The following is a 288358-nucleotide window of genomic DNA, read 5'->3' as shown; positions in this document are numbered from 1 at the left end:
CGCGTGTGTTAAGGAGGTTCTCAAGTTACAAACTTTTATTACTCAGAACAAGAAACCATGTTAATTCATAGAGAAAAATAAACAGCAGTCAGAAGCTATCTGGAAACAGAACAGTAAGACATAAATAAGAAAGATATCTGATTTAAAAAACCAAACAATCTAGGATGAAAAGGGAGCCCTCAGGAAAGGTGACTATTAAGTTTGAATTAGTGCATGTATCACAGATAGTTCCTGTGACAAAGAAACCTAAACACTGGCTTTGTAAAGTATTGCTGATATATCTGAGATTATAAAGAGATGAAAAATCAAGGGGATTTCACAGGATTTATTTTCCTTACCTGAAAATCTGTGTTCAGAACATCTTTGGATTCTCTATATCTGTGTGATTGGATTTGAAGAATAGGCTGAAAAATTATAGAGGAGAGAGAAAAAGAGAAAGGGAGAAAGGAAATAACTAAAATGTAGGCAGAGAGATGTGTACACACATACACATAAGCAGTAAAATCCTAGAAGGGCCATTTCCTTAACAAACCAGAGACATAATTAGAGAAAGCTGACGTGAAGTCAAAAAGTAGAAGGATGTTACTGCACTGATGATGCACCACACTTGATGCTGTTGCCCAGCCCAGGCTGCCTGACCATGACAATTTGCCAGTGCCTGTGTGCCTGCTGGCCACCGCAGCACTGAGACTTCCTTGTTTAGCTCAAGGCTAAGAAAATTAAAAACTTTGAAGCTGAGGCTCAGAGAAAAAACAAAGTATTACACTACCTGCAACATGTTGCTCTCTTGTGCAGCAAAAAGTTTGGCATGGAGAGCAGGACCCATCACTTGCATGCAAATCAGCAGGGAAATCAGTCACTGTGTCTGCCAAATGCCTTTCCCTCTGGTTTTTCAGACTAAATTACTGGTTAGACTGGAGGCACACAGCCACAATCCAGCCCTGTCTTCAGCAGCAGAGCACAGAGGGAGACCAGAGTTCCAAGTCCTGCTTAATTACCTGACCTGCTCCTGGGACAACATAACTAATTATTGAGGACATAGTGTAGCATTACCATCAAATCCAGAATAAGTAAAAAGAGGCTTGGGAGGATTAAAAAGGCTTTTATGGCCGGGGAAGTACATATGAAAGAAAGTCTATTAAGAGATGAGGGGGATGAAATTAATTGCAACCCAAAAAAATAGGTAAGATAATAGTCTTGCTAAATGAAAAATAGAAAGAAAAAAAATGAACTGAAAGGTCCACCAAAAACAACCATTGGTAATCACATGTAAGACTCTACAATTTACTTATACATTTTAAACTTGCAATTTAAATTTACAATTTAATTTACAATTTAATTATTTATACAATTTAAATATTTCATTCATCCTTATGTATTATGAGAATTAGCTAACAAATTTATTCACTCACTGATTATTATAACTTCAAAAAGTACATCTGCATATTCAAGCATGACCTGTGATGATGCTATAGCAGTTTCCAGAGGCTTCTCTAGCTTGACTCATATCTTTGTGATCTCACCAATCCATCCATCATCTATCTGATCTTCATGTTGACCAACCTTCCCTATGTTATTACTTCCCTAATTTCTTTTCTAAATGTTTTTCAATTCATACAAAGTTTAAGATTCTCAGCTCGTTTTTGAGTCCCTCCTCTGACACAAGCTTTCATTACTATGGTGATATCCTCAGCATTTGTTTCCCATGATCATACAATACAAGGAGATGCATTTTTCTTGAAAGGGATATCAGTAAGATGGCTCATCTGTAACACTGTTACATCCACATTCTTTGTAATGGATAGAAAAACTACCTTCATCCAGTCACAAATGGCCAATTTAAACATTCATACACAGTTGCAGATTTTCACAAGATCAGCATGAAAGCTGTCTGAAAACCGAATTTTGTAGTTTTGCTGGGGCATTGTCTCTCTACAATGCTTTCCTGAGCTGCATTTTCAGATAAGCACACGTCACAAGTAGTAGTAGTGCCTTGGTTGAGCCTATGAGCTGTGTGGCCCTGGCTTTTTTCTGCGTTTCTGTTGTCTTAGACTGTGAGTAGCCCTACAGGTTGGCACAGTGAACACTGTGTAAGTGCAAACTATTACCTGTGGTAAGTCTGGCCACACGGACCTTTTTATCAATACTTCTCTCTGCTTCTGAAGTTGCATGCTTTTGCTCTCTCTTGTTTTGCCAACCTTAGAGTTTATCTCCCCCCCTTGCTTCTATGGTTCCTTTTTCTGCTCTGTATGTGTGAGTTTATTTTACCATCTCTCACCAGCTCAAACTCTTGCATGACAGCATGGTCCAAAGGCCTTAGAGCAGAAAGTGGGCTGTACAGACAATATTTCACTGCATCACAAAGTTTTCAGTTTTGAATCATTCACAGTGCTCAGACTCAGTCTGAACATCAAGCTCTTTCATTTTTTAAACTTCAAAAAGTCACTGTCTATAGAATATTCAATTTCTGGCCCTGGTTGGATTTTTTTTATTTTATTTTATCAGATTATGCTTTTAGGGTGTTAACTGAGGAGGGATTAGAGCTGCTCATGTTACCAGGACCATTACATGAAATGAAATGCCTTTCTGCATTATTGCATAAACCCAGATCAATGTTCTCTATTAATATTGAGAATTCCTATTGTTAATAATCCCAACTCCTGTTACAGGAGTCACTGATGGATTTACTTGAGTTTTAATGGGCTTCTCTTGGTCCCAAGAATTATATCACAGAATCACTAAAACTGGGAATAAGGAGGTGAAAGAGAAATGCAGAGCAGAGCTGAAATTTTGGAGGCTGGAAGCCCAGAAGTGGGTAATGTTAGGCTTCTAGTTCCATTTGAACTCCTAATATCAGGGCTGAAAGACTGATGATCCCAGTGTTTCCCTCAGCCTCAATGGGAGCTACTGTGTTCTCAGCATCTCTCTGAAAACCTAACCCTCATCATTCAGTCCCCATGTGATTTAGCTGGTTTTGAACAACTTTGGAACAGATTTGGAAGCCATGCATAAGAGCAAGTGGAAGGAACAGGACTAAGCAAGGGGAGAGGAAGCAGTGTTGGAGCACTATGAGATGGTTCCTGACCACACATTACAAATGTTCAGTTGCAGTAGTTTCCAAAGGAAAAAACAAAAGGTCCAACACATGGTGTGCCCAAGCCAGCCCTTCTCACCCACCACATCACCTGCTCTCACCCACAGCTGTGCTGAAGTTAAGCAATAGCCTTTAATGTCATATCACTACTATTTGTTCACTGCCTCAACCTCCCAGAGGGCTTCCTCCATTTGCCAGATGCAAATTGCAATAATTAAAAAAAAATCCCCACTACCTGAGCACAGAACCACGTTTCAGGCTGTGCATTAGGCAGAACTTGAAGCAAACTGAGCCCAAAGTCATGAGGTTCTCTCCCTAGTTAGCAGGAGGTGGGGGTTGAAGCCAATGGGTATCCTTGATCTTTAGCATACCATTTATTTCATTACATCTAATTTGGTTGATATTATCAACATTATTACACTGATAGTTGTTTCAACTCAGACTAATTTAATTGATAGAATTCTGTGTCCTTGCTATTATATGAGACAATTAGCTCTCATTAGTTCACATTTCACTCATTTTCCACTGACTGATTGCACTACATACTGATACTTGCTATCAATATGTAATGCAATCAGTCAGAGGAAATGTTGGTATAGTATCTCTAAAAACTATCACACTTAACATTCTGATTGTCTTCAAAGTACCAATATTTTCCTATAACTTAATGGTTTCATAATGCAATGTTTTGTATTAATAACAATCTTTTTAAGGTCACACAGTTAATCACATACTGATTAAACAGTAGTTAACTAATGAGGGTGACAACTTATTAATAAATTGCAGATGATACATTTCCGTTGTTCATTGTAACCTTTAAAGAGCAGAGCTAAGACTGAGGGTTGACTTAAAGGCTTTTTGCCTCTCTTTTCTTATATCTTCCTGAGGTTTCTTTTCCTGAATTCTAGGCATTATTGTATGCAATTGCCACAGTCTTGCTGTAACCATATGGACACCTTTAGCAAAGCAAGAACATGCAGCTGATTCTTAGATACAAAGGTGAAGAGGTCACTTGAATTGTACTACTGTTAATTTGTTCTTCAAGCACCTACAGCAGGGAGTCTATAGTGGTAAGGACTGAAGAACAGAGATCTATCACATTATTACATCAGAAATGCAAAAGATTCGAAGGAAAGAAAAGGGTAAAAGGTACAACCACCTTAACATAATCCACTGAGCTTTCACTGAAGTCCATCTGAAAATGCACTAGTAATTTACTCCAAAAATTGCATACCTATATTTCTCTTCTTAAGAATTTGTATACCATTACTCACTGGTGTGAATTTGTAGCTGTGTTTATAAATAATAAACTTCCAGTCCTTACATTTCTATGAAGTATAAAATCCTTCAATATGCCATGAAGCACAGATCATTCTGTGAAAAATAATAGTCCAACATTTTTCAATATGTAATTTGTAAATCTCATCTATTCAATAGCAAACACATTTAACCAGCTCTACAGTGAATCTGAAATGGACTGTTAGTCTTGAAAAGTTAACAGCATAAAAAAGCATAAAATAAATGGTTTGTACTTGGGGACTTTAAAAATTCCCTACAAACATATTTTAAAGAGTAAATCCAAATTAGTCTTGCAATGCTAAATTTGATGCTAAATAATGACAGAGGACATTTAAATACCATACTTACTATAATAATCTGTATTTGAATCATGGCTTCCATGAACTGGGCTAAGCCTTTAGACAGAAACTAATTGCTACAAACATTAATTTTCAAGTCCCTTTTGTTTCCTATGGCAGGCACCTCTGGATGCAAAAGGTACCCAATTAGCAGAATTCATGGTTCTGATTGTGCATTGTGGGACTAGTATAAACACTGCTGATTACTATTCCACTGTAATGGTTGATTTTTATTTATTTTTTTTTTCTGATTGCTTAATAAGGCCATCTATTCTGCATCAGACACTGGCAGGGCTGCTGGTGAAATCAGTTAGGTCACTTTTTCTGGTCATAGTAGCAGGAGGAGCCTTGTGATGGTAAGAGATGACTAAAGGCATAATTACAGGCTATTTAACCACATCTGTTTCCCCACTTAACATTGTCTGCTCAAGTTAGTTGTAGTTAAATATATAAAAAGGAAAATAATGGCGAAGACACTAAAAATTACTATTACATGGGTAAAACTCTAGGGTTTGTTATAATTACAGAAAACAGAGTTTACCATGATTTTTAAAAGGCACTAATTTATATTAGAGAGTTTCTATACACACACCCTGGCTGGTTGCTGCTGCTTTTACAGGCTATGTTATTTAGATACCTTTTTGTACAAAAGAATTAGTTGAAACTAGAAAAAAAATTAAGATGACTATTCTTACTTGAATTTTGCTGTATGTCTGCATTCGGTATAATTAGATGACAAGAATCTCTCTGATTTTGTGTTTAAGAACAAATACCCAGAACACCACCAGTTCCTGTCAATGACAGTGGGAGGAGCAGAGAGCTCTGGGTACCTCCATATGTTTCAAACAGGGATACTGTTTTCATCCTTTTATTTATAATGGTAGATCACTTGTCATTTCTGAATATATTGCTGCTTCATGATGAAAAATAACACATTAATGAATAAGTGCTGTTAAAGTCCAGCTTGCACATGCACATATAGCCTAACCATCTAGAGCAGCAGCATGTTTGGCTAACATCAGGACACAGGTTCTGCTAGTTACCTGCACTCTTTTGTTCTGTGTAGATAAATGACATAATGTAATCAAAATATCCACCGTAACATTGACAGAACAAGGGAGAGATCTTGGTTGGTGGTTGTAAAACTTAAGATATTGAAATATCACAGCAAATATTGAGCTTCTCCACATCAGTTGCTACCAACAGGCAGATTTTTTACTACCACCAGTGCAAACCCACTGAAAACAGTCAAAATAAGGCAGGTGTCCTTTCTTGCTCTGACTAGGAGTCCTAGCACAAGATCATGTGCTTTGAAATACACTTAAGGCAATAGAATTAGACAGTCTATGTCAGGTAGGATTATGGTCCTATTCCTTTTATTTGGGTGGGTTTTGGTGGTTTTTGTTTGTTTGGTTCATTGGTTGGTTGGTTGATTGGTTGGTTGGGTTGGTTTTCATGTTTGGTTTGGTTTAGTTTAGTTTGGTTTTCAGGTTTGGTTTGATTTGGCTTTGATGTTCATGCTTTTTTGAGAGGCCATTGGAAATAACATGAGGTATAGATGAAAAAGTAGGTTGTTTTCTTCAGGTTTCCAAATGCTCAGTTGCTGTGGGACCTGGTTTTTCTGGATACAGTGGAGGGGAATGATGAAGCTCTGCATCCTCAGTTATGCACTAGCACTACATTTGTAACCATATGATCAAAGAGAGTTAGGAATCAAATACTTTAAAAACAAAAACACAGTACTAGGAAAGAGGGAGTAAATTAGTGGTACAATCCTAATTTCTCAAGTGCATCAGAAAAGAATATCCTTTTGGAGCTGAACATTCCAAGATCAGATGCAAGAGAGAGTATAAGCAGCAATGGCACTGGGGTGCTCTGCTGCCACGAAGCTGTTGCTGCACCTCATGTGCAGTGCAGGCAGAACCTGCTGATTCTATTAAATCTGTAGAGGCTTCTGTTAGCACAGGGTGTTCCTATTATGCAAAATGATCTTTGCTTGGAAACAAGTAGTTATGACAATTCACATCCCTACTGTGCATGCACATTTGTACATATGCACTCACCTATGCATATACATGACATAAGATCAGAAGTGTGGTTGTGTAGGATTGAGAAATTCACTATTCTGCACCCTGTAGAAGCATCTGTACTTCAATTACATTGCCTGTTACTGGGATTAGACTTCTCATTTTCATCAGATTCTCACTCATGGCAATAGATTCAACTCTGACCTTATTCTTCATTTATTTCCACCATCTGGATAAAGAAAATGAGAGCATTGTTCCTGTTATCATTATTGCCCCATTCCATTATTCTGTTTTCTTCTAATACAGAACTACCCTTCTAGCCTGTGTTACTCTTGGCTCCCTCCTCTACATGCTGTCGAACTGCAAGCAGCTAGGACAATATTTCTCCTGTACCATTCACTCCCACCCTTTGTTAAAATCCAAAGCCTTGCTCTTGAATTGAAGGCCACATAACAACTTCACTCCTTCTTCTGCACTAGCCAGTCTGGCCTTTTAAAACAATTCTTGCAAAAGAGTAGACTCATTCTGTAACCACTGCTAGTCAGTTGTAACTAAACAGGTTTCCATAGCAGCATTTACCCCCAGTAATTTTGGATGTTGAAGTTCCCAGTGCCACAACATCCATTCTGAGAAAAAAAAAAAAAAGGCATTAAGTAAAAGAGACATGAATATGATACAAATAACTGTAAGCTACTTGTACTATCAACTGAATTTCATAACAACTTTCAGGGTAGCCTGAAGTGACTTATGTGAATAGCCAAGGAACTCAAACCCTGCCCATCATATGTCATTGTTATTAAGAAATGGCCAGTCCATGTTCTCAAATTCCTAAATTTCAGGTACCTATCATTATCATTTACCTCTGGCTTTCTTTTTTAGCAGATCCTTGCTGACCTTCATCTCATGAATCAGTTTAGGGGACAGTGCAGCTTCTCCATCTGGAGTACAGCAACACTACAACATTCTCCTAAGCATGGGCACTGCAGAGAGAACCAGCATCACACTCACACACAGATGGTGGACCAAGGGGTGAGCATGCATTCTCTGTCAGGAGAGAGAAAAAGGGCTGATGAAATGAATGGTCAGCCATGAAATGGTCATATATTCTGTGTATATGTTCAAATTTCATTACAAGGTCACCATCAAACTGTTCTGCAGCACATGTCTCCCATTATCAGCAGGTTCAGGATGAATCCACTGTTCATATAGTGGTAATGTGCTGTAATTTAATCATAGACACAGTGGGCAATCTGTGTCAGGGCACTATTTAAAATGCAATTTTGTTTGCCATTTTCCCTGGGTAGGTAGGCTGAGAATGGTCAGGAGCACCAATACCTATCTGAGACTGCACAGCTCTGCCAGCTGCTTGACTTCCTGCCCATAATAGTGTGGCTTGCTGGCAGGCCTGTGGATGGCCATGGACAATAGATTTGAGATAGGTAATAATTTCTCTAGCTGCAATTTTTCTAATAAATTTATTTCAGGGAAATTAGGGATAAACAAGCCTATTTTAAATTTAGAGAAACAGAGGCATAATCATTTTCATCCAAACTCTAATTCTCTGTTGCAATGATCAAGAAATTTTCTGTGAATTGACCTTTTTTGCAGACAAAGCTCAGAAGCTTTGCATGTGTTACTGTTTATTTCACATAAATATATTCTAAACCCATTCTCACAGATTTCTTAATCATTCACAAAATTCTTTCATTCAACTTATTTTTTAAATTACTATTATAAGTTATCATCTTAATGTTTTTCAATAGATGCTTGCCTTGTTTGCTGAAATAGTAGAGAGGGCAGGAAATTGTGACATCAACTATTTAGTACTAACAAACATGAAAATTGTTTCTGGCTATCACCAGGAGAGTTTTATAATAGACATGGAAGTATTGGTTGGTTTGGGCTTGGGGGAAAGGGAAAAGATGCAGTCAGTTTCTTTGAACTACACTAATAAGTAACAAATCTATCTGGCCTTTACTACCTTCAGTTGTTGCAAAGCTTACTCAGATGGTGAATGTGTTCATAGCTGAGTCAGAAATATCTCAATTCTTTGGGGATGTGCTTTTGGAATGATTACTGGGTTTTGGAAATGAATTTATCACTTTTTGAAGCATTTGATGTGGAATCACCTGTCTGCTGGTGAGACAAAAATAACTGCATTCCATTCACAGGGTCTTTCTTTAGCGTCTGTATCTGTAATATAAAATAAGGGAATGTATTCTGACTTACTTCCTACTCAGAAACATCCATAAAATCAACATCCATGAATAAACATCCACTAAAATTATCAGTTTCCACCCCTATTTAAAAAAATCAGATTCTATTTCCTGTAATACTATCCCCACAGCATCTATCCCTGGTATTACTGCAGATGTTTATTTCTGACCCTCATCTCTCTTTGCATTGTTCCTTGCAGCATCCTTGGTTTTATGGCACCCTGTATCTGCAGGCAGTGCTGGCAAAATTACCAGATAGTTTTATTTTGCAGAATCCAAAGTGTTTTTCTCAGTATAATGTGCCCAGAAGACATTTTTGTTCCTTAACTTCATCTTGGAAAATTTATATTAATTGTTGAAGGACAGGGATGGTACCTAAGCATTTTTATACATGATTTTGGGTTGTGTCTCATTTTTCGACAATGTTATTCAGTTAAAATCATAAAATCATAAATCATTTTGATATTTTATGGTACTTATCTGATCATTCCATAATGAAAATTTTTTCTGGCATTGTAAATGAAATTTACATTCCTCCTAGTGTTCTTTTACCACTCTGCTGTAGATCTGCATTGAGTTAGTTTTGACTGTCTTTCTTCCAGTGAGCTGATGACATCATTGTAGCCTTACATGGTTATAGATGTATCTATATCTATATAGATGTATCTATATAGATGTATCTATATCTATATCTAATCGATATCTATATCTATATCTATATCTATCTCTATCTCTATCTATATCTATATCTATCTGTTTGCCTTCCTTTTCCTGTTCTGAGCTGAACAGTAGGGTTGTTTTTGAAGTTTTGCGTGGCACTAATATATGCAAAATATCTCAAGCCCCTCCTATGGTGGGGAATGGTATTCCCCACTATAGTGCTTTTTTCTACCCATTGACTTGACTGACAAAGGTTTACCTTTTCATAAAAGTACATTTTTTTAATAGTATCTAAAGACATTCTGGTTTTGGATGGGGGAGGCAGAGAAGGTCCTCAAAAGCTATAGCATGTTTTTCCTTGCATCAGTAACTTATATCAGCTTATAACCTTAAAAAGGATGGCTCTTACAGATAAACATTAAAATGGCCATACAACATCAGTACAGGCTTACTGTAGTCTTCTCTCTTACAGCGCTGTTGGACATTTGCCATTTTCTTGTGAAGATTTAAGTTTTTTACAGTTGCTAAGCAAGGTTCCTTTCACACCCATGTGATGAGGAGCAGGAATCCGGGGTGCTGCCTTTGCTGCTGTTCAATGTTGTTTTGTTTGCTTTGTGCTGATGCACGTGTCTCTAGGATAGGAGTCACTTTTGCTGCTATACTCAGGCCTCAAGCTGGAGTCCCCATTTCTCTTCCAGATGGGCTGGTCTGTCTCATAAGCCTTTCCTGGAGTGCCACTTCCAGAAATACAGAATAATCAGCACCTTTACTCAGAGATGCCCACATTCCCAGTAACTAGAACTCAACCGTAATGTACAAACACTGAAGATGATCATATAGAATTAATAAAGGCACAGAAATATTTCATGTGATTCCCACTGATCATAAATCCTTTTACTAAACATTTTAAGTCTGAATGCTCAGAAAAAGTTTAGATACATAACAACAAAATATTTTTAAATAGATACATTTTTGGCTTCATACATTGGCTGGATAAATTTTAAGAAACATATGTAAAAATTATTAAACAACAGACAAAGAGTGAATAACATTTTAAAATTAAGGGATGAATTATTGTTAATTTAGGTCTCAATTTCAAACTATATATTTTACAAGAGAAGAGTATGGATACAGTTGTTTTTTTTAAATTTCCTGTGTCGTTTCTGATTCCTTGTGTTATTTAAATCTATTTAAATCTAGCCACTATGCCAAGCAGTGTTACCAAGCAATCAAAATCTGGAAGCATACAAGTGTCACTGAGGACAAAACATATAGATCCTGTATTTTGAAAGGCATGTTACCCTTTTGTGTCAAAAATATTATCCAGCAACTTTGTTCCAACTGGATGTCTAACAAAAAAATAACACAAGTTGAAAATCAGTGGAGTTAAACCCCTTGGAGAGATGTAATACTGTGAGTATAATTGAAATGTTAATAATTACATTCATGCTGATAATTACCAAGAATACTTTGGTATAGTAGTTACAGAGCTCACCTTTCATCTCTGGGTTTGGATTTGATTTCTACCTGGGAGTGCATGAAAAGAGTTCAATTATCTCCATCTGCCTTTTAGTGGAAGGATTTTCCACCCCATTCATACTTTAAAATTAAACAAAAATAAAAATAGATGGACAGAAAGAACATTTTATGCCCCCCAATCAGCTCATTAGTATGAAATTCTGGGCATTATTTTTAATAAAATTTGAGAGGAAGTATTACATGGTTTAGACCATTTGGAAAAGACACAAAATTACTGAAAATCTGCAAACTGAAAACAAATCTCTATTCCTTCCTCTACCATTTCTTTTAGTATTTTGAATATAACATACAAAAATTACTGTAGTGTCATAATGTAAAGATAAAACACTCGTTGCTGTGCAACAGCCTCATAGCTATGAATCCAACCTTACCAACACAACACACTTTAGCACAACACTTATCCTATTCAGTCTAACACATAATGAGAAAAGAAAATAAATTACAGTTTATACGCAGGATTAACAACAGTTAAAAAAATACATTAAACAGACTCAGTATTTCGATGCTGGGTTTTAATTAGCCAATTGCCCCCACCTACCTGCTACATATAGCAGGAAAAGTGTAATTATTGCTGGATTATGTAGGAATCTAAGCACATGGGTCTCTTAACTTTAAGGTTTCAGAGAATTTATAAAGTTCTGCTCACTTTGCAGGACATCTCTTTAACACCATGATAATAAGAGCTGGGCAATACCTGAAGCCCTGATGTTATGAGGCAGTACACCATTGGGAATTGAAGAACCAGTGAAGGTTGTTTTATCATGAAAAATGAAATCTCAGACAGTCCTGCAGTGATAGGCAAAAATTAAGAAATAAAGATCAAAATTTAACAGCAATCATTGTTTATGAGACAATGCAATTAGTGTCCATCAGTTACATGCCATTCACTATGGTAAACATTGATTTAATCTGTGAGTTGTGCAAGTCTGAAAAGAAACCACAATCACCAAAATCTGCCATGTTTCCATAATAGGCAAAGCTGCATTCCTTAACTGTATCAAGAAGACAATCCAAAGGGGATTTTATTCCATTCCTATCTGAAAGCAATACCATCATTATCGTCTTTCTTATTGTTCTAGATGCTGAGATAAAACAGGAAATGAAACAATATCTAGGCATCATGAAGAGTGTATTTTAGAAAATTTAGATTCTAGTACTTTAGACAGAAAAATAAATATAGTTAAAGCCTGGAAATGAACAGGAATTCTCCCATGAATTTCAGCAGTATTCAAAAGAAATTTGAAATAAATGGGGCTAATAGCAAGAACTTGAGAGTATTCAGCTCAGCTTGGAATTGAAATATGCAGAAAGTGCTCCAGTTACTGATAGTAAGACACCCCCATTGCTCCATTGCTCTCTCCCTTTCCCTGGTTTTTAGTTACAAGTGCTTTGATTTTAAGTTAAAGGATAAATACTGTGTTTATATATGCTTTGTCCCTTTTCTTTCAGCAGTGTTGTGAGATTTAAGTGGAACAGAAGGTATTGGGGGTAATGCAGTCAAGCATCAGGCCAACATTTTTTGAAATCAGTATTCACTAATGCTGATTCACTAATTCTGCCTGAGGTGCAGGCAGATACATAGGGAGAAAAACCTTGCCTTCTGTAGGATATGTCCATGCAGTTTCCTGTGTTTTTCTAAATTTTTGCTTAGATTATGAATAGTTTTATTTTTCTCAGAATTCCTCTGGGACAAATCAAATATATGTCTTACAATTACGACACCTGCTCCGTTTCTTCTGAGCACTTTACTTGCTTGGTTCCTTCTAGGTGGTAGAGCCAATTAAAGTCACTTTCTCTAACAAAAGTACTTTTTGATTCTTTAGGTCTCTCTATACTGAGACAAGGTAACTATAACCCTAAGTGGGCAAATTAGCTACTAGAGGTTATTTAGATTAATTTAGGTTATAAAAGACCTCTGAGATCATTGAGTCCGACTGCTAGCTCACCACTGCCAAGTCCACCACTAAACCTTGTCCCTAAGTAGCACATCACACCTTTTAAATACCCTCAGGAGTGGTAACTCACCCACTTGTCTGGGCTGCCCCAAAAAAATGTTCCTAATATTTTTTCCTCCCACAGTGCAATTTGAAGCCCGATCCTCTTGTCTTGTTGCTTGTTGTTTGGGAGAAGAGCCTGACACCCACCTGGCTACAGCCTCCTTTCAGGAAGTTGTAGAGACTAGTAAGGTGAGCCCTGAGCTTCCTTTTCTCCAGCCAAAACACCTCCAGCTCCCTCAACCACTCCTCATCAGATTTGTGCTCCAGAGCTGCCACCAGCTCTGTTGCCCTTCTCTGGGCACACTCCAGCACCTCAGTGTCTTTCCTGTCAGGAGGGGCCCAGAACTGACCAGGACTCAAGGTGTGGCCTCACCAGTGTCCAGCACAGAGGAATAGACACTTTCTTGGTCCTGCTGGACCTGTTATTTCTCATACAAGTCAGGATGCCATTGACCTTCTTGGCCACCTGGGTACACGCTGGCTCGTGTTGAGCTGCTGTCACCCAGCAGCCCCAGGTTCTTTTCCACTTTGCATCCACTCTGGCCCCACTCTGTAGCACTGGCTCTTACAACCCAAGGATAGGGCCCAATGCTTGGACTTATTCAGCCTCATACAACTGGCCTCAGCCCATGGATCCAGCCTGTCCAAATCTGTCTGCAGAGCTTTCCTACCCTCCAGCAGATCATCACCACCATCCAACTTGATGTCATCTGCAGCCTGACTAAGTGTGCACTCAACACCCTCATCCAGATAAAGATACTAAAAAGGACTGAACACAAGACTGAGCCCTGGGGAGCACCAGCAGCAATCATGAGCCAAGTGGATTTAACTCCATTTGCTACCACTCTTTGGCATCACCCATTCAGACCATCCTATACCCGGCAAACACTGCACCTGTCATTTTTGTTGTCTTTAAAACTCCACCTATTTCTAAACTCGACTTCTAAAGAGCTAGTCCCCAGTTTTTATGCACCCTGTTGATTGTCCTTCCTGTGCCATATATATGGCCTTGCACTTGCTGGTATTTAATCTTATTGTCAGATGCAATTTTTCAGTCATGCATCTTCTAAGCAATTTTTTGTTGTTGGTTTTGTACGATGAATATTCTAATCCTTGCCCATATCTTTATTTTCTTTGGAATTATCTCACTGCCCTAGACCATCATATGTCCTCACATGTGCAGCCAGCTCCACTGTGAAAGCCGTTGCCTGTTGTGTATTTAACACAAGTTTGTCAAAGGTCTCAGAACAGTCACTTGCTCTGAGACCTGGCATTACACAAAATAGTGGTCTAAGTCATCATTATGCTCAGGTCCTTACCTTCCACTTTATCTAGCTCATTTTGACATTTTCATGCTCTAACAGCTGCTTTTCCTATTGGAAAATGTAAAACACTGTGAAGAGGCAGTGGGTGGGCAAATATTTCAGTGGAAGAAAAACAGCTCTGTACTCTTTCATATGTTGCTGTCCTTTGATGATATCACAGGTCTAAAGAAGTACTTTCACACCTGCTTACAGTAGGACTCCTGTAAGTTACTCCTCTGTACTCTCTCTTCTTTCTCCTTTAAGGTGCAAATTTTACACAGTATTTTCTATAGGCATGAGTTGGGAATTAAATACCAATTAGGGCATTGCTTGTCACAGCAGCTGTCAGTGATCCCTCTGCCAGCAGCCCAGCACCACAGCGCAGGCAGCTGCTCAGCCAGGACCGGAGCAGGCTGGCCAGAGGATCCCCAGCCCTGCACAGCCCTCACCTGGGCTCAGCTGCAGCCTCAAACAGGCACATTCCACTTAGCCCTGAGCTAGCTACACGAGGGACTAGTAAGTTGGCTCTGAGAGTCTACCTGAACTAGAAATATTCTTCATTTTTGTATTAACTCTTCTTTTTCCTTCTTCTTGATACTGCTGCATTTTTTGCCCTCTGTGGAATGATGCAAACTTCCCACAAATTTTTTCTTCAAACAAAGACAGATTTCTTCCACTTGATCAGCATTTTCCTTGTGTATAGATTATGGTTTAGATTAAAATTTAATTGAAATATTTTATTACATTGAAAGTACTGGATGGCCAAAGGAAAAGAAATCTACCTTGACTTGTCCTTTATCACTCTTGGCAGACCTGTTCCAGTTCATCTGACATTTTGGCATCTCTAACTGATTTCTTTTGGCAAATCATTGACTGAGTTTTTTAGACACCTGGGTTTTTTCACTGTTGTTTTTTTTGTTTTGTTTTGTTTTTTGTTTTTTGTTTGGTGGGTTTTTTTTTGTAAATAAGTATGCATGCTCTACACTACAACATGTTAGCTTGGTTAAAAGAGCTTTCTCTCCATTTTTCCACGAATACTGTTCTGTTGCAAATGAAGTTGTAGGGCATTGGTTTTCTGTGTGTCTTTGTAAATTGACTCTGCTTTTTGTTGTTGATGTTGTTGTGTGCCCTCCCTCTTCCCTCTGTCTTCTTCATATTTCTATGGCTGGAAGACAAAACTGAGCTGGTTATTGAGACAGTATCATTTATTTGTGTTCTTTAAGCAGGCTGTAGCAGAGCCAGAAGATAATGGGCACCTCATTTATTCAGGCTTTGAATGATCATATTTAATTCCCAGTGACAGCTGTCTTCACCATATTAGCATTGCAAATCAGCACTGTTTTGTAATGGCCTTCTATTGAACATGATTCAATTATGTGTGGTCCGTAGCGAGGCAGGATACGGTCTTAGTATCTATAGCAATATTTCTGCAAGCTGCTGCTCTTTACACTGCTCACATTTAAGCTGTCTGTTTATCACAATGCTTTCCTTGAACTACACTGAACTCTCTTCATTTTGCAGTGAAATAAAGAAGAATGAATATAATTTGTTAAAGCAGTTATCTGGTCAGCTATATTACATACCCTATCTCCTCTACACATGCCTGGAATCAGGAAACACTTGTTAAAATAATTGTTATTATACTTAAAACATTTATATTACAAAAGTGATTAAAAGAGATTTAAATTACTATACAGTATTGGGTGGTACTACATACTAAAGGTCAATGCTGGCTTGAAGAAAAATTGTAATAACATATCCAACAGGTAAATTTTGTGTTACTGTCATAGTTTTCCAAGAAAAGGGTAGCTAGGTTTAACTTTTATAAAAGAAGTTAAAAGTCATAATTTTTTTTTTAAATTATAGTTTTAAAAGCTTTCAGAAGTCCTATTTAATGTACTGTGGAATGGCTAAATCCTGTGCCCCATAAATTCTTCTTTTCCTGCATTGTGAGCTGACGTGTGCCTATGACATTTCAGACTATGCTGTTGAAGGTCTGGATTTCAAGACCACTACTTAAAAGGTCTGTGTGTTTGTTATAATATAAAAACCTTTATAAATTCTGATTCTACAACATTTAGCTTTTTTCTTGCAGAAATCTCATTATACACAATACAACTGTCTCTAGCCCCAGGGCTCTTATCCTTCATCTTAGTGACAAAGTGCACCTATAACAGAAATACATTGTTTGTTCCACAAACTACAGTGCTGGGCCATCATTCTAAAGTATTTGGTAGATCAACAAGATGGAAGGTTTTTTAATCATAGACTGATTTGTACTGTTTAAAGATATTTTCTAGGTAATTGCAACAGAGGAGTTGACATTCCCAGTTTGAGGTCGGTCCAGCCAAATATGTCCCAGGTGGTGTGGAAGGTCACAGAAAGCCATGCTAGCCAGACTATTTCCTCCAGTGACACTGCACTGGCTACCACTGTGCTTATATCACATTCATCCACTTTTTAAAGAACTTCTTAAGGTTTTATTCTTTTTTTAAGTCTTCCTTCAAAACTTTCCACTGTCTCCTCCAACAGATTCTGTTGTCTTTTTTGCAAAGATTTGATACTTCTTGATGTATCTTGTGCATTTCATTTATGAGATTTTACTACGTTTTTGAAACCAAAGAGCTTATGTGAAACCAAAGAGCTTATGTGAAAATAGTGACTGCTTCATCACTCACAGAGAGGATTCACTGCATTTTTTTAAAGAAAGATCCATTTGTTGCTCATGACTGGGGTACCAAAGAGCTTATGTGAAAATAGTGACTGCTTCATCACTCACAGAGAGGGTTCACTGCATTTTTTTAAAGATCCATTTGTTGCTCATGACTGGGGGTTTTTTTTACATATATCAAATTGTACACTCACCTAACTGGGAAACAAACTGGGACTTATGGAACAGTTTCATTTATTTTTATCATGCCTACTGCATTAAAAAAAAACCCAAAACAAACCTATGTAGAAAATACCTGTACATGCTATTTTTGCACATGGTCCTTCATGAAGCCACTCCAAGAGCCTAATAAGAGTCAATTACATTAATAGGGTCTCAGGCCCCAGTCCTAAGAGGTATTTAGATATATAGTGCCGATAAATTACATGCAATGTCAAAGTCTGCTCTGGTCAAACATCCAGAAAAGAGAGGTGTCTCCATTTATATTACACTGCTTGAGCCTTTCAACTGGCTAAAAAATGTTGACAAAGGGAATTAAATAATACAAATAATAGATAGTGGAATAAGCCATAAATTTTTAGACTCACAATCTCTAAACTCCTCACAGACAATCAGAGATTTTTAAAAATTAGGAGGAAGTTATTCAGGTTTTTTAATACATTTTTTCTTTTATTTTTGGAATACTGCCTTGAAAGATTTAAATTAAAACTCTTTTTCTTAACACAAAATAACAACAGTGATAAAACTTTGTTTAATGATGAATAATGGAACAATGTGAAAGAGCAAAGGAAAGCAAAAGCACACATTACAAGCTCTACAGGGAAGAACACAGTTAAAGGCTTTACAAAACAAAGTGAAGGAAGAACAAGATCTTATCTGTGCTCTTCAGTTCTTTCTGAAGAGAGAAATAGCAAATGGTAAAATGGGTATTTCCCCATTTTGGAAAAATGGGAATTTCTGAATTTTGGTAAAATGGGTGTTTCCATTGTGCTTAGTAAACAGTTCAACTATGTCATCATGAAGAAACTTCTTGTTTCTTCAATCTCTCCTTGGTTTGACTGGGATAGCTGGTAGTCTTTCTAGTAGCTGGTACACTGCTCTGTTTTGGATTCTGTATGAAAATAAAGTTGATAGATACTGATGTTTTAGATGTTGCTTTGTGGTGCTTACCCCAAGTCTGGGTCTTTCAGTGTCTCATGCTCTGCCAGTGAGGAGGCACAAAAAGCTGGGAGAGAGCCTGGCCAGGACAGCTGACCAAACTGACCAAAGGAATGTTTGACAATATAGAATGTCATTCCCAATGTAGAAACTGGGGGGAGTTGGGCAGAGGGGACTGAGCACTGCTGAGGGCAGGCTGTACATCTGTCAGTGGATAGTGAGCAATTCTATTGCATATCACTTATTGCTCTTGGGGTTTATTACCCTCTCTCATTTTTTTATGTCCCTTTTCCTCCTCTGTCTCCTTCTCTCTATTATTATTGTTGTTGTCGTCGTTATTGTTATTATATTTTACTTTGTTTCAGTTACTAAACTGCTCTTGTCTCACCCCACAGGTTTTACCTTCTTATAATTCTCCCATCCATCCCACTGAGGAAGGGCATGGAGTGAGCAAGCAGCTGCAGGGTACTTAACTGCTGGCTGGGGTTAAAATGCAACAATACCAAAATATGTCCCTTTTTTATCACATGAGGTCTTTCCCCTCAGAAAAAATGCACTGTGACTAAAAAGGAAGAGCGAGAGGAAAGCCTACTCTGTGGGAGATCCTGGTGGGGCTCCTAGTGGAGCATAATGCCATGCTGCACCAGTCTATCACATGGGTCATTCGTGATCATTCTCAGGTGCACATTTTTGGATATTGGCTTTTGCACAAAATATTTATCACTGTTTCTTTGCCTGGGGAAATGTAGTTTCTCTTACCACAGTATCTTCCTCTCATCTAATTTCACACACGCACAATCATTGTTAACCCAAATTTGAAACTTACAAACGATTCACTCCTACAGTTTTCCTGAAGACCAGCAGTTAGCAATAAATTCTAAAGGCCAGGAATGTATGTCTGCCCCAGAGGAGCACAAATAGCCCTTGCAGCTGCCAATGCAGCTGGCACAAACACTGGCAGGCGGTCCATGTGTGGCACCCACATCACTGCTTGGTTTAGGACGCTAGAGAGGACTTTGAGGGAGGTGGAAAAGGTCTGCTGGACACAGTAGATCTTAATTCATAGGCACCCAGGCTCCATTGGTTTTATCACTCAGGAAAAACTTCTTTACTCTGAAATAAGTAAGCTCTTTCTACATGAAAACTATACAAAAAAAACCATCGCCTCTTGAGGGTTTATTCCTGTTATGTAAGAGTGGTCATGCTTACAGCCAATTACCACAGAAAACCAGGGAGTTTCTTTCTATATTGCTGTATGTAATGGATACTAATGACAACTTCCTCCACCTGTCGTGTAATTTGGTGTAATTAATGTAATTTGTTCTGGTAATTGAAGAAGGTCAGGATCAGAGTTCATGAAATATGAATCACTTCCACGTATTCAATATTTATCATCCTGTGCTACCCACACATGCCGTTATTATACAAATAACTTAATTGAAAAACAATAAAGGTTTCTATAAAATAAAATAAACCTTTCATAGAAGTAAGGAAATGAAAAGTAAATCCCTTAACACCTTATTGTTCAGCCAAAGCTACATGTTCTGTAGCATTCATATAGCATAGGCCACCATTGCAATATCTCCTAGAAGTGCCAGCCTTCCAAAATCATTACTTATCAACTGCATTGCAGTAAAAGTGTTTATCCTACTTGCCCCTGTTTCAGATGACTTATTTTGCAAAGTACAGAGGAAATTAATGCAAGCACCAATGGCGGAGATAAAGCAACCAGCATCGCTCAGCTTGATCTCAGGAGACTGTGCTCATGCTCTCATGTATTAGTCTTAGTTAAGAAGAATATTAAGCAGGGATTTGGAGGATAATGGAGTAGATTGGGTCTGCTTATAGGGATATTCCCGTTTCCCAGCTTAGGGGTAGGTATAGAAGCACTACAGGGGAAAAACAAATGTGTCTGCCTGGAACTTCAACAAGTAGGTGGAGAAGGCTGGGCTTCAATTAGGTTTGCTAAATCTGATCACAGATTTTCTGGCCTTCCTTCTGCATCTGAATTTTTTGATAGTCTTCAGATTTGTTTCTTGATTTGAAAACATGCTTTGTGATCTATTTCCTGCCTGATTGCATGTAGTAGCACTATGTTTTCCTGAAGCTGTTGTTGTTTGTGATGAATAGGAACTACTGGAATAATCTGTAGTGATGCTAATTCACATTCACTTGTAGTGCTGCTGCCTAGATACATGGTAATTGTTTCAGAGCCAACTGGAGCTTGGTGTTCACCCTCAATCTTGAAGATAAGGACCTAAGTATGCTGCAAACTGTTGTGAAAAACCTCAAGAATCAATCAACAGCTTAAGTTTAGTGAAGCAAGGGGGGATGGATTTTGCAAAGCAAGGGAATTAAAGGTAATAGAAACACAGAAGGAAGACCTTCGCAGCAATATGAAGAATTATCAGAGGAACAAAATTACAACAAAAGACAAAAAATATGCCATAATATTGGAGTCACAAGATAATGCCAACTTCTGCTACATGAAATGAAAGGAAAGATTTGAAATGTTGCAGCAAGAATCATCAAGACAGCCGGAATGGGAAAAATAACCCACATAGCAAACCCGTCCTGTGTGCCTCATGACAAGTCTAGCAGCATTCATACTCAGAAAATGAAATTGTAGGTGGAATTAGAATCAAAGGTTAGTAGCTGTCTCTGAATTGAACATGAGTTCACAGATCTCTTGGAGGCGATACGAGAAAGTTGGTCTAAGACTTCAGTTTGGACAAAGTCAAGACTGGCATAGAGAGACAGGCTTGTGAGACCTCTTCTAAGAGACTGTCAAATTCGTATTTTCACAGGCAGATATGTAGTGATGCAGTTCACCCAGACCATCACCAAAGGTGTTAAACAGGACTGGCCCCAGCACTGAGCCTGGGGAGCCCCACTGGTGTCCGGCTGCCAGCTGGGTGTAGCTCCTTTCACAGCCACCCCCTGGGCCTGGGCACACAGACAGCTTTTCACCCAGTGAACAGAGCACCTGTCCAAGCTTCTGCAGGAGAATGCTGTGGGACACAGTAGCAAAGGCTTTGCTGGAGGCCAGGTAGACAATATCCACAGCCTTTCCTTCATGCACAGGGCAGTCAATCATAAAGGTCATAAAGGAAGTCATGGTGACTCGGCCTGGCCTCCAGCTTGTCCTGTAGGTGCCTTGTGATGCACTCCAGGTAATCTGCTCCATAACCTTCCCTGGGACTGAGCTCAGGCTGGCAGGCCTGTACCTCCTCCCAGCTCTTCTTGTAGGCAAGCATCACAATGGCTAACTTCCACTTGTCTGATACCTCCCTGGTTAGCCAGAACTGATGGTAAATGATGGAACAATTTCACCAGGTTTCTCACTGAACAGTTCCTAGGTGGATCCCATCTGGCCATGCAGACTGCACAGAATCTAGTAAAACCCAAGAATAGTTTGAGAAAGTGCAGTGTGTCCATTTGGAAAAGGTTCTGCAGTTACTCCATCTACAATCTTTTGCAAGTCAATATGTCCAAATATCCTACCCAAATAAATGTATGTCTTTGTGGTCACTGGTTCTGGAGTTTTTGGGAAACCAAAAGCAATAGTTTCTCAACATTTTCTTAATAGGATTTAATGAAGGCTACTGCAATGAACCATCAGCACTTTAAAAGGCACCATTTATCAATGGTAGTTACTGACGAAAATGGAGTTGTTATGAGTAAGAAGGAAATAAATTCCTAGATTTTTAATTGAAAAACATGTGTTTAATTCTTTAGATATATGATAGAGATTTTCTTTGCTAAGAGATAGTACTATTTAGGGAGAGTATTATATTTTTTTAATTAGTTCCTAAAAACAGAATGTCAGTAGACAAAGTGGTATCCAAGACATTCATACTTTAAATACATTGTGGCATACAAAATTCAAACAATATACATCACATGTTTTCAACTGATTAGCCACAGTATTTTTGGATTAATAAAGCCATACATGTACATCGTTGTATATACCTGTCCTTTTGCTTCTCTTCATTAGGAAAAAATGGTGCAGTTCTGAGCTGAAATAGGAAATTAGTTAAAAATCAGTGATATCTTCATCATGAATATTTGTCCTTGTCAGAGTGGAGGCTCCTGTAACAATTGCTATGTATCTAGGCAGCAGCACTACAAGTGAATTTGAATTAGCATCACTAGATTATTCCAAACAACAGCTTCAGGAAAACACAACAGTACCACATGTGACCAGAGAGAGGATCTAGTAGAAAGCACGTTTTTGAATCAAGAAACAAATCTGAAGACTATCAAAAATGCAGATGCAGAAGGAAGGCCAGAAAACCTGTGCGCAAATTTAGAAAATCTAATAGTACTTTTAAATAATATCTGACAACTGCACCACAAAATGTGTTACTTGTACAACACGAAAGGCTACAATCAGAAAATCCATTCAGACAGTTGCCTCAGAGTACTGGCAGTTAAAAAAAAACAGCATTCCCTGTCACATTCTCTAGCACTGTTATTGCTCTACTACCCTATAGAAATGTCATGCAATTAATAGAGTAGAATGCATGTTAAAATGTGTCCCATATATGAAAAAGTATGGGAAAACATAATTAGTATTAGCATGAAGAATATTTTGCACTGTAATTTCACTGTTTTAATCCTAGAAAATGAGAAGAAATATGCCTGCTCTCCCCATCCTTCCTCCAGTTATTAATTATCACCAGTACAATTGCATGCAAGCAGCACTAGATCCCACTTTTATGTTAAATTGTTGAAGTTTCACAACTAAAGACACAAAGAACAAATGCATTGTTTAATGCATTAATTTTGGGTGGATACTTTAGAAGAAAATTTAATCAACTTTGCTTGAAATTTGAAAGATCTTAGTTTTGACAGCAGAAAGTGTACTGTTTAGAGAGAGTGCATATTTTAAAATATTACAGTCTGAATATTGTTACAAGAATTGACAACTATTTTCCAGTATTTTGTTCCTAGGTAGGAGAGGTGCTATTGTTTGTACCTTACTTATATCAGACTCATTTCAGTGGGCCAGCATTTCTGTGACTGCACAAACCAAAAAACAGCCTCATTTCTGAAGCCCAAAGCAAACTTGCAGGGATAAGTCACCAAGAAGGTAAGTTTCTATTTTACCATTCTCAAATGTTTTGAGGAAATATTTCTTCCCTTCATATTAATTTTTTATTAAAATAATTTCAAAATTGTATTATCAACTTAAAATACAAAATAATTTTCAAGTATGGTCAAGGTTCATGATCTTCTTTATAACAGCACGAAGAAATGAAGCCTGTGAGTCTTGGATATTTTATTTAAAATTGCAGAGTAACAGCAGGAACTGAATCCTGCTCTTTCTTTTCACCCAAGACTTTTCACTAGCCCACAGAAAACAAACCTACACTGATACTATCTCACATAAACTACAAATAAGGAATTTTTTCATTTTGAATATTCCTACTTCAGCATAAATGCAGATCCCATTTTTATTCTGGTTTCATCGAACTGTCATTCCAGGAACTCAAGAAGTGAGTTCAGCACAGTTCTGCAAATAACTAGTTGATTCCATCAGGTGCAAACATACATCAAACATAATCAGAAAGCAACTGACAGTGACCATGATGCATTAGACATGGCAGAGAAGATGAGAAAAATGTGAAAAGTTCAAGACAGTAATTTTGCAGTCTAATCTTCACTGATACATGCATTCAATTTGCATCTCAATTTTTGACACAAATTCCTCAAAGCACCAAAATGTGGACACTGAAGCACATGCAATGACACCTGAGCCCTGCTGAGGGAGAAATGTTCTCAGAGTCTGTCTGAGTCTCAAAGATCGGGATGTTTATGCAGTGCTTGAGACAGTGCTTCTCTTACAGCACAGGCTTTCAGCCTGGCAGGAGCATTGCCCATTGCATTGTGCAGTATACCCAACACCACCAGCAGCCACCCCCACTTGGTGTTCCCAGCCAGCCCAACTTGACACAGCAGACATGCTGCTCTTACAGCTGGAATCTGTCCAGAGGCACACACATCATCACACCAAACCAGTGCCCTGTCTAATGCTGTCAGACCTCTTACCCTGGAAACAAATGTCAGTCCAAGTCCCAGCTCCATTAGGAAGCTGCCTGGGTGGCAGGACACCCATTCAAATGAGCTTTGTCATTCTTCAGCTTTCAGAAGTGAATATTCCAAAAAATACAACAGTACCTGTTCATAAATTTTAAATTACTATGAGAACACTTGGTCCTTGAAAGTTCAACTCAGTATTTCAGTTGTGGAAAGCAATTTTAACAGCCAACCTTTCCATTTTCTCTCATTTGCCCACCATGGCATGAGCTCTAAGGGCTTCATTCTTCCTCAAATATTTGGGCCTTTTTGTTTTTTCTTTTTCCTTAGTGTTCTCAACCAGCAGAACAAATCCAACCTGTATCTTTCTCAGCTTTGCAGTCAGGAGAATCTCATTTTCCCTCCTTAGAAGAAACCCTCAGGATTTTTCTCTCACTCTCAGTGACAACTCTGCTACCAGAGTTAGCTTTGTATCCAACAGATGTCTCTGCTTTGTTGACCTTCCATGTGCCAATTCCAAAATTGTAGTTTTGTTGACGCTGGGCCTTGACAGAGAAAGGATCATTGTCACATTGGCTTTGAAGATCTGTGAAGACCCCCACATTCTCCAACCAGGCTGTTTTCTGTTCCCACAGAAATCACACATTTAGTGGGAGTAGCCCTTGAAATTAATGGAAGTCTCCACATTCATACAGTAATAAGGGACAAAAACCACCTGGGTTACTGTTCTTCTGGCACTATTTTGTAAACATAAAGATATTGAGAATACTTAACCATTCATTCCTGCCTAATTTTTCTTCACTAAAGCAAAATTAGAGAAAGCATAGAGAAACTGGATTAGCATCCCTTGCTAGATTGTGGAGATATTTCTCTCCCATTTGTCCTTAAGCCATACGATACTTATTGTGTCTCAAGTTGTATATTCTATATTTATTTCTTTTCCTTAGTAACATTGAAAATATTTGCATACCATTACATACATGATAAATGTCTAAAAAGTGTCATTTAATAGAAGGTTTTGGTTGAATTATTATTGACATATTATTGATTCAGAAGTGCTCAGTTATATGACATTTAATCATGCTGCCCAAAAGAAACCAGGTTAGCTTTTATATTGACAATAGGCTGGGATAAAGGATAGCAGAATCAGAGCTTGCATACTTAGTATTGAATAAACCATATTTTCTAGGCTGCTTTACATAAAAACAGATATGCTAGATCAAACTAAAAACCAAAAGATTTTTCTCAGCTAGTGGCCCACACCTGATGTTAAGAAAAAAAAGAACATATGAAAGGCAGAATGTAGAACAGTAGCTGCCAGCTATTCTGTTTCAAATAATCCATCTCATGTTTAATAGCTCTTCACGGTCTTTTTTTACAAAATTTGTTTAATCATTTTTTAAACTTATTTGTAATTTTGGCATCCAATGAAAATGAATCTCAACATGTAATATTGTTATGCAGGAAAGAGCTTTCTTTTGTTTGTTTTAAACCTGCTGCCTAATAGTTTCCTTGGGTACCCCACAGTGAGTAATCATTCCCTATTCAGTTTCTTCATGTCATTCATAATTTGCTATTCCTCCCTCACACCCACATTTTGTTGTCTCTTTTCCAAGCTAAGGAGTACTGCTACACAGTTATATCTCACAGAAGTTGTCCCATACCCCTAGCCCTCCCTCTCTGCTCTTCTCTCTGCCCTTTCTAGATCTGTTTTCCTCTATACTTCCACAAACCATTTATTATGATTCCATCTCATCAATATACAATATAATGAAGTTTTCTAGTGCTTTTTTTATTATTATTTCTATTCTTTCCCAGTGCTTCTTAGTATCCTGTTTTTCTTTTGATAGTGGTGGCTGAGATTTGGGGTAATGTCTTAAAGGAATTAATCAGAAGAGTTTTGAGACCTTTGCTAATTTAGACCACCACTATGAGCTTCATCATTAAAACTGTTTTTCCCTCAGGAGGTTTACTTAGAATTAATTTAGTCTTTTCTCAACCAACCATTCAACACTAATTCCTTACACAAATCTTTACAATAAAATTTGGCTATCTTAAATAATTTCATATTTGCCAAAAATGGTCTCATTATTCGCACTGTTTGCTAGATCAATTAAGAATATATTGAGTAGAGTACAGCTCCATCCATTCATCTACAAAATCTTTTAGAAAAAAATAAACTATCCTAATCTTTTTTCCCCCGTTTTTTAACCCATTTCTAATTCAGTAATAAATTTATTCCATGTCCCATTTGTGTGAAGATGGCCAGCAGTAAAATCAGAGGAAACTGAGAAGTTATATTCACATCCTAAAAGGAGTCACAACTGTATAGATATTGTAGGGTAAAATATAGCTGCTACTCCCCGGATGGAAAGCAGCTGGCATGCTCCATGAAGACTCCTGATACAGCTGTAAGCACCTGCTGAGGGGCATGGAATGGAGGGTGGAGAAGAGTGGAGATGCCACGGGCCAGGTTCTGTTGAAATCCTTGCAGGGAGGGGAACTCGATGGCACTTTTCAGCTGACAACACCACAGCACCTGTCAGCCGAGGGAGGGGAGGTGTCCTGCTGCTGAGCCAACAGCTCTGGCAAAATCCCTCTCCTTAGGTTCACTGGTTCTCTCCCTTGGCTCATTATAGCCTAATTGTAATGTTGGCACACAACTCCACCCCAAAGTTACTCACCCGCAAGGGGCAACCAGTACAGCCACCCCTCACTGGGTATGGGCTCTATATTGTTGTGACTGTATCTTTAACAGCAAAGCAAGATAATTGTACACAAATCAGTAACAAAGGTATTTATGACTCGAGTCACTCAAGCTCCACTTAAGCATAAAGAAATGGTATGAAAGTAAGTTGAGAATGGGGGGAAAGTTAGGAAAGTCTCCATTGTAACTGCTGGGATCTGTCAATAGGCTGAATCTGTCTCCCCCCACAGGGATCCTTATTGGGTAACAACCACACTATATGTGTGTGGAATACTTTTACTGGGGATTAGAGATTTTCTGTGTATTGCTTTAAATATGTGTTTGCAGTCAGGTACTATCACTGACAATCCCTGAACCTTAACCTGTCACAATTTTATATCAACAAAGACTGTTATTCCATAAACTGTTGGTTTGAGTCCTTCACAGGTGCTGGCAGTTGCTAGCTGAGGGTAACACATACAAATAGAGAGGAAAACCCACTGAGGGGTCAAAAAGTGGGAAGACCAGCTATAGGGGTCTCCCTTACATTGTTGGCAAATTTCCCTGGGCCACTCTCAGACCCTCCAACTCTGCCCCCAGCCTGTGGCACTGCCTGGGGTTGTTGTGGCCGAAGGACAGGACTCAGCATTTCACCTTATAGAAGCTAACACACCTGGCCTGGGGCCATGGATCCAGCCTGTCCAGATCCCCCCAGAGCCTTCCCACCCTCCAGCCTGTTAACACTCCCACTCAACTTGGTGTTGTCTGTGAACTTGCTGAGGGTGCATTTGATCCCCTCGTCCAGACCATCACCAAAGGTGTTAAACAGGACTGGCCCCAGCACTGAGCCTGGGGAGCCCCACTGGTGTCCGGCTGCCAGCTGGGTGTAGCTCCTTTCACAGCCACCCCCTGGGCCTGGGCACACAGACAGCTTTTCACCCAGCAAAAGGACAGAGCTCCTCTCCAAGCTTCTGCAGGAGAATGCTGTGGGATGCAGTAGCAAAGTCTTTGCTGGAGGCCAGGTAGAAAACATCCACAGCCTTTCTACTCGGTGGATCAGCTGGTTATAAAAGTTCAGGCAGATCAAGCAGGACGTGCCTTTTCTAAACCCATTCTGCATGGGCCTGGTCCCCAGCTTGTCCTTTGGGTGCCCTGTGATGCACTCCAGGTAATCTGCTCCATAACCTTCCCTGGCACCAAGGCCTGCTCCATAACCTTTGCTGACACAAGGTCAGGCTGGCAGGCCCACAGCTCCCAGATCTTCCTTCCTGCCCTGATTGTAGATAAGCATCACATTGCTGGACTTCAGTCACGTGAGACCTCCCCAGTTAACCAGGTTCACCCAGATCACAGTGAAATTGTTTCAGGGATACAAATAGTGCTTGATAATTTTTTTCTCAATGGCTTTTTTTTACCCAGATTGGTTTGGGGGTTTTGTTCTAGCACAGTGAGCTCCCTTGAAATAAGATCAGATTGAAGATTTGGTTGTTTAACCCAGAGATAAATTCACTAAGGCCACCCTAGCACAGTGAGGAATAGTTGGTGTGTGGGAAAAGAGGTTCATATCAATGAACATATATTGAATGGTCTAAAACCCCTGTGCCATGAAGCAAATATTGAACACATTTCAAAGGTGAATAAAGGGGACTAAAGACTTTATTTGGGCCTCTTACTTTCTTAAGTGAGTATGAAACCAGGAACAATTTCCAAGACTGCCTGAAATTTAAATAATAGGAGCTGAAGAATGTCAGCACCACTGCCAAGAGGAATTTTCCATCTTGTAATTACATGGATTGCAACCAAAGCCCTCTTCTATGCACTTCACACTAGAAAAGCAATATTTTTCTTTCAAATACACTTAAAATACTGCACACAACCACATTATGCAAGAATGTAGAAAAATCTGATTTAGTCAATCTAAGATATACACAAGCATCCACAAATCTATGGACACAACATTGAAAATAATTTCAACTGCATGTAAATCTGTTTTTGCAACATAGAAAACAAAAAAGAAAACAAAAAAGGTCTTTTTTTTTCTTTACCCTCTTCAAAATTAATACCATTTTTCCCCATTTCTCTACACCTTGCTCTGTTAATTTTTTCCCTGACATTTTTAGGTTATTTTTTCTCTTCTTCCATAGCCCTGTACATTCTTTTATTTGTCTACCTAACTTTCTTCCTCTTTTTAGCCTCTCTGATTTATTTTGTTGTGTTCAGATAGCAGTGGAACCTGGAACACAGCCTCTGTCTAAGTCAACCTCAGCTAATTTACATTTCTTTCATAAGAGGGTGCAGGGAATAAAGGCCCTTTTCCCTCAGGATCCAGGTGCAGTCTTGTCATAGAGCCATCTTAAAATAGTAATAATAGGAAACATAATGGCTTGGGATCTGTACACCTACTTGCATTCAAAGTAGACAATAGATAACCTCCTGTGCTGTCTTCTTTCTTCTCTAGTTTTCCATTTGTTTTGTTCAATATTATGTTGTTATAAAAATAACATAAAGCTGGTTGTCTCTTTTCTCCAAGTGATGCTTCTTATCTCCTCCTTCTGTCTCTGTGACACTGGACCATTCGTCCATAACAGAGGCACTTCCCACACAGCAACTAGGAGAACATGGAGCCAGGAAAGAAGAATGGAAGCCACATTTGTCTTGCAAACCCTGTTTTACAATTTTACCACTGAACTTTGTTGTGCTGTAGAATTCTTTTGTAGAAAGATGGCCTGTGATGGCTATGAAGCCATGCTAACAGCAGTGAAATGCCTGACAACAGTCCTCAGAGAACTTCACACAAATATAGACCCAGGCTCCAGCTGAGACAAAAGCCAGATAAGTTATCCAGGAGTCAAACAATCATTTGCACATCTTTTCTTGCCAACATCATGAGGTTTTCAAGGACAACACTCCACCCTAGTACTCTTGCTCTAATTAACTCACAGTGTAATCAATGGGATGTGTAGCTGTGAAGCTCTGAAGAGATTTTGTCTGTGTGTAAAACATTAGAATGAAAGTTTTTGTTGTTGAATATACATCTATTCACATTAGCTAACAGGTGTTTGCTCCACTTTCTGCAATTTAAATGTTTAACCTTCAATTCTATTGATGAGAAGAGGAGGCTCTTTTAACAGAGTGTTAGCAAAGCATTCATGAAGCCTTCTCAAGCATACTCTGCCAATTATTTCTCCATGAGGTTCTTGTAAAAAAAATCTGCCTTAGCTTGTAACAAGTTCTGCATCCCAGAAGTACCCGAGCTTGAGAAACTCTGCATTTTTCTATATTTCTCTTAGCCAAAAACTACAAATTCATTAATGAATACATCACAATGTACTCTTTTTAGAGTGTGAAATCAGAAGAATATTACAGCTGTCACTTTATCTAATCTTTAGCATTTTTTAAAAAGATTGAATGAAATTCCTGTAAATGAGAGATTCCTTCTTCAGAAATGTTTTAATTAATAATAAAAATAACCATGGATTCTACTGGGAATCACTTAATTGTTTACACTTACTAATAAATCAAGCCATCCAATGCAACTGCAAAAATAATTGGCCCAATCTTATGTAAATAGATTTGCAACTTTCACAGACATCAAAGTCATACCTTAAATAGTAATGCCATAACAAGATTGGTTGTTAGCCTCTTGGGCTATAAAGTGGTAGATAAACTCCTTGAACAGAGTTCTTCTTTATATTTCTTCTTTATTTTGTTGGATTGCCACTGATTCCTTTTTTTTATGCACTTCATGGCCTTTATTACTTGTTATTTATGCACTCATAAATAAAGTTCTTTACTAATTGATTAAATAATCACAGTGTGTTTCTTTTTAGGGTTCTTGTTATGTTGTCAAAACAGTTTCACTTTTCCTCTGTGTTGATATAATGTGGTTTTTTTTCAGTTATTTTGGAATACTATTGGTAAAGAATCGTCCTGGTGCAGCAGAAAACCTACACACATTTACCTTTGCAATAGGCACCTGTACATATTTTCCACATTTCAAGTTATGCCTCATTGTTCCACCTAGCCATATTTCAAATGTGGCCTATTTTCAGTTTTGAGTTGCAGGGGTTTTGGCTGCTCTGCTACTTGCTATGGCATGTTTTCTGTCTAGAGACAAGTGAAGCCACATGCCAGGTCAAAGAAGCAATAACCAACCTCTGTTCAGATGCAGTCTAGCACTAAAAAGAAAAGTACATCATGCTTCCCACAGAGACTTTAATTGCAGATTTATTTTGAGTTTCATGTTTAAGACAAAAATTATGAGGCCTTGAAAGCAGAAGCTGCCGTGGATTATGGCAACATAATTTCTAATACAATGATAAAATGTTTCTGAAAACTCTTTTGTTAGTTTCTTGTGCTCTTTATTACCTGGATGCAAGGTGATTTAGATGGCCGTGTGCCTATTGTATCCCACCAGACAAGAAAGCAGTGGTGTACCTTGAAGTCCAACAGGAGGCAGGAGGAAAGTTGCCCTGGTCAAGAGTGCCAGGACACACAGAGTCCTGTACCCAGAGGAGCAAGCATGACAGACAAGACAGAGGCAAACCACATCACATCTTACAAAGGTTTTCAACAACAAACTACTGAAAACTATGAGAGGAATCCATGACCTAAGAAGCACTGTTGGAACATGTATTAGAACTGCCTCGCTCAGTAGCAGTGAGAAACGGTTTGGTGAATGTTAATCATTTTTCCCACAGAGAATGCTAATGCTAATATGAAAAAGGATCTGCTAGTCCACTTCAATGCTTACATGTAGTTTGTCTTGTTTTTTCATAGTGTTCAAGTACACAGACAGTGGGATCAGAGCAGTGACCATTCTCAGTGATAAAGAGACCTTGTATTGACAGACATGCCAGAAAAAAAGGAGACAGCAATTGAAAAATATGTATCTCTTTCATAACAAGTTACAAAACTGGCATGGGCAACTTAAGCTGTAGTTAAAATAGGAAATAGAAGATCAACACAAAAACATTCTCCTTATCTCCAGAGGAAAAAATAAAGTAACAGATCATTTTTAAGGTGGACAGACAACTGCTCAAAACAAAAATAAATCTCAACACCATAGTCTAAGCCTGCTAATTTTGACATTTTAGCAAGGAAGTCTCTTTGGACTGTCCAAAAATCAGAGAGTTCTAACATGGTGGGATTAGGTAACTACAGGCTTGCTCAAAGTGGCAAAGAGAACATTAAATACTTGCTCTTTGTCTGAGCGTGCCTGGTCACCAGAAGGGCTGGAGAAAGGAATCATTATGAAATTGCACTGGACAGAGTATTAAAATACCCTTAACCACCGGCATGGGATCATGTTGGTAACGGTTTGTGACAGTGACACTGCACAGTTTTGCTGATCAGAATAATAGCATGCTAACAACTTCAGATTTTAATGCCCCTCTGCTTCCCTGTCAGTGATATTTTGTCTTTCCCTCATCTCCCAAGGTAATAATGTTACATAGCAAAATTGCCAAACAGAGTTGGATGGTAGGTGCCTCTTTTCATTTAGAAAAACATCAATAATGTAGGTGAAGGCTATCTGTGATAGATGGTGAGATATTTCTTTGGGAAAACACACCTTTTACAAGTTTCGTGATTAAAAGAAATGTCCTGAGATATCCAAATGGAAATAAATTTATTGGCTGAATATTTCCAGAATTATTAAATGCAGATATATCTTTTTTTCATTCCAGTTTTTGCTATAGCAGGTCTCTTGCATGAAATCAGAATTCTGCAGGAACACAGAGAACTGAGTTTTGCTCCTGTGTCTAGGGCTGTGAAAGAGCCACAAGTCTTGCCAAGGCAAGGCTTTCAATGCAACATGTGACACACCACAAAACCACCAAGCAGAACAAAGAGGATTTGAAGAATGGAAACAACCAGCAGCTCTGCAGCAGAAGGGATGCAAAGGGGAACTTATCTCACCATCTCCCTGCAAAAGCTTTTAATTTTGCAAGCCCAAGGACCATTAATGCCATATTTAAATGCCATACTTGTATTGTTCAGTGGAAAGACGTAATTATAGACAAAGTGTATCCCCAAAGCAAACTGAACTTATGCACTGCAGGAAGTGAGTTCCCAGCTTTGAAGCCAAGATGTGGGACTGACAGGTGAGGGGGTTTTAACACTCCTGGATCACATTGCTCCCTGCACCACATTTACAGTCACTCAGTGAAAATTAGCCAGCATAACCAACAGTCATCTCTCACTATGGTATCATTTCAAATAGAAAAAGTCCTGGTGCAGATATACACTGCAGATTACTCCAAAGAGTAAATAAAACAAGATTATCATTCTTTTTCTAAAGAAAGGGTATTTTTTTAATAAGAATCTTTTAGTAAACAAGACCATAGCCAGGAAATGGTCTTGTTGTCCTTTTTGGATTTAATCTGAATTGAAATGCAGTAACAAATAATATGCATTTTTTAAAAGACCCTTTCAAACCATACAGCTGTCCTTATGCCTCAGAGTTAATTCTTTAATAATTTGCATGAAAAATACTAAGGGCCAGAAAGTGGAGTAGGGCACAGAGGAAAATGAGATTGAGCTTCACTTTCATTATAATCTCTATTCAACTCAAGGAAAATACAAATTTGTTGAGGCTGGAAATCTTTCCTTTTCTGAAGTACAATTTCCATTTCAATTTTTTAAAAACCTCAAGTGTGCACCAGAAAATGGTGGTGTTTTTCCAACATTATATTTTCGTTATGCTAATTCAGATAGAAAGCAAACACTGATTTTCAAGTCAGATAGATATTTAAGATGTTTATTTTTTTATGTAAATTTTAAGAAATTGCATGCTGTCAGCTTCATGTTTTCTGCTCCTTTTTCTAAGCTGATAAATGCAAAAAGTGTATATCTGCCTGGTGACATTCCCAATATATAAATGCATACTTTCAACAACGGCATGTCCTTTCCTAACATTTTTTTGGTTTGCATTTAACAAAATAACTGCAAATGTCAGGTATTAGAAGGGTTGAAACAACCTTTTCTATTTTGTTGTCTTTAGAACCCCATCTTTTATTCATGACTTTTCTCTTAGTGCTGGAAGGGAGGCTGTGTTGCTATAGCAATGCCCTGCATATCCTTGTGGATAGCTTACAGTTTCACTTTTTTTAAGCAACAAAGAGCCATTGATACTACATGTTGCCAAAGGTTACAAAAGTTGAATTCTAAAATGGAAATATTTCTTCTATAAGGCTGCATAGGATATATACCATGCAAATTCAAATCTCCAAGTAAGCATACAGTCCTTTTGTGAATACAGATGAACCTAGGGTAGTACTGTTTGGCTTCAATATCATATTTGGAAGAAATGTGTTTAAAATATACTTGTTATCTACTCTTTTCAAGACATAAATATACCAAAATGTATGACCTACTATTACACCTTTTGACCTGCAGTAGAAATAAAACCTTTCTACATTTTAACAGATCTGGAAAATAAAACACAATCTCATATTCCAATTATGATTTAATAGTAAATACACTTCCAATGTCAGGGAACAGTCACCTTATAGAAGCTTCTCTGCCCACAATGGATATTAAATATTGTTGAGTGTCCTTCAAGACTTCTTCAAGTATGGGGGTTTTTCCTACCCTAATTGATTTCTCTTCTGTCAGATTTGCCTCCCACAGATAGATGTTTACATAGTACAAATTCAATAACAGTTCAACAAGTTAAATCAAATAAAGAGTTAGAAGGAAAAAATTAGGGTTACAAGCATAAAAAAGAAATTTATACCCATGATTCATCAGGCAGCAGCAATTTACTCAGAGCAGATCAAAGAGGGTAACGTGAGCAAAACATCACCCATTGTGACTACGGAGCAGTAAATTAGAGAGGAAATCCAAACTTTTGCACCCTCAAAAGGCTTCTGTGCTGGTTTTACAGCGGGTGTTACTGCCTCACTGCGCTGATGGGAGGAACGAAACCATCTCAGGAGCCGTTCCCACTGAGCGGTTCTGTTTTCTGTGTGATCGCCCTAACACCGCTGCCTGGCAGCCACAAGGGCCAGGTTCACTTCCCAAACCACTGAAACACCTCACAAGGCAGGCTCGCTCTCCGTTCGACAGGGACCTGGCACAGGAAGGCCAGCTCTCGACAGGCAGTGACAAGGCCCCTGCAGCCCCTGCTGTGCCGGGCAGGCTCAGCCCTGCCCGCTCCCTGCTGGGCTCCGGCAGGAGCCAGCTCAGGAAAATGCTATCCTGTCACCCAAAACATCTGGTTTGGTTTCCAGATCTCACCAGATTTAGAAACACATGAACGGCTGCTAAAACTACTGCAGGGTAGACCACCACACAGGAAGCAAGGGAATAGCCATCAAGTATTGTTCTGAGCATCCTGAACTATTCGGGTTCTGAACAATTCACCTCCACTATCAAGCAGAGTGGGATGTGCAGAGTTAAACAGACTTTGCTTAATTGGAGAAAAAACATTGAAAAAAGGAAAAGTAAAAACATACAAGATTCACAAGAGCCAACACTACTGCCCCAACAGAGCCTCTAGCAATTTTCCTGACCCTGTTCTCCTCCAGGTGCTCCTGATCCCATGTTCCTTCTGAGAGCCTGGTCTGCTGGAACTGGTTCTACTGCTGAGGATCTGGTCAGCTCTGCTGCTCTGCCAACCCACCTTTCACATCAGCCCTGTGCATCACAGTGGGACAGTGGCATGGCAAATCCACGCAAGGACTTTGTCCCAAAGGAACTTTGGCACCTTTTTTCTTTTCTCTGCAAACCCTAAACAGCAGAATTGGATTATGGTGGCTCCTTTGTCCCAAGAAAAACTAGACTGCTTGAGATTTTCCCAACTTGTTTATAACATTTCTGTTCTTCCTGGTTTTACAGTTTTATTTTGCAGCTTGGAAAAACCCCTTGGAAGTTTAAGAAGCTGCTAATAGGGACAGGTTTCACTGCCACAGTTTACTAGCCTATACCAGCCATTTCTTTCCAAAACAGTCTCAGAGAGACAGGAAAGCTCTGAACTCAGATTCCTGGAGAAGGACTGATCTTTGTCCTCCTTTACTTCCACAGTCAGGCATATGAGGAAATGTTAACCACCACAAATAAAAGACTAGAGTGCCACAACATCAGCCCGTATTCTCCAGACTGCAACAGAACATTTTGTAAAACAAATATGTTAATGTTCCTTTTTTTAAATGATGACAGTGCCACAAAGCTTGCTAGGAGTTCCTTGCTAGACATCTGCAAGAGTGCTGCGTGTAAGCCTGCTCCCCTTCACAAATGGTCCACAGAAAGAGTCTTCAGCCACGACTTCCTTGCTCCAGAGAAAGCAGGAGAGTTAGGAGGGCAAACCCTGTTGTACTCCCCCAGACTGTTCCACGCTGCTGTCCTCATGCCCATGCAGCACCAGGGAGTGAGGCAGAGGCTGCCAGCATGGGGATGCAGGAGGCAGAATCCAAGCTGTCTGTGAAACCTGTTTGTCTTGTGGCATTTGGTGTCACATCCTTTTTCTGGAACATTTTACCTTGCTGCAAGGGGGGATGATGTGTGCACTGGTGATGGGCCAGGAATGCTGTACTCAGACATGCTGCACATACACTGCTGTTGAGGTAGGACCAAGAACAGGCAAAACAAAATTCACCCTATGCCTCCTCTTGTAAACTCATCTCAAGTACATGGTGGAGGCCAGATTGTGTGTGTGTGTTGGTTGTGACTTATTGATCACAATATTGATTTTGAGTTCAGGCACGGGCTTATCTCTGATGCAAAGACACTCTAACCTCTCCACTGAAATGGGAAGCACCAGTTCATTTTAAACCCCACAAATTGGTTTAGCACAGCTTTTCTAGAGCCCCAAGTGGTGGGCACCCTGGGCTTACTTTTTCCAACAGTTTCTTCTGTGAATGCCCCTCCCAGAAGTACTGTTGGGTACCAGGGTTTCCAGCAGGGTCCATTGCTTTGGCTTCTCACCTGCAGGCATATCACCACAGCACAGATGGCAAAGAAATCCCTGCTTAAAATAAAGTTCTCAGCCTGATACAAGGTGTGCAATACTAAATGCAGCTAATAGACTCTCACAAAATATCCTACACAGCTTTTGTTATTGACCTGGGCCAAGCTGTGACCATGAGCCACAGCTGAGCTGGAACCCAAACTAGTCAGGCTCACCAAGTCTTCATTTGGAAAAAAACCTGCAGCTACCACACCAACACATCTGAATCTTTTATGCTCATTCTCTAGGGCTCTCCCTACTAGCAAGCTGCCTGTTAAAACCAGCCTTTGTGGGTTACACAAAGCAGCAGTTTGAGGTGATTGGGAAATTTTCTCTTGTTGGTTTGTTAAAAATAATTGCCTTTGCCAGCTGTTTAATATTCATAAGGATTTTTGTTTTATGATTTGTGGGATGAATTGTGTTTGAAAAGTTGCTTGTTAGTAACAAATTCATTTGTGTCTTCATACTTTAACCAAAATTACAACTTCTGGGTTAGCATGCTTGCTCCAGTTTCCACTGTGACAGAACCTGGCATCATAATCTTTCCCCAGTATAAATACCTGTAGACACTCCTCCCAAATTACACGCAATATTTTGTGCTGCCTGTCCCTCTTCACAAACCCTCTCTAGTCTTATTTTCATCCTTTCCTCACCTTGCTAGTTTAACTTTTGACCCTTGCACATCCTTCTTCTCTGACACATTCTAGAAACGTCTTCTTTCCCATATGTCTGCTCTCACAATGCCAAGTCCCACCTCAACATGCTCTTAAAGATGAAGTCTTGGCTCATAACATAGAACATATATGTGAAAAGTACTCCTGGACAACACCAGTTCCACACTCGAGATTGGTGCTGGGCCACAAAGAGTTGTCACAGTCTAATTTATAAAAGCCTTACATGTAATTGTGTTTGTGTTCATTTCTTTGCTGTGTTTGAACATTGGGTTTCATGTTGCAACTTATACATAAACCAACATGCACTGGACCTCCCTCTGAAGCAGAGATCAGTGCTTATTGACAGATAAAAACACCAGGAAGATACAGCTGAATTAAGATGATTGATGCAAGGACTTGGGGTAAAATCATTACAGGGCTGAATTGTAATAATTCTAAAAATCAGATTTATAAACCCAGTAAAATCAGGGTAAATCACACTTGAAATAAATCCAAATATGTGAAAATATCTAGGGTATTTTTATATACCTTTTTTTTTCTTCATATTGAAGGGCCTTACACACTGGCCTGAAGTAACACAAGCTAATCATAATGAGATTCTGATTTGGCAAATGTGGTTGTTGAGGCCGAGTTAAGAGAGCTGCAGCTATTCCATGGAGTGATATTGAAGATAAGGGTTTTAGCGTAGCTTTTTGAGAATTTATTCTTAAAAGTGTAATAGGAGATGCTACAGTAGACCATGAGAAAATTAAAAACTTCCACAATTCAAAGGGGCTCGTTGATCATGAGGGATTTAATGCTTCTATGCCCAGTTAAAATCAAATTTTTAAAGAAGAATTAATTTTTTATGTTTTCTTGATCTCACACAGAAAAGGTATTCTTACAGTCATTCATAGAAAAATAAAATATGCAGGAATTTTTTACATTACTAATTCCTTAATTATTTTCAAATTAAGTTGCATATTGAAATGCAATGTTTTTTTGGAAGAAAAGTGCAATCTTGAGTCCATCACATTTTCTGAAGAAAATTTCTGTAGCATTCATATGTGACAGAGGAATATTTGTCATGTATTAATGAGCTCTCCAGTGGAGGAGGTCTGGGTTGCTACCTCTTTCCTAAATCAAACAACATGGTGATAGGAATGTAGGTTTCTACATTCTTGGTGAGAGTCTTGGTTACTGATTATAAATAGTTTTAGGCGTTTTCTCCTTACTCCTCCTGTGAAGGCTCCCTAACACCCTAAAATTTGTATTCAACCAAAATCATGGATCAAATTTCACTGGAATGTGCAGTCTTTCCCTTCACTTGAAACTTTCTGCTGAAAAATATCCTATTGGGCACATGGATTATTAATCAAATTAGAGACAGCACTCTTGTGTTCATTCTCAGCTTTGAGAACCATGGTTAATAACTGGAGAAACATCTTCAGTTAGAAAGAGTTCATCTGTTTTATAAAAGGATGCTTTACTGTAGAAAGTACTAAAGGATGAAGAATTCTCCTCCTTAATCTCCTGTCCTTTTCAGTTATAGCTGATAATAAAACAAACAAACAAACAAACAAACTTAAATGAGTCCCTGGATCCTTCCTTATTCATTGCACAGTTCTAGATTACCAATAACACCATAAGAACAAACACATGCTGGAATCCCATAGGCCCATTTGATTCTAACTAGGTTTATGGAGTGTCAAGCAGATAAACTGCCCCTCTGGGATTCCAGTAATGTGTGCAGAAGAGATCTCATAACACCCAATACAGAAACCACTTGGCAAGAAGTGAAAAAAAAACCCATTCTTTCTAAAGGACTGGTTTTCCATGTGTCAGGACCCTGATGGAAAAAATCTGTCAGGAAGCAGGAAAAAAAATGACCAGAAATATTTTTGACAGGTAATTTTTTACCAGAAGGGTTATAGGAGGCAAGAGCATAACAGAACTAAACTGATACTGCTGCATGCATAAAGCCAGTAATATTTGCAAAGTCACTAGATTTTAAGTAACAAAGTCCTATAATCAATGTATAAAAATAAATTAGAGTTTCTTGTTGTAGGAGTCTGGTGAAATCAAAGCCAAGTTTTCAGAAGATTCAGCAAGAGAAGCGATGATTCCTCTAAGGTGATGTGTGAGACCCAGGCGCAGGAGGTGGTAGTGTGCTGCCCCCCAGAGACTGCACTGCTTCTCATAACATCCACTTTTTTGAGCACTGACAGCAAAATCTTGCGTCCTTGCTTTGCCCTTGGCCCAAACAGCTCTGATCCAGTCAGTTCTGAGCTTTGTATGCTTCAAAAGGGAGGAAAAGGGATTATTCTTTTTGAGGGAAAGGAATAATCTTCTTTATTGCTACAGCTGCAATTTTATTCTAAAGGAAATAGATAAATGCTTTTTTGTTATTCTGTATCTGAAGGTGCCAATTTATTTGCAGTCATAACAAAAAAAAAATATGTGCTGTTTTCTCATACAGAATCATGTACTACCCATACTTCTTTTTCTGTTTGTGTTTAAAATAACAGCATGAGAGATTTGATGGCACTTCATCTTATCTGTTTAGCAATCATCAAAACATACCAAGGTGAGGAAGGCTTCCCACTCATTCTTCCAAAGCTCCTCTTGCCGAGCTCTTCTTTGGTCTTGAAAAAGCAATAAATACTTTTTGCACAACTGCAATGGCACCAAAAGTTATACAAAGTCATGGATGTTTATGTAGTATGGGAAATAGTTTTATCACTAAAAAAAACAGGGCTAGTATGTAAGACCTCTAGGTTCAAACACTCACAGCTGACACACTGGCTCAGCCGTTCCTGCCATTCTACATTTATTTGTTTTTTCATTAGATCTCTCTAGTCTCCTCTGAGAAAATAAGTCTCAAGTATCTCTTCCTCTATTTCATCTGTCTCATTCCCTTTATTTTGGTCCCCATTTCCTTTTCTTTTCAGAATTCTGAAATTACTTCTTTCCAATTCTTGTCTTTTCTTCCTAAAACTCTCTTCTCATTGCTGATTTCAACTGTACATTTCACAGTCTAGAAGCCAAAGTCTATTCAAAGTTAATGAAGTGTGGAGTTAAGATGCCCACAGTATTTTTCAACTAGGTTTTACCACTTCAGCATCCTTTTTCCACCTCTACATCCACATTCCTCCCTTTTTCCCTCTGAGGCCTTTAAGGCTAGATCTATTTTGGTAAAAACTCAAAAGTAGGAGAAAACCCTAGTAGAGAATATTTGGTGTAAGGCATTATAGTATCAAGGAATGACAATTACCCATTTCTTTCTTGTTGTTCATCTTCAATCAGAATGGAAATTTGATACTTACAAGAGGCTGAGAACTTGTCCTATTATCTGCTGCTGCAGAAAGCTCACAGGCACCTTGAAGGCAGGAGAAGTGATCTAGAAAAGGCAATGTTAGTTCTGTGGGATATGGATTACCAAGCAAACACACATCATCTGGGTAACAGCTCAGGGTTTTTCCTGAAGCAAGTGGGAAATGAGATGCAGGATATGTAACATGAAGTGTCATGTACATGGCTTCCCCTGTCTGCAAGACATTTATGAGCCATACAAATTCTTGAGGGGATATTTTCACAACATTGAAAGCAAAGATACACACAGATAAATGGTAGAGGTGTATCCCCAACCAGTTCATCAAATGAGCAGATTTGAACTCGCAGCCCCTACTTGGAGTGCAGGATGTTTCTCACAGCTCTGATATCTGATCTAACACAGCTCTGTTAATCTTCAAGGAAAACCACTGTTCCTTGTCCAAGGGACTACAGGAAGGGCCCCCAAGGACAGGTGTAGTCTTGCATACTGTGCCTATTTCGAGCCAAGGAACACTTCTCATGCCACTGATTCAGATCAGACCATCTCAGATGTAGGCCAATACAGAGCTCAGAGCCATTAACTCCCACCTCCAACTTCTTTCCTTAATTGCTGGATGAAAAGCTCTCGCTACCTGCTGTCCAACTAATTTAAAAGAGTAGTTTTAACTGTTGCAAATAGCAGCTTTTAATTTCAGCAGACATAAGCTAGAATTAAAACAACAACCACAAAATTTTTTTAAAGTGTGGTTTGTAATCACCAGCAAAATGCAATAAAACCCCACTTCCAACAGAAGGAATTTGTATATTTAACATATTTTATTTAAGGGAGTGAGAGATACAACAGAGTGTATGCCTCTTTCCATCTTGAATTCACCAATCTTGGGTCAACATTTGAAAAAGATTACTACTTTATCAAAATTATGTGCAAAAATAGCCAGATGAGGGAAGTTTTGTCCTACACTTAACTCACTCAGCTGCCTCTGGCATTTTACATAAGAACAAGGATGCGTGCACTGTATAGATGAACAAACAAGAGGGTTATGTGCATGCTTAGAAGCAAACTGCAGTGGTAATTACGTCGATTGTAAGCTTTAGGAGAATGCAAAGCCTGCTGTGGGCAGCGCAAGAGCTCAGGTGGGCACTCAGAGCTGCCGTGCCAGTGCAGCCCAGGTGATGGGCAGAGGGGAGCACAGGGCACAGCCCGCGGGAAGGGTGGCCCATGGTGGTAGGGACAAACGGGTTTGATTGTCACTGTCTGCTTTTGTCTAGCCCTGACCTACACATTGCGCTGAGGGACATCTTTGTCTCACTCCTCTTTGGTCACGGAGTTCATGGAGCTCAATGGGCTGCGGCCGGCAGTCCATTAACGGGGGTGCTGGGCTCAGTCCCAGGCCACCCAGGAGCCCCGCTGCATGTTCTCACTGAATGGCTTCACTGGTGGCCCATTCAAATGCGATAATGTCAGAAAAAAGGGTTGAATGGAGGAGCCAATGTACACCATTGCTCAGGCGAAGTGACTGCAGCCTCCAACAAAGCCTCCCCTGTGGCGATGTTAAGCAGAGTTATCAATAGTGCTAAGGCAGAGCAAGAACTAATGCTCCAATCATGACATCCACAGGTGGCACAGATGGAGCCACTTCAATACAGAAACCACAGGGCAACATTTCCTGGTAATTCTATCCTCTTTCCAGTGCTAACGTACAGAAAAATGTGCAGATGTCATGTGGATCTCTTGTAGTGTGTCAGACCCCCTTCAACCGAGCTCCAAAGGACTTTTTTGTTTCCTGTTCCTTTTACTATTCACACCAACTGTAGGCAATGTTAAATTCTCATTTTGTGGGAAGAAGAAAACTTGGGTTTTAATGTACACATAAATAAATTCCCTTACTTTTTCTGAGCCGCAAGATTGGACCTTGTGAGCAAGAATGGAAACTGCTTCAGTATTCACAACAGTACAGGACACATTATTACACCATTCCAATCATTATTAGAGGGCACACTAATTTATTTTGATTATGTAAAAAAATTAAATTAGATCAAAACATAGTTTCACTCACATCCACTATGACCACGAATATATTTTCTTCTCAGCTGAGTACAATGTTCATCTCTAAAGTTTCAGAGACAAAACAGAACACAATAAAAACAGGGCTCCTAACAATTCTGAATGCAGCATCTATACAAAGTGAATTTGCAAAGCACATCTGAGGCAAAGAACTGCCACAGTTTCTGCTCTAATTAACAACTCATAACTTTGTGAATTTCCGTAAATGTGCAGCAGAAGGGAAGTAAACAGCTCCATAAAACACATTACTTCTGAACAAGACAGGCACCTTCCTTGCTTAGGACTAAATACTTGCACTCCTTTTCAAATCCTTCATATGAGACAGAAGGGGAGAAAACAAAAACACTAAAGAAAATTCCTCTGCCTAAGGAAATTCCATCACTCAAAGAGTCTGAGATAGGATTCATTCCAAAAGGGGTTCTCACAATTACAGGCAATCAGTCAGGACAGGCCACAGGTCATACATGCAGACCACTCACCCAAAAGCTTTGCTCAACTCTGAAACTAACCAAAAACCAAAACCCAGGACCCTGAGTCACACAGACACAGAAGAACACACCAGTGTTCTAGGTCTTTATTCTACAGTCAATTGGTGAAGTACAATTCCCAGATAATTTTAGGAAGATAATTAAGCACAGCACTACAAAGGTGATAGGAAAACTTCCCTAGCAGTCCAACCTCGGTGAAAAAAAATTCTCTTGTTTGGACTTTGCCTCTTGTTTGAATCCCTTGATTACCTGCAGGGGACATCTTCCACTCTAAAGAGACAGAAGAGAAATTATGGGCCAGAAACATGAAGTAGGGAGAAGACAGTTCTACACAAGAAACAGATTCAACATTTCTCCACTCCAATGCAAAGCAAATCCACTATAATGACAGAATTGAGAAAGAGTGCTGAGATTGATGAGAAACAGGTAGGATATTCTCATTGGCATCATGTGGTCTGGTGCATAGATTTACCATCAGAAGGTGGGTTATTTCCTGAGCTGCTGTAACTGTTTTCAAAATCTATTATTCTGAATACAGAATTCTTTGTATCAATACAATCGCTGAACTAATATTTTATTTTAGTTCTATGTTTGACAATATCCAGACTGTCCAATTACTTGCATTACTTACTTATCAGTAAGTATTCTTCACTTGTAGTTAATTAAGCTATTGCAATCTCAGGGAGATAACATTTAAAATTGTGATACAGAGTGATAATATTTTAAAATAATCATTACATCAACCAGGGTGTGGGATATATGTTTACCTATTGAAAGCAGTAGGAAGGGCTACTGAAGAAAAAGAAGTTTTGCTTTAAATTCTATAAATATATAGAGAAATTACCATAAGACACAAATGAGCCCTATATAGACATCTGTCCATTTACATCAGGTTTTCTATGGCCCTTTGCACAAAACTTTATACATGTTTACTTGCTTTCTCTAAGCATTCAAAAGACATAAGGAAATGGAAAAGATAGTGTGATAAAATAAATGTTTTCCCTAGTGCCTTACTGTTAGCTAATTGATAATAATTGTTTTCCACTTCACATCCAGCATACAGAGATTCCAGAGAATTGTACAGAAATTTTGTCTAAGAAGATGTCTAACCTGAAGACTTCAAGAACACTTAAAGCAGTGTTCATCATCATTACACATTTTGTAATAACTTCCATTACAGTTGGAACTTCTTAGAGGTTTTCAATCCATTTTTTTGGTGTGTTTTGACCTTAAATGCTGCTATACAATTTCAAAGGGATGTCATAAAAGATTCTACCAGAATAACACAACAAGAAACCTTTTCAAACTAATTTTCCCCAAGGAAAACTACTTTTACTTAGTGTAGAATCACCTGCTTTTCATTATTTCTGCCTTATTTTTCTCTCTATGTCTATGACCATGAAGGCTCAGCAGACCTCTGTGGAACTTTAAATCAGGAAAGAAACTCCTGCTGTTTTGTATGACTTAGTCTTCAATGCCATTATAAATGTGTACAAAACCACAAAATGCAATAATTTCACAGCTGGCCTTCTCCTTCCATGTCTCCAATTCTACAGTTCTAAGAATTTCCCTTTCGTGTTGCTGTCCCTCATGGCCAGCAAACTGAGGAACCTGATGCCTCTCCCAGAGGAATGAGCAGGAGGCTTCAGTACTAGCTGGTACCACAACTCTTTTGACACAATTTTTTGGCCTTAACGTGTATGCCAAAGTGTCTTACAGGATGATATTTATTTTCTTAATTTTTTTTAAAAATCTTTTTGAAATTCACAATTAATAGCTCCTAGCTGCTTTTCAGAATGTTAGGGTTTGCAGTGCTGGTTTCTTCTGTTCAGCCAGGTCTTCTCACTACATTGAGAACATGTGGTAACAGAACATATAGTGAGGACTGGAAGATTGTACGAGTATTGTCTCACCCCTATAAACATGCTTAACACTGTCTGTTCACACTTAAAGGAGTAATTCATTTAACTAAAGCAGGCTTTGGCTGGAATAATTTTTCTTACATTTTTTAATATTATTTTTATATCTCCAACTATAAAGCAGAATCTCTTTCTTCAGTTCTGGTTGGTATCTTGAGATGAGGAAAAAATATCAAGATTTAATTCGTTATATGTTAATGAAAAAGAAAAGAATATTTGCGTTTAAAATATTACAGCTGCCTTACAAATAGCTTCATTCCTACTGGGAAGCAGCATCTTCACTTCTCCATAGTGTTACATCTATCGCTGAGTAATAAAAAATTGTGTGCCTTACAAATTCTATAATAAGCAGGTTAACCACTTAATAACACATAATTCATGTAAACACACAAGCACTTAAGCTTCACATAGATCTCACATGTTGTCACTTCAAAGGCATTCAGAATAGAAGTAGTAAAAGAAATTAAGCAGTAAGAGAAAATGTGCTCTTTGTTTAATGCAAATGGGCTCCTTTTTAAAGACATGTTTTTAAAAAACGTCACATCACATTAAATAAGTTGCATTTTGGCTACTTGAATTAAATGTCTTTACAATTGTCTGATAATTTAAAAATTAAACTCAAAGAGATTGCTCGTAAGTTGAAAATGACAGCTAGTATCAGTGCTGAAACCATGACAGAGTTCAGTTCCATTTTGCTGCACTTGCAGGTTGTCTGTCGTAAGGATTCCGTCAGCCCACCTGCTACAGAGCAAGAAAATAACCCCTGCCCCAGCATTTGACAATGCAATGTACAGTGGTGTACAACAGTTTCTGCATTCAATGGGAAAGAAAACAAAACAAAACAAAACAAAATAAACAACCCCAACCCCCCACCCTGCTCCAACCATAAAACGATTGTATCCAACTTGACAATGCCTGGAACACAGGCCTTCCAGGACACAAACATTCTGCAGTCTGGGGAGAGGTACAGTTCTCCCATCAGCACACACCAGTGAAATTAGAGCTGAGCACATTCTTGAACATTCTGTAATACAAAGGCATGAACAATAACACACACAAAAAAAAAACCCTTGCAAAGAATGTCTGTCAATAACTTGACAGGAAAAACCTGTGTGAAATTTCTGTAATTCACAAATACTTAAGAAAATTAGCAGACTTTTAAATGGTCACAGATCTCGTGACCAGAGGGCTTTTCCATGTACTTAGTTAACTGTGAACTATTAGTATTTTCAAATTCTAATTCCAGTGCAAACTTGAAACAGAGAGAAGTGTTTGACTCCAGCTACTCTGTCCTGCAAGAACTAAATCTGGGAGTAAGTTCTTCCCCCAATACTAGAAGCAGGCAAGCTCTGCCTTAGTTTAGTAAGCTGTTGACCCAGTTTCCAGCCAGGCAAGGGGAGAGAGCCTTTCACTGCCTCGATAATCTACCAACAGTTCACATAAAACCAGAGAGTGGGAGAATCCCACAGGGATCAAAATTCACATGAGGATCTAGTAGCAGAGGTCTAAGCCCACAGAGAAGCCACCCCCATCTCTTTTCTCCCATTCGTGCACAAGAGACATTCAAAATATTCTTCACTAGACAGGCCAAGAGACAACCAGTAAAGGGATGGAAGCACTGTGGCTGGGGAAATCTTTTTGTAATGTAATGCTCTTTTCTTTTTATTCCACTTCATCCTATGTCATCCTGTAACTTCCATGCTACCTTCTGCTCTGGTGTGCAAAATTCCCTCCGTAATTTCCTCCTGTAGTGTTCAGTGGAGCATTGGGGTTATTGGTGATGTTACCTTTTCCACCATGCTGAGCAAGGATCTCCTTTTCTGCCACCTTGTTCTGCATTCACACCAGACAGAAACACACATGTGCTCCCATCATCTTCTTGCAAAGTGCAGCAGTAGCCTCTGCTTTTAAGAAAAAGGTACTTGAATCAAACCTCTTTTTTTGTCCTTGACAATATATGGCAGAGAAAGGAGAGAGACAAGACTTCAAGTAACAACCAAAATAATGAGATACTGAGACCATGAACTCAAATAATGAAGTCAAATCACTGGAGTCATGAAATCATAAAAATTCTGAGCTTAAATAGTTTTCAAGAGATCATTTAGATCAGCAGGGTGCATTAAGGAAGAGATCTCTCTGCTGACAGTACTAGTGGTGGGCTGTTAATACTACCATTCCAGCCCTGCAACTTCTCATCAGAGTATTTGGTCCTTCATAGTCACTTTTTTTTCTTTTCCCCCTTTAAATCACACATAGTTTGTGCTATCACTCAGCAAAGACCCAGACTAATTAATCTCTCAGAACATGCCACTGGCTTCAGACACACTTTCCCCCGTGGTGCATTTTGATTGGTTCTGGAGACACCTTTGCTCAAGGAATTTCTTGTTCCTGTGAGTCACTCACTGAAGGGAAAGGTTAAGTGAAAGAGTAGATGTTCTGCTAAACCCATTGAAATTGCATTTGTTACATCCAGCTGGATTTTTTTCAAGCAGCGCACTAGATTGACAAGGAAGCAGTTGCTCTGCAGCAAATGAGGGAAAATTCATAGGAGACCAAGGCAAAAGAAAGACTGTGGGTTTTGCTCACTGCCATCAAATTGATGAGATTTAGAAGAGCAGCCTTTGATCTCTCCCAGATTAATTACTGCCCTGAGTTTGACTGCTTAGTACATTAGTTGTCCTTCATAGAAAAATGCAACCATTGTAATACAAATCTGTACTGGAAATAAAGGTGAAAATACAGCATGCAATAACAAAAAATAGCAAAAGTCATCCATCAGAATACCCAGGTCACACAACTTTTTTCAAGTGTTCTTCAGCTGAGCAGCAGCACCTGCACTGGCTGTTAAAATTAAACACTTCTAAAAAGGAAAAGCATGTGTCTAAGAGCAAAGCAGATGAACACATACAGAGCTCTATCATGCATATTGTATTTCTTCTTTTCTTTTCCAATATGATGTTGCCACATACTGTTGTTCTAAACTATAAACTACCAATATAAATCCCATGTATGTGGAATTTTTTCCATGATAAATTCAACTACTGCACCCAGGAGTGGGATGTTCATAGAACACATGATCCTTGCTGCAAAGAGATGATGAGCAAATTTCAGAAACAGTTATACATAGGCTGTACCTTTAGCTTGTACAGGTAAGGCAAAGGGGGACTAAGTTAAAACTTTCTTAGGGTAAGAAGAAATAAAACTGTGAGATCAACACAACATACTTACCACATTGTACAGCAATGTATAGTCCAACATGTGTTGGATACAGCCCCTTTGACAGCCTGAGCCTTTGTCTGTGAGTGTAGAGCTGGGATGGCTACAGCTGTGGCTAGCTCAGGGTTACCTCCTGTACCAGATCTAGGTTTATGAGCAGCATGTTTTCTGTGCACAAGCAGCCTGGTGCAATGGTGGCACCTCTAGTGTGGATTCCAGATGAGAGCAGCATGTCTCCAGCAGGCTCCCGTGTTCCTGCTACTGTCATTAGCAAGGACACGGACCTGCTGCCCCCTGGGAGCTGTGCACCGTGCCATTCCACGTCTGTCACAGCATCCACTAGCACACCTGTGACAAATTCAGCAGCACTTCCATTGCCCGTGTTCAAGGTGGGGGCTCATGTCTCAGCAAAGGCCTGTCTGACAGGCCAAGCACCATGAGGCACCTGTGGGAAAAGATCTTGGATTTTGCCATGGAGTCACCAAGAAGCACCCAAGCTTTTGATTCTACAGGAAAGCACATCCTGCACCAAGTAACTCTGCCTATGAAATAGGCTTGATAATAACATACTAAACCATCATGCTGGCCCAGAAAGAGTGCTTCATTTCTTGAAATAAGATTATTTTTGAGCTGTGATAAATCTTTTCAAATAAACATTTTAGGAGGTGAGTTACATGCATTGGATGTAGCATAGTAGGTTTGTAGTCTCCTTTTAAGGAGGCTGGTCTATACTTGCATATAATGCACATTTACTTGCATGTGTAAGTCTGTGTGGATGTATCATAAACTCAATGCAAATTAGACCAAAAGATAGAGAAGCTTGAATACCACTCCAAAAAGGCTTTTCTTTTTTTTTAAATTATTACTCAAAAACATGTTTTTATAACAGACATGTATATTTCTCTGCTATTAGAAAAAGAAAAGCCTGCTATACCATAAAATAATTTGCATAGACAAGAATCACTACATGTCAAAAGCCATCTCTTCAACTTCTATGAAATATCAAAGGTAATGTCTCTTTGGTGATTTGGGGTTTTTTTCAGCTTTGGTTCTGGAAATATAATGTGCATTTTATACTTGAGACAAAAATACAGAGGCTTAACTCATATTATTCCAGAAATACCAGGTGTCACTGTAGTGGTGCAAATCTTACACACCTCTGCTTTTATTAGCTTTCCCTCCCATTCAGATTGCACTATGCTTGAAGTTGCCTTTAAAACAAGGCTGTTGCACTGTACTGAGCATCTGAGGATTTACTAACAAACACTAGTAGATATTTATCACTTATACGATGCAACAGCACAGCAAAGAAGTCACCAGGTTTTGCTATTGTCTGCAGCTCAAGGAAATTTCACAGAGACAGTATCAGATTCTCTTATCCAAATAATTGAGTGTCCATTTATACTGAAAATATCAGAAGTCCAGTATTCTTTCTTACCTTAAGGGAATCCACAGCCACATTTATTCCAAAAATTGCAGTTTGTGCTCGTATTACAGGTCATGAATATTATGAAGTTAGTGGCAGATAAAAGCTGCTTAAAAGTGGCTGTTCACTAAGCGTGAATTAAGATTGAAAAATAAATGCTTTTAAAAGGACAACGCACAAAGGCTAATGTACCAATTGCATGTGAGGATATGTGTGCATATTTGTGCTTTTTAGTCAACAATTTAAATGAAGAGAATTTGCCATAACACTTGCATCATTTCACAAAATCAAGAACTTAAAGAGGAGTTGAACCCAACTTAGTATGCAGCTTTTAAAAATGCACCCTCATAGTTTCCTCCAGCTCCTTAGCTGAGGACCAGCAAGCTCAGATGCCTCAGGCTGTCCCCTGAGGCACATGGCAGCAGGCATTAGCCACTGAGGAGCTGCCTTCCCGTTGCCCTCACTGCGCTAACCCAGCACTGACAAGACAGACAAACTGCAAAGAGCAGTTGATTTAAGAGAGAAATAAATCAGAGAAGGAAACGTGGTCCTGTGGCCACCACACTGCAGGACTGTGCACTCTTCTAGGTTCTGATAGCCAACCCTGAATTCACAGAAGAAGTGATCTTGAGCACCCTTTGTAGCTAGTCCAATTGTTCCACATTTTCTGTTTGCATGTGTAAAACTGGTATATTCTTTTAATTTGCATACCACTAAGAAAAAAATGCCCATAGCTTTCCTATCTTATGCAAAGCATTAAAATATAAATTATATCTTACACAAAGTCAACAGAAATTTTTATTTATGCCACAGCTCACACCAGTACCTACCAGCATCAAAGGGATATTATCAATAACACAGAGAGTAGCTTTGGTATTACAGCAGTACACAAATTCCAAACATAAAATCAGAGAGACGACAGATTGTTCTCCCTCTTTCCTAAACACCAAAAGCCTAATCCTCTGGAACTTGTACATCTACAAAAGTCAGTTTTATACCTCTGCAGTTCTACTTCCATGTAAGCAAGGCCTTGCAGGAACGCAAAGTTCATGCACAGTATTCTCAGGTATGAGAAAACGGGCCACCTATTTTGGGAATACTTAATATGAGCAGAAATAGTATCTATAGACTTAACTACAGCATAAAAATATAAAAATATAAAAGCTAAATGGTTGGAATTTAACACCAGGCATTCAAAACAACTAGAGTAGTATTCTTCTCTTTACATTTACCCTCTGCAAGTCATACCAGCAACACAGACTGGTATCCTTTGGGTTTACACATCTTTCTCAAAATGATTGTGCCATTGCTCTGCACGAAGAGGTCCTGGTTTCTTATGATCCCAGTAAAAGAAGCACTCAGACACTGAATTATCACTTAAAATACCACTTAGTGGAGCTAATACCATTAAAGAAAAAGCTGAGGATAGTATAAAGGATTTTACTTCTCTTCAGATACTGGGAATCCTGAGCTGCACAGCATCAGGTGGGGATCCAATCAGTGCTCAGCATGCTGCACTGATCTCTACCCCATTTGGGGCTTTTAAGCTTTTATGGGATTTCCCTCAAACACTTCTATTCATTTCTACTGTCACACAAAAAGAGCATTCACAGGAGAACTTGTTGCCACAGTTTCAGGTAGAGACATGGACACCTGGGTGGTGTGATCACTGGTACCACCTGGGAGCTGCCTGCACACTCCATCATCACAGCTCACTGGCAACATTATCCTGTGGCCAAGCTGTACATGCAGCTCTGAAAGCAAAGCTATAAATGCAGTACATAAGCTGCTAAAGAAGTGCAGCCAAGGCCTGCAAATCCTCAGGCAAACTCCCATCACTTGGTCTAGCATCACTAAACCCTGTTTATTTTTCTGCTTTATTAAAGAATTCTCAAAAAAAACCCTCACAAATAAAATAATTATCTATTATATACATTAAAACTTGTTGCACCAACCCTAAAAATAAAATTTCTAAATATACTGACTGATATGCACAGAAAACCCTAAAATATGGCCATAATACTCTTTTTGCAATTATGTTAGATTACTTCCTATCAGTTTAGAAAAGAATTGACATATCTGTAGACCACAGGATATCTATAAAATAGCAGGCAGTACTATGAGTATTTAAGATTAAATTTATAATTAATGTATAAAGCATTATAAAAGTTATGAAAACATGTAAATGGAACAAAATGGCAGTACTATGAGTATTTAAGATTAAATTTATAATTAATGTATAAAGCATTACAAAACCCTTTTCCTGGCTTAGGTTTCTTTGCTCACTATTTTCAATACACATACCTAGCATAGTTTTCCAAGCAAATGAGACTGATACAGCTATACCAGCTGTTTGTCCATCAGTCCTTTCACTCTAAAATGTTCTTTATCAGCTTTAATTACATCAGACATGGCAGCAAGAAGATTCAGAGAAAGCATGTTGCTACAGGGAGAGAGAATTTGTGGGTGGGAGGTAACAGCCTGCGTTTGTTGCTCCCTTTGGAGGGAGTTAGAGGAGACCTGAGGGAAGAGGCTAATGTCATTCTTGCTCCTCTTCCACCAACTACATCATCTTCCACTTCTTGCCTTTAAAGCATCAGGAATGCTTCTGCTGCCCAGTCCTGGCTGGAGGGATTTACCTTAAGGCCAGGGAAGTGGCTTCCACTCACTTTGGAATAGCTCCTTCCAAGGAAGGGATGCCAAATTACAAAAGCTGGTGGTGTTGAAAATTTTTCCAAATTATTATCAGCAACTGTGATTGCTAACATTCTGGTTCTGTATGTTTCCAAAGTTAAAATTGGAGATAATGAGATTAGCCTGATACAAGGTATTGGGGGATACCCCTTGGTGTGACAGCCTTCTTCATAAAATAAAATAAAATATGAGTGGGATATAGTCAGTTGTCTGTAATAAAAATATTTCTTGTATTATAAAGGAAAATAATAAAGCAACCCACACCCTGAATCCTACATAACAAGAAAAAGATTATTCTATGCAATTGCAAACAATACTGGGTTATTTATATCCCAGGAAGGGAAAAAAACAACCACCACCACCAACACACCAATCAATCAACCAGAAACCCACAAAGAATGAGCATTATTTAAAATGAGAAACAATGAGCTTTCTCCAAGTTTGTGTGTGAAATTTTTATGATAGAACCCCATCCAGATGAAGCCTGATTAAAAATGTTCATTTTTAGGCAAGTTGGAGTTGGCTGACTACTGCCTAATCATTAGGAATATTTATATGCATCTCAAACTATTTAAAATACAAACACTGGAAGAATTTAAAAAAAAAAAACAAACAAACAACAACAACACCAAAACAAAACCAAAAATGCATTTCATATCAAAAAGCTTTCCTTTGGTTTCTATTTAGAGATCTAATGAATACTCCAGTCATACAAACAGCAAGGCCACACAATCAGAGAATGAAAGACCCTGGACAAAGATGAGAATTTAGTAAATGTTGTGGAACTAATAATATATTTTATCACATGATCTCACAACTTTTTCCATAGGTGCCAAGTTTTAGGTTGTTCATCATAAGTGAGTTTTGGAGACAGAAATTATACAGTCACAAAACTGATTTGTGATTTCATTCTTGCAATTAAAATGGTAAAAAACTTGAAAAGGTCAGCTAGTGTTTACATAACTTGCACAGATTTTGCCTTCCTGCAGTTATTCTTTTCTTCAGTCCAATGATCATTCCAATAAAATAATTATTTGAATGACTAGAAACTGGATCCTCCTTCATATTTTAAATGCAAAATAACTTATTTATTGTTGGGCTCAAAATACATTCTGTGTAACATGACTGCCTATTTTTGTTAGTTCTAGGGTCCCCCACAGCCAAATAGTCTGATAAATCAATGTCAAACACCTTAAACTTCATGACTTCCCCTCAAGAAAGCTATTTTAACAAGTGGGGAGAGATGAGTGCAGGGATTAAGAGCCAAACTCTCAGTAGTACCTAAGAACCAAGTAGCAAAGCTTTGCCTAATTCTGAGGCAGCAGCAAACACAGTCATTGCTACAGCAGCTGGCTACAACATCTCTGCCTCAAACACACATCCCTTTCTGGCCAGGCACTGAAGCCGTGTGTGCACACCTGCAGGGAGTGTCCTCAGCACCAAACCTCAGCAATTTGCACTTTCACTTGTTGAAGTTGTGCCTATGTTATCATTAATATTTACTGGAAGCACTTCAGTGTGTGGGGATTTAATAATTTTGCCACTAGACAGCACCCAATGCCTTCTGCTGGTTGCCTCCACCTTCAGAAAGCCTGGCAACAGATGTAAGAAACAAGCCATGTGGGATTAGGCAGAAAATAAACAAACAAAAAACCAAACAAACCCCACACGTTTTAGGTATTGGGCTTGCCCTAAATTTCCCGTTTCTAGGGTACCACCAGTATTCAAAGCAGTGCAGCAGCCACAATGAGAACAGATTGAGCTGCTCAGCTGCTCGAGGCTTGAAAAACAGGCTGAAAAGAGCCCTAAAAAAGGACCTTCAGGTTTGATCCCCCAAGGTTTTGGGCATGTGCTCTTCCCTACCTCGCATTTTATAAGAAAGGCTGGAAAGTATTTGGTTGGTTAAAACAAAGTCAAGGGATCAAAAGAACATTGAATTGACTCAGCCTTTAGGAAGTTGTAGATGGTTTAGGAATCAAGAAATTTGTAGTAACATTTGTAAGAATAAGAACATCAGTATAGTGTTAGCTACAGAAAATTAGGAATTTGGTATTTTACAGATCCTGAACAGTGTTGGAGCACAGCATGGTGTTAATTTAAGGCAAGAGGTAAATTGTGACAGTTTTTCGTTACTGTGAGATAATACAAATTTCTAGTCATAACACTTAAGAGTTTATCAGTTACAGTAGGCTTTGTAGTTTTGAGAAACTCCAAGCAACTTTGTTGAAAAACTGAAAAATTGTGCCTTCAGAAGTCTTACCCGTAGGAGGTATCCTAAAATATTGAGGATTTAAATGTGTTTAAACACCCCCAACCTAATCCTAACCTTGCTTCCCCCTCCTCTCAAAAAAGAGGGGAAATCAATGCACTTTTCTAGGGTTTGGGGGGTGCTTTTTTTGATGACGCTTACACTAATAGATACTTACACTTTATTAGCTGGACTAATGCTTCAGATGCTTTAGAAATCAGTGTAAATACAGCCAAACATAGCAACACACACAAGACACACCTGAGGATGAGGCAACTGGTTGCTTGAGGAATAAAAGGCAGACAGATCTCAAATTCCTCCCCAGAAAATGCTACAAATCAGTCTTTTTCTCCCTTTTCTCCATTTCCTTTTGGTTTTGAGTGAGGAGGGATGTTGGACACACTTTGCAGCAGAGCTGGCTCTCTGTGTCTATTCAGTGTTTCCTCCAGTTTGTTTCCACCCCAAGGTGCAGAGCCCTGGGAATATATGTTAAATCAAGGCTGCTATGTCCTCAGCAGGACTGTAAGAAATTATTCATTCCACATAGAAGCCTGGCAAGCAAATACAGATGTGCCACATAAAGTACTTCCAAGGTCAACATTCTCTGTATAAGGTAGATTCTGATATTGTAGCCATGTTTTGGCATAATCATCTGAACTTGAAGTCATACATTAAACTGAATGCAGATTTTTTTTTACTTTTCCTTCACTCTGAAAGAAATAAAGGTAAGAATCATATACCATAATTCTCTTTTTTTTTTTTGAAGGGTAGTGTTGGTAGTGTGATACACAAAGCCAGCCAATTTCCATCCACCTCCCAGGGCCACACACTGAGATGTGCTAAAAAAGAGATCTTACCATGGAAATAAGTCCCCACAATTTATAAATAGCAGAATGTAGTCACCTTCAGGGTTAAGCTAACAAAGAGAAGTAACAATCACTGCTACATTTCTGAACTTTGTAGTGAAATTTTATGGCAGAAGAATAAGAAAGAAAAATCTGAGAACATGACTTAAACTTCTTTTAAAAGTAAATAGTGTTTCAAGAGAAACCTCAAAGTGCCCTCTTCTGGCACCTGGCACTAACTGTGGGCTCTAAAACATCCTTAACCCACAGCACTTACTATCTGGCTAAAAGAAGTTCTTTTGACACACATTTTTTGTTAAGAAATTGTCTTTATTAGCTATAGAGCAAGGATAAGAAACTATTTGCATAATCTTATAGAATAAGAAACACTGAAGTGATCTGTTAAAAATTATTTTAAAGTGTAATTAAACTGTTCATACTCTTTAGCTTTTTTTCAAAAAAGGGCACGTGCATAAGATTCATTTAATTGTATTATTAGTATCACATTATATTAATGTTATTAACCTGCAACAGTATTGACGTAAATTTGCACTGCATTACTTACTGCTGATTATTATTGACACTCCTTTTTATAGATTCACCCTAGGAGGCAAAACATTTTTGGTTTTAGTTAACCAAGCACAAAAAGTGCAGTAAGTGAAAATTGCATTAGAAAAATAAACCTGAACTCTCTTTTTATTTCTAGGTTTGGTGTTGCAGGTTAAAACACTCATTGCATTGTCCCACCTTTCCTTAACACTTTCATCGGTGTAAGAGATGTATTTCATTTTGTTTAATTACATATTTTGTTTCTATGGCAACTAGACAGAATCTAATCCATTTCTGTTCCTTCCTAAGCCTTTACATAGTGATTTTCTTTCACAGTATAGTAGCAAAAGATAATCCTCCTTTAGAACTCTGAGTACTGTTCTTTCCAAATATCCCTTAATTAGTATGCATTAGGATTAAAACCAGTTGTAGTTGTGCTATAACTAAGAGAAACTGTGAAAAAAAATCTAACAGGATCCAGACAGAAAATTCCAAACTACCCTCAAGTAGCTTCAGCATCAATTTACTGCCACCTGCAGGCAGGCTTCACCGTCATGGATCTCCAGAGCATGTGAGCAGCAGGATGAAGGAAAGCAAATTCAATGTTCCAACTCCAGCCAATTGATTCAGACTTATTTTACTTATAGGAAAAGGAGAATCCACTGTTAAATGAAATAATGCCAATTATGTTAATTTCTGTTTTCCTATTCCAGCTTGCTTCTATTTGTGAAGACAGTGGTGATGTGTGAAGATATCCCTTCCCTAATAAAGGACACAAATTCTACTGCTGCTAACCACCTCTTGAACAGTATGCTTCCTGTATTCTTCTATTTTTCAAAGAAATTACTATGTTCTGAAATTTAAACCAGATTTTTAAAAGATCTAGCAAGTCACATCTTACAAAAAATATCTTGTCTGTGTTCTAAGAAAATTTGGAGATTACTGCCTTACTAAAATGGCCTGAGTCCTATACACTCATATTCTTTCATAGAGAGAAAACAAACTGAAAAAGTAACATTGACACTCATGGAGCTTACAAATACCAAATGTAAAGTTTACCTGCAAGGCCTTTTTTTGATCCCATTACCATCTGAAACAATTCTAACTTACAAAATCATACAATATTTGCTCCTATCAGAAAGTGTTCCTTTCTCAGTCAGTGCCTAGTGTAACTAGGGCTAAATTAATCTAGCCCTAAAGTAGGGCTAGTGAATCTGTCAGACTATTTTCAGCCTTCAGACCTTTCATGTAACATCTGGGAAAGTTAAATTTCTAGAAGTGAGGTCTGCAGGGCTGCCAGCACACTGGAGTCAGCTCAAAACATCAATTTTCAACTCTTTCCAAAAAAAACATCTGGGAAAGATAAATTTCTAGAAGTGAGGTCTGCAGGGCTGCCAGCACACTGAAATAGGAGTCGGCTCAAAACATCAATTTTCAACTTTTTTAAAAAAAACCAGTAATGAGTCTTAAATGGTGGAAGTCATATCTGATCCATCAGGACCATTTTCCGTGAGAGAAACAAAAGTTCACATAATGCCATACAGGTACATTTAGATTGGCATTTCCAGGAAATGTCAAGTACACTGAATACATGCTGTGCTTTTGCTTCAATTATAGACTGCAAATTCTATTCCAGAGGTAATATACTGTCTACCTGGTCTTAATTCCAGCAGCATCCATGCTTCTGCCTGGGAATAGCATATTTAAGAACTTTCTCAGGAATGATCATGTGCCCTCAGAACAGAGCTTGCTTTGCCACTTGTAAAAGGCTGTGTGGACAGGGCAGTCATCTGTCAATCTCTCATTACAGATTTATAGAAAAGTTTGGGTTGAAAGGGACCTTAAAGATCACCCAAGTTTCATCCCCTCTGCCATGGGCAGAGACACCTTCCACTAGACCAGGTTGCTCAAAGCCTCATATGGATTAAAGCCCTGATGATTTTAGCTATTTAAATGCAAAGTCTATTGGACATAGGGTTTCTTCCTCCTTACCTCTCTCCCTTGTTCTCTAAAAGAAGGGAGTGGGGGGGAGGAGGCTGTTCTTTCCCACAGTAATAATTGAAGAATTTCTCCAGGAGATGGGAAGCTGTATTAGCATGTCTCTCTTTTGATAAAAGTTTAACCCAACTTTTTTTTCCTACTTAAAAGAAAAAAAAAAAAAACAGAACAAAACCTCACAAAATCTCACACAATAAACTGAACCTAATGTTGGAAGAAAGCACAGGTTTCAAAATGAGTACTGAAAATTTCAGTACTTAATCATCCCTTACCACTTGATGGGGGTGGTGAGCTACCTACACAGAGTAAGATGTTCACAGACTATAAATAGCCCATTTTTATAGTTTAAAAACACACTACAATAAAGTGCCAAAATTCAAATGCATTTGGAAAGTTTAAGACCTGCTTATTATGAAACACCTAACCTAAACTCCACATGATACTTACACAGTAAGTATTGTCAGGTTAAATCAATTGCATTCCAACTAAATATATCAGATACTTCATTGTGGGAAAGATGAGCAAATCAATTTCCTCTATGTTTGGCAAAAACCAAACTGCATTTCCTCTGAAACATAACCATTGCCAGAGAAGCCTTTTCTATACATGTACAGAAAGTTATTTTTGTCACTCAAGTGTCTCTTGTTCTTCACTTACTTACCTTTTCACATATTACAGAATTCCTTTCAGCACTTCACAGATCTAAATCAAATTTTTAGGTTAAAACAATGCCACCAAAGCTTGAAAAAAATTAATGCAGTGCTGTAATAGCTAAAACAGATGGACAAGAGGCTAACAATGTCACTACTTCAAAGGACTAAAATCTGTGGAAGACCTCTCTTACATTTTACATTGGATCAAGCAAAACATTAACTGTTCAAATATTAAGATACAAAGCATGTACCAATTATTATTCACCTAAGAATGAAATAATTAACCAGTTATAAACAAAAACCAACCTTGCAGCTTTCCCATCACATACACAGAAATGATGACAAGTCAAAAAGGAAAGCCACATCTCAGTTTCCTGTACTTCTAGTAATGGAATTGTTCAGTTGTCTGATCAATTCACACTGCTATGATTATTACCTCTCATGTTCATATGAATGATGTTTATTCTGAACCAAGAAATCATGCTCACAAAGTGTCAGTCCAAACTTCAAGGCTCTATGAAGGAAAGCATTGCTTAGTAGAAGAGAAAAAGCTGTAGGAATAATCAACTGCAGCTAGAGAGATGCGAAATACAGAAGAAGCAAAAGGAAAGGGGTGAATAACAAAAACAGTTTAGAGTACCAAGCATGCCCTAAATATGAATGCTTTCAAGCATGTCAACGGTAGTGAGATTCTTAACTGTGTTTATGTTTGATTTATAACTGTCAGAGAATAAAGCTTCCATAAAATATTTTCTGTAGGTTTGTAAAAACGAACAAAATGTATACATACAAACTCTCAAAAATCAAAGGAAAAAGGTGCATGTCAAAAGTTTTTTTAAAAAACTTTAGGCCTTCTGATTATTTAAAAATATTTCCCTTTGCCATTTGGTAGATCAACAATTCCAACAAGACTAGAAAATCAAAGAGCAAAACAACAGAAAAGTTGTCCACTACCACAGATCATTTATTTATATACTAAGTTAAAAAATGCAAATATTTAATTACAAAAAGTTTATCAAACAACTGTGTACATACAGTTCATATTGTTAAAAGCCAACGTGTCAATTGATACTTTATGTACATTTGATTTATAATGTCATACAATTGTAGAAAAGCATCACTTAGCAGAAACTGATTTGGCATTTGGAAAGTACTTACCACCCTGCACTAGAAGAGACGATTAATTTATATGTTACAATAAAAATATTTATTTGCTGTGATCATTTAAAGCAAATGGATGCTTTATTTTCTCCAAGAAGAATCATCATAAGTGGAGATTAAAGTGCACATAACCAACGCATTAACAATTCTTCAACAATCCCATCTATCATTCTAGTTGCTCGAAGCACATCACAGTAACACCAAGGATTTAGGACTTTTCTCTGTGGCTACAAGAGCAAGACTTCAAAAGACACTCAGCTTCCTAAGCTGCATGAAATACTTCTGTTGTACAGTAAGATGAAATGGAGTACAGAAATTTTGAAAATAGTGTTTGGTGAAAAACTCAGTGTAAATTCTCCCAGATATATGACTTCTGGGGAAATACTTTCCTTTCCTACCAAAATTCATCATATTTCATACAACTGTGGACCAAACATGCAGGCCATGCAACAGCATTTATGTAACCATCCCCCCAGTTGTTCTTTGTGGTCTACATATAACACAGGTTGGAGCAATACTGTCCACCTTATGCATAAATTTTGCTGGCAATCAAGAAAAAACATTACCAATGATTTGTCTGCTATACAATAGGGTCCTACACTAGAAAAGTGCTCTTCAAAAACATAGTTCAAAATATTGGCTTCGTCTCATTACAAGCAACATAGTAAACCTTACAAAATATAACACAGTCGGTACTAGCAGAGCTGTTGAGGACAATAATTTAAATAAATCAGTACACTTTGGATAACAGGATGCTTATGCATTTTACAATCTATTCAAAAGCAACAGCTGAGCAGGCTAAATTTACATCCACAAGAGAAGCATGACACAGTCACTGAAAATAAAGTGAGTTGCTGGTAATTATGGTTATCATTTTTTTCACACCAACTGGTCACCAATGGAAAAATAATTTTTTTTTAAATTACAAATATGTTAAATTTTGAAGTGTTATACTTGAAGAGCATACTTCACATCTTAGGCACTGGACCCAGTTTAGAGGCAAAATGTCTGTTAAGAGGATTTACCCTCCTCAGGTTTCTGAAGGCCGTCCATATGAAGCTTACATACAGCACGACCAATACACATCAGATACTGCTGTAAATATACAAGGAATACAAAACACTATTAAATACAATTTTCACCCCATGGCACATCACGCATGGCAATACCACTTGTTTCACATCCGGTGAGCAACGGTCAGTTGTGGTTATGCTTTATTGAATATTTTCCTTTCTGTAGCTGAGAAATATACAGCTTCGACTTGCTTCCATCCGGTCTTTTAAACCAAACTTCATCATGGTTAATTGTTGTAATTATGGCACTACAGAAAATGAGGGAAGAAGGGTCAGGGGAAGAAAAACAAGAAGAATTTAGAAAGTTTATAAGCTAAAAATAACCTCAAAACTGCAGCTGTATTTCCACACAGTAAATGAAAATATGCATTAGTTGTAAATGCTAGGCCCAAAAGATACTAGCACCACTCTAAGGATAGTTTTAACATAACTTCTTGGCAACTGCATGTGCCTTTAGTGAAGGTAGCTAGTGTTTCAGCCATCTACCTCGTTCTCTTACAAGAGAACCCTAACAGGTACAAATACTTCAATTGTTTAAAAGAACAACAGTCACACAGAAAAAACGCAATGAACTACCCTTAGTAAAAAAACAAGAAAAGCCCTGAAATTACATTGAATATGAAGTACTTGAAAAAAGTTGAACAACCTGAAGCCATGATTTAAAATACAAAATGTATTAAACTCTTACTCATTATGCCAAGATCACAAGAAATAAACTGAAAATTGACCTACTGATTCACTGTTAAATGAGCCCTGCTTTTATGGTCCTTGTGGTAACCTTTAATACAAATAGTGAACAAAACTCCCTCCTCATAGCCACAGAAAAAATACCATTTCAAGTACATTGATGGAGAAAACAGGAAGCACAAAACCAAAGATCAAAACAGTTAATAGACCAAAGATCTGCTGCATACTGAGTATGACAACTCCCTCTAGTCTTCAAAGTTGTGGGGCTCTTGAAAGCCCAGGAAAGCTCCACTGCATGACTGCCCTGTTAAGCATCTGCTTTTAGCTTTTGTCAGACACTGGATACCAAGACCTTTACTTGTCCCAGTACAATTGGTGTGTTCTGCTAAATCAATCCAGAGGGTTTTTTAATTTCAGACACAATCTGTAGTTTACTAAAATACATTCCTGTTTCAGCCCTGAAGAAACACCAAAATCACCAACATTTGTTCCTCTTCACCATACATAAGGAAGAAAAGAAACAGCCAGTTCTACAGTAAACTACTGACATATGAAATTAAAGTCAATTTTCCTGAGTACATGTGCATATTTAATCAACACTGGGCTTACACTTATTTGTCCCATTCAGTAAAACGTAAGATAAAAATTTAATTTGAAATACACTCAGACTTTTAGAATTTACAAATATTATCCATACAGAGGAAACACATTTATAGATCTTAAATGTTCAACCAAATTTGCACTCTAATATTTAGACTGTTCCAGGACAGAAACTTTCTTAAGAGAAGAAAATACCATTAGAAAGTTCCTCTCTTCTTTCAGAGCACTAATCAATGGAAAACAAAGCTTATCCTCAACAACATAAAGTGTTTTTCCATAATTAAGTATTTTTGGGTGGGCCAACCGATCAAATTCTCAAAGCAACAAACTCCCAAGATACTAGAAAAAAAAGTACTCCAAGGCTATCAGAAACTAGTGACAGCTGAAATTGTTAAGAGAGATCCTAACTTGACAACCCTTCAGTCAATTCCATCCTTTACTAGCGTTTCACAAGTCAGCACTCATCTTAATACCCGTCTTCCAAGGTGAACTAGTAAATGTCAGAGGTGGCAGTATTTCCACGTAGGCCTTACCCTTCAATGCCATCATCCTAGTTATTGCTTAACATGAATGTACAGAGCTGCATGAGCAATCTTTACCTTGTAGGACATTCATCTTTCTTATCAATGCATATCGTCTGCCCTCGTCCATACCATTCGCCGTCATAATAGAGTCTTCCTTCTTCAGATCTAGCACTATGTAGATGCTTTTCTAATTTGACAGGTGCTAAATTAAGTAATAAAAGTCATTTAATATTAACTTTACAAAAACAAGTTAGGTGGTTAAATACATTTTCATCAAGTTATTTACACAGAATACACATTTTTTTCCAACAGTAGTCTGTCTCTTAATAATTGCATTGGAAAATTGAAAGCAATATACCTTTCTATTTCCAGTCAGATAATAAAAAGTTATGTTTTCATTTTCAAATAGAAGCTATAACCTGCATGCCTACTGTCCCCTCTCCTCCTCACCTCCAAATATGCGATTTTACTTAGCATGAACATGCTTCTCACTTCAGTGCCAAATATGAATACCACTCCTTTCCCACAGCTCTGCTTTTTCAAGGTAGCTTGCAGTCAATGTGAGCAAACTGAAATGCACCTGAAATGTCCAGATGCTCTCAGCTTTCTGCTTAATCTTGTGCAAACACTGGCATAGTTTGCTAGCATGAACTGCTGTAAACCACTGTTAGAAGTCTGAATTTTTTTAGTATTTTTCTAGAATTTGTGTCAACAAAAGCAACAGCAATGAAGCTACAGGTATCAGCACCTGAGAGAGAAGAAAGACAAAAGCCACATCTTCCAGCTACTTCACCCCATTCTCCATCACTATACCAGTACTATTCAACAAAAGCAACAGCAATGAAGCTACAGGTATCAGCACCTGAGAGAAAAGAAAGACGAAAGCCACATCTTCCAGCTGGATACCAAGACCTTTACTTGTCTTGGTTAACTTGGGGTTAACTTCACCCCATCCTCCATCACTATACCAGTACTACAACAAATCCAATCTGCCTGGATGCAGTTTGCATCCCTGGACACAGCAAGTTCTGCCTTGTGAAACCAGACGATGTTTACTTACGTTCTGGCTTTACCCTGTGTGGTCCCAGCGTAGCCATTGCCTTGAAACACAAAAGAAAATTAAAGTTAGTCAGCAGGCAGAGTCATTTTGCCTTAACTGCCAGCTTTAGTCATACAGTAACAGGCAGTTGTACTTTTTTTATGTGCAAGTATATACTTGCATTTACACACAAGAAATGCAATGAGAATTCTAAAATAAAAATGTGTTCAACAGTGACTCAATAGCTAAATAAAAAAGCATTTTGAAGGTGAAAAAAATGACCTTCTTTATTAGGTTTTGATTTCAATAAAAAGTTTTTCTAAGTGAAATCCTCAAAATTCCACTTATATAATTCAGTCAGGAAAACACAAAGTTACATTAACTCATTCTAAAAAACAAAATGCTATATGAATAAATTAATCTTTTAATTATATGTTATAAGCTCACAAATATTACTTCATGTAAACTCCAGACCAATCATAACCTTGGGAAAAAAAAATCACTGAAGAGGTTTTGGAGGTTCATTTGTTTGATTTAGGGGATTTTTAAAATTATTTCCACAAAAGCCAAAACCCTAGTAGATCCTGGGTTTGTTGCTATTGTTTAAAATTATGTAAAACTACAGAAAAAGACCTCTAGGGAAAGATATTTTGTGTCTATTCCTCTGAGAAAAGAAAAAGAAAAGTCAGACAAGTTGTCATATAAAGGTCATATTTTACTTCTTGTTCAGGAAAGAGGTACAGGGATCAACACAGGATAGAAACTGACTCAGAGTCAACTCCCCACCAAGTTTCTGAATTTACCTAAATGGATTGCTATTCCATTAAGCTGGGATGCACTAGGATACTAGGGGAAGCTTTCTGACTGCAGGTGCAAGGCAAGGATAGCATTTCATTACAGCAAGATCCTTCAACAGTCCTACCATCTAAAAAAGGCATTATGCAATTAAAAGCTGGATTTATTTTTCCAAATATATCAATTGATAAACAAATTTCTTTTCCTCTAAACCATGATTCTCTTGTAGTCTGAGAAAAGCACAACTCCCCATTTTTATCTAAAAAAGTGTAAGTAAAAAAGTTTAAAAAGAAAAAAAAGTATAAGTAAAGCACATTTTTTCATGGAAAATTATGGACTCCCCATTTCAGAGATATCCTCTTGCACCCCTTTAATGGATTCCTCTGTATGATGTGGGTAGAATCAGAAGAAATAGCAATTACACAGCCTGAAGTGAAAGGATTAACTCACTACTGAAGAAATAAAAAGCTATTTAGTGTTTTGATCATGTAAGAAACCCAGTTACATATTTTTAAGTAGCAGAAGGACTAGACATGAGCCCAAATAAATCCACAGGCATTGGCATTCATCCTTTCTTCTTACCTTCCTTATTGTTGTCCAGTCTTCAAGTATATCAAGGTCTTGTAACATATAAACTATATAAGGGCGTGGAAATGTTAGGGAAAACTCTTTTAAACAGAAATAATAAAAACACTCTAATGTTTGTAGAAAGATAGTAATAGCTCGGTTCTGCAGATCTTCCACTTTATACCAATACAAAGTAAAAGATCAGTGCAAACACATCCATCTTTGAATTATGCAACCTGGAAGTACACTTTAAGAATTACTAAAAGAGGTAATAACAGTATGTAGATACTCAGGCTACTGGAGTTCAACATAAGCATAGGATAAACAGCTGAGATACAACCATTCCATTCCTATCAGTTCAAAAATTATTCTATTTGCAATAATTCAAATTACAATTAAAATTCATTGCCATTTCAATGCACCACTGCAGAACAGCACCTACACTAGTATCAGCTCAAATAAAGTAATTATTTTTACAGTATTCTGCAACATGTGTCTTCAAGAGAAAAGTATGGTCAGCACCACATATCTGAATATTAAATATCTAGAAAACAGGAGGTAGACAGGTAAAGCCCCCTTCCTTAAACTATCAACTGCAAAGTAAAAAATGTGTATTAGAACAATACATGAACTTCAGAACAAAATTCCATATAGTACAGCTATTCCATTACAATAGTCTTCATTTTTTACTTTGTTTCTACCCGTTTCATCTCTGAAAAATAAGCTTAGCAAAAGGTGCTATGGATGTTTGAAAAAAGAATCTTCTAAAATGGAGAGCAAGCTTAAACTTAAAATTCCATTTGAAATTTTAAAAATCTTTAACCACTTTCAAATTTGTTTTTCTCTAAATAGCAAAAAATCAAAAATGAAAAGCTGGATAATATTTTTAGTATTTGCTTTGCACTTATCTGACAGGTTAACAACTTTCTAAACTACAATCAAAAAGAATTTGTTTACTTTAAAACTGAAAGGATTTTTAGCTTTACAAACAGCCTGAAATTGCTGAGATTTTATACCCAATACCATATTAGTATTTTTCATTTGGAATATACTCTAAAATGGCAAGGTAACTCATAATTCACAGAATCCAGTGATATTTATATGGTGAACTTGGTGAAGTTCAAGTGGCCTAACTTGATTCTGCTTTTGCTTTGTAACTATTTTTCTTTAAGAGTAAGAAAAATCAACTTTTAGAAACATTTTCTATTTAAAACTAGTAACTAGGTAAAAGAATCTTAATTTCAATTTTCATGATGGGAGGATGTGTCAATATGGCTTCTCTAATCTGAGTAACATCTGCCATGAAAATTCAGTTTGGATAATGAATTATCACTTCAACTTGATATTAATGACACATGTAATAAAATTAGCTATAAAACTGCAAACACTACTAGAAAGAAAATTTCAGCAAAAGGATATCTGATACAACAACAGGTTTCTTCTTATCTGGGCTAAATGGATCCTTCCTTTTCTTCCTGGACTGGAGCTCATCGTTCCATAATTCTGAAAAGACATAAGAAGAACATGTTATGAATCAGAAACATTTACATGTTTAGCTCTTTTTATAGCAGAAAATATTGTCCAAAACAAAAAAAAAAAAAAATTCAGGTGAGATGCTGTTTCTGAACAGAATAAAGGTGTTTATTCAAGATTCAAAGAATTACAAGATTATGTAGACAGACTAATACTCTCAAAACACACAACGGATGCTGACCAATATTAAACCAAATTTGAAGTTTAAATTCAACCCCCTGCCCAAAGTCTACAGCTGAACAGCATTCTACCAGACAACCTAAAACTCACCAGACATACTATGTGTACAGTCAACTAATCAGTACCCAGCAGAAGATTAAAAACAAATAATAAAAAAGCAAACTGAATTTCCATCCACCTGAGGTAATGTCAATGCTATGTCTGTCTTCTTCAAGTCTTCGAATCTTCTCTTCTAGTTCACTTTGTACAGTATCATATAAGAGAAGCTTTTCACTCTATAAAAGCAAGGTTACAGATTTTTACGTTAGTGAGTTCAATAATCTAAATACTGACAATTTAAGGCATCAGTGGAAGGAACATAAGAATAGCTTTTTCAGAAGCCACAAAGCATATGACATCTCCCTCTATCCACTTTCTTAGCATGAGATCCTAACTCCTTAAAGACAGCACACCCGCTTAGCACAAGTGAAAGTATAATTACATATTTATCAACTACTGGTACCAGGAGTAATTAAAAGCATGCAGTTATCTTTCCAGAATAACTCTTTGCATTTTGACATAAATACAGTATTTTTGTGTATAGAAAAGATTTATTCACAATGGGTAAAGTTGTAACCTCTAAGCCACCTATCATTACAAATCATAAAAGCTAATTTTTTTCATCGAAAGCTTTTTATAAAGCTACCTCCTACATTAAATTACACAGTATCTTACAGATCAGTTACTTTTAGCATGAAAACCCACTAAATTCTCTTAAAGAGTAACTTGGAATTAAGCTGAGTTCCAAGCCTTAAGGAAATAACTTTACTGCTCTTTCACAAGCTTGCACATTTCCAAAACTATGAGTAGAAAATGCAGCCAATTGTTTGATTTTAACATTCACTTTCAGTGAGCAACGTCTTCAACAACTTTGGAAAACAGAGAGCTTGGACTAAGTGAAAAAACAGCACAAGCAGCTCAAGTCAATGCATCCATCTATCTGCTACCATGTCTGTCAGAAGCTGCAGCTCCCTACAGCCAAATGAGCAGATGTCTGCACCTCAACTGCTCTTGCCCACAGCACAGTAACAGAAGTTTCCCTTTACCTGTGTTCAAGCTAGTTTGCCAGAGTGAAGCAAATCAGTCAAGGAATGGACAAAGAACCCTGTTCTACTAAATGACTGGTCAGGCTTACCATTCCGTCAAGTTACAAAGCGTTCAAATTCTGAAGACCTCCTTGCACATATTTTTCAACCCATCATTATAAAAAAACATTTCCCAGGTGGATTTAAAAGGCAGAAGCTTCTTTACATGTATCTGAAGTGACAATTGAGTGCTATCTGTTCTGAGACCACTTTGAAATTAAACAGTGCTTGTGTTTAGACATGTGTTCTGCTTCACACAGCTGGTAACAAATAAGATGTGAAAAGGTATTACTGGCATCAGAGGTACTCTTGCTGAATAGTTATATTCCAGAGCAACAGTAATTCTACAAGCAGCATTTCTGATTTAATAGAGCTTTTTCCCCGAAGAGACTTCTACTGGATGGTGAATTCTGAATGTTTCACATAACAGCAGAACAAGGGACAAAGACCACCTCAAACAGGAATAATACACAGCCAAAGCAAATCATTCAATCGTGGATAAGAGACCTTGCAAGTCTTAAAGGATTCTGTCCAGCCTGAGGAGTATTCACAGGAGCAAAGACAGCCAGCAGAGTCATCCTTCATAATACCTAATTCTTTGCCAAGGCATCAAGAAAATGGAAACTTTTCTAAAGTACACATGCATATTCTTGTTTTATTGGTATAGTAGGTACCAGGAATTCTGGAATGTAGTGAACCACTCAGAAGAAAACACCTTTAAGCAACTGTAGAGGGTTGAGGAGTACTATGATGAAAAGCTCATCCATGAAAAGCTGGACATACAGGTACTTGAGTGTTTGTACTACAGGATCCACTATTTAGACACGTGAACAGAAACCTTTATGTTCAAGGAGAGAAATGTATTTGTCTTGTAACTGTTTTTGAAATGACAATTCTACCAGCAGCTTTCTAACATATCTCAAAAAGACTTCTTTAATTTTGTTATTAAAATCTAAGGCGTTTTTGGCTAAAATTATGTCAGATATTTTAGTTACTTTCCTGGTAATCTTTTTATAAAAAAGATAAAAAATCATGTGGGAATCTATTAATAAGAACTTGATAATGAAAAAATAAGAAGACTTAGCACTATATATATATATATATATATATATATATATATATATATATATATATATGCATGCAAAGCCAAACTAATAAAAAGCTCTTCAGCATCTTCATTAACAACTCAGACACGGGTCTTGAAGAAATACTAAGTTTGCCAACAACACTAAATTGGGAGGAGCTGCTGACTCCCTCAAGGGCAGAGAGACCTTGACAAATCAGAAGACTGGGCAACTGCCAACCAAATGAAGTTAAAAAATAACAAGTGCTGCATCTGGGACAGGGTAATCCTGGGTGCACAGACAGACTGGGGAATGAGAGGCTGGAGCAGCACCACAGAAAGGGATCTGGGGGCTCCACAGACTGGGGAATGAGAGGCTGGAGAGCAGCACCACAGAAAGGGACCTGGGGGCTCTGGCTGACAGAAAGCTGAATCCTGGCCCTGGCAGCCAGGAGGGCCAACTGTGTTCTGGGGGGCCTCAGGCACAGCATCACCAGCTGGGCAAGGGAGGAGATTCTCCTGCTCTGCTCTGCACTGGGGCAGCCTCACCTCAAGTACTGGGGACAGTTCTGGGCACTACAACACCAGAAACCTATTAAGCTACTAGAGAGTGTCCAGAGGAGGGCCAGAAGGATAGTGAAGGCTCTTGGAAGGGAAGACATATGAGGAGCAGCTGAGGTCACTTGATCTGTTCAGCCTGGAGTAGACTGAAGGGAGACCTCATCTTGGTCTTCAATATCCTCACAAGGGGAAGCAGAAGGGCAGGTACCAATCTCTTGTGACTAGGGACAGAATTTGAGGAAAAGGCATGAAGCTGAGCCAGGGGAGATTTAGGTTGAATATCAGGAAAAGGTTCTTCACCCAGAGGGTGGTTGAACAGGCTCCCCAGAAAAGTGAACCCAGCTTGTCTGAGTTCAAGAAGTGCTTGGACAACACTCCTAGGCACATAGTTTGATTCTTCAGTGTCCTGCACAGGGCCAGGAACGGGACTACATGATCTTGATGGATCTCGTCTAAATCAGCACATTCTATGATTCTTATTTTCAGATGCTTTGAAAAACCTCTTGCACAGGCTTAAATATTACACAGCAATTGCATTCAAATAGCAAATAACACCAATAATAAAAACACGCACTGAACCTGAGAAGCATGACAGACAGTAAAGTTAGATGAGATTAGCTATCAATGTGAAACAGCTGGCACAACCTCACAGTGCTGTCGAGAGGCTTGAATTTCACATTCATATTTGTTCTTCACAGATTCCAGACACAGCTCTCTATAGATACCTGTAATCAGACAAATTATAGCAATATTACTTTAGCAAATATCTGACTTCAGAATTCTATTTTAAGACTGCCTGCAAGTCCTAACACATGCACACAGTAGAAAATACAGATACATTACATTAGGCACTTAGAGTGGCTGGCTGCTTAAAAGAATAAAAATAAGAACAAGTAAGTCCTTAATTCTGAAGATATGAGAAAAACTAAATGCTATTTTAACTTCTCCTGTCAGTCAATAAATTACACAAGTGGTCAGACTAACTTTAGAAAATATGTCTCTTTCATATTTCTGATCAAAGTATCCTGAATATTATCAGTTTTCAAACTTAAGTACTGAATGGCCTCTTCTATTTTCTAATTAGAGTTTAAAATAAGGTTTTGAGGTTTTAAAACAGTTAGAAAACTGATTGAAAAGGAAAAGATTTTACAAATTAATATTTGAAGTAAGACTTACTTTATAATGCATGACCTTATTAAATTACAATAATTAACAAGCTTGTTCCATTCTTAAAAACAGCCACCTTGTGATTAAGGGTACCACTTCTAAGCTTTAGGAGCATTTTTAGACATTTCTGGAAACGTGTCCACTAAGCAGCTGAAAAAAACCTGAGATGTACCTGAAATATAATATCTGACAAGCACCTATAGAACTTTATTTAATATATTCAATGCATTCAACAGAAAACATTTATATTCCTTCAGATCAGAAACTTGAGGAGTTAAGTTTGCACACAGTGGTGGTGTCCTGCAACTAAAGAACTTCCAAAACCAACTTTCCTTATAGTTCAACTTACTATAAACGAATACTACTAAGGGAACAGAACTACTAGCAGCAATCCCTCTGAAAAACAAACCATTAAGTATTGCATCAATCACCTTTTCACAGTGAAGCTATTCTAGAATTCAAAATGTTCTTTTCTTACATTGCCATGTTATGCTGGCTTTTATTTTCTTAATATTTACATCTGACTGGCATATTTAGGTCACTGTTTATTTGCCTAAAATTGAAAAGTACAGGTATAACCATTCTGGAAGAAACAGTTGTTTTTCTGACTTGCTGTAATAGTCAATATCCACATTTTGTGTGAATAGCCCCTTAGAGAACCAAGGAACACAGTTTCTTTTATAACAGAGATGCAATTATATCCAAAGTTTAGCTAAATATAGTTAAGTTTAGGGGTTTTGTCACCACTTCCTCCCCTTTCTTAGGTAACCATAGATCCTTATGGGCTACTTGCTGGAACTCAAGTCCTGCTATTACCCACTTCTGTCAAGGCTCTCAAACAGTAGGAGGAAATAAGCCAGTTCTGCAGTCTCTTGCTTTCTCTGGAATAATTTTATCAAGGTCATTCAGTTGAGGACAAATGGAAAAAAACCTCCTATTTTCTACCCTCAGCTCCAAGGAAACTGTTGTTTTTAAGACAGGCTTTTTCTACATGGAAACATGGCTCTTCCATGGTGCTGAAGACCAATCAGGAGAATGTGTAATATGCTGCATATCCCATACTCTACATGAAAGCACTGATGGACAGCCACATTTAAAACTGAAAATGAAAAGCCTGGATTAAGGTTGCTTTTATATCAAACCTTTTGCAAGTTTAACTGAGATCCTCCTGCAAAGTCTAAGTGGGCTGCTTAGGACTAGTCATGTAAATTTGGGCTAAGGACTTAAAACCCAGTAATGCTGGGTCAGCGGCTGAGAAAAAGCATTATAGATAAGACCTGGACGGAGAGAAATGCACAGATCAAAAGATTTCAAATTCTCCAAGTCAGAAATTCCAATGAAGACATACGGGTATTATGAAAAGTAAGGTGGCCTGCCATTTTTCACCTTGCCTGCACCATGTTACTGCTCAATTTCTTAGAAAAGACAGTGCTTCTCTGCCTACAGAGATCACTGGTGTCTGTCTTTTGGCTCTCTGACAACCTGTGTTAGGTAACCCTTAGACAGCTGAATCCTCCTAACAGGATCAAGCTGTAATATGAAACAAATTTACAATAGGGAAGTACAGAACTTTGCCTTCCTAAATATTACCATTTCCTATGAATATATGGTTGTATATAGGAAGATAAATGTTCTTGCCTTCTTCTATGAGCACAAAAAGCCTGTAAAAACCTTAGTTTTAATAACTAAAATTCAGCTTAGAGAAAAGCACTGAAAGGGTTTTTCCTCTTTCCCTAGACAGAACAGAAGGATAGGAACAGAGGAGAAGAGACAGACTAGAAGAACAGGAAAAATGTCATCATATTAGATAGCAAACATTTAATGACATAGCACCTATATATCTCTTCAGGAATTACTATTATGTAGACTTGATCCCAAACCTTCTGACAAAAAAAAAAAATTAGCTTTTACTCAGTAATTTTGTTCTTACTACACAAAGACAGGCAGCTATTAAGTGAAACATTAAAGAAGCCATATTTTTAGTGGATGTTATTATGCAACTTATGTATGGACATATTCATTCTGATTTAAAAACTACTTTATATTTAAAATTATGCTACAATATTTCTAACTTTAAAGCACACTCCTTCAACAATTCTAAAGAAAACAGAAGATTAACCTTAAAATGAATAACAAGTTTATACTTTGAAACAGCAATACTTTTTACTCAGTAATTTTGTTCTTACTACACAAAGACAGGCAGCTATTAAGTGAAACATTAAAGAAGCCATATTTTTAGTGGATGTTATTATGCAACTTATGTATGGACATATTCATTCTGATTTAAAAACTACTTTATATTTAAAATTATGCTACAATATTTCTAACTTTAAAGCACACTCCTTCAACAATTCTAAAGAAAACAGAAGATTAACCTTAAAATTAATAACAAGTTTATACTTTGAAACAGCAACTCATTTTACATGCCTACCTGCCACCTTGGTTCGGATTTGCATATTTTCTTGTAAAGCTGCCAATGGTTCTAAATATTCAGGTGCTTTTCCAGCTATGACCTCTTGTAGCTTTGCATCCACTTGGCTTAATCTTTCTTTGTAAAGTCTTAAAGCAATAAAAATAAAAAAATGTATTTTATTTAAAATAAAAGACAAGTTAGAATAAATATTTTTTAAACAAGTATTTGTCATCCCTTTGTTAATGCTATGGAACACTGAAACAAAATGAGGATTTGCTAGCATTTGAATTTTTCAATACATATTTTCTTTTTGAACAACAGTATCCATGTGTACGAAGCCTTTCTGAAAAGCAAATGCAAACAATCAGAAGTGCAGAAAGGATAAAATTAAATGTATCTCCATCTCTAAGGAAGAAAAAAAATTCGCACATCTGTTAATAAGAGGACATGAATCAACATGGAAGAGGAGATGAAAAGGTAATACAGTGCATAAGAACAAACTGGGTTATGTCATGACAGAGAAAGACAGTTTATCGACAGAAATGATCATTCACATTTCATGTTCACATATCTGCTCCCACACTACCATAAAACAAGGAAAAAGAGATGCAGATGCTTAATAAAGCAATACTCAATTCATCTCCTGTGAAAATCTACATGTTGCATACTATTATAAATATCATGAGATAATTTTTGACACATTACATTCCTGCCAAAAGGAAGTGTAATTAAAAGATTTTTATTTTACCTGAAATTCAATCATTCCATAAAAGCTGATAGTTGTGACAAAAAATCCCATTGTTTAGGCATCTTTTTCTACTTTCCCAATGTCATCATTTCCTAATTCACAGCTACTTCTCCCTATAATCCCTCTTCCATCATTCTAATGCTCCATTTCTGGTATCCCCACCATCACTGTTCTTCCAGCCCACACAAATACCTCTACCTCTGAACTAACCAACGTGTCTCTGCAATGCCTTCCTCCACATACCACAGCCTTACCACCTCCCAAACACCACTTATAAGCCTTAAGTCCCCAGAAGTACTTGCTTGCTTCCTCCCAGGACCACCCTCTTTCATATTCCCTTCTTAAAGATCTGTTTTCACAAATTGTTTTCAGTCATCCAAGCTGTTGAACAGATGGCTGACAGTTTTCAAAAGCTGACAGTTTTCCAAATGCCAAACCAATCAGCACCAACTGGCTCCAGTACTCATCAGTTGGCTGCATTTCCCATGTTTTTCCATGCTCAGCCCAAAGAGCAGGACAAATAGTCTTCTCTAGACACTGCAGCAAGGAATTTCTTGTTGGGCAATTCTTTCCAGACCCTATTATTTCCAGACCTCACAGTGTCCTGTTATGCAAAGCAAGTTATATGTCTCAGTTCTGTAGCAGAAAGAACTATCTCACAACATAAATATGCATCTGGACCATAAGAACAACTAAGTTTTCCATTAAAGCATATGGCCCAAGAACAGACCAGGTCTTCTCAAGGTTTCACTTACCAAGTACCTTATTAAGTTAGTTGCCAAAACACCACCAATTTTAAACTTGAACAGATACATCTAACTTGAAGTTAAAACAAATTTAACTTCACTGCTGGAGCATGTCCAGAGAAGGACAATGAAGCTGGTGAAGGGTCTGGAGCACAAGTCCTGTGAGCAGCAGCTGAGGGAGCTGTGGTTGTTCAGCCTGGGGAAAAACAGGCTCACAGTGAGATTACTGCTCTCTACAACTACCTGAAAAAAGCTTGTAGCAAGATGAGGGTCAGCCTGTGCTACCTGGTAACAAGAGGCAGGACTAGAGAAAATGGTTGCACCAGGAGAGACTTAGATTGGATATTAGAAGAAATTTCTTTGCTGAGTGTTCAAGCATTAGCACAGGCTGCCAAATGGTGGAATCCTTGAAAGTGTTCAAAAATATGCCCAGATGTGCTGCTCAGAGACATGGCTTAGTAGTGGATCTGGCACTGTTAGGTAAATGGCTGGACTTCATTATTTTAGAGGTCTTTTCCAACCTTAATGATTCTATGATACAAATGACAGGTGTAATACAAATAACAATCACTTTTGAATAACTGTGGATATTAAGTTTATCTCTTCTTTTAAGAAGGTTTTTAATAGCTACTTATGTAGGTATTATGGCAGACAGAGATAACAGTATTCTCATTTTATCTTGTACTGGTACCCAGTTTGCAGTAATCACAAGAAACTTTCACTGGTACTAACTATAAAAACTGCAGCTGTAAAAAAATCCCCAACCTAATTCCTTACTTAGCAAAGACAATGCACTCAGGTCTGTCCCACATATATAAAAGCATGAGAATGATACTGAATGAATAAATAATTAAATAAAATCTCAAATTTCCCTAAAATCCAAATTCCTTGGTTCTACTAGGGAGTTTGATGCAACAGACCCAGACTTCACAGGAACAACATTTCAAAACCATCCTTACAGCAAAACAAAAAATCCATGAATACACAGAAGCATTCTAGAGCAACTGTCTGCAAGTAATTTCAGAATTCTCACTCCTTACTCTTCTCCAAAAGTAGCATCCACATGAAAGACAAGAAACACCAGCTGCACACAGTAATTTCATGGAATGGATCCTCAAACGAGGCACTTGAAATATTACAATACTTACTGATCTTTAAGGTCTGTAAATTGCTTTTCAAGATTGGACATTTCATCTAAACATTCCATCCTTCTTCTTTCACAGTCTTCATCATCCATTTCTAGGAATAAAAAAAAAATTAACAATGTAAAATAAACCAAATAAACTGGGTATTTTGTTTCTAGTGAATGCAGAAGGGTGTCTGAATTATAGCCATGAACAGTTTCTCTCTTATATTATTATTCTCATAAAGCAGAATATGAGAAATCACTTGGCATATAAGCTAAAAGAAAAACCTAGATCTAATTCTAGAATAAACTTCATAAACAGCAATTCTTCCTCAAAACAGGAAAGAACAGCACTATAAGACCTCAAGAGGGTAATTTCATGACTGAAATACAGAGAATACATAAGAATGCATGAAACAGAAAAACTAAACAATGTATATCACACCAAATGAAAGACAACATTAAGCATGAGCTGTTATAAGCCAGCACTGAAAATTCAAGTGTATCCTGGGTTAGTACAAACAAAAGCAATCCCTGGAATGCAAGCACAGCTCAGTGTTACATTTGTCATTTAAAATTCAAGATTTGTTTTATTCCTATTCCTAAAAGAGAAAGTAACATATAATATTGAAACAGGTTTCATCCTGTCCAATTGGAAGAGTCCTTTGAAGTTGAAATATTAATGTAAAAACATCTGCAGTTCATTTTAATGAGCATTTAAAATCACTCCAATTAAACATTTCTTAACCTGAAAAGTCTAGAACATTGCAGACATTTGACTTTATATGCTTTTATGCAGCAAGAGAGGTTCATGTTAAACTCTTCTCACAGATTTTATTTTCATTTATACTCCTGATTCTTTTTCGTAAATTACCTAGGGAAGGTAAAGCAACATAAATACACAATCTTTTGCCAAAACTTTTGACACTGCCATTGAGATTTCCAATGTTACTAAACATCAGTTGTTACCTCCATTGGCCTTTCTCAGACTAGAAAACTGAGAAACTAAGATACAAAACTCTTGACTCTTTCCCAGCCTTCCCAGAAAAAAAAAAAGCTTTTGTTAAGCCATATTCAAAAGTCAGATAAGTGAAACTGCTTTATAACAGCAGTACCTGCAGGAATTAGCCCTCTACAGTTACAGTACAGCTGTAGCTGTACACTATCAACCAGCAGCAGGCATGCAGAAGGGATGGCCCTGCACTCAGGAACTGAACTGGTGCAAAAGGCCAGATGCTCAAGAGAAGGCACTGTCCTAAGGAGCCCTTACTTATGTAAGCAGTTACTCTGGCAAGAGAAATCCTGCCTCCTGACAGAGAGGAAAAGTAGGATCCTGAACCCAGCAGGGATCACTCTTTTAGGCTATAAACAACTCTGAGCTTTTTGCTTCTTTGTCACTCCCATTTTTGCAACAAACATGTTTAACTGCTTTATGCTGTCTCCTACACCAACTACAGAATGCAGCATTCTTCATTCTTACTGTTTTGCAAAACAGTGTGGCAATTTGTAAAGCTGATAAAAGGAGTAGTTTCAGGGCCACTAGCTACTTGGAAGGATCCCATTAAATCAGATTGTCTACTCAGATCTCCCAGCACTTAACCTCTTCCTGAAATCACAAGCTTTTAAGACTAAAAAACTACATTAACCTTCTCTGCCTGGACATGAAAACCAGCAGTCAGCACAGCAATACCAATCAGTATTACAATGGCAGCTGAGTCCCAATTAAAGACCTAGTGCAGTCTGTCATACTACTGTTCACACAGTCAAAAAGGAAGTTTTAAAACACAATACAACCTGAATTACTTGAAAGCAGAGCAAGAACATTTGTAGACAGAACTTAAAAAAATACAGTGAATGGGAAGGGTGGGGGAAGAACATATCAGGCTAATAAGAGATATTATTTATATAGATAGATTGTTCTCAAAAGTAAGGCAAAACCATAATCCCAGAATACAGCTGAAAATCATACAAAAAACCAAAGTTTTGTGTGACTGTTGGACACAATATCCAAGCCAAAATTGATTTAGCAATTTATATTTTGGCCAGATTTAAGGAATGTGGCAATCATATTACTCAGAGTTGCCTAAAGCATTTCTGTGCTACAAAAACAAAGCTTCTTTAAAATGTGAAGGCACCTCCCAGTGAAACCGAACAGGAACAAGCACTGGGATACCACAGTTTTTCCCCTTTATTCTCAAACATATTTCAAGTGTGCTCTGCTGTGCTTTCGATTCTAAGTATGTTTTAGTAAGGAGTTCACTCATAAGCTTCTTAAATTAACATGGATTTTATAGTTTGTGTATGTATAGGGAGTACAAAGCAAAGAAAACGAGAACTTAATCCTGGCTGAGGATCGGAGCACACCCACAGCTGGAGGAGAAAGGGACTGCAACTTACATTAAACTTGTGCTGCAAGGAAATTGCTGCTCATTGGCATCTGAGGGTATAGCTGACTTCCTTGTAGATAAAGAAATAACACAGCTCTCTCTGATCTCCTCTCAGCTACAAATACTCCCAAAAGTCTTTGACTTTCTGCTTAGAAGTCTTCATTCTCCCTATCATTCATACTAAATGTCAAGTCACATGCCAAGTTCCATTGTGTCATCTGTATTCTTCCTCCAAAAAGATTCATAAAATGATGAAGATTTTCAGAGTCCTGAAATATATTTAATTCCCCACTTATGGAATTTCTTCCTCATGGCCTTAAACAACATACAGACTATGGAATATGCATTGCTGAAAAAGTAAAATGTTGTAAGATCAAATCTCATGGTTTTTCAATTGAAAATTAACATCACAGAGATGGAAGATTGCTCATTCCATATTAAAACAGTTGCTGATAAATCCATCTTATCTCAAAACTTCAGATTTACCATTCAGTTTCATACTGAAAAAAGCATTCAGGGCACTTTAAAACACTTTCAAAATCACAGTTGTTTTTCCTACTATACTCAAGCAGTCTAACACAGTAATTAGGGCAACCTGGTTTAAAGAAAAAAAAAATCCACACAGCACTTAAAATGTAACAGCACCTAAAATAGGTTTTTTAATAAGCTGTGGCCTATATAAAGTGCTTCAAAAAATGGCCAAATTCTCCTCTGGGATAGTGAGCATAACTTGTGGCTTTTTTAATTCATCCCTAACAAACTATTCTATATCCAAGTCAATAAAACACTTTTACTAAATATACAACATCAAAATGAACAGGATAGAAAGAGTGCCAGCTCTCAAGGACAAGTCATGCTTCCTCTAACAGCACTTTTTGTGTTCTCAGGCATCTAGTGGAGAAGGCTGAATTCAAGAAAGGCAAATGACAAATTTGACAAAAAAGTCATTACAAATTTCAACTGAGACTTATTTCTTGGGGTACTAATCATTTTAAGTCTGTAGGAATAATATGCTTACAAGGAGTATGTTCAATGATCCTTCTGGGTCCCTTCCAACTCAGCATATTCTATGGTTTTAATTTGGTGATATAGGGGCCTCAGCAGTAAATCACTGAAGCTGCCAGAACCACATGTCAAGACTAGGACTGGTCCTGGTCCACATGGACATCAGGACTTTTCTCAATTCACTAACCCTGTCCAACTTCCTTTCCATCCACTGCCTTGATCTCATCGCTAGTCAAATGAGGCACCACAAACTCCTACCGGTTATCACCTGGATACATGTTTTAAGATCAAAGAGAGAAAGTAGCAATCACAAGGAAACTTAGAGCAGATAATAATAACCTTCTTAATAACACAGTGTTAAATGAAGCTTAGAAAAAGTGATCTTTTAAAAGCTAGATTTCAGCTACTAATGTAATTCAAAATCTACAGTCCAGATGGAAACTACAGAAATAAGAAGGGACCTTCAACTGAGCAGAGGCTGAAGTGATTTGCAAAAGAGGCCAGTGGCATTGACAGGGCTTCCAATATCCCTCCAAAGACAGGTTTTAAAACACCTAGTTGAAATTCATGAGCTTGCATGGAAACGAGCACTTATCCGTACGCACACACGTGTTCATGTATGCACACGCAGGCATGTATGCCAAGCGAGCAGTCCCTCTGCGCGGACGCAGCCAAGGCCAGCAGGGCACAGCCCGCGGCTCTCCCGCGGAGCGCAGCGCAGCAGCGCGGCCCAGCCGGCCGCGGCCGGTACCAGGGCGCTGCGGAGCGGCGCTCGGGGCTCAGCGGGATCGCTGCCCGTGCGCCCCGCCCCGTCCCTGCGCCTGGCCGCCGGCCCGAGAGGAGCCGCCGAGCCGAGCAGAGGCTGGGCCGGGGCGGGGTCACGGGGGGAGGGGAAGCGGGGGGACACCGACAGCCAGCAGAGCCTCCGGTGTGTGTCCCCGGGGCAGCACCGAGCGCTGGGGGAGCCGCCGCGGCGCCCTCTCAGCGGCGCTGCCTTGCGGGCGGCTGCGCTACCTGAGCTGTCCCCCTCCTCGGAGACGGACGAGCTCTCGGTCTCCTCCTCCTCAGAGCTGCTGCCCTCGTTCTCTCCGTAGTCCACCTCCATCTCATCGTGATTATTCTCCTTCTTCTCCCGGGAATGGACCGGCATCGTCCCCGCCGCTGCTGTGGAGCCCCGAGCCCGCCCTTCCCGCCGCCGCTCCGCCGCTGCCACCGGCCGCTCCTCCCCGCCCGGTGCCTGCGCGCCCGCCCATTGGCCGAGTCCCGCCGCCGTCTGGCGTCACCGCGCGCGCGGCGTCCTGGGAATTGTGGTCCGCTCTGGGAGGGCCGGCGGGGCGCTGTGAGGGGCGGGGAGCCTAGCGGCGGCTTGTTCGCGCCCCTCTCCTGTCCCGGGACACCCACAGGACTGCTCGGCTCCGAGAGAGGCTTCATCGCGGCGGGGCAGAGTTTTGTACCTGCCCGAGTCTCCCGCAGGACGCCGAGCGCGGCTGGGCCCTGTGCGGTGGGGGGTTCCATGGTGGCCGTTCCCTGGCGGAGTGGCGGAGGCACAACGCGGGGCCTCACGCGCGGCCCCAGCACCGTCCTGCCGAGGAGTTGTGCATCCTGGCAAGGCGTCCCTTATGGCTCGGATCTCAGAAGGGAGAGTCCCTGTGGTTATTGAGGGGAAATTTTTTACTGTGAAGGTGGTGAGGAACTGGAACAGGTTGCCCGGAGAAGCTGTGGATGTCTCATCCCTGAAGTGTTCCGGGAACTTTTGGAACAAGATGATCGTTAAGGTCCCTTCCAACTCAAACCATTTTATGATTCTATGAATAGTGGCCTCCCCAGCAGAACTTGCTTCATCTCCAGTGTCATATGCAGTCCTGTAACCTGTGTGATATGCTTTAAACTAAGTGAGACTTAACTGAAAGTGGCAGCTGTCCACTGAGAGTGGATATGAGAAGTGACTAAAGAGATAATACTGCAATCTGTGCAGGTTTGGGATCATCTTTTTGGCTTTGGGTATCAGTATTTGTCTGTTCATTCACCAATTGATGTTAAATGTGGTACATAAGATGTACTTAATAGAAGTGACACTTTCTGGAAAAAGCTGTCCAAACTTTCCCCTTGCTCTGAGGCACTGATTAGCTTTACCTCAGGACATCAGCACATACAAGAAGTCTGGCAGGGATCCCCAAGATGCTGAAGTACAGGGCTGGTTGTGGCCTGCAGGTCAGTGTGGGTGATCTCTTTGGGACAAAGGTGAGCTCATTTGTACTGCACAGGCTCACCCTTGAAATCTGGGCCAGCTGCAAGAGCAGTAGAAAAGCACTGTGTGTCAGTGATGTGATGTGCCACTTCAAAGAAGTTAAAGTTGTGTGTGCCTGGCAGGAGCAGTTCTTCATATTGAGATCCAAATTGAGTCGCCCTGCGCTGTCTGGAAGGATGGAGGGAGGCTATATTATGAGGCAGTTAATAACTTCTGCATTTCCCTCTGGATCTCCACCTCCATAGCAATAGCTGCCCACCTCAACCACAATAACCATTGCTGTTCATTAGTCACTGCTTTTCTCCCACATCTCTGTATATCCAATGCAAGTAATTTCCCTGTGTCTCTCCCAAGAGGAGTGTATGTAGGTGTTCCACCTCTTCTCCAAGAGCACTGAGAGAAAAATTAGACACAAGTGACCTCCCACCCTTCAGTGTGCAAACTCCACCCCTTCTCTTCTTGTTGTTTCTGGCTTTGTAGTCACCCAGGGACACAGCACAACTTGGCATGCTTTCTCCATATCCATTACGATTTTAATGATTTTTTTTTCATAGACCCATAGAATGGTTTTAGATTGAAAGGACTTTAAAGTTAATCTAGCTCCAACACTCTTACCATGGGCAGGGACACCTTCCACTAGTTGCTCAGAGCCCTATCCAACCTGGCCTTGAACATTTCCAGGGATGGGGCATCCACAGCTTCTCTGGCTAACCCACTCCAGTTCCTCATCACAGTAAAGAATGTCTTCCTAAGATCGAATACAAACCTACGATTTGTAAAAGAACTGTAAAAGAGCCGCGTGGGGATCCTGAGCGCGCTCCCATGCCCGCAGCAGTGGCAGTGCGGTTGCCGAAGCCGTCTCTTGCTCCTGCCCGCGCCCCTGGCTGCGCTCCCGGCTCCCAGCACCGCCGGCCCTGCGCCGGGCAGCGGCGGCCGAGCGAGCCCGGCCGGGCCGGACCTCGGCCTAAGGGAGCTGGCCTGGCCCAGCGTTTTAAATGTTTAATGGAGCAACAGCCGCTGAACTTGTCCCCAGGTTTTTCCCAGGAAACTTGTGAGTCCCCGAAGCCTGGCCAAGGGCTGGTTCGCATAGCTTTAAAAACTCACCAAAGCAGTTGTAGTAGGACAAGGTCCTTTTTTTTTTTTTTTTTTTTTTCTTCCCCAGTCAGTTATTCTTTTGAGGTAGCCCGGTTAAAGTGTTAGTAGTGATGACTGATAATCACATGGCTAAAAGGAGCTAGGAGATGGCCTGAAACAACTCTGAGACAACCAGAAGAAAACCAGGAAATTTCACCAGCTGGATCTGGATTTTTATTTTTTTTTTAAGATAGCTGTAGGGATTCAGAAAGGGAAAAAAACCCCCCACAAAACTAGAAGTAAAAATGTCTAACAATCCCTAATTCGAGTGTTGTCTTTTGGATTAGCAAGATAAAAAGACTAGAAATCAAAGGTTCTGGACTAGGGAAAACAAAAAAAGAACTCTACTGGAAATAGTTGCAGGGAAAGGAATGGCAGGAAAACAGGAAACCTTTGGCTTGATTGTAATTTCCTATTCAAACAGTTGGAACTAGGTCTAAAGGAGCCAAAAATAAACCCCAGAAGGACATCAAAGTTCTCATGCCCTGGTGGAAATCGACAACCAAGATGAGGAGTTAAGACAGAAACTTTTTTTAATAACACACAACTCTACATACTTCTATTCTGTTTACAGCCAGGAGAGGGGGGGTTACCCAGCTAAAGCAATATAAACATTGTGTGGAGAAAAAAAAAGTACTGGTAGCAGTTAACTTGACTGTCCAAATGGAGTGCTAGAAAATGTAAGAGCAAAGGGTACTTCTGGGCACTACATATGGGCACAGGGCTTATGGCAGCTTATAGTTCATTTCCAGAATATAAAGCTAATTTATCAGATCACTTATAAACCCTTAACATATAAAGTGGCAACACCTATCTTAACCAGCTCTCTAGAGGCAAATGCTAGAAGGAGTAGAGAAAGAAGAAATTCTTTCTGGCCTGTTAGAGGACTTGCAAAGATTTTTGTTTAGTGGGTATAAATACATCTATGAATCTAGCCAAGTACCAGAGGACCAGTCTCTAGACTGACCATTTCATCATTATAAGTGAATGGAAGTGTTTTGTGCCTATAAAGGTGTGATTTTTTTTTTCTGGATCGTGACTTATGCCTTTCATTAGAGTAAAATTACTATTAAGGAGGTGATTGTCATCATCCTCATCTGCTCGGCTCTGCATTTAATGGGGAGGTGGGGATTAACAGCTGGAGTTTTGTTTTTCTGTTATTTTCCAACAATTAGAAAGGGACCATTAACAGGGACAGTTGGCAACGATGTAAAAATTCAAAACTGGGAATTCTGATGAAAACTGGTATTGAAAAAATTTGGATGCAGTAACAATTACTTTAAGTAAGATGCTGTCTAGTAAAGATGTTAGTATCTCCTTTCCCAATTTGGGACACCTTTAGAAAAAGCTAGGAAAGAAAGCTGTAATTTTACACCTAATTTATTGAATGGAGGTAGTGAGTATGTATCACTTTAGATTCTGAAAAGCAGTTACTAACTTTCTGATTATAAACCTGATTGCCAGCTTTTGTTGCAGTGAGTAGTTGCATAGTAACTGAGTATTTTTGACAAGAAGAAGACTGTAAAGGGAGAAACCAGAAATATATATATAATGTGAGTCATTAGAATACAGGTATAGATGAAACCTTGAAGGAGAAGCAGGGATGAAAGAGCTTTTGCCATGTGTGCAAAATAATGCACTATATCTTAATGAGCTGGAAATAACTTCTCATTAGGAGTCTCTCCCATTTCAAAGATGTAGCATGTCTTGGACTGGTCATCACAGGTCTGGATGTTAGGGGTGAGGTCCTCCAGAGGTGACAGAAAAGCAATCTATTAGCCAGAAAGAAGTGGTTGCCCTGGGGTGTTTGGACTCTAGCAAACCAAACTATTTCACTTTCTATCACCAAAAAATCATACACACTTTATTAAATTTAATTCTTCACCCTCAGTTTGAAAGTGCAATATTAGGAGGTAGAATATTAGAATTCTGAAAAGACTATTTTGCATGCAGGTCAAGATCAGCAGCAATTGAAAGTAGCAGTCATGGAGTGCCAGTTATGAGCTATGTTTGAAGGCTATTGGATTATGTTCATTCCTCAGATCATGTTTTTTCTAGGCAAAATACTCTGATATATGCTGCAAAAGCTGTAAAGTTATAGTAATCAAAATAAACACAAAGAGATACGACCTAGTTCTAAAATATCCATTTTCCTCCTGCAGGTAACATAACAGGAGAGATTGGGGCAAAATATTTCTTTTGTTAGAAAGGGAATAATCTGTACAAAATTGTCTCTCCCCTAGAGGCTGGCAGACATGCAGAGTTTCTTTTGTGCATTTGTCAATATTGCAAAACTATTTCAGAAGTTGGGAAAACATCTCAGTGGTTGAGTGTTGGAGTACTTTTGGTTAAAAGTTGTTGCAACTTCCACTCTATCAGAGTATTCACATTTCAAAAGCTCTTTCCTATCAGATATGGGTGCTAGTGCTTACATTAGAACTCAAACATTGTGAGTTGGAGGTGACTTTGCATAGCAAAAGTCTAAATTCTCTGGCACTGCTGGCCAGGAATTAGTAATGTTTACACCAGTTTTAAATAACTTCCACGTGTATGAAAGTTTCTGGTCATGACAGGCCCTTTACACCTTCTGTTCTTTAAGCACAGCTGACACAGTCCTAACATGCTAAGAAGCAAAACTTAGGTAATGGTTGTCTGTTGGTTTTGGTGATTTATTTGGTTGGTTTGAGGTTTGTTGGTTTTGTTTTTGTTTTTTTGCACTCTCCCTGCTACTTTTGAAGCCATTGCCTGATTTGATCTTATATTACAAGAGAGCATGAGTATTAAAGATGCCAAGTTTCTGCATGTCTTGTGAAACAGCATTTGGAACAAAACCTAGTAATGTCCCAGAGAGGGATATGTGTTCACTTAGCTTTAGTCCAAGGGACAGTGTCTTGGTTTGAAAAGACAGGTGTCTGCTAACGAAGGCAGGAGCCTCTCTTGAAATGGAAAATGTAAACCCCCTCCCTCTGAATTATTTTAATTTTGAAATTAAGGGACTCTCAGGCAAAGATATGGGAAGAGGAATAACAGTTCTTTACTAGGAAAATTAAAACAAAAATGCAGTAATACAAAAAACCACTGACAGAGTCAGAATACAACCGGACACCCTGTTAGTCAGGGTGTTGGTAGCAGTCCCGTTACATGGTGGCTGCAGTCCTCCTGTAGTGAAGGTGTGGTCCTGTAGAAGGCTAGAGTTTTCCTCTGGAGGTCCAGTGCTGGTGTAGATGGGCCTGGTCTTCCTCTGGGAATCCAATGGAAAAATGCTCTCCTGGTGTTCCAAATCTCAGATTATATTCAGGTAGGAATGCTTGGCTCCTCCCCTGGGCGGAGCATCTCACAATGGGATGATGTCATTTCATCAGTCATGCCGAGAGACTCAATGGGCCACTGACAGAAGGAACCTCCCTGGGCTGAGCTTGGGATAAACTACAAATGTAGTTAAGACTTAACTGCAGTCCAGCCTCTTGCCCATCCAGAACATGTAGGGGAGGACTAAACGAAGGAAGGCTTATGGTTGTGAAGGGAGGTGACTCATGGCCTTCAGTGGCTAGAAAACAAATTTGGAGGAAATCTAGCTTCATTACTTCTGTAGTTCTTGGAAAAATTTATTCAAACTTGTGATCTTCAGTGCTTGGAAAGACTGCAGTGTTCTGGCTTTGTATAACACAGAGGTGTTAATTCTGATACACTGCTAATGACACAAAAGCAGAGTATAAGCTCATGAAAAGCTCCTTCCCTTAAACACAGAAGTATATACATTCCAGATTTCATCTGTGAGACACAGAGTTGGCAAATGCAATGGGAAATCATGGGAATCATCATCTTCATAGGAAGAGGATTTTGTTGAAGGGACAGCTAGCTGTTCCATTATTACTATTATACTAGAAATATATTAGAGGATCCTGATATTTGACTGGTTAGGTGAAAGTAGCAAACATCTTTAGTATCAATATGTTACACTAGAGTATTAAATTGTACAGAACTGTGGTTTTGACTACTCAAACTTAAATATCCAGTTTTGGGGCCTTTTTCATAAAGTAAATAGTTGCCGATTAAATAAAAATTTGTTCCTCCTGCTGTGAACCTCTGCATATATGGCTTTGCTGCACAGGCAAAGCCATGTATGCAGAGGTTCACAGCACAGTTTAAAGAGCCTTCTTTCTCAAAAGCAAGACAACCGTCATTGGAAGGACACTGTGAAGCTAAATATGAAAAGATCAGAAGCTGTGACACTTTAAAAAAATTCTTTTAAATTCTTCTTTTCTTGAAAGACCATGTGGGCAAATAGGTCTTCAGTGCATACACCTCAAAGGGGTCAGATTTAAAATCCCACCCAAAAGACAGGAAATACTTAGTGAAAATCTGAATAATATTAACTCACTTTCAATCACGTACCCTTACGTGGTGTAAATATTAGTAAGGCGAGAATTCCAGAAACTTAGATATCTGTAGCTGTATCAAAGAATTCAAAACATAATCTATCCGTGTTGAACTGTTGAATTAGGCCACAGTTGAAGGGTTTGTGCTCTCTAGGATATATTAAAATATACCTGTGTGTTTTCTGAAGTATTTGGCAACAGCTGAAATCTTAGGAAATCTTAAATCCTAGATAAACTGGGAGAAGTTTTTTTATGGTATGAATGTGATCCAATAGCCCCCCACTACTCTAAGTGTCCTATGGGGCCCTGTAGAGATCACAGAACCACAGAATCTGCTGAGTTGGAAGGGACCTTCCAGGATCATCGAATCCAACTCCTGGCCCTGCTCAGGACCATCCCCAAGAGGCACACCATGTGCCTGGGAGAACTATCCAAATGCTTTCTGAACTCTGTCAGGCTTGATGACAGCTAATAGAAGGAGAGAATAAAGTTCTGCAGCACTTCATTGTCTACAGTACTCCTCTAAAAGTTCAGTTGAACTTAGTTATGACAGTCCCCTTGTATCTGGACAGAAACACTTTAAAAGTTTTCTCTTTAAAGTGGAAATGCCGAGAATTTGGCACAGTAATAGCAGCCTGGAATGCAGCAGAACCTAACCTCTGCCTAACTAATCCTGCTCTTTTCTAACCTCGTCCTTCATGCTTATTCAAAGAACCGAAGTCACATGCTTCAAAGTCAAGCCTTTGCACGATCATGGCTTTTCCTGTGCACAGAACATGCCCTTCCTGCCCGCTGTGCCTGCACAAGGAGGTTATCTATAGAAGCCATTATTATCTTGGTTAACGCCACTCCCTCCTGTCATTTAACATTTTAGTGATGTCTTGCTCTATTATTTTTAATCTCATCTTGAGTTAAAGATCTAAAAATTAACAGAAAAGCAAGCAAATTATCCAAAGAAAAGATATCTCAAAGTTTTTTAATATGCAGAATTGTGTTTAGAATTAATGAAATTTAGAAGTCAAAGTACATAAATCAATGTATCATTGTCAGATCTTAGAGAGCTAAAATGCACTGTGTTATAGTAAGCTAAATAATTGTAATACTAGCTATCACCTAACATACTGATCTTCAGACCTCATTTCCAGAGATGGTAGAATATTTGGAATGCTTTGGGGCAGCCCACATAAGCAGGCAGACAACACTGATGCCCTGCTGACTGTGCTCCCACTGCTCTTGTGCTTCTAACATTAACTGTTATCCGTCATTATTTTAAACACTTGGGTTATGTTATTTCTGTGACACGTCTGTAAATGTTGACAATACTTGGAATTTTAAAACAAGTCTCAAATAATGAAATATTTCCAATATTAAAAACTCTAGCTGTTCCAATCAGACTCTTAGCTCACAGAAGTGATCCTCAATCCAAAACATAGTACCAGTGACTGTTTAAAAATGTCCAAGCAAAGAGACACTGGAAAGAGTCTTAAATGATACTACAGCAGATGTCTTTTGGAAAGTCCAAGGATTCTCTATCTCATGAATGCAAACAAACTTTTAGAAGAAACTTGGGACTTTTTCAATGCTAGTAATTCAATCCTCAGCAAGAGTTGATATGGCACCTCATCCATTTTCCTGGCTATTGCTGGCCTTGCTGTGAGGTTGTGCATGGGACTGAGCCGAACATGTTCTCTTGAGCTCATTTGCTTTGCTGTGGGAGCAGAAGGGACGTGACCATCCTAATAGAGGACAGAAGAAATGAGGATACCCCAGACCTTCGTGCCTGAAGGTTGGGTCTCGATGCCAGCACCGCAGCTGAAGGCGTAGGCAGTGAAATCGGGGAGAAGCAACTTGGGCAGGAGCTCGGCGTGAGGAGTTGCAGCACTTTGAGGATCAGTGTGGAAAGAGGAACTATGAGACACATCGTTGCTTGTTGCACAACTGATGCTTGAGTAAAAGGTTTGGAGTCGCTGCCGTGATGAATACTGTCCCCACCTGAATTTTATTTCCTCGTTGCTCACAGGAGTGCCCTTACCCTGCAGTGTCTGTGTACAGCCAGAGTAGCTGTGCAATGGGATAACTTCACATCTCACTGACAAACAGCAGAAGGACAGTGTCCTGCCCCAGTCAGTGCTGCGGGGCTGCGCAGGGACCCGCAGCATTCCCGCTCCCGTGCCGCTCCCCATCCTCGCCCCGGGCTCGGGAGCGCGCGGCGCGGCCCCGCCCGGCGCGCCTCGGGGGTGCGCGGGGCAGCGCCGCCGTGACGTCGCGACGCGGTTGCCATGGGGACGCCTGGGGTCGTACCTGACGGCTGTCGTGAAGCAGCGGGAGGAAAGCGAGGGAGGAAGAGGGGGAGCGCAGGCCCAGCCCGGCCCCGGCCCGCGGGGAGTTGGCCCCGCGCCGCGCCCTCCGCCCGCGCCGCATCGCCGTCCCAGGCGGGAGGAGGCCGAGGTGGCGGCGGCGCTGCCGCCTCTGGCTATGTAGGGGCCCCAGCGCGGGCAGGTCCGGAGGCCGCTGTCCGCCTCTGGAGCTCGGCGCCGGGGCCGGGCCCGGCGGGATGTTTTCCAAGAAGCCGCACGGGGACGTGCGGAAATCCACGCAGAAGGTGCTGGACACCCGCAAGGACCCGCTGACCCGACTCAAGCACCTCCGCGTCCTTATCGGTGAGCGGCCGGGAGGGGGCAGGGAGCGGGTCAGCGGGGCCGCGGGTCCCGGCGTGGGAGAGACCGGGAATTTGCGGGGAGCGGCCGGGCGCGGGGCGGGCGCGGGGCTCAGCCCGGCGCCGAGCAGCGGTGTGCCGGGGCCGCGGGACCCCTTTCGTGCTGAGACACGGACGGTGCGTCTCAAGGTGGCATTGCTTTGGGAACTCTGGAAGGAGGCGAAAAAGTGGTGTTCTTCCCATGTGAATTATTCTCTAGAATACACAAAGTGCTCAGTTGCTGCGCGTGAATAAAAGTGGCTGGGGAGCGCAAATGGTGCCTGTAACTCCTGAATCAATTTCCCTTACGTTCTTACAGTAACAATTTATATTTGTGTACATTTTCAAGGTAAGAGCTACAGTAGTAAGTGCTCACTAGCGTAGATGTGAAGGAGCTTCTGTACAGCCAGGTTTAAAACACTTGGTTTGCTGGTTGGTAAAGGAGGACACACAAGCCCTGGAGGGCTGCTGCAGTTCCATGTGAACTGCCATTTAACCTGACCAGTGAATTAGAAATTGTGATTATACGGCATAATTGCCTAATGAAAAAAACCAGGGGGAAACAAAAACAAATCTAGTTAACCATTCCAAGCTGTTAGTTGCATGTGTTTGTAAAAATCTAAGTCATTGTCATCAAGCTGCCCTTGAAAAAAGAAGCTTGCTCTGGAGTATCTTTTGGGTGCTTCAGCCCTGTGAATGCGTGTGTTGCTTCTGACAGTTTATCAACACGTGAACGGGGCTGGGTCAAGGGCAGCTGCATTCCGTGTTTAGCCAGAGTGCTGAATGGATTATTTTGGGTTCTGCCCACTGTCTGCTGGTATTTATGTATCTTGTCCTCCAAAGCTGGATTCTTCCTTTTCAAAGGAAAACGGCTATTGCTGCCTTGTTTTGTATTGGTGTTTAAAGGAACAGGTGTTCCCATATTGCACCATCTGCTGCTTCATGAGTTATTTTCTGCAACATAGTAATTATCTAGACTTGAAATGGAGAATAGTTGTGTAGATATCTAAGCGACTTCAGAAGTCAGATGCAGCCCCTTGCCTCACTCAGAGCGTACCACTCTTCCTAACTAGCTGTACTGGGCCAGCTGTGGCTTGCTCTGTGTTGGTTTTTAGCTCAGTTGAAACATAAGAGGAAAAAACATTCTAAAGAAATGAAGTACCTCCCTGAATTCAGATTTCCTAGCTAAAGTATGTTGAGTATTTCTAGTTTTGCTTTTGTCTGCAAAACATTCTGGATTATTTTGATCTGATCTAAATTTTCCATTTATGTTACTTGCAATTTACTTACAACATTTTTTTTCTTAAGCTTTCTTAATAATTGGATGACTTCTGTAAGTTGCAAGCCATAAGCTATGTCAAGCAGACATTCTTATCTAATCTAAGGTTCCTGTTTGCTGGCTGTAGGACAGACTAAATTGGCTGGGGATGTTTTCATGTCCATCCTCCCCCCCCATTGTGTGTATCTCAGCTGTTGAAGCACAGCTCCCACATATCCTTTCTCCAAGTTTGAGAGAACACAGTGTGTGAGTGACTGTGTAATTAGGGAAAGGTGTAACAATACTCTTCAGCTTGTCTGTTTTGGATACATCCACAAGATTTTCTTAGGTGCAGATATTCTTAGGTGCATGAGATACAAAAACAAGGCCTTTCTCTGGAACAGAAGTGTAAGGTATTTCCATACATATTCCCACTGTAGATCACAAGAAGTATACAGCAGATTATTTAAAGTCTGTCTTCTGGTGTGATCACCTCCTTGCCTTAATCCTTTCTCTGCTGCCTTAAGTGCTTCCAAAACATAAATTCTATGCCTTTTCTTCTGCAATTGTTTCTTTGACTAATCTTCAGAACCAGATTTAAAAAAAATTAAGACCATGTAAAAAGACAGAATGCTTCCTGTGGTGGCTTCTCTTAAAGGCACCATCCCACAGCTTGAGCAGTGAAGTGCTGCACATCATTTTGTCCTCAGTGACCATTTCCCCAGAATAATAATTGCCCTATTTCCCATCTGTGCAGGGGAGCAGTGTTAGCTATTGCCAACAGACTCTCTGAGGGGATAGGGCAGGAAATCCCAGGTCAGCTGTGTTCAGCATCTTCCTGAAGGAAAAATGATTTGTTTATTGCACTTGACTTAGCCTCTGCACACTGGAGACTGAAAGACTATCCAGAAGATAATTTTCTGCAGTTTCACACCCAGGAAAAGAGAGAGAATTTTCTCTTGTTCTTTAATTTAGAATACTTTCAGTAGGTCTTCAAAGCATATTGGACCAGAGTTTTCTTTTTTTTTTTTTTTCTGTACATTTTAGTCTTTGGTCAACAACAATAAACAGATATGGCCTTGATTTCATGGTTAAGACTTGAGGAGAGGAAAGGGAGTTAATTTTCCTGCTGTTTTACTGAGGCATCCAAAGCAGCAGTTTTCCAGTAAGCCAAAATAATAGAATAGTCATGAATTGAGGTGGCTGCTTGTGCTTGTGTGTGTAGATTGCTGGCTGTCTACTAGTCAAAGAGAAATCTCAAAAATTTAAATACGGTACAAGACTGAGATTGGATTCTCCAAGCTAATAGTGTAAGTCAGGCACCATGTAGTCTTAAATATTTAAGCTAGTATAATGCCACTTTTAGTAAGGATCAGAAGATACTGAATAATATAAAGCACGTGATGTGAAGCTAAATGGATCAATAGCACAAAGGCCTATGACTTTTATTTTTAACAAATGTGTTAAGTGTACATTAGATGGAATTTTAAAAATTTTTAAAATGTCTTTTACAGAATAGGTTAGAGTGCGGTGATTTGTATTCTTTTAGGAAAATATCCTGTCATTGGTGACAACTCAGGTTAAAATTAGTGAAAATGCAAATGAGTTTGCATAAGGATATATAGAAAATTGTGTGTCTTTTGTGAAGCAGTGACATACCATTATATCAAATAGCATTGCAGCTTTAGGAGTCTCATTGCTATAGTCAGTATATAGAAGATTTAGATGTGGGATTGACTCAGATGAGAGTGAAACTTTAATGTGAAAAGACACTGAAAGCTTTGAAATTCCTTTGTGTAGGGACAGAGGGTGAAAAATACCTAAACACATATGAGAAAGGCTAGGAAATAACATCTATTAAGGCTTACCAAATTTGAAGTTACAATAAATTATTTTTGTCTTGGGAAGCTCTTGAATGCTAAGCTAGTGATCAGTTATAGGAATGCTGTGGGGAAATGCATTTCTTGTGGTTTTGTTTTTTTCTGTTTTGGTTTGTTTTTGGGTTTTTTTTTGTTTGTTTGTTTGTTTTTTGGTCTTTTTCTGAAACTCTTTAGTAGATAACTGCTCTTTGCTCTTCAGTCCAGTGTCATTCTCTGGGTCTCTGATCTGCTTCAGTTTGGCTCCATTCAGCCTTTTTTTTGTAATTTGGGACCTGGAGAAAATTCTGTGCAATTCAGGTGACTAAATCAGAATTGATTAAATTGTTTTTTAAATACAGTATATGACACATTTATGCATGTTACAGGCATAAGGTTTTTTTAGTAGAAGCTAAAGCCTTTAGGAGACCTCTAAGTAGTAAGAAATACTATTCTCGCTAAGAAGAATTGTTAAGATTGTAAATCTTGGGATTTAGCAGTGTGTGAGCAAAGGTAGTCTGCCTTTCATTGTTATGTTGCTGCAGTATATTTCTTGAAACAAATGTAACTATCTGGTTTCATAGATTTTATTCTTTTGAGATGTCTTCCTTTCTTCTCATAGGGAAGTGTTTACCCCACCTTGCTCCATTTGGTTTTTTTCTTCTCAGTTCTGGGAAGTGCCTGAGAGTCTCATACAGTTCCCTGGTGCTGATTTGGTCAATGTCTGAGTTTTTAGCAAACTGCTCTGCTGTCTTGTCTTCCTGTGTGCTGGAAATGCTGTGACAGCTGTGTTTACTGTGTGTGACTGCAGTAGCTGGAGCATCCGAACCCTGACCGGGAATGTCCAAGGGGATTCCCTTGGGTCTGTGTGGCAGCAGCGGGGCCTTGCTGGAAGGAAGGCTGCAGTGCTGCAGGTGTGATCACTGGGGCTTCTCGAGCTGGTGGAAGGGAGGCACATTGTGTACCTTACAGAGTTAGCTATTGCCTGTACAATGATTTCCAGAAAAAATATTTCTACATATATATATATACATATATATATATTAGCAATCCCAGTCAATTAGCAGCTAATTGCAATTTTTTAGGGTCATTAAAGTGGAAATAATATTGCATTCTTCTTATATATATGCTCTGTTTCATCAGATTTCAACATCAAACTAAAATTCTATGATTTTTAAATGGTAATTTTATAAAAGTTTGTGCTAGTAATCTCTCAGACATCAGAGCTGGGTTTATATGTCCTTTTGCTAAAACAGAGCTTTGAGCATTCTACAAATAATTAAGACAGCTAAATATGTTAACCTTCATAAGGTTATACTTTAACAATATTGACTTTTCATTTTGTTATTCAGTATGTTGGTGTTTGATTAAACCTGTTGAATTTGAAGATTCAGTCTGAATTTGGAAATGTATGTATTTTTTTAAAGCTAAAATCTCTAAATATTTGATGATTTTTGTAACATCCTACTGCGTGCAAGTTAATCAAATAAATCTATGTGTATAAAATTTTCTTATAGGGCTGAATTCTTAAGATACTTGCTTTCTTCTTGGATTGTTTTTTTTTTCATCTCTCCCTTTTCACTTTTTGTGTTGTAGAGTAGAAGATACAGGCTTGCAATCTGTTAATCCAAAGTAAAGAAAAAGGAAATACATTGTGTCTCGTGAATTATTTTATTTCCATCTGATATCTCAAACTATACTTCTTTTATCTCTGGAACCATGGAGAGAATACTTGCAAAATGCGAGAAAACAGAGTAACTAAAGTGTAGGGAGTTTATGTTATTATTTGTTTTGTTTTCTTGGTGATTGGTTAGTGCTGGACATCTCATGTAAATAGTCTTTGAAAGGGAGAAGTCAAATTACATTGGACAGACTGAAATGGACTGCATTGGACATTCATTCTGATATATTGTTTAATATTAAACAATACACTTAAACAAAGATTGCATTTATTTAAAGGGATTTTAATTTAAGAAATCTGTTTCACTGGCAGTTAGCCCTAATGCTTCAGCTGGATGGCATTCATTGGTGTTGCACATCATCAATTTCAGTCATAAATGAAAAATGTTTTATCATTGTTAAAGTGACAGCAAATGGGGAGCTACAACAAAAGTAGCTACCTGGAGTTCCGGTGGATGTGCAAGGTTTTGGGGATTTTTTTGCAGGAGTCGTAGATTTTTTTTTGTCTAACTGCAGAGAACATGTCACTGCTCAGGGAGCTGGATGTGGATTGCATGAAGTGTAAGGACTCGGGCTTCATGTTCTGTCACTCTTGAATTAACCCTGAACATGTTTTGGTCAGGAGCAGAGGGGGAAGATTTGCTCTGCTTTAGTATTTTGGCTAATGTTACACTCGACTTGCAGAGTTCAGCAGTGGCAAGGGCTGCTGAACTGCAGGGCTGAGGGCTGGAGCCAGATCAAAGCTCCAGGGCAGACAAAAGGGAGGCTCTGACCACTTGGTTGCAAAGGAAAGGTCTGTGTGGGTTTAGCTTTGACAGTTTGGATGGAAATATGTGCATTACTGTGGAAGTGTTCGAAGTTGCTTAAATAAAAGCTTAAGTTCTGGAACATGTGTGAATTGTTGGGGATTCCTTAAGTTTACTAGTGTAACTGAGTCTGCAAGTTAGAGAATTTGCTTGGGAAGCTGGCAGCTGCTTCTGCTCATTCCTGTAGGGCACTGGTGTTGTACCAGTCTGTATGCAGATGATGTTCATTGGTTTTGTTAACCGACCTATTAATTTGTGGGGTTTTTTTTCCATTTGTATCTAAAAGATTGTGATCAGGAGTTCAGACTTGTCTGATGCAAAATAGAAGCCCATTAGAAGATTTCTTTAAGTTACATTCCTTTTTCAGTACCAAAACCTTCAAGAATATATTTTTGACGAAATTACTTTTTTTAAAAAAATGCTTTTGCTAAATAGCTGTTGGTTAGATCTGAAACAGTAAGGGCTAATGTGAAGCCTTTGTGTAATAGATTTGCATTTGTGGTGTGTTATCAGGGCTCTTTCACTTTGGCAGTCTGTTAACTATGCCAGAGCCACCAGTTAGTTCCCGAGATTTTCCACTTAACCTTTCTCAGTTACATTCTTTTCTATTCGAGATAGTCCTTATGTAACCAAATCTCTCTACTGTTTTATTCTAAAGAAACCCTTAAATATTTCACCATGGAGAATTAAGAATTAATAGGTTTGATTATATCCATTGAGAACATGGAAAGCTTTGCTTTGTGGTGGCACCAGTTTGTTATATGGGCTGATACTGTGTCAGTCCACAGCAGGCCTTGGCTTTACAGAAATAGATCCAGAATCCTGGCTGTCTTCCAGGTCATTGTTTGCTGCAGTTGTCAGTTAGGGTTTTGGTAAGGGCAAGGGAAAGTGACTTAAAAGCCAGCAAGTCTTGGAATTAGACAGGATAATGTTTTCATTATAATCAGTGCTCTCACAATTTCACTTATAAACATAGTATTGCATTCTAAAACTCTTTAAAATAGAACATAAAATTAGCCACAACTTAATCTCTAATGATACAGACTATTTTATTTAATTTCTGCAATGCAGTGTGAACTGATGAAAATTCTTTTCAGAAGAGTTTAAATATATGTCTAAAATCTGTTTTGGCAGGGTTTGTTTCAATGAGAAAATGACATGTAAGCAAAAAGAGACACAATACAGTGTGAAAATAAAATATTGTAAAGCAAGTAAGCTAGTACTTCTCTGCAAAGGACAGAACTTTAAAGGTAAACAATTAAAATGTTAAACTTAAAACAAAACAAAGCACCCTTGAACACAGAGTTAGTATGGAGATCAGATTTGTACCAGTTTTTAAATTACAGAAAATTGTTAAGGAAAAAACAGCAAAGATCTATATTTCTTGCTGTTGTAAAGCATGAAGAAAACTTAATTTTCTTGACAAACAGCTTTCATGAAATGCTAAAAATCTGGATTTTAGTGTACTGAAACTATGCTTTGTACAGTAGAAACTTCAGTTTTTACCTCCCTTTGGAATCCCATTTTTCCCTTTCACGTTCTGAGGAGCTTTTCTAACTGCTTCATGTGGTGCCAGATCTATTTCTGCATCCTTCCCTCCTCCCAGTCTGGACATAAGTGAGAACACAAGGAGTACATTAGTTTGTGTTAGTTACATGATCTGTGGTAGGAGAATATAAAGTGCTTTTGTTTAAAATTAAAAAATAGGAATGCACTGGAAATTGTAGAGGAAAGCCTGTTTCTGTTTAATCCCATTTCACATTAAAAAAAGGCTATGTCTCTCTTCTTAAAAAGACAAAATACTTAAGTAGCCAAAGCAGGGGAGCAACTTCCTGCAGATTCTCAGTTCAGGGCTGTCTGAAAAGGATATGCTTCTTGTGGAGGAAAGGACTTTTACATCTATGCAGCATGCATGATACTTTGAGAGAGCATAGAGAAGAGGCAGTGAGATGGTGTTGGAGAAAATGGTTGTGACGTGAAAATCGAGGAGCTGCTTTTTTTTAGCTGATAACAAGTATAGAGGTAAACTGAATATTTTAGAGACATTAGGTAAAAACCCAAATCCTTACTTAAGGAAGGAAGCTGTAACAGCAGCATATAACTGGAAGTTTTAATGGTACAGTAATCTCTCCATGCATTAGTGGTGTGGATTGTGTTCAGTACAGACATAGCTGTGAAATGAGCTGCCTTGCTTAAGAGTTGATCTTGGATGCTGATATAACACTATCTGCTCCAAGAGCACCCTGGCTCTACTGCACTCATTATGCAAGATGTTGGCAGAATGCTGTGATACAGCAAAAGTTAAAGCTGTGCTGGAAACTTTTTTAGCAAAACTTGTGTGAAAATTGAGTTAATAGTCCTTTAGAGCTGTATAAGAAAATATAACTGAAAATAAGCCATGCTTTTGGCCATCCTTTCAGTTCATTGTTCCTGACTTTATACTCTACCATTTGTATATCCAGTCATGTGAGATAATAAAGATTGATGTCATTCTAAAAAGGGTTAAAAACTCTGTGATCCAATACAGAATTAGAAGGAGCTTTTCTTTAGAAGACAGTGAAAGAGGGTGTTTCAGTGTATACAGCTGGTGAATGGGTATAAAGGTTTTGTTTGACTCACCTTTCTTCATGTTTTGCTTTTGTTTGTTACACATCAGTATTCTGAATGAGGAGTGTTTTGTCATTTAAAATGCTGTCTTCCTGTTCCTCTGTGCTTCCATGGTATTGTTTTGTCCACCTAGTTTCTCAAGTCTTATGTAGTTGAATAACAGGACAGGGAGTGTCTAGACAGTCTGTACTAAGGCTTGATTGTTTAAAATGATCACTTTAAAATTAATCTGGATATTTCTGTGTATTTATTTGTCAGGAATTTGCAGAAAACCATCTAGAGGGTTAAGGAAGAGAGTCTGGAAAGCTTCCTGGGATACACAAGAAAGCACATTCCCCTATATTTAAAGTGATGTTTCTGCCTCAGGGTATCCCTGAGATCCCATCTTCTGATTTCCCTGGACCACACAATCAAAAGAATGTGAGGGACTAAGCCAGACTAGAAAGCAAAGTGCATCTTGGACCTTGGAGGGAATAAGAAGGCAACAGTGGAATCCAGTGCTGCTGTTTGCATCCTCCCAGATTATCTATCAGCAGAGCAGATGTGTTCCTCACTTAACATCCTTCTTCCACTTTGTTTAGTAAGCTTAGTTGTGCTTAGTAATGACAGTTGGAGATTGTGATGGTCTTTCTGTTGCAGAGTTTTGGCAGTGTCACGAGCTTTCTTTCTATTAAATTAACAATTGAAAGCAGATTCATCTGTACAGTGCTAGTCCTGATGGAATTAGGGTTCATGATTAGCATTTGTTGGCATTACTATCATGCAAACAATGGGTGTGCAAGAAGATGCTGCTTGCCATTCTAAAATTCACTAGGCACTGACGGCATGCCATACTGAATTTCATTAGTCTCAGAGTAAAGAGTGAATTATTTATTTAATTATTTAGTTATTTATTTGAAAAACCAATAATTTTTCTTTTAAATATCTTCAGTTCTTACTGCTGGATAATGGTGTATAGTGGTTGACTCTGAATATTTGAAATAAATATAAATAATGTTCTGTTCTGTTTTTCAGACAATGCAGAATCAATTGATCTCAAACAGTTTTTTGATCTACATTTTTCGCATATATATTATGTGTTCTTTGAAAACTTTGTGACTATTGAAGTGGGCCTTAAACAAAAAGGTAAGCATTTCAGACAGAACTCTTTTTGTCTTGATGCTTGTGCCTTTGTTATGAAATAAAGCAGGGTGCTATAAATAAAGCTCTGTGTGGTCACAAATGACAACATCAACCATGCAGAACTATGTCTAAGAACTAGCTTTGCAAATGAAGGCAAAGCAGTGAGATATGCATTCAGTGGAGGTGAGCAAAAAGTATTTGTTCTCTGATGTCTGTGTTTGCCCTGTTGCAAAGTGAGGATTCTTAATGTGTTATACATAGTATTCTGCAGAATTATTCTTTAACAAGATATTGTGTAACTTAATCTCTCCCAGTTGTGGATGCCACAGTAGGAAGTTATGCAAATTGTAGCTGCTATAAACTGTATTTGTGGAGTATAATTTTTACTTGTAGAAGCAGTGCAAAGTTATGGTTGTATAAACACACTTAAGGATCTTTGTTTTGATAATGAAAGTGATCTTCTATTTATATTTAACTGTTTTACCTATTTATTTTTGCAACTAGGTCACAAGTCTCAGAGAGAAGAATTGGATTCTATTCTTTTTATTTTTGAGGTAAGATATTTTCAATATTTTTTGCTTCGAGTCCTGTTATTCTACAGTCATCTGTAAATACACTTTGCATTTAACTTCATTCTGTCTTACTTCTGCATAGAGCTGAATTTGTGTGCTTTGTTTTAAAAATAAAAATATGACTTGTGGTTTTGCAAGATGTCTAAACTGGAAAAAGATGTTTTTGTGTCTCTAGATAGTTGATTACTTTTTGGTGGTGGTATTTCCCCATCATGTGTTATACACATTGAAATTCATAGAAAGGTGATCTCTGTTTACTCATGATGGTTTTGACCTTTTGATTGCATGTTATCTTTGATTTTTCTCATAATAGATTGCTACTGCAGAATTTGTTTATAGATCCTTTTAAAAAAATTCCTTATTTAAAAAAATATTAATTATTTGAAAATTGCATTTCACTGTATTTTTTCCCAAAGCGTATATTGACTTAATTAAGATGCATTAGACACTAATGAAATAATTTAATAAAATGAGAACATTTCTAAGCAGACACTGTAGTTTAGAAATACCTTAGAAGTTTTTGTCTCTCCTTTTTGATGGAGGCTTCTAATTATAGAGCAAGGATTGTGTTTCTTAAAAATATGCAAAGCTAAAAGGTGATCGAAGCTTATCACATGGTTGAGTACAAATTCAGGTGTTATTTATTTGTTAGTGAGGTACATTGGTAAATGTGAAAAAGAGCTGGTTCATTTGTTCACTAGTTTCTGCATAAAGGAATATTAGGTGATCTGTGCTTTGGAAGCACTTGCATGGTATGCTGGAGGGCCACAGCCAGGAAAAATCAGGTTATTTACAAGTTGCAAATGCCTCTAGTGTAAATGTTGCAAGTCTTACATGGTAGTTTTGGAATTACTAACTATGCTCTGTTTCTTGTTTCTGGAGATGATCATTCCATTTGTAGAAGTCTTTTCTTCACTGTTTTGCTTTAGTAAAAATGAGGGTTTATTACCCCTCGGTGGAGAAGGCTGAAGCACATGTTTGCTTGTGCCACAGAGGCAAGCAGACAGCTGAACATCCTACCTGAAGGCGTTAGAAAGTGGAATAACTTAATGCAATCTGTTGTGAGCCAGAGCAGCTGAGACAGACCCTGGTCCCATTCCATTCCCTATGCTGTAAGCAGTAGTGTCTGTCAGAGGGGAAGTGGAGCCAGATGACCTGAAGTAACATCTGAAGTCTCCAGTGCAGGACTTACAGACAGGCTGTCAGAGCCTTTGGGCTTCTTAACAGTAGGAATGGGGTCACCTTGAAAGGACAACAATGCTTCCAAAGAAAACATTGTGGGAATTTTCTAAGTTGGTGCTTCAGCTTCTGATCTGTAGCCTTATGAAAGGGCTGTTTGGTCTTTCAAGAGTGATATCTGCAACATACATCCTTGGATTCTGTTTTTTTTAGAAAATTTTACAACTCCTTCCTGAAAGGATACATCAAAGGTGGCAATTTCATAGTATTGGTAAGTTTATTTTCTTTCTCTCTCCCTTTCCCTCTCCATTTCATTTTACTTTTTATTAGTAGCTACCAATTAGTGGCTACTATGCCACTCATTTCCTTAAAGTTTAAGTGGCTTAACAGGGGTTATGGTCCAGAGAATTTTGCAAGTTAGGTGAAGGAAAATAAAAAAGAAAAAGAAAAAAAAAACAGACAAAAACCTCTGCCAATGTAATGAATACTCTTCTGTATAGATTTATATCTGGGAATATAGAAATAGAAGAGTGGCTGAGAAAGAACAAGGACAGGTGAAAAGTTTGGAGTTATAAATATTTTTTCCTTATTTTCTTTCTCTTAATAATACATTTCAAAACTGGCATGAGATGTTTGTAAATAGGGAATGCTGATTTTATGCATTGTGATGACTTGATTTACTTTTAATGTTGACATCTCAAAAGTTTTTGGGGAAAAATATTCTATGAGTAGGCTGTGAAAGGTGATACTTGATTTTGTTTTTCCTTCTGGCATTGAGTCAGTTGCTTGAAGGTATCAAGGTCACCAAGATTAAATTGGAGAGTGCCAAGGACTTGTTTAAAAGTGGCTATCAAGTCTGACCGAGAACTCTGACATTTTATTTAATGTAGAAAGAATAAAAGCAAATAATTTTTTTCTCCTTTTTTTTTAGGGTTGATTTTAAAGAAGCTTCTTCACACTGGAAATTCATTAAAGGTACCGCAAAAAGTTGCATGCAATTTTGTCTACAATACTTAAAAATAGAAATAGGAACATAAGGGTAAATTTTTACAGTAAAAACCCAGGAATGAGAGCTAGATCATGACTTGTGTATCATGGAAGAAGTACTCCAAATCATCAGCTTTATCTCAGTAAAACTACTTACAGTAGTAATGTGTTCATATAGTGTAGCCAGCGGTTTAAAGGATTTTGCATTAACAAAGTAGTAAGTATTAACTGTTCATTGTTAGGACAAGGAGGCTGATTTTGGGGCTCAGGCTACCTTGGAAGTGGAAGATTATCTGTGCTAGGGAGGCCTGCTGGTGGATAGAGTAATTTAAATGGTTGGGACAAAACAGCTGCACCACTCCTCTGTAAAGCACCTGCAGGCTTCTCTGGTACTGAAATTCTCCAGTATGAGAGCCAGGAAGGGAGTGCTCTAGGACTCTACCTTTTTTCAAGGAGAAATGGAAGAAGGAAGAATTGGCCTTTCTGAGAGCTCACTCAGTTATTATAATTAATGAACATATTTAGAAATTTTATGCTGGTCTTTGTATTTTCTGAAAAATTCATGTGGCATCTTGCAGTGGTGCAGTCAAGCAAGTGATAAGACCTGTTGGTTTTCTTCCTCTTCTTTCAGAGAAACCCCTGTGAGAAATTCTTTGAGGCAAACAGCAGTGAAGGTGCCAGGCTTACCCTTGCATTTCATCAGGAGCAGCAGATGTGTTAGTTTTGCTCTGCTGATTGCTGGGGGTCATACTGTCTGTCCTCATTTTTTTTATCTCTCCTTTTCTTCCTTCAGGACAAGTGGTTTTTTGTTTGTTCTGGCACAAGATAACTTATTCCATTTTTTTTTCTTTTAAGATACGTCGAGAGGGTGTGCGTCTCTTTCTTTTGTGGATGCAAGCACTTCAGAATAACTGTAGTAGAGAACAATTATGGATGTTTTCTTGCTTGATTCCTGGATTTTCATCACCACAGTCTGAATATGGCCCCCGAACACTAGATAATCTCATTAACCCTCCCCTTAATGTCCAAGAAAGTAAGTAATTTGGTAATATTCCTCAATTCTCAACATAATTCATATCTTGTCACAGACGAGGCAAGTTGAAGTAACTGATACACATACATACCCAGGGAGATAATGGAGCTGAGTTCCTTAGCAGTTTGTCAGGTGTTCTTGTGTAGCAATTTCTGTCTTTTTTGTTGTTGTTCAGAATTAGTTGTTTTTTGTGGTTGTTGGGGTTTTCCCTGCAGGTAGGTTATTGTAACTTAATGCATAGTGGTGAAAATAAACTGACCAATTGTGTGTAATTCTTAAAAATTGGAAGAGAATCCTGCATCTACTGCAAACTTGCACAGGTGAATTCTGCTTGTGTTGAACACTTGCACTGGCTTTGTTTGTCCTCCAGGGAGCAGGCTGAGCAAAGATGTTTTTGGTGTGGCCTTCAAGAGAATGAGTGGTTGTTAGGCCAATGTGTAAGGACAAATGTGTCTGTGTATGACCAGGTAATTAAAGTTGTGGTATTCTTGCAACTTGGAATCTTCAAAAAGAAATAAACCTTGTAAATTGCAAAACTTGAGGTCTTAAAGGTTTGCATGAGTGTAAAAGCTTGAGCATTCTGAGATGAGGTTTTTATACTTTGTGAGGTTTTGTTTGGTTGGTTTTTTTTAATGGTAAGGTCATTATTTTGGCTCTAATCAATAGAGTGAGGATGATTTTTCTCTTAAGGTGATTCTTAGGACAGTTTTTCCTTTGTACACTCTAGTATTAAGTGCCTTCTAACTCAATTTATTCTTGACAGTGGGATTTGAAGCTCATTTATTGATGACTTGCAATTGGATGGGGTCTTTGAATGTAACTGCAAACTATGCATTCACATAAATGGGATTAAAAACTTGAACACTTTTTCCCCTGAATGTTGTGATTTGCCTTCTTTCCATCTTCTCTTAGTATTTGAGTATTTTATTGCTTGTAGAGGAAAGCAGCATCTCCATGACTAGTAATTAAATTTGCTGGAACACAGCAGATTAATTTCATGGCAGGATAGCTCTGCAAGTAAAATTTTGCTACCTACTTAAGGCCTTTTTGGAGTTATCTTGTGAAATTCGGAGTGCAAAGAAATTCAGAGTGCAAAGATTGAAAGGTGAACGTATAACTACAGGAACAAGAGAAAAATCGACTCTGAACTAGCTTCACTGCAGAGGCAAAGAAGGACACAGATAGTAAAACTTAAAGGAAATGTAACTGATCAGCTGCTAAATGGTGAAAGATGTAAAGATTTGGCATTTGTGTAGCATAAGTGTTACACTATTGTTTGCATAAATTCCAAACGAAATTTTAAAAAATTTGGGTTTGGCAGGTAGGTTCCAAAAGTGCATAGAGGAGACCTACTTATTGTCTGCTGTGCTTTTTCTATATGTAAGAAATTAGATCCATGGTGGTTTAGAAGTTAAAATTTCTTGATTTTCATTAATCTATGGGTGGACTATTTTACCTGTAAACTGTCTCTGCTGCCGCAGCGCATTTCTACTTTCATAACTTCGTAGATGTTTGCGCATGAGAAGAAATGGTCTAAATGTTAAATGTACTTCTGTTTTTTCTTTAAATAGCTCAAGTGACTATAGAAGAAATCACTCCGCTTGTTCCTCCGCAATCAGGAGATAAAGGACAAGAAGATTTAACAAGCTATTTTTTAGAAGCACTTTTGAAATACATGGTAATTCAGGTATGCTCCATAGTTTTCAAGCAAACAAGTGTGAAACAATTAACACATCTTTGTTCTTTACAGTAAGTTTTTTACTTGTAGGACTGCAAATACATATAAAAATGTTTTGAAGAATCCTTCCTTGCCACTCCCTTTTTTATAAAAAGCAAATTCTTCTAGAAAAATATTCCCTTGTCTTCTGTGTGAAGATTCCTAGATCTTTTACCACAGGATCTTCCATCAGATTGTGGCATGGAGGCAAAACAAGACTTGTCAGTCACTTCTAGCAATACTGATTTCAGCTCCCCGCTCATTTTTATCTTCCCTTTCCTGTCCAGTTGTCTTCAACCAGTGGATGAACTGTGTGCAGAAAATGAAGAGTTGAATGAGTATTTAGTCTATGGTGTGCAATTCAGACACATCATGTTCTTCCCTTTGGAGTTTGACAATTCTATGATCTCAGCCAGTATGGAGCACAGCAACATCTTCTGTCAAAAACTGTGGCTCAGCTGTTACATGTTATGTAATTGATTTGCTGGCCAGTTAGCACATGCTGCTTCTGAGCCTGCTGTGCTGTCATGTGCTGCATGACATGGTAGGTGTTGCTGGTCCTGCCTTCTGGGTCAGACTTGTCCCTCAGAACCCAGTTGGGTACCTATAAGTTTTTCTTCACACTTGGGCAGAGGGGAAAGGGGAAAACATAGATAAGGGAGTCTTCCTTTATATTATTTATGATGGTCTTGGTAGATTACCTAGCTCTGCAGGAAGATGGATTCTCATGTTGTATTTCTTGAGGATCACTTACCATGCTTGGTACTACTTACCATGTAGGAAAACATTTCATAAAGAGGAATGCTTAGCACTCACAATCCATGAAAGTACATTTGTGTAACTGAACTTCAAAGTTGTACCTTCTGCTGCTTGTGGTTGAAAAATGTTTGATGTCACCAATTACACAAATGAATCCAAATACCTATTGTAATGATTATATGGGCACTTGTAAGTCAAAATGTCTTAATAGAATTTGTCAAAGAAATATTTTGAATGGCATGGATAGTTACTCTTTTTTAATTAAACATTTTGAAATATAAAAACCATTTCATTAAAGCCAGTCAATTTGGGCATGCTCCCTGCTTTGACAAGATCACTGCAAAAGCAAGTGTATTTCTGTTGGTTTCAGTATTTTATGTGTTCAAGTTCATTTTGAAAAAATATTTTGGAAGAGAATGGTCTTTGTTTCATTGACATTTCCCAGCTAGTTTCTGTTTCATCTTTCTAAAACTGTTTATTAAAATGTATATGATCATTTTTCTAAGAAATAACTTAAAAAGAGGGCATTTCATCAGTTACCTGTTTCTTCTACTTGTAGATATTTACTGTGTCCAAATTCTTGTTTTAAGGTTAAGAGTTTAGAATGGAAGAACAAGGAAAACCAGGAAAAGGGATTTTCATTTTTATTCTCAAATTTTAAGAAATACTACTTACCTTCTATTTTCCCAAACATCTGTAAGGAGACCAGCTTGTATAACCCTATACTTGGTAAGTGTGAACACAGCTGATAAAATCATTACATTTTGTCTAATGTTATGATCTGATTAGTGAGAGATGCCTCTGCCCAAATTAAGGTGACAACAGGACCAAATGCTGGTTCAACAGTACTGACGTTTTTTTGTAGCACTGATTGCATGGGGAAAGAAAGACAGAGGGAGAGGGAGAGAGAGAAAAGGAGAGAGAAAGAGTGGAAGCAGAAGCTGGTCACCACCCATGGATCCAGAGGGGTCTTGTTGGGCCTTCACCCTGGGCTTGGTGTTGGGGTGCGGGTCCTGGTTTGTTCATCTGTTAGTAACTTCTGTGCTGAAAGGCGTGCTGTGTCCACAGTCAAATCTTTTCAGTATTTATACATTTTAAAAACAAAGGAATTATTGCTTATTGGCAACAAGTAATATAGTTCTCTTATTAATTAGAGTTCTCTTATTAATTAACCATCTTCTATTGGTTAAATGCATGGTATGGTAATTAGTTTGCTTGTTCAGTCTTTCTCCTTTTGGGATGGTGGGTTTCTTAGGTTGGTGATGCACTGTGGAATTACCTTTTACCCAGCTGGAACTGATTTCATCAGAATTGCTGAGATGGTTTTAATAATTTCTTCCATATCTTCTGCCAAATGTTCTTATGGCCCCTAAATTCTGCATTCTTTGTATCCATTATCGTTCTTCCTAATACATCGTTCTTCCTAAGCTTTGTAAAACTTCTCCCTAGGTCCTAACACCTGGACAGCAGTACTGCTTATAACAGTCCAGGTTCCAGGTGTCCACAGGGGGTGTATTTGGGGGAGCTTTGGTGGCCATTGGTGGCCACAGATGACGCCATGCCATAACTTGGGATGATACTTCTCTGACCAGTGATATGCATATAAGCAGGTGCTTCTTGTCACACAGTCTGTCACAGAGGGAGTGTGATAACTAGCATGTGCTAACCAGATCTTGCCTCTGTCAGGCCTGGAATTAGCACCTTCCTGTCACAAATTCCTCCCTTCTGTGGCCTTAGCAATGTTTGAGACAAGTAATTGTGCTTTCTAACTCTTAAAAAGACAATATAACAAAGCAATGTTCAGTTTTGAGTCATGTTGCCCATGAAGGGCATTCTCCAAAAGTATTTGCCAAGAAAGAACATGTTAAGATTCCTGTTTATGATTTTGAGTTCTTTGTTTGTGGAGGCCTCTGACCCTTTCATTAGAGTCAATCTTGCTCTGTTAACCTGAATGAAGTCAATTAAATGTTCTTGTAAAACCTTTCTCTAATGTAACCGTTGCTGATCTCAGTTGTGCTCTGAAGAGAAACTACTTCTGCCATAATAAAAGGTGTTAGTGTGCTCTTCTTTGGACGTGTTGGTTTTATCTGAACAGAATCAAAGTGTTTGGATTATACAGTGCTTGTTCAAATTTATGACAGGGAAAAGTGAGGTTTTTGTGCCAACTGCATTTTATCAAGAGCTTGCAGTGGGAAAAAAGAAGCTAGGGTTTAGCACAGTCTTCAAAGCTGATGGTACTAGAATGTATCTTTCCATATAAAGAGTGAAATATTCAGTGTTTTCTAAGCAAACCTGAGTTTTACTTAGTGTTTTTAGCCCATTTTAAGCCAGAATGTTGTTTGCAAATCTTGATTTTGTTCTCTCGGGTTTGCATGCACCCATACACATGTTGGTTGTAGGCCAACGGAATTCAAGACTCCTCTTTGCAAAGCAATACCTTGTACACAGACTTTAAATTACCATTTCATCACTTGAGTCATACAGTCACATCATCATTCCTCTTATCTGTTGATGCAGCATCTCAGAAAGAGTCTCCAGAGTAGTGATCTCCAGACACAATTCCATATTCTAAAATTAGGCTGTTGGGGAAGTTTGTTGAAAAGGTCTTAGCTTCTTCTGGTCCATGTACATTTATTTAGATTTGAGACATGGTTGTGTCAAAGCCATGTTCTCTTGGGAAAGACAAACACCGGGCTTTCTCATCTACAGGAGAAGAACCAGTATAAATACAGCCATAAGTAACAGTAGAATAAGAGTTATTGCGCAGATGCTGAAGAGGTTGAGTGATAAAATAGCTACAAGAGGGACAGTAAGCAGTGCTGAGAAAGCAAACCTGCTGTTGCTTGATGCTCCGGAACAAGAAATATGGAAATGCTGTTTTTATCTTTCTGTGAAGATCTTGATTGAGTCTTCCACAGAAGTGTTACTGTAGTCCTCTGTTTTTCTGTGAATGGTAAACAAGAAACTTCCAAGGCCTTAGTAAAGAAGAGGACAATGGGAAACAAGAAGAAATGTGCACAGATCCCAAGAATTACTGTGAGTGCCTTAGACTGTGCACAGTGAGCAACTATAATGAGGATTTTCGGAACAAAACAGTGATGAAAACAACATAAGCATTGGTAAGTTGAATATTTTCTTGTCCTTGAAGATGTTCTTCTCTGGCATGCATCTTCCCAACCTATTTGAAAATCATCCTGTGCTTGTTCTTAATTTACAGCCTTGAGGCAGAAGGCATGGCAAACCTGGGCACTGAGCCTGCTACTAAGAACAGTTTTCATGCTACTGGTGTAGTGTTTAATTTAGGAGAAATCGTGAGGTACAAATTGGAAAAGTAGTTTCAGTAAGCCAGCATTGATACAGGGCTTTACTGGAGACAGTATACTGGACTGAGATTTCATTCCTTCTTTCCTGATAAGTATGTTGCCTACAGCATTCCTGTTACAAGTATTGTGGGTCCAAATTCTGGCTTTAGTATTGCAGACTTAGAAGAGGAATACAGCATTAGAAAAGCCCATGAGATTGTTTTTTGAGGGTTTGTTTTTTGGTTTTTTTTTTTGTTTTTTTTTTTTAGTTTGGTTTGATTTTGTTTAGAGTTTGGTTGATTTTTTTTTTGGCCTTTTTTTTGCCTTAATGTTTATTTTGTTTGTAAAGTCTTTGTTAAATATCTGTTGAGGTTGAGTTAGAAGTTGTTTAATAAGAGCTACAGATACAGCAGTAATATTCCAGGGGCATTGCTTTTGTCATAGTAATGTGCATTCCTGTGCCATTTCCAAGCCATTTAGATAGGCTCCTTCATTTACAGCGAGACACTAATGTGGGCTGTTGTACAGCTCTCTTTAGCTTTTCACTCCTTATGAACCCGTTATTGTCTTAAAAATTAGGCATGGTCAAAGCTTACAGGTGTGCATTGTGTTTTTGCTAGCCTGTTCACTTTCTACCCTGTGTATGTCTTCCACCACCTTCAGCTTCCTTTTCTTTTTGTCATCAGCTCACATCAGGTTCCCAGAGGGGGAAGGGCAGGGGGTGAGGAAAGCCCAAAAGACAATAGAAAGAAAAAATGGAAAGTTGGGGGAAGGGAATATTTACTCTTGTGCTGTTTGAGTCCATCTAACAAGCTGTGTTTTGCTTTGGTTTTATGTCTGTTCTCATCTGAAGACTTGATACCTTCTTTCAAGATGGACAGAATTTGAAAATGCACGAAACAGCTGGAAGGAGGATACATTTGAGAAACAGCTGGAAGGAGGATACATTTGAGAAGCAGCTGCAGCACATAATGCAGTTGAAACAAGTTATAGAAAGAGGATGTTCTGAGAGGTTATCATGAAACAAGGAGGAGACCGTGTGCTGCAAAAACACATTTACTGCATGTTTAGTCCTTCTGAAAATACTGCCATTACTGCAGCCTTTGTGCTCTGCTGAATGCTAATAAATATCAGAGAGAACTGACTTTTCCATCTTTAAATGCTGTGCTACCAGGCATTTGCTTTATTTTTCACAGATTGTACTGTTACACATGCTTGTTTAAGATACCTCAATTTTTAATTTTCTTACTAACCTGTTGCTTTCCATAGAATGAAAACAGTGTACTGGAGTTTTATTATTTGCAGTAAATAAACGATTTGTAAACTTGTCAAAGAGTATTCTGTGCATTTGTTACGTACTTAGGTACATGGTATGCAAGAATCATGGGGTTTTTCCTTTAAAAATAATGCTTTCATTGAAAAGTGTGGATATAGTTTTGAAGTTCATACAGGAAACATTCCTCAGTTTAGCAGCATCATGATGGGGCTATCACTACTTATGTATGTGGCTTTTAAAATGACGCTGAGGTAGACCAGTGTGGATATCCTCAGTGTGGGTGCTGGATCTTGTGTATTTGTAATAGTAACAGGGAAATCTTTACAGCAGTCTGGCAGATACGCTGGTTGCACTTTAGATGCCTTAAAAAGGCTGTCATAATATAATGGCTTAGACAACAGTTGATTATTTCTTCACTGCTGTCCAGATTTGTCCCTCTTGGATTCTAACATCATAAACTGGCAAAGTTCCACAGGATCCTTTAAAACAACTCTTGACTTTGCTTTAAGATACAGTCAGGGAATACCTTTGTATTGTTCAGTGTGACTTTTTAAAATCTTCTTTGACTCTCACCATTAGTATCCTTTAACTGCTTTCTGGTTGGCCTGTAAGACCATGGAAACCTTCTCTTGCTCATGTACTGCAGACTACCGAAGAGTTAAGGCAGTGCTGACATAACTGTCTCTGTTCAACCTGTCACTCTGTTTATGGATAGGACCATCATTTTTCCATGCTTCTGTCTTTTTGTTAGGTTTGGTTTTTTTGTTTTGTTTGGATTTTCGTTTATTTTGTGTTTGTTTTAGTTTGAATTTCCTGGGGTTTTTTTGCTGTCACTAGATGGAAATCACGATACTGAAACACTAACATCAGGGCGTCCTGACAGCACATATTATAATCAGTCCTCACACAAATATTTGTCTTCTTTTTGTTTTGGAGTATACCTCATATTTGCCCTTATAGGACTAGGTCTGTGGTGGGTTGGCATACCACTTTCAGAGAAATGTCACTTGCACATGAAAGGGATCATTGCTGATTCAGGTTGATGGTGGTTACCACTTTCAGAGAAATGTCACTTGCACATGAAAGTATCGTTGATGATGGTAATGCAGAACTATTCTGCACCATGTCTTGGGCTGTAAAACCCAGAAATGACATTTTGCAGTGTTAAGTCACAGAAAAATGCACAATTAAAAAATGCTATCCATGCGTCCCCCCATCTTTGTAGTGTTTTTACCACATAAGTTAATTCCATCCACATTGAGGTAAGTACTGTAATGTTTTTTTTCTGAAGCAGATTCAGGAGTACCAATGACTCTAGCCCAGTAGAGAACCAAAAAAGCTAAACAGTTCTGAACCATCATGGGATGGTGAAAATGGAGTTGTCAGTTCTAGTCCCCAGACAATGACAGTTCCTGCCAGCTGATGTGCCCCCGAGCATCCTTCATTACATTCCCTACAAGCCAGTATAGAAGCCTCAGAGTCATCTTGCAGCTAAGTCATAGGAACATGTACGTGCCTGTGGTCTGGCAGCAAAGTCCAGCAAAATTAGCCAGTGCAAATTGGGCCCTAGGTGAAGCTGCAAAGCTCATGTGGCTTTGCAGCAGGATTTCTCTGTTCTATTCATCTTTATCCTTTTGCAGGGCCAGAAGAGGCTGTGTTTATTGCATTTGCATTTTGGAATTACATATCTCCCACTGTAGCCATGATTAGATTTGTCAGTATATTAGTTTTATATGAAAGTAGATTTCTTGTAGTCTAGTTGACAGTTATTTTGCTTCTTGGGACTTTGTCGTATGCAATGAAAATTTAAAGTGAGTTTGCTGAAGTTTATCTTCAAATATTGAGTATAACATAGTTTGAAAGAACCTGAAGATAATGAAATATGTTTACTTACATAGAAAAAAAAATGTAAGCAAAAATGTAAGGCTATAGAAATCACTTTCAGATAAAAAATTAAAGGTTCTGCATAGCAGAAATAAGTTTATTTTGGACTAACATGTTGTCTCCCTTCAGGAGAAAATTCAAGTGTTTTGATGTCTTACATTTTGACATCTTACATGTTCTTGACATTTTCTCTGTTGCATCCATTCCAGTGCATCTTGGAATGAGTGGTGCAACAGTGAATGCAACAAAACTGCACCACTGAAAGTTCATGTGTATTGGTTATGGTTCTAGGATTTCTTTCTTATGCAGATCTTTGTCTCTGCCTGTATTTTTAAAATGTTGTATTTTCGTACAGATATACCACAAATGAGACCAAAGCCACACTACGTAATAGTTAAGAAAGATGCTGAAACCAATGAGGCAATCTATTGCACAAAGGAACCTTTCATTAAGGCTCGTGTTATTGTCATTCGATGGTTGGTGTCCTTCTGGCTTGAGCCAAAACCTCATACAGGACCTCATATTCCTGGGATGGAAGGTGAAAATGTGCCAAAGAATATTCAGGTAAAACCAAATACACAAAAATATATTTGTTTTCATGTTTTTGGTTTAATTGTTATGTCAGCAATATGCTCTCCTCCAATAATTATGACTAATGAAAAGTTAAAAAAAAAGTAATTTCTAAACAAACTGTATCTTTAGTAATTCAGTTTGAAAGGACCTGCAAATGCTGCTTTCTTTTTTCAAATTTTGTGAGTTGCTTTTAATCAACTGGACATTAGAAGCCTTGAAATGCAATAAATCCTTTTGTTTGTTTGTTTTTTAATTCTTTGTGTTATTTAAATTTTACTTAATTGTATTGATTTATTGCTGTACTAAAAATGAACTATGGAATATTTTAAATTTTTTTTTTCAGAGAGCAGCTGCTAGCATGGCTTCAAGGGAGGACAGCAAAAATGACAGTACTGATAAGCAGGATAGAAATGCAGAACCAGAACAATCTCATTCTAATACAAGTACTCTAACAGAGAGAGAGCCAAGTTCTTCCAGCCTCTGCAGTATTGATGAAGAGCATTTAACTGATATTGAAATTGTCCGTAAAGTCTTCTCTTCTAAAAGAAACAATGTTAATTTTCTAACTGAGATTTTTCGACAGGTAAAAAACTCTCTTTAGAATGCAAGAATCTCGATTATTATATTGTGTATTTTTATCATGTCGTGGTTTTCTTCCAAGAGCACTTGTTAAGCAGAACGTTGTACCAAGTTACAGGTTTTTTCTGTCATCCTGCCTTCAAAAATCAAGAAGCTAACATTCTGAAATACATTCTGTGTAGAATACCCCTAGTTTCTGATTTTTCTAATTTTATATCTTTAACAACCAGTTTAACAACATTTAATTTGAACTTCACAGTTCCCCATAGACGGGAATGTTTAATCTTTTCATACATCAACACTGTAGGTATTAGAACTCACAGCCAACCATATTAACAGAAGCCTACTGTGGGAGTCTGCAGCTGTTACAGAACTGTTTTAGGAGCATCCGAATGTCCTTTCCTTGATAGTGTTCATCAGAAGAGTAGGACAGATGGCTATAAAAGGTAGCAGCTTCTGTTTCTAACTTCACTGCAACCAGAAATGTTAGCTGAGCATACTCAGAATAGTATATCTCTACTGCAAACTATTAAAACAAATTTAAACTGAGAACATATGCCAGAATATGGAGTCTTCATTAATAGTACCTTAGAGTTCAGTGTGGGAGAATAGAATAAGATAAACTTTCTTTATGCCCCATGCTATAGATCAAAAGACAAACAGAGATTTCTGGATAATAGTAAAGAACGATATACTAAGTTTCAAGTTAAATGCACAGCACTAATTGCTTTAAACAGCAGAAAGCTGAACATTTTAAAACTTGTTTATCTGCATGAAGTAAATATTTTTAAATGAGGCAAATAAATGCCAGAAGCTTATCTGCATCCCTTTTATTCAAGAGCTTGGACACATTACTGAAGGACATAGCAGAGTTATCCAAATTCAGCTGACATTCAAGGGTTTACAGAGTCTGAGGCATTGAATGTACAGTATAAATTATCAATGGTCTACTTTTCACTGTTGCTACAGCGAAAAGAAGCAAAGGCAATTTTCTTCATTCTTTTCAAAAGTCACTCTATGAGTTTATGTAGATGATTTGGATTTCACGTGCAATTATGAAATCTTATTTACATCATTATTTAGCCGGAGGTTTTCAGTGTAAACTAGTTTCTAATATATGAGATGTTTGTAATGTTTCTAAAACATGAGGACTAAGTTATTCCTGTCAAGAAGAGCTTTCAGTGGTACTGAGTGGTGGAAAGATTGTCTGTAGAGAACTAGTTTTATGCATTTTAGACTTGAGGGTACAAAAAATTTATATGGACTTGCAGGAGAATGTTAAACTCGATGAGGAAGTATGTGACTGAACTTGTCAGTTTAATCCTGTAATACACAGCTGAATTCTTTTTAGTGTGATAATGGTATGAAATCTCTGTTTCCAGAGTGAATGTACAACCTGTGTTAAGTGGGCCCTCCTTAAAGACATGGACAACTAGTTTTCAACAGTCACAGCGCAGACCCTGTAACACTGTGTGTTAGTGTAGTTTATCTGTTCTTCTAAATGTATAATTAGGGCATCATGGTCTCTTGTATGTGTAATTGTATTTAGTTAAAATCTGACTAGTGTTAAAAGTTTCTGGTCTACAACTAGTTGTTACCAGCACAGCCAATACAGAAAACCTTCTGAAGAGGGCACTGATCAGCCATCAAACCAACTCAAATGCATGATTTTTAGAAGCAATAATACTGAAGTCTTTTCAGGGAGTAATTCACTTTAAGGGTACTGTTTTGTAAAATCTTAATTAGCTAAAAATAAGATAGAAGACTACCAGTATTGTGTGTCGCTTGAATTTTTCTTAGTCATTTAGAGCTGATTTAACTCCACTTGTCCAAATCGTCTGAATATAAGATGTTGTAATAGCAAGTTCTGCTCATTTGTTTTGCATATTTTGATGGGTGCTTGGGTCTTAATTTCAGCAGGCTAGGTGCTAAGTAGATGCACCCACATGGATTCTTATCTTTCAAAGTATTTCTTGATAAGCTTTCTTGTTTAAATGTGGGGTTTTTTCGTGTTTTCAGTTTACATATGAAGAAAGTGAGCAAACATTTAGATTTGGCAATAGTTTGTATGCGGGATCCAACACTGGCTGTCTTTTTCCACCTTTATCTCTTTGAACTTGTAATTATAGAGCCCAACTTATTTCAAATATTGTAACAGTGTTTTGTTTCTTTCTTTTTCTACTTTCAGGCATTTCTGTTGCCAATATGTGAAGCAGCTGCCATGAGGAAGGTGGTGAAGGTGTATCAAGAATGGATTCAACAAGAAGACAAACCTTTATTTATGAAAGAACCTGAAGAAATAATGCAGTGCACAGCTGTAGATTGTGATGAAAATGGTGACCATAATTCATCAGAGAAAGGAAAAGAAAGAGAAGAGGTAAAATATTATTGGTTAATATTTGTGCATTAATCTAGCAGTAGACAGAGAAGTGGCTTCCTTGCTAGCTTATTTGTGGTTTTCTTTGGTGTCAGAGCATTTATTGGGAAAAATCAATGGTAAAACACTGTATGGACAAGCTACCAATTTTATCCATTATCTGCAACTTTTTAATGTGCTTAGTTCAAAACAGTATCATTTTATGAACTGTTTTCAAGATGTGGATTATACAGTATGCCAACTATCAACTGTTTAAAAATTATATACAAATAAAAGGGTGACAAAAATAGTAGTTACTTCATTCAGGGACTTTAAGATAATTGCTACAAGCCTCATGAAATATTGTTGTGACTCAGGTGCATTTACCTGCTGTTGTTTATTATTTAGTACCTATCATATCCTTTTTCATTTAATATAAAGCCAAAATACTTGTCTAAAACTCTGTAGAATTTTAAGAAAAAATATTTTTCAGGAAAAAGGGATGAACTCCAGTCATGGAGTTAGAAATTCAAACTGGGGAAGAAATGGCTGTTACGAAGACACTTTGCATAAAACATCTGAAATTGATACTGAAGAGCAAAATGTACGAGCTGGAGTGCAGTCAGTATTGCAGGTATGAAACAGACTTGGTATTTAATTTTATTTAAATTTTCTATCTGAAATTACCTAAAAATCTTGTTATCAGCACATAAAGAGTGGAATGAAGTGCAATATTTCTGCCAGGGAATCCCATGCATCTCTAAAGCATCTCTAAATTTTAAAATTATTTTATGTGCAACAAGTATGATGATAAAGGTTAGACAAATGACACTGGTTCACTATATTTTTATTGACCTGAAGTAGGACAGTGTATAGACCAGTGATGGATAACACAATAAAAAAAAAAAAAATTAATTTTGCATTGGAACATGCATTCTCCTCTGCGTTATAATAGAGAAAAAATAATCCTCATGCTACTGCAACATCTTCAAATAAATATAATTAAGCTTTTTATGAGAATGCTTAGAGGCTTTTTGCTTTTACACTATTGGTCACAAAAAGCAAAAACATCCAACCCTGTAGCTTTTTTAGTCCTATTAACAAGGTGTACAGGGATATTTTTTCATCTTTTTCTGAATTTACAACATGTTTGAAAAGGTTGATGAGGTGCCATAACTCTCTGGTGATATCATTAAGGAAAGCAAGAGTTCAGTTGTACCCTAACAGAAGTTTTTTAACAGCTTCTAGGCAGTTTGACTGGGTAGAAATCATGTTAATTTCAAATGTTTAGCAAAATGCTTCGCTGAAGGTGAAGATGTGAAAAATTGGGAGGATAGAATTTGAAGGTCTTTGAAATACTCTTATTAGAGTATTATAAAGTGTGTGCATTTTATATATATGTGTGTGCAAATAAATTCATATAGGTGGGTATATTACTCTAGCCTCCATAATAGTCTGATATCCAGCAGAAAATTGATTCTAAACAAAACAAAATAATGGGCATTTAGCACTTTACTGTGTGCACTTCTACTGTGTGTGACCATACTTAGTAAAACTAATTCTTATTACAGCTTGAATAATTTTATGAATAGAGTTTTCTTTTGTGCTGTACACTATTATACATATAAATAAACTAAATTCAAATACATTGAAATAATTTAAGCTTCATAATCTTTGTTTTCAACAACTTTTTTAGAGTATGAAGTGTTACTGAGAAAAGAAATACAAAGTATCTGTATCTCTTTGCCTACTACTAAGGCTTACACATCTGACAATGTCCTGAAGATTATTCGTGTTGAAGTTTTTTAGACAAAGGTTCATTTGACTACCAAGTATCTTTTTTTTTTTTTTTTGGCCTGAAACAGAGTCAAGACATCATTCTAATCCAGTACCATGTCTCAATTTGAGAGGTTTCCTGACCTGGAACCATGTTTGGTTATCCCTGTGAATTAATAATCCAAGACTTCTGTCTTGAGTTTTTTTTCCCATTTAATGCTTGCGTAGACTTATTTCTAGGCATTTAGAGTAGGTTAAGTCATTAGCTGAGGCTGAATGTAAAAGTGCTTACTAATAGTTTTTAATTATTAAAAAGCCAAAGCTTTCAGTAGAGGGAAGTTATGACTTTATTACAAATTACTTCCTCTACATGTAAAAAAATAATTGAGAATCTAGATTTGAGATTCAAGTGCTTTCTAAACTTACATAAACATATAGTAACACTTGAGTAACTGCTTCTGTAGCTCCTACAGTGTCCTTGCCTACTTTTTTTGCATAACTTTCATTCTGAAGGCCCTAATTTACTGCCCACTGAAGTCAGTCGCTTTCAGGAACATGTCGAGTTTCCTACTTTTGGTAAGCCTTACTGATCCCATTGGGATGAATGCTTTAGTTTCCCAGAACATAATACATGCTGTGTGATGCTGAGGCACACACAGTGTACCAGGACTATTTCAAGCAGTTTACGATATATTGTACTAGTCAGTTCCTGGCTTAGGGGTGGAACTTTTGTGCAGTGAACTTCTTACTGGGACATTTTTGTCCTATCATATTAAACTAATCATATTGAGTAGTTAGTTGAATCATCTGTCTAAGAGAACAAAAATATACAAATAGGTTTTGTAGAAAAAATAGGGAAAAGATCAGTCTCATTGTTGCTTAATCATTACTTCAAACTGACATATTTAAACATGCACTTCTGTGTGCATATACAACCTTTTCTTATAAAGATTTTCTGTTACAGATTTTTTCTTCCTGGTTCTATCAACTGAATTGCTGAAAACATCTAAGTGTTGCATGATCATGACATCCTCTTTTTTCTGCTTTTAGGTTTTTATAATAAATTCTTCAAATATATTTTTTCTTGAACCTGCAAATGAATTTAAAGTTCTGCTGGATGAACACACTGATATGTGCAAACGCGTTCTCAATATCTACCGCCACATGGTAGTCCAAGTGACTATGGACAAGAAGACATGGTAAAATGCTAATGCTTTTATCTTGCATTATTAGTTCACAACACAAATGCGAACATTTACTTGGCAGTAAACACTGTAGAGTGGTATTGGTCATATGAACCAGTTCCTCTAAATCAGTAAATTCTGAGTAAATACGAACTTGAATACCATAGACAACTTAGCACAGGAGGGATTGTCGGTTCTCTTAAAACTTCTAGTAAGCTCCTGGTTAATCTGTGGCAGCTTAGACCTCAGTGCAAAAAGGACTAAGCTGGGATATACAGATTATTTTTAAAGAGCTACTGATGATTTTTTGCAAGGCATTTTGCTCATGTATCAAAGTGTTAAAATATTGAAACATATGAAGCTTCACAGCCTTATTTATTTATTTTTTTTAAAGCCCCAGACAAGTATGGATAATCATTATGATCAGATATGTGTTGTTCTTGACCTGTAATTGTATACAGGAGTCTGTGTACTATGTAACGGTTGTGCCTTTCCAGTTCTTATGGTGCTTAGCAGGTACAGGAGACTCTGCTTTAAAGTAATTACTATTATTTTCCACTCCTTTAAATAGTAGTCTGTAATCAGGTACTATATTGCCTCCATTCTCCATTACAAGGAAGAAGTAGCGAGGGGATTTCAAATATCTAATTTATTCCATTTTAACTTGACTTCCACTCAATCTGTATTGAGCTCTGGTAAGTAAAGCTGGCCCTGCGTGTCATGTGAAACTTGTCTTCTCTTCTGAGGAGCCAATTTCGCTGGCCACTGGGAACTTTGGGAGTCATAATAGTAAACAGATTCTACTGGATTGGCGTTTTCTTTCTCAGTTTCACGTCAATGTAAAGAACTGACTCTAGACCACAATGGCAAAGATTGTGCCACACAAAATAATTGGTGGAGTATATTAATGATAATGTAAAATTACCAAACCCGTAATTCATAGAAAAAGAAAAAGCTCAGATTGAAAATACAGTTAAAATTTTGCCTGTAATTTCAGGCCGTTGAAGGTGATAGCAGTTGAATTACTTGGAAGAAGTACTCACTGTTAAGTCTGAAAAAAGATTGGAATATATATTTTTGCAATAACCAAGTTAGGCTCTTTGTAATCATTATGACATTTTTGGAATGTGTTTGAGCAAATAAGGCCTGATTATTACCTTTAAAATACCTTGGCATATACAGAGGTATAGCAAAATGGTAACTCTAAGTTTAATACTGTTTTGCAGGGAGCAGATGCTACTTGTGCTGCTCAGGGTAACTGAATCTGTGCTGAAAATACCACCCCAAACTTTCTTGCAGTATCAAGGAAGAAAAACCTCCACTTTAGCTGGAAGACTTGCAGGACCTCTTTTCCAGGCAAGTAAACATAAATTCATTTCAATTAATTCAGCCTAATTTTCATGAATAGATTGAATACGGCAACCACTGTTGGCTACTTTGTCATCTTATATTGCTGGTGTGTTACCCAGGTAATGTGAATGCTGTGGATCAAAGAGCTGGTTACATTTGTTGCTTTCTGTCTTATATTTTAATGACACTGTGACAACAGTATTTGAGGTACTGTAAAATTCAAGGATTGCTGTCCTTTAGTTGGGTTGGAATAACTGGCAGTGTGTGCAGTTTTAGCCTGCTGCCATAGCAAAATTAGCTCAAGTCAGCATGAACTGTTTTGTGTTATCCATTCCTAACTGATAGATTTTTTTATTCCTTAGATAATTCTGTAATTGCTTACAGAAAGCTGTAGCAAATGCTTTCAAAGTTTATAGTTGCAAAGTGCTGTTGTGGGGAATTCCCAGTGACTAGGATCTGTAGAGTCTCCAGTGACTTTAGCAGAGCAAAAAAGAATACATAGATAGGGTAAGATAATGGGTCAAACCAGTTGCTCCTGTGTCTAAATCAGAGCCTTGTGTTAACACTTGATAATTCATTAAAACTCTGTATGTATTGGTGAGGAAAAGAATGTCAGGACTACACAAAAGTTTCTGTGGCAGTTTGAAGTTTTCTTTGGAATAGTAACATTTGAATGTTGTTAGCTTATGCTCACAATCCAAGTTTTCTCTGTTCTTTTAGACTCTTATAGTAGCTTGGATCAAAGCAAATCTAAATGTGTACATTTCTCGAGAACTCTGGGATGACTTGCTGTCTGTGATGTCATCACTGACATACTGGGAAGAGCTGGCCACTGAGTGGTCACTGACAATGGAGACACTTACTAAAGTATTAGCTAGAAACTTGTACAGCCTGGACCTCAGTGACCTGCCACTGGATAAATTAAGTGAGCAGAAACAGAAAAAACACAAAGGCAAAGGTAAGACAACACTTTATGAACATCATTTGAATTTGAGCTGGTATTGGGCACAGGATAATTTTGGTCTCACTTTTTTTGTATAATTAGGCATCTCTATAACTTGAAATAACCCTGTTTCTTTAAGGTAAATCTGCTTTTTAGAACTGCCACAACATGATCATGTTATTTCTGCAAACAGGCACATATGGAATGTAGTTCTTAAAAGTGTGTTGAATTTGAACTAAAATGTTACACTGTAGTGGGTTACGCCTTTCTCCTTTTATCAAAGCAATTAAATAGTGGAGTCCCAATCATAACTTCTTGAAAATAACAAACACTACTCAGCTGGTGAAAACTAAGCCACTGCAAGCACAATTGGAATATTGAAATGTTAAAAGATGAAATGTAAGGTGAACATAGCTTTGTTTGGTACTAAGTGATCACTAGCCCATTGTGAAGACAGATTTGGTTACGATGAGACCTTGTGGGCTACATAAGAGAAAGTATAGTTCAATAATCCATGAGTGGTACCTGTTTTTAAACTGATTCCTAAGAAATGCATAAAATACTCTGCAATAAAATGGGAAGAGGAGGTGGCTGCTTATAATGGCACAGTTCTGGAATTGGTAAGGCACAGGAAGTTTGTCCTCCCAGACAGAGGTCTGGATTGAAAGTTGCAAAACCTGGATTCTTTTCTGAGTTTGGAGACAGACCTTCTGGTTGTGGCCATTAGAAATCACTTTGTTTCCACTTTTGTAAAACATGAATAATGAGAATGTTCTCCTTTAAAAAGTGCATTATGGTCTAATAGTAAGAGGCAGGATTATATTTAGCTTCGTTTCCACTTTTGTAAAACATGAATAATGAGAATGTTCTTTAAAAAGTGCATTGTGGTCTAATGGTAAGAGGCAGGATTATATTTATGGTGTGTAACAAAGATGTAAAAACATGTTATTTTTAGGCTACTTTTTATCTCTTCAGTCAAATCTGAGGGAAGGTGCTTCCTAGTACTATCTTAGGGTTTGTCAGTAAGAAGCCACCTGTGTGGATTCCCTCTCTTAAAGAGGACGTTACTATAGGCTTTTTTTGCTAGAAACATTTCACATACTTCTGTGCCTCGTCTTAAGCAGAGTCACTATTCCGCATTTTGTTTTGGTTTCTGCTGTGTGATAACTAGGCAGAAATACATCTCTCTGTAGTTACCCTTGAGAGGTCGTTCCAGACCGTGCATTTTTTGTTTTCCTATACTACACAGCTTTCTTCTTTTTCTTACTAAAAAACAGAGGTTAAACAAAATAAACAAAAACAAACACCAAGAAAAACAGAGGTTAAACAAAATAAACAAAAACAAAGACCAAGAAAACAAAATAAGAAACAAACGATAACCAAAGCAAAACCAAAAAACCCAAAAAAAAAACAAAAGCAAAAAAAACCAAACAGCAAAAAAAGATCAGTCTAGTATAGGATAAGAATGTGTACAGTTATTTGAATATATACTTTTAAAAGCATTTTGGATCATCTGAGCAACATGAGGAAAATTTATGTTAACCTTCAGTGACAAAGTTTCAGAGAAAGCCTCCATTGCTAAATGTGAGTTGCAGAGTCAAGTCCAGCATTAGAATTAATTGATCTGATACAAATTATGTTAAATTTCTTTTCCTCTGTTTGTTTGTTAATGATAATGAACATGTTGGACTAGAGCTCACTTTTTCCAAAGAGATGCCCCTTTAATGATTATAGTCAGTTTGGATTATTAATGAGCTCAGTCTGGATAAGGAAATACATTGCAAATATTTACTTCAGTACTTTTTTTTTTACATCTAGCTGGTTTTGATAGCTCCTCATATGAGCTTTACTTCAATATATATGTCAAATCTGAATTTGTTCCATCTTAATCTTACTATAGGATTTTCTGTCAATTTCCAAAATTCTCTGAGCCCATCATCTAATTCTAATTTTTTTTTTGCTTTTACACTTTGTGTAAAATTATGTTATCCTTATTTTATGTTCCTCAGTGTTGCAAAATTATTTGGAAACCTCACCCCGTCAATGTTAATGTTTTGAAATGTATAACTTAGTGTATCTTATCTGGTAGGAAAAGAAAAGGAAAAGTTACATGTAGTACCAGACTACAACCTGTGTAAGCCCATTTTTTCAGAAAAGAAAATTACAGTAGTTTAATAACACCAACATTTCTTAAAAAGTTTGAGTGTCCCTCAGTTAGTGCTGGTTGAGCTTTTGAATTAATGCTTGCTTTGGTAACTTATTCCATCCAGCTTTAAAATTTTTTGGAAGAACACATCTACAGTAATCTGATAGCAGAATAGAAGTGCATAGATTTGCAATTTTATTTTTGCAGGAGTTGGGCATGAATTCCCAAAGTCTTCTGTTGATAAGTCCTTTTCTAGAGGCTGGAGCCGTGACCAGCCTGGACAGGCACCCATGAGACAGCGCAGCGCTACCACCACCGGCTCTCCGGGAACGGAAAAGGCAAGGAGCATAGTACGGCAGAAAACAGTTGGTAAGTATCTGTAGGAGCTGAGAAAAGTGGCATTTGGGAAAGGCTAAAGCATTGATAACTGATTTCTGTAGCAATGTGGATGGCTTCTTTCCACAAAGGTGTATTATCTATAATGATTTGCATATTAGTTAAAGCATGAATTATGCAGCCTTATGTGCTTTGAGGGTAGCTGAATAGACTGTGTTTACTAGAATTACAGTTATTGAAAATGAAAGTAATGCAGTTGCTATATTAATTGTTAATGAATTTGATCACATGCTTAAGCTGTATTGGAAAATAATACTATGTATATGAAGGAGAAAAAAGCTGGAGTGGTTTGAGCTATGGTGCTAATAGGTGGGTAAGAGAAGATTTTTTAAGTGTGTGTTTTCATACACTGCATAAGATGGGTTGAGTATTTTCAAACTGTGCAAAGAAAAGTGGGGAAAATATTCATAAGTCTGCATAGTTTATTAAATGTGCTGTCTTTTACTGTACCCTGAATATTGTGATAATGAAGGATTGACAGATGTGTGCAATTCTCCATTTCTGAAGTCACCTATTTTTGAATTTTATTACTTGCAAATACTCTTTGCTGTATTATAAATGAGTTATACTGACCAATGCTTTAGGTGAACTCCTCAAAAGAAGACTCATTTGTGTTCATATGATTTTCTTAAACTATGTTAACAGGAACTGGACTACAAATTTCTTTACTCTGTTGTCTCATCTTGATGATCTCAGTGCTATTGCTTACATGAAGGAAAGTTAAGCTTGTTTTAATTTTGTATTTAAAGAAGAACTTTTTAAGGAATATCTCTTATTTTTTTGCTGTCTTTATAGTAGTAGTGAGACAATGACTTTGGTCATTGTGTCCTGTTGCTTCACTGATACTTCTTGGAAGTAGGTACATTCTGACAGTTTTAAAAATTTGGGATGTATATCAGCAATTGAAAATATAATTGTGCTAGCTTTTCAGAAATTAAGATTTTCTTTCTTTTTCCAAAAATATTTGAAGTTAATTTTTTTAAGTCACAGAGGTTATTTAGACAAAGTTTCTATTTGACTGTTCCTCAAAATTCTCCATTTAAAATTTTTTTTCTCACCTAAGGCTCTTATGTGGGAGAATTAATTGTGCTGTAAGGCATACAGAAATGAGGGAACTCATCCCTGTATGCCTTACAGCACAATTAATTCCCTACTCCAAAATTTCCTGTCTTTTTTGCATATTCAAATGCTACACAGCTTTTCCTGTATCTCGTGCTGACAGCACCTAGTTTTCCTCATGGATCACAGATACTTAAAATGTAATTTCTGCTTCTCTGTAGTCTGTGATTAAGTGTAATGGTGGTTTTGTTTTAAATCTTAATTGTTTTAACAAGATAAAGCTCATGTTAAAATTTCTCCTTCACAAATTGTTAATATTTCAGATATTCTGTCAGAAGGTTATGTTGTTTGGTTTGCCTTTGTTTTGCTGCAATTTGAAAGATGGCTATTTATATGATGTTAGCCTTGAAATGACTGGAATTTATCCTAATCAAGCTATATATTGACCTGGTTAGCAGCAAAGTAATCTGATTTTAGTTTCACTGCACTTTAGCTTCCATGGTTTTGTTCCTTTCCTCCAATTATCTTACATATTTGATATTAATAAGCCAAGTTTGCATTACTGCAAGCAGTTAAAATTTCAACTTTATTCATGTTGCAGAATACCAACTGTGGACAAGCATCCCAGCACCCCAGCATTGCTAGGATGATTTTAAAAGACAGTAAATCCAAAAAGATTTGCCGGAACCAGAATCCCAAACTCCTCAGTTTTTTTAGATCTTAATGAGGAAAATGTTACCATATGTTACATATATCTTAACTGCCTGAAAATAGTTGTTTGTTACTGCCTCTCTGGTCTGCAAAAAGTGCTGTTCAGCTGCTTCTTAATCTGTGCCATAAATTCAGGGTCAAATAATAAAAAAATAATCACAATAAGTAAAATCTAGAACACTTTGCTGATCAGATCTTCTCCTTCAGTTTATCATTAGATTTGCAAGCTAAGCCTGGAATTGAGTCAGACCTTAAATATGTTGCATGATATGTGATTTGTATTACATTCCCTTTGATTGAGAGTAATATATACTCTTAATATCTGAGTAGGGGGGAAGTGCATGTTGAATTTTTTATGGTAAGAAAAAGCTGGAGTTTCTTTTTCATCTGTTTTATGTTGTACACATTTTTGTGTACATTTTTGCACCTCTATTTTTTGAGCCATTGTCATGCTAGCACACATTTATTGCTGCACCAAATATGTGTGTGTGCGTGTTACTCAAATAAAAAGCAAAGCTGTTTTGATATGCAGTGTGCACATTTTTAGTTTGAGCTTATTTAAAATAATTTTTGAAAGGGCCTTTAAGTAAGGTATGCATATGGGTTGAAAAATCTGAAAGGTTAGATACAGGAGTTTTGGCTTAGGCAGCAGGTTGTGGTCCTATAAAAATATCATGTCAGAAAGAATTTAGTTACCTATTGTTCTGCTTTTGTATAGACAATAGTGGAAGGTTATAAACTATCAAATATCTACATGTTCTGATATTGTCTGCCTCCACCTAACTATTTAATTGAATGTAATATGGTGGAAAAAAATCAAAATAAAAGGAAAACTTTATATTAAGATTTGTAATCAACACAGTATCCAATATCAAAAGCTTGATTTATTTAGAGTAATTTAGCCTGGAAAACATCCTTGATATTTACTGTGTGGTTTTTATTTTTTCTCTTGTCTATATTCATTGTAAGATTCACATTGATGAGTGATATGCATCTAACTATAACTATATCCTGAATTTTATTACTGTATCTCTTAATCAAACTGCTACTACAGCCTTACATGTAATTGCCCTTCTTAAAGAAAATAGTTTCTGTCATACAAAGTTTACTAGAGCAGTGTTAAAAGGTCTGTCTTTCTGAATTGTTTTTTCAAACTGAATTTAGGACTCCACTTAAGTTGTGCTGCATTTGTCAAATGTATTTTCTGCTCAGTGTGACCTACCCAGGTTATCTGCATGTTACTATTAGCAACAATTCTTTAACCTGGTTTTGAAGTGTGATGTGCTCAACTTTCACTGCACTCCATTCACGTACATTTGATTCCCATGCAGATCAGGAGCACTAAGATCCTAAGTCCATGTTGTTTAGAAAAAATACATATAGAGAGAAAAATTCAGACTGGTTAAGTACTGCAGTGGCAATATTTTTATGCTAGATACTCTGAATTTTCCTGAAGAATTTTATCAGCAATAATTTTAGAACAAGTTAGAAAATTTACAGCAGTATGAAATGAAGCTACTTGAAGCATAGGATATTACTTTTTAAAGAACTTCCAGAGTACTTTGAGGTTGAATGCAGTATTAGTTCTTGCTGTGTCTTACTCTGACAGAGAAAATCAAATGTCCAAGATTCATTTAAATCTATTAGAAAAGCTGCAGATATAACCTTGATTGTAATAGCACAATTCTTATGTACATTTTGTATTCTGTAGGACTGTTGGCAAGATGTGAGGTATGAAAAGGTGGATAAACATCAGTTTGGCAAGATTTATCCAGTATCAATTAAAAGCCAGACCCCATGGATAAAAAAATTTAATGTTTTTCATTGTTAAAACATTTCACTTCAGTAATTTCATTTTTAATGTGGAACTATAACAAGCTTTATTGCAAATTTCTCCACACAGAACTGATAATTTTCTCCTTATGATTTTGCATCTCTTTTGGAGAACATGAATTCAAGAGTATGGGCATATGTGTGATACAGAGATGCATTTGCAGGATAAAATCAAAGGAAAATAGAAACTACATAGAAATGTAGGTTACTTTTCCTGTTAAAAAAAATCAAATTCAGAGTGCTTGTGGAGTAACTTTAACTTTGATTTTTCAACCCCTGATGCAGTGGGAAAATGCTAATTAGCTTCTTGATTTCAAATGCAAAATCTCTGTAATTGTCACAATAAAGGCATTGTTGCTGCTTTACATAAAAGTTGAAAACTCGGAATGTCTTATGTGTCCACTGATTTTTTTCTTTCTTACAGCTCTGCCAATATCTGCCGTGCTGAAATGTTTTAATTTTTGAACTTTCTTCCTTTTTATCTTTGTTTTCTCTGTTGCTGCTTTTTCTGTGACACGAGCCTTTCATTATAGTCACTCTTCTTTTTTCCTTCCCCACTTCTTTCTTTTCCTTTTTAAAGCCATGAGAAGCCGATCCATTGGTGAATGTGCTCTGCCATCGGCCTATATACGCAGTGCTAAAAGTGCTCCTGTTCTGATCCATACTTCCAAACCCTTCTTGCCTGATATTGTTCTCACTCCCCTTTCTGATGAGCTTTCAGGTAGTGCCACCTCTGCTAATTTCTGCACCCCCTTTATCACTTTTTTAAACCTTCTGCTTTCAAATTCTGCTAAACCATTAAATTTTTCAAAGTAAAAATCCTTTGGGGATGGTGGGAGAGGGGAAGAGATTAAGAATTAATATTTTGAGTTTTGTAAGATACCATGCTATTTTACAATTCATTCTGGAACTGTTAGAAGTTAGTGCTGTGCCAATGTTTACTATCAAAAAAGAGAGAATTTGAGAAATCTTTCCGCTTTTCCAATTTATTGGTAAGCAGTAATACAATAAATGTCTACCAGAGAGTACAACTAATCTAAATTTTTTATTTTTGATGAGTGAGGGAGGGAAAGGAAGAAATTTTACTTTAATTTGCCATTTACATCCTTCTGTGTAAATTTTTTTAATTCAGTGTCATAGATGTTGTGTGAACAACCATGATGATATACTTTAGCTCCCATGAAAAAATAATATGGTATCATATAATATCCTTTAGAGTATGCGTGTTTTTCATTACTATATGAAAACATGAAAAAAAAATCTGTAGTGTGGAATTCTCAAGTGTGATGTTTTGGTGTTATTTTCCAAATGATAAATTTTTTAGGATTGTGGTTTTCCTCAATATTGTGTTTGGTCCAGCAGGGTGGTTGGCTACAAGTTGAACAGTAGCTTACTTTGGATACTTTTCTTTGAACAAATAGATTCAACAACTAGAGTTAGCACAGATTTCGAGCACATATTTTCCAATAAAGTAATTTTTCCAGATATTACACACATAAAAATTCGTAATGTGTTAAGGCTGACTATGCCTTTATATCAATGAGTGGAAAAGAAAATGAAAGCACAGTTAGAGGACTCTGTGTAGTCAAAATGGCATACAAATATAGGGACTTCATGGCAATAATATTTTTATGAATTTTTTTTTCTTTTCTGTCTCTCCTGCCCGTCTTTGTTACCCAAGAAGTACCAAGAACTGTATCTTCATAATTGTATTTTGTCATGTGTCACATGTCACAAAGTTCTTGTTGTGAAACAGAAACTTGATGCCTTAGTATTCAGCCTGAAAACATTATTGAAAAATCAGGAAAGTTTAAAGAACCCACTTTAGAGAGACCAGACTTTCACAATGAACAAAGTATTTGAATACAGTTCTTGACACCACAAACAAAATTTAATAAAATACAAATTATATGTAATTAATAATAAAAGTGTGAGTGCAAAGAGTATCTCTTCTGAGATACAAGTGATTATAACTTAGGAGATAGAGATTTTATAATAATGGTACATAAACAACCCATTAGAAAATGTGTCCTACCTGGGCATAGCGATGTTGGAAATTATCAGTGCTTAAAGAAGACCTTAAGAACACCCACAGAAGAGTTATGAGCTTTCACAGTGAAATATTGTTTCATCACATAATCACTGATACTTAATTACTCTTTCTTAAACAAAGCCAAAGTGCTTTTGTAGTCACTTTTATCATCCATGTTCCTGAAAAGTCCTGGCTTGCGTATTACTTTTAATGTGTCCCAGACCTGCTGGCTCTCCTGCTATTTTTCTTGATGTTGATACTCATACAATCCAAAAACTGCATGACCAATGTAATTATAAAGTAAAGTGACATTACAGACCATTGCACTTCTAATATAGAAAAAGTCCTAAGCCCTTCCTGGTTTTGATGTCTTCTCAAACAAATCAGTGTTGCAGCAGCTTCATGATGTGCCCAAGAATCTTGAACATTGTCAGAAAACTAAAAAGCTCTAGTGAAAAAAAACAAGCTATTAGAGTGTTGATGGGGAAGTAGCAGAGAAAGAAACACAGTCAACTGGATCAGAGTGCACTTTGCTCTTTTAATTTTCTGCATTTTTAATTGTGCTCTCTTTCTTCTTCCCTTTTTATTTGAAGCTTTATCATTTTCTCGCCTTTTCTTCTTACATTAGATATATTATTTTCCGCAAGCCTTCTGTTTCCAGACATACAGCATGTAATTTGGGAAGGAATCAAATTGTTTCTGTTGCATGTACTAGGTAATGAATGATGTTTAGCTAGTTGTTCATCTTATTACAGGATTATAAAAATATCCCTGTTATCCAGAATTACTTTATAATTCAACACAACTTGTAGTAGAGGGCATTTCAAATTATTCCAGAATAATAGGCTGCCTAATATTAAGTTTTTGGAAGTAGTTTTCAGCTTCTTTTTAGCTGTGAAACTCATCATTGAGAGGTGGACCCACTGAACACGGCTGAATCTGGGCAGGTAGTCTAACAGAAAGTGTTTATGACCAAACTTTTACCTTATGTACTGTATATTAATTTTCAAGAGTAAGGCAGAAAACTTGAGTATAATTTGTGAGACATAATTTGAAGATCAGTCAGTAGGTTGATAAAATATATTGCATAAGTTCAATATTGGCATACAGTCATCTAGCATCATAGAGGATGATTTTCCTAAGATTGTAATTCCTTCATGTAGTTTCAGTTATGCTGTATTTCCATGTGCAGAATATTTGCAACTTTTCAAGTAGTGTCTAGAGAGTGGGAGTGATTTATACTCTAAGGTGTTTAGTTAATAAAGTGATTTAGTATAGTATATCTGTTGCAAATCTGCAATATTTCTAAAAGGAACTTTCCTTTAGACTGTGAGAATGATAAGAAATCCAGTCTTACACATTTACAAGATAGCTAGGGAAATGATTATTTATTCTGTAACACTTCGGGATTTTCAGGTGCAAGACCTGAAAAAAGTGTCAGCGAGGTGTAGGCAAGATTCCTAGAAGCAGTGGGCAACCTAATTAGTTGTGGGTGGGAGATTTTTCCTTATCTACTGGTACTAAAAGAGTCAAGTATTAACATGAAAGGGAGATGCATATTATGCCTTTGAACCTTACTCCCAAATCATTCAGTAATCATTAAGATGAAATAGAAAGAAGTCATAATTGTAATACCAGTATGGCTGTAATTATTCTTTAATCCCAGAAACTCATAGAATGCCTGTGTTCTCTTAAAAAAAAAAAAAAACCAACTATTGAAAGCTAAGAAGAAAAACATGTTATTTTTTCTCCACTTCCCAAACAGTCTTTGCATGATGACATATAAACCTGCCCCAGTGTTATACAGGGATCTTCTATTAGCACTCATGCTCTCTTGTCAGAATGTGGCTCTCCATGAGTTTGTATTTTAGCATATCTATCTCACACTTGATGCTGAAAAGCTGTCTTCTCTTTCTGCCTTCTAGCAGCAAAAGGAGAGGCAAGGTTGACTTAGGACAGTAGTGGTTGTGTGAGGTTGGCCAGATGTACCAATTACAATCTTTTCCTTACTGTACCATGTGAGGAATCAGGGCAGTGTTTCTCCTAAGGGTACTCAGGGTCAGATACACAGGGTCAGCCTGCTGGCACACAAACTCCTTGGGAGTTTTGGGTGTCCCAGTCTGACTGTACACCTGTGTGCAAGGGTGAACCCTGTTTGTGAAGGAGCAGTTCATTTGGGTTTTTAAATATTGTCTGTGTTTTCAGTGCTGGTATCGCAATAACATTTTTCATTTCCTTAGTTTCTTCCCATTCTACAAAAAATAAATCTCTATTGGTGCAAGCACACGTTTGTCTGAAGATGTGTACTTATATGTGCTTGTCATGAATATGTGAGCACCTAAAATTAATTCTGGATCAACATTGAAATGAATCTGGCTGAATTTATTTCAATGTGTGGAGCTGCTTTGTGTGCATTGTGAGTTCTCTGTCCGATTATTTTTAACATCCTAGAAGGTCATGATCACTGCATGTATGCACAGCATGGGATTTCTAGGCTTCTGCTTTAGATAAGGTTGAGTTTATAATAGATTTGAAAAATGCATACTGAGGGCTCAAGATGAGATCACTGTATCATAGTTGCATGTTTTAATCTCAAATATATCATCGTCCATACTTTTGACTGAATCCTATGGTCCCTTTTTTACAGCTCTAAAGAATAGCTTGAGACTACGTTAGCATAACTTCTGTTAATCTCTGCCTAAGTCAGCAGGTTGTTTGAAATAACAGTTTCAACTACAGAGAGACATGATTCATTTCAGAGGGTGTTAATTCATGTAGTTAGTAGTAAGTTGAACAAGAACAATGATGGGAAATTCGTCACTTATCAAAGCTGAAGAGAAAAGGAATAATGGGTTGTGCTGTATTCGATGATTTTTCAGTTCATGTTTATTTTCTGAGATAGCTTGGATGTCTATTCTCTTTTTCCAATATAGATCTCTCTCAATTTCCTGTCTAATAGCTTCTTTACACTTCAGTAAACTTTGTATGAGGTCAAACTGTTACTCTTAAATTTTAACCTCTTTGAAAAATTGAGCATGGAAATAGCACTTTTCATCTTCTTGGAACACATGTTTAGTTAAATATGGACGTATCTTATTCATCTGGTTTATATGCTTTGTTCCGAAGGAGAAAATGAGAACACGCAGCTCCATCTCTAACATTCTCAGAAAAGTGTAAGCAGCTCAAAACAGGTTTTAAGGGGACTTCAGATTATCAATATTCAATATTACTGAAATATATAGAGAAAGATAAATTAATTAATAACATTAAATACTTAGTGATGTTTATATATAATACTTAGTAATAATAGAAATATTTTCAAATGTAATGACATACATAGTTACTTTATTTTAGCTGTAACACATTAAAGTTAGTGGAGAGAAAGGGGCTTAAATTTTGTTCTGATATTAATTAAATTCGCCGTTGCAGTCCTGACGTTAAATCATCTAGATAGAGCAACAAGGTAAGTCTGTTTATTGTGGCAAATAACCCTTGCTGGTGTTCATTTAAGCTATTTACTGTTATTCCTTAATTTGAAAGCATCTCTACAACTTTTTAAGTACTAGGTAGTAAAAAAATTAATCTAGGGAATGAAAGATTCTATCAAAAAGAAACCAACAGAAAATTGAGTAAACTGGTTTTACCTTGCTGTTTAAGTGCTTATCTCATAAAAGGACTGGAAGGGATAGCAGTTAGTTTACTCGTCTGTAAAGGATATTTAGTCTTGCCTACAGTGGTAATTTGATAGTATATAGTATTCCTATAACATACTAGGAAATCTGAAGAGGGTTCTTTATTTTTATGGATGATGTGAAATGAGCTGAAGATACTTCTGTGCAATTCCTAGGTGATCCGTGTTGGAACTGCAGGTTTCAGTACAGTTAACTGATTTTTACTGACACTAACATATTAAGAGTCTCAACAGAAACAAGGAATCGCTAATTTAAATGGTTATAACAAATTATATTCTTTTCATACACAAAAGTGGGTTTACTTTAACGTTGGCTGTTGTGAGGCTGCAGGATGTTTCTTGGTATCAGAGTACTTATTCTGTAATACTGATAAATGTTACATTTGCTGGAGTAAAACTGGAAGGAGGGGTAGGTAAGCCTTCATTAGGTATTTATTTTCATATTTTGAAGATGAGGGACAAAACATTCTTCTGGGGGAAGAGGGTATATCTTTAAATTGTCTGTTATGTATAGTCATCTTTTTTGTATAGGGCCAGCTCTTGTTTGTTTTTTAAAAGCTTTAGTCCTTACATGTACACTATCAAAATACTTATAATCATGTGATAGTATTATTTCAGAAATCTGAGTAATTTATATATATACACACATATACATATATACATATTTTAATTAATGATTTGCCACTTCAACAGACAATCCCAATTTTCCAAAAAACATCCTTGTTCTCTTTGGAGTTGCTCATTTTTCTGAAGATGTAAATTTCACAAAGGGACTAGTGCTGTTGAGCTCATTTGTATTCCAATAACCATTTCCTAAAGAAGCTAGCTGGAATAATATTGGTTGAATTATTGAACTTGGCACAGCTCTAGCTTTAACTGTATTTCCAAATGTTCCATGACCTCACTGTTTGTTCTTATGCATGTTAACATTTAAAACTGTGTTCTGATGGTCTAACTCATTTATATTGCATTCTGTACTGGATATTATGTCCGTGTGTTTTTAACACTCTAGTATTGAAAAAAGTGTTTCTGTTGTACCTAAGAAAGCAAGGTTCTGAATTTTTCTGGCTTTTAAAGTCACATCATTAGGTTGTAGTGGTAAATATATATTGTCTCTATATGTAAATTTTTGTGCACGTTACATATACTTTTTTCCTACAGACATTGATGATGCTCAAATTCTTCCACGTCCACCTCGAGTCAGACATTTTTCTCAGAGTGAGGACGCTCCAAGTGAAGTTTTTGGTGCATTAAATGAAGAACAGCCACTGCCACGAAGCAGCAGCACCTCTGACATCCTGGAACCATTCGCTGTTGAACGAGCCAAAGGTGCAGTTCCTGTCATTGACAGTTCATCCCATCATGCTCCAAGCTTACAGAATTCCACTGAGACCTCTTCAATGCATAGATCCACTGAAAGCCATATCACTGATACAAATAGCAGAGAGTCCTCCTTGGAAGTTGGGGATAGTATTTATGACCATCTTTGTCATTTAATAGGGCCGGTAGAATTTGCAAACACTGCCTTTGAACAAAACCAGTATGTTGACCTTGAAGGTGAAGATGATCTCCTTTCCTCTCTGAGAGAATATCTTATTAAAGAAAAAGAAGAACTTTGCGGTAACTTTGAGATAGATAAGTCTGAGGCTTCTGCTCATGAAGTTGATACATCAGTAAGTAGGAACGATAGATTACCACTGGATGGATTAGAAAATAGAGATCAGACTGGTCAATGCACAACTAGCAACGCTGTTGCAGAAAAAGCCAATAACACAGAGCTGCAACTAGAACAAAACCCAAGTGGCTTTATAAGTAATATTGCACCTACTCAAGTAGACTTTTTTACAAGAAATCAAGCGCTCAATAAAGCCAGACAGTTAGATATTGATAAACAATATGAAAGCGTGTTTGATCATGGGTCCAGTAGTCCTAGCAGCAAGGAAGGGAAGAGATATCTATACAGGCAAGCAGCCACTGAAACTGATGTAGATTTAGTTGTGGAAGCACCAGTAGCTGAAAAGCATAAAAGTGTCCAGTTTAATGAGAAAGTGACCAACTCGCGTATTGTCCATGCAAAGAAAATTCTTCCTAAAGGACAAGTTGATCCTCAAATGCCTCACATCACAGGCACAAGCAAACTGGCACCAGCTAAAAGAAGTATATCTGAAACTGTAACTCATAGGGCCAAAATCATGAAAATAACAACTAAAAAAAGAAACAGCGTTCATGTTACTTTTAGGCCATCTACAGAATCGGTTCAGTTTTACAATCCTCTTGAGAACAAAGAGGCTGCTTGGAAAGCAAGACTTCGTAAACTTGGTGGCTTCAGTAGTAGCAGTAGTGGTAGCAGCAACAGCAGTATCAGTGCAAGCAGTAGCTCATCAGCTGCCACAGAGCTGGTTAGACCTGGAATATATAGGCATCTAGAGGCAGTCAACACTGCTTCAGCTGGCAGCAAGCAAGTTAAAGAATCTGCAGAAACTCAAGGAGCTGTGTTGCAGAAAGAAGGTCTTGCCATTAGTCAGCTCCAATGTCGTAGTGCCTTTAGAGCATCAGGTCAGGAGTCGGCACAACAGCAGGGCTCCCTGGGTGGTGTTTATAAAACTGTTGTACATGCTCTTTCGAAGCCGAAGGCAAATGTTTCCCCACAGAGGCAGAACAGAATGCCAGCAGAGGCTCCACTGAGGGATCTGTACAGTCATGTAATGGGCTATTTTGGAAGGAAAGCTGCAGGTGAGCACTAACAGTGTGCAGAGCGCAAAAGGAGAAAGGCAGCACCAGTTTGGCTTAATGCAACTGAAGCAAGCTCTGATAAGCAATCAAAAGGCTTTGGGATGATCACTGCTTTCCCTGTTTGGTTATGCATGCGCCTGTAGCCAGCTGATTTTTCTCCCAGCATAAGTTACATTTACGTACTTTAAATTACTAATTTTTCTTTTCAAGATATTTAGTTGAACCTCTTTTCTGCTGAAGATCATCAGATTAGGGAAGAGGAAGAGACAGTAAATGACCTAATAAAGGATTAAGCCTTGAGACTTTTGAATTTTTATCTACATTGCAAAGCCTTCAAATTAAGCCTACTGAAGTATTGGCAATGCATATTTTATCAGAATATGTTATTCCACTCTGAGTGTATTTTTTTTTTTGTCAGAAGGACCTGGCTCCCAACCAACTAGGTTGAACTAATTGTATTTCTGGTTCATTTAGTGTGTTTTCTTCTTCCTCCTCATCCTCTTCCTCCTTTTCCTCCTCCAAAACAAAACCAAAAAAGAGCCCCTCAAATTTGCATTTGGAGGTAATTTTAGATAATTTTTTTAAAATAGTCCGAAATAGCAATCTGCTATTACTGGAATGATTTCATTACAACAGTTCTCTGAGTCTAATCATAAGATTTTGTTTGAGTCTGTTTCAAAACATGTCATAGGCCTTCCTATATTCATTCAACCAAATGGCTGCAGTTAAATCTTGGCAACATCTTCCATTACTTTCTTTTTTGCTTGGAATCTTGGATGTTTTTGAAGGTCTTGTGATAGTCTTTCGCCTGCTAACTATGAGACCTCTGTGGACTGATCAAAAAAGAAGGCTGCGACTCTAATATACATTGTCTTAGTTCCCATGACCGTAAATGAACAATAAATTAACTTTCAGCAGTAATGCAGGTTTTCTTTTTTTCCCATTGTTATGCTGGCATGATTAACAGAGGATTCTGCAATGCATCCTGCATCAAGATGTTAATGCCACCTGAGGGCAGTCTCTGTAAGCACAGCACCTGATAGCGGTACTGTCACGGGTCTCACAAAAATGATTTGCTGCTCTTCAGAAATTAGACTTCTGAAAAAGACATATTTAGGAAGCATCAATTTTAGAAGTACCTGTTATTTAAAATCCAACATTTAAAAGAAACTCATTGTTAGAATAAACTGCACTGTGGTCTCATGAGAGATGACACTGAGGGAAAAATTTGTATAAAGAGAGCATGAACTGGAATAACTTGAAGATTTTAAAGGCTGATATCATAAAGTCAGGTATAACAGCCACAGCTAAATATGAACAGTATAGTTATATGAAAAAATATAACACTAATAAAGGAGTGAACTTTATTAATTGCTCATAACCATTGATCATCTAGAGTTAGAACTTTCATTCCATGTACTGGCATGTAATTTTATTATGTAACATTTTGTTTGCACTATTCATCCTAACCGTATACAGTGCCACATTGCCATTTGTCATTAGTATCTGTTACAACCTAGTTTCCTTTTTCCACTACATGGCTTTTCATTAGGAATGCAATGAAGAAGGAGTCTGAAGAAATCACATAATTTTTTAAGAATTTGTTACTTGTGATATGGAGGAAGAACATATGCTTTATCCTTAAAACAAGCATTAACAACTTCGAGTAGTGCTTACCTATAAGCTTCCTGCTCTTAAAGGTGGAATTGGAAATCAACTAACCCTTGCTTAGTGGGAAGAAGAAGCCATACTAATTCTGAAAGTAGAATCTGCTTTAAAAGAGGGACATTCTTAAAATGCATGTTTGGCAGTTTTGATTTTTGAATTTCTGTTAACTAGCAGGTTTTTTCATTTGTTACATTTTGTTTTGAAAATGTTTTGATGTGTTCTTTACTATAAATAGTTGTTCATTTGCTTTTAGCTAATAGAGAGGACATGAGTCAAAAGCTGCACCCTATTGATAGTGATATTGGCAGTAGCAATACAAATGTTCCTGACCTCATGGACGAATTTATAGCTGAGAGACTCCGCAGTGGTAATGCACCGGTAAGCCTTTAAACTTGCTACACTTCAATACTCAAGTTTCCATATATGTGTGAACTTGTCAATGACATGATAAATCAGTTCCCTAAAACGTATTTCTGTGGCTTTTATGAAGAATTAAGAATATTGCTTAATTATTCCTTGCCTTTGGCATAGATTTTTGCCATTGTATATAATTTGTGTTTTCATATCTATTGAATCTTCATCGTGGAAGCAATGCAGAAGTTACTGTCAGATGAATAGTCTCATTGAATGAAACAGCCTTAATTGCACCTGCAAAGATATCTGCCTGTACACAGACACTTTCAGAATACTAGTTTAAATGTAAATTTGTAGTACTCAGCATGGTATGTAATTGAGTAACATGCTGTAGTACAGTGCTGTTCTCTATAGGTATAGTCACTGCAGCAGACCACAAAACTACTGAAATATATATTTTTCTTTATTTTTGTATTTCACTTCCAAGTGTTGAATAATTTCTTGTAAATAGTGCTCTTGTAATCAAATCAGCTTTCCATTTGCTGCCTTCTTTCACTTTTCCAAAAGCATCATGTTGTTTGGAATGGCATTCATAATAAGAAGGTTTAATAAATTTTAAACTAAGAATTTATGGTTACTCTTGAGTGCTTACAGAAGGAGACAGATTTGAAGAGATAAGTGCTTATTAAGTAATAAAAATGGGAAAATAGTAAAAAAAAAGTTGCAAGTTAAGAACACAATGGGTAACAATTTAAAGATACTGTTTCAAAATTGTTTAGTTCCTTTTTCTTTAAAGTTTTCAAGGTCATTTGAAGACATGCTCCTGTAAGACATATTCCTATAAAAAATTGTCAGTAGAGAAGTTGGTGACAAGAAGGGACAGAAGAAGATTCTTCAAAGTTATTAAAAGATTATTTTTCATCATCTTTTATAAATGGCAAGAGAAGATCTATGGAGTTTGTCCATATGTATACTTTTTTTCTCTTTTGTGTTGAACAAGTTTTGTTTATAAAACTTGATTGTTGGCACAAAGTGTTCTTGTCAGTAAGTCTTGAGTTGCACAACAAAATGCTAACTTGTAGTCTGTGAAAAAGGTTAATTTAGTCTGAAAATTAATAAACCAGAAATCATCACAACTGGTTCCAGAAGAAGAAAGGGAGGGATTATTCTTTGTTTGGAGAAGTAATACTTTCCTCAGGTAGCAGAAAAGAGCTGAGATAAGTTTGAGTAAATACTGAAACCACCAAAACTCATTGCTCATTTTTTTTCAATTAGGACACAGCAGACATGCCTCAAAATAGTACCAACTATACCTTATAATAGTACCAACAGACTTAAAATAGTACCAACTTACTAAGATTAGTTTTAGATTTCTATATCTATTGAATGCTAAAACCATATCATGAAAAGCTTATTAGTCTGAGTTAACCTAAAATGACTAGTAGAGTAGTAAAAGAATGCAGAACTGACTGGGCCTGATGGAAAAGGAAGTAATCTTTAGTCTCATAATGCAAACAAATTTCAAGTCATTTCATAAAATGGCATTTCTATTTTAGTATCTCCTTCCCAAGAGATACTAAACAGTGCTATCTGTGGAAAAAAAAGCCTTAAAGAAAGACCTCAAATAGGCCACCATTCTTACTTGTGTATGAGCAAATCTGCATGCCTTACTTCTGGTATGTGTAATCTTTGTGTTCCAGACCAGTACTGAAGTGGTGTTGTAATCATAAGAAGATCAATGCAAGAATTAGTAAATTAATTTGCTCCTTCTATAAATTAAGTTTTTGATTATAGTGCGGTGGCCTATAGGCCATTGGGTCTGAAACAAAGATTTACAAGTTTTCTTTAGTTATTTAGATGTAATAACTTTTTAACTATTTTTCTCTCTCACTTCTTACCTACCATGTGGCCCATGCTACTCTGAGTCTCAGACTTTTACGATATGTGTCCAAAAATCCACTGTGCAAATAAAATTTGTATTTATGAAATTCTGTGACTGCATGGGTTCTTCATTTGGGGGTTTGGAAAGTCTTGGTGTTTAGAATTATGGCAATTTCTGATTTAGGTACTTAAGAACTGTTTGTTACATTCTGATGATTTCACCAAATGTGGGATTGCTTTTTCCATTTTATGTAAATAAGCCATCCAAGATTGTAAGATAATTTATGTATCTTCCATGTTTAGAATGTGACAAGAAGAGGAAGCAGCCCTGGCAGCCTGGAAGTTCCTAAAGACCTTCCTGATATATTGAACAAGCAGAACCAGATGCGTCCTGTGGATGACCCAGGTGTGCCTTCCGAGTGGACGTCGCCTGCCAGCGCGGGCAGCAGTGACCTCATCAGCTCCGACAGCCACTCCGACTCCTTCAGCGCCTTCCAGTATGAGAGCCGCAAATTTGAAAGCAAGTACATTTTTCCAAAAGTAATAGCATCTTTGATTAATGTAGTGCTAATTTCCTTTGTTTCATCTGTTCGTTTTTTTTTTTCCCCTCAGATAAAGTTGTATGCCAGCAGTTTTCTGTCAAGAGAGATTATTTTGATTTTCCGTTGGAATCATTAGCAAGTTAATGGAACAAGGAAGGTTCTTACAAGAGGCTATTGTTTTTTTAGTTATACCAAAACACAAGAGCACTGGAGTACTACTATGCAATGAGGAGAACATAACTGAACAGAAGTTAGAAAGAAATATTGTAACCTCTGTGGCACACATCTATCTGTTTTGCACAAAATACAAAAATTAAAGGTTATTTATTTTGGAAATTATTTTAATTCTTTTGGAAAGTGATTACATAAAACTTGAAGAAAGGCTTCTGATATTTTTAAAGTGGTCTTTGTGTAGCTACAGATTAATCAAGGTATTAAGTGTAATATGGTACAATTAGTGTGCTTTGTTAAAATTAGTGTACTTTGTTTAGTAACATAATGCTTTTCATTCATTTTATTTATCTATTCCCACTCTTGTTTAACAGAAGGGGTCATTCTGGCTGCTAGGAATTATGACATTATGTATATATAAGATAAAAATAATATTTACATAGAATTTTTAGAAGAAATTACTATTTTTACATATGTCTCCATTATGCAAATATTCATGGCATTTAAACCTACATTTCAGCCTGACAGTTTTTTCGTTATTGTTGAGGACAACATTTGTTAGTGTCATTTGCTGTCAGATTTTTAGTTTGAAGTTAGTGCTTTCACAATAAACTTAAATATTTCTTCCAGTTTGTAAATTTTACAAATAAATTCCTTAATGTATGATTCCATTATTTTTGCATTATTCAGATGTAGATGCATTTACAACAATGAAGCAGAATACAGACAGGCAACAAGAATGTCTGCTGCAGACATCACGTCATGGGTTTATGACAGGAAAGAGAATATTCCTAATAGTCAATACTTTCTGCTGTTGTATTTTATTTAAATTTTGCAACAGTGTGCTAGTAGCATAGAAGATGCACATTCAAGGTTTCTGTTTAGTTTGATGGTCCTGGGCCTCTGAGGTTTATTCATATTAGTGATATTTTTATGCTGTAAGTTAATACAATGCTTTCCTCATACAGATTTCAGCTTTGGCACTGAGGCAGGGACACCAGCTTCTACTGACGTTGATGCAATTTCAGGACAGCAACAAAGTGCCGAGGAACAAGAAGTGGCCAGTCTAACTACACTCCACATAGATTCAGAAACAAGTAGTCTCAATCAGCAACCATTGTCTGCTGAAGCTGCAACTATTACTGGTAAAGTAGATTTAAAAAAAAAAAAGTATTTATTTCAGAAATTTTTCACCCATCCTGAAGAATGCAACTTCCAGCTTCTGCCAAGAGTCTATATTCTATTTAAGATTGTTCCCTTATTACAATTATTTTTTGATTGCTATTGAAAAGTAATATGTGAAATAAGTGGAAAACTTTTGTCTGACTTAGTTATCCATGGTCCTAAATGTACTTTAAACCCTTCATGAGAAAATCTACACAATTGCCAAGGAGAAACTCTTACAACATAATGTATGCTAGATCTCTTACAAATGTCCTTCTATTACTGGTAGTTAAATAATTAATTTTCATTAATTGTTTTTGCTTTGGAAGGTTTTCACAGTGCTCTTTTAAACCAGTGTATCATATTGAAATATCTTGTGATTCTTTTATATGCATCCATCTTAATATCTCTTTGTATTGTCTGTTGTGTAACTGAGAGGTTTTATTATTCAAAATGTTACTTATTTGGCCATGTAACATCACTTTGCACTTGTATAACTGAAAAGTGATGCAGTTAACCAAAACTGAATGGGCTCCTGTGTGAAAGAGAGAATTCTTCTCTATGAGGATGATCTGAAAGAATGATCTCTTACCAGATTTTGTACATGAGAAGTAAAGATGCTCATAGTCATTTTCATACTCCTTGTTCCATAGCTCTTATACACTACCATTCCTGTTACAACCCTAGTTGTAACAAATAACAAGTTGCAACAATTAACTATATTTCTATGAAAGCTTATACCTACATATTGTGTCTTGTTCTCTGTTAGAAATCAAACTCGACATTTTCAGAGATATGGAAAGACATCTTTACTTCCTCTCCCATAACTTTTTAAAAGTGCCCTTCTGCTGAAAGAACCATGGTACTGGCTTTCATGGACATTGTTGTTCAGCTTGTTCCACAATGTTCAGCTTGACTTGTGTTCTCTTCATCTTTCTATTTGCTGTGTGCTTGTTGAAAGTCTTTGCTGTAGATCTGTTTTTTTCTGTTTGTTTGTATGTTTTTATATGTTAATAACTTCATTACTGTTTGGTATTTTGATACTTTTGTCCTAGTGTGCACTATAATTGAATTGATTAGTGACTGAGTTGTCTATTGAGAGATTCTGTGGTTAACTCCTCTTGCTTGAACCACTGTTTTAGAGAGGCAGCTCTTGTGTGTCACATGCATTTAGCTGGGTTTCCTGAGGAAACAATACTTGTGCAATTGTTTTGTCTATCTCTGACTGTTCCATACACCCAACAATATTGCAGCCTATTGTCTAATTTTTGCTAAATTGACATATAAGAAAACAAAAGGATGTTATTTTCTCTGATGTTTTATGAAAGATAGGAACCTATGTAGTGAAAATTGCATGCACACGGACTCTCATGATGGAAGATGCAATGTGAATTTCACTACATTAGATGCCAGCAAATGAATGCAGAAACTCAACCTCAAAACACACTTATAATAAATAAGTTTTGAGTGGTTCTGCTGATCAGAAAACTACTCTTCCTGTATCTGAAGGATTTTGGAATGATAATTTGGTCTTGGTATATGGGCATTACATCATATTGTAACTAAATGCTAAAGTTGACTCTTGTCTGCTGTTTACTAGTCCTTGAACAAGTCGTACCTGTGGAAGTCTCAGTCAAAGTCGGATCCACGTATGCTGGAGTATCTTTTAATGGCAGACTCCTGTATTTCTTTAAATTTTCCATAATTGTTTCTGTCCATTCTCTTCCCTTATATGAAGATCTCTTTCCCTCCTTTCTCTGCTCCTTGCCTTCCTTACCTTCTCTTTCTTTCCATCTCATTCACTTTCTTTCCCTTCTATCCCACTCTGTCTCAGTTTCTCTCGTCCTCATCACACTTTCTTGCTCCTTTTTTGAACTATTTTCATCTGTCCCCAGCTAATGAGCAAGATGGAAATGAATTAAGAAAATACTTCTTTGAACATCTTTGAAGGGTGTATTTTAGTTAATCTCTGTAAGCATGTGGAAAACTGCTGATCAGTAGCAAATCACATGAGACAGCAGTGTGTGTGAAGCAGTAGTGTCCCTCTATCCTGCATAGAGGTGTTGATTTAAATTGATAGTAAAAGCTTCATTGACTTAGCCATTTAAAGGAGATAGAGACCTTTGCAGTTTAACAACATAATAAAGATTGTTTTCTGCAATTTCTATTCTGATAACAGTGATAACATTTTCTGTCAAGTCCTTTAAACAATTTGTTCTCTTTATAAGAAAGAGCACTTTTCTCGAATGAGAAATGTTCTTCAATTATTCTCACAATAATTTGGGGAAATTACTATTTAAAAGACCCACTTTTCAATTGCTGTCCCTAAAGTTCACTTGATCACTAATACTGAACTTTACACATAATATTTTTGTGTCCCTGTTACATTTGTCTATTAAAATTAATAGGAATTCTTCCATTTTAACATGTGCTGATGTGTGGAAAAGTCTGACGTGAATATTCGTTCTCTTTTTGTCTGCCATGTGACTGTTCTGGCTGAACTCAGCTATTTATGAGGATCTTTAGACAAATTCAGGATGTGAAACATAAGATAGTACAGAAGAAAAATACAACTACTTGCTCCTTCTCCACAGAGGACACAGTGGAGACCACATCATTGCATAGAGAGGTTGCTCAAAGACTATTACAGAAAAATGCCTTTGTAGCACTGTCATTCAGACACTTGGGATTTCCTGTTTTACAGGAAATAACACCCCTCTAACTATACAGAACTTTACCATCCTATGGATTTTCTCAGCTCAATCAGTAGATAAACACTGAAGATTATCAGTTGCTGATTTGAGTTTTTATTTATATATTAACTTGCATGCATCTATAGCCCTGGAAAAACATTTGTTCCAGGAAAATTTGTGCTTAAACTTTCTACTAGAGAGAAATTTAGGTGAGGGAATGTGATGAGAAATTTAACTGGTTCAAAACACTGAAAGTGCTGCAAAACAACCACATTTAGAATTATTTGGACCTAAAATAGAGGTCTACTAGTCCACTTACCTGTCCGATTTTGATGTTCATCTTTCAGTTTTTCTGCATGTACTTTGTTTTCTTTCAGAACACCACTCACAGGGAGATCTGCTTACTGTTTTATATCTTTTCTTGGCCCAATTTGATACATAAAAGCAGCTCAGTTCTCTGTTAATGCTGTATTTAGACAACATTTCAATAGCTCAAGAAAATAGAAAAGGCTTTTAAGGTAACTGTTAAAAATTACATTTGCAGGCTCTGAAAGTGCTTCTCCAATCCAATCTGCTCTTGGATCTCGATCACAGACACCCTCTCCTGCCACTCTGCATGCAGATCATATTGAGCAGAAGGATCTGCAGCTGGATGAGAAGCTCCACCACTCTGTTTTACAGACGCCAGATGACCTAGGCAATACCTGGAATAGAAAATACAAACTTGTTCTTTCTTTCTTTCTTTTATCTAATGCAATGTAGTATCTCATGAGTTGTAAACAATCCTGTAAAGGGCTATTTCATCTGCACTTCAAAAATATTTAATTACAGTGATTGCTTTTAAATGTAAACAAAAACCTTTTGCATTTTAACCTTCATTTCATTGGAATTTTTGGCAGTGGATTAATAGTCCACATATTAAAATTGTTCTTTTAGTTGCTTAGAATTGTGGCAGCTTAATCTGGTCCTGCATGTGGTCCTGCCATGGACTGTTTTATCATTGATGTACAAATAATAAGACATAATTTCATAATCTTATAATTTCTCCTTGCAAGTTTGGTTCATTTCCCTTTCTTATCTATACCAATTTGTAATTACATCAACTATCTTAGCTATCAAATTCTGAGATACATTTTCTTTGTAAATGCAATGTGAATATTTCTCCCACATTTGGGCTCATTGAAACAAAAGAGTTTCTGCCTTGTATTTCAGATCCTATTTCTTTAAGTAGCCTGCTGATGGACAGAAAGATCATTTTGCTTTGTACTTCAAAATCTACAGCCTAGAAACCAATAGTGTCTCTACCACAGTGGCCCAGAAGTTCAAAAGAAGAGGCTATGTGATTAGGCTGAATTCAGATTTAATTTTTATTTGGTATGCCTGTGGGGGCTACAAAATTTTCAGAAGATCCCAACGAGTTATCCACCCGTGGGGGTGGAAAGACGATTCTGAATGCCACTGCTCTCAAGCTGGCTCATTTTCTAGTATTTTGTGGCTGTTAAGCGTGACCTGAGTAGACTTGAGCCATCATAATCTATTGAAGGTTTCTTTATGTGGACAGTCTAGATTAAGCATCTTCCACGTAAAAAAGAATGGTTTTTCATATACCACTGATGTGTGGAAAGAGCTATGTGTGTGTTAAGACTGTAGTGCTAAGTTACTGAATGTTCCCTCTCCACTCATACAAATTAACTGTCTGAAAGACAATAGCTAGAGACAAGTTTAGTCACACTTCAACTTGCAATAGCATACTTTCCTAGTAGATTCTGAAAAAAATAGTCTTTATGTATTATTAGGAAAATGTAAAGTTGAAAGATAATTTTACTTGAAAGCAGCCTGTGGGGTTCTGGAGATTCATTGACTTCAAGGAATGTAAGAAAATACTTACAAGAGGAGTGGCCTTACTAGGTCCATCAGATCTGTATTAGAGCTCCAGCAGTGACCTTAAATGTTATTTCATGGAAGAATGTAAGAAACAGGACAGTTCTTCCTCTACAAAGTTTATTATAGACAAAGCTTAATAGATGCAGTGTTGAGGTGGCTGAATGGGTAAAAAATAGCTTATTCTGAATGCCCGATCATTCAGTTTTATGAGGAGTATATATTTAATAGTTGTATCAGAACTTTTCCAGCTCTGGAGAGGTAGATCTCACTATACGTTTTTTTCTTCCGTTACAGAAACTAGTGAATTCCCCTCAGAATGTTGCAGTGTGATGGCTGGGGGAACACTTACAGGATGGCACGCAGATGTTGCTACTGTGATGTGGAGGAGGATGCTAGGAATTCTGGGAGATGTCAACAGCATAATGGATCCAGAGATTCATGCCCAGGTTTTTGATTATCTGTGTGAACTGTGGCAGAATCTGGCCAAGGTAAAGGAACTGAACCTTTTCTCCAACCTGACCTGCTTGGGTAGGATTTTCAAAAAGAAAAAAACACCACCTTATATATTTCCCATAAATAACTCTTTTTCTGTTTCGTTTTTAATAATTGCAGATAAGGGACAATCTTGGTATTTCAACAGACAATCTAACTTCACCATCTCCCCCAGTTTTAATTCCACCACTGAGAATTCTAACACCATGGCTCTTCAAGGTAAATTTGAGCGCTAAAATGTGAAACAGAAATAAAAGTTAACATAAGTATAAAAGAGTGTTTAATGTAATTTTTTTATTTATGAATAATAAATATTGTTCTAAACCTGTAGGCAACAATGCTGACTGATAAATACAAACAAGGAAAGCTACATGCTTATAAGCTTATTTGTAAGACAATGAAACGAAGACAAGATGTTTCTCCAAACAGGGATTTTTTAACTCATTTCTACAATATAATGCACTGTGGACTTCTTCATGTTGATCAAGTAAGTTCATTATTAAATTCAAGATAATATAAGAGTTATGACTGAAAATAAAATTCTCTTCTCAAAAATATTCAATTTTCATCTGAGTAATTTAACTTTGTTTTGGAAATCAGTGCTGTGACTGATACTTTTTCTAAAAAGAAAACTTTGATAAATGATCCTCATGTTCTTGGTTGTATTCAGAAATGCTTTTTTGTAGTCCGTTTCAAGCAAATATGAGGGCAGAAAAGGTACTCTCTCATTTTCTATTGATTGTATGTTACAGATTGAAGTATGCAAGAAAGAGAAGGAAGCAGATCTCTAAAGTCTACTGTTCTTCTTACTTGCTCCCTGATGCAACAGTTTAGCTAGTAAATTGTGCTCACTACATTGGAGGACTTTGTTTCTACAGCAAGTATAGGAGCCAGCAAACTGAGATGTACTGAGCGTATCTAATCAGTGGGAGTAGACCTTTTTTATAGGTTTTGATATTAAGAAGTCTGAAAATATTTTATTTAAATATTTTAAAGGTTTACAGAAGTGTAAAAAAGTTGGGTTTGTGAACATTTTTGAGGAATGATTATAGGCATGGGTAGATCAAAGGTTCAAACAACCCTGTTTTCTTTAACTGGGACAAATAGAATTAGTCCAAAATCATTCCATAGATGACTATGGATAGGACAGATGTCCAGTTTCTGTCCTCTAACAGCTATTAATGCTGCTTTTCTTGCTGGATTGAAGATCCTCCTATGACATACTGCTATTTAGTTGGATATTACTACTAGTGGAGAATTATTCAAAGGACAGAAGGGGACGGGTGTCTATCTGTAGACTTGGGATTTTTTTTACAATTAAAACATTTTATACTTTTTTTCAAGTACTTTTGGAAAAAATTGCAACACGTACAATGATTTTCAAAAGTGCTTCACCAAGTCCACAAGAACATAATATGCTGTGCTGATTAACTACATACCAGAAATGTTACAAAACACTTTATTATCATCCTTCAAATTTTGATTCTATATGGTATATGTAAGAGGCTAATACCTTTTTTAAAGCTATAGTCAGACAATACTTGATGGAGAGGATTAAGCAGTTGTTAAGGTATAATAGCTGGTTATCTTTCTATATCTTTTCTGTACCTATTGAAATGAATAGTTAATCAGTTACAGAACTCTTTAAAGCTGACTGTAAATTAATAATGAACTATTGTCCAAGCTTAAATTGGTCTATAAAGTATACCAAGTTTACTTAGGTTAATATGAGTATACTTAAGGAATTTATCTTTTTGTGCTACTATTCTCTCATTAATGAGTGTCCTACTGGCCAGTATGAGTTTTCTTTCTCACATTTTTACTTTCTACTTTTGATAAATACCTGCTTTTTTTCTTTCATTTTTCATTTGATTTGTGTTGATACTCTTCCTTTTTTCCCTTTTCCTTCTGCGAGGATATTGTCAATACAATCATCAAGCACTGCTCTCCTCAGTTCTTTTCACTTGGTTTACCTGGTGCTACCATGCTTATTATGGATTTCATTGTAGCAGCAGGAAGAGTGGCTGCTTCTTCTTTCCTCAATGTAAGTATTCATCAGTTAATTCTCATTTATGGGTGAGAAAGAATTTGAGAGAATACTGAGCAGTATATTTTTCTTTGACTAGCGTGTTAAATTGATCCCAGAATTCAATGTAGGGTTTATCAAATACAGATAATGTTAACTATTTATTCTAGAGCACTACACATGCCTCTTCAGAAAATATATGAAGAATGCAAAAATTACTGTCAAATGAGAGAATCTTATTTTAGTTACAAAATTGTGACTGCCATTTTTTCTGTGTTTGAAGGTGTTTAAAAGTAAATTTCTATTTTTACTATGATTTCATTTTAAAAATGTACTTTCCCCCCCATATTTCTGCTATGGAATGACTTTTATGATCAGGCTTGAGAACTCAAATGTGCTAGTGTTTGCACTATTTGAAATTTTTTTCACATTTCTGGTTTTGTTACTCAGGCAAGTTCAGCCTTACATAGTAATACTGATGTGATTACCTAGGTGCTGTTGGCTGTGCATACTGTACTCTCTCAAATCTCCCATAGTCTCCTCCAACTGTCTGTGAATTTTGACTGTTTCTCCCATCAATCCCTCTAACCAGTCTCCCTCAAGGTACTTAGCCTCTGTCAGCTTCTTACACTCTAGCCTTTCCTGTTCAGCAATGCCTCTTGTCACATTTAGTAGTTTTCCACGTCCTGGTCAATTAGCTGAACCTAAGACCTGAGCCCAGTTAGCAGCTCAGTCATTTGTCTGTAGTCCTAACAATCCCTCTGCCTCCTTTTTACTGTCTTGGAAAATGAGAGCAGGGGTGTGCATGAGTAACAATTCAAGGAGCTGATGTCTCTGTTTACTCAGCTTTACAGGAGCTCAGAATTTCCAGGAGAAAGGAAATGGCTATACAATTTCAGCCATCATTCTATTTTAAGGAAGCTAAAAATGTCAGCTTTCTGATTGAAGTAAGAATATATATTTCTCTCTCCCCACTTTGTTTTTTTTTTTCTTTTCAGGCACCAAGAGTTGAAGCACAGGTTCTTTTAGGATCTCTAGTCTGTTTTCCCAATTTATATCGTGAACTACCAGCTCTTCACCCAAATATTCCTGACATTGCTGTGTCTCAGTTTACAGATGTTAAGGTAGGAATTTTAAGAATATTTGGCTGGTATTCTGTTAACCAAATACATGCCTAGTGTTGTGCTTTTGCAGAAAATATTAAGATTCTAAGACCCTAAAACTTTTTTAAAGTAATTTGAAAATGATGCATTATCTTACCCTTTCAAGCCTCCTCTCACTAGGGCAATTTGCAGGTATCACAGATTTAATTAGCTGAGACAAGAAGACTGAGAGGTTTAAGATTAATTATTTAATTTATTAAGATAATTTTATTTATTTCACAACTGGTGAAATCTGCCTGTGTTCCTAGAGGGTTTTAAAAATTTCTGTACAGTAGTGTGTTTGTGTTTTTTCTTCAAAAGGAGTCCTTAGCTTAATAGAGTCCTTAGCTTGTCTATCATGACACAGTTAGGTAGTGTGACAGTATACTGAAACTGCTCAGAGCTCAGTTTATGTGTCTAAGAAAGGCCCTCCTTAAGTTTTCCAAACTATTTCAATTTAGGGAGAAATTATTTGAGAGCTGCTTTATACCTTGCTCCCATTTAGAGACTGATTTTGAATTCCTTCTTTCTCATTTCTATTGTAGAATGGCTTTTTACATGAATTATATTAAGGGCAGCCTACAGCTTTAGGGACATTTCACTGTCATTGAGTCAAAGTTCTTCTTGACAGCATTCTTAAGGCACAGTAGGCACTTAGTCAGCGACTAGTTGAAAATACTTTTAAAATCAATTAAATTTTAAAAAATGCTTGTGTAAACCTTAAAATAAAAGATTATTTCTGTCCTACCCTTTAGCACTACTCAGGATAGCTTCAGGGGGAGTCCTTTACTATTTCTTTTTTACCCTTGATATTTTATGGAAATGCTTGACAAGAATTGGATACTTGGCTCATCAGCAGAAATTAGGACAGTAACGTGTAGGATATTCTTGGAGTGGCACAGTAACAAGTATCTCAGACAGGCTAGATATTTGGAGTAGTGGTAAGCAATTCGTCTGACCACAGCATAGAGATTCAGCTAAGCAACATGCCTGTGTGCACTATAATAATATTTTTATGCTTTCTGTGATGGAGTTACGTGTAAATCAGTGAGTATTTCCTCTCTTCATTTTAGGAACTCATAATTAAAACTGTGTTAAGCTCAGCAAGAGAGGAGCCATCTGGTCCTGCACGGTAAGCAATACAAAAAGAGCTTCTACATTAATAGATTCTTTTCTTTATTAGACTGTTTTGAGGTGAATATATTAGAGAGCTTAAAGTAAAAGTTGTTGCATTTTATTAATGGTTTTCTTCACCACTGTCAAAACTGTGGTCCATTATGTGAATTTGAAATTGTTTGTGCTAGAGATATTAAATGAACAAACTGGGCTGGTCTAGTCCAGCATTCTTTCTGTGATAGTGGCTGATACTAAAGGGTGTAAATAAGGATAACAGAATAAGCTTTCCCAGCCTACTCCGGTGTTCAGCTCGGGGATTTTCTGGACTAGAGAGGCATTCTTTACTTTGATTAGGACAAGATCATTTATGAGGGAGGGGTAGTTTTTGGGGCTTTTTTATTAGATCACATTATTTAATTTGAAAAACAGAAATAATCCAGTGTACGTGAGCCCTTATGATGGTATGGACGAGAAGCAGAAAAAAATTGAACTAAGCATTAAACTAGGAATGGTTGTTCTGATGCTTAAACCTAAGCATCTTCATCAAATAAACAGCTCTGGAGAGGATTATTACCAGTTTTCTCTTCTGTTTCTTAATTTGCTTAAGATTTTATTCCTCTGTACCCATCTTCAGAAGTATTGAGTTACAGTCGTGTGTATGGGATGGAACAGGAATCTCTAATGCCTACCAAGGAGGAGTGCATTTGTGTGCCTTATATATTTGGAAAGAGTGAATATATATTTCCAACTAATATATTGTCATTTAAAAATACTAGAAGTACATACCCAAAAAGCTACAATTCTGGAAAAATCAACTTATTGAACCTTTAAACAGTGTTTTTGAAAACCAAGAGCAGTTTTCATCAGCCCACACCTCTTTCTTCATGTGAGCTGATAATATTTCTCAACACAGGAAAAAGAGGGAGTATCCTGAGATCACATTAATTTAATTTTTCATATTACAAAACTGCTTTCTAAAAGGCATAACACTCTCCACTTTGCAATTTTTCTTTCAGTGACAATGTACAAAATAGGGTGGTTCTACACTATAATGTGCTATTAAGTCTTGTATGTATTTTTGCTGTCTGTAAGCATTCTTGTGATTGTTTCTTAATTTGCTTAGGATTTTCTTCCTCTGTACCCATCTTCAGAAGCATTGAGTTACAGTTGTGTGTATGGGATGGAACAGGAATCTCTAATGCCTACCAAGGAGGAGTGCATTTGTGTGCCTTATATATTTGGAAAGAGTGAATATATATTTCCAACTAATGTATTGTCACTTAAAAATACTAGAAGTACATACCCAAAAAGCTACAATTCTGGAAAAATCAACTTATTGAACCTTTAAACAGTGTTTTTGAAAACCAAGAGCAGTTTTCATCAGCCCACTTACCTCTTTCTTCATGTGAGCTGATATTTTTCAACGCAGGAAAAAGAAGGAGTATCCTGAGATCACATTAATTTAATTTTTCCTGTTACAAAACTGCTTTCTTAAAGGCATAACACTCTCCACTTTGCAATTTTTCTTCCAGTGACAATGTACAAAATAGGGTGGTTCTACACTATAATGTGCTATTAAGTCTTGTATGTATTTTTGCTGTCTGTAAGCATTCTTGTGATTCTATGTAGCCTTAAAATCCCTTTTCTACAGCACAGGCTTCATAGCCACTTCTGTTTCTTCTCTTGCCTACAGTTTTTCTTTCCCAGATGTAATGCATTGCAGGTCACATGGCCAGCTTTCTTCTCAATTTTGGCTTGCTCTCCAATTTTATCCAGGATTTTGAATTCCAAAGTTGTTTCCAAAATATTTGTAGCTGTGTTCCTAAAGAAAATAACATCAGAGATGGCTTAAGCTAGCTCCTTAACATTTCTGAACAAATTTCATCCATCTGCTGATTTGAACACATTTATCTAAATACTCTTTACTTTTACACTTCCATTTCTATGAAGAAGAAATAACATGAAGAAACAACAAAAGTTAATGTATTAATCATGATATGTACACAGTCTCTAGGATTCATTTACCCCTCCTCTATTCATCCTTGTATATTGTCCATCTAAACAATGGGAATATCTATGAGAGAGTAACATTCCTCTCTCATCTCTGTGTCTCAGAAGCTCTAAATATGAGCAACCTCTTGTGTAGGAAGGAGGAAGCTCTCACCCCAATTTTTGCTTTGTCTTAAGAAAATATAAGAATTTTGCACATGTTGATTTCAGGTAATATTTTTAATCAAAACACACATAGAAATGCAGGAGTTCTTGATGTCTTTTGGGTTTTTTGATTGCTCAGATGGGTGCTTCCTCTGCCCTTTCCTATGCCTTCACCAGCATACCTTGGATTTCTTGATAATTTTTAAATAAGTTACAGCACTAGAAAGGTTTTTGTGCAGTTGTTTTGGAAATATTAAAAACATATTTGTTATTATGTCTTTATCAAAACTTAATGAATCATAAAAATTACACATTCCTGTAGAATGTTTCTTAACAACTTGTCCTCCAACATTGTTTTACAGATGTGTTGCTCTTTGCAGCCTTGGAATTTGGATCTGTGAGGAGCTAGTCCATGAATCACATCATCCTCAGATCAAGGAAGCATTGAATGTGATATGTGTTTCTTTAAAGGTGAAAGAATTAAATTTTTACAATGTTTATTGCCTTTTTGTGTAAAGATACTTTGCATTTTCAAAGTCATAATGACATTTGAGCATCCTTACTCTGCAGTCTCATTTGCCATCCTTACCAAAGACAGAGTTCAGTTTAATGAGTGGATCTCTGAAATGTCAAAAAGTTCTTTACCCTTCTTTAAGTTTGGAGGGAATGATGTGCTGGGAGGATAAGATAGTGGATCTTTATTTTAACAAAATCACTAGCCACTCTAACCTACCACAGTATTCTCACAACATTCTGTGCATGTTCACTTCTGAGTTCAAGTCATTGAATTATGCAATATTATCTCTTAGGCCTGGCTAGATGTTTAGTGAGAAATGCAGAGTACTTATACTGTATGCATGGAAGCACAGGAATGTTTCATTTGCTGTGGCAGAGTCCTTTTCTGTGCTTATTCCAGGAGCTGCATTTTTTTTTTGGCTTTTTTCTTTGATGAGTGTTTTTGTTATCCTACTATTTTAAATCTTTTTGCATTTGTTCTTATTTTATAGAATAATTAAAATATTAGGAAAAACATCTTGGTTTTAAGCAGTTTTCAATTTACATGTTTGTGATCAATAGCTTCAACTTTTTAAATGCTTCCCAGTTTATCTTCAGAACCTTTCTGTGTGCTTTTTGTTTGCATCAAAATTCTATGAATAGTCTAGTCTTTCTTTATACACAGATTAATAAAAACTAGAGTGTACACCTGTTACATATGACTTTGTCGGATGTTGAGGATTATTATTTTCTTTTAAGCAATGGGCATATGAAAAATATCTTAGCAGATCAGCTGCTCACATCCTTCCTGTGAAGGAGGATTTGAGTCTCAGTATAAGGTACCTGCAGGGCTTTTAGTATTAGACTCTAAATTGCAATTTCCTGTTTTGCAAAATCACATTCATTCTTTGCAGCTCCACTAATACCCTCTTCCAGTGTTTTCTTCTCGGTTTTTAATAACGCTTAACTTTTGCATTTTATCAAGTTCCTGTGCAAGTTTGGTATAAGGCAAATGATGTTTTATCTTGCTGCTTCAATTTATCGTTATTTGAACTATTTTTAATCCTGAAATTCATAGTGATTTATGTTCTTTTTCTCTGACATATTTATTAAACCAATTATTTGTATCTCATTTATATCAAACATAAATTACTTTTTGAATGAGAAAACAAAGATCTTTATATTTCTTCTTTGCTTTTCTTTGTGTTGGCAAAACCATCCAGTGCACATTGTCTTTTTTTTTCTGTTCTGAGCAATGGTATACATTCACAATTGAGTTTCATAACGAAATGAAAAGTTCATTAATTTGTCATGGGAGAAATAAATTAGCTCTAATTTGTTACCTTAGCAATCTCCTGGCTACCAAGTAGTCAGAGGTTGGAACTCCCAGAATGGATTATTTTCTTATTTTCAGGAGAAATGAATGGGTAGGGAGCTATAGTCCTAGTCTGACTTACTGATAAGTTCAGTTGAACAAATAACATTGAATAGAAATGTTTGCAGCAATTACATGCTTATTTTTGAAATACCAGAAGCATATTCAGAGCTGCAGTTCAGCAGCTTGCTTTGGATATAGCTAGTGCTTCTCCCAGCTGTGTGGCAATATCGTTCTGTCTACATTAACCTCTGCTGGAGCTTGAGCACAAAGGATTCTAACCAGCCATCCAGACCTATGATTTTATTCTGCTTCTCTCAAAAATGCTGCAGATACATCACAAAATTGTGTTGTACACAGATTGAGTTGTGTGAGTGCTAAACAACAGGTTATTTTCATGTATGGACAAGGTTAAATTCCTCATTTAACATCCAGAAAGAATGGACCCTTACAAAAACTGACCTTATGGTAAGACTACTTTCCGAGAAAAACCCTGTGAATTCAGAAACAGGAAAAATGCCAGTTCATTGGTTTCTTTTTCTTTGCCCATCAAGTGAGTTCTCAAAAATTATATCCACAATTTATGCTACTAAATATAAAAGTGGTGAATTCTTATGCTTTATAACATGGGACATTTTCCAGAGACAAAGAATGGCAGTGGAATGTTTATGGCATCATACAGGTGTTTCCATGCCCCCTCTGAAGGTTCTTGTAAAAGAAGTCAACCAAAAAACTGACTTGAAAGGGGTGAAATGTTTCATTATCTGGCTGCTTGAGTTCAGGAAAATGTCCTTCCAGAACCCACAGCTCTCAGAACTGTCTGTTCTAAGGTGCCTGAGTGTTTGTCATGGTTTAAGCCCAGCTGGAAGTTAAGCATCATGCAGCCACTTGGTCAATCTCCTTTCTTCCCACCCTTTGTAGTGGAATGGCAGGAGAATCAAGGCAAATTTTGTATGTTGAAATGACAGCAGTTTAATAATCAAAAGCAAAGTAAAACAGCATAATGATGGTAAATGATAGCAATGATAAGAGAAAGGAAAGAAAACCCATGTGATGCACAATACATTTTCTCACCACCTGCTGACCAATATCCTTTTCCCAGCCCAGACCAATCCCCTTTCCAGATAACTCCCCCAGTTTATGTACTGGGCATGATGTCCTATGGTGTGAAGTATTCCTTTGGTCAGTTTAGGTCACCCATCCCAGCCAGGTTCCCACCCAGTTTCTTTTGCTCACCTTCTCACAGGTGCAGCATGAGACAAGAGAAAAAAAAAATCCTTGACTTCTGATAAACAGAACTTAGCAAAAACAAAACATTAGTGTGTTATCAACACCATTCTCATTCCGAATCCAAAACACAGCTCTGCAAGAGCTGCTGAGAGGAAATTAACTCTACCCTAGCGACAGCATTCTTTTGAAATGTGATATATTGACCATGCTAGGACAGCTTTCTGAAGCACATGAAGGATTTGATCTATTTCAGCCAACCCTGGTATTCTTGATCAAAACTTCCTCCCTGATGCTTCTCCCATGAATAAAAAAAATTTGTGTGCAAGATTAGATTTTAAATTTATTCATATTCATTACTTTATACACTTTATCCTTTATGTGAAATTTATGTCTCCGCTTACTTTTGTTCATTTATTAAATTTAAAAAAATTATCTTTAACCAGAGAAATAAAGAGGTTAACTGATTTATGTAAACCACCCAGTAATAATAAAAAATTATTAATTCATCTTCATTTTATAATCTCTTTAGAAAAAGAACCCTTAAAAATTTAAGAAAGAAATGCTTTCTGTTTTTAAGTAGTGAATGGTCAGTTATTCAGTGACACTGAAAAGTCTGCAGATATTTTTTTCTCAGGTATTTTTTTCTTACTTTCAGTGGTCAGGAGGTATGTATTAAGCTACCCCAGTCTGTGCTCTCCATTTTTCTTCTTCAATGATTTTGGGGTTTTCCTGGAAGCTTGTTAAGATGTTTTGAACAATCTGGATTTGATCTCAAGTTCTGTAATCACATTGTCATGCTTTCAGGTTTTTTTGTGTTGTTGTGTTTTGGGGGGAGGGGCGGTTTTGGTTGGGTTTTTTTGTTGTTTTTTTTTTATGGTTGCCACTCAAGCTTGAGCATTAGAATCTATGCCCTGCTTACTGTGCTCTTACAGAGTACTTTCACAGCATGGATGGAGAGAGGCTGTCTCATGAGGGATAAAAAAAAGCAATGATAGTCTGGTCACAAAGTTTGTGAAGATTTGGAGATGTGACACGTTTACTGTGTTGAGCTAAAAGTCAATAACATGAAGCTGCATCTGCTGAGAAATAGGGAAAGTCAGAACAAGAATTAACTACCCATTGTGTACTCAGGTTTCCATCTCCCTGGATGACTTGCAAGAGCCATTCATAGTCTTTCCTTTTGCTTACACAGATAACACAAATAAAAAATGGTAATTAAAGCTTTGTACTCCAGACTTTTCCTTTTGCTTGTACCATTTCTTTTCAAGACTTCAAATGTGAGAATTGATAGCTCTGCTTTGATAAGAAGCACTGACCCAGAACAGAGTCTTCTTCCAGTATATTTTCAGTTTTAAGGTTTTTGCCATTCAGAACTTTTATTCTAAAATCTTTCTTTTCTACTCCGGCTTCATTGCCCAGACATTACAGCTTTCCTAAAGCTTTGTGTTTTTTAAGTTTTGTGAGATGCATCCCTCCCTGAAGGGTTAATAGAAGTGGTCTGAGTAAGAAAAAAGCTTATGAAGCCAAGAAATTACATCTAAGCGTTGTTACAGCATAATTGCCCTTTTCTGAGTTCAGAAGTAGAGAGCCATCTTGCAGCACATACCTGTGACAGCTTCACTACTGAATGTAGTGATATTGAAACAAGTAAACTACGTTCTTAATAATGCAGGAGTTCACTGGTAATATTAACTTTGTCCTTGTCATTTTCTGCACACCTTAATGTTTTAAAGCAAGTGCAGTGAAGGTAAAAAACTCAATTACATGTCTTGTGCATCAACAATTTAGGGAAACACATCCCTTTCTTTTAATTCCTAAGTTTTGCAACTTATGAGTGTTGAACAGGGTGTGCATTCCCCCCTAAGACTGGGAATTTGTTGTACAGATGTGTTCCCATCTGCTTTGACTAGCCCAGTAACTGTGGAAGGCAGGCTGCAGAGCAGCAACCTACTCCTGCCTTTAAAAGAAAAGCAGAGTTAAGCACAGAAGCCAAGGTGAATTCATTTCCATTCCAACATGTGCTGGGCACAGCCATCGCTGGCAGATTGCAGAACAGTTCAGCTCCTGTTTAGTGACACGGGCTGTGCTTTGGGCATGTGGCTCTTCACCTGCCTTGATTCTCAGCAAAGACCTCTGATTTCAGAATTGGATCCTTGGGAGGCTTTGCAGTAATTCATTAATATTAATATTCATTAAGATAACAAGAAATTAGTTCTTTCTTCCTGCCTTCATGATATTGTACTAACCAGTCCAAAGTTAATTAGGAAACACCTCGCCCCTTCCTGGTGTGCATCCCTCTGGATGTCTCCTCCAAAACTTTGGTGTTAGCTGCTTGCATTTGTTTATGAATATAAAGTAGTTACTTTTGTGTTTTGTAAAATTTAATTCTGTTCTTCTGGTAAATAGACACTTAAGGAACTGTATGTGTAAACCCACCAGTGAAATTTGTGACCACCCTACCACCTAATGTGCTCTTACATGAAATCATTTTGTCATTGTTACTGTGCTGTGTTCTCTTTTCCAGTTTCCAAATAAAACAGTAGCCCAAGTTGCCTGCAGTATGCTGAACATGCTGATACATTATGTACATAGACTTCAACTTTATCAAGCTGATTCACCATTAAGAATTATTCTAGTAAGTAATTTTTTTAATTGAAACATTCAATCATTTTAAATTAAACACTACAATGTATTACCCTAAAATTAAACACCTGAATATTGACAATTATGCTTTGCAAAACATTGAATTAGTATAAAGGTAATCTTACTTAACACTAGCAGCAGGGAGTTGCAGCACACTTAACTTCCTGACTCCAGTATTGACATGTAATGTGTCTGTATCATGCCTGTTTTTTCTCAGAGAAAAAGTGTCATGAGAAGGTTGTCAGTAAAGTACAATTTTTTCCTTAGTATTAGATCTCTTCAAGCATGTTTATTGAAGTTCAGGAAGAAAATGATTGCTTAAAATATGGATCTGCAACTGTGTTTTGCATGTCCATGAAAGAGTTTCAGTATAAAGCAAAAATAATATTTTGAATACGCTTCCCATAACAAGTAGACTATGGCCTCTGTGAGTCTGAGCCACAGAGAAAAGACAGAGGGCTCCCAGGTTCTTTTAATGTGAAGGCTTCTTAAGAGATACAGCAAGCATTTCTGTGCTCCTCTGGAGACATATTTTTGATCAAATAGAGACAGGGTGTATACAAATTCTAGTAGTTCTAAGAAACAATGTAGCTCAGATAGCACCATACACAATCCAGCACCAGATTTCTTCCCGCAGCCTACAGGCTTTTTGAGTCATGTTCCTTTTATGCCTGAATACTTGAGGTAGCTGTGTAATTTCATTGTCCTTAATGCACCTACGTCAGTCAAACAGAAGATACTCCTTCAATGTATTCTGCAAAACTCAATTAAAAGTGTATTTATTAGGAAAAAATTGTCAAGGAGTACTGTAACTTGTCTCAAAATAATTGTAATAGAATTTAACCGTAAATCTAGTATCATGTTAGATTTACCTGCTTAAAAAATTATTTTAAATATTTAGGTTCTATTTTAAAAGAAATATGGTATATTTCCCCAGATTCTGATAGCAACTATTACACATCTGCTACCCAGTACAGAAGCTTCCTCTTATGAGCAGGACAAGAGGGTAAGTATTTTTCATTTAGAGTACCTTCTGCCTCCCAAAAGCTGTGTCTCTTCTGAATTAGCTTTGCTGTGGAGTTCATTATGTTTGTTATACTTTTGAAAGACAAACTTGGAATGCATTATGTGAAATGAGTAAATTAGTTAAATTGATTTTTTAAAAGACTTCTATTTACCTTGAGAAATATTTTAGAGAATCTTGCAGATATTTATTTGAATTGTCTTCTCTTCCAAAGCTGAGTTTTAAAAATCCAAAACATTTATTTGGTCTGTAAGTTATTGATGATTGGTGTGGATTTGTATCTTAATCTAATTCTGTTCCAGAGTCTTTCAAAACATCCCAAGAGGGAGTTGATTCTTTTGATAACTGAATAACCTATAATACAGAAAGCAGTTGGATTTCTTTCAGATGATACCTGGTGCTGCATAACATTATTGATATGTTGTAAAGGACATTATGTGTTATTTATAAAGCACTAAATACGGGTGAACTGGTTCCATTTTGTGTAATCCTTGATTCACTTTACTGTGAAATGTATGTGCAAAATGGTGCATCAGCCTTAATTTGGACCTGTGTTATCTGTCACTTTAACAACAGCACACTACAAATCAGTTTTGAAAACTGTGGGTATCCTCTTAAATATAGTATGTGCTCACAGTCTTATCCTGATGAGAAACTGTTGAATGGATGGCCTTTGTTAAATACCTCAGTAGCCAAAGTTTTTACTGATGCCATAAGTTTTGAAGATACAGTGGTTAACAAGTGGGACCTGCCATTTCTGCAGAAGGTTGACTTTACTGAATTGAAAAAAAAGGCAAAACAGAGAAATAAAGTAAAAAGATAAATATGAAGTAGCAGGTTATCAGGTGCTGGCTCAATTGATTTGTAATGGAAAGTGTTTTTTCCAGTTGGTGGTTTCTTTACTTCTGTGCTTACTGGATTGGATAATGGCCTTGCCATTGAAGACTTTGCTGCAGCCTCTTCACACTACAGGAGCAGAAAATGATAAGACCGAAAGATCCGTTCTTAATTGTATATATAAGGTACACATTTCTTTGCTCACTTATTAAGAATTTCTATGTATGGAGGTAGTGTCAGTTTCCATGGAAATGAAGGCAAAAGTTTTCTGTAAGCTGACCTCCATTCTACTCCTGAAATATAGATTTCAGTTCTTACATGTTTCACTGCAACAGCTTGACCTTTGGTATATTTGGAATAGTAGATTTTGTTTTACATTTTGGATGGTTAGCAAGCCTTTTTTATGTATGTCATATGGATTGCAGATGCTTGTATTGTAGAAGACTAACTATACATTTAATACAAAAGGATGTAGTTTTTATATATCAAGCAATTTCATTTAGTAATGAGCAAAGCAAAAAGCACTAAGTTACAATTACTGTCTTTAGGAACACAGGAGAAAGGGGTTTTTATCCTTTTTGCAAGGGAAGGGGATTATGGAGCTTAGACCTAGCATATGTAATTAAAGAAGATAGGAGATCTAAAAATAAAGGTAGCTTAATGATTTTTTGTGAGTTTTGTTTCATTATTGTTAAATTCCACTTTGGTGGTAATAATTTTCTTGGCAGACCAGAGTTTGTTTCTGTAAACATCAAGCATCTAAAATTTTCCAACGTTTCATCATGCCTGACATGATGAAACAAATAGATCTAACAAATCTAACAAATATATTCTTAAAATGCAAATTAAAATAAACTTAATTTCTTATAAAACTATAAAGTATAAATTTCAGTAGTTAATGAAATGAAATTCTGGTTTTGTTCTAGGTTCTGCATGGATGTGTCTATGGGTCTCAGTGTTTTAGCAACCCAAAATATTTTCCTCTAAGCCTTTCTGATCTGGCATGTATGGATTATGATCCTTTTATGCATTTAGAGAGCTTAAAGGAACCAGAACCACTGCATTCTCCAGACTCAGAGAGGTCTTCTAAACTTCAGCCAGTCACTGAAGGTTTGTCTAATTGCCTAAATACATTGTCTTTCACAAAAATTTTGTCTGGGTTTTCAGTATTTAAGTGTTGGTCTACAGCACAGGTTTTCAGCTGTATGTAGACACTGGGTAAGAACCATTAGTATGAAATGAGCAAATGTAATTTTGAGCAATTACCATTTTATTAACTGAAATAAGTATGTTCTGAACAAGACCAAGATCAATAGGATATGGATTCTTCTGTGCTCTGTGTATCAGCAGAAGTGTTAAGTACTTCAACATGGATAAATGTTGCTTTTCATTTTACTCTCAGTAAATTAATTTGATTTTTCCTTATTTTGCTCCTTTTTCTAGGAGAATTTTGGATTTTTGTTCCTGTTTGACACTGCAGTATTGAATGCTTTCTCTGAATACTTTTAGCCTATCATAATTTTTTGTTGATATCTTTTTACACTTCTTAAAACCACAGATTTGTTTAAAAAGAGAGAAATTTTCTCTCCTCTGGTTAGAACCTTAGGAGACATGGGAATTAACATTTTCTTCATAATTCAAAAACAAAGACTCAAGAATCTAAGCCACAGAGGACTATCATGTATTATGCAGTGTATCTTGTAAATATCAAATGGCTACATAGGGAAGAAAATTGAAAAAGATGAGATTAAGATACGAGCAACTCTGTGTAGTGCTATTCTGCCTCTGTATTAAGTTGTTCCATTTAGGCTTTTTTAAGGGTATTAAGAACCAGATAAATGCAGCAGTTCTTTGTAGCAGCTGTGTGCTAACAGCAGGTGATTTTGTGGTCTGTAGTGACTACGTGCTGTTTTTTATGTAGAGAAAAATGGCTAATCATTGTGCCCTTGTCTAAGGCATGCTTCATCATCCTCAAGTACTTTTTTGGCCAAAGAATTCTAAACATAGAGCTGTCCCCTAATAAGCTCAGTATTGGATTGAACAAGTCTGATCTGAGAACTACTGGCAGGAGGAGCTGTAATTATTAAATTTACTGAAGAATGAATCAAGGTACTATAGTTGGCTTTTCGTCAAATGGCTGTGGCCTTATTAGTAAAAAGTAATCATCTGCAGGGTCAGAATGAAAGAGGCTTCGAAGGATTCATTCTGTCCTAATTACAGTCTCACCTATACATATTATATAAAGCTAATATTTAAAGCATTTGCCAAAATTTACTTCCACTGCATGTTCTATTACAGTGTAGTGAATTGTAGTGGCTTTTTATGCCTGGCATCTTTTGTATTCCGTAATAATCTGTAATTATGGGTTAGAAGCAAATGCTGCGTGGCTTTTTTAATTTGACAATCTGAAAAGACAACCCTGAATAGATTTTTCTTTAAATGAATATGGTTGCACAAAGCCTTAGCATCAATATCTTCATTTTGCATTTCCAACCATGATCTTTTATGATTTCTTGTTAAATTTCTTAATAAAAGTAATTTCAGATGTTCCTTTTATCTCTGCAGATAAATTAAGTTTCAGGGCTCTGGAATTGTAAGTTAGACTGTGAAATTTAATTGGCAGACTACAGCATTATAATGCAACCCTGGTTCTGCAACCTTGGCACTTCTAGTCCCCATTGCCAGGCAGAGAATAAAATGGGCAGTGCTTGACCAGTTGCACAGCATCTGTTCTCCCTGGCATTGTTGGAGGAGCGAGAGGAGTAAAACTAGTGGATAACAACCAGTCTGGGTCTCTGTCAAGACAGAGGGTCAATTAGTACAAGCTAGCAGCAGAACAGTATGCCAGTGGATCAGCACCTTTTAGTAGAGTAAAAGGGGTATCATAGTATCTTTTTTGAAGGAATGGAAATGAGCAGAGGAAAATTACAGGGAATTCAGGGAAGTTCTACAAAAACAGGGTAGGAATTGCGAGACTCTTTCCTCAGGTCACAAGCAAAGCTGAAAGTGCTGAAATTACAGAATTCTTAAGGCAGGGTGCTTTAATGGATGTGATTGATTTAGCCTGTTATGGCTCTATTGTTCAAGGTCAGATCCATCACAAGTTTTGTGGATACTTAGCCACAGCAAAATGTGGTATGAGACCAAGAAGACGCAGGACTTAGAGTGACACAGCTGTGTAGGGGAGACAGGATCTACTCAGAGGTGTGGAGCAAGTCATGCAGTAAACAGCAGGACAAAGATTTCTTAAATCCTCTGGGAACAGGTATATATCAAGAGAGATGATGATTATTGGCTTCTCTTTTTCAGTAACTTTACAAGTTCTGTCTCTCACAAGGAAGCTCTTAACCTAGCATTATCTGTAAATTTGTCTTTTTTCTGCTTTCTGTAGCTGTTAAAGTGGTAGATTTTAGTATGAGATATACAAAGAATAACTTTAAAATTGGGTATTAAGTATATTAAATTGTTGCATTCAAAGCCAGAATGAACTTTTAGCAACTCTCAGTAAGGACATCAGTAGGAAGCATTTGTTGCATCATCACAACTTGCAGGCAGCAAGTCTGTGATGCTTTCATACATCTGAAGAATCCCTGGGCTTGTCTGTGTGAAGGCTGATGAACTGTTCCTCTAGTTAGTGTTGGCAACAACCTACTCTAGTTATAGTACAAATGGTGATGGTGGTGGTTTGACCCTGGCTGGATGCCAGCTGCCCACCGGAGCTGCTTCATTATTCTCCTCCTCATCTATGCAGGGCAGAGAAAATATAAAGAGAGGCTCATGAGTTGAGATAAAGACAGGAAGAGATCACGCACCAATCACTGTCATGGGCAAAATAGATTTGACTTAGGGAAATTAATTGAATTTATTACCAAGAAAATCAGGATAAGATAATGAGAAATAAGACCAAGTCTTCAAAACATTATACCCCTACCCCTCCCTTCTTCCTGGCCTTAACTTCATTGTAAGTCTCTACCTCCTCCTTGCCCCTAGTGGTGCAGGGGGATGGGGGTTGGGGACTGCAGTAAGTTCACCACACGTTGTCTCTGCTGCTCCTTCCGCCATGGGGGAAGGACTCGTGCTCTTCCCCTGCTCCAGCATGGAGGCTCTCACACAGGAGACTTCTACAACACAAGTCCTTCCCACAAACTGCAGTTGTTCATGAATTCTCTACTGTGGGTCCCCTCGATATGGCTCAGTCCTGTAGGCTCCAGCATGAGTCCTCCATTGGGTCACAAGTCATCACAGCAAGACTGCTCCAGCATGGAGCTCTCCACAGTACCAGAGTTCCTGCCAGAAACCTGGTACAGTGTGGGCTCTCTACAGGATCACAGCCTCCTTTGGACATCCATCTACTCTAGCATGGGGTCCCAGGGGCTGCAGGTGGATATCTGTTCCATCATGAACCCCCATGGGCTGCAGGGGCACATCCTGTGTCACCATGGTCTGCACTAGAGCTCAGGGAATCTCAGCTTTGGTGCCTGGAGCACCTCCTGCCTCTCCTCCTTCACTCACCTTGGTGTCTTCAGAGTTGTTGCTTTCATGTATTCTCACTCTGCTCTTTTCCGGCTGCAATTTCCTTTTGCTCAATTTTTTTTTTTCCTTCTTAACACTATTATTCCATAGGCATTACTTCCATTGCTGGTCAGCTTGGTCTGACTTGGAGCTGGCTGACATTGTTTTCATCAGACACAGGGGAAACCTCTAGCAGCTTTTCAGAGAAGCCCCTCCTGTAACCCCCACACTACCAAAACCGTGCCACACAAACCCACTGTTCTAATTAACTGCACATAACCTGCCAGCTTAGATGTTCCTAAGCCAAGCTGGACTGCATACTGCCACAGCCTGCTAACTTACTGCTGAACTTTTCCATTTAATTTCAGGACCATAAACATATATGATGGAGATTTTTTTTTTCTTTTTTTTTTTCTATTCTAAACAAAAACATTTTGAAAGCTGGTCTTCATAGATCACAAATCTGTTAGAGGTAGCTTTGAGATTTGAGGTATAGAGGTAGATTGGAAGGTTCTAGTAAGCTTATCAGTTATTGATTTGATAGAGGTAGATTGGAAGGTTCTAGTAAGCTTAAATGGATACAGTGGTCTATCAGTTATTGATTTGATTTTTACCCCATTATTCATATTTCTCCAAACATATGTTAAACTCTTTTGCATAGATTGATCTTTTTTTCTAATATTTTTCAATTTCTAATGCAAAAGCCTTCCCTGCCTGATGTCTAGTCTTAGCTTTTGTTTAAAAAGTAGAAATATAAAGTACTTTTCATATAAGGCTTTGTTTGCTGTTTGCCATTTTACTGAAGGGACACAAAATGCACACTTTTAAAAAAATACTTTGTACATAGTGCATCTAAATTAACACAATTTTTGTTTTGTGGGGAATATTCTAGAGATGGGTTCTCTGTTACTGTAGGTCTATATAGCTGAAGTTTACAATTAGAAAGGAATGAGACTTGCTTAAACTAAGGTAAAATACAGGAAAGTAAACTAAGAGGAACACTCTTAGGCTCCCTCTAAACATAATGAAAGAAAAAGAAGTGTTTTTAGAGAGTGATTCATCCCATTGAATTTGGGATTAATCAGTCTGTACAGGTCATCATTCTTTAGACAGCTAAAATGACAGGGAGTTAAATTCATCCTTCAGTCATTACTTTTTACTTCTACTGCATAACCACAGTTGCTTAAAACTGTTCAGCCAAAGTTGAATTAAAAAGTTAACAACACATCTTAAGGAATCCTTCATTCATGCCACAGATACAAATTAGTAGTGATGGACCTTCAGCCTTTCCACAAAAGAGGTAATTTCAGGACTGAAAAAAATAAATAGTATAGCATGCTTCTTGTAAATTGTGAGGTGATCATGTACATATTTAAATTACATTGCCCAAGCCAGAGGCAGTACCATTGTGAAGAAAGAAGCAATGTGTTCTCTCAGGAAGACAGGTCAACAAAGCAGTGAGCTGGACTGCCTTAATGTGTAAAGATATGACTTAGTTTGTAGAATTTGTGGTAGAAGCTGTGGTGGCTTACATTATTACATATTTTCATTTGCCCTCCAGAAACAAAGAGCATGATTTAGATATTCATTTTAAGGTTTTAATATATTGAATGTCCAGTTATTCCTGATTGAAGAGACGTGATTCTAGGAATAAATTAAGTTGCAAAATTAATACAAAATTTTCATAATTTCAAAAAGCATTACTAGGCTTGGGATTTTTCCTTTTTTTTTTTTCCGGGGGACACCATAATCAAAATCTGGTTTTCTGTGTGACAAAAATGTTTCAAGATTAATTTATTATATTTCAACATAACAGGTTGCACCTTACAGTCTACTTTCAGTATGATTGTCTTGATACTTCTAATTTAAATTTTTTGTGTCATTTTTAGATCAACAGCACTGTATTCTGAGAGAAGACTCAGATGTAGTGGTCAAATTTTATAAAAGAAACAATGACATATCTATGATTTTAATTCAAGTGCAAAGTTTTCAGGGCAAGGCTGTATTAGGACTGAGAATGGATCTTCCAAATTTAAATTGTTCCCCTCTGTCTCACTGCATGACTTTTCCATATGTGCCTTAGGCTCCTAAGGGAGTAAATTCTCACACACAGGCACAAAACAACTGTGGCCAGTTTGAGATCTTTAGGGTTTGGCACACAACAGTAATAGTAATAACATATGCTAGAAAGTCCTTATTTCTTCAGGTTTCTCAGCAGAACTTAACAGAGGACATTTAACCTTTATAGTGTGGGACTTCAGGTGTCTGGAAAACTTGTGTGTTTCTGCTCCTGGGAACCTGAGACAAGTATTACATTATTTATCTCTGCAGTGGCAAGTGTTAAATACTTGGTATAAATATCCTGATAAAGATGGGCCACCCTCTGCATTGTCCAGGTGCTAGCCAATAATGTGCTGATAAATGATTCTTCAAGCACCCAGTTTATTTTCTCTTTGTTTTGTATGAAATCTGCTTCCAGTTCCTTCTTATGTTTCAGCAGATGGCACTATAACTTAATTTCCTTGTATGCTGCCAGTGTCTGGACATGTAATTCAGCATCACTGAATGTTTTTGTATTTATAAATTTTAAACAAGAAGGCTATAGATGATAAAAATATTATCTCTAATTTGCTTGTATGAATTCTCAAAGCATTTATTTATTAAAATACTTGAATAGATATATATTTTAGAGTTGTGTAAATGTTATGTTGATTTTGCCGGCTATTAACCAGATGAAATGTTTCCCTATTTGCAGTTCAGATGTAGTGCTTCCTAAAAGAAGAGAATAGCCAGAATCCCAAACATTTCCTAGATGCTGTACCCAAACCTTTTTGGGGGAAAAAGAAGGCAAATACATACTACCTGTTTATTTTTGCAGTTGCTGAATACATCCATCTTCAGAAACTGAAGATCTATAATGGCAGTCAGTACACATGACAAATTTGCCTTTATTTTTCCAGTTAAACCTATTAAGACATCTGAAACTGAGGAATTTGTTCATTAAACATTAAGTTTTGCAGTTTGTGAATATCCAACACAAAGGGATTTTCGTTTTACTTTACTTATATGCCAAAGAGGTTACATATTCTCATTAAATGCTGAATGAAAAAGTAACATCATTCAGAACATTCTGGTTCTGGTTTGATGGATTTTGGTGAGAAAGAAGATGGGAAGCATTTGCAGCAGTTTTCAATGTTTAATGTAATTTAAAATGTATGATGTAATCCTCAGGAGTACAGTTTTTTAATCTTCCCTTTGTAAATCCCAAATTCAGGGCATCCATGCCCAATTAGAAGAGAGAGGATACAGAAAACAAGTACTTTGCCATTTTGATCTTGTTCTCTCTTCCACCAGTCTTATTCTGCAGTGTAATATTTTTGTGTATGGGTTCTTCAGTGGGTCCCCTGAACCAGATGACGTTTCTCTGCCTGAAAGACTCACTTTGTCTGGCTCATGTACTTCATGTAGAGTGGACTTGATAAGAATAATTCAATAACAATATAGTACTGTGTTAGTAGGGTGTGATATAAGCATAAAAACTACCTTTTGTGAATTTAGATAACGTAACATGCGAGTGGAAGGTATGCAGCAAAGAAGGAGGTGGCAAAAACCATATTGAAATACCAGTGCATCTCACAGGGTGGATTTCACCTAAGATGAGCACAATTAACTTTTCTTTCTCCCTTCCAAGGTTTTCTAACCTGAAACTTCTTAAAATGCAGTTGTGGCATGAGATTTCATTTTTTAAAATTTTGAAAGTATTAGATCATGTTCAATATAGACAGCCTTGTCTTTCATTTTGTACTTTAAAATTATCCAGTGCTATTCTCAAGCTGACCTACAGCTATATGCTCCCCAGGGAAATTAAGATGGATTAGACCTTTTGTGCATCTATCATCCTTTGTATTTCTCAGTGTAATGATGTGTATAAATATAAAAATACACTGCAGTTGGAATGGACATCTTGCAACACAGTTATGATCTCTATTAACAGCAATTCAAGATTTATTTTCACTAGATAAAAAATCGTGCATTTTAGAAGAACAGTTCTGATAACAAAACTATGGCAAAGGAAGTATAATCTGTAGGCATAGAGGTGGCTGTAAAATAATGAAGATGCTTCTTTAACTGTTTTAGGATTTTTCATGTTCTTTATGTACAAGACCAATGGTCATCAAGATACATATTTTTCCCTTACTGAGTTGCATGTATCCTCAGCTTGCAGCACTCATTCTCTCAGGAAAATACCCAAAGAAACACATAAACCTCAGTGTTGTTTTCTGAACTCTTCTTTTAAACCTGTGCTCTGTCTCTTGCAGTGAAAACTCACATGCAACAAGGATTAATTTCTGTTGCTGCTCGTACTGTGATTACACATCTAGTCAACCACTTGGGCCACTATCCTATGAGCGGAGGTCCTGCCATGCTGACCAGTCAAGTGTGTGAAAACAATGACAATCCATACAGTGAAAGTCCTGAGCTTTCTCCTGAACTTTTTGAGAACCCAAATCTTCAATTCTTTGTATTAAACAATACTTCCCTGGTGTCTTGCATACAAATCCAAGCAGAAGATGACATGCCTGGGGGAGGACTGTCTGCTGGACTTGCATCAGCCAATTCAAATGTTAGAATTATAGTGCGTGATCTGTCTGGCAAATACTCGTGGGATTCGGCCATTTTGTATGGACCATCATCTTTATGTGCATCTTCACAACAAACATCTTTTGCACTTTCATTATCTCAGCAAGATAAACCAGAAGATGCTCTTTCATCTTTTGAGCATGTGGAGGATGTATCTGCAAGAGATGGAATTACACTCCAAGTTAAAAGGAAATTTAGAGACACTGTACCAACATGGGATACAATTAGAGATGAAGAAGATGCTCTTGATGAGCTGCTGCAATATTTAGGTGTTACAAGCCCTGAATGCTTACAGAGAACTGGTGTTTCACTCAACATCCCTGCTCCTCAACCAGTCTGCATCTCAGAAAAGCAGGAGAACGATGTCATCAATGCAATTCTGAAACAGCACACAGAAGAGAGAGAGTTTGTTGAAAAGCATTTTAATGATGTAAATATGAGGGCTATGGAGCAGGATGAGCCAACCTCACAAAAGCCACAGTCAGCATTTTACTACTGTCGATTACTTCTCAGTGTACTAGGAATGAATTCATGGGATAAAAGGTAAAGCGACTCACATTTTAAGAACTTTTTTTGAGGAACTGTGTTGTTCTTACCTTGATAATAGAGTTTAAGCCAAAAATATTCCAAGCCAGCTAACAAAAGGGAGGGGATGTGCATCTAAGGCCTAAATGGCAGCTTTCTTCTGCTTTTCAGCCTGTCATTTAGAGAGACAGAAAGGAGGAATCTGTTGCATTTATTGTGATTCATAGTCTTTCCTTCAAAAGTGTTGGAAGGCAAATTGAAGGAATCATGTATTTTCTTTGCTTCCCATATATGTTTCTGCAAAAAATCATTACCTTTCAATGTCAGAATAATACTCAGAAAGTGTCATATTCTCAACTATTGTGTCGCTGGACAGTGTCCTGCTGCTTTGTCTGCTAAAAGCATGCTTGCATGCAACCTCAAAGCCTTGCATGTGTATTAGCTAATGAGAAAGATGTGTCCCCTGCTATTTATTTCAACGTTGGCTGTGCTTGAGGACTGTTTGAATATTGTTTAGAACAGGAAAGAACCATGTTCAATTACACAAGTAATGTCTTTTTACATTATTATTTTTGTGTGTGTGATTAAGTGCATGTCTGCATATACATGGGGGTATGTACAAATATTACAAATATTAATTTTGTGTGTCTTTCTGAAATCTTCTGCCATTGCTTTCAAATTCCATATTAGAATCATTGATATGTTTTCTTACTATGAAGGGAAATGGATATTTGGTAAAACAAAAAAAAAATCTGTGTCACTGAGGTATCACTGGAATCAGACAAAATGTTGGTCTTACAGCCCTTCTTATTTGGATCTTTAATTCCTCAAGGCAGTCTGGTTTTGAACAGGACTGCTCTTAATTCCACAGTGTTTTGTGGGAAACATCTTAAGCACAGTTGAAAAGACATGAAAACTGCCTTTCTTTCTCTAACATATTGGTTTCGTTTTTTGTTTAAATTGTTACAGCTGGCTGGGTGATTACTGAGCTAAGCTCTGCCCTGGAGTTCAGGGTAGCAAAAGCTCTGTGTTGAATGCACCCACTCCTTACAACAGTAGACTAATGGGAGTGTCTTTTGTCAGTAAACATATATATTTTATGGTTCTTCTGTAGAGAAGAAATGGATCCCAGTCAGCTGCAATGAGTTGACAGAAGAAAGTGGAAAGAAATAAAGGTTATACTCGGGGCTGTAATGAATGTAGAAGATTTGCTGGAGTAAGAAAGATTGCTTCTTTAAGAAGCAAATTAGATTAATTAATTAATTAAGATGTCGTAATTAATTAATTAAGACGTCTTAATTTCTATATGTTGAGAAAGGACTGTTGAAAAGGCAGAAGCATTTGTTAACTGTTCCTGAGTGGACCTGGATATGTTGTTGTACTGTTCTGTATCATCAGTGAAGAGGTAATAAAAGAGTTACAAATTTCTCTATTTAGAAGGAGCTTTCATCTCCTGAAGAAAAATGAGAAGTTACTTCGAGAACTCAGAAATTTGGACTCAAGACAATGGTAAATTCTTTTAATGACTGCCTGCTTACTTGTTTTAAGTGTGCTTTTACTCAAATGGCTCTAATTGCATGGATGTGAGAGTTGAGCTGACTTTTTTTAATAGTTTTTTTAATTATTAATGTATTTTGAACCGTACTGTAGTTTTTTCTGTTACACTGAAGTTGCATCGGTTTTATTTGTAGGGTCAAATTCTGCACGTAAAATACCATGAGATAAACAAATTTCAGAATACCTTATAATTATAAACATTTGTGTATGCATAACATTTAATTCTTTTAAAACTTTGATATATCAAAGCCTTCACATTTTAAGTTTAGTTGATTGTTTAGCTGTTTCACATGATCCCAGTATTTGAAGACATGGACTTCTAGTTAGAATTGTAGCACAGAATTGAAAACTGACTTGTTTTTGTAGAAGCTGAAACAAAACCCAGTGGAAGTTGTAGAATTGTGAGAAACCATCTCCATTTGTTCCAATGTCTAACAATAACCTGTCAACAGAAGGCATTTAAATGATTATTTTAAAAACATTTTAAAAATTTGTAAAGATTCCTCATTCAGTTGGACAAGCTGCATTTTCACAGTTTTCAGAAGGTGCTGTTGTTAATGGGCAGTGCAATGCCCACATTACAGGTTTTCCCATGTCAAAAGCCCACCTATTCTATTAGTAATTGGTACAGGCAGCACCACCCTACATCTCGGAAGTGATGAAAGGGGTAAATGCTGCTCATGTACAGCAAAACTTCAGGCTCTAGAGAAGATGACACCAGAAAGGACAGAATGAGGACATGAAAATATAGGGGATATCCAAAAAGAAGCCAGATCATTGTAGTGTAATTCCACTGTGCTTTTTTATGCTTTAAAAGCCATGCTCTGTGTATATTGTTTGCATATTTTCATTCTGTGTTGGTTATGGCACTGTCATGCAATGACCATTCTGTTTTACAGCCGAGAGACACACAAGATTGCAGTGTTTTATGTTGCTGAGGGACAGGAAGATAAACACTCCATTCTTACGAATACTGGGGGAAGTCAAGCCTATGAGGATTTTGTAGCTGGTCTTGGCTGGGAGGTATATTTATTAAATGTTTTTATCCTAGGATTTTTTATAAAGACAATTACTGATACCTTCATATATTACAAGTCTTTGGCTCTTCAACATTTCTCACAAGTACTGAAATACACCAGTTTAGAAATGGAACTTAGAGAAAAATTCCTGGTTTAGTTTCATTAGCATTCCTGGCCATTTAAATTCAAACTCTCAACAACTGAAGAAAGTCTATGCAGGCAAAAATAATTCTTTAATGTGCAGTCCTGTACTTGGCTTTCATGGGCTGATTAGGAGGTATCTTGATTTCCCTCTAAGCTTGTAAAGTATGAAGTCCATTGAAGTTTGAGCTTTGCTCAAATTTGGAACTTCACAAAGTACAGACAAGCAGCTTCTCACATACTCTCTTCTTCCTGCCTTCCACTGCAGGCATGTTCACACACTCCACTCTACTTCTCTTCCAGTCAGAAATATTGTGATCTACCCAATCATCTATGTGGGCCTGCAGCTCTTTAGTCACTTGTTCAATACTGTCATAAGGATTTCCTTTTTTCCATCTTTCTTTCAGATGCACAGGATTAATTACCACTGTAAAGTTCAATTTGGCACTGTTGCACAGAATACAGGAATGGCTTTTGGTCCTGGTTGGCTGTATGGGAAGCTGCAGTTTTTTTGCTTCTCTTACAAATTGTGCTCATCAGGAGTGTCCACATGAGTGTCTATCTTATTTGTTCTTTGTGTTTCTTTACTCCTTAGGTATAAAAGGACACTACCAGATTAACTGTGTGGATAATGACTGACTTTCCCACAGGAACAGAGGAAAACAGCTACAAGTCTGCTGACTTTCATGAGCATAGATGTTTATTTTCCACATTCAGGAGGGAAAAAAAACCAACACTAGTACCATAAAATATCCTTCTTTAGTGGTTTAATTCTCTTAGGCAGTATTAGCTAAAGAGTTGCTAGTTTGGATTAATATTCCATAATGAGACAACTAATATTTTTACATTAAATACTCATCCTTTAGTATCAAGAAAACAAATATATCCCATGTGGGCAGAGATTAAATGTATTCACATCTGAAAAGCAACTTTTTGTAGTCACTGTTTTAAAGGTGAAACAGCACATTTAACATGCTTACTTACTTCAGTGCCAGACTATTTCCCATTGATCTAAGACTTAAAAGCTTATTTACAAATTATCAGTTTGTTTCCTGTGATTTTTTTTTTATATTCACAGAATGAAAAAATCTCAAAAAAATATTTGGAAAGTAATAGATTCCCTGACTGTTACACAGAGTTTTTTCCAAAGCTAAGGTCAAGGTTCAAGTAGTGTAAGAGAATTTAAAAAGAAAACCAGAAAGCACATGTAAATGTGTACACTCAAATGATCAGGGAACAATGCAGTAAATATTATTTACACAATCTTTCCTTTCTTCTAACCTCATCTTTCCAGTAGCTTCTGTGGTGACCATGGAATACAGAATGCTAGTGCGCTGCAGTTGTTTTCAGTCTAGTCAGCAAGTCTGAGCTCTTTTAGAAACCAAGTGTAACATTACTGTTGGGAAAAGGATCTTCACTTTTAAAGTTCAGTTGAAAGTGCATTTTAAAGTATAAAGCATGTATTTATTACCTGATTTTTTTTTTCTTGTAAAATTTCCTGGTTTTTATTTATAGGTAAATCTCACAAACCATTGTGGCTTTATGGGAGGACTGCAAAAAAACAAAAGCACTGGATTGACCACTCCATATTTTGCTACCTCAACAGTGGAAGTCATGTTCCATGTGTCAACAAGAATGCCTTCTGATTCAGATGACTCTTTAACAAAAAAGGTAGGTGTCTCTGAATAAACAGTGTTCTCTTGGTAATAAACATAGAGAAATCAGTCAAAGAAAATCCAGTAACTTCAAAAAAAATCCAACACAACAACAAAACACCATCTTTACCTGTCAAGTTTGTATATTCTCTGCCAATTTCTAATTTTACCATACTGGTGATTTTTACCATCATTGGAATTGTTGGCAAGAACTTGTGAAAAGTGGAGGGAAGTAATGGCTGGTGCAGAAACAAAAGTATTACGTCTGAATGATATCTTAGTACTTTTGAAACCTTAGATACCAATTAAGAAATATGTGGTGAGTGCTTTCTAAGATGACTTTTTATTCACCTAAGGGTCATGTGCAGGTTATTAACATAATTTTCCCTTTAAAAAAAGTTTAAAATATTAAAACTATGTTTATTGTATGAAAGGTGTATTGTCCTGGAGGAAGCACAGATTCTCAACAGTGATATGATCTCTTATGCTGCATTAAGAAAAAGAATGGGTTTCTGTATTGGTATTTTTTTCTTTAGAATTTAATAAATTCCACATTAGTGATAATAAGTTACAGTCTCGAACATGTGTCCTACTATAAATGAACAATTAGCTGTCCTCAGACTGTCCCCCCATCCTGCATACATACATCTTCAGATGTGCTAATCCATTCACTAGACACGTTAATGAGCGCTGGTTGAAGTGTAATATTGGAAGAACTGAAGCTGGTTGACCTCAGCATGGACTTTAATACTTGTAATTAAATTAGATGGTAGACAGTTAGTAAAGAGAGAAATAGCCATGCCTCTGGCAAGCTTCAATTATTAATGACTTCTTTTTCTTTGTGTTCAACTTGAAGAAAAAATATTATTGTTCTTATTATAGACTAACTATGAATTCTGACTTCTCACTGTTCCATCTCGGGTTGGTTTGGTGGGGTTTTTGAATTAAAAATGCTTTTGCTTGTGTTCCTATTATGCTGCATCCTTTCTGTTCTTTATTTCCTAAAGTAGAATCAGGGTAATACTAAGGTTGTTAAATGATTTATAGAAGTGGTTAATAGCAAAAATAACTCATTTTAAAATTAGGTTGTTGCTACTGTTTTAGTATAGAACAAGTCGGGGGTCTGTTTAAGTTGACTGGCTTCTTTATTTTTTAAACAAAAACATAATTTCATAAAACACAGATTGTAATTAACCTTAAAATGTTTGTTTATAATATGTTGGAATTAGATCATTACAAAGTGTTGAAAAGGGGGAAGACGGGTGAAAAATAGTTAATAGTGAAAAATAATTAATATTGAATAATTTGAAAATGCTGTGGACTTCAGCTGAACACAGAGGCAAGATCTCATGTCTGTTTCCAGGAGCATGTCATGAAGGAGTGTTTTAGGTAGCTTGAAGAATGACCAGCAAAGGCATTGGCAAAAGCAGGTGTAATATTCAAATAAAAGTGTGACACAGTTCATTGGCAAGTTTCAGTGTACTGCCTACTGCACACTTAACGCACACAGAGATAAGTCAGGCTAAAACAAAAAATCAATCAATCAATCTAAAATCAACCAAGTATGGTCTGTGTGGAGGCAGGGGATGAAAAAAGGGTAAGGATGGGAAAGGGTAAGGATAAAAAGCAATGAGGAAGATCCTGCCAATGAGTCACAAGGTTCAGAGTGGATCCCCTTGCCAAACAGCCCCAGACCTGAGCAACAGTTTAGGCTTACAGCTTTTTCTGGCATGTGAACTTAACAGCACTTAACATCGATAGCTTAATTTAAACAATTTAACAAAAGCTTCTATAGAATTTACTATAGCACAACAGTAACTCACTTATAGGCTAACTTACTTATAAATATAAAGTACTTAATCTGAGAACAACATTCATAGTACAGTTGCTACAGCACATTTACACTTGCATGCACACAGATCTAAAGGAGTATGTGTAAGGTATACGCCTGTAAAAAATTCTCCTTGAGTTCACTGAACCACTCATGTCAGATGCCTTTGCATCTTCTCAACAAGTGAAAGGCTTGGTCCATGAGCAGCAGGAGTATCAGCCCAGGCTCCATTGGTGGCATTTGGCAGCAATCCTCTGAGTACAACAAACTTGAGAGTTTGCTGCCGCTGAGGTTTGTCCCATTCAGAGATTGCTGGCTGCAGCCAGGAGAGCTCAAAGGGTCTCACTTCCAGCCACTGTTTAAAGAGCTGCAAGAGAGTTGAATTTAGTCATAGGAATTTTCCATTCTGTCCACAATTTGGGTTGGTAAATTTCTTTGAAAGTTTCATTACAACTTTGATTACCAGTTCCACTTGGACTGTTATTCATGCAAGAAAAACAAGCTTCCAAGGTTGTTCATTAAAAACAGGAGCTCATTAGATAGCACAAGCTCCTGGGACCAGACAGTGTTTCTGATACACTGAAGAGGAGCTTAGCCCATGTGCTGTTGGTCAAGGCCAAGGCCGAATGAGCATTTCTAAGTCCAAGGGGGTAGGGAGGGATACACCACCACAGAGTACCCTGCCTTTACCTGTAGCTGTTCTTGCCAGGCAAGGTTCAGGGCTGGTCCAGGCTTCCTGTGACTCAGCTTGTGAAAATTGTGTCAGCTGGGCTTCTTCACAATTCCAGCTTTCCCCAGGCCTGTTTCTCTCCTGCTTTACCAACAGTCTCACTCATCAGTGATTTTGAATATTTGAGGTCTGTATGGATATGTAGGGTGTATCAATAGATTGAGATTATTTTTGTGGCTCAGCTACTGGTTGACTGTTAAATAAAGCTACTTTTTTTCTCTGTGGGTTTCTTATCTGTTCTTCCTCAGTGTGTTGATTTTGTTCTTTTTCAGCATATTTTCAGCATATTTCAGCCCAAGAACAGAGGCTTGTGAGCCTCTCTGTTTCTCCTCCCTTCCCTAAAAGTTTTTGGCCCATTCCAATCAAATCCAATGATGTTTAAAAGCTGTTCATTTTGTGTATGTTTAATGATGATATGTTAAGTAAAGGAAGTAGAGTAGGTAAGACTTTTAGCGCTTCTACTCAGTGTGTAAAGACTTTGTGGAAAGAAGTATTAGATATAAAGGACCCAGCAGCAAAGAGAGATGTTGAGAAATTCATCCTAAACTTGAAAGAAACATCAGCTAAAGTTTACATGTTGGGATAAATCAGCAAGTGCTATCAGGAGACATGAGTAGGAAAACAGTATATTTCTGCAACTACTCATGCTGCTTGGACTGAACATATCAGCAAAAGGATTGTGTTTTGTGAAATCAGCTCACACACACTATCAAAATTATTTGAGAGCCATGTGACTGCTAACAGTTCTAATTGTTCTGAGTGCATGTACTCGTCATGACCTTCAGAGAAACTTGGGATTTGGGCTTCTCTACAGGTCTTTCATGGCATTTTTTGGTCTGTTTTATTCAATGGGAGAAAAACAAGAAACTTGCAGGACTTGTCTTCAAATGGCTGCTGGTTTTTATATTGTAAATGTGCCTAGAGGTACATGATAGGTTCATCTTATAAATGGAAATTAAATTAAATTAAAACAAAACTTCTTCCTGCCAGTTGAGCCACTGTAAAATCAAGATTCTGTTGTTTAGGGGCTAAGCCATTTTAAAACCGATTTTCCATCAGTCTTAGAGAGTAGTAAATTAAACTTTTAAGTGTCTTGATACCTCTGAAGTGTCTTGATACTTCCATTTGTTTCTGAAGATATGAACAAGGGCAAAAATAGACATGAATTCAAGAACCAATGAAAAACTTCTGATTGTGTAATGGAACTTAAGATTGAAATGTGTACATAAAATAATTTAATTTGCAAATACAAAATTAAATGTTTAATGCTGATAATGCAATCCATTCTGGTTTTGTTACAATTAAAGGTTAGAGTAAAAAGTATTTACACTAGCCTTACAAACTTGCAGAGAATATGAGAACTAAGTAATGTGAAGACTCAGTTCACAGAATGAGAAAGGTTGTAGAGGCACATAAATGAGCTATCACCTGTCTAGTTCCCCCTTCCTTAGGAGAAACTTGCTAAAGGAGTGAGTGCATTTTAAGTGAGAATGTTATAGACACAGTATGTAAATAAAAAGCAGTAATGTTGTTAGTGATTAGAATAATAATTAATCTTGAGCTTTTGGTATATTACACAATTCTAAGTTGTGCATGACATGATCCTAACCACATGAAATTGTTACAGCTCCCAGTACTTATGTTTTTTTAATTGTGTTGCTAACATGTATTGGGAACTTGAAGGTTTTTAGATGTGAATTATTAGTACAGTATTTTTTTTTGTTACAGTTAGATACACATATTGCTAAAAACCCAAACCAAACAAAACCCCTAACATACCACAGTTATTGAGACAAAGTTTTGTGAAAGATTCATCTAGAAGGTGCATGCGCTGTAAACAGTAGTGCTGTGAACATTAAATGGACAAAAGTAGCTGCATAAAGCCATTATTTCATGTATCTTTGCTCCTTTTGTTCTTTTTGTAATAAACACTTCAATTTTTGAAAAAGAAAAAAGTTGAGGCTAGCTGTTCTATCAGAAGAAAATATAATAGCTTTTTTCGGCCTCCTTTAGGTAAGTGGGTATTAGAAATTACAGTAATTTTGGCAAGAGTTCAAGGGTTAATGTAACAGATAAATAAAAGGAATTTTCAGTAAATTGAGCCCTGCATTATTTCACTTGTCTTGCCTTTCCAAACCTAACTCATTTAATTTTAAAAAGTAAATACTTAAATTCTTCCTGACAGTGTGCTTTGCTTTTACTATCGTTTATTACTTCAATTATACTTGGTATCACTTAGAACAATCTGCCATTTGGAAATTTCAGTATAGCCTGCAGCTTAGTTTAAAGTCTGGCTGCTATTGTAACATGTACAGCATATGACACTAATGTATCAAAATTAGATTTGATCATCCCTCCTGGTTATATTTATTTCACGTTTCTTTTGTATTCAGTTAACATAAATGTATTAGGAGAGCTGACACATGATGATGGTTATAGAGTAAGAATATTTTAAAGTATTTTGAGTTAAATTTGAAATTTCAGGTAACCTAACAGTCAGTCATTTTTATATATTTGTTCTAATGGAGTAGAGTTTCAAAGCAAGCCTTAAAAAAAATCTGTTTGTCTCTTTTATCTCCTCAGGGCTGTCTTCCCGACAGCTCAGGTTTAAAATGGCTAAAACAGAGCTCTTAATCTCTTTCTCATTGCCACCTTTCCTGATCACCACAGATAACATGACCATTGTGCCTGTCACTTGTGCCCAATAGCCTGAAATAATCTTTAATTTGGTCCACTTTCTGGATTCTTACATTCATTCTGTGCTTACGACTGTTTTTTCCCCCACCTAAGGTTTCTTCCAACATAACCTTTCCATACACACAGTTAAAATTTATTCTCTGTATCATAAACTGTTGTTTTCATTGCTGAACCTTCCTTTCTCTGGTCTTGACACTTTCATTCTTGAAGAATGCTGATATAAACAACATTTTTCTAATCTTTAACACCTTTTTACATTTGTAAAACACCTTCTTTGCATTTGTTCATCTCCATGTTTTGTGTCATGTCTTATGCTTAGTTAATGAACTCTCTGGGGCAATGTGATCTGCATTTAAAGTGTTAGAATACTGGTATATAACCTATAATTCCAGGTGTTTCCAGTGTATCACCACCTTAATGTATAACATTATTTTAGGACTTTTTTATTATTTATATTACTGCAGTGACTTACGTCTCTGGTACCGATTTGCACTTTGTTAGGCTTACTGTGATGTAAGCACATAAGAAATTGTAAATTCAGGAACACAAGGTCAGGAAATAAGCGTGAAGACAACTGGTAGTGAGTTTTGAATAACCATAAACACAGAATTCTGTCTTGACAGCTGTCCATTCTGTGTGCACCAAATCCCATTCTGATAGGTCACACTGGGACCACACCTTCTTGGGGAATCATGTTTTTTTCTGTCCTTAAGGTTTCAATGAGCAGAGGTAGTTGGAGCTCAGTATATTTCTCCTACTTATGTCCAGGGCACTGAATTCTGTGATGCTTCCCATTCAATACAAAGAAGTAAAGAATCCAGATTAAAGTTGAAAGAGGTCAGTCTCTGGTTCTCCTGTGATGTAATAATTACAGTGAATGATGGATTCTTAAAATGTTTGCTGTGCTTGCAGGAGATCTTGCTTGTTTAGCACTGCTGAATTGTAAGGTTCTCAAATGAAAAATGAGAAGAAATCTGAAATTTTATGCAAAACCTAGCAGATTAAATAAGCCAGGAAAACTTTTCAAGTCAATTTCAGGTATCAGATCTCTTCCATGAATCAAGTGTTGTTGATCAGTCAAGTTACCACCATTTGTGCTTTTTCAGAAGCTTTTGTTGCTGACCAAGGCAAGGACATCTGAAAGAAGCAATAAGAAACACTGTCTTAGTAGTGTCAGAGTTTCTTCTGAAAAAACCTTTGTTTTCTTGTCTATTATTTTTGTCAGACATCTCACCACCTATAATAGAAACAAGGTTTTGATCCTGAGTTCTTCTCTTTTTGTTATATACCACCGTTCATACTTTATACCATCATCCATCTACTTGCATCCTCTGATTTTGACTCTTAATCCATTACATGTCACAGAGATGCCATTCTACATTTTACTCAAACTGGGTCATTGCCAGACCATTCTTGACAGTAATCATGAGGTAAAATACATTTGACAGGATTTGGAATTCTGAAGTAGTCTGAAGCATTTTCCTTTTTCCTCTGAAGAAGTTTCTGCTTTCAGCCTGGTGTGTATTCTCACATGATTATTTGAGTATTAAGCAGACTTGGAAATTGGAAAGAAAAGTTGCTGATGGCTTCAGTACACTTGGCATCCAAAAATATGTGTCCCTTGTCAGTAATCCTGCTGAAATAACCACACAGTACACTTTTATCAGAGCAATATCTGTTTCAGTCTAATGTGAAAACATGCATCAGTAGTGATGCTCCATCTGGGTAACTTTCATAGAAGTGCAAGAGCTCGTATCCTTTTTGATTAACTGCAGGTATCAGTATCAGGTACACAGGGCGATCTGTGACAACTGAAATTCAGAGGCAGTGATGCCCTCAAGAAGCTGCAGTATCTAAACTCTCTATATGTTTTGGATCTTAAAGCTGTTTATTTGGCATGTATACTGTCACCATCACTTGTTTCTAACAGTCTGTGAGTTTATTGTCTCTGAGTCCAAAGATAGCAAGTAAAGGAAGAAAATTTCTTTTAGTAAATAGTTTGATCTTGCTGAATTATGAATGGTGCAGTGCAGTGATGGTGTATCAGCCCCAGTTCTGCTTTTTGGCAGTTGGTTCAGTGAGTTCAGTCAGTGCTCCAGATGGCCATCCCTCAGTCTAGGATCATGTGGGTTTTTACACTCCACAACACTTCACGTCCAAACTGATTTGCCTCGTGCTTTCTCTTTGGCTGGGCAGCCTCATTCTCCCTGAGCTTTTCACTTCCTTCTAAGTGCAAGCCTGTCAGTCCCTGATACCTTATCATTGTCATATTTCAACAGCTAGTTTGACTGTCACTTTGCTAAGGAAGCAAAATGGGAATTTTTTTTTTTTTTTAATCTGAGGTGCAATTCCTCACTGACTTCTCTGGTGATATAGCCAGTTTAAGATGTGACAACCCGGCTTTCCACTCCTGTCACACTTCAAAAAAAGGTGCCAACAAGTTGTTTTCTTGGGCTATGAGACCAGTACAATGAAATGAGCTGAATTTAAAACAAAAACCTGGCATATATTTTCCCCCCTCGGATCATGTTTGTGATCCATTTTAAAAATTATCTTATGCCTGAAGAGAGAAGTTGGTTAACTGTGACCAAAAGAGAGGAGGCTAAGGATACTGATTTATTTATTAGACAGCAGTGCTAGAAGAGACTGAGATGAAGCTGAGCCTTGTGTAAACTTAAAAGATAGAACTCTGCCCTGATGAAAATTGATGGATGGGGCTGTTCTGTTGCCACAGTGCAAGGTTTCTTTAATTAATGTTTTGCTGCAAAACTAAAAGGTAAGAAGGAGAAGTTGCTTTTCTGGTGATTTTGGGGTGTTGGAGGGTTCTTTGTTGTGTATTTTGGAGTTTATCTTACCAAGTCCTCCAAGCTATAGCCAGGAAAGAAAAAATAACTAGGTGTGCTCTTGTCACTCTCTTACTACTCTTACTGATTTTATTGCTTTCTACAGCTACATGAAAGGAGGTTGTAACAATGCAGAGGTGAGTCTGCTCTCCCAAGTAACAAGAGACAGGACAAGGAAGTGGCCTCAACTTACACTAGGGGCAGTTTAGGCTGGGTATTATGAAAATCTTCTTAACAGAAAGAGTAGTCAAGCATTGGAACAGGTTACCCGGGGAAGTGATGGAGTTGTCATCCCTAAAGCTACTTAAAAGATGTATAGGTGTGGTGCTTAGTGACACGGTTTAGTGATGGACTTGGCAGTGTTAGGTTAACAGATGATCTTGATAGTCTTGTAGGTCTTTTCCAACCTAAATGATTCCAAGATTCTAAGGTAGGAAAGGGTCAATTTTGCAATTAATTGTCTTTTATGATGTTTGTCATAGTAAAGTGCTATCCAGGGGTCCTTCAGCTGCTGTTTGTTGCACATCAGCCATTCAGGTTGCTGTCTGGCTTTATTCTAACTTAGTAAAATAAAGCTCAGTTTAGTGAATGTTGATATAACCAGTTCTTTTGCTGGGTTTGGTTTAAGTGCTGGTGCAGGAGTCTCCCTAAGTAAGTGTTGTTCAAAATAATTCAGCTGTCTACACAAGAGGCAAGAACAGCTACCTTCAAAGGCACCACAGCCGTTTTAGAGTAGGTGTATGTACAGTCTGGTCCAGACAAAACAAATTACTTGTTGAGCATCAAAGAAGGGTATTGAAGCTGCCTGTCCTTTGCCCAGTCCAACACTGAAGAAAATCCTGGTTTTTTTAATAGAAATACAACCCTGTTCTTCAGTCCGATACCATTTAAAGCTAACAGAGAAGAGCAGAGACAGCTTCTTTTTCTCATTTTTCTTTTTTTTTTCTTTTTTGCCTCTTTTTTGACAACTGCTACTGACAACTAGTGTAGGCCTTCAGATAAAAAAAAGGTAGCATTCCAGGAGATTTTGTAAAACAAAATAAAAGAATAATTGCAATTAAATTTCTCTCAAGAGCCTTCAGATAAAAAAAAGGTAGCATTCCAGGAGATTTTGTAAAACAAAAAAAAAGAATAATTGCAATTAAATTTCTCTCTTAAATTTCTCTCAAGACTGTGCATGTGTTTTGCTTTTATTTAATGTGCAATTGTGTTCTAAAAGTGCTATGGAAAATTGTTGCTTTTTTATATAGAATAGCTTCTTGTACATGCTCAGAGTGGTATTTGTATGTTACGTGTCAAACAGTGCAGCCCTTTGAATAACATCAAGGTGATTGTTTGACAAGTTCCATCTGCCTAAAGCTATGGAAACAAGCTGAGAACAGGGGTGAAGACAATTGTCAATAAAGGGTGATGCACTAGGAGATAAAAAAGATATTCCAGTTTGAATTTTCAGAAATAACTTTTAGTGGAAAGAGTCTCACATTTTATAATCTGAATGTATTTGATCAGTATACATAAAGCTTCTCTACATGATGTGAACATTTGGTGTCAGAAGATAATGTTTATCAGAAGGAGTGTTTTGGTTCTTCGGTCAGGTAATTCCAGAGTGTTCAGGGAATTCCTTAATCTGGTTATATGATTATATCTGAGGGTACAGCATGGATTTTGAGGAACCCATTCAGCCATTCTGAGCCAGAACAAGAACCATTTCATAGTTTGTAGGGGAGCAGGGTTATTTTTACAAAGGTGTCCTGGTTTCATGGAAAATTAGCATTTATCTTACTTCTTTTGGGAGCTATGGAGAAGGCAGTAGCTGTTCTCCTTTAAAAGCGTTTTGTTTGTAGTAGGCAGTTTGGAATTTGGCTGAGTGATGAGGTTAACTTCTCAGATGTGTAACTTTTAAACAGATCTCCATTCATACACTTTAGAAGTTCATACAGAATGTAGTAATTTTCTGCTGATCAGTGATGGCAATTTTGAACACATTTTATTAAATTGGGTTGAACCACTCTGCATTCTTGAGAAAATATCAACAAAATTTTAGCTTCCAGTAGCAAACAGATATTCATGTATCTGTTCATTTGAATGGAAATTAACACCAATATGTAAAAATCTATAGCACAAACCAGTCCTGTCAACTAATACACTGAAATTGTAAAAGAACTATTGTGTAATTTGGTTATTTTGCTAATTTTTCTTCACTTTTTTTAGTGTGTTTGTCATTTTAAATATGTACATTTAATATAGCAATATGGCTATAGAATATTAATTAAGAATATTCAAACTGATAGCATTTTATCCCTGATTTTTCCAGCTAAGACATTTAGGAAATGATGAAGTACACATTGTCTGGTCAGAACATACTCGAGATTATAGAAGAGGAATCATTCCAACAGAATTTGGTGATGTTCTTATAGTTATCTATCCCATGAAAAACCATATGTTCAGTATCCAGATAATGAAAAAGCCTGAGGTAAGAGTTTGTTTTCTTTTATTTTTCCTTCATGTGTTTAACATGAACTGAGTTTTGTTTAGAATCTGAGGTTTTGATGTAATAGATTGATCCAACAAGGTAATGTCTTAAGCATGGACAGTTGCAGTGGTGGTAATGTCTGGTCAGAACATACTCGAGATTATAGAAGAGGAATCATTCCAACAGAATTTGGTGATGTTCTTATAGTTATCTATCCCATGAAAAACCATATGTTCAGTATCCAGATAATGAAAAAGCCTGAGGTAAGAGTTTGTTTTCTTTTGTGTTTCCTTCATGTGTTTAACATAAACTGAGTTTTGTTTAAAATCTGAGGTTTTGGTTAATAGATTGATCCAACAAGGTGATGTCATAAGCATGGACAGTTGCAGTGGTGGTAGGAGGGAAAAGGGAGAGCTCAGTGAGTACAGTGCATAGTAACTTGAAATTGTAGAGGCCTGATGCTGTAAGGTGTATCTGCTAACAACATAATCTGGCAACAAAGCTAGAATATTCTGCATAGTAATTTAAATATTACAGTAAACTTGTTGAACTTTTTTATCAAATTTGATAAGTATCCGAGGTAGTTGAATAATGGCCTATTCCAACTTCCTCCATCCGTGTCATATTCCCCTTTTTTCCTCTCAAACCTCTTTTTTACTTTCTTCTTATCTCCACACAAGAATCTGGAGATGATTCAGTAAAGCAAGGCCACTCAGCCCTTAGGCATAAGAGCCCACATTCTTTCTAATGACTGTTCCTCAAATGTCAGTGCTGGCCCTGTTCTTAAAGCAGTGGTTTAGGGTTCTGAACACTAAACTGACTAAGTAAAAGTAGTCATGAGTATTTGTACTACCTAACTTCTGTGTGTGATGTCACTTGCCATGAATTTCTATACTTTATGAAAATGATTATTACAAGCACTCATATTAATAAATGAGGTATGGCAGAAATAGGATTACCTCATTATGATGATTGCCTCTATCTATTGATAGGCATGAAATAATAGTCAGTCTTGTAACTGTTGGATTACTTATATTTTTAACTAATAGGCATATTTTAAATACAAATAGTTGTATTATTGGGAGCCTGCAGGCTAAGAAGGAAAACAAAAACTGCTGAAAACAGAGATTGTTGTTAGTCCAAAAAGAAGTCCTTGTATGTGAAAAAAGTGCCTTCCATCAGATTTCAGTATTCTCAAAACTACAGTAAATAACTAATGGCAAAGATAACACAGGGATTTAAAATTCTTTTGCAGCATTTGTTTCCTTTTAGCAGGAAGAATATTTAATGTACATTCTGCTTTCTTTGCTGAGCTGATGCACAAATTTTGCTGCTTTTCTCCTCTTTTATGTCAGCCGCTTCAGAACTTTATTCACATGTACAGGAAATGAAGATACTTAATACTGAATGTTTGTTTTGTTTTAATTGCAAAATGATGATGGATTAGGGAGATATGTAACACCAAAACATAAGATCTATCTGTTCTGTTCACCTTTTGGGAGCTAGCTGTACTAAATATTGAGTTTTTCTACTGATCTCACAAATAAGGTTTTACAGTTAGGCTCCAAAGAGGCGAAACTTTCACCACAGATTTCTTCTGTAAAGGGCTTACAGTGTTTTTATTCAGATAATGTGGAAAGGAACAAGAACAGAAGAAAAAAAATAGAAGGTAAAGGTCAATACACCAGTAACTGTATGACACTTTCACACTGGGTTGGTCTTTATAGAAATGTTAATAACTACAGCCATGATAAAAAATATGTTAGAATTTGAGTAATTACTTCTTTTGCTTCTTACCCTCTATAATATTATCATCTAGCCTATCAACCTCATAAACATTATATGCATGACTGTTCCTAGGATTTTTGCAGCAAATGTTGGAAATGATCTTTGATGAGACATTCAAATAGTTACTTAATTTTTTTTCAAATGCTGTGTTATCTGTTGCCAAGGATATCAAGCAGTTATATGGCTGTATATTTCCACAAGAGAAAAGGTCTGACTTGCAACACAATAACTGGTTTGATTATCTAGCAATGAGGAGGGAAAAAGACATATATTTGAGTGCTCTATTGTTAATGTTGATTGCTAATTGTTATAGCTATGATCTTGTCTTGCTTTATGTTGAACTTCTTAATTTTTTATTCAGGTTCCATTTTTTGGTCCACTCTTTGATGGTGCTATTGTGAATGGAAAAATTCTGCCTATTATGGTTCGTGCAACAGCTATAAATGCAAGCCGTGCATTGAAATCGTTAATCCCATTATACCAAAACTTGTATCCTTTCACTCAAATGGTTTCCAAGGCATATACATTCCCTTGCAGTTCTACAGCTGTGATATTCGTGGGTTTTTTTCTTTTTTTCAGATTAATATAGGGAATGTTGATTTTTTTAGTGGTGGTGTTGCCTTTAAGGAACTTAAACCCATAGAAGAGCATTCAGATGAAGACCAGCTTTTTAAATTAAATAAACTACGGACAAAGTGCTGAAAAATTGCCTATTTCTAATGTTTTGTAGCATGGACTTGTCATTTTTTGTTAACAAAATTATTTTCATAACCATTTTGTAAATAGTCTTTCTAAAATAGCAATATCATTATGTTAATAAGCTTTCTTTCCTTAATATCTTAAGTATTTATCCAGTATTAGTGTGACTTAGTGTTATTTTGTAGTTCCAAGAGTGTTGCTTTCCTTCAATCTGAAAAGTTTATGAAACTTCCATCATGCAGATTATGTTATTTAGCTCAGAAAGTTGATGTCAAAATCATGTTAGCATATTTGTAAATGTGTCAGAAAAAGCTGTCTCTTTTCTGGTTTTGTTGTTGGAACTGAAATTGTATGTTTTGGAGGAGCTGCTCTTGGAAGAACAGATTTATCAACTATAAATTAAAAAACATAAGGTAAGTCAGTCACGTGCCTTTTCCTTACTTTAGATTGAGTTCTGTTAGTTAAATCAACAAGTTAAAATCAACCTGTTGGTTAAATCATCAAGAAATTTCTGAATTCCATAAACTGAAAGATAAGTTTAAATTTTGATCCAAAAGATTTCTAAAAAAACTGTAACTACTAGTTCTTGTCATGTAATAGGTTGTTGCTAAAATACTATTTTTTCTGTGGCTGACTGTTAATAGTTGCAGAGTTTTGGATTAGATATGATGAAATGGATTTACAGATGAATGATGGATGTGTTTTATGTGATCACATTAAGTGATGTTTGTGCCATTTCTGTAGATGACACATGTTGATTCATTGTGTTTTCATGTTTGGAAAGGTCCGATCTTTCTGTCATTACTCAAGTAGCTTAGTCAAAGAATTTAAAATGTATTATCATTATCATCATCAACCATCAAAAGTGATGGTTTAGAGCATTATATTGATGTATAGCAATGAGCAATTGGAAAACAATTTGCTTTGAGATAGTAAACTTCCAGAACCAAAAAAACCCCACAGACTTGTGTGTTTAAGCATCACAGAATATGAAAGGTTTATTAAATTCCTTGGACATAGCTTGCCAGCTCAGTGTCTAGGAATTGGCCAGTTCCATGAAGCTGTGCACTGTATTTTTAATTCAGTTCTCCAAATTGTGCTTTTAATATGCATCAAAGCACAGCCTATCATTTATGACATAATGTGGCCTCCATTAAAATGCTGATAATATGTCCCCTGGTATGGTTAGCATGATAGGTGGAAGGCATTATGTGTATTTGATTTGAGCTAGCATTGGCTGGTGGGTTTCATGTTATCACTTGGTAAGCTTGTGGGGTACCAGTTGACTGGACACTGATATTAAATGATGGCTTTGTTAAGTCATCAGTGGAATTTTTTTTTCCATCTGGCTTGGAGTATCTTATGTTTACTGTTCGGTATAATATAATTTAAAAATTAAAATGGTGTTGTGGGAAGTTCTTTAAAACATGTTTGCCTGGTGTAAAATTAGAAAAAAACTCTACAAATTTTTCTGGCTTGAATTAGGCTCTGATGGAGTCAGTTGTGTCAGTAGAGAACAGCAAAAAATGCTAAATTTCAAATCGGGCCTAAGTCTCAGTGGCAGAAAAACCTCTTGATTAAAAATGTCATGGGCGTGGTCTTGGTGTTCAACCCATGGCCAGACTTGAGGTCAAGACGGAATTTCCCTCATACAAGAATGACTAAGAGTGGTGGATGTTTCCTGTAACATGGACGTGGTCTGTTATCTGGGAACATTTGAAAGTTGAATCTAATTATGTTCCTGTGATAGCAGGGAGTTGAAGATGTCAAGGACTGTCTTCATTGTCTCCTGCTTTTTTTCCTCTGGGATGTTTTAGCTATGGCTGCAGCAGTTCACTTCTGGCTTTTAAGTTTGTAGTGGACTAAAGGGTGCGGGGAACAGGCATATTTTATGGTCTGTAGTTAAATAGCTTTTCTGGAGACACTACCAGAATTAATGTCTCTTGTGAAAGACAGACAGGATTCAGTTATCAAGGTGGCCTTGCCTTGTGTTGGAATATTGCTGGAGCAAAGAAAAAGAGGGCTCAGAGTGGTGAAAACAATACATTTGAAGAGGGAAGAAAAAGGGAACAAAAGTGCTATTTTACAAAAGTACATGAAATGGAAAAGTGAATCTGATGATCAAGGATTTCCACAAGTCCAGGACCATAACTGTGTCAGTAAAAGAGTATCCTGAAGTGATGTTCTTGAAACTGATCTTCATTTACTTACTTATGAATCTCTAATACACTAAGCAGTGTTAGTTTATTAGGAATTTTGATGATGGTTAATAGATATCCAGTTGAATGTGGATGTCAAGGGCACAAGAGTACTTGAGACTTGTCAAAGAAAACAGATGTCAGGTACTGCATTTCTGTATTAGCCCTTCATTTTACAGTAGTAGACCAGCAGAAGTAGTTAATTTCAAAGCTATCACGAGTGTACGGATGTCTCTCTGCCTGCAGGTGTGTGCTTTCTTTTCTGGTACTGTATAATACTTGCTGGGCACTTTTTGACATAGTAGAGAGTTAATGATATATATGTAGGCCAGTGCTTATCCATTTTTGAAGAATGTTTATAATTGCATATTGTAGATCTTGAGGTGATGAATCACTGTAAGCTCTTAATTAAACTAAGACTGTGTCGATTTGCTTGAGTATAGGTTATAATTGCATATTGTAGATCTTGAGGTGATGAATCACTGTAAGCTCTTAATTAAACTGAGACTGTCGATTTGCTTGAGTATAGAATGGGAAAAAATTGGCACTGAGTTTGGCCCTCTGACTTCCAAGGAGATCTTATCTACCCTCTGAGACAGTGCATTTTCTAAGTGCAGACCTGACTGAAAAAATCAGCTGTCATTTGCAATCAGCAGGGATATTCAGTCCTCTTCACGTAACCTGATTGCAACTTTTTCCTTAATGCGCTGGTCTGTTAATCACAGTGTGCCAGTGGTAGTATGTGTGAATGCTATAATAATGGTTGCATGGATACCAGAAATTCTGGTCATCTCCCTCTTACACTTTTCTCCAACTTGGAGTATGCGTTGTAAGGTCTGAAGTAGCTTTCTGAGGCTGACATATTCTGTCAGTCATCTTCCTCGTGCTGACATTATTTTGACATTTCTGATAAGATACTTAGATAGCAAAACACTTCAAAGATTTTATTTGGTTAATGATTTGTAAAGGTTTTATCTGCTCTGTGGTTTTGTTCTTTGCTCAGAATACTATATGTTTCCATATAGTCATGTTCTAAGATTAAAAATCTATTACCTTTATCAGCAAACATTAGTCATGCATGGCAGGTGTCCTGCTTTTTTTGATTCTTGACACACTCATTGCTGCAGCTGTGTGACTTTTGCTATTTTGGGTGGAGTTTTTGCAGTGGTGTGTGGAATTTGCTTTAGTTTCTCCTCCAAGGATTCTCTGGTCCCCCAGTAATTTTTGGTAGCCTGGCTCTTTTGTATCAGTACCCACTCAGGAACAGGTGGTGTACATGCACACAGAAGCAGGTGACAATCACAAAATACTCATGGTGTCTTGCTAATGAAGCAGCAGTAACCCCCTCTCTGTCTCAGAGCTGATGTGCTTCTTCTCATTGCATTTGCCTTTGTCTTGAGAAATGCATACTTATCTCCTTATATGCTGGGAAAACTTCTAAAACTCGTAAATGCAGGTGTAATAATGGGGCTGAATGTTGAGAATAATCATTTTCACTATGATGTAGAATAAGAGGAACAATATTTAGGAATCGTTAAATACTCTTTATTTAGTGAATTGCATTGAAATTTTTGATATGAAGAGTTTTAGTCATAGCTCGTGTCTCAGACCAAGCACTTTGTCACATTCTGAATTCAGAATCAACCATGTGTGGAAAATGGATCAATACTAAGTATTTGGAAGAATAGCATTGTGGCTTCATATAAAATTTTATTTGAACTTCCTGAATAAACAGCAGATGTCAGCCAGATGCCAAGAGGTACACCTTGACATAGTAGGCACCTTCAGTGATCCAACTTTGCAATTATTGCAACAAAGCAGGACAAATACTAGAAACCTTGTGAGAGTGAAACTGCAATTGTGAAAAAAAATAGTGTCACTTTTTTCATTGTACACAAATTCTGGAGTGTTGACAATTATTGCAAAATTCAGATAGTGCAATTCAGACCTTCTCTGTCTTACATAGTATTCTCCTGTTATAGATGCTACTTAAGACACACAGTAAGAAGCTAAATCCTCTTTAACATCTTTTACATCTGAAATTTACAGATACTTTAGAATACCTGGAATGTGCATGACTGTTTTATCCTTAATCATCATAGCAATTTTCACTTCTTTCTAATAATCTGCAAAGTCTTTGACCTAGTGCCAAAAACTGGCATTTGTTTTTGGAGATTTTTTTTTTGGTCACATGTAACCAATTCATTTAAGTAGCAAGAAATAATGCTGCTTTAATTATTCCATCTAAAAAAATGTTATAGAGTAAATCTTAATCTGAATGACTGGATAAATTAATCTTTATTGTCAAAACTGAAATTTTGACATCCTCCTAACTTTCTTGCTATTGTGGGACCAATCCAAGTACCACTGTAGGTACTTTGATGTATTGTAGCTAATCTTTTGACAGTTGTCTTCTAGAGAAAGGGAAGGTATTAACCCCATATGGTGTCTGGCAAGACAGTAACTTATTTATGAATAAAGTATGTCTGTGAGTGGTTTGTTAAAGTTTGCCCTGTATTAGGGGCTGATCACTCAGAAAAAGCGTTTTTTTCTTGAGGTGATACTCAACTGCCCCAAGAAAGGGTTTTATTAGAACTGGTAATGTTGCTGTTTGTTGTTCCTGCTTGACCATCTCCTGCCTCAAGATAGAATTGCAGACCCTGGACAAGTGAAGCAAGTGTTTTTATTAATGACATAAAGTGAGCAAAGGGTATTCTTCTGACTTCTGGCTACATTTGTTTCACTTAATTCAGAATATTTATTGTATTTGAATTTTCAAACTGTAACTTGAAAAGATTTTGAAGATTTCTCACTTGTACAGAAACTTAAAAGTTAAAACTGGATAGCAGTGATTTTGGCAGTGCCAGTTTCCTTTTCTTCAGGAAGTTTTCTATCTTAAAGCTGCATGAGCATCTCCAAGGGAAGAAGTGAATAGAGTAGTACTGCATCAATGACAACTGTGTATCAAATGAGAGAGGCATAAGGGTTGCTTGCTCTCATAGTTTTGGTGCAGTGAAAGGAATAATGCATGAAATTACGATTGCTCTTCTAATATTTTCTGGTTTAAATTTTTTTTCATTTGCCATATGCCAAGAGTGTAGAAAGTTTGCTGTATTTCTGGCAATACATTTTTTATACAGGACATTTAATAAGATTTTAACACACCTGTTATTCTGTGGTTTTTTCCTCATCACAGGTGAGATGATACCAACATTAAAAATAATGCTTGGTACTCTTTTTTTTAAACTACTTTATATATTTTACACAAATAATTACAAATTTCTGAATTTCAGTGGATATTTATTCCATCCCTGATGACTACTGTTGTAGCCTTATCTGATAGGATTTCAAGTAAGAGACATGGAGGAGTTCATCGTATGACTCCTGCTGTTTTTTCCAGAAGAAAATACAGTTATTTCTGAAATCTATTTTACTGTTTAGCAGTGAAAATTGTTTTCCTAGTTCAAGCAAGACTCATAAGGTACAGAATATGATGTTTGGACTTTCCTGTACTTTGAATTGCTCTGGATGTTTTCCCAGATCCTAGTTCTGCTGACAACTTATTTGATATTTTAATAAGTATAAATGTGATTGATTGATTGATTGATTAATTAAATGCCTGCATACAATGATGTAACATGAAAAACTGAAGATTTCCAAAACTTGTAGAAGTATGTCATGGACTGTTCAGGTATTTTGGATTTAAGGAATCATGTATCAGTTTCTATGCACATTATAAGAAACATAAATATAAGAGGAAAGTCTTACATCTCTATATATCTGTAAAGAGGTAGGGGTCAGTGTGTGTGTGTCTCCTTGTAGGTATGCAATGACTGTAATAGCTATATCTTTACCTGTACTCTACTTTTCCTCTGAAGTAATACATCAAATTAATGTATTTTTCTGTGATTTCACAAGTATTTTTGAACAAAAAGAGATTGTTGTAAGTAAAATTGCTGGGAAAATACCAGAAAGATGTAATACCAGATTACTTGTATGGCCATGAATGGCGAAAGTGCTCAGAATGACAAACTAATGCCAAACTAAACTAATGCCAAAAAAACCAAAATGCACAGTACTTAAATAACTGCTGCATTTAAGAATTTTCATGTTCAAGATTAATGTTTTAATACGTTATACAGAAATGTAGTACAGTTTGAAATATCTTATGTGAAAGAATTGGCACAATGGCAATGCAGTGTAATAAAATAATCTAAAATAACTTCTGTATGAATAACATCATGTTGAAGTTTGCCCAATTAAAAAAAAAGGCTTAATGAAAAAAGAGCTAAGATTCCAAAGCATAAATTGTGCTATTTATGTCTGTTAAGTATGGTTTGAAATCCTGTCTTAGGGACATCTTGCCTAACTATATATCTCATGCTGCTCAGTAAATGAGAAGAGTATTGATTGGCATATGCTGCTTAAATCGATCACCTTGACAGCCAGAATTACAGTAATCTGTCAGTATTAATGACTATCTTTCAAGCCTTGATACCTCTCCTTTGCTTGTCTCATCTTGCCTCAGTTCTGTTTGAAGTGCATTTTCTTGAAACCTCTGGTTTTGTCAGGATAGGTACTTTTGTAGGGTTTTTTGTCCCCTGAGTCCAATTTATTGGCTTGATCATGCAATTAGAGTTAAAATGCAGCACCAGGGAGCAAAAGTAGGCAGTGTCCTGAGTAACAATTGGATCTCAGAGGTAGTGCAAGCCTGTTCTCAGCCATCATTTATTAGTTACCTGTTGAAAGAATAGGATTGTTTTGCAATGAATAATTCCAAAGCATCACTTTAAATGCCTTTGATTTTAGCCACTAGAGACAACTGATTGAGCCAACATTTGTGATAGGCTTTTAAACTCTTGCCTTAGTGTTTGTCATGTAGACACTTCAAATAACTGCTGGCAGAATACTTGCAGATGTGTGTACCAAGTTGCTGTGTTTGCTACATTTTCATGTAGTGAACATAATTTCACAAAATTTCACTTGGTTTTTATGTATTTTTAATGCGAGAAATAAGTTGAAGTGTGACATTGTATTGTTGATCACAATTCCTTGAGTGTGATCATCCAGACAATTCCTGATTCACCGGGTGGTCCCTCCATCACATCCACATCTCTCAAATTTAGGAATAAGGATATCAGTGTCAGTTGGTTTGCACAGATCCAAGTAGATGACATCAGTTACCCTTGGCTCATGTACCAATGTTGTAACACTGTTGTAGAAGGCCACCAAATTTGGGCTTGATTTGTCCTTAGGACAGCCGCATTGGCTGTCTCAAATCATCACCTTATTTCCCAATGTGTCTTAGTATGGTTCCCAGAAAAATCTCCTCCTTGACCTTTGCAGGCATGAAACTGCCTGGCCTGAAACACATGGTAAAAGGGTACAGTTTGAGCACACGGGTTTAATAGTGCTGTTGTTATCACAAGATATCTACAGCATATTTCAGTCAGCAGTACAGCTTTATTTATTAGCTACTCTTCCCTAATGAAATTCATGAGACTGTCTTGAAAGTGGTAAAAACACAAAATATCAAGTCAGCAAAACTGATTGACTGTAGTAATGTTGTTTTCTACTATTAATTGCACTTATAGAGACCTGAGTGCTCTGTTGATGTTGTAGACACTTATGGGGGAGGCTCAGATCTTTTTGTACTGTTTGGGAAAATATATTCTAGATTCTTTTACTTCTATATTCTTTCATAAATATAATTTACCCTTCTGAAGGAGAAATATTGGTTCTACTGATTTCTCAACAAAATATGGGTAGGCTTATGCTGGTGGCATTCTGTTTTAGGATAGAAGGAGGGCAGTGAGCTGTCCTGAAAAGCAGTGACCTGCTTTATCAGCCTCCTTATCAGCCTCTAGAACTTCTGAGTTTGGATATGTCAGTATAGATCCCTTGAGGGAAGGGAATTTTTCATGTTAGAACATATTTTTAAGGGAGGAAATTTTTGCATTTTAGCTGAAAGTTAGTAGTGGAATCACTCTTTCATTATTAAATGTGTTTTTACAGTCTATAAATCCCTTTTTAAAAATAAATTTTGAAGGGAGAAGGCTATGAGTCCTTAAATAGGAATGAAAAAGATAAACTAATTCAGTGCTACACAGAGTTGATTGCCATGTGTGTAACACAAAGTGACAGGTTTTTTGTTAATACCTACTTAACCTTATTAATTAATTAAACGTTTTGGGTAACAAAAGCCCTTTGTTAAAATGTTAAGACTCTTGCCCCCTTAAGGTGTTAAAATTCATATAGATTTATTTGATAGCTCTCAGGAGTCTGTGAATAAAAGCTTAGAAGATTAAACCATTTTTCCTGACATTCCTCAGATGTAAAGAAATAATTTTAAACAATTTAAGCCCTGGTTTTACATTGTAAAAAACAGCATGGTGTATAGGTTTAATCCTTTTCATAAATTCACCCTCATAACAGATAAGGGATATGCAAACAACTTGCAGGGTTTGTATTTTAAAACACTAAAATCCATGTATATATAAAAATAAGTATGTGGCATTCCATATGGTTGATTCTGATATTTAAAGTGGTGGAAAATGTGGGAGATGATTTATAACAACCAAAACTGGCAAAACCATAATGATTTTGAGACAGAGTGATGTTTTGCAGTAAGTTGAATAAGATGTTGGCAAACTGTTTCTGCATCATTCTGCATATGGTAATCAAAACAGTTGGGGCGTGCTTTCCAGTGCCAGCAGAAGGATTAGAAGATCTTAGGCACCAAAAAAAAAAAAATAGATTAATAGAAACTATAACATTGGTTGACTTCATCCTCCTACAGATCGGTACTTCAGTTACTGAAAAAGGGCTTGTATATAATACCTGGCAGTATGTGGAAATATCTAGCTGGAGATGGAATGCACTTCATGTAAAAATATTCACCAGGGTCAAAATTATAACAAAAATACTATAGTTTATTCTGTACGTGCCACGTAGTAGAAAAATGGAATAAGCTAACATAAAGCAAGGATTAAAAGTTAGTGTTACAGTAATTGGAGTTACCATATGGCAATCCGAAGGACGTGAGTCCTAATCGAAGCCTGGCCAATCAAATTAATCTCAATATACTTTCTAGACACTGAGAAAATAGTTTAATTGCCGATTAGCTGCAGCTGAATAAATCCATGGGTCACAAATACATCTATCTCCTTCTGAATGCTTCTCCTCCCAAACACAGAAGCATGCATGCTATTAGAAAATCGTTTAATTTCAGCTTGCTAAACCATAGTTACCATCCATCTGTTCATGCCAATTGTGGAAAAAGGTCAGTTTTCAGCAAAGCCATGCACTTCACAGAAGGTATGTGAAGTGAAATTTCACAGGGGACATGATGGATCCTGATTCCTAGTGATAAACCTTAAGGGCCAGCAGGCTTGGCATATGGTTCAGCATGATATGAAGGCTTGGGTTCCCTGGCTTCACTTCTTTGGCGTGGAACTGATAAAACCTGGCTCTTAAGTATTGTTTCACTGGACACCAATCATGGGCAGCAGGAACTGCCCACTTAACTCTCTGTGGGAAGGAAGCCCAGGCTGTGTTCACAATAGTACCATTGTAGTGCTGCAGACTGCTCTCAACAGCTTGACGGCATTAGGGAGGAGAGTGATTAGCTACTTTGCTAATTGCTGTTCAAAATGTAAAAAAAGGGAAATAACTGAAAATTCATATTTGTTTCCTTCATTTAAATAGAAGCCTGACTTTGAGGTTTTAAAATCATTCTTAAAATTGACTTAAGCCCTCCAAAGAGGCTTATAAGTAGATTATCTGCTACTGGTACTGCAGCAACCTAAGGTAAAGAGAAAACATTCTTATCAACTATAAAATTTTTAAAAGGTAGTTGTAAAGTTCATTAAAGTACAGATTAGAATTAAGGACAGAATTTCTCTTTAGAGAATTTGCCTATGTTACTAGTAGTATGGAATGGAAAATTAACACATACCTGTATGTGCAGTCTTTTTACTGGACAGTATTTCATAGTAATATAATTTTTACTTGTGTAATATTGCAGTTTGGAGTGATTTCTTCATGAAAATGCATTTACTGTCTTTCTCATCCCTTAATATGTCTACATATGCAGAGAAGGTATTTAAAGTAGAAATTTAAATACTTGAATGTGTGAAAACAGTGAGCTTAAGCATTCATGCTAATACCAGAGAGCAGAGAATTTGTTTTGCTTCTGTATTCTTTACACCTATCAGCCTTAATTACTTGAGTTAAAACTGATGTAATGCTGGATGTCAGAATGAGGATGAATCCCTCTCCCAGCATCAGGAGTTAGTTTATGGGGTTGCAGTTCCCCTCTGGCCTATAGTATTCCACATTTGTTGCAGTCATTGCTTCAGCCCAAACCTTAACATCTTTTGTTGGTATGTTTGGTACAACAGCTTTACTAAACTTCAGTGCCATGGCCGGTGGCCCTGTGCCTGTGCTGCTGCCTCCTGCAAACCCACAGCTGCCAGGTGACCGCAGGAGCAGCGCTCCGTCACTCCAGAGAGAGCCTAAAGCAGTGGCAGCTGTAATGGGCTTCAAAACAATTAGCACAACATGCCTTATGGATTCATTGATTCCCATCTTGGATACATTAGTAAGACAAATCCTTCCTGTAAGTTGAAGTGGGAATTCTGCCTGCAAATGGGTTTCAGCACTGTTTTCTTCACTGTTTTGTTTTCATGTCCATAGCCTGTTACTAAAACATGGATGAGTGTATGGATGAATGCAGTATTTTTAATCACTGTCATTATTCTTTTAACCACACAGGCAAAGTTATAGTACTGAGGTATTTATCCTTCCCATCCTGGTAGCCATTTGATCTGACTTTTTAACTTCATGCTAAAATGTAGTTCAGGGTTTGTAGAACCATCAATACACTATAAATGGTACCGAAACTGATACTTTGTGCTATACATTTGTATTAGTATGCTCCTGCTATATTTCAAACAGATAATTCATTGAATGCCCATTCTTCCTCTTACTGCAGAGTAGATTATATTTAAGTCAAGATTAATGGATAGATTCTGATGTTAAAACCCAGTCTCTGAGCCTTTCATTCCCTAGAGGCATATAGTGCATTAGTTTAAGCCAGTGCTGCTTATCATAGATGCTCTGACACTGTCTTAAATGACAGTTTACTGTACTTTGTAGCTGCTTACTCTGGTAATAAAATCACTATATTGTATTCTTGATAATTACAATATTAAATAGAAACTTAATTGGATTTCTGCACATTTAGATACAGATAGTTCTTAAGTAATTGTCCACTGTAAAATTTCTGATACTCATTTTTTTCTCATGCAGTGTGTTCTGTCAGAGTCTAAGCTTAATATGTAGCTCAGTCACCTTAGATGAAAAAGTGCTGAAAAGACATCTGCAGTGGGACTTTTTGGTGCAAATGAGTATCTTTTATCATACAGGTTTTCACTTGAACCTTTGTTGGTTTTTGAATCCTTCCATAAGATGTTTCTATTTGCCAAAGTCCTTAAAAGAAAGTAACTTCTGGGTTCTATGGAGCTGAAGAATTTGATAACCAGTCTTAATTCAGATATTTTTCCCCTTACTTTTGAAATTCTGAGAGGTCTGAGCATGATTTTTGTCATTTCTGCTGCCTAAGCAGATGAACAGAATTAGACTTAATTCAGTAAAGTATATTTTTCTATTCTTATCTTAAAAAGAATCCCAACTTTTTAATATAATTAGTTTTTATATCTTTTGTATTATAAAGAACCTATTGAAATTAAAATTTATTTTAAGTTCAGTTCACTTGCACTTTAATTCTACATATCTTTATAAGCCTTCTGTAAAGGACCTTGATGCAGAGTGGTTACATTTTTCATTTCATAATTGAGTGTTTTAAGTGGTTAAGCGTAGTCCAAATTTTATCCAATTCCAGCTTGTGTTAATGGTGCTCCACTCACACTGCCTTAGCACCTGTTATGGATTTTGAGTCATCTGGCAGCCCGTGGGACTTAGATAAAGAAGTACCAGGTGTCCTGCCTGTCTCTTAATTGAGACGCAACGTAAACAATATAGACTTGGCAATATGGTTCTAGAAATGGATTAAAGCCCAGCTTTGTCTGCACTGATGAATCACAGCTTTTTCTTCCTAGAAGATGTTATAAACCACTGATGAATTTAGTGGGCTGTAAGAATTTGTGGAACAGCATAAAAGTAAACAATGCATCAAGGATTTTCCTAGAAGGACAGTTTTGCAGAATGTTAAATGTGTTGAGTTTTTAAATGAAAATGTAAGCATCAGTTAGAATATCTTGCAGTAATTTAGAATTTTTGAAACTGCCCACACTGTAAAAATTAAGATTCTTACATAAATTCAGATAAAGTCAATGCCTTTCAATATGTAGTGTGTTGGTAAACTAGGCAGAAAACAATACCATTTACTTGGAAACACTCAATGGCTGCAACTTTATCTAGCCTACTTACCTTGCAGGACTTTTAGCCATATAACCATGGAGTAGATATAATGCAAATTATCTCCTTTAACTGCAAGATAAGTAATCTTAAATAAAAAATGTCCCCCAAATGGCAAAAATGCCTTTAACACTTAATAACATAATAACACTTAATTTATCACAGATTTATTTAACTGTTCAGTAGTATAAAAACTTAAAAGCAATTTCCCTTATATTTATTCAAAGGATGACTCAACTATGTTTTGGACACAAATTGCAATACTTGGAATGAAAGAATTAGTTTGTATAAATTTATCTATTATATGTACCCTTGTTTTCTTCGTGAAGAAACATACCTAAGAAATTGCCTGAAAAAGCCCTTTGCAGTTACAGCTTGAGTTGAAAAAGAATGTCATTAAATATATTGGATAATACATTTTAGGCTTGCTTAAATTCTACAGTCTTGTTCTGTTACTTGTTTTTCATATACATTCTCAGTTTATTAGTGAGATATCTATGTTAATTAGTAGATTGTATCATATACATTACTTACTAAAATTATTGATTTTGGATAATTAATAGAACCCCTTCTGCAGTTTTAAAATGTTTTCACCAAATGCAACATACTAGTTTACTTTTGAAATACCTTTTTCGTTTCTCTGAGGTTTATGTTGTATTTTTATGAGTAAGAAAATATATTGCTACATTTTATTGCAGAAGAGCTGTCTTGAAGAAATAGTTCAGCAGGGAAAAATCACCTTAAAAAATGTAATTTTTTTAATTCTTTCACCTCCTTAGTAGTATCAAGAATAGTAATGTTTTTCTTCTCTTTCACCTTAGTAACTTGTGTGAGGTATGAGGAGAATGAACTGAATTCTGCCTTATGAATCATTGGTGTTGTGGCTAAGCCCAGTTGTATGTGCAGAAGCTTCTTGCATTTACAGCTTAGCTCTGTAAACAGATGCACCTAGCTAAATATTTATTTGCCATTTTCAATATTGACAGTATTTAAGAAACACAAAAGAACGCAGGCTGACTTTGAGATATCAAGGTGACTTGAGTAAATAGAAGATGCAGCTGGAAGAAAAAAACCCTCTTTATTTGTATACTGTGCAAACTAGATGTGGAAATTACTGAAATGCAATAAATGGGGAACACCATGATACCACTTCTACAGAGTCACTTTTCAGAATATAAGAGAACTTTAACTATTCCTCTCAGTTGATACTGATCACCCACCTACATACAAAATGCTGCTACTTGCAGGGCTTCCAGCACTGGATCAATAGCAGCCCAACTTACATCCTTAACTCTAAGAGCCAACAAAGACTACAAATTGCTGTGACTCAGTATGAGTTCAGCTGCTTTGACAACCACTGCACAGTCTCTTCTTTTAGAGTGAGATTTCCCAGAAAAAAAATTCCATTTCTGTGATGTGTGGGGGTTTTGTCTCATCTTCCTGTAGAAGTCAAATTCTGCTGGGACTAAGTTTTCCTTTCAGCTTAAAACCTTGATCCTAACCTGTATCTTTATAGGGGAGGCTGTTCTCCTTTCACACTTTGATGTAAGGATGATGTAAGGAATTGAAACTTACTAGGAAAAATGTGCCAAATAAAATCAATTCTTTCATAATTTTAAGTATCTCAAACTGTAGTAATTAATTTTGTAGGGTTTGGCCTTTTTTTAGGCCAGAGAGTAAAGAACTTAAAATCTCCTACCAACATATGCTCTTCACTGTTTCTTTTTTTTAACTTTGGTCCCTAATATCCTAGGAGCATATTTCTGTGTTGGCCATACTACAGATTTGGGGGGTTTTCCTATAAAAAATGATTTGTGCTTCTGAATTTGCTGAGGGGGGGAAATGTAATAAACAAAAGAGTTCCCTCTTATATGGCTTTTCTTAAAATATTGTTAATCTCTTTTATGTAAATTGTGTATGTATGCAATTAAAAACCTCTTGCAAGTGTCCATTTATCCTACAAGAAAGTATCTCTGGGCATAGGATTTTCATTTTCCAGGTGAGGATGGAGCAGTTCAGTTTCTGCTTGTCTTAAATTATTTTCCCAATGCCTGGCAAACAAAGTCATACTCTCCACAATCATATCAATATATATTGACTTCTTAGATGATTTTGCTAACAGTTGGAACTGCCAGGGATGCAGCTGTACATGTATTTCTAAGAGGAGTTTGTAATTTAACCTGAAAAAAAATCCATCTTGCTATTTGGAAATGTATGTTCTAGCTTTTTTCCTAAGAGGTATTTCAAGGCAATCATTAAAACCCAGCTCTGGAACCAAAGCACCTACATACCAGTATGCAGTTATATTATGTTATGTTGCACATGTATGCTGCACGTATATCCAAATACACAAGTATGAGGAGGGAAGATTGATGAATAAAGCTTTCATAAAAGTGTCTTACTTCAACACTGCTGAATTTTTTCTTTGTTTCATAAAATGAGATTTCTTCTTAATCACAGGAAACATACATGCTCATCTATATAGTCTAATCATTATGGTACTTTCTTGGGAGAGGAGAGTCCCTGGATTCCAGTCCATGCTCAGGAAACAAATGTTTTTTGGAGCAGGCAGTAGAATTTCTTCTCCAGCCCATTTGAGAATTTAACACTTAGTTGTTCTGGTAATAGATATATTACATAGTTGTGAAGTGCTGTATCCTTAAATAAACTCTTGGGAATCTTACTCCATGCTTAAACTATTTTTTTCTTCATTTTTTCCAGCTTCAAGTTAAGGTCATTTTAGGATTGGTATTCCGTCAATGACTGTATCAGTAATCATGCATCCACTCCTTAACTAAAAGATACTAGATAGATTTATTGTAATGCATTTTAGCCAGCTGTAAAACTGAGAAGTGTGAAGAAGAATGGAAAGAAAATATTTAGCTAGAATGACACAGTAAATTGTAAAAAATCAATAATCATAACAAAGGGAGAGTTTTGGGGGGGAATTCTTTGTGGACACTTGTGAAGACCTGATGCTACATGTAAGCCACACAGAAGTACAAACGTGCCTTTCAAAAAAGGTCAAGATTAGTGAGAGTGACTGCATTAACTGACTGGAGGTGAGTGGTTTTGGTAAAATGGATGGAATAGGTATGGACTATAAAGTTCAAATTAGTAGCCTACATTTGCACTAGGGAGTGGCAGACTGATGGCAGTGTCTGAGAGAATGCACCATCTAAGTAGTATATCCAGAAAGTGGATTCTGCAGGGCTCTGAGTAGATTATAAAAGGATTAAAAATGCATTTATTTAGGCCAGAGAAAAGGATATGGCAGTAACTGAGATGTGAGGTAAGAGCCTAGGTAATTTGTTCAGATAGATGGCTAAAAAAAGTTTTAGCTTAGATTATGCATAAAGAGTCTGCAAGATGTAGATGTATTTGCCATAGGAATCTAAAGCTTGGAAGTGATACAATCAACAGAGATGGAGAGCTATTAGATGAAGACATGAAATTATGTTTTTGAGAAAGATTGGGCATAAGTAGGTGATCTGACAGCCAGGCTTTCAGTGCTTGTTCCCAAGTGCAAATCAACAGGTCTAATAATGGAAAGTACAGTGCTTTCGAATGATAGATCTTTTCAGATAATTATTAATAGAAATAATTACAGATTTAGAGAATAAGTAAAATGGAACCTAATGTAAATGAAATATTGGCTGGAGTGACTACAACCTGAGTGATCTATAAAGATATTCCTAATTTTCTTCTGGTACTGATTCTATTTTTCAGAACTGGTTCTTCTGAAAAAGTATATTGAAGTAATTAGATTTTTTTTGTTGTGCTTTTTGCTGTTATGCATCTACAAGTTTTTACATTTGGACGAATGTCGGCATAATTAATGTATATCATTGAAGTAATTAGATTTTTTTTGTTGTGCTTTTTGCTGTTATGCATCTACAAGTTTTTAGCTGACACATTTGGGCGAATGTCGGCATAATTAATGTATATGGTTCATTTTTATTCATTCTGTTTTGTTCCAGTTAGCACCTTCTTCAGAAGCAAACAGCTCACAATGCTGTTGTTTAAGTGTTTTGTCACTCTCTGTGCCAGTCTTTCTCCATTGGTTTGTCTGTGCATCCTTCCCATTCCATCTTAATTGCTGATGCCAGTGGCAACATCCACTCCAAGTAAGAATACAGCTTGCATTGCCCTATTATTAGTAGCCATTGAGTTTGTATGTGCCACTCAATCTGTAAGTGCTAATAAGTCTTTCCTAGAGAGCAGTGTTTTAAAGAAATAAATGTCTAGCCTATTAGAAGTAATGTAGAAATTAGCTACCATGGGTTTATGGTCACTCTTGCAGACAGTTGCATTCAAATACAGTGTAGAACTAGATTATCTTGGCCACAAAAGCAAATAGAATTTGAGTTTCAAAATTACTAGGATGTTCTCAAAATATAAATGACTAGAAGATAAAAGTGTCTCATCTATGCAGTCTCTAATAGAGAAACAGAGTTCTTCTGAGGAGAGACTGTGATTTCTTAGTGTGGAGTAGAGCAAGCTTTGGATTTGGCGTTTGCCTAAGATTTTTTTTTTTGTTGTTTTTAAGGTGGGTTATATTTTTAACAAGCTGAAGATGGTTTTGTGGATTGTTATTTTTAAGGTGGGTTATATTTTTAACAAGCTGAAGATGGTTTTGTGGATTGTGGATTTTGTGGATAAGCAGCAACCCAGCTAGCTGAATTACTTTTCTATTTCTGTACCAAATGTGCATTTGAATTAGACTTGTAGAACTGATATAAGCATATCCTCTTCACTGTGTAACAAAAATATTATTATTGTCCTCGATCAGCATCTATCTCAAGACTTCTGTATTTGGTTAGGAGATTGTACCAAGATTAGAGAAAAAGAATGTCTTTGTCATGTTCAAAGCAGTAACTTTCCTTCATTTTGCCTTATTTGTGTATAAGCTTTGGATATAATTGGATAAACTAAAAGGTTTCCTTTAGAGACCTCTGAAAGTAGAGCATTTTAAAAGCAAGTAGGTGTCTCTACCCTACTTTTTCATGAAACATTTTACCCATTCAAGCAGACTTTCAAAAACAGCTTGTTTTGATAGCAGCCTGCTCTCCTGTGGGCCTTCAGCCTTTGCTTCCTGGCAGCACCTTTGGTGCGAAAAGAGAGTGATCAATTGGGAGACTATCAGTGCCAGCATGCATAGAGTGATAAGTTAACACACCACTGGGAATTTCTAGGGCCCACCAAGATACTTCACTTCTAATGTGCTAACAAGCTCATTTTTCTACCTCTTGCCTCTTCAGTTATTTTTTTTTTCTCAGAAGAGCTTAGAAGTTGAGTGCATCAGGCATAATGAAAAGCTCTGTAGGAGGGAGAAGCAATAACCCCATTTTTCCCTTTTCAGCCAAATAGAAAATTAGTTTCTGGTAATACACAAAGGCCAGTATTTTTTGTGCAAGGGGCACTGCTGTGAATCAAAGGACTCTATTAACTGCAGAAAATTCAGCAGCTGTGAATCTCCCCCAATGAAAAAAAAGTGCTTTTCAACAAGTTGTGAGATACGTAGTATTATTTAGACTTCAACCATCAGTTTCATCCTCTACCACTTATACATAGCCTCTTAAAAACTGTGCTATATTACTGTCCTCTGTTCAGGCTCAATACTGTGTTTATCCCCCAACCTAAGAATCCTTACAATGGGAGATTTTTTTTTTCTCTTGTCCCAGTGCTTCTATTTTAGCTTCTCCAAACTGAGGCTTCTGCTGTGGTTCAGCTGTCTCTGGATTCAGAATGAATTCAGAGTACAGATTTTGGAGGGAAAACTGTTTCCCAGTTTCACTATGTAACCAAGTTATGGTGTAAGGAGATATTATAGAAATAATTTTATTCACTGAAACTTGTTTCTAGATAATATATCCTCTATATTTTTTCATATTTAGACAGATTGTAAAATCTGCAGTAAATATTTTACAGAAAAATTGGCAAAAATGTGTAGGAAAAGTTCTGTAATTGTAGAAATATAGTTTTGTAAGATAATATAAAGATTATTGTTTCATTGGGTGTTGGGAATTTTATTGCTTATCATAACTTAAAATAGTATCATTATATTAAATGTTATCACTAGTAATTAAAAATGCTTATCACATGTAATACAGTTTTTATGTTCGGATTGATAAAAAATATGTGCAATGTGAGCATTATCTCCATTTCACAGCTGCTGAAATTAAGTCAGAAAGATAGTTTCCTCACTGATTCCCCCAAAAAGACCAGCAGACCTGAAATAAGACCCCAGAATTTTAAAGAAACCTATTTTGAGTGCATTCCTCCACAGCATGCTGATTTGTTTGGGCTATTTTTTTGGAAAACAGAACTATGTAAGGAGAAAATTATGTCACTATCTGCAAATAAAATATGAGAAAAAGTAGGTACAAGTGTAAATCTCAGGGAAAATTTCTGATCATTCTGTGTTTGTGTAAGATAGCTGGAGAAGGTTTCCCTCATTTAGTATACTGAGTCCAGCTGGAGGACTGAAAGTTGTGTGAGAAAAGGTTAACTGATTTCTCAGTTCAGCAACTATACAACATGAAGTCAGCATGGTGGTTTTTCTTGATAATTGTATGTTGCTGCCTGCTGCTCTACATTTTGACAGCCATTTCCATAGTTGCTTTCATGAACAGCAGAAATATTCTCTCTTTTTCTCGCTCTCTCTGTGCTTACAGCACAATCGGGCCTGCTGGAACAAGAAGCGTGGAGAGGGTTCTTCAAAAACAACAACACTTCAAGATACCAGTCCCTTGTCAGTAATATTGGAGGGGGAGAACACAGGAAAAAATAAGAAGTACAGTATTTTACTATCAGTGCCCTGCCAACACCTTCTTAACCAGTATTTAAGGGTCCTGTGGATTCTTTACAGATATTCTTGCTTGTTTTAATGACATATTTGAGAAGGTGTTTTTCCCAATACTGAAAATTCACTATATTTGTCTTAAATGTGTGTGTGTTTAGGGATTATGAAAGCAGTTTATTATGGAAAAGTGCAAAGTAATTTGTCTTGTTAATGCTAAGGTATGTTTCATGCTACATCTCCTGAAAATTGAAATGTTTTCGTATTTAATTGTGACTGGAATACAGGCAAATTAGTTATTTAAGAGAGTACTTAAGTTGTTGTTATTTGTAAACAATTTCAGGAAGTTCTGCATCAGACATTAAAAGAATACAGTTGAACCATAAGGTTTACATTAATCATGTGTATCTTATACTTTATATTTTGTCAATGCATCAGATAATATCACAGTCATATAAAGAATTAAAAATAAGTGTGTACACTGAAATATGTTGCATGTATTTAACAAAAACAAGAATTCTGAATTACTAGGCAATGATATTTAGCAGTTACAGTAGATGATATAAATTCATCCTTAATTCTTGGCTAACTCAGTTATGAGGAGAGAGCACGATACCTTCAAACAATTGTTCAACATCATCTAGAGCCTACAACATTTGAAGATTTTGCTGCTCAGGTTTTCTGCCCAGCACCTTATCACCATTTGCCCTCAGAGACGGGTAAGAAGTAACAAACAGTTCTTATAAAATCTTAAACTTCAAATGCAGTATCCTTACTTATAAAGACTAAAAATTTAGACCTTTGCACATCATGAAGAGTTACCATTAATTGGGAAGAACATACATGCTTGAGAACATGGGCAAGCATTAAAGTAGACTTTAAATCTTCATTCTGTTTTCTGGCATCATGAGCCAATACCTAGCATTAAGATTTGGCAAGATGCTTTAGTATAGCAACCAGACCCTGTATTTTTACAGCAAATTTTATCATGATCCCCTGTATAGAGTCTGCTTGGAAACGTTGGTACTGTAATCTAGGCTGGTTCAGGTAGAAACATTTTTAAGTACACCTTCTTCATAAGAAAGTTTCAAGGCTCACTACATGTTTAGAATGTATAGTTTTAAACAGAAAATCTGAGCCTCACAATCTTAATTTTGTTCCCATGTTGTTAGTCACAAAGTTGGTTTTAAGGTAGTTTTTACTTTCCAGTAAAATACCTGTTTTATAAGAGGATGCTGCATTTTTTTGTTACTAATAAGAAAATCGGTAAAAGAAAATGAGTAACTCAAGGCCTTCCTGTTCTGACATTTCTTGAACTCCTTATGATTATTTTATTATTTTATTTCCCCTCTTTTTAGATCATTAAATATCAGTTCTGTTTATCTGAAGGTAAGACAAAGTGTCCAAAAAAACCCTTTGTTCCTCTTACTTTTACTAGAGCACTAAGCTTGTAACCAAATTGTATGCAAACTTTCCTTGTTGCCCTTGTTCACACTAAAAAGAATTTCACACTGATTGAGAAATGACCACTACATCTTCTAAAAGTTTTAGTCTTTTACTAACCTCAGGTCTGCATGAAGCACTAACACTGGTTCTGGGATTAAGGTAACTAATGATAGAGACAGTTGTTGAATGAGTAACACTTTATTGTGTTGACCTTTGTTTCTCAGCATGAACAAGTAGTACTGGATGGCAGTGGTGTGTTTTGTTCCCTGTACTGTCTTTCATTGATGTTGTAAGACATTCTGCAGTGATAACCTAGGAGAGATGGAGAAGAAGAATGTGTAACACTTGAAATCCCCTGTTCAGAAAAACCTTATTTAATGATAATCAAAGTGCTTCCATGGAAAAACTGTAAATCTAAATGAAATAAATTTTGTAAGAATAGTTTGGCAAGTTGTTATCTGAAAATTTGTTTCTCAATTCCAAAATATATACCGAAATCAATTCTGAATTATACAAGAATTATGATAGGGCTATAAAAAGAATGACTGAGAGATGTTAAAATGCTGAGGCTCCTTTACTTTAAAATACAAACAATAACTAGAAATGAGGTGCAGTTTCAAAGTATAATAAGTGGTATAATTATGCTAATGGAAATAGTTGAGACCAAAGGTAAAATTAAAAGTAAGTAATTAATTAAAGCAGTATAAAAATTAGTAACATAATTTAAAGTATGAAAACATTTGAATAGGAAAAATCTGTAACTAGAAACAGTTAAAACAAACAAACATTAAAAACAATAACCAGGGATACCAGTCCTTACCACATTTCCTGTCAAGGGACCTAGTGAATATTCAGCACCAGACACTTTTGTATGGCTAGTATATATATATATTCTATATTCTAGTGCACTTGTTGAAGTTCTGCCCATTCCTTTTAAGAAGTCTCATTCCAAGCCAAGTCGTTCTGCCCTCTTCCTCTAATTCATTCTTTCAGGGTGAAGCAAGACTGCTTTTCTGTGCTAGTTTGGTGCATCAGAGTACACTTCTCTATAGTGGCAATTCCTGCATTCTTTTAAAGTTGGTTCTAAAGTTCTCTAGCATGATCTGAAAGGGGATTATGATTTTTTAGAGACTTGGTTTTAACTTAACGTTTCTATCAAAGTTAATAATTTTCTGTAGGAATCTCATTAATAGGAGCTTGTGATGTGTTTCACATCTGCACACATGCATGTGTGTGTGTGCATACCATGAAACACGGTGTCCTGTCCTGGGAGCCACATTCTTCTGGACCTTGCACTGTGCAGTGGAAGTGACCGAGCCATCAGTGTCAGGAGCAGCCGGAGCTTCCTAGACAGACATGCAGCAAATGTGAGCCAGCGTCAGAGTCAGTCAGCCTGGCCCCACATCTGCCAGGCTCCGGCAGTCCTGCTTGCAGCCTGATCCCTGTCCCGGGCTCCTGGAACTCTGACACTCAGCTCCAGCACAGAGTGCCTGGAGCAGCACTGAACCATCTGCCTCCAAGCTGACTCTGGAGGGCACAAATCCTAAAGCTGAGGCGGGTGTGAAATAACGCTGCAGTCACCTGCCAGAAAGGGCACCCCAGGGCTTGGGGTCAGCCTGGAAACCACTGGTTTCCAGTTCCAGCAGAGGCAGACCTGTGAGGCACAGTGCTGCAGATGACCTAAATCTCTGAGGGACTGTGATCCCAAAGAAGAGTTCACCAGCAGTGCTGTTGAAAAAATTGATACCCCTAAATTTCCAGGGGCCCTGCAACAGGTGAATTTCTTAAAAGAGGTACAGAGCACTGAACTGTGCCAGGATTACACACAGGAATGGTGCCTGGGAATCCACATGCATTCATCACTCTCAGAGTTACTCAGACAAAACCTTGCAGGCTCCCAACCAGATGTGTCCATGTCATCTGAAAATTTCTAACCAGCTTCTAAGAATACATCACATTTTTTAAAATTCAAAATATTTAATTTCTGTATGGGGCTTCTTTTAATAAAAAATTATTGACCAGAAGAGACTAAGAAAAAATCCACATTTTAGATATTACAGATATAATTATTTCATTGGATCATGATCTCAATGATTACAACTTCTGAATATGTTTAACTTTGTAAAATATTCTCTTTTTTCTTTTGAAAATACATTTTTTCATCTAAGAAAGATCTTAGAAACTATGAGTCTGCTACAGTCCATCACCAGGTGTTACCATTTTGTCGTTGTTGTGATGCCATTGGCCATTTTTTTTCATTTGAGCTATGAGAATCAGAGCAAATAGAGAACATGCCATTCAGTAACAAACTGTTTTCAGATGGACTTATTTTATCAAAGGCTCAGACATTAGCAAAAGCTGTTTCCTTTTTTATTGTGGCTGCTCTTCAGTACAATGTGACTGTGGCAGCTGCTGTTTTATCTAGAAGCTTAGTTTGCCCGGTCAAAATATCTGACAAATCCACCTTCCCATGTGTAGGAACCTGACTAGTATAGTGAATGTGTACATTTAAAGAAATTGAGATTTACCTTTACTTAATCACAGAATGCAATTCAGTTGCCTCTTGTGTTTTTTACCTTGTGCTGTTTCTGTTACATTGAGTAACTGCAAATACTCTGCTAAATAGGGTAACACGTCCTATGCAGATATTGAGTGAACCAGATCTCTGTGACAACAGAGATAGGTTGAGGGAACTGTCAATGATAAGCTCAATTATATTGAAGGGCATATTGACCTCATGATGCTAAGATTCTGATCTTTTAAATGTACTCATGTCGTAGGTTCCTTTTTTCTGTCTTCTTTTGTTCCCTTTCTTCCTACTAAGACTAGTACCTTATTACAGTAAATTTCTAAAGAGGCCTCTCTATATTCATAATATATTCCTTGTAACAAAAGCATCAGACTTTTTGGTCCCAGCAATCATTCCTGCATTTTCAAGCCTGCATTCAGAACAGTTCTGCTGCCCCACTCCCAGAGTAAGACTAAGTGGGGTTGCCACCGTACAGTCAGGGAAGCAGGGGAATGTAGAGGTAATGATGCTTTCAGCTTTGCACATTTAAAAATCTAGTTCAGTAGCTTGTATTTTCTTCTGCTGCTTTCTTGGTGTGAAAAGTTAAAACTAATAATCTTTTTGGCCCCGTACCACCCCTTCACAGATGAGAATGATGGGGATTTTGTCACTGTCGAAGGATCTGAGTCACACTTCGTGGTGGTGGCTTGTGATTGAAAGTGAAGCTGAAATACAGAAGTGAAGGCTCTGTGTCTGGAAGGGCTGGAAGAATTTCTCATTATCCTTTCTCAAGTACAAACCTAGGACTCTCTTTTTATTCCAAATCAGAGCAAACCTCAAATCTTAGTGATTTTTTCCAAAGAATTCATATTGGAATGGCTGCAGCTGAAACCTTACGCATTTCTGAGCTATTGTCCTAAAGTCAACCACTTGACTGAAGGTATACTCAGCACTTTGAGACAGTAAATTCAGTGTGCACTGCTCAAAACCCAAACAGTTCAACTTTCTACATTTAATGAAGTGGGTCTACTGAAAAAAATAGTATGATTGTTCAATTATAAAGCATCCCATGCTTACACACAAGGGGACAAAAAATTTTAATCCTGACATTTCCTAGTTTTTTAATTTTTTTACTTTATTTTCTTATGACATTTGCCTTGTGTAATTACTTCCATTTTTGTTTTAAAGTATAGGGCAAAACAGAATTTCTATAACACTGATTAACAGCCCCAGGATACATAAGCAAACTGCAGCCTCTAGAGCAACCACCTCCTGCAGGCTGAGATAGGACAGTAGTTTGTAGGAATGGTAAGCTCTCTTAGCTCTGCCTCAGTCTCCAGGAGTGGAAAGACTGGGAATTTAGCTAGTGGGTTTCACTGTTATTTGGCAGAGAGAAGTAGGCTTCTCTTACACACGTGGTTCCAGCTAGGCTCTGAAGAGCATTCTTCACTGGACAGGGTCTTGGCTGCTGTTTTGTCATAAACTTAATCTTTTTATGCTGTCTTCTTTCTCATACCTCTTAGTTCTATCTCTTCTACCCAATTCTGGTCTCCCAGGTCTTTAGACCATCTCTTCCTCACATTTTTGCCTTGCTTTGCAGCTGCTTTTGCAGTCTTTCTACGCCTGCTTCTCACTTCCTTTCCTCATTTCACAAAATTAGTGAAAGACTTAATTGACTTGATTCTAGCAAGGCTGCTGAGCATGGTGGACAACTTGGCCAGATTTGGACTGAAATATGTAAGAGTGGCAAAGGGCACAAGATACACAAAAATTATTGCCCTCTTCCCTGAAGGTCAGGTGGGACATGCTGAAGTATCTCAGAAGACCATCAAAATTTACCAACATGCACAAATTATTTTCCCCTATGGTCATTCACTGACATAGCACTTGGGCTAGTGCTGATCCAGACAACAAGGTGTGATAAAACCAGAAGAACTGAGAGTAGTCTTACCATGCAGCACCCTTTCATGCTTCTCCTTGGTGAATTTTTCACCTTTGAAAGTCAGAACCGGTGTGCAAGATTAGTCATGGCAGTGCATATGTTCTATACCTCCAGATTCCTCCATCTCACCTCATTTCTAAATTAGTCTCTGTGTAGTTAGGATTCCATTTTAGATTTAAATAGTTTATTTTTGAGTCAAATAACCAACATACTATCATTAGAAAATACTAAATTTTTCAAATGGACTTTGTAAATGTCGCATTTCAACTTTGTTGACCCACCTCCTTGTTCAGAAGCAATTGAAATGGCTTTGCATTATAGCCCCAAAATATCATAGCTGATCAGGCTATGGTATTTGTCACTTGTCAAATCTAAGAGGAGAAAAATATGGATCACTTTCTGATGTTTTCTGCCTCTTAAAAATCCAAAGACATCTACTTTGTTTATTTTATAGCACTTTCTGACTTCACATTGTTTGTCCATAAAGCCATATATAACCCTATATAAAGTCATATATAACCCTATTTTTATATTTTTGTATTTTGGCTAACTAAATATTTTGTTGTTGTGGTTTAAGAATGGTATTTTCCAGTTCAGTGTTCCCACTGAAACCATTCCAAACCATATGCTGGTTGATCACTCCCCCTTCCTTTGGCGGGCTGGAGAGAACTGGAGGCATTAAAGGCACAGGTTGAGATAACAACAATTTACTGGAAACAGCAATAAGATAAGAAAATGAACAGCAGCAACAACAACATCAATACTAATGAGAGAAGGTACAAGAAAGAGGCAAACAATTCACATGGACACAGCCACACCCCATCCCTAACAATATCCAGCTGCTCCTTCTGCCATGGAGCCCTTCCTCCATCCCTGGAAAATGACACAAAGTTGCATAGAATCACCTATGTGTCCTGGCCATGCTGCCTTCTGCCTGCTGCAAAAATCAACCCTGTCCTGGCCAAAGCCAGGACATTTTCTGCCCCTTATTCTATACCATCACCATCATGCCCAGATCCTACACCTGCCAACTACATACATATATCTTCATCTTCATAAATACATAAACACGAGTATCATCTCCATAGGCAGTGACCATCCCTCCAAGGTGTCTGTTGACTTCCTTTAGTCGATGACTGTGGGCTCAGTCCATCCTAGACATCTTCCAGGGCAGGAGGGCTGGTGTGCTGTCAGGTGGTTGCTAGCTGCACCAGGGGCTCACAACTGGAGCAGTTCATACTCATTGTCCACAGTAGTTCTGGCATGCAGTGACAGTGCCATTCAGCAACCACTTTTATACAATTCATCATTACAGACTGTTCTAACCCAAAAATCAAATTCCCTGGAGGTACACATTGTGTTTTCCTGTCCCAAGTGCACCCATGTCCTTGAGCAAAAACAATCCCATGTATGGGTTTGCCTTTTCTTGAGGCAGGATTAATATACCCACACAAGCAGACCAAGCAACATTGTGACCAGTAGGTCTGGACCTAATGCAACAAACCAAATCAGATCAAATTTGTTTTCAACTCACTCTGGGCAGAACTGTTGTTGTCTCAGCCCTTGGTGCCTCACATTGGGCACCAAAGAAGGTTGTTGTGTTTTAGGAATGGTAGTCTCCAATTCCATGTTCCCACTGTAACCATGTGCTGCTCCATCACTCCCCTTCTCAGCAGGCTGGAGAGAATTGGAGGCATAAAAGGTAAAGCTCAAGAGATAAGAACAATTTTTACTGGAAACAGAAATGAGATAGGAAAACAGACAGTAACAACAGTGCTAATGACAGAGGGTACAAGAAAGAGGTAGATAAAATACAAGAAACAGTTTGATGTAGGAGGCGAATCCCCTCACAATAATACCCCAGCACGCCCTCCACCACACTACACTGACCCAGAAGTGAGCCTTTCCCCAGAAAACGACACAAGATGGTATAGAATAACCTCCAGGTCCTAGCCATCCCCCCTCCTGGCTACTGCAAAAATTACCCCATCCTGACCAGGACCAGGACAATTGTGGAGAGAGATAAAGATAATAGCATGTTATACTGAAAATTTTAAAACTCTGAAGGGGAAGCAAAACCTGCAAATTTTTATATACCGTATTTAATATCCACATGTGTGTATGAGCGTATGTATGTATATATATGCTTATCTAAAATCCAAAGAAATTTAGTTACTAATTAATTTCTGTCAGACTGAAAATCTATTTTAAGTGGTGGTGTTCTTCACTCTTCTGGTGTGGTATGTTCAGATGTGAAAATCACTTTACATGACTTCTGTTCTTCAATAGCTCTAAGTTTCTTTTAAAAAATGTTGTTATATGTGAATCTGTGCTTTTGTCCACAGAAATTAGAAAAAAAGTTTTAAGCTACTACTGGAATAATATTTTTAATTGAAATAATGGGGCAGACTGAGATTTCCTTTATCCAACAACTCATGATAAAATTTCACACTAGGGTTTAACCCTTCAATGCAGACTAACTAACTTAAAACTAGCTGCTTTTGCTTCTTTATGTGATTTCAGGAGTCTCATGTTAAGACTGGCTATAATTTTAGTGTATTCAGTACTGTGAAACACCTGGAGAACAGAAGCCATATATGGAGTTGCCATTTGTTTTTCCTTATCAGTTGTGTGTATGTGTATGAGTATTTACCTGTTTTCACCGATGTTAAGCAAGTATTTCAGACAGTGTTCAGGATGTATTTCAGTTGCTATTAATAAGGTTGTTGGATCTGGATAATGTTATAGAATTCTTTTCTTTCTCTCTCCCTTCCTTTTTTTTCTTGTAATGCTTAGTTGGTAAGTATGATGCCGTATTTCAGAGCTGTTGCTTCATTGCACATAACTAACTCATCACTCTCTTTAACCTGTAGCATGAGCAGCAATTGCATAATGAAATTCGAAATTCCGTTTTCTGTGCTCATCTGTTAATACCCTTCAATCTCTGCGGTTCGTGTCTCATGTCTCACACCTGTTATCTTTTATCTTTTCTCCTCCCCCTTCCTCACTTCTTTCCACTCCTCCTTCCTCATCACTTCTTCATTCTCAACAAAGAAAGAAATGCTGTGATATTTCTTCTCCTTCCAAAACCTCCACTAGAAAGCATTGGCCACATCAAGGTAAAGGGCAAAGGCTTGAAACGGAAGGTCTTTCACGCTAGCTGTGAATGGTATGCTGTGCAAAACAACAACGGTTATTTTCTATTCTCTAATTTCCACCATTTGAAATGCTTTAATTTCTTGTAAAATCAGAACAAGATAGAATTTCAGAAAATGCGAATGCATGTTTCCCTGCTTGCCTTTTTCTATAAGGCACAGTGAGTCAGGCATTATCATGCTTTTCCAGATTGTTTGGCAGTGAAGTACCTAGTTCATGAACAAAATTACTGTCACCAGCTGGGGAACAAATAGCAGCCCTTTCTCTCCCCTGTCACTCTGATGGGTCGTGTCAGTTTGAAGATAGAAAGTACCATGCTCTTGCTCTGGAGCAGGCAGGTGAGGTACCAGGCAAGAACAGCCAGATTGCTAAATACCACAGGTTTATGATAATCTTTTAAATTTGCTCCTAGATTTCTCACCTTATGACCTCATTTGATTTTAGCAGAATCTTTCAAAATAAATCATGACCAGTTTTGAATGATTTTTGCGTCCTTTATATGTGAAATGTATACTGAGGCAGAGAGATCTTCAGTTCTGATTATTGCATTATTATTTTAAAGAATTACCAGTAATAGCATGATGTGGAAGAAATAGCAAGTGATTTCTGGCTTACTGCAGTCCGCAGGGGTTTCCCCATTGACACCTGCAGGACCAGGCTTCTATCTCTAAATTATATGGGTTAGAAGCCTTCAGAGGCAACTGTGGTAGTTGAGTTCAATCACACTGTCAGTGGCTGTAAATGGCTAATGAAAACGCAGTTTAGTTTTATGGATGGAAGTTCATAGTATTAATTTTCTAAAGCATGGGAAGGAGAATGTAATTTTGATTTCATATTTTCTCCTTTTGTACATCTATGGAAGAAGATTTGGAGACAGGCTGTTTGTAGGAGGACTCTGCAGTGAGGACTCTGGGGCCACTGGAGCATAGCTCTGGCACTGGGCTAATGAATTACACATCATTGTCTCAAATTCATCTTGTTCCTTTTACAAAGAAACGTTAACATATAGTGCATCCAGTTAGTACAATCTGTTCAAGCTTCTGCCTTGTGGGCCCTATAGGAATTTGCTTTTGAAGCACAAACTAAAGTTGGTATGGGAGAAGATATTTTGCTCTCTCAGTTGGCCCTCAATTCACTCCACCTCTTCAGCAGCATTCCTAGAGCTCCCTTCATGTGCAATGAGCTGTTAACCTTCATGTTCTCATTAAAGACTGGATTCTTCTGGGTTGTGGTTTGACTAATGATTCCCCATCCCTGCAAGGGAACTGGAGCTGTTTGTTTTCCTGGTTAGCAGGAGAACATTGCCCACTTCAGTGCTGCCTCAATTGCTCAGAGCGAGGGGGTTCTGCAGTCCCATAGCTCAGTGGTTTCTGGAATCATCTTTTCTGTAGGGGTGGATTTGTGGCAGTTGTTAATTCCATGAGCAGTACCATCACCCACAGCTGATAAAGGCCTAGGAGATGCTGTGGCAGTGACAGCAGCACTGAAATTCCTGTCTGCCCCTTGCTAAGAGATCCCATGCTGCGAGTGTGGAAGGCGGCACTGACACGTCTGGTTCTTGCTGTCCTCTGCAGGCTTCTGCCCAGAGACTCAGCCGGGAGAAACTCCAGCAGCAGCAACAGCACAGGTGGATGGAACAGACTTAGCCTCTCCAATGTCTCCTCGGACTAGCAAGAGCCGCATGTCCATGAAACTGCGCCGCTCCTCTGGCTCAGCCAACAAGTCCTGAGTGGCAAGATGCCTGCAGCTTTCTAGTGAAGAGCACTGGCCACCTTCCCGCAGCGACTCACCGCGTTTTGGGTTTTCTTACTGCTCACACTGTTCATTCAAGGATAATGTCTCTCATGTGTGTGCACCCATGCCCTGCATACTCTTGTTCTATATGTTTATTTTAAACAGTGACACTGGAATTTTACTTTAATAATTTAGCTTTGGGTTTTTTTTATCAAACTCCAGTCTGCCGGGTTTTTTTCTTTGCAGTGCCGTTTGTACCCTGCACCTTTTACCTACTTGGATGATTATGGATGATTAACTTTGGGGTTTAACTCTGGTTGATCTTGAGTCAACATGGAAATGGAGACTGCTGTTGGATTACACTATATTTATTGTGCCCCATTGCAATTTTCTCTGTAACAAAGAAAGAAGTATGTACAATTTGAAAATGAATGTACAATTTTAAATTGAAGTTGCATTTGTAAAGTCTTTGTCAGATGTCACAATGTTAATGCACAAGATGTGTACAGATTATTTATGTTGAGAATAAAATAGTTCAATGGCATTTCAAGTATCACAGAATCCAAATGAAATAATTTGCTCATATCACCCTTTCATCATAAAGCGATGTATCATTTCATAATTCTACAGATAATCTATGCCAGAAAAAAAAAAATCACTGTCTTGAAATTCTATTTATGCTCGGCTTCCAAATATTTTTTATAATATTTGCTTTTCCAAGTGGTGTCAATAGTAAATGCCATTGAGTTTCATGAGTTTTAGCCGTTATCATTATGCTGTTTCATCTAGATGTATATTCTTTTTTTCTTACATTAAAAAAAAACCAAACAAACACTTTCCTGATAGCAGTTCATTGCTGTGATGATGAGTACTAGGAGAGAAAAGGGAACATGCTCCGGGAGCCTGGCCTGAAATGCTAATAATTTAATAATTTCAACCTTGTGAGCGCAGATTAGTACACGAGTTCCACCCACCCAGAGGTATTTTCCTACAGAAAATTAAATGCTCACATTTTGAGTCTAGTAAACAACAAAATGCTGTTAACAAAATGTAGCATGGCATCGGTACTAACTGCATGTGTAAATATATGGGCAACAATAAAAAAAGAAATTATGTATTGTCATTCATGTAGTATCTACAAATTTGTAATGGTTGAAGAGAAGACATGCTATTTAATGATCCAATAAAATTATTCTTACCACCTTTTGTATATTAGTTATTCACTGATTAGATTTTTAGTTCAATTTATAGAAGATTTGTGTATTACATGCACATGGAGCAGTTAAATGCAATACACAGCTTAGTTTTCCTTTGTATTAAAAAGTACACACAAGTTCTCAAGAACGCCCAAATGAAAACTTTTCCCTGGATTTAGTAAATACATTGCATGTAGCTCTGCAGGTGATACAAAGCATAGGCTGTTCCCTGTGGCAGGCTGGTCGTTCAAGTGCTAATTGTAGGAGCAGTTAATAATCACCACATTTGCATGGTCTGGAGCCGTCATCTTTGACTACACAAGGAGAGAAAGAGGAACTATGATTTAAAAAAAAAAACAAAAAAAAAAAAACAACAAAACTAGTGACTTTCTCCAGGGGCAAACTCATTTAATTGCATAAACAGGTATTTTTACTTAAGTCTCTGTTGCCAACAAACGACAGAAAAATGCACAACTTAAATTAACATTCTTTATTTTTGGCATATTAGTGAGTTGCAAGTTTAGCCTCCTTTGTTGGAAAGCAAATTTTGGCTGCATTAGGTTATATTGTATTAATTCATTTGTCCAGGTTCTGGAACTAAAATGACAAAAGTCAGTGAAGCACATTTAACATAAAGTACTTATCGCTTGCTTGCAGCCTTTGGGCATCATACATCTTTTGTTGTGTGTAGCAAAATATAAAACTACAGAAATAATTGCTTTAGAGATGCTAATCGAAAGATTGAAATATTTTACATGCTCATGACAGAGAAAGTGTTAGAACAAAGACTACGACTGGGATCAATTTGGTTCTTTAGAAGTCACCAGCTGACCCACTTTGCCCTGCTGAATTCAAGAAAGGCATGAGCTTTCTTTTAAATCTTTTATTGAATTTTCTTGCCCTTATTTTTAGCCTCATCTGCTATCACATTTAGAAACAAGCACTCATGGAAAAAAATAAGTAAACAAATACTGGCTGAAGTGTCAGTAGCTGGTAAATTCAACAGCATTTGAAAGCATTTGGCCAGAGCACTGTCAAAGCCAGGGAACACACACCGCGGGTTGCTTTGCTAAAGGTAGGTGTCGTTAGGGAGAAGGAAGGTAGCCCATCACCTGCGCTTTAGCAACATGTCCAAAGACTGCTTCACGTCCTAGTTTCAGCTGTTCACAAGACTCGGAGGAGCTCACACCAAAGGCGCGGCTCGCAGGGGAGGGAGGCCGGAGGCCGCCTGAAGAGGCGAGCCCCGCCGGCCTGCTGGGGCCGAGCCGCCCGTGCGGCTGCTGCCCGCGCCGCGCCAGCGAGCCACTAACGGAGCGGAGCAGCTTTGGGAACGGGCAGCTGCCAGACACGCGTGTTTTGCCTACCACACTGTTGCTAGAGGACAGAGACACAGAGTAAGCAGGAGATGCGCACTTAGCTACAGAAGATCAACACCTCGAATTTCAATTAGGCAGACAGCACGATTAATTTCCCATACGTTTTGCTAGCTATTATGTGACTTGACACTGACTTAATATGAACATTTACCTTCTCAGCTACCTCAGTACAGAGTACACCACGAATGTTGAAGCTCGGGGGCTAAGGCTATTAAAACAAGGTCACTAGATCAGGCTCCTTTTCTCACGAAAAATAATTCCTCTCTTTAGATACCCTATATACAGCCGTACTTCTCTCCGTCGCTACGGAAGATGTACCGGCGGTGGGCCGCCACCCGACGCCTCGGCGCTGCCCGCCTCCCGGCGGATGCTGCCGGGGCTTCTCGCCTGCTGCCGCGGGCCCGGGGCCGTGCCGATGGCCGGGGAGCTGCGCGGCGCTCCCTGCACGGCGGGGCTCGGCCTGGGCGCCGCGGGCAGCGCGGCCCGTGGGCCGAACGCGCCGCCGTGCCGGCGCCTCGCTACCCACCGGCCGGGAGTCACCGGGCGGCTCCGCCGACGTCGTAGCCGTGAGAGCCGCGACTTTCCATAGGAATTACAGCGTGGCCAGGGCTCGCTCGGCTAGCCCGGGCTCTCGGAGCAGTCCCAGCGGGGCGGCCGCGGGCCTAGCAGCCCGGCCGGACGGGCACCTGGAGCAGCAGGACCTGCCTGCTCTCCGGCGGGTGGCACTTGCTGGCGTGCCGCGCCAGCCCGGGCGCGCTGAAGAAGGTGGCGGGGCAGTGCTTGCAGGGGAAGCCCTGCCGCTCGCCGCCCGCCGCGCCGCTCTCGGGGACCCCGGCGGGCGGCGGCGGCAGCAGCAGCTCCTCCCGCACGGCGTGCCACAGCCGGTGCTTGTCCCTGATGTCCGCCGAGGGGAAGCGGGCGCCGCAGAGGTGGCAGGCGAAGGTGAGGGGCCCGCGCTCCGGCGGGCCGAAGGCGGCAGGCCGCGCTGCCCCGTGGGTGCCCAGGTGCTTGCGGAGGTACGCCTGCCGCCGGAACCGCTTCTGGCAGCAGGGGCAGGCGAACGCCTCCCCGCCGGGGCCGCCGCCCGGACCGGGAGCGCCGCCGTGAGCTGGGCCGGGGCTGGAGCCGGGGGCGGCCGGGGCACCGATGACCGGGCTCCCGGCGGCGGCTGGGGCGCGGCGGGGCCGCGGGGCCGCCGCTCGGGGCTGTTCTCCTTGCCCGGCGGGGCGGAGGCGGCGCCTTCGGCGCTGGGGCCGGGACGCGGCTTGTGCCAGCGGCGGTGCGAGGCCAGGTTGGCGGGACAGCTGAAGATCTTGTGGCACTCGGGGCAGCGGTACTCGACGCGCACGATGCGGGAGCAGCGGTGCTGGGCCAGCGCCAGCGGGTCCGCGTACTGCTCTTTGCACAGCTGGCAGATGAACTCGCCCAGCGGCGTGCGCCCCGCCGGCGGCCCCGGCCGGCCCTCGGGCCCCTCCTCTTTGATGCGCAGCCCCAGCACGGGCGAAGTGGTCACCTCGTCGGCGAAGCTCAGCTTCCGCGTGGCCTTGCCCTTCTTGGCCGGCGCCTTGGCCCGAGACGGCCGCTTCAGCGCGGGCACCGACGGCAGCGGCGGGGCGGGCAGCGGCGTGCGCGGCTGCAGCAGCAGCTTCTCGGCGGGCGGGAAGGACGCGGCCAGGGGGAAGGACTCGGCGGAGGCGGGGGAGCTGAGGCACCGCTCGAAGAGAGCCGCCCGCGGCCCCGCCGCGCTGCACGGCCCCGTCGCCCCCCAGGCGGCCGGAGCCTCCGGCGGGGTGAGCCCGGGGCCGCCACAGCCGCCGCCGGGCGGCCACGTCGCGGGACAAGCGGCGACGGCTCCCTCCTCCTCCTCGCCCTTCTCCTCCTCCGCTCCCTGTCTAGCGGCGGGGCTGTCCCCGCCGGCGGGCGGCGGGGGCGGCGGCGGGGTGGGCGGAGGGTCCCGGTCAGGGTCCCGCTCCCGCGGGCGTGCCCGGTAGGAGCCGCCGGGTCTCCGGCTGCGCTTGACGAGGAAGCCGCGCGGCATGGCGGGGCGTGCGGGGCAGCGGGAGCGCGGCACGGCCGGTCCGCCCGGCCTTTATACCCCCGGCCCCGCTCCCGCCCGGCGTCATCCTCCCTCCGGCGGCGGCGGCCAATGAGGAGTTGGGGCCGGCGCTGGCGGCGGGGGCCGGAGCGGGCCGGGGCTCGGGCTGCGGGGCGGGCGCGGAGCCCGGGGAGCAAAGCCCGGTGCCCTGCGAGACTGAGAGAGGCGTGGGGCCGGGAGTGGCTCCGAGAGGGGAGAGACCCCGAGCTGGGTCACGGCGCTGCCGCCTCGGCCGAGAGGCCGGACGGGGCTGGAGCAGGAGCGTCTGTCGTGGGTGAGCACCGGTGCCTCCGTCCGCTGCCCGGGCCGCACGGACCGCCCCGCACATCCTTCCGCTGAAGCGAGCCAGAGCGGGGAACCGGCCCCGTTCTTCTGCACAGCCACGTCAGGAGTTTTCCCAGAAGTAGCCCGAGAGCTCCGGTGTTGCGGTGAGCTCCCAGTGCAAGAGCAGGGCTGCCACCGCCGATTTAGCGTAAAATGCTAAATCACGGCTCTGCGGAGTGGCCATGACTGGTCCCTTGGCAGCCCCACCGGGCAGCCTCCCGAGCCCAGGGGAGGCAGGGCTGAGGTGTGGTACAGCAAACTGCAAAAGCGCCCGAACCTGCCCCCATCCCGCCCCGATGCAGCTCCCGGCCCTTCGCGGGTGCCGTGAGCCTGGCGGCAGCTGGAGCAAGGCTGGAGTCGTGTTTGCTAAAGCACTAGTCGCCTTTTTGGGGGCATCAAGCGCACTGGCAGCGGGGTGTCAGCAGCCCCGGCGGCCCCACCGCGCCGTGCCAGCACCGGCCGTGCCCCCGAGCCTGGCTTTGGCGGCAGGACGGTGCTGGGACAGCAGGACCAGACCTGCCCGCCCGATACACGAGATGGCGTGCCACTGGAAATGACCGCGGCTCCCTCCCCGACCGGGGACAGACAGCCCTTAGCAGGGTAGGACTCACTCTGCTGGAAGCATCGCCTAGCCGGAGGAAGCAGGGAGCACCAGGAGAAAGGGAGAAATAGCACCTCTGGTTCGAGGGGCTTTCCAGAAGTGGAAGAACGATGTGAAGCCTTCACGCAAGACGAGAATTCCTCCCACCTGCTCAAAACACTCTCTCAAACCACTTCTCTGTGTAAGTGCTTCAATTATATTTGCTTAGCAAGTCTTAATCATGTTTTACATTACTCTCCTCTCCCATTTTCCTCCATTTTCATGGTTGCACTGAATCTCAGATTAGATTATATACCCCACGGGCTAGAGATCACCCTTTGTTAGTACAAATCACTGTAACTGGGACCAATGAGCCATGCTTTCATGCAGTTAGGTCACTCCACTGACTGGCTGCTTGATTTTTACCCAAAATTTTTTTACCCTTGTAGCTGGACTTCCCAGCTACATTTCTCACTGAAGAACTGAATCTCTGGTTACAGATCCACTGTTCCTCCAAGCAATATGTAAATAGTTCTTTCAGTTTCCCCTTGTAAACAATATTCCAATTAATGTTTCATTTGCTTTTGTCACATTGCAAAAATAGTCTGTGGTAGGAATGTCCAGTTCTGGAATGTCCAGTTCAGTTCCCAGTCCTAAGAGGGGAGGAATCCAACAATGCCTCTTCCAGCACAGGAGTAGCTGGAGGTAGAGTACCAGTTGGAAAGCACATGTACTGAGTGATTACTGAAACTCCAAACATTTTTCCAGTAAAAGCTGCAGATTGGAGTTGCATCAGGAAATTTCTCTGGGCCCCCAGTGTCATCATCTGACATGGCCCAGACATCGTGGGGAGGCCTGGGGAGTAACCTGCAGTCACAGGTGTGGAATAGCTGCTCCATCTCCCCGGCTGATGTCCCTCCTGCGGCGCTTCTCAGCTCTTCCCTGTGACCTGGTGCCTGTCTGTGCCTCCCCCTTGCTCTCAGTGCCCTCCAGCACAGCCCTCCTGTAGCTTTCTAAACTTGCCTCCAGTTTATGATCCGTTTTAAGGTGGGAACCAAAACTGTAGAACCCATCACTCCACCTTGCTCTTGCTGCAGCAGGTGTCAATGCCCGCAGATATCTGACAAATGCACCGGCAAAATTGCTTGGGGACTCAAGCTGGTTCAGCCACCTTGTGACTTATTTCTCTCAATAAATATGCTGGTTTCCCTAGGCTGTCTCTGCCCCCGTACAAACTCCAGTGCCCTGGCTCCCACTTGGAAGGGTCACAATTATTCTGTGATTACAGATTACTTCCCCTCCCACATTTACAAAAGAATGTAACTGTAGTGACTGGCATTGCACCCAACTCTCACAGCTTTTAAGCTTTCCAAACTGTTACATGGGTTTATCTTCTTGCCATCCTCCTTTACTCCTTCTAAAACTTTTACAGTTAGAAAATTCAGAGAATTTATAATAGTAGTTAACAATGTTGTGGACACACCTCTAAATCCTCTGTAAATTTGCTTGGTTTTTTTTTCACTGTCTTATTACATTTCATTAGTCCCATCACCTAGCTGAGAGTGCAGCACTACAGCCTCCTGAACACGCTACTACAGGGAAACTTTATTTAAGGTCAAAGCTTTTCTAAGCAAGGAGCTGAATGATGTTATTGCTCCTGTCCTTACTCTGTGTTCCCTACAGTCTGCTAAAATCAGGTTGGCCTTGATTACACACGTCGGCTGCTTACACCAGAGTCATCCTTATATGATCTGAGATTAACCAAAGGGTTAATCCCACAGTAAATAGGAAATCAGACTTCTACTGGGAAAATGCAGTAGCTCGTGGGGAACTGGCAGGGTGAAAAAAAGAGGAACCAGTTCCTTGTGTTGCATCCTTTGCTTTCTCAGTCCATTCCCTCCTCCCTGGTTGAGGCTGAATGCTGCTGTGCTAGGGAATGGAAACAAGAGTAGTACAGCACTACTCTGCCTCCCTTTTTGCCAAAGTTTCTCATTTTATATGGGGGGACTTTTAGCCTTGTTCATAACTGTGCTGCTAACATAAGCCTGAGGGACCCACTCAAGCCTTGCCAAGATTCAGCAATCAGATTCAGTGATGGCTGGGCCAACATCTTTGGCACTTTCCAAAATGAGAACAATCCTCTAGATACTTTTCCTTGTTTCTGCCTTCTTTTAGGGACATGCTTTAGTGGTGGGTTTGTCAGTGCTGGGTTAATGGTTGAGCTCTTCAAGGTCTTTTTCAACCTAATCAATTCCATGGTTATGTGACTCTGAAGGTTGCTCCATCTGATTGCCCAGGGTGCCCTAGAGTTTGGCACTAGAAGCTTGTCATCCAGCTCCTTGTACATCCCAGCTGTCTGGAGACTGTCATCTCTGGCTGTGCAGTAGGGATACCACTGCTTTCAGCCCCAGCCATGTCTCCAGCAGCTCCAGGACACCTGGAAACCTGTGCAGACACTGAAGAAGAGGTCTACACCTCCATGGTCCACAAATAAAACATTGTCAAGCAAGTGGGCAGCTGCATTTATATTTCTGAACAGTCTTGGGGCATAAACAGCAAGAGGAATGTATGACAAAAATGCCAGCTGGCAGAGAGAAGGTCTTAAGTGAGGTCTGGTTCCCAGAGAAAACCCTAAAAACTCTTCTGGGGGCTGAGGGGACAGAAAGAAAAAGAGAAATTCCTTTTGCCACTCAGTAAAAGAAAAAAATAACCACAACTTAAAAAAATAAGAGTTAAAAATAAAATAGAGAATAACTATAAGCAAAGGATTAAAGAACCCTTCTCTCCTTCATGTTTCCCCTCCCCACCACAAAAAAAAAAAATTGTTGTGGTTGAGTTTTTTTTATATTGCAGGATTTCAAATAAAGTTGACTTTTAAATCTTGCCCTGACATCTGGTTTGTAATTAATGGAGCAGTAAATAGGAGGGAGACAGAAGCTGCCTCAGAAGCCTGTCCTTGATACATGACTCTCCAGCAGTACAGCTAGATGAGCGATACCACCCCCAGGCTCCAGCACTTAAACAAAATCCAGGCTGGTTTTGGTGGCAACACAAACCATTTCATCTTCCCCCTAGAACAGGGCTGCCAATTATCCTGCTGCAGTTGGGGATTTGATGCTGGTGACAGACATTGAAGGAAATATCTGCATTATGAGGATATGGATTGTCTCATATAACTGACCTTGCTAGTATCTTAATTGTGTTTTGTTTTACCTGAGGACAGTGTGCTTCAAGAGGAAAGTGATGCTAACAGCTGCTATGTTTTCTTCATTGACCAAATAGTAACAAAATCTTTCTGTAAGGGAAGGTAGAAAACCCTGTTCTGTGAAGGCACTTGGGTTAGAGGGATTTGAAGGGTTTTGAAGACACTATGACAACATTTAACTTTCCTCTTTTCCCACAAATGAAGTGATGCTGTGAACTGGTCCCATCACTTCAGCCATCCCTAAGGTGATACTGGGAGGACAGTGGTGCCGTGGCTCCTGTCCCTGCTCCATAAGTGAGCAGCTGCATAAGGGCCAAAGGAGCCATCTCACGTTTTGGTTCTTCCCCACCTCCACCTGCCTCAGCCCATTGCAGGGAAGCCAGGTCCTCTCCAGGGAACAGACTGATGTTCCCAAACTTATAAAAGTTATAGGAGACTCGATGGGACCACTATGACTTTTATTACTTCATTACAGATTTCAGTTGGATTTCAGCTCGTACCCCACAGGCTGAAGCCATTTGCCATTGGCCAAATTTGCCTGCTGGAGTTATTTATTGATGTCCCCATGTCATAAATAGGAAGATTTAGCTTCATTTGGTATGAGATTCTCAGCAGTCTGTTCCCTATGAGCATCACCCTATGTTGCAGTTCACTGAATAAAAGATCTCCTAATAGAGAAGGCCCTGGTTATCAATTACATGGATCTCAGAGTGGCTTTAGGGAGGCTGAGTCCCAGCTGGGCACAGTGCAGGCGCGTGTGCAGACAGGTGGGTGGCTCTGTGTGCAAAGAGGGCAACAACTGAAGAGACCAGAAGACAAGGCAGCAGGAGAGTGGTGTCTGAAAGTCCATGCCTGCCTCCAGTAAAGTTTAGGCAGGACAGAGAAACATGATGGTTGCCTAATTTCCCAAAAAGGCTCAGTCTAGGAGGCTCTCAGAGAGCAGACATCAGGAGCAGACAAATCACAGCCACAAACACTTGGTTCTGTTAAGGTCACATTCATCCTGCTCTCGTGCTGGCACTGGAGCATATTCAGTTCTGCAGGGAGCTAAGCCCACTGGGAAATATTTACTTTTTTTTTTCTTTCCCCAGTCCCAATAATTCTTTCATACCCCTGTTCTAAGGCCACCTCATTCAATAAAATTCCTCTGACTCAGAGGTGCAACAGGTAATTCCCCAGGGCTGTTGCCCAAGACCTTTCTACCACCCCTACTCCATGATACCCTCTCTATTTCTCCCTCCATGTTCTTCAGCTCACACCAAGTTCCCAGGTCCTTTTCCTGCCAGAACTGGACACTTCCTGACAGAAGCATGCTACTGCATCTTTGCTTGTCTATGCAAAGGAATGGCAGGATTTATTGTGGAATAAGGTGCAGGTATGGCCTGGCCACTGCAAAGCAGATGGCAGTGCAGGAGCCACCACTGCCAGCAACAGCTGCAAAGGCAGATGGAGCATGGGAGGTGCTGATAAGGAAAACCAGTGGCAGGGGGTGGGAGAAGACAAGGAAACCAACATGGAAAGCTGGCTAGAAACAGCTGGGCAGAGCAGCACCCAGAAGGAACAAGATGGAAAATTGCATTACAGGGAAATAAACCACATCTGAGCTGGGTGCCTGCATCACAGAAAGGCAGCAAGGAGGATGATAGCTCCCAAAAGGAAATAGTGATTCATCTCTTTGCAGGGAATGTGGCAGAGGAGGGCAAAGGAAAGGTGGCACCAAGCCAGAGAGCTGCTGCTCTTTTCTGACAATGCACCTCCCACTTCTGAGCCCATCCACCTTGTTCGTCACAGATGAGACCTGGCAAATGCCCATTGTGCAGGAAGCTTCAGAGAGGCGAGGTTGCAGTGCCAGCTCTTGTCAGGATGAAGACTCTCTTTTTTTTTTGTAGGTGAACACCCATGTGCAACCCTGAAGGCCAATGGCAAACTGCTCTGCTGGCTGATGAAGTAGGAAAAGGGAAAATGTATCACTGCTTCAGGAGGACCTAAAACCAAAACTCTTCATCTTCCCTCCCCTCTCCAGGTGCCAGTGCCTGCACAGAAGGCAAGGGCAGTGGCAACTTGAGGATGTCTCCAGCAGAACCCAGGGGAAAAACAGCACCAAGCCAAAATCATCATCCATATATCTAATTTTGAAAAATTTTGAAAATGTTTTTTCCACTTAGGACTTAGCCCTCTTTACTTCAAAGCCAGGAGAGGGGACTCAAAATCAGCATCATGCTCCCAGTACTGCTAATATAATGATCCCTAGCAGCTGCCATGCAGGATTCTCCACTTACATTTGTTTTGCTTCTTTTGTGACATTTAATCAAAGTCTTGCTATCCTAAATATTAATTAAAGTGCTTGGAGACAAGGCCTAAATTTCATTTTGCCTCCCAAGTTCACCAGCTTCATCCTCCTCCTCCTCCTCTTCCAAATATGTTTTGCTATAAATTACTGGCACTGTTTCTGTTGATAGTCAACATAATCAAACATTTGTAAGCATGCTGTCTCTTCAATCTGTTCAGTTGATGCACTTTACCTGATCTTTCATTAAAGTAATCAAAACACTTGCTGTGCCACGTCTAATGAATGTTGCATGTATGATTAAGTACTTTCATTCATATTGCAAGTTTGATTTAATGTAATCTGCCTTTCAGACAGCCATTAGCCTAGCTCCTGCGTGAATTCGATTAATTGGCTGAATTCTTCCAGATGTCCTTTAAGTATTACAGGAATTTCTATGTAAAAACAGCAGGGACCATCTAGCAGAGAAGCAAACAATGATACGTTATATTGCTGCCATGACTTACAAAAAGCTGGATTCATTTTCATTAATAAAACATCTGTACTGCTGCACAGCTATGCATCAAGATGCATTTATTTTATATGTTTATTTCTCTTATGACTATAAATAGACAGTTAAACAGAAGCACGGCATGTTCAGTTGGAAGATACACAAACAGAACTGTATCAGAAATGAAAATCGAAATAAAGAATGTCAGAGTTAGGACTTGCAAAACAAGCATCATGTGTTGGAACAAACATGGCAGCAGCTCCTATGGATATCTTAAGATAAAGGCAGTTTTCTTAGAGCATGATGAATTTGAAAGCAGTTGGCTCTTGGGTTGAAATGTCCTATGTCTGGTTTATATGGCTTATTGTACCTTTAAGTGGGAGGGAAAACTGCAGTTTGGCATTTTTAAATGTTATGCAGTAAAGAGAAAATGTGTCATTAAAATAAACAGTTTTTCTTCATTCTGAAAAATGGAAATTGGTTTGTTGGGTTTTTTGGGGTTTTTTTGTTTGTTTTTTTTTTCCCCACAAATTTACACTTCAGAAAGGAATCACTTTTTCCTAAGGAGCAAAGTCCCCAAAATCCAGTTTGTGTTTCAGTGCCTACTGGACCCAGCCTGCACAGGACATGGTGCTGTTTCAGGGCATGGGGAGGATGCCTCCACAACTCAAAGTAGCTGCCTTCACTTTCTGCTTACCTTGCTAAATCTGATAGCACCTTTTGGAGAATGATGTGAGATCTCAGAACCTTCTTTCCCCCTTGTCCTCTCTCTCCCTGCCTACCCTTCTCATCCTCGGGAATGAGCCCACGGGGCAGGCTGGAGAAGTCTGGCAGGAGTTTGACACCGACCCTGCAGCCCTGAGTTCAGCACAGCTTAATTTTCCTGAATGTGTGGCTCTTCTCATCCAAGTCAGAGAGCTGCAGGGCTCTGCCTGTCAGCACTCGGTCTCACCGGGCTCTGCCAGGTCAGGAGCTGAGGGAGGGAGAGGAGCAGCAGCACTGCAGCAGAGTTGCAGCCCTCCCCAGCAGCGCTCCATCGAGCGGCTCCGTCTCACCTGGGGAACAGCCAGGTCACATTCTTCCCTCTCCTCCCTGGCTCCCCCTTTCCCAGCTGCTGCACAGCCTTGTAAGTGTTTGGTCCTTGAGGCACCCCTCCTGTGCTAGGCAAATTATTGCCACTTTGCACCACGTCAGGACTTTACTGACTGCCCTGTCAAAATGAGCAGGAGCTTGTACTAGCCAGTTCATTTTCAAGGGCTGTTTTAATAGATGATGGATTTACAAGAGATATCTAAAATAACATTGTTCAGCCAAACTTAAGTGGTACAATGAAAGGGATTGAGACTTGCTAAACTGTATCTCCTTTTCTTTTCCCAACATAGTCACTGCACTGGCCAACTTGCCAGCTTGCTTCTCCTCTGCTTTCATTTCTTTCTCTGTTTCTTGCTTTTGTTCCTATGTTATCTATTATCCTCCTATAGCAAAGATACCCATAAAAATTCTGTATTATATTATATTATATTATATTATATTATATTATATTATATTATATTATATTATATTATAATCTGTGTCCTACTATGAAAAACATTTAAAGACCCATTTTCTACCACAGCTGTGCTGTGACACCTTGCTCCAGTACCCATAACCTCACAGAAGCCCAGCCCTGCTGTGCTGTGCCTAAATCGTTGCACTAACCCATTGCAAGGGTCTCCTGCCCATGACAGGGAAAGCAAAGCACAGAGAGCTGATTGACTCCCTTGATCTGTGCTCCAGAGGGATTTTCTGAGCAGGGAGAGCAGTGGGCTGGCTGGAGAAGGGCAGTGAGTGGGGAGCAGGAGGTGAGGCAGGCTTTCCTCGGCAAGCCGCAGCAGCCTCAGCAGCAGAGGCAGAAGCACTTTCCCCATGGAGACATATCAGAAACCTGACTCTCAATGCAACAAAAACAGTTTCTAGATTTTTGCAGAGAAGAAAATGGTGTAAATTTCACCTCTAGGTGACCAATTTAAAAATTAAATGTAGCAAAGCAAAGCAAGCCTTTTCGAGTTTCCAGTGCTGTGTGATTTTCAAGGCAGATGTGGAAAAGTCACATCTTCTTTTGAAGCCCGTGAGACTGAAAAATTAAATCAGGGGGCTTTGTTATCAATGTTTTCCTAATACAAATGTTTTGAAATCCCTGCCTTTCATGTGTCTCTTACAAATAATCAGAAATGTGTGATGAGTCATCTTTGCTTTTAATTCCTTTAATAGATTCTTACCTCACTCGCTAACGTCTAAACAATTCTCGTTTCTGTAACAATCCCTTCCTCAGTGGTAAATATTGCTCTCAGACAACATCTTTTTTGGAGGTTCATTATGTTCATTCTGTGGCTGAGACTCATTATACTCAGTTATTTATTTAAAAGAACAAAATGACAGCAAATGCCTGCATGTATCATGTCTCCCTTTACACATATATTAAATATATTTCAGCAACAAGGCCCAGCACTCTCATAGTTTTGAAAAAAACAGCTGGCCTTCCTTCCTAGCCATCACCCCTTGAGAAAGGAATACTGAGAGGTGGTGGTGGAGTCTAACCTTGCCTGCTAAATGAGATTACACTGATGCTAATGGGAAATTTGGCAAAGACAGGAAAATAATTTATGAACTATTTGAATATTTTCAATTATAAAATAAAAAAAAAAAAAAACAACCTTGGAGAATTATTAAGAAGGAAGAAGCAAATGAAAATGCCACTGTAAGGCATGGTGAAATGGTATATGTGGAACCAGTCCAAGAAATAATTTTGATACCTAATGACAGGTTTGAGTCTTCCTGAAGTACCAAAGAATCACCCATCTCACTGAAGAGCTTGACAAAAAAAGCTCACAACATTTACACAGGAAAAAGTCCTCAGCCATCTAAACTAACATTTTACTAATCCAACATTCATGGCTTCTGTTCATGTTCTTCTAAACCAAACCCCAAGTCTAAAAGCAGCACCCACTTCTGCTCACACCCAGCTGCCTCTGGCCCTCACTGAGAAGTTCCAACTGGTGCACAGTCATAGCAAAAGGTTTTTGAGATTATGATCAGCATAATTATAAAAATGGAGTGAGGCTGGTCCTCAGCAAGCTGTAAAATACATTTTTAACTAGGCCATTGATACAGCAGAGACAAGATGAAAAACAAGAGAGGAGGGCAAAGGTTTGGCTGTGTGGCCATTCTGGGAAATGACTGAAAAACAAGAACAAAGCTATTCAGAGCAAGTCATTAAAGAAAGAAAATATCTTAAACAAGCCTAAAATATAGGAAATAGAAATATGCCACAGTCTCTTACAAAGCAGAGGTCAAAAAGACATCAGTAATTAATGATGAAAAGATAAAGAACCAAGCACTTAATTTCAAAGAAATAGTCAGGAAAAGCATAATGGCACTGTGAACAGGAAAAGGGACTTTGCAGAAGTAAATGGAAATGAATAAGATCCCAATAGGGGAAAAATGGATAATTGAAAAAGTAGAACTGCAAATTGCTGCAGAAATTCACCTGGAACATAAACCAGTTATTTAGGACTAAGAGTGAAGTATAGTTTTAAACCGGTCCATTTTTTTTTTTTAAAGGACCTCCAGGCACACACTGCCAGTTTTGCTCTGATATTTTTCCATTGCAGTTTTTGTGCATGGAAAATATAGGTGAAAATGCCTACCACATTTGAAAGGTTAAAGACTACTTTCTGAAATGCAGACCTTCTGTTTCATCAAGAGATTCTAGAATGAAAGGAGTGGAAGCAGAAGCCAAGGAAAATGGAGAACAGCAGATGTTTTAAAACAGCAGTTTCAACCCTATTAGCATCTTCCCTTGTTTTCTCTACTGTTTTCTGTGCTTCAGCTCAGATGAGCAAAACTTGATAATCATGGAGTCCTAGAATGGTCTAGGTTGAAAGTGACCTTAAATATCATCTTGTTCCAACCCCCTGCCATGAGCAGGGACACCTTCCACTACACCAGGTTGCCCAGAACTCCATCCAGCCTGGCCTTGAACACTTGCAGAGATGAGGCACCCACCATTTCTTAGGGCAATGTGTTCCAGTGCCTCACCACTCTCACAGTACAGAATTATTGCCTAATATCTAATCTAAGCCCACTCTCATTTGTTTCAACAGCACCACTCAGCTCGGTGTCATCTGCAAACTTGCTGGGGGTGCACTTGAACCCTTTATCCATGTAATTAATGAAGTTATTAAATAACACCGGTCCCGGTACAGACCCTTAAGAGACACAACTTGCCACTGATGTCCATTGTGTCTCTGAGTTGTTGAATGCAGACTGTAAAACAGCAGTGGACAGTCAAGACTGTACAGACTCAGCTGCACTCTGGAGTTGTAACAAAAGGAGTTCATCTCAATGAAAAAAAGATTAAGTGAAGCTACAACTTTCTTGCAGTGGCTGATGCAGGAGGTTGTCTCAGTACTTCCATCTGAAGATGAGGAAGAGGAAATAATCTATATTACAGAATTGTTTCCGTTAATTTCCCACTTAAGCTCTTCTTTTTCTTTTTTTTTTTTTGGTTTTTTTTTTTTTTCTCCAGACTGCATGAGAAGACTCCTTCTCAAAAGCCTACAGCTGTGTTAAGCAGGTCACCTGCTTTAGAACAAGCAAGCTTGGCTGAGTCCCCTGATGCTGGTAAGCAGAACCCCGGTATGTGGAACAGAGCCCTGCACCGAGGCACATGGGGCACTGAAAAATTTATCTCCTCTTCTGAAGCTGCCACACCAGAGGTTTGATGTATTATGTAGTAATGCACAAGCCCTCCCACCAGTCAGTGGCTGCTCCAGCCCCATCAGAAGGATTGATCATCACCCCTGTACTGCAGAGCCAGCTCAGACACTAATTCCCAAGGGCTGGACCACAACACTGAACTTTTACATGAAGAAGTAATCTGAAGTGCTGTGGGCTGTAAAATACAGTGAGGCTGTTGTGGGAGAGGATTGGTGGCACACCTACCTGGAATAGCTGTGGGTCAGGCAGTGCAGCAGGACACAGATGGCAGCTGCTCTGCATAACAGTGACCAAGTTTAGCAGAGAAGACATAAAAAACAGTCTCAAATACTGTTTTTTATTAGCACATCTGTGTGTGGATTCAGGGAAAGAGAGTTCATGATGAGCAGCATTTCAATGGAAAAGTTAGAATATCTGTCCTGACATTTCCAGAAACCAGGCAAAAGAAATTGTAACAGCTGTAGGTGTTCAGTGAAGGCATAAAGCCCTTAAACGCCATAAATCAGTCTGGGTGCATCCCTCTCTGGATGCTGAACCATAATCCCTAAGTGCCCAGCACTCACAGAGGCTTAATCCTTTCCAACAATGGGATGAGCTGGAGGCTATATCCTTTCAAGATTTGCATAACACCCCAGCATACATGTCTTTTGTGAGGATAAGAGCTGCTTAGTATGTCCTGCATTCACATTTTTGCAGCCATTTGGTATATATCCATGTCTCTCTCCCCAGTGGGAAATCTCAAGCTGATGACATTGCCCTCAACCCACCACCATGCTGGTTATGGACTTCCAGCTGGCTCAGCCCAGCAGAAAACACTTCTGCACCCCATGTCCTGGGTGAAGCCCCCTTGCCCTGTCACACAGTGCATCTTGTTGGGGCCACCCCATTGTGACCCCCCAAACACACACAGGTTCTGTGTCCTCTGAAGATACAGCAGCAGAAACGAGTAAGAAGATGAGAACTGGAGCAGTTGTGTGGGGAAGGACAGTGGCCAGCTGGTATCTCATGAAAACCAAGCCACAGCATCCTGGTGTGAGCCAGGCTCACCGTGCTATGAACCTTGCCTCACCCTTTCTACATGCAATTCTTGTGCTGCATCCTTCCCTTGAAGGTGATCACCACACAACTCCACAGTCAATGCTCCATTGCTTCAGCACTACAACAAGCTATGTTTCAATTGGGTCAACTGGATGCTGCATCCACTGGAATGAAGTTTACTTTGAAACAAAACTGTTTTCTGGTGAGGTTTGTAGTTCCTTTGAAAGGGAGAAGCAATCCTGACATCAGCCTTCCTCACTTTAATTACTCACAGTGTTTTCTTCATGCCAGCAATCTCCCATGAATGCAACAATCAATTCTCAGGACAAGGACAGGTGAACAACTAACACATCTGAACTGAAAGAGAAAAAAGGTATGAAATAGAGGAAAAAACCTAAAAAACCTACAATGAAAATTAGCTCAAGCTTTAGTTGCCAAGTGATATCCTTGCATCTTCCTTTTCCCATCAGCTGTTTCCTTGACCTTCTTTTGCAAGCCCTACAGCAGCTTCATCTGCAAACTGGCAGATCCACAGTTCCCTTGGCTCTTCTTCAGCAGTACAAGGCACTTTTGTCCAGCTGCAAAGACTTTCATTTTCCCAGGAACACATTCCAACATTATTAAATGTGGTGTGTTCAACATAACTTTTAGCCTCATGACACTTTTACAAATCTACAGTAGCAACACTGTAAAGTCCACACACTTTACATATGATATGGTTCATCCCCTAACCCCCTACTTGGGAGAAGAGGTTATAACAAGGAACTGAGGAAGAAACTTGGAAATGTAACAACATACAAGTCAGACTGGACATTATTAAAGTCTGTCCCAAAAATGTTACTATTTTGCCTTGTTCATTTCTTTCTACAATGTGCATATAATATTATCCCTTGCATCACAATGTACAAAAATCTGCAAGAATTACATATTAAGGCATGGGTTGTTGTCTTTCTCTGCTTGCTTTCGTTACTGTTTAAGCAATTCTGCCTCTGAGAATGGTGCTGGAAATGGAAATCTGGCACTTGCATGATAAATACCTGATACTGCAATGATGAATGTCCCCTAGATCTGTCACCAGAACCATTGCATAAAACTCATTCAACCAAGAGAGGCAGAGTGCAGGCACACCTTAGCAGCTAGACTTGGCCACTTACTGTGTTTATGCAAACGTGGTAAATGGGGTGGAGTCATTAAAATCAATATTGTAATTTTACAGGAAAACACAAAATGTGCTCCTGTCATTTAACTGCTGCATCAGTTAAGCACTGTGTGCTTGGGGATGTGTCTGTGCTATTGTGATGTTGATTTTCCATCCCTTGTCCAGTCACAAGTTTCACCACAATCTGCAAACACCTGGAGCACTAAAACCATGCAGAGGCCAAGTACCTGCTGCTGGACACCACTTCAGAATAGGCAAGATCTGAGAAATTAAAAAAGCCCAGAATCTACAAGTCCTTCTCCTGACCACAGAGTGGGGACAGACTGTCAGTCAGAGAGCAAGCGCTTTCCAGCCCTGCCCACCTCCAGCCTCACCACTGGGAGTCAGTGGGCCCAAGGGGGTGTCCTCCAAGTGCTTTGCCTCAGCAGCTCAAATAGATGACTTGTTCATTATACAAGGACTTAAAAGTAAGGGGAAATCCTTCACAAATACTTTTGCAGAGCAATGTAGGGCAGAGCATTATCTTGCTCAAGATAACCAGAGTGAGAGCCACAGGCAGAGCAGAGGATTTGCAGCACCAGACCTGCACAGCACCATTGGTACCTCGGGTTCCAGCCTGTGCGTGGTGCCCAAGGAGGCATTGCTGGCCTCCACCTCAGACCCCTGGCTCTTCAGGACAATGAGCCACCCATGGAGTAGAGAGGGAGTTAAAGAGGGAAATTTGGATGAAAATTCATACCTCAGTTTTGGGAGAGGTGTGGGGGGCTATACTCAGATTCCTTAAAAATGCTGTGGCTAAAGCATGCTCAGAGCAGGCACACACACTAGGGCACAGTCAGGGGGACACATACAGAGTTATACAGAGCTCTGTACAGAAACACAGCCAGGAAATGAGAACAAACATGAGCTTACAATGGGAGTGTTTATCATTTAAAAATGCTGGCATAGAAAAAGACACCTAAAAGAAGACAGATATTATTTGTCCCCATCATGCCCTCCTGTCAAAGAAAAGGAAAGGGTTGGCTGTCAAACAGTATCTTTCAGATTTAGATTTTTAAATTTTTTTTGGTGGTGGGGGAGGCAGGTAAGCAAACCAAAACACAAATAAATACAAATTTGTATTTGTTTGTCTATCTAGTTTTTGCATCATAATACTTTCCATTAACCTTAAAATTAAAAAAAATACCACGAAAAAAACCCCAACACTGATAAAATAAAAGCTGCTGGGATTAGTAGGAAGAATTTTGTGGCAGGCGACTTTCTGCTAATAGCCCCTTGCACACAATGCTGTGGAATAGAGAGAGGTGAAAAAACACTGCTATAAGCACTAAGGCCATTTAATCCTTAACATGGGAATGTATTTCTGCTCTTTTTCCCTCCCTAGATTCATTTTATGTTCCCATCAGAAGGTTAATTGTGTTAACAGGAGTTACAGCCACAGGGGAAAGATGTGATTGAATGCTGAGTGTAGTTTTAGCTGATAACCTCCGAGTGAGTGAAAGGGCACAAAGAGGGGTTGATCTCCTCTAAAGGGGTTGTCAGTCATTCAGGGAAAAGTGCAGCTCTGGGAGAAACGGCCTTATCTCCCAGGACACGAAGAAGAGAAGCTATCAAAATAATCATGGAGCTATACTCATCCCAGGCTCTGTGGCTGTGGCTCTGACACTGGAGTTAAGTGAGAATAACTGGCTTTTTTGTGTATTTGAACAAGCAGACCCTGACTTGATGCACATTCTTGAAGACTGATTAGATTGCATGAATATGTATAATTAACAACAGACCCCAAATAATTATACCTCTAAAAAGGTGGCATGAAATCTTGACATCTTTTAGCTTGATAGCACAACTCCTGTTTGCTGGATTGAAGATATGATTGCATGCCAAGGTTTTAGGTGAGACTACCTGGGAAATTTTTCACCCACATTTACACTTAATCAAAAAGGTCCATAAAAGGGTCCTTTGCATGAAAAGCAAGGCATTCTCCCCATGCTCATGTCTGAACTCATCCTGCTGGGATTTGTAGGAAGTAGCTTGGAGAAGAAGGGCTAGTGTTTTTTAAGATTAAAAAGATTTGTATAAGCTGTAGTCAGTGAGAGTGGGCATTTGTGGAAATGTTTGCACTCGTAGAGGCAGGACAAAGGACCAAGGTATATCTCAGTGCTAGAATACAAGCTGTGAATTTTGTGTTTGACTTCTCAAAGGTGAACCGGAAATTCCAGAAACAGAAAGCCTTCTCCTCCTTTGCACTCCGGGTCTACCTTAGAAATGTCTTATGAGCACTCCAGAAATTGTTTTAGCTGCTGTTACCAGCTGAATTGCAGTTGTCCTTTTCTACCTTGCCAAAAATACAGCTGCTTGTCCAGTTAAAGCCATAATCCAACAATGCAGTCCTGCAACAGAGAAATAAGCAGAGGGGGAAAAATGCTTAGATTTTTGTTTAAAATGCCCAAGTATAAGCCTGGCAATCTTTTCCCCCAAAGCATTTAATTGCAAAAAAGTTCTGTAATATTAACATCCACAGTGCAACTTGAACAAAACAACTAAAAGGCTTATTGACTTGGTAACAGGGAAAGCCAGTTTGAAATATTTGATCCTATCACCAGCTAAGCAAGTATGTGTAAAGTGTAAAGCCTGCACTTGTTGATTTCTGAGATAAAAATCAATAAAACTGTCCATAACCTATAACTCTTTGCTTTACCTCTCCATAGAGATCAAAAGAGAGTAATTAGATTTCTGCCTGACTAGCAGGGGTAGAAAACTGTTTCATTTTGGATCAAAACCTTCCCAGTGGATTACACCTTCTATCCACTGCCTATCAACACTTAACAATTGCTTCTGTATTTGACTTTGACAGAACTAACAGAATGTTACTATCTAATTTTCAGTGTAGTTGATAGAGGGCTTGGATGCTTTATTCTAGTGTCAGATTATAAAATTAATTCTTCTCACTTCATATTTTACATTTTTACTCTGCCTGGTGCTTTGTAAAAGCCAGCCTGGCTAATGTGATTAATAATTAAAAACCAAAACTACAATATCCATCCTACCTCTAATTTACAACAAGCAAAAAACCCTTTATCTATTATTGATGATCCAGCCTTTGTATTCAGATATCACTCTAAACAAGCAGTTGTCTGCCTTGGATTGTCTTTGCATTTCATATTCAAATGAGGTGGACGCTATTGCATATATTTTCATTTGATGACATTTTAATATCACCAGATGCTATTGCCTGCCCAGGAGATAACTGTTCCAAATACAGCCTTCTTCCCCCTCTAAGCACAGTGATATTAGGTGATGAGCAGGAAGCTGGTCATGCTTTAAAATAACATTTTATAACATGTTACTATCATGGTGTTCTTGCATTTTAACAGTCCAAGAGTCTCTGTAAGATTGTTTTTTTTAAAGAGAAATGTCATTCTGCATTTTGATCTTTCTTAACTAAGCAGCTTTTTGAACAGGCTGAGAGCATGAAATATCAAATAACAAATAGAAGTCACAACAACTTCACGTCCTAGATAGAGGTATAATATGCTGGAAAATCTGTGACAGTTGAATGTAATGAGCTGTGGTGATAGAGAGATGCAATAAATTAATGTCCTGATGCAGAGGGCCAGACCACAGACAGTCACCTGAAGCCTTCCAACACCTCCAAGTCTACTCAGAGTAAGCTTTGGAGGGCATTTTGCTTACTTATTTGCTTACAAGATTATCAAACCTCCCCATTCTCACAGTTCTGAGCCTTTAGAAAATAAAAACTAGCCTCATTTTTAAAGAAGAACTGAAGCTTGCAGTATTTGAACCTTGTACAAAAGTATTACATAAAGTTTGACCTCACCCTGAGTGTATGGATTTAGACTGAAACTCCCAGGAGCTGGAACATTTTTTCTATATCTTGAAAAGGAAAAAGCACCCTACCTTCTAAAAAGAAAGGTATAACTAAGATTTTGGGGGTTTTTTGCTACCTGTGGTTTCTGTGTCCATGCACAATGCTAGGACACAGAGAGAGTTGTTTGCAGTCTTGGAGGGCTTTTTTGTGGCACTACATCCTGACACCAAGAAAATCTTCAAATGGTGGCAGAAGCTGGAGTTAAGGTGGATGCATTCTGCCATTCTTCTTCCAGTGACCACTATAGAGAAATCTATGAACAACTTCTATGGAAACAGACCGCCTGACCCCTCCAGGGTAGGACTCCTCCAGGCTGCAGGACCCCTCTCTCCTCTGTGAAGGGAATGGAGGAGGGTGGTGGAGTCAACTAGCTAGTCCAGGATATGTCTTGACACACCCCAAGACCTTTTGAATGATGAAATCTCCTCTTGCTTGATCAAAGCAGTTAAAAAGAGCACATGTCCCATCAGGGTTCACCCAGACCAGAGCACAAGGGCAGAGACATCCCAAGCTCCAGGCCTTACATCTACATTGCATGACAGGCTGGCATTGTGTTCATGTTCAGAACCAAAATAGACACTTTCCTCTCCATGGAAAACCCACAAGTTAGAGCACAGACTCCTGCTGATGTGCTGTACTGCTGCACTTCAGCTCAATCACAGGGCCCAGGCTCAGGCAGATTTGGCACTGTACCCCCCAGTGGGAGACTAATAGATCCAGGACAGACCCAGCATCTCCACTGAGGGAGTTCTTGCCACTGCAAAAGTTTTGGGTGTTTCCACAGAGAGCATGCCTGCCCTGTGCCATGCCTGAAATGGGGACAAATGTCAGTGCTCACCCCCAAAGGCAGAGGAAGGGCTCTGTGCTTGGTGATAATTGTGCTCAGCAGCTGAGTAACACCAGCAAGCAGCAGGGAAATGCTCTGGGTTTGCAAATTCATATACAAGATGGCACAAATTGCCCCACTTGCTTTGTCCCTGCCCAGACTCACATCTGATCTCCAAATCCCAGCAGTTTTCACTGCAGAGGCCAGACAGCACCATGTCTGCCAGAGTGCTGCTCATACACCTGAGCAGTGGGTTCTGGTGGCTTTGAATGGAGATGTGATTGTGAAATGTGGCAGTAAATATTGCTAACTTAAATAGTTCTGAGAGCCTTTTCTTTAACTTAGTATTGTCAACTGCTTTCCTTCCACTCTTCTCAATTTTAAATCAGATTCTATTCTATCCATGGTTTTATTTTTTCCTTTAGCAAAATACCTCTTTATCCAATCTTTATCCTTCATCACTTTCCATTAAGTCCTGACTATATACATTAGCATGGAAAAGAGTCATGCTCTGTGCTATGCTATTTCTATGCTATATCCACTGAAGAGTTACACAGGTAGAAACAACATGATGTGCAGGCCCACAGAACAATTTCCAAGTGATAAAGCTGATTTAAGGTAGTCCCGCCCTTCATGATGCAATTCACCGGTTTGACCCACTGGAGTTACAAAACTACTAAATGAAATGTTCACTAAATTGCTCCTATTAAAAAATAATATAGGTCTCCAAAAATAGTATTTTTAGAGAGTTACTGCTTTATCTTAAATGTTATACTATCAGAATGGTTTCAGTGGTTAAACTGAACAAGGAACTCTTTGTCTATGTTCACCACTTAAGAAATCATTACACAAAATAAAGCTGCATTTTGCTGCAAGGTAGATGTGCCAGAGGGATCCAGCCTTTAACTGCACACAAAACCCAAGTCCTTATTCTGACCTTTTGATGGGCACAAAATAGATACTTGAGGATGGGGGAAAGACAAAGCACTTGTCCTCATGCTTAGTTTTAAGCAGTCGCTTCCATGTTTTGCTGAATTTGGAGCAGTGACTTAATTGTGAAAGTATTTGTATTTGAAGACAGTCATTTCATTAGGTAACCTTAGCATCTGAGGAGGACAGCTAAGTTAGAAGTGGCACTACATTAGCACAAATCCATTGTTCACCTGACATCTCTGGAAAGATGTTTGGGCACTTCATGTTCTCTCCATTGATTCCAGTTTTGTTGGTGAGAGGACTATTCTGGGTCCTCATCAGTGCCCCCTGTTTTTCCCCTGCCTCATTCTGCTTTCTGCTCTAGAAAGGACTTTATTAAAGTCACACCAGTCAAGAAGCACTCCCTTGACATAACAGGCTGCAACATAACAGACTTGGAAGAGTCAGCAATTGCACCTTGTTCTGCAGTGCACCTTGCTCGCCGCTCTCCCTCTGGCCAGCGGCTCATTGTGTGACAGGGACACACTGTTCCTTTTCCATGGGTACCCAGCCTGGCGCTGCTGCCTGTCTGCCTCAGCCTCGCAGGCATAGGAATTGCACACAAGCTATTTCCAGGCAGGCAGTGTTCTTAGACCTTTCTCTATAGATGCCAATTAGAAGATTAGCGTCTTTTCTCTCCCCCTCTTTGCTATTAAATAGTCACACAAAAGCTGAGCTGACAAATTGCTCTCTCTATGGTGTGGGACAAAGACAGACAATAGATCAACATCATTTACTATACTCAAATCCTATTAATCACAGATTAATGAGAACATGTCTGGGGGGGAGAAATTACCCGAATGCGGGCATATTGTCTTGTTACTCATGTAACATCTGCCGTGGTTTTACCTTTAGTGTCATGTTATCCTTTATCACATTGAAATAATGTTTGTTCCAGAAACATAATTATGATAATGGGTCCTTCCTTTAACAATTACTGAGGTACAGTAGGATTATATTTCTTAGCCACTTGGTTTAAAAAATAGATATCTCTTAACTATTTTCTGAATGCTTCTATTAGTCATTATCTGATTAAGGAAGATATGTTTATAGGCATTAACAGAAACTTGTTATTCTCTTTATCATTATTAATTATAGTTTTATTCATTACTTCTCTGAAAAATCACATGTGCAGAAGTAAAGCTAGAGTTTAGCTTTTAGTTTTTACACTTAGAGAATTATTTCTCTTTCGGTTGTCTCTTAAACTACTGCTAAGTTTTCATTAATTCACATTACAGCGGTATTGAACCATGATGTTTCTTTTGAAAAACGTGCACTTTTCTAGCTATCTTCTTAAAATAATTCTATAGCTGAATGGCTTATCAGTTTGTTCCCATATTTTCTCATCTACTGTTGCCATTGCCAAGGAATACTGTTGAGGGCAGCAGCTTAGCATGAGTAATTGCCTCAGAGCATTTCACTGCTCAGCCTGGATGCAAATTCAGAGTTTTGGGTTTAACTAATCAGAATTCTTTGCAACTATTCCCAATGTTATCCTCAATATGGAACAGGATGCTTCCCAGATGAATAGCAAAGCAATTACAGCTATAATCAGCCGGCAAATAAAGAGGAACTTCAGTCTACACGCGTGACCGTGTATTTCAAAAAATTGTTTGGCCGTTGTTCATCACGTCCCGAGCACTTGCTGGTCGCTGCTGGGCAGCCGTGCCGAGCAGGGCGGGGGCCGGCGCTGCGGGATGAGCCGGCGCTGCGGGATGAGCCGGCGCTGCGGCGCTCGCGGCTCTTTCAGCACCGCGGGGCCGGACAGCTCCGCACGGCAGCCGCGGGCAGCGCCGCCGCCCCGGCACGGGCACGGGCACGGGCATCGGCCCCGGCATCGGCCCCGGCACGGGCACGGGCACGGGCACGGGCACGGGCACCGGCCCCGGCATCGGCATGGGCATGGGCATTGGCATAGGCATGGGCATCGGCATCGCTGCCCCGGTCCCACCCCACTCTGCCCCGCCACCCTTCCCCGAGCTCCTCTCGCCTCCCTGCCAAGGCTGTTTCCCCTCCAGAGGCGAGGAGTTGACCAGAGCTGGGCAGACCCGGCGGGTGGGTCCGCCAGCCCTCTAGATATACACGATCTGTGTCTTGCAGTGCCTTTTAAATGTGCTTCTTAATTAATGCCGGTATCTGCTGGTGCCACCACTGGGCTGGCTGCTCGCTGCAGCACTCCGCTCACAGGTGCCAGGCTCCCCTGGCAGGTGCCACAGCCGTCACCCGAGCCCCCAGCATCACCTGCAGAGCCGGGGACCATTCACAGCTGGGATCACAGCTGCTGCCACAGGGAGCAGGGAAACACCTCAGGGAGCCAATGAGCATTGTAAGGGCTGCTAACCTCCAACCTTCCCTAGGACTTGGGCATTCTGGAGCAACATTGCACATAACTGCCATTGCTCACCTGTGATTCAGAGACCTGCACCCTCTTCCTAAGGTAGACTCATCAGCCATGTGTTTGGAAAAACAAAAAAGGGATTGTGAGCTTCTGTAATGCACTACACCATAGTTTACACCCTCATACAACAGTGTATCACATGCACCCAAGACACACAAAAAAACCCAAATGCTTTAATCTGTCCAAGGAGTGTCCACTCATCCTCCCCGTAAGTATCCCTCACCATCTGATGAGAGTTAGTTGTATTGGGGTACTCTCCAATCCTTCTGTAGGAATGAGGTCATGTTCTTGAATTATTAAACTACTCACTGAGAAGGGGGAAAAGAGTGACCAACTTTGTTGCCTGGTGTCTAAGGCAACCAGAGGAAAATCTAACCACCTGTTCCAGTCCCTGCTCCAAGAGTGGCTCATACAACAGCACCCTGCAGCTTGGCAGCCTACAGGAATATTTTATCCAGACTACAAGGAATCTAGCATGGATGATTCCTACCCATCACTGAGGAAACAAACTCAGCAGTCATCTGGTTCCACCAAAGTGGATGGCATGTGGAAACGGAGATACACTGCATCTTCAGCAAGCCTCAGTGAATCTCAGTAAATTGGGAAGGCCTACTTTTAAGCTCCTGGCATGGGTAGTTAACTGAAAGCAGGCACAGAGAGATCTGAATCCTACCAAATCCTCCTCTCTCACCTACATCCTGCATGACTGATCTATTAATTCAATTACCATATATAAGACCAGTGATAAGGCTGCCAGGCTTTCTGTATCTGGCTAAAGAGAAAGGAGAGAAAAAAAAAAAAAAAGACTCCTGCAGTGTTAAATGTGAAATCTGCCTTGAGGATTTCAGCAGACTCTAAGTATACAGTGGCAGATTTCCCATCCTGTGGAGAGAATCCTGCTGAGGCCACCTTTCTGACAGAGCACACCTTAGAACAGGTAAATGCTATGACCTGACAAGATCAGGATCCTTCAAGGTATGGTAAAAAAAAAATCTTCAAGTATGTGGGATCTACAAGAGAGCCACCCTCCAAGTAGGGAAACTTTGGGTAGCAGCTGCTGAAAATGATCTTAAGGGTTACACTGGGATTTAGGCACCTTATTTCTGTCCAGATTCTGTTTCCTTCTGTGGCTTTAGTCTGTAAAATGTGAATATATAGCCTTTCCCAGTGACTGTGAGGATAAAAGTATTCATGGTTTTGAGGTAATGGTGCTAAAATTCTGGTAATGGGGATCCAGAGATAGCTGAGGGCTGCTTACTCACACTCTGCTTCCTTTCTCAATAACTAATAGCATGTCTAGGCTTTGATGTTGATGGGTAGGCAGAAGAGTGGTCTTGATTAAAAGCATTAATTTACCTCTCGCAGATAACAGATTCATATACACAGGTCTGAATCAGGAGTAACTGCATCAAAATAAACAGCCCTTGGGTAAAACAGGTGTAAAAGAGAAGAGAACCAGACCCTGCATCTAGCAGATATATGATAAGGTAAATGGGCAAACACAAGAAAAATGAATTATTGTTATTATATGTGTGCGTTACATTCAGTACCATTAAAATCTAATGCTACAAAGAAAATACCTTTCAAGTCTGCAAAGTATAGGCAATAGGGGCTGTCAAGAACTCATCAGAACCTGTGAATGTTTCCTTTGTTTATGTTGCTTTCATTGCAGCATTGATATAAATCAGGAGTAGCTTCAGTCGGTGAAAACTGACAGAAAAAAAAGCAGGTCCTTTAGCTTTAAAGAAATTAAGAGATCCATTGACTCAAGAAAATCTTTAAAATTTTTGAATTACATCTTAAATGAACATTTAATTTTATAATTTGTCAACTTAGATAATAATATTAAGAGATCTATGCTGATACAAACAATTGTGTTAATTACAGTAAACACCACCAAATTAAATTCAGTTCCTGGAATCGATAACATTTCTTCAAGTACCATTTCTAATTATGGCCATACCTTCAATTTGGGCTTTTATTAATGCATATGTTATATCTGTCACCTTCTTCAGTTGTGAGCAAACTCACTGTATGTTAATTCACACCTGATAACAATCGTTTTTCTGGTACTTACCTTCTAAACCTGATGATAGGATGTGTCAACACCTACAGGATTTTTTGTTTTCTTTGAGGACTTTGTGAAAGTTATGTTCTTTTTATTTTAAATTTGCTGCTAAATGACAGTTTCCAATTCTAATTATAAAAATGGACAATAAAAATGAAGAGTAAAAGACTTACTCTCTTTGTTGCAGTCTCTACTTTAACCTCTAGAAATGCTGGGAAGGAAGAATATCTGAGCAGATTATACTTTAGAAATTGTTACTTCAGAAATTTCTCTTCTCCCTTCAAGGACAAGTTCTCTCATGCTCCTACACAGAAAAAGGATGCCAGTAGTTATTTAGTCACACTTCCCCGCCCCCCCCCCCCCCCCCCCCCCCCACCTCTGATAATCTGTTTATATTAAGTTTAGGCCAAATACTCTAGAAAATTCCCCATCCCACCTTCATCCTGTTCTACACACATTTTCACGTTGGGTATCACAGTCAAAGCATCGCCATTCAAGAGACTCTGTCATGACAAACTGCCAGGACACACTAAAGATTGATGGGAGTGCATAATAGCTCATGCTAATTTCCAGCATATTTCATCTCCACAGGCTTGCCTCCCTTTACCCACCATGTCACCAGTGAACTCCTCCAAAGTGACATAACCTTAATTACATTTCAACTTGATCCCAGAGGAAAGTGATAACTTGGTTAACTGTTGGGAGGCAATTTTCAGGCTGAGCTGCAGGTGTATTTTTTCACAGACTGTTGTTCTCAGGCAAGGCACAACTATGACAACATGTTAGAAAAATACAGTCTTCTCTTTAGCTCTCAGTCATCTTTTAATAGATTATGAAAACAGTGAGGTTTTTTGTTGTTTGGAGGTTTTTTGGGGGATAAAAGCCTTTCATGTGACAATAACTTGCAGGGGTAACTCACCATTGCCTAAATGAGACATTCTGGACAGCTTTTTTTGGTCTCTCTGTGGCCCTTGAAAGACTCCGCCCAATCATGACAAACACACCCTCAGTCTCCATGATTTTTCCCACATCATCTGTGTCCCTAGGGAAACTCTTGGTTTTACTGTAGGCCAAGAATTCTGCACAGGCATAGTGACATTTGGTATTCCTAACCCCCCTAAACCCTAACTTCACCCCAAAGAACAACAGTGCCACTAGTGGGAAAACTACCCGAGCAGAAGAGATGGAGATGGGAAATGCTGACAAATGTGATCCTTAAAAAAAAAAAAAAGTTACATTTGAGGCAGAAAGGCAACCACTAAGGTAAGTAGAAGTGTTACCAGAATCAAAAGAAGAACTGAAAAAATTATGAGAGATAACAGGAGGAAGAAAACATTGCAGCTTATGAAAAATTTGGGGTTAAGGAAGGGCAGATTTCACTTTCAAGTGCCAAAATCTGCCAGAACATCTGCCCAGCAGGCTGGGGAGGCCCTGGTCAGAGGGATTATACATCACTGTTCATCGTTGCAGCATTACACACCACAAATAGTGCTCATTTGTTAGAGGACAGACCATCTTTGTATCAGTTGCTGTCTGCTCATGTTTATCAGCTTGCCAGAATGAAATCTATCTGTATATGCATATCCGATGACAGTAGAAAAATTATTATACCAAAACATCCAGTTTTCACCCTTTATATGTAATTGCATGTAAAGCATTAGATAACTTTCTGGTTATCAGTGCTGTTGTCATCAAAACACTTGCTCTCGTGTTATTTTTACAGCAAAGTACCTAAATATAAATGTCTGCATGGACACTGCCTTAAGCAGAAAGGTACTTCAAAGTTTGTGCTTATGTATACTATGAGCTAATCCTGCTTCCAGTGAAAAAGAAATTTAGAACCAGGCCCTGACAGAGAAATTTCACTGGTATTAAGTGGAGCTGTGAGACATGCACAGCTTCAGCTGACTGGAAGTGAGCTGGGACAAACACTTCTACAGCCAAGCAGCAGGTGCCCTCAGTCAGCATCCAGAATGAGCAGCCATCTGAACCCTCTGTTGAAAAATGTGATTTCACTGAAGACATCCAACATCACACTGGCAGGCTCTCAGGGGCACTGGGTGACCATCTCCTAGCACTTGATGACCATCGTCAGTGCTCACCAGCAGCTCCTCTCTGTGCCCATGGGCTTCTGCAGGTGGGAGGAGGAGCTAGCACTCTGCAGGCTGCTCTCTCCTTCATTCTGTGCTCTTGTTCAATGCTAGTCACTCTCCACACTGTGATATAAACCAGGGAGGGAGCCTATGTTAAAAATAGAGTATTACTGTGTAAAGCAATTCTATCTCCTGGTACACACAGCAGGACACCAGACTGGGAATTTTTAAAAAGTTACAATCCTAGGAGTACAAGTCCCTTATTTTGGCATTTTCTTCCTTCTAAGTGCTTAACTTTGCAACCTTAATGTTATTCTCATTTTCATTACTTTGTTACTCGCTAATTTTAAGCTTTCTCATACAGCTAGAATCACCACCCAAAATTCATTCACAAAAAAACTTGGGATTTTGTAAAATGCTACCAAGAAGACAGTACAGAAAGGCCTGTGTAGCTTTGTAAATATAAATGCATTTTATATTTTATATTTTATACCTCTTATTTTATAGATATATTTTTATAAAAATATCCTGCTTACTTGCTGAATGTCAATCTAATCTTGTATTTTGTCTCCTCCAATGGCCAAAAGCAGGTGCTTGGAGAAAAATGTAGGAACAGGAAAGCATAAAGTGGTACTGTCTCTAAATATTCTCAACAGCCCTCTTTGGTTCAGGCAATTTCTTAGTGGTGTCAATTTAATTTAATAGATTTAATAGATTGGCCTTTCCATCCATTCACTTTTGAACTCTTGCAAACAATCAGCATCTTCGGGAGATTGTGAAAGATGGTGAAGGAATGGGAGTGCTCACCTGGAGAGCAGGACATCCAGGCTTCAGGCCATGCCCCAGTGAGAGCTTATCTTTCCCATGAAATAGCCACTGAGCAGCTGTGTCCAGGGACTAGAGCTGACACCACCTCTTCTGCAGAAATCTTTCCCCAGTTGCTCCTTTTTCTGCAATGAAAGAAATGTTGAAGGGTCTACACAAAGCAGCACCTTGCCAAAGGTGTGTGCTGTGAGCCAGCAGATCACTGGCCTAGGTGCTTCCAGGACACATTGGGAGGAAGGGATGCAAGGTCCTCAGTGCAATAACTTGCTGAAAAAATGAGCAGGGGCTCTCCAAGGAAAGCACCAGTACAGCAAGCCCCCTCCAGGCAGGCCCTGTAGGGTGATGCTGAGGATCCCTGGGACTGTTCTGCATGGGGGCTGAAGCACTGGACACTCAGCAGCTGAAGTCCTTCACCACAGGGCAGTGTGGCATCCACAGCCTTCAGGCCAGGGTCAGACAATCATTGAGCAGCTCTCATTGTCACAGCTTTGAACTGAAGTGTCTGAGCCCCATGATTGCATCTCACCCAGAGCTGGATGCACACCCACAGTCATTGCTCTGCTCTTCCCACTGCTGGTGCTTTGCCTTAACTAAAAGCCCATGAAGAACCTTTAAAGCTGTTCTGACAAGACAATATAATAATAATAATAATATTTAAAAGATATAATGTTATTGAGCATGAATTAACTATTAACATTACTACTTCAACACACTAATAACATTTTAAAGTACCCTTAATAGCTTATTCATTTTAAGGTCAATAATCAGAAGAATCACCTGCTTCCCCTACCAGACATCAAGGAAAAAAACGTTTCCTTTTCTCATTACAAGACCCACTTAGGATGAGAAGAGGGCAGCCCTGTCATGGCTTCTAGCAGCTGCTGCTGAAGGGACTGAGAGGGAGGAAGATAACAGGTTAGCAGGAAAATACATGGAGGAAGCAAGGCCAAAGGCAGTGCTGGAGAATCCAAGTGATATTGACAGCATGCAGGTGCTAAGATGATCAAATGTGGGGCAACAACAGGTAGCACTGCCTCAGCAGTCTTGCCTGTCTCAGAAGAGAATGTGCAGTCAGACTGAGCAAGGGGAGAGAGGTTTACTCTGAAACACAGTGGCATAAGCGCACAAGGTGATGATGCAATGCAGACAGACCTGAAGGCTTGGGTCAGCAGGTCCTGCACCCTACTCCTCCCAAGTGTTTAGTTTGGTTAATTGTGCACAGGACAGATCAAAAACATCTGCATCGAGCTTTCTGCATTCACAGTCAATAGGCAGTGAGGAACAGGCATGATGTTTGCTCAGAGTAACTCCAGGAAGGTGGGCACAGGTACCCCATCCTTGGGCAGGACACCCTGCAGGCACTCCCCACCTTTGGGCTCAAGCCAGCATGCTCCACATTGCTCTGAGCTGTTGCCATTAAGGATCCTTGCAATTCACTCACTGATGCCATTTATACTAGGTCTAAGAGGAGCTGGAGGATTTAGCTGCCTAAATCACTTACAACTGCCTTGAGACATGAGATATTTTTCAAAGAATGTGAAAATCCCATACGCTGCCCAGGATATCTTGAGAACACCTGAAGGCCTTGCAAGTAGCTGTGGAGAAGGAGATTACTGTATGTTCACGCAGTGGTTAAAGATTAAAAGTTGGATTCAATGATTTTGTGGGTCGCTTCCAACTGAGAATATTCTGTGATAAACTGTGAATATCTCTGGTCACTATTTGTGAAGAGTTTCTTATCTGTACAAGGCTTTTTACTTCTCATATGTGTAACACTTTGTTTTCTGAAGACCTATAGTATGGCTGTTTTCTACAATTCTACTGTCATTTTTACCAATTTCTGCCTGTTGCTTGTAATAGCAAATAGCAGCAAATCAGTGAGAAAGTCACACAGTCTGACATGGACTTCCCCAAAGAGGCATCAGGTGACAAGGGACAAACTCGATGCTTCAGCATCCTGACTCCTGCAGGTACAGATTCCTGGAAACAAGCTTTTGAGCTGTGCCATGAATGCCGTGCCAAGTGCCACCAGACCTGGACTGCACCAGACAGCGCCGTTATTGAACAAGAACGCCACAAGAACACTGACTGCACATGGTCAAGGAGAGAAGAATCCTTCGCAAAGACATGCCTTGGGAGCCTAAGGAGGAAGCACGGCTGTTCTGCTTTTGCTGTAAAGCCACAGCTGCTCCCATGGGGATGGACCGGGTACCGCTGCAAGGGTGAGCTTGGCGGGCTCCGACCCCAGCCATTCCTGCCAAGCAGCGAGGGCCCCTTGGAAGGGATCCTTCTGCAGGGCTCAGGCACCGCTAGAGGGAAGCCCAGCACCGCCCTCAGCCTGCCCGGAGCTCCGCACGGCGAGGGCCGGGAGAGCGGCGCTGCACGGCCGGGAGCGAGGGACGGAGGGACGGAGAGCTGCTCCCGCCGGGCTGCGGAGGAGACGGGGCCCTTTTCCCTTCTCCTCCTCCTGCCCCTTTCCCTTTCCCCCTCCCCTCCGCCTTCCCCTTTTCCCCTGCTCCACCATCGCGAAAGGAGCCGGACGGAGAGGGGTGTCGCACTAAAACCCTGGGGGAGTAAACAGGAAAGGACGAGGGGGAAGTAATCATAAACTAAACCAAACTAAACCACACTAAACTAAAATTTGTTAATTGAAATTAAATACCGTCATAGTGAACTGAGGAGCGGCTGCTGGGGAGGGATGCTAGAGTTTCTGAGGGTCCCTCATCTCTCCCAGACCAGTAGTCACAGCTCCTAACTTTAATTTAATATTAGCGAAAAATCGCTTCCTCCTGCTTCTCTTCATCCTACCAGCACAGACATCTCTCCTGCTGGCAGAAACCCCTTGACCCATTTAGCTCCTAAGAAGATAGCACTGCTCCAAACAGCTACTGAATTGTTTGTTAGCAACAAGATAACTATCAAACACAGCGCAATGACAAAAAAGGTTATGAGAATTATCATTACCCTAATCATCATTGTAACATACTTCACTGGCTTGTGTAACAGGCATGTTTCCTCCCCCAAATCTTAAAAGAAAATAATGCCAAGTCTTTTAACACATGATCTAAGCAAGCAAACTGAAGGGCAAAGTAGCAAGGGCTTCAGATGATGAAGAATCATTCAGAAAATAATAAACTACAGCTAAAAAGTACAGAAATATTTCATAATGCGAGGTAGCACAGAAATAATAAGTTAGATTTTGCATTAAATTTCACATGAGCAAATGCACTATACAGTACCTGAGGGGGAAAAAATCTATATCTAGCCACAGAGTTTAAATGAACTGGTTTCACTAGGAAATTAATTTCAGAGCCATGATGGATACTTGAGATCAGGGCTCCATTTGGGCAAAAGCACCCATAATTAACAGAATTAATAGGACTAAACAGAGAAAAAAAACAGAAAACATCACTTTACCTTTCTATAAATCCTTCTTAACTACAGTTTGCATTCTGTATTAAAAAGATAGTCAGAAAAAAAAAATTAGGTTCTGTAAAAGGTAACCAGGTATGGAAATGTTCTCATTTGAGGAAAAAATAACCAAGATAGAAGCAGAACCAGCTGAAGCTTAGAAAGGAGACAGCAGAGGGGGGTGACAGCTCAGTCACATCACAGGTGCCCTAAAAAGATGAAGAACAAAATCTCATTCCCTGTTTCTCTGAACAGAAGTATTGATTTTTCTCAATTGAAATACCACCTAGTAGCTTTAAAACAAACACTGGGGATTTTTGGTGCAGTTTTCTGTTCAGCATCATTGTCACAGGATGTCATGGAGATCAAAGATGTGGCAAAGTCCAGCAAGGGATATGGGGAATTCACTGCAGCTTCTAAACAAAGGTGCATAGAAAAGTTCCTAAAGGTCTGGAAACTGGATGCACAGTCCAGGAGTGGAACCATTACATATTTGTCTGCTTAAATTTTTCTTCTCTTAAGTGTCTTCAGTTGGCCAGTGTCAGGGAGAGAGTGCTGGACTGCGTGACCCAGCATGGTGTAGACAAGGCTGTGATTTTCTGAAGCTCATACGAAATTTAGGTTGGAGCTGGGAACTGACTTCACACCTACAAACAATCATATCAGGAATACAGCAATATATAACCACAGGGGCAGTTTCCCTGCACAATTGTGTGCCAGAGTTTCACTTGCTGGTCTGGAAATGAACCAGGCAGTAAAAGCGATTAGCAGTGGAAAGACACTAGACAGCTATAATTATCTAAATGCCTTCCTATTAACCATGTGAGAAACTAAATCCTCACAATCACATTCATTAGTAAATGCTAAGGACAAACTAACTACATGAAGTTTCATTTGATTAGGCAGAAGAATTCAACTCCAATATGATTATGTTACACAGAATGACCTAAAAAAAATAAACCAAGTCTGTTTCAGAGAGCAAATGAATGCTAATACTAGCAGACAAGCAAAGAAGCCCAGTCCTTGTGGTACAAGGGCTGCTCCTACTACCAGCATGGCCAGGCTCCCTCAGCTGATGGCAATGGCTCCCAGCTCCCTGCTGTGGCTCCTGCTCCTGTTCCCTCTGCTGGAGCTGTGGATGATGAGTGCAGGAGGGACAGAGCCAGACCTGCTGCAGCACATGTAGCTGTAGTGACACACACTGCATGTTATTCCCACTTGGAAAACCCTTCAATGCCATAGCAAGAATGGACAGCAGGCAGCAGGAGAAATTCACCTTGTTGATGCCTGCACTGTTTTTCACCTGAGGCAGAAATGTGGTTCAGTGGACAGAGCATCAGCGTGAGCAGCATGAGTGCAGCCTGACAGCTGCTCACCTCACAGCTGCTGGGTTTTAGCCACCCTTGGCACACCATGTTGCAAAAGTGTGTCACTAGTCCCTGTTCCAGACACATTTACTCCTTCCTGTGTTAGCAGAGCATGAGGAGAGCTAAACATAACAATTTCTACAGACATGTGACAATAGTATGGCAGGCATCAGTTTTCAGGGCAGGCTGTCTTCTTGGTATATTTGCTGATTTCTTTCTTGAAAAACTGATCAAGAACAAACTCTTCTTAAGAATTAACCTCTTCCAAGAACTTACAAGTATGGACTAAGAAGGGTTGATGTGTTAGCAGTGGGGATGGAGAAGTTCACTGCACCTTTAAGGGAAGTGTGAGAGTAATTCCAGCACCAATCTGAATCCCACTGGATCTATAACATCCATAATTTCTAGCTATTGAGGTGGCAAGCATCATACCCATGTCTAGACACAACAAAACAACAACCATGCATAAAAAAATTAACAATGATCACAGCTCATCCAGAGCATAAAGCACCTCAGGGAACACCTGTGTCTCCAGAGCCTAGGTAACAGTGACTGGGACAGGAAGAGAGAGTAAAAACCTGAGCCAGAGGGTCAGTTTCCAACATGAACTACAAGTGTGACTTGTTCTTGACTGAAACTGTAATTGTCAGTTTTAAGCATGACTTCCCTCCATACCCCTTTATTCCCAGGCAGACCATGGATGCCTGGTGTTCGTGTGACTTTATCCAGTCATCCAGTTTAGGAGATTCAGAGCCCTGTGAGACCCTTCAGGCAAGGAGGCAGAAAGGAGAATGTAACCTCTCCTGAGAGGCTTCACCACATTTCTGTGTTAGCATAAGTCTCTCTGAAGTCCACAAAAGCTGCTTGCCCAGGTGAAGGGCACCTAGACATCATCTAAGCACTCTTCTACTGCTCTGCAGGCTGTCTAGGGGACACTGCTATGTGCTGCTGGCAGGTAGGGATCACCTATTCACAGAGTCCACAGGACAGGCAGGTGACCAAGAATCTGGCTGGTCTGCCACCTCATCCTGTCCAAACACTGCAGGTGAATTCTTTATACATAATCAAATAAACCAGAAAGTTATTAGATTTGAATTAGCATTCATTAACACAATTGATTGTGTTGATTTAGTCATCTAAATGGTCAATGCTAGGACATTTGGATAATTATTACTGTTTAGTGATATTTCCTCAGCTAATTGTTTTTATTGAATGACTCACTTTGATGATGCAGCTGAAACTAATGTGCAGCTGGGCTCCCAAGGAGAAGGCTTTTATCTGCCCAATCTACCTCCCAGGGGCTCCATCCTTCCTGTAAGGCAACGCATTTTGGTGCCTCTGGATGGTCCTTAGGGAAGAAACCATCTGGGAAATGTTCCTGCCTCTGCCAATGCATGCTTGATCATATGTGGTGTGATTTCTCACAGCAGCTCACCCCAACAGGATTTTAAAAACCTGAGCTAAGATAAGCTGAAATGGGTTCTTTCCAAACTCTGCTTGAGTGGGTGTCACCTGTGGGGGCAGCAGGGCAACAGCCCAGTAAGCTATTTCCTACTCCACCCCCTCAAGCACACCCCACCCTTGCCCCATGAGCTAAGACCCTGCTGATGCTGCCCTCCTGCCCCTCCTGGCTCACCCCAGTCCCCAAAGCCAGGCTGAGCCCCTGCCCTGCAGCCGTGCCTGCCCACGTGGGAGGGCTCGTGCCGTGCTCAGGCTCTGGGCTTGGCCACAGGTGTCTTCCCACAGATGTCCCTCACCACATTCAGAAGGTCACAGGTAAGGTTCTGCCTGCACAGCACCATGACAGTGGAGAGAGATCAGAGCTGATGTGAAAGTTTTCCCACCGGGAGCTCTCTGGAAAAACCCAGATGGACAGATCACTGCTACAGCAGCAAGAGTTCCTGGGAGACAAGGACACTTTAACTGTGATGGTTTCTGTCTCCCAGGTCTGCAGGGCCAAAGAACTGCCAGCTGGTGAGAATACAGGAGGTAACTCAATGGCCACAGTGGGATGCTGGGCTTTGGGAGGCAGAGGATGCAGCCAAAGAAAGGATTTGTGTCTGTGAATGCAGGCAGAAGAATTAAATAATGTGACAGTCAAACAGTTGTTTCAAAGAGGGGTTGACAGACATTTTCTTTAATGCTCTGGGGAAAATCTCTCCCTCGCACCTCACTTCCCTTGCTGGCTTTCCCACAAATGTGTTTCAGAGCCTCCACGAATTTTCCTGACTTAAACATAAAAACAAACCCGTGACCCTAAGCCTGTTACCAGAGGTCAGTGTTTTCCTAAGAAAGTTATATTTTTGCCTGCTCAGAAATTTGGCCTGGAAAGAACTCAAGGACCAGTTTCCACCATTTGTACAGGATTCCTGAACATCTAGGGATGGCCAGCAACATGTGCCCTCAGGGCTACGCCATGGGCAGGTCCTCCAACCACAGCATGTGCACAGGTTGGGGAGTTCAGAAGGACTGAATTTACTGCCATGCAGGAGCTATCTATCCAAGGAAGAGAGGGGCTGATCCTGGAGAGGTATTTCTGTCTGGGAAACACCACAACCATAAGTTAGTACATAACTTCCATGAAATCCAAAGAAATCAAAGCCCTAAAAGGTGTACACTAAATGAAAAGTTACCCCATGAATGGATATAGCCTTGGAGAGAGAAAAATTTAAACCCTTTAGAGGCTACAAAATCTCCGTTGCAATCTCCATCTGCTCCCTCTTCCTTCCCAATACAGCTTCAACAATGAACCACTGATCCCAGCCTGATCTGCAAGATGCAGCATTATTTCCAATTCCCATTTTCCACGTGCAGCTCGGGTACCTCAGGACCTGCAGGAAGAGCCACCTTCCGACCACCGGCTGGGCAGCAGAGCTGAAGCCGCACCACAGGATGGCACTGCTCATTTCTGAGCTCCCACATGTGGTGGTGGCCCCGAAATTACTGCCAGTCATCACCCACCCTGGGAGAGGTCATACTCAGAGTAAACAGCTGGCTGCATGAAAATAAGGGAGAACGAGAGCTGTGTGACAAAAAGAGGATTTTATTATAACCTGTGTCCCAGGACTGCAAGTAATTCTCAGAACACGCAGAATATGGGATGTATTTAACCTCTCTCAGCCTGCCTTTAGCCACTCTGTGTGTAAATCAGAATTCACCTAACACTCCTCTAAATGCAGTCTAGCTCTTTGCTGTCCTTTGGAGATTCTCTCCCAGCTTACTCTCCTGCAAAGAAGAGCTGTGACACCCCAGGTACTGCAGCCCCACTGCCATCAAGAGCCATTTGTTTACCTAGAAGAAGGATGGGCTGGACCAGGACGTGGCAGCAGAAGCACATCCAGCCCTTGGACAATGCTGCATGCTCCCTGCTGACACAGCCAATGATCCAGCTCTGAGCAGAGCTCACAACTATGCCAGAAAAAAACTCAGGTTAAATAAAACCTTGGGAACTTTCCGAGCAGAGCACCAGAACACCCAGATGGGAGTTTTGCACCGAGGGATCTAACAGCCAAGCCCCTCAAGAGCTATTTCAGCAGCAGCTGCTGCTGACACCCCCTGCCAGCCTCAGGCAAATTGTGCATGGCAGATTGGGGTTACCACACCCGGAGCCATGCAGTCTGCCAGGCTTTGTGATTCCAGAGGACTTTCACCAGAAGGAGCAGAGAGCAAAGAGCCTGCCTTCCTCCAAAGAGGGTGTGCACAGGAGGAGCTGACCCTGACAGTCCCTTGGCTGGCAGTCCCTGGGCTTTTTCAGGAAGAACACAGCCCAAGGTTCATCTTCTGCTGCTGTGGGTTTTTCCTCTCAGGGCTTTGCCGTTAGTATTGTCTAGTATTTCCTGCTTCCTCTCCTGGCAGCTCCTCTGCTAGCTCAGACACACAGCTACAGCACTCAGTTCATCAGCCCCTGTGTTTGCCACATCCGTCCCCAGGGAAATCCCTGGGCCCAAATGCAGTTGAGCTTCTAATTGAGGTGTGCCGTGCACCTCTCTGCTGCACTGGGTTCCCACTGTGCACACAGGAGCTGTGTGCTGGCTTTTTGTGTTATTTGCACCCACCAACTTTAGGCACAGAGGTTGCATGGGAGCATTAGAGGTTCAGAGCAAACTATGTGCTGAAACAGAAATCTCTCACTGCCCACAGGCAGCCAGGCTCTGACAGCCCCAGAGTCACTCAGTTAAGGTCCCTAGTTTGCTCAAAATACCATCTAGTACCAGAGACAAATTTATATCCAGATCCAGTTTTGACTTTCTCTGTAATCCAAACAGAAAGAAAAGTAGCTCCCTGCTTTGCACAGCCCTGTCCATTCTGCCAGGCTTAGCTGTCTCTCCCAAATGCTCACCAGCTCAGTTTTCTGCATGGTCCCACTGTTCCGCCGTCTCCACCTTTGCAATATCCCTACTTGCTGGGAAGAACTAGAGACTGCAACATTACCAAATGTCATAGCTGTCTGCAGGGGGAAAGTCCCTTTTTAATTATTAGCATGCTCCCAGTTCATATTTTCCCCATTAGGTGCTTCCACTCTGTCTGCAACCACACAGGGGGCTGTACTGACGGGGAGCACGTTATTGCTGGAGGGAAAGTAGTAAAACAAGCTCAAGAGACCTGCCTTCTCCCTCCCCAAGATTCTTTTTTCCTACATGAAACAAGTGTGGCAGCAAGCTGTGCTGCATCAGGCAGTGAGCATCAGCTTAAAGCTTTTTGAGCAACATGCTTTAACAAAGCTTCCACATGAAAAATGGGAATGACACCAAGAGAAAGCTTGTCTTCCAAGAGGTAGCAAATTTCAAATTACTTGACTTATATTTACCCTCAAGGCATAACAATAAAAGCAGTTTAAATTTATAGTACATCTCATCCCTAAGGATCCCCAGAAATGCAACCAATTGATAAATAGCCCACAGTTCATGCAGAGAAATACAGACCTTCCCAGGGATGCAATGCATCAGTTTAAGACTTGCCAAAAATAAGCTGCAGTCAAAAAATAAAAGCAGACTAGTGTAGCCAACCAGAGGTCTGGATCCACTAGACTCTGGTCAGGACACTGCAGCTAATTATATTTCTGTGTCCGTGGCACATGGGTAGGACTTTAAATGCCCTAATTTGGACCTTGGCTTTATGTGCCAAAAATTACCCTGCAGACTATTTGCTTGAATATTATACCAGCTTAAATAAGGTGCAGAAATGCTTCCTACCTACTGCATCCACCATTCTGCTCTTTGGAGTATATGACCAACCCAAAATAACCTCTGATGAAAAGGTTTGAGGAGGTAGGAATACAGGCCACAGGGCACATGTGACTACCTTTGACCTTCATCCTGGCTGACAAAAATGGATTTTGCATAACTTTCCTTTCTCTCATTTGGCTGGTTTTTTTAAGCTTTCAAATTAGTTTCTTACATTATTATTAGAAAGCAGGAGGGAAATACGTTTTCCTTGTTTACTACTGGACTAATTGTTTGGAGCTGCCTGGTTCTTATCTCTGTAGCAGCTGTAAATGGGAAACAGATATGTGGATTTTAACTGCAAAATATTATTGAAATGACAATGTCAAGTGTCTCCTGGCTTCCTTTGCACCAGCTAAGGCCATAGACTTTTGAAGCAACAAACCAGAGTCCTATTCCAAGGGGTATCTGCATGTGCACATACATGTACATGTACAGACAGCAGGTTTACTTCACTGATTTGTTTTGCTTTTGGCTTTAACATCTTGGTCCAAGATCTTGCTGGATGTTGTCAACTGATATATTTCCTGATATATTTCCTGGGAGCCACGTACAGTCTTTGCAATTAAATGAGAGGAAACAGTTAATGAGTATCTGCAGGATGAAGTTGTGAGACCAACTCTGGTAAATCAACAGCACTAGACCGTTGTCATGATTAGTGCAGCAATCAGAAAATTACAATTTAATGTGTTTGTTGGAGGAAGCAACACAAGAATTCTTCACATACTTTTAAAACTGCTTAAAACCCTACTGCCCCTTTTCAGTATTCAGACACTTGAGGCTGCTTTTAGGAGCCCTGCCAGTTGCTTTCTGCAAGGTAAAATAAAACAAACAGCACATCCCTACGGCACCACAGCCTTGCCAACTAAGTGCTCAGGGCGCCTAAAGTGGAGGAGGCTTTTGCAAAATCTAGCTCTCAGGTATCAGGTGCAAAACCACCTCCCATGGTTACAGTTTTTACATTGTTAAAATAACTTTTAGATAGTCCTTTGGCCTTGAAGTGCCTTCTGGACCAGGCAGCAGAGACTGCTAACATAACCCCAAATTAGAAATGCAGAGAATGTTAATCTCCTCTCAAAATGACAAGCACAGAAAACACTTCTGTGAAATCAATGCAGACATAGCAGAGGTATTAAACCAGAATACACAAGCAAACAAAGAAGGTTCAGGCTGACACAGATGACTGCAGAGTTGATGAAGTTGTGCTCCTGTTTCAGCAGGGCCAGCCCCTGCCCCTGGATAGGTACAGCTGCTCCATCCCCTGGGGCCTGTCTGAGCTTCCCAAAACTGCAACACTTGGGTGAGAGACCACACAGGAAACCAGGGTTGTGATAGGCTCCACTCTATATCCAAAAAGCCAAGTTTGTTTCTTTCTATTCTTTTTCTCTTGTGGACCATATATAAAATTGCATAGAAAAACTGCTTGAATGTGACAAATAAATTAATACATAAAAAGAAAAAGGACGGTACTTCAACAGCACAAAGCAGCACTGATGACCTTCACAACTCCAAGACCTTTGCTTTATGCTATTATGACATCCCTTCAGGCAAATATTGCAGGACTGTGCTAACCGTGAGGAGTTACAGTGAAGATATAGCCTTATTTGCCTAATTGTTAATGAGGGCTCCACTGGCCCCTGCACCTGCAGCTAGCTGCTGCTTTACATATGGGTTTAGGGCTAAATCCCTTCTCCAGCCATGCTTTTTGTTGCCTCATAGCCAGGGTTACTGGCCCATGTGTGGAGCCCCCCATGACGCCTAGGGCCAGGCTGCAGAGCAGCAGCATCTCCCTGGGGCAGGAAGTGGGCTGGCCTCAGCACGACTTTCCATCCAGAAAACATTTTCCATCACCTTTCCACCACCTACAGCTGCCTGCAGTACTGCCAAGTTAAAACACACAAAATAAAAGCAACTCATGTGCCTCTGAAAAGAGGCTGCTTGTAAATGCTTGCTAAAAATAGTCCTGTGATAGCTGTGAGGGCAGCTGGAGGTCTGTCATAGAAGGAGGCAGAGAATTCCCTTTGCTGAAGTCAGTTTACAGCCATCACAGCTAGCACAGGAATTTTCAAGTTTAATGTCTGTGTGGTTCTAGCAAAATCCCAGCTGCAGAGAGCGAGGTCCTGCTGGGCTCAATTCCCCTGCTAGTCAGAGCAGGAGCTTGCTTTTCAACTCCCATCTTCCTTTTTTTGAAGAGATGCAGATAGGAGGAGATTCATTTGTTAATTAAATTTCCCCTGCCAATTTACATTAAAAAGGGGGAACTGTTTCAAAAAGCTCACGAAACTTTCATAACCTTTAACTTCAAAAAGACAGAGTTTTACGGCTTTTTTCTAAACCTGCCCAAAAGCACCACTGGATTGTCCCAGGCCAAATGATGAATACTGAAAAGAAGTCCAGGAATGGCACAGCTGGGCTGAAAATTAAAAACATTTGCTGACAGAAAGCCAGGCGTTCTTCCTCTCCTCTGGCTCTTCCTTTTATCTTTGGATTTTCCCATAAGTTCTTGTTCAAAGGGATGCCATCCCATGGGAAAATGACAAAAGGAAAAAAAGTACAGACACTGTTACTCAGTGAGGCCAGCAATAGTTGCAAGAGAAGAAAAATTCTTCATGGGAATCCCCTACATCTGAGAAGCAGAAGCAAAAATTCACCAGGAAAAAATTCAGTGCTGTTAGCTCTGCAGACAGACAATGCCTTTTATCCATGTGGGATCCTGCATTTATCCAGTTTTTATTACCCACAGATGGCATGACAGCAATTAAAAAAATAGCAGAGAAGAGTTACTAGGAATGGCCAGAGAAAGTAAGAATAGTGACTGAAGATGTAATTTCTTCTTCAAAAGGTTTGCTCTGTTACAGAGTGAAAACTTACACAGCAGAGATGCAACATCCTCTAAATGCTGAGGCACCACCTGCACACTTGCAGGCATGGCAGCACAACATCCATCATGTGCAATCCTGCCTGAGTGTCCCCAAGAAGTGCCACTCCTCAAGCAGGGCAGATGCAGTGTTCTGATCCAGCAGCAGCCTCAGCATTGCTCCATTGGTGTTTGATTCCCTGACATTTTACCACGACTTTGCTGCCCTGGGCTTGCTAAAAAGCTTGTTCCAACAGTTAGATAAGTGCTGGTTAATGACTCCTAAGGTGTCCCTCTCACCAGGCTTCAAAGTGATCCTCAGAGGCTCGGGGATCTGTCATTGTGCAGATGCTGCCCTGGGCTTGCTAAAAAGCTTGTTCCCAACAGTTAGGTAAGTGCTGGCTAATGACTCCTAAGGTGGTCCCTCTCACCAGGCTTCAAAGCGATCCTCAGAGGCTCGGGGATCTGTCGTTGTGCAGACTGTGCAAGAACGAGGGCTGTGCTACACTGCACCTGGTGGGTGATGGAGCTTCTGGGAGTGCCAATGCTCACAGCCAGCCTGGCCTCCTGGCTGGAGGCTTGGGAGGGCACACTGCAGCCTTGCAGAGCTTGAGGGCAGCCCATAGAAACAGATGGGGACAGGCTTTGCAGCCGGGCCTGCTGCCATAGGACAAAGGGTAAGGGTTTAAACACAAGGAAGGTCAATTTTGATTAGATATAAGGAAGAAGATTTTTTACAATGAGGGTGGTGAACCCTCTGGGCAACCCAGAGGTTCCCAGAAAGGTGGTGGATGCCCATCCCTGGAAGAATTAAAGGTCAGGTTAGATGGGGGTCTTATCCAGTTCAAGATGTCCCTGATCATGGCAGGGGGGATTGGTGTTCACGGGCCTTTATTTTGTCTTAAGTTCTAGTTCAAAGGAATGCCATCCCATGGGAAAATTAAAAAAAAAAAAAAGACAAGCAGTGAGGCCAGAAATAGTTGCAAGACGGAAAAAAACCTTTTTTACAGAACCCATATTATTCTATGCTCCGGCACAGAATATCACGTTACGAAAGTGCCGGCATGCGGGGGGACGCGGGGTGCAATCAGGGCCAGCAGTGCCCGGCACTGAGGCGCTCCTCGGCCTTCGAGGGACCCCGCCGGGGAGGAGGCACTGGGAGCCCCAGGATCGGGCAGGGTAGGGCAGGGAAATCCCCGCGGGGCGCGGCAGGGAAGTACCGACGGGGACGCCGGAGAGGCGAGTACTTCCCCCTGGAAAAACGCCAAGTTCCCTCTCGGCCCGGCCTCTTCCCTCCCCTCCGACGCCCCTTCTGGGCGGCCCGAGCCGCTGCGCCCTCCCTGCCAGCGCCGGCGGCACCGAGCAGGACCGGACCCGTCGGTCGGGCTTTGACTGGCTGGAAATTCCCGTCCTCCGCGGCTCCTCCCCCGCAGAAATCCCCCGGCCGCGCTGTATATGCGAGGCGCCGCCGCCGCCGCCGCTCACTCGCAGTGCCCGCAGCTCCGCCGCCATGATCGCCGCTCGCCGCGCCGCCGAGCCGCCCGCCATGGACGGCTACGAGCAGCCCAAGAAGGAGCGCCAGGGCGCCTTCCCGCTCGACGACCGCCACGACAGCGGCCTGGACTCCATGAAGGAGGAGGAGTACCGGCAGCTGGTGAAGGAGCTGGAGGACATACGGCTGCAGCCCCGCGAGCCGCCCGCCTGGGCACAGCAGCTGACGGAGGACGGGGACACGTAAGTGGGGGTCGAGGCCGGGGCAGGGGTGGCTCGGACACGGTGGGAACGCGGCACGACCAGTCCGGGACAGGATGTGCTTGCCGGCGGGGCGGCGCCGCGCTGGGCCGCGCCGGGAGGGAAGGGAGGGGGTGCGGAAAGTCCCTGGAGCGGCGCCAGGGAGAGGCGGCTCCGCGGAAAGCCCCGGCCGCGCCGAAAGCCCCGGCTTGCGACACCGCGCGTGACCCGGCCCGGCCCGGCCCGGCGGCAGCGGGGCTCAGCGTGGCGGCGGGGGGTTAACGCGTGTTGCTTAATTACTCCTTTTTTCCCCCCTGCAGTTTTCTCCACTTGGCCATTATTCACGAGGAAAAAGCCCTGAGCCTGGAGGTGATCCAGCAGGCAGCCGGTGACCGGGCTTTCCTGAACTTTCAGAACAACCTCAGCCAGGTACTTTCACCTCGATAGCCCCAAATCCAGATCAGCCCCTGGCACACCCACACACTCCCTCTAGGGAATTTCCCCCAAAAAGTCCCTTTGATTTTTTTTGTTTTAATTGATGGAATCAATTGAATCAAAGCCTACGTTCCGGAAAATCCCCAGCTGGCTCCAGCCAGGGTTGGTACAATGCTTCCTCTCCCCTGAGAGACTGGCATTTAACGCCCACATTTTTCAAATATGATGCCATGGGTTGCATCCCTCTTTATGGAGATGTTAATGATACCCTTCATACCAGCTGGCGGTTGGTTTATCCAGAGAGCCCAAAGCTCAGCACTTCCAGATGAATGGACAGCTATACAACAACTTGGGAAGCATAAAGCACTGAGTTCATGGGGTGTGCTTTCATGCTTTTATTTGTTGGCAGAAATCACCAAGTGAACAAGAGGTCTGCTTGTCTAGATGTTGCTTCCAAGTTTGTGGTGTAACTTACAGTGCTTTTGCTTGTGCTTGCAGACTCCTCTTCACCTGGCAGTGATAACTGATCAGCCTGAAATTGCTGAGCATCTTCTGAAGGCCGGATGCGACCTGGAAATCAGGGACTTCCGAGGAAACACCCCCCTGCACATCGCCTGCCAGCAGGGCTCCCTGAGGAGCGTCAGCGTGCTCACGCAGTACTGCCAGCCCCACCACCTGCTCGCTGTCCTGCAGGCAGCCAACTACAACGGTATGGACACGCACCTGATCCTGAACGCTGCCTCTTGGTGGGCTGCCCGCAGGGTGGGGTCGGCCTCCTGTGGATCTCAGAGATCTCTGGAGAGGTGGAGAAGGATTATTTTGTCCCATTTGCGAGTTGAGGAGTCCAAAGCATACAGCAGTGTCTGACTTTTTTGAAGTGCACTGTCTTGTAGGCCTTCTCACTGTTGATTATAGTCTCTCATGGCCTTGAACTTTGCATTTTTAGTGAGTGCCTTTGCCATGCTCCTCCTTTTTTTGTTTGTAATAAGTTGCACTCAAACACTGGAATAAAGCCTCCAAGAAATCCTTTCAAAATCCAGCCCTTTTATTTATACTGGAAGCTGGAAAGCTCTTGTGGAAAACACCCTTTTGCTGTGAATGAATTGCAAATTTAGATATCATCCTGGCCTATCATCTTGGCTTTTAAGTAATGATGAAGCATTGAATTAGGCTTACTCAAGTTTTCCCTTTGTTTGTGTCTTTCAGGACATACGTGTCTTCACTTAGCATCTATCCAGGGATACCTGGCTATTGTCGAGTATCTGCTGTCCTTGGGAGCAGATGTAAATGCACAGGTATGTAATGTGCACCATCAATTTACCTGAGTGGGGCTCTTAAGAATCAGATTGGAATCAACACTGGTCTTAAGAATCAACAGGTCTGACAGTGGCTCTGCCTCTCCTGACATACCAAACCTTTTTCTGTTTTCACACAGGAGCCATGCAATGGCAGAACAGCACTACATTTGGCAGTGGATCTGCAGAATTCAGAACTAGTGTCGCTTTTGGTGAAACATGGGGCAGACGTGAACAAAGTGACCTATCAGGGCTATTCCCCCTATCAACTCACGTGGGGAAGAGACAACTCAAGCATACAGGAGCAGCTGAAGCAGCTGACCACAGCTGACCTGCAGATGTTGCCAGAAAGTGAGGATGAAGAGAGCAGTGAATCGGAGCCTGAGTTCACGGAGGATGAAGTAAGTAGCTGTTTTCATTTTTACAAGAGAAAGGGAAAATCCTGTTCTGTGCAGGGTATTTTTTGGTGTTGCTCTGATAGCATGCCCCAGTGACCCCTTGCTGTGTAACAGATAGGTATTCCAAAGATTACGCAGTCAGCAAAATGGCAGATGAGGAAGCGTGTGAACAGAGTAAGAATAAAATGTAAAAAAGAATATGAGGGAATGGAGGTTAACTTCTTGCGACATGGTTCTCTGAACACTGTTCTGTTGCTGACACAGAACCTCATGAGAGAAAATTCAAGTTGGTGGGTGGTTTTCTCCTCCCTAGGATTTGTTTTTTGGCATTCTGAGTGCTGCATTAAATGTAACCATTTTGATGTAGAAATTTTATACACTGCTGAAGAATTTGTATGTAGAATTTGGCTGCTATCCCAGAGTGGATATGATACTTTAAGATTTTTGCATTAACAGCATTTTGGGGTTTTTTTTCTTGCAGCTTATATATGATGACTGCCTTATTGGAGGACGACAGCTGGCATTTTAAAGCAGAGCTTTCTCTGAAAATAAGTGACTGTATACATATGTATAGGAAAAGGACTGACTTTCTTCACCTAAAACAAAGTCACAATGTGGAGAGAAAAAAGAGGAGGGAAATACTACACTGCCCAGCAAGGAGAAGGAGCACGTTATTGTAACAGGACAGTTCCAGGATCTCCCTTGTGTTTAAATACAGGAGTGGGATGTGTAACATCAGTACAGATCTGTGATTATTCACACCACCTGATAAAGAGCCACATAGCCAATCTTCTCAGCCCTGCAAAGGTAACAGACTACACATCCAACCTGCTCATTACAGGGAGCTTTCGTGTGGCATCAAGTACTACAGGGAACAAGTGATCTTTTGTGACAAGGTGGACTCATGCCAACACCCCTTTTCAGAGACTCTACGTTTGATTGTGCTGCGCTGGTGGCAGTCCCTGTCCTTTCTGACTGACCTCAGCTGCTCTCAGTGAGGCTTCCCAGGTAGAGGAGTCAGACCAAGGGACTGGTGCCGTCTTGGCTCTTGAGCAAAAGTAGCAATAATGTTAACTGTGGGCATTGGAAAAGTGTGTTTCACACTGTGTGTGTCATAATTGCTACACTTTTTAGCAACTGTATATTGTGTAAATACTGTACATTTTTTGTTTATAATTATTTTGGTACATGTGAGATATGTATTTATTAAAAAAAGTCCGATTACCGTACCTGGTCTGTAAAACAGTTCATTGCCCTCCTCCCTGAGATCGTGGGAATCTACCTGGTTTGCTTTTTAAGAAACGTTTTAACACCTGGTAGCCCATTGGGGTCACATTCTCAGGGATTTTAGGTGATTCACCTCAGCAGTGGTAAGACATCTAAGCGGCTTGCAGCTCTCAGCCCTTCTGCTGCAGCTAATTTTGGAAGCAGACGTAGGTGTTGTTTCCTGCACCCGCTGCAGCAGGCGGATTGTGGGGCTGGGATTCCCCCTCTCTTCCAGCACTAGGCTGCCGGCCCACTAGAGAGGGGGTTTTATGCTGGTTTTGGCAGCACCCGCCCACCTGCCCTCATGGCACCTTTTGTTCCAGCTCAAATAACTTTGCAACTCTTGCCAGGGGAAGCTGGAGGTTTGCAGCAGAGCCCTGTGTCTGTTCACCTCTTGTTTATCACCTGGCCCAGCTTCAGCTTGAACTCTGACCCCTTTGGAATTTCCGAAGGGGATTTCCGTGGGAAGAGGGAACACATCCTGAGAACTTGCCTTGCATCCCTGAAATTCAGTTGGGGCACCCCCACATCCCCACTGCAGTAGCTACAGCTCTTGTCCAGTTCACAGCAGTGAAGGATGTGGCTTTGACTGCTTCAGTTATTCCTCAAGTTTTTCTCCAGCGGTCAGGCAGACAAATCACTTTGCCCAAATCCTTTGCTCCACCTCATTACCTGCTGACAGTGCATCACAATACTGGATTACTTTCAGCAGCAGAATTTCAGCCTGCTGTGTGTCCATGGAAAGGATGAGCTGTGTAAAAGGTGACCGTGCCCTGTTTGTGCTGTACCCCCTGGATGGAAACAGGGAGCAGCAAAGCTGCTGACACAGGCTGTTGGAGCTCTGCCAAGGGCTGGCCAGGGGAATTCTGTGCTGCTGGCACCTGGCCCATCTCAGGCTGTTGGAGAATGCTATGGCCCCAGGTTGCACAGGGATACCCATTCCTTTTTCTGTCCTGCTCTTCCCAAAGGGATCCTGACACACAACCTGCTCTAAGGAGAGTTTGCTGGTATGAGGAAGAACATGACAGCTGGCTGCATGCTTCCTAATTTGCATGGGAGCCAAAGGCCACTGTGGAAAGGATTGTAAAAAATTGCCATCCTGAGTCATTTTTATTTCCCTTCCACTCTCATTGCACAAGCATAACCCAGGTATATGCACTGAAACTTCCTTCTGGCAGTCATGGCTACATCTGCACTGCAAACCTGCATTTTCCAGGTGTGGGGCTGTATAAGAATCTGCCAAAACTTTTTCCTTGTTGGGAACTCACCCTGCACTCTGACCAGCTATTAACTCTGAGCTGGGAGTGTTAACTGTGGGAGTTTGCTCACTTGTTGCTACAGGTTTTTCATTAGCAAAGTACCCCAAGTGATTCCACGCTGGAAATAGAAATGGCGGCATTTCCCCTTGCAAAACAGGAGTTGGAAATGCTGTCAAGGCCCTGCAGAGGCATTCATCAGCTATAGCTATCAATGTTCTAAAAGTCCTTGGGTGCATGGCTGGACCAGGTATGCAAATATTTAAATAGATACCATCTGAAGGCAAATACTTCTCATTTGAAGGCTGGAGGGATGGAGAAAAATGCAGTTATCAGTAGTACCAGGCTGGCCGAGTAGTTTCGGAGGCAGTGGTACATTCTCGGCTGCCCATTGCAATATTTAGACAGAGTATCTAGAAAGGCACTGCTATAATCTTACAATAATTCTGCAATGGCTTAATAAATTAAGCAAATGTTTTACTGTATGAGGAAGTTTTGCAGCTAAACAAATCATTGTTGAAACACCACATGCTGGTTTTGCTACTGTTTGCATCCACCTGTTATGCAAAAGTAACCATGCAATATGTGCAGAGGAACCATGGGTAAAGCAAGTAGGACAGAGATTAATGTGAGAACATGTGCTTGTTAGCAAAATAGGTTGGGACATGTTGTGTATTTGTGCATTGCTAATGCAGAATTACTCATTGGAGAGCTTTGCCTGTTCACTTGACGATATGGGAAGATTGTCCACTGCAGGACATCCCCCTGGCACCCCCAGTTTTGAACACATGCCATTTAACTGCTGCATGTCCACCCTGTCTCTGCCCTTTCCACACCTATACCTTTCTAAAGATCTTCTGAGAGTGGTTTTGGTGATAAGCCGCCTTAATGCTGTCTTCTTGGATTCTGGCAGATGCATGGCACAGTCCCATTTGTAGGATATAGAGCAAGAACTCTTTGTGCATTTATTCTTCCAGTATATCTTTTTCCTTATTCAGATGGCTGCTGTTTGCAGAGCACACTAACTTGTTCTTGCTTCTACCACCAGTGCCTCCCCACACTGGTTCAGGGTTCAAAATTCTGTCCCAGCACCTTTTCCTCATGCCCTGTGTGGCTCTGCAAGCTCCAAGACCATCCATGCCAGTGCAGACTGAGATCCTGTGACGTTCAGATTAGGTTTCCTAACTGGCCCTCTCTCCACTAGCCTCCTCTCTTTCCTCAGTCCATGCCCTGCCTGTGTCCTCTGCTTTTATTGCCTTTGGCACTCATATCTGCCTCTGCCTGTTCATTTTTTCCTTCCTCCTTTCCTGCATGCCACCCCCCCACCCTTTTCACCTGCAACACCAGCTCATTCACCTGTCATTACATTACACAGCATGAGGTTACCTTTTGTTTCCAGCCTTTCCCTGCTGCCCATTCTTGTAAATCTCTTTGATAATCCCACAGGGATATTCCCATACTTCCTTATATTCTTTATATATACACAAAGAACAAAACTTCTCATTTCCTCCCATACCCTCCTCTTCCTCCTTGCATTCCTGCTCACTGTAGGCCTTTCTCACCCAAACCACAACCAAGATGCCTCCTTCAGTGCCTTTCAGCTTTCTCACCATCAGCCCTGGACTTGTCAAGAACCTTAGAGTGGTGGCAAATAAAATACAGACTGCCGGGGTGGCAACATTGGGCAGCAGAGCCCAAGGCCTGATTTTTCCCCCAGTACTTTAGAGCCCTTTTCTTCCATTCCCTGCAACTTTGGAAAGCATAAAAAGCAAGGGCAAAAGGCAACCTTGCACCTAGAGACATGCGCAGGGAGGCTTTGTGCTCCCACTGGCTCCAGAGCCAGCCTGACATCTGCAGTCATGAGCAGACCCCTTTCACCATCCCTCCCACTTTTTTGTTCTGCCCCTCTCACATTATGGTGCAGCATTCCTGGCACACAGCTTGGGCTGTGTGAGCTGGCTGACATGTAGGTGTGGGCGTCTGCTCCCCAGACAGAGAGAGGTCTAACTTCTTAGCCTTACTGTCTTCTCCTTCCTCGGCCTTTTTTAACATTAGGAAGGGGTCCCTATCAGCTGCTTAGCATTTTACACACTGAGAACTACAGGTCGAAGCAGGGCCAACAGTGTTTACCAGCCATGTGTCCTGCATGCAGCTGGTACACATCTACCTGCCTTCCTGGCAAGGACTTCATGCACCAGAAGGCAGTGAGGCCACCAGGACTCAGCCTGTCCTGAAGAGTGGGATAGCCTCAGTGCTGCTGGCCTTCCCCCACAGCTCCAGTTCAGATTTGGATGAGCAAGATGGTTGAGTGAGTAAAGGAAAAGGTGAAACCAGAAAAAAAAAAAAAAAAAACAACCAAGGAAAGACACTGTAGCCTCCAGTGGAAGGACGAGTATAATTTGTGATTTGTTTTAATAGGAAATCTTTGATGATGGTGGATTCTGGGCCAGGCACATATCATTTTTCTGTGGAAGCTGAGCTTTGAAAATAATTAAGCATCTGGTTGTTCCTAGAAGTAAGGATTGCAAAACAGAGTGCAGGGAGGGCAGGGAAGAATCTCTCCCTGGACAAATGGCTACCCTCATTTCAGGGGGGTGGAGGAAGGGCTTTTTCCAGCATTGCTGTGCTCCCAGCAGCAGCTCTTTGCTGAGGAGAACTGCACAGTATCCCGAGGGATGAGGGAACAGGAAAGTCCTGTCCCCTCAAGCCAACCTGGACATCTGCTGCACAGCCTCTCCCCTTCTCCAGCAGCTGTCTGCCACAGCTCTGGCATCTCTCACCTCCTTGTCCCTTCTCTGAAGCATTAACAGGAACAAAAGGTTTTCTTTAAATGCTGGCATGTTTATCAAGTCATTATCCAAGAAGTTTAAGTCCAGAGAGATTGGAGCAGAAACTCCCCCTAATACCCTGGAGGCTTGACTGCCTGCCCTTGCCATGATCCAGTGCTCAGATTTTCCCAGGACTGCCTCCTCATCCAATTTTCCAAACAGGACTTTCCAGTCCCGTCAGAAGAGGGCTGGGATTTTCCCCGCTCACTCCTTTCTGCAGTTCTGCCCTGTTCCAGTGGCCATGAACCACGGCACCAGGCTCCATGGCCTCTCCAGCTGCAGGGGTGCTGCCTCTTCCCTGTCCTCCACCAGCCCCAGGGGCTTCCTTGCTCTGAAGGAACAAGCCTGCACCCCTTTAATTTATTTTTCCCCCCCATTCATAATTTTAGCTACTTCAGATTAATTTTCCTGTGCATCTTTCAAGGTAAGATTTTCATCTCTCCAGCTGCAAGCACAATGTGAGCAAATGTATGGCTCAAGAAAGAGCCTTAAAACACAAATATCTTTTAACATGCATGCATACCTTGAAGGGCACACAGCTACAATTACGGTGCAACATTTAGCTTGGTTAATTATTATTCCTGGATTTCAGTAGCTTGAAGGAGAGGGAGTTTCCCAAGGCTCTGTAGAGGACTCTGAGTGCTGCTGCTCTGCCTCAGCAATGCTTTGTTCTCACCGGGGAGTGCCAGGGGTCAAGTGAGAGGCAGCCCCCACCCTGAGGAGCACGGAGCAGTGGGAAAAGAGAACCGGGCTGTGGTGTGTGCTGCTGCAGCGTGGGAGGACACGGTGTTTTTCCTCTGTATGGGAAAAGGCTGCCCAGCCTGTGAATAAAACCCTTTTCTCTCCATTTCACTAAGTGGATGGGCTTCCATTCCAGTATGCATCGAGGGTGATGTTTCTGGATTTCTTCCAAAAACTTAGATCTGACCCCTGGCAGCATCTTCTTGGAGATGTTTTGCCCTAGCAAACAAAAAAACAAGCCCTCCCCCAAGTGCACGGAGGCTCCTTACCCCAGGCTGTGCCAAGCCTAGCTTGGGGCAAACACTCCCAAGGCAGGGGATTCAAATCCCCCTCACCCCGGAGCACACTTGATCTCCACCTCCTCTCTAACAGTCTATGAATGAGGCTGCTGCAGTTAAAAAAAAATTACTTGGCCACCCAACATCTTCCATCTGTCCCGCTGCTGCTGGGCTGCTGGACTACCCCACGGAGGCAGGGGCCAGCTCTCAAACTGCTGTGTCTCCTGCCTTGATAAGCACTCCTGCAGCAGCACTCAGACCTATGGAAACTGAAATAATGGGGTGGAAGCAGAGCCAGCCCTATAGCTGTGTGGGAGGCTGCCAGGCTTCAGCTGCAGTCAGCCAGGTTCAAACAGGGGATATAACAGAGCAAGGGCATGTTCAGCAGCTGAAATGGCAGAAAGGCAACAGTGCCACCAGGATGGAAAACCTAGGTGGGACCCACCAACAACAGCAGATCAGGTCCACTGCTGAGGTGGTCTCCTCCCCTTCACAGCTCAGCCCAGCTGTAGCACTTTTCATGCAGAAATGCTTAAGGTTTGCCCATAGCATCCTCTCCTCTGACTCTGTCCCAGTGGAAGGGAGGTGAGCAGGTCCAGGGAAAGCCAGGACTCCAGGATATCTGCCTTCCTGCTCTGGGTGATGACACAAAAAGCCAGTTTCTCTTCTCCACACAGCTGGACTGCCAAGGTGATCCAATCCCTCACTTCCCTCCACAGGACACCCCTGTATCTGAGGGACTCGTAAAGTAAGGAACTGATAATTCTGTTTCCTTTTTCAGAGAAGTCCACACAAAGCAGAAAGGGGAAACTGCCATCTTTTTAATGTCTATTTTTATTGTGGCACCCCAAACTGCCCCCAGCACTCGAGGTGAGGCTGCCCCAGTGCAGAGCAGAGCAGGACAATCCTCTCCCTTGCCCAGCTGGTGATGCTGTGCCTGATGCCCCCCAGAACACAGTTGTCCCTCCTGGCTGCCAGGGCTCTGCTGGCCCATACTGAACTTGCCCTTTCCAGGTCCCTCTCCATGGCACTGCTCTCCAGGCTCTCATTCCCCAGTCTACACACATCCAGGCTTGCCCCATCCCAGGTGCAGAATCCAGCCCTTTCCCTTGTTGAACATCATTCAGTGGGTGACTGCCCAGCCCTCCAATTTGTCAAGGTCTCTCTGCAGGGCCTCCCTGCCTTCAAGGGACTTCAGCAGCCCCTCCCAGTTTTGTATCATCTGCAGACTTGCTCTGTATCCCTTCCAGTCCTTCATCCAAGACACTTATGCAGATGTGAAGAGCACAGGGCTGAGGTTGGAGCCCTATGGACCCCCCCAGTGACAGGTCACCAGCCTGATGTCACCCCATTCACTGCCACCCTTGTGCCTGACCCTTGAGCCAGTTGCTCACCCATCCCATGATGTGTTGATCCAGCTGTGAGCTGGACATTTTGTCCAGAAGGATCCTGTGAGAGACAGTATCAAAGCTTTACTGAAATCTGAAAGAATTACATCAACTGGCTTCCCTGATCAACTGGGTGGGTTAGCTTGTCATGAAAGGAAGTCAGCTGTGACAAGCAGGACTTTCCTCTCATGAAGCCGTGCTGGCTGTGACCAGTAACTGCATTGTCATTCTGGTGGTTTCCAGTTGCTCCCAGAATAATCTCCATAACTTTGCCAGGCACTGAAGTGAGACTGACAAGCCTCTTTTTTACAGGGTCCTCCGTCTTGCCCTCCAAAATCAGATCAAAATTCACCAGATTCCAGGCAGCCAGGACCTCTCCAGGTTCTCAAGGCTGCTCAAAAATAATTCAGAGAGTTTTTGTGATGACATCAGCCAGATCTTTGAGGATTCTCAGGTGAATCCCATCAGGCCCCATAGATTTTTAGGGATCCAGCCAGAGCAGCAGATCTCACACAATTTCAGGGTCAACTGGGAGTTGATCGTTCTCACAGCCATGGTCCCTCAGCTCAGAGCACTGAGACCCCTTTAATCTGTCATCTCTTTTGAAGACAGAGGCAAAGAATAACACCTCATTGAACACCTCTGCTGTGTCCATGTGAGGTGAGGTGACATGGACATGGAATGGACTGGAATCATCCTGGAATGGGCTGATGTTATTTCTATGCTGCCTTTTGCCATCAACATATTTGAAAAAACTCTTTTTATTATCCCCCCACAGTTCTGGCTTCAACTCCAGCTAAGCTTTGTCAGCGTGAATTTTCTCTCTATGGTGGGAAGCAAAATCTCCATATCCTTTCCATGTTACCTGGGCTTGCTTCCACTGGGCACACACCTTCCTTTTTTGCCTATTTTCAAGGGAAGATTCATGTTCAGCCAAGCTGGACTTCTGTCTTACCTCCTTAACTTCTGACATTGCCTGCTTCTGTGCCCTTAGGAGGTGATGTTTAAAAAGTGACCAGCACTTATGGACCCTGGCGTCTGCAAAAACACTTTCCCAGGGGACTTTACTTGTTAATTCCCTGAGCAGCCTGAAGTCTGCCCTGATCATGTTGAGGTTTTGCTGGCACTTTTCCTCATGTCAGATGTTTTGCTCTGCTTTGTTTCAGTTAGAAACAATTAATTTTTTTTAAAAATATAGAAGACTAAAACCGTATTGAGAACTTCCTAAGTGAAACAGGTTACTTCTTTAGACTCAGAAAACAAGAATTTATTTCACTTTTTTTCTTACTCATTGGAAACTTCAGATGTTTATTTTCTCACTCACCTGAAAAATGTTTTCTCCTAACTTTTGTGATTGCAACATAGTAGAATTTCCTTCCTCTCCCACTCTTTTCCTGAGTCATGTGAACTAGGAATACCTCCATCCTGGGGCCTAACATGCCATCTCTGAAAAGACAGCCTTCAAATTTGCATCCAATTATCCTCCATGTAATAGCTGTTAAACTCCTCATGCTTGCATAGGGGCAGTCCTTCATTTAGCCTTGGAGCTAGCAGCCTTCCATCAGGTCTGCTTGGCTCTGCTTTCTCTCACCCTCAGCACCTGGCCCCCTTCACACACACACACACATCCTATTCTCTCCAACCATTGACTCCTTCTTTTGACTGCTCTAAATATATCAGGAAGAAAACCCAGCTCACTGGAGGTGATATTTTCAAAATTGATCCTGAGGACCCTTTCATGCTGAAGGTTTTGGGGCTGTGTCAAGTGTACAGCTTTTGGATGGTAAACTGATGCTGATTCTGACACCAACCAGTGTCCTGCCACTGGATAGTTCTTCCATGACTTAGACCATATCTGGAGACTGATTCAACCCACGGTGTGATGCCAAGGTACATCACCCAGGGAGTGTTAGGTATTTCCCATGCAGATGCTTTATTCAGTAACAAAGCAAACACAGCTCAGTGTGTCCTCTTCCTGGAGGCAAGTCCCTGGTGCTGGGAGCACATTCATCATGAAACATCACCACAGGTGGTTTCTCAACATGGCCCTAAGAAAAATGTTCTCTCTGTAGCTATTCTGTTTCACTGAATTCACAGCTGGGCTCTTGAATGCTGTCAGGAGAAACTGCATGTAATTACATTCCTTGTAATCACAGGATAAGGCATGTCTGTGTAGACTTATTAATAATTTTGCTAAATGGCACATGAAATATCATCTTCATCTTCAGTCCCAGAGGTTCTGAGTCCTGTCTCTGAGGACACCAAGAAAACAACTTGGGAGAAGTCTCCCTTTAGGCTGTGGCTGGTCTTCCACCTGAGCTGAGGTGTGCAGGTGAATCAGTGAGGATGCTGCTGCTGGGCAGGGTGCTGGCAGTGGCACAGATGATCCTGCCTCTCAGGGTCCCCTCCTTGCCACATGCCTGCCTGGTGGGAGATGGAGAGCTTTTACCCAGGCTGGCTCTGACCCTGTGCCAGCCAGAGGTGAAGATGGAGGCATGCTGCTGTGTGCCATCACAAAGGAGTCTTTTCAGAGTGAGCTGAGAAGCAAGTATGCCCTAGAGACAGGGCACATTTCAATCACTGCTTAGCCCAGAAAGCAGTGCTGTGACACATGCTTCACTGGATTTACAGCTGGGCCCAGTTGCTCTCTGCTCCTGGTGGCAGCTGAGTCTTTACACAGGACCAGGCATTGGATACAAGTGCTCCTGACATCAAAGCCTGTGGTCTGGCCAGGATGTGTCCTCTCCAGTGCCTGGCATTCCAAGCCCTATTCCATTAGCTGTTGAGTAGCAGCCTCAGTAAACCACAGTAGGAAGTCAAAGACAAGATGTGTGAGATCAGTGAAATGTGCAGAGTATGGTCCCACTTAACCTCATCAGTCTGCCACTGGAATGTGGAAATCCAGAGTTCAGGGCACAATGCACCTACAGTGGATGTAAACAGTCATGACATTCAGAAGCAAGTAAGCTACAAAATGAGAGCAACCCCTGCAAAACATCCTACTTTAAAGGGTTAAAGCAGAGAACCTCCTTGTGCTTTTAACCTCCAGTGAACAGAGTAGCTCACCTCCCCTGAACTGAGCCTCCAAGAGCTCTTCAGACAGGAAAGTGCAAGCTGGTGCAGTGATGGAGCTGCTTTGCATGGAATTCCATTTTAACTCTTTTTTTTTTTTTAATTAAGTAGAGGTTAGAAAAAGAAGCAGTGGTGATATATGCAAATATCTGCAAGGCATCAAAGCTTCAGTGGGGAACATGCCAAGCCCTGTGGTCCCTGAAATGTATGGCTGTGACTTGTGATTGACATAAATTTTGCTGCAATGACCGACTGCTCCCCTGGATGCAAAGTTAAGTGCCTTTATCCCATGAACACCAGTTGATGTTTTTTGACTCCTGCTCAGACAGGATCCAAATGTGTACTGAAGATCTGTCCTTGAAAGTGAGAGCTCGACATGCCTGGCTGCCTTACAAGAAATGTAGAAGTAAGAGGAAATTGTTTGAACTGTGTGTGTGTGGCATGAGCTGCATCAAGCTGCAGATAGAATGATTCTTCTCATATGTGGTGCAGCAGCTTCATCAGTGTCTGTCTCTCTCTTACAGCTGATAGCTAAATCATTTCTGCAGAGCTGTAATCATATACCTAATGAACTAGCTCTCAGAGCATCTCTCTTTTGCTAACTAGCAACCTACTGTGCCCTCTGTCTGTGCACAGCACCTCACAGAACTCGTGTAGAATGGCAGACATGCTGCTGGCACAGTTTTGAGAGTCCCCAGAAGGGGCCTCTGTGAGAGCTGTATGCTTCCAGCATCTGCCAACTGGGGCTGCACATGTCTCGAGAGAAAACCTCCCTTTGAGAAGCCAGGACAGAACAGGCTGATCAATACCAAAGGAATGAGGGAAAGGAAAATAAATGTTTTTGCTAGCAAACAGCCAGTAATTTAAATTAGGAATTGCAATAACAGCAGTGAGCCTGACCGAATGTGGTATTAGCCACTTAAAATACAGTACAAATGTGCTAAGTTCCCAATGGGAAAAATGAGGTACAGATAACCAGTGATTTGTGCTGCAGCATAGGAGCATTCAGTCTGCTCCTTAACACCACTGAAAGAAAGTAAAACATAACCTGTCCTCTTTAGCACCTAGTAACAAGTGGCACAGACAGGCAGAGACCAGGTCTGGCTCCATCTCTGCCCTTGATCACATGCGTGACGGGGGCAAAGCCACTGCCCCCATCCAGCTCTGCTGCTCCTCACCCTGGCAGGCTGCATGTGCATCTTAGGGCACCACGAACCAGCAGACACAAAATGTTGCTGTGGGACATGGAGTCACAGCCCACACAGGCTTCTGGCCTGCAGCTTCTCTGCCCCAGCTTTGGGCTGCAAACTCCCCGGGGCAGGGACTGCCTTTAAATAGATGTTTGCAGAGGAGGTGCTTCCCAGGGCAGGCTGCCTGGAGTGTGTGTGCTACCTGTCCTCTCCTCTGCAGAGCCATGAGGAACATGAACTGGTAAAACCATCAGCTACAGTGTTAAAGCAGCTGCAAACACACCTGCTTTAATTTCTGCTGGGACTGGCAAGATCTGGGCTGTTGTCTGTGCACTGGGCCTCCCTCGTGTGCTCTAGGCTCTTCTAAACTAGCAGACCTCCTCCAGCAGCGTGCAACAAGGCAAGGTGAAAGGCTGTGAACCAGAGCTATGTGGAAATTCAGGAGGATTTCTTGCTGGCAGGGGCCCTGTGGTATCATGGGTTTCACCTTTGCTCATCTTTGTTGGCAGAGGCACCCCATGCAAATGCTGTTCTCTAAGTCTTCACACACGGGACTTTCAAGGGGTTCATGCTCTTCAGAAAAAAATGTATAGGATCAGATTTTCCTATGGCCCCCTAAGTAATTTTATTAATCACCGGGACAAATCTCAAACATCTTTCAACATTGAGAAATTCCACTTAATCACAATCTGCCCTGCTACGACCTTCTCGGCATCAGATGGAGAAAGAAATGATGCAGCAAGGACCTTAGTCACACTAATGCTGCTTCAAGGCTGAGCTGGGGAATGGGACATGAATCATCTTTGCCTTTTCTTTCTTTTAAGGGAAGTATAGAAGACGGCTGCTGCTATGAGAGTAAAACACATAAAGAGGTGACAGGTCTTCCTGTTTCCTTTCCATCTCAGGTCCCTGCTGTGCTCTCCTTCCCTGCACTTACTGTCTATACTGAAAAAGCCCATCTCTCCTTCAAGCTACTCCTTGGAGATTTGTTTACCACATCTTAGCAAGTGCAGAGCCACACAGAGCAGCTGCTCAGAACCAGCTGGCAGAGTGAATTGCAGGATATTTTCCAGACAATCCAGTTCCTCCTTACAGAGAACTTTTCTGTGTGTACAGAGGCAAAAGGGCAGTGGGATGTGGACCTGGGAGATAAAAGACCAGTTCCTTGGAAAGGTGTAAGCATGGCAATGATAAGCATGGCAATGATAAGCATTGCATCACCTCACTTTTGTGTGCCTGTCAGTTTGCAGGAGTCCACTGGGCACATCTGCTGCCCAGAAAATAGAGCAAGGGGCTGCCTACACAAGCAGAGGGGGATGTCAAGGCCAGAATTGCACACTCAAGCCTCAGGCTGGCCAGCACAGCAGGCCAAAAGAGGTGACCCAGGATCAGAGGTCATTACAGATCTGTTCTGTGAAAAATGTTTTCTGGCCTTTGCTTTTGTCCCCCTGATTTGAGGCACGCAGAAAGAAGCACACCCAGGGACAGCAGACTGTCCCTTTCCCATAACAGAATAACTGAGCAAGGCAGGGAGCAGAAACCCATACTGCATAGAAGGACAGGGAGCCGGGGGGTGAAGCAGGTGAAATACTTTGCTCCTCTCTTGTTTACTGGAAAATGCATAACTACAATTCCCCATGGGTGCAGCCCCTTAGGAGAGGAATATATATCTTGCTAAAAGAATCCAGCATTTTTAATCTAGATACGCTTTGAGCAAGATGAAGAGCTGGAGCTGAACTCTGCACTAACACTCCGCCCACCACTTCAGCCTGCTCCTGCCTGAGGAAACACGAAGATCTTGCAGGGCAGGCTGCCCAGCACATCAGCCATGGCTCCGTGCCGAAGCATCCGGGAGCTGCAGCCCCTGCCCCACAGCTGGCAGCCAGGCTGCTGCTGGGCCTGCCTCTGCAGGCTGCCTGGAGAGCTGGAAACCACGCAAGCCTTGGCCTCTGGGGCCAAGCAAAGCACGTGGCTTGTTGCAAGCAAGCTGGGTCATGGTTTTGCTGCAAAAAGCCCACAGTGCATTGCTATGGAGAAATCCCAGCACGCTGCTTGGGCAGGCAGGGGTTCCCTATTTCTGTTTGGGGTTTCCTGGCCTGACATAAAGGTTCCTGTGCTGAGAGAAGCTGCATGCGTGTGGTGAGTTTGGCAGGTTGTACTCTTGGGGTCCTGGCACATGAGGGGACAGTCTGCCCTGTACAGCCAGGGCACATCAGCTGTATTTTGTGCAATCCAGAGTCCAGGATTTCCAAACACTCAGGTGACTGGACACAGCTGCTGTTTTGCTGGGGTTGCTCAATGTCAGCTCAGGGTTACTGGACTGTGCTCAGTGGATCTCATGCAGGGTAAAGGTCAGAGGAATCCTTCCCTGCAGATTGCCTGCCAAGGACAGACTGAGCCCTGGTTTGGATAGAAACTCGCACCAAATTCAGCAGCATGGTCTGCATGTGGAATAGCTTGTCATTAATTTTGGCACAGCTTTGCTTGCTGTCAAAAGTTTGCAGCCATCCAAGCTCAAATGACATGAAAAGCTGGGAATTCCCCTGCCCCAAAACCTTTCTACCACCAGAATAAATCCACCTCCCTACACCACAACCCATCAGGCTAGTTACAGCTCTTGGAAGGACACCTGTGAGGACACACTCCAGCCACAGAGTAATGCCAGTGCTTGGAGACAGGCATCCATCCAGCCTGCAGAGTTACCTACAAGGAGATACAGCTTCCAGGGTGTGCTTTTGCTGTTTCAGTTCCAGTGATCCCCCTCTTTCTCCTGGCCCACTACCACCCTGGAGAAGCCAGTCACGTCCAGTCCTGGCTTCGGACAGCTGGCACTCTGATCACACAAGTTCCTGTGCAAAGCAGGTTTCTCAGCTCACTGAACTCTTGTGTGTTGTTTGATTAGATTTACCAGCTTGGAGGTGACAAACCAGTCTGTTCCTTGAAGCCTTACCACAGGAGCTGGCAGCCTCTACTGGCACCAGAGACAGCTCTGCAGGAAGGGGCTGTGAAGTTACCTGAGCAGGGAGCCCCTGGCAGGAGGCACTGCAACAACCTCCTCAGCATCCAGGATGTGGTGACAGGTTCCAAGGAGGCTCACCACCGTCAGCCCCAGCTCGTTTACCTGCCAGGCACTGCAGCAGCCACACGTGCTCCCCGAGCGCTTGCTCAGTGTGAGAATCAAAGCTGTGCTTGGGGCATCTGAGCTCATGTGATTATACTGGAAAACACAGGCCTCATCCTCGGGGTAGAGCAAACCCATAATTAATGTCAGGGATGATCAACCTTGGGCACACATGGAGCCACTGAAGGTGCTGCTCACATTGCTCTCCGTGCTGCAATAGATTTTCCAGCCAGGCTATTGCAAGATGTGTCAGGGTTACCTGAAGAAAACGCTGGGTTACATGAAGAAAACAGCTTGTTGAGGAACAGGCTGCGCTTAACACTTAATAAGGCCACCCCAATCACCAGCCCAGAGGTCTTTCCAGTCTGGTGTGTTGTCTTCAGCCATGACCAATGCTGGAAAGGCTGAGATATAAATAACCTCACCATCACTTGGGCTCTTAGCAATTAGTAGCTCAGGCCTGTGCAGGGTGATGCTTCTGCCCATGTTGGTGTCTATATTAACTACCCAACAGCAGGACAACTAACAGCAATATTATCCACTCCCAGCTGGGGTTCATGCTGCAGGGCCTACAAAAGGGCATTCTAAAGTGCCACAGGAATACAGCATCTATTTCATCCCTGCTTCAGGAGAAAATACTTTCTGTCCAGTAGTGGAAATTGACACTTGGGTATGGATCCCAAAAGAGATTTCAAACCCTAAATTGGGATGCTGATAGGCTGTGAAAGCCTGTATCCAAAGCCAGCATCTGGAAAGCCTGTGCTCAGCAACTCCATACTCCTGCAGTATGTACAACTCACTAGTGGCTTCTCTCTTGGCTTGGAAGCACCTGAACAGCCAGGGGTCTGCTTGGGTGTGTCGATGCAGAACGACCCCCAGGAATAACGTGCAATGACTCCAATGATTTCAGAAGGCTGAAGAAATGCTTTATTAAGCGATACTATATTATACTGTATTACTACTATACTACTACAATACTAAACTAAAGAAAACCTATGACTCTTTCAAACAGCCACAACACAGCTTTGACCTAATTGGCCAATCAATCAAAACAACCATCACCAGAGTCCAATTAACAAATCACCTTTGGTAAACAATCTCTATAACACATTCCACATGTGCCAAACAACAGGCGCAGCAAATAGAGATAAGAATTGTATTCTCTTCTTTCTCTGAGCTTTCTCACTGCCTTCCCAAGGGGAAATCCTGGGCAGGTTGTGCCTACTGCTCTCTGTGAAGAGAGCTTCAGCCACATGGGCCTCACCCAAGTGGGACCTTTCAATGGGCCCACTCAAGGACTGCTAGATCTTTATTCCCTCCTGGCCAAGCAACCTAATCCCACACTCTTGCACTCTGTTCCTGACCCTATGCCACTGTCCTGAATCTCTGGCACGAGGGAGGGAGGGAGACAGCATGGTCCCTCAGTCTCTCCTACATGGAGGCCAGGCCTCATTTCCATGGAAATGTGCCTGGTGGCCTTTGCACTGCAGGACAAGACACCCCTTTCCCATGTGGATTCCCCAGCTGGAAGTTTATTATGTTCACCTGGAAGAGTGTTAACTTTGGCATATTTCGGGAGGAAAAGAGGAAAGCTTTGAGAGCCAGTGCTGTTCACACCAGAGCTGAGGAAAGAGCCAGCACCAGCCTCTGAGGAGTCTGGATGTTAGGATAGGCAGATCTTCCAGCAGAACCTGTGACTAGTGCTTCCAGCTAACCTCCTTGGCTAACCAGCTAAGCCCCTCTGCTTAGCACAGAGCTGGTTTTGTTTTGGCCCCTTGTGGAGAAGGACAGCACAGCACATGGCTTGCTGAGCCCAGCTTTGCAGGTGGAAGAGCTGATGACCCTGGCCTGCCTGGCTGCCACAGCACTCCTATCACAGCTGGCAGAGAGGATTGCATGAGTTTTCCTCTAGTTCAGTTCAGGCAGAGCTAGCAAGGATGCCTTAATTTAAATTAACCTGTTCAATTTTGCCCAAAGCAAGCATAGGGAACTGCACTGTAGTTACTCCATCAGCCATTCAAGGGGAATCTAGCTCCAGTGGGAGGAGTAAGGGAGAGCAGGGAGACTGAAAACCTCTTCCAGAGATGGGTCTAGAAGAATGAAAATCCTTGTGGCCCAAACCATGCAGAACCCTCCTAGAAGTCCACCAAATTGCCAGGACAGGAAGGAGCAGCAAGTCTTCCTAGTAGCAGGAAGAGGCTTTGCTGAGCCTACAAGAAAGGAGAGGTGGAGTTTGTGCACTTTCCATATAAAAAGACAGAGAGGGCCTTGAAGGCTTATCATGGGAATGAACAGGTGAAGCCAGCAGGAGAACTTGGGAGCACAGAGCAGGTTGGAGGTAGGAGAGGGGCCCCCTCAGATGAGCAATCAAGGTCAGGAGGACACCAGGGAAATAGACACTGGCCATGCTGTGAAATGGGGCTGCCACGAGAAACTGTCAGGGAAAATGGCAACTTACACACACAAGTGTATGCCCTATTGAAAGAGAAAAAATGAGAATTAAAAATTAGAAGAGTTTGCTGGCTCTCAGTGCTTTACCATGGCAAACAGAAGCATCAATTTTCAGTCCTCTGAAGGGCCTGGGGCCACCCAGCATCAGGGAGGAGAGGAGCAGAGCAGCAAAGCTGTCCCAGTGCACGGGTGTTGCTTCTGCTCAGGTACAGAGGCTCACCTTGCAAACAGACATGGCTCCAGGCAGGCAGGCACTGACCTCCAGGGCTGGCCCTGAGCCACAGCTGCCCTCGGCCTGCAAGCAAGCAAGGCTGGAGAGGAGGAAGTGGGGCACTGGAAAGAATGCCAGCTGCTTGATGGAAATGCAATCACTTCAACGTGCTGTTCTTACCTTGGGAAATTCCATGTTCCTTCCACAAATGAAATGTTCCTTTTGTAAGCTTGTTTTGGTGGGGTTCCTGCCTCCACCCAGGCTGTATAAACAAAACCAGCACTGAAAGTAAAAGTACCTGTCCTGCACTATGTGCAGGGCTCCCTTCACTTCTTATGTGAACTGTGGTGTGACAGCCACCTTCCATCTCCCCAGTAACATGCACAGCTGAACCTTTGCCGTGTGAGCAGCACGTGCCATCCCACGTGGGTCCTCTGGGATGGCTGACGTGTCCCAGATCACCTGCTGACAGGTAGGTGTCTTGGTGACTCAGCTGCCATGACTTGTTGCTGCTCATCAAGGAGAGCTTCACCACTTCCACTCTTTTTAAGCCAGCAAGGCAGGTGTTCAAGCTGATCTTTCTTCTCTGCTTCATGGACACTTATGTGACACATAGCTGTGCTGCCAGTGCCCTTCTTTATCCCATTTCCTTTGGATGCAGAGAGCTGCAGGGTAGATTTGCCATGAAGTCACTGTAAATGTTAACATGCTGAACTAAACACAGGCACGGCAGATGAGCAATGAGGAGAAAGATCCAAATACTAAAATACGAGAGGATCCCACTTCGAAGGACTAAAATCAGATTGCCATGAAGCAGCCAGATAAAACTTGGTTTTGAATGTTGCTACATGACACTGCCCACAACAGCTATGAGAACCCAGGAAAGCTTCCCAGTGAGGGTCAGGGTTGGGGGGCAGAAACACAGAAAGTTGCAGAAACTGAGGAAGAGGAAAGGCAATTGTCAGGCAGCCAAAGCAGGTCAGGGCAGAGAGGTACAGCTGAAGACTTTTGCTGAAATGGCTATCATCACAGCAAAATTACACCTGGACCAAGCTGATGCAATTTCTAGCTGGATGTACTGGATTTCAGTGTAAATGTGGGTACTACACAGATAATTTTTTGGTTGGTTTTTGTTGTTTGGGTGTTTGTTTGGTTTTGGTGAGGTTTTTGTTTGGTTTTCTTTGTTTTATTTTGGGGTTTTTTGCTTGCTTTTTTTGTTTGTTTGCTTGCTTTTAGGTGTTTGGGGTTTTTTTCTCAGAAAGTAGAGTGTTTCCTATGGTCACTTGTAACTCCTGCTCTTGGGGTTGAAAGGAAGAAACTAGGGATAAGGCAGGACTTTCTCTTGAGCTTTCTCAGCGTCAGAATGACCATCTTTGTGTCTCCACTCTCTTTTTTTTTTTTTGCTTAGTGTGTGCCTGGCTGCTGCAGGAGCTGCTGTGGCAGCTCCCATGGAAGACTCCAGCAGGGGAGCTGTGCCAGAGCCGGCGCCAAGCCACTCGCCTGGCCTGGACTGTGGTTTTCTGGGGAATCACCCAGAGCAAAGCAAACACAGTGCACCTGACAGCTCTTATTAAGGAGTTTCTCACTTCCCTAGTGCAGGCAGGCAGTGTCCTCCACTGCTCTCAGTCCGAGCTGGGCACAAGCTCCCTGGCCAGGAGGAGGATGCTCCCATGCCCCTTGCACTGTCTGCATGCAGTGAGAGGAAAATACTCACTGCTTAATAGGGCACGTAAGGTGCCTTATGCCATTTTCTGCTTCATATGATTTTTTCTAATGCTGCTGTCATCCACTTTCATAGTGAATCAAGTGGAAAACATTGGGTTGGCACCCGAGTTCCACTGTGTGCAGCCTCAGAGGGCCACATGCTGACTGGAGTCAGTGACAATCAGCTGTGCTCCCCATCCTGGTCCCATGTAACCCCCTGCAGCACTGTGCTGCTCTGAAACACTGCAGAAACAGAAGGCTTGGTCCATGAGCTGAGCTGAAATGTCCTTCCCTAGTCCAAGTATCAGCTGGGATCTCTCCCACTCATTTGCCTGGAGAAGGAAACACTTGAGGATGTTTCCAACAAGCCTGCAGGACCTGGGAAGAAAACACACACATCTGTAAGTCAGATTGGTTATTTAGGAAAAAAGGATTAAAACCAATCCCATGGGAACTGCAGGACAGATGCTCTGCAGTCCTTAAGTCCTTATGTGAAAACAAGGCACATTCCTCCCATTTTTTCAGTCAAGTTTGCCTTGCAGCTGAACACAGCAAGGGACCTTAGTAACATAACATTTCCCTGGGCACATTTCCCTTCCCTTCCTTTTTTTTTTTTTTTGTTGTTGTTTGCCTTTTTTGTCTGAACACAGCAAGGGACCTTAGTAACATAACATTTCCCTGGGCACATTTCCCTTCCCTTCCTTTTTTTTTTTTTTTTTTTTTTTTGTTTTTTTTTGTTTGCCTTTTTTGCTCTTTTTTTCCTCTGATTGGTTGTATGTGGCAACAGCTGCTTTAGGAGGGAAATATTGCCATGGCCTCAGCATCCCCTGGTTCAGCTTACTCAGCTTCTCCTCGGGGGGATTTCTAGAGGAAGGCAGTCGGCTCTGTGGCTAAAGCAGCTTCCCTTCAGCAGTGAACAAATAATCCCTGACCTCCAGAGGAGGGGCAAATGCACTTTGCTAGAATGAGCTATTTCACACAGTCCTTGGTAATGCCTGGTTGCTGTCCTGCTGAAAGGAGGAGAACCAAGACTTCCAGTCCGATGTGCTCATAGCCCCTAATTCTCCAGATCCCATCAGGCTTGAGGGGTTCGTGGGATTTAAAGGGATTTTCCTCTTTGTGAAAATTATATTTCTACTAAAGTTAAAAACGCTGTTGAGTGCTGGTTGTACAGCACCTCTTCTCTATTTACATGCTGAGTTTGTTTTCCCTGGCTCATTATCTGCTTAAAATCAGGAACATTTTGGCCAAAAAAAAATTTCAATTTTGTGGGTTTTACAAGCTGCCTGTGCCCAGAGGCACTGCCTATTGTCCTGAGGAATGGTGGAGGATAAAATGAGGATTCCTCCCTCCTCATCCTCACACCAGAAGGGTCTCCCGGGAAGGCAAGTCTGCAGAGACATCATGAATGGAGCTCACAGCGAGTGCTCCCTTTGTTGCTCAGAGGGCACCGTGCGGTTGTGGGATGACAAAGGCGCTGCGTTTCAGGAAGAAGAAAAGCGGAAGGAAACCGTGCAAGACTGGGGGTTCCCAGCCCATGACACTGCCTTTAAACACGGTACTTTTGAATGGAGGAGAAGTTTGGGAACAGGGAAACCAGGAGGGGGTTTTTTACTTTACTTCTTGCTGCGCCAGTAGCTGAGATGGCAGCTGAGGCTGTGGCCATTTGCCCACCGCAGGCGGATCCTGGGAGCTGCGAGGGGCAGGCAAGGCACACAAACCCATCTTCTGCCTCCCGTGCTTGTGCACCACTCCTCTTGCATCATCGGCAGGGGGTTTTGCCATGGTCTGCACTGCAGTGTTTGAAACGCAGTTAGGTTTGAGCTACGAGCGGAAAGATGTCACTGCCCGTCTGACCACAAGAGGTAAAGGCACAGACCAGACCAGGTCAGTCTTGTCAGAGGAAACCCCATTATTCGCTGTTTATCAGGGGAAAAAAACAAAAACAAACCAAAAAAAAGCAGCAAAACAAACAACCCTCCCCCCCAAAAAACCAAACCAAACCAAAAAACCCAAACAAAACAAAAGCCAACGCAACCCCCACACTGTCTCAGGCAGCTGCCAAGGCCCTGCGAGCTCTCTGCGCTGGGCAAATACAGCTTGGCTGGGCTCTGGGCTGCAGGAGACAGGCACTAGCATAGAAAACCCTCACAGGGACAAGGACTGCGAAAAGGCCGAGCACCTTCGTGAGGATTTCTACCGTATTTACAGGATCTGGAGCCGGAGCCGGCCGAGTGTTTGCCGGCATTCCGCGCCCGGCAATTACCGTGGGAATTCCCTGCGGGGTGGAGCCGGTGCCATAGGTGTGGTGCCCATAAAAACAAGCCCAGGTTTTCCCTGCTTCTTCCAGGGTGGGCCTCCGAGCAGCTATGGGTGCGGAAAATTACCTCAAAATGTTTCTCCCCGGGTCCGTAGAGGAGTAATTAGCTGCTAAGTATATGGAAATTGAAGGGACAGGATTAGGACTAGCAGCGGGTTAACAACTTTCAAATTATCCTCATTTTGATATTTTGTAACTTACTTCCAGCAGAACTTCTAGCATTTTTTGTCTCCAAAAAAGAGAACTGATCCATTCTCTCAGATCCAAAAATATGGACATAAAAGGTTTTTAATGAAAACTGAAAATTGTTTATAGAAGTTGCTCAGTTTGCAGAGTCTGCTCCATAATTGTATTAAAAATTGTTGGAATAATAATAATTTATAACTAAGAAGAGGAAAGAAGGAAAGGTGGCAATATTTCTCATTGTTAACAGGGCAGAAGGTGTCCAGAAACCAGCTGAGATGAGCAGATGTAGCTGTGGGGAGCTGACAAACCAGCGAGCCCTGCAGACCCCCCTGCTGCAGCCACGCCGCGCTGTCCTTAGCGAGGCTGCACCATGCAAGGGCATCTCAGTGAAGATTTCAAA

The 288358-nt window shown here is 39.6% G+C and overlaps 4 protein-coding genes across 8 annotated transcripts; 2 read left to right on the top strand and 2 right to left on the bottom strand.

Annotated features, from left to right (window-relative positions):
* Positions 1–60010: 60010 nt before the first annotated feature.
* Positions 60011–80793, bottom strand: BRMS1L (BRMS1 like transcriptional repressor). Its single transcript, XM_039705341.1, has 10 exons — positions 80581–80793; positions 76197–76287; positions 73573–73700; positions 70620–70699; positions 67405–67501; positions 66933–67016; positions 65529–65593; positions 64173–64212; positions 63188–63314; positions 60011–61549 (listed from the first exon to the last, which is right to left on the bottom strand). The coding sequence occupies exons 1-10, from the start codon at positions 80714–80716 to the stop codon at positions 61426–61428; spliced, it is 972 nt and encodes a 323-aa protein (XP_039561275.1). The 5' UTR covers positions 80717–80793; the 3' UTR covers positions 60011–61425.
* An 8837-nt stretch (positions 80794–89630) lies between these two features.
* RALGAPA1 (Ral GTPase activating protein catalytic subunit alpha 1) lies at positions 89631–218852 on the top strand. Of its 5 annotated transcripts, XM_039704785.1 has the most exons (42): positions 89631–89987; positions 99244–99354; positions 99856–99905; positions 101316–101373; positions 102034–102077; positions 102945–103122; positions 104694–104809; positions 106189–106327; positions 112416–112624; positions 112977–113216; positions 115401–115589; positions 116062–116202; positions 118395–118543; positions 119755–119884; positions 120599–120836; positions 123175–123336; positions 127547–127687; positions 133851–135422; positions 137344–137468; positions 139629–139845; positions 141007–141183; positions 144440–144592; positions 146074–146267; positions 146392–146490; positions 146603–146758; positions 148187–148315; positions 149296–149421; positions 150513–150571; positions 153072–153180; positions 158334–158444; positions 159390–159458; positions 160364–160498; positions 161240–161423; positions 169145–170009; positions 171429–171500; positions 172448–172571; positions 174224–174379; positions 184779–184937; positions 187087–187214; positions 207459–207583; positions 215816–215930; positions 217492–218852. In XM_039704785.1, the coding sequence occupies exons 1-42, from the start codon at positions 89882–89884 to the stop codon at positions 217586–217588; spliced, it is 7857 nt and encodes a 2618-aa protein (XP_039560719.1). In that variant the 5' UTR covers positions 89631–89881; the 3' UTR covers positions 217589–218852. The 5 variants fall into 5 exon arrangements, with proteins under 5 accessions (XP_039560719.1, XP_039560720.1, XP_039560718.1 ...); XM_039704786.1 differs by lacking the exon at positions 215816–215930; XM_039704787.1 differs by lacking the exon at positions 215816–215930 and having other exon boundaries at positions 89632–89987; positions 133851–134018.
* A 119-nt stretch (positions 218853–218971) lies between these two features.
* INSM2 (INSM transcriptional repressor 2) lies at positions 218972–222261 on the bottom strand. Its single transcript, XM_039704933.1, has 2 exons — positions 221375–222261; positions 218972–221342 (listed from the first exon to the last, which is right to left on the bottom strand). The coding sequence occupies exons 1-2, from the start codon at positions 222259–222261 to the stop codon at positions 220886–220888; spliced, it is 1344 nt and encodes a 447-aa protein (XP_039560867.1). The 3' UTR covers positions 218972–220885.
* A 41170-nt stretch (positions 222262–263431) lies between these two features.
* On the top strand, positions 263432–267175 carry NFKBIA (NFKB inhibitor alpha). Its single transcript, XM_039705402.1, has 6 exons — positions 263432–263821; positions 264139–264247; positions 264752–264962; positions 265460–265548; positions 265689–265949; positions 266428–267175. The coding sequence occupies exons 1-6, from the start codon at positions 263598–263600 to the stop codon at positions 266473–266475; spliced, it is 942 nt and encodes a 313-aa protein (XP_039561336.1). The 5' UTR covers positions 263432–263597; the 3' UTR covers positions 266476–267175.
* Positions 267176–288358: the final 21183 nt, after the last annotated feature.

This window comes from Passer montanus, unplaced genomic scaffold (assembly GCF_014805655.1).
Source record: "Passer montanus isolate IOZ18808 unplaced genomic scaffold, ASM1480565v1 scaffold18, whole genome shotgun sequence".
NCBI classification, from domain to species: domain Eukaryota; kingdom Metazoa; phylum Chordata; class Aves; order Passeriformes; family Passeridae; genus Passer; species Passer montanus.
The sequence above is the reverse complement of the archived record's forward strand: the minus strand, read 5'-3'. Positions and strand labels throughout refer to the sequence as shown.

Coding starts and splice junctions, on each gene's coding strand:
- NFKBIA (XM_039705402.1), top strand. CDS start 263,598: ATGATCGCCGCTCGCCGCGCCGCCGAGCCGCCCGCCATGGACGGCTAC. Junction 264,248..264,751: donor TTCAGAACAACCTCAGCCAG/GTACTTTCACCT, acceptor TTGTGCTTGCAG/ACTCCTCTTCACCTGGCAGT. Junction 264,963..265,459: donor GCAGGCAGCCAACTACAACG/GTATGGACACGC, acceptor TGTGTCTTTCAG/GACATACGTGTCTTCACTTA.
- INSM2 (XM_039704933.1), bottom strand. CDS start 222,261: ATGCCGCGCGGCTTCCTCGTCAAGCGCAGCCGGAGACCCGGCGGCTCC. Junction 221,343..221,374: donor CAGCCGCCGCCGGGAGCCCG/GTCATCGGTGCC, acceptor CCCCGGCTCCAG/CCCCGGCCCAGCTCACGGCG.
- BRMS1L (XM_039705341.1), bottom strand. CDS start 80,716: ATGCCGGTCCATTCCCGGGAGAAGAAGGAGAATAATCACGATGAGATG. Junction 70,700..73,572: donor AATCCGAACCAAGGTGGCAG/GTAGGCATGTAA, acceptor GTCTGATTACAG/GTATCTATAGAGAGCTGTGT. Junction 65,594..66,932: donor GAAACCTGTTGTTGTATCAG/ATATCCTTTTGC, acceptor TAACATTTCCAC/GCCCTTATATAGTTTATATG.
- RALGAPA1 (XM_039704785.1), top strand. CDS start 89,882: ATGTTTTCCAAGAAGCCGCACGGGGACGTGCGGAAATCCACGCAGAAG. Junction 137,469..139,628: donor TCCGCAGTGGTAATGCACCG/GTAAGCCTTTAA, acceptor TTCCATGTTTAG/AATGTGACAAGAAGAGGAAG. Junction 141,184..144,439: donor TGAAGCTGCAACTATTACTG/GTAAAGTAGATT, acceptor TTACATTTGCAG/GCTCTGAAAGTGCTTCTCCA.